This window comes from Somniosus microcephalus, chromosome 29, assembly GCF_052327205.1.
Source record: "Somniosus microcephalus isolate GS21.2 chromosome 29, FLI_Smic_1.0, whole genome shotgun sequence".
NCBI classification, from domain to species: domain Eukaryota; kingdom Metazoa; phylum Chordata; class Chondrichthyes; order Squaliformes; family Somniosidae; genus Somniosus; species Somniosus microcephalus.
In genome coordinates, this window is record NC_141015.1 from 42,649,054 (window position 1) to 42,937,411 (window position 288,358).

Below are 288,358 nucleotides of genomic sequence, written 5' to 3' on the forward strand. Positions count from 1 at the left end.
CAGGAAATTCTAGAAATACATAGCAGGTCAGTCAGCATCTGTATAAAGACAAGACACGTTGTTGAAGTTTCAGGTATGTAACCATGATGAGAAATTTAATGTAGCAGAGGGATGAGCTGCAATGGGCTGAAGGACCTCTAATCCTTGACTTTTGCTATCTTTGTACGCCAACAGTGGCTGTCATGTAGTGTAGTTGATATGCAATGATGTCCTCATTGCAAATTTCAGACCAGGGCATAGTCATGCAAATTTATTGACTTATAATCTACAAATTTTCTTATTTATTTAATATCTAGTTTCATGTTTTTCAGATCTTATATTTTCCTAATGAACTGCTAAAGACATCTGGAGAACTGATTTGGAACAGGTAAGGAGTTTGAATTATTATATCGAAAGCTTCAAGGGAATGTTTGCTGAAGCAACCTGGGTGACTGGCCTGATGTTAATCCAAACAAAAGCCAACAAAAAGACAGGTGTTAAAGGATGTTAACGTTGATCATAAACCTTTGTAAATGTTTGATATTTTAAAATGGGGGTACTGATGGTGAGACTCCCTCTTTAACTAGAACTTTGACACATATTTCCGATCTGTTGTTACATCATTAGTCACCCCTTGAAGAGCAGGAACAATGGTAAGGGATTTACAGTCACTCTCGAAAACCTAGGGTGGACCTCCTGCAGTCTCTGGCATCATCTGTATTACTCAGTTAGGTGCAAATAAAAATTTACCACAACAGCAACCTTTCATGAGCTCATTCACTATCAATTCCGAAATTACATTTTGAGGAGAGTTAATGTGGCAAATATAATTGTAAAAGGATTAATGCAGAACTGATCTCTGCTTGGTAATGGCAGGCAATTCTTCAAAAGTGACTCAATGCAATCAGTCCTTCATTACTTGGGTTAAGATCCTACCAACTGTATCTTTTATTGAATTTGTTAATTCTTTTGCCTTGAAATCAGTAGCAATTCAAATTTCATATGCTGTTCTGAGACTACCAATGACCCAACATAGTTCAGTACTTCCGCACATACTCTACAGTCTAAGGGCTGGATTTTGTCAATGGGGATGTGATGGAGGCGGGACTCCCACTTTTTGGGTTGTAATCCCGCCTCCATCGATTTGTGGCCAACCCACGCTATTTTCCCTTGATTGACCTTGTTAAGCCCGCCCAGCAGGCTTAGCAGGCCAATTAAGGGACACCTGGCTACTGGTGACATCAGTGATTGACATTTCATCTGTCAAGAGCTTTTGTGAAGCTGTCAAACACTGACAATCTGTCTTCTAACTTGAGTCCTTCTACTCAGACTCAGTTGGAGATCTCTCCAGACCAGAAAGCAGAATGCTGCAGCTTTTGACATTTCAGCGGCCATTCTGCTTTCTGTGCCGGTGAACTGAGGGACTCCCGAGAACTGAAGGAAGGAAGCCTGCAGGAGAAAGTAAAGGTAAGTAAAACTTATTAAAACACTTTACACTTACCTCACACACTTACCTCTGCACACATGCACCCATCACTCACCTGCACAACGGACATCTCGACCCCTTCAGACCGACAGTCCGCCTCGCTAACTTGGCGTGGTTTGGAGCCATCGGGAAGCCCACACTTCAGGACTAAAAATAGGGATTAGGCAAAAAACTGCCTGTTAACTACCTGTTAACAGGCAGTTAATTGGCAGTAATCCCCTTCCTGCCTCCTGGGACATTGGCATGGAGGCGGGTTGGGGGCGGGATGGGTTCGTGCCCCCCGATTCTGCAATTTTCCCACCACTCCCGCCTCCAAACCCGCCTCCACGGGGCTTGGAAATTCGAGCCCTAAGTGTTTCTTATGCTTGGCAGGATAAATCAGCAGGCAGTGAGGAAGAGAGCCGAGTGGGAAGTGTTAGATTAGCCAATTTGTTGATATTACAGGAAACTTTCGATTTACCGGCACCTAAATAACCGGAAATGTCAGTTAACCGGCAAAATTCAGGAGTAGGTTTTACTTCATATTTATTTGCCTTCTTCCATCTGTGCTGTGCAAGGGTGTGGCTGCAGCTGTTGCTAAGCTACAGAGACGCTTGAAACTTGTGTTCATTGTTCTACAGTTGTTGCTAAGCAACAGGGTTTGTTGCTTTATATGGAGCTGTCAGCTCTCCCTATCTTTTACTATAGCGTTCGGTTATCCGGAATTTTTGATGAACCGGCACCACGTCGGTCCCGTCCGTGCCGGATAAAAGAACGTTTCCTGTAGCTTATCTCTGGCCTTTCAGATAATCAGGATCGACTGCAAACCAATATGGTGGGAACATTGTGTTTAATCAGAGTTTAAGATGGAATATAACACACTAGTTATTCAGCAAAAATATACGACCGTGACAAGCAGCTGGTACCCGTCCTGATCGGGCAGACGGCTGGCGTGCGTGAACGGTTCTCTGGCTTGCGGCCTTTCTCCCTCTCGTCTAGAACCTCCAAGAATGGGTTGAGTCTGCTTGCGGATGAGTGTTAGACCAGCCCCACTCTTGTATGGCTCTCCCCTCCACCGTCTGTGCTGTATGGCTCTCCCCTCCACCGTCTGTGCTGTATGGCTCTCCCCTCCACTGTCTGTGCTGTATGGCTCTCCCTCCACCATCTGTGCTAAGGGTTTTCAGATCTTTCTCTTATACTCTTTTTTAGGGGTGGGCCTGATGTAAAATATGGACAGGACCATTTAACCTGTAAGGACTCTTCCTAAACCAAGGTGCCCAATGGCACGTCGAGTTCTTTTGTCTCAACTTCAAAATGAAGATCCTCCCTCCAGGAGGAGTCTTCACAATCATTATACGCTTTATTGTTTATATGTTTTGCCTACCCATCGGAATTTCTCTTATCTCCCTTGTCCCTATCCTCCCTAGTTTGGAGTCAGACATGCCATTCTCGGCCATCAGATGTTCGTAACTGCTTGTTATCAGTTGTTTATGTTCATGCTGTTCATGCAGCTTTAGCTATGTAAAACGAACTATTTCATTAGCAGACTATTGTACCATGGAATGAATCATTAAATTCCCAAAGATATCTTCTATTCTATTCTCATACACTGGTTAACTTACGCATTTTAAAACAGTTTTGTTAAACAAAGTCAAAATCTTAACTTAGCATTATCTAATTAAAAATACATAAAACAACCTTCCTAGCACACAAACAGCAGACAGCTAGCCTGGAAACAAGGTCATATGTGACCATCACAGTGCAAAATGTTATAACATCCACAGGGAGCCAAAACATAAGCAAATTCTAAGCATCTATATAGTTATTCTAACACCAGTCTGAAGAGACTTTTTGTCTCAAGTTCTAATACAGTCATGTAAACACAGTCATATTCACGTCACCCCATATATTTTGGATACCCTAATTTCTAATAGAAGACAGGTAAGGATCGCAATTGAACTTGAAAGAAAGAACTTGCATTTATATAGCGCCTTTCACAACCTCCGGATGTCCCAAAGCGCTTTACAGCCAATTAAATACTTTTGAAGTGTAGCCACTGTTCTAATGTAGGAAACGCGCCAGCCAATTTGCACACAGCAAGCTCTCTCAAACAGCAATAAGATAATGACTAGATATCTCTTCTTTGTTTTATTGATGTTGGTCGAGGGATAAATATTGACCAGGACACTGTGGAGAACTCCCCTGCTCTTCTTCAAAATCGTGCCATGGGATCTTTTACATCCATCTGAGAGGGCAGACAGGGCCTCGGTTTAACGTCTCATCTTAAAGATGGCACTTCCAACACGATCACACATAGTTCACAGATTGCCGCAAGTTTGTCTGATTTGCAACTGTTTTTGGTTGGATCTGGCTTACCATTTTTGTGGCCTAGAAATATTTCTAATTCTTAAACCAAGTCACCATGACTTACAAATTAGTTGTAAAGTTAGTTGTTTTTAAGGGCAGTGGGGTGGCACAGGGAATCACAGACTAACAGGATAAAATTGATGGATAAGTTAATTATCTCAAGTTGCTGTTGTTTGGAGGAGCATCAAGCACTTCACACAGCGATGGAATGAAAACAAAGAGAGTCACCATGCACCATTCTCCTGGTAGGTGGGTAAAGAACAAGATGGGCAGCCTCACATTAGAAGCATTTTAAAAGTGCAAGTAATTTTGCCATTTTTTTCTGTAGTCCAATTTAATCTTTCTGATTACAAAAACAAGTAATTTAATAATAAGAAAAGTTCAGAAGCGATCATCTTGCATTTAAAAGGTCAGTGTGGATGACTACATTCTTTATTCTGGAATGGAAAGTTCAGGTCTGTCTGAGTGGCAATTTATTTCTTAGGGTTATTGTGTAGATGTTCATCCCTGTGATAGAGTTTTAAAAGCTTCACTGGTTGCTTTGGCGACGCTGCAGATCCCAGCAAGCGATGTATAAAATAAGGCAAGCAGGAAAACGATGACTGGAGTGACAGCAGAACAACTGAGATTTAGTTTTCTTTCAGTGAATGAAGCAACTCATGGAGGCACAAATAATGGATACCCTGGAAAGTAATCATGACACGTTAGAAGTCTACATAGTCCTGTAGTAAAACGTACTGTCGAGGATTTTATATGTACAAACATTACTAGGATTCCAATTGTTTTTGTAATAAATTTGTTTCTCTGACACCATGGCAGTATAGGACAGGTTTGATGTACCAGCTGATCTTTTCCTGTTCTTCAATTTTAGGTGTGTATGATTTCAAAATCTTAAGACATTTTTTGGATATAAATCTACTGCTTGGTTTCTAGGTACAATGAAGTAAAGAGGGGACCAGAGCTCTGATGAAATTCTGAAGTGAATGAGAATTGGGCATTTTGTTGTTCATTTACATTACATTAATTTTACCCAATTTGAACTTTTCAATTGAGGTTGGTAACATACATTTCCAAGGCACATCATTTCTCTCTGTGCACAGATGTTGTTCAATTTCTTATCATCGTGGTGAGTGAGCAGTGGCCATCTATAGCTGAAGCTACCATGACTATATCTAGTTTTAGTTAATAAAACTGTTACTTGCCTGGTACAATGGAAGGGCATTTAATCTCTAGCAGTCTACTGTCATCTATGCTGACAGCCTGGGGAAGCTGCAACACAGGACTACATGCATGCTAAAAAGCGGAAGCAGCATGCTTTCAACAGAGCTAAGCGATCCCACAATCAATGGATCAGATCAAAGCTCAACAGTCCTGCCACATTCAGTCGTGAATGGTGGTGGACCATTAAACAACTAACGGGGGGAGGAAGCTCCATGAATATCCCCATCCTCAATGATGGTGGAGCCCAGCATGTGAGTGCAAAAGACAAAGCTGAAACGTTTGCAACCATCTTCAGCCAGAAGGGCCAAGCAGATGATCCATATCGGCCTCCTCCTGAGGTCCCCACCACCACAGAAGCCAGTCTTCAGCCCATTTGATTCACTCCACATGATTTCAAGAAACAGCTGAGCGCAGTGGATACAGCAAAGGCTATCGTGCTGAAGACTTGTGATCCAGAACTAGCCGTGTCTCTAGCCAAGCTGTTCCAGTACAGCTATAACACTGGCATTTATCCGACAATGTGGAAAACTGCCCAGGTAGGTCCTGTCCACAAAACGCAGGACAAATCCAATCCGGCCAATTACTGCCCCATCAGTCTACTCTCAATCATCAGAAAAGTGATGGAAGGTGTCGTTGACAGTGCTATCAAGCAGCACTTACTCACCAATAACCTGCTCACTGATGCCTAGTTTGGGTTCCGCCAGGACCTCAGCTCCAGATCTCATTACAGCCTTGGTCCAAACATGGACAAAAGAGCTGAATTCCAGAGGTGAGGTGAGAGTGACTGCCCTTGACATCAAAGCAGCATTTGACTGAGTGTGGCATCAAGGAGCCCTAGTAGAACTGAAGTCAATGGGAATCGGGGGGGGAAACTCTACTGGCTGGGGTCATACCTCGCACAAAGGAAGATGGCTGTGGTGGTTGGAGGTCAATCATCACAGCCCCAGGACATCGCTGCTAAATTTCCTCAGGGCAGCGTCCTAGGCCCAACCATCTTCAGCTGCTTTATCAATGACCTTCCCTCCATCATAAGGTCAGAAGTGGGGCTGTTCGCTGATGACTGCACAGTGTTCAGATCCATTCGCAACTCCTCAGATAATGAAGCAGTCCATGCCCGCATGCAACAAGATCTGGATGACATTCAGGCTTGGGCTGATAAGTGGCAAGTAACATTTGCGCCACACAAGTGCCAGGCAATGACTATCTCCAACAAGCGAGTGTCTAACCACCACCCCTTGACATTCAATGGCATTACCATTGCTGAATCCCCCACCATCAATATCCTGGGGTCACCATCAATATCCTGGGGTCACCATTGACCAGAAACTTAACTGGACCAGCCACATAAATACTATGGCAACAAGAGCAGGTCAGAGGCTGGGTATTCTGCGGTGAGTGTCTCACCTCCTGACTCCTCAAAGCCTTTCCACCATCTACAAGGTACAAGTTAGGAGTGTGATGGAATATTCTCCACTTGCCTGGATGAGTGCAGCTCCAACAACACTCAAGAAGCTCGACACCATCCAAGACAAAGCAGCCCGTTTGATTGGCACCCCATCCACCACCTTAAACATTCACTCCCTCCAGCACTGGCGTACCGTGGCTGCAGTGTGTACCATCCACAAGATGCACTGCAGTAACTCGCCAGGCTTCTTCGGCAGCACCTCCGAAACCCGCGACCTCTGCCTCCTAGAAGGACAAGGGCAGCAGGCGCATGGGAACACCACCACCTTCAAGTTCCCCTCCAAGTCACACACCATCCTGACTTGGAAGTATATCGGCCGTTCCTTCATCATTGCTGGGTCAAAATCCTGGAACTCGCTCCCTTACAGTACTGTGGGAGCACCTTCACTCCAAAGACTGCAACGCTTCAAGAAGGTGGCTCTCCACCACCTTCGCAAGGGCAACTAGGGATGGGCAATAAATGCTGGCCTTGCCAGCAACGCCCACATTCCAGGAACAAATAAAAAAATATCTATATTCCTTGAAAATCTAATCTCTGGCAGTCTAGTGTGTATTTATTTTCCAAGTTAGTGTTGGCTATGTTTTTGGGTCTTTTCTATCCCACTTTCTGTAGATATTTTGGTTTCCAAATTTTAGATCACTCTCCTAGGTGTGTCCCAAATTGCTATGCTTTTGAGAATGTCTTCAGTGACATTGCTAGCTGGGTAAACTTTTGATAACATGCCCAAGATAATAGAATAACCTTTCCATTGATTATTTTTAACTACTGGAATTATCCATACCTCTATAAGGTCTCGCACCCTAGTTATCACTAATTAACCCCTGTTGCTCAATACGATCGCATATACTATATCTCATCATAGTTTCAAACAATTTTCTGCTGGAGTTCTCTCCTCTAATCCATTTTTCTGCCCTTTCCCTGTATCAGTTTATACTCTTCCTTTACAAAATTTGCAGATGACACAAAACTTGGAAGTATAGTGAACAGTGAGGAAGATAGTGATAGACTTCAAGAGGACAGAGACAGGCTGGCAGAATGGGCGGACACGTGGCAGATGAAATTTAAAGCAGAAAAATGTGAAGTGATACATTTTGGTAGAAAGGATGAGGAGAGGAAAAACAAACTAAAGGGTACAATCCTAAAGTGGGTGCACGAACAGAGAGACCTGGGGGTATGTGTGCACAAATCATTGAAGGTGGCAGGGCAGGTTGAGAAAGCAGTTAAAAAAGCTTATGGAATCCTGGGCTTCATGAATAGAGGTATAGAGTTCAAAAGCATGGAAATTATGATGAAGCTGTATAAAACACTGGTTTGGCCTCAACTGGAGTATTGTGTCAAATTCTGGGCACAGCACTTTAGGAAGGATGTGAAGACCTTAGAGAGGGTGTAGAAAAGATTTACGAGAATGATTCTAGGGATGAGGGACTTCAGTTACGTGGATAGACTGGAGAAGCTGGGCTTGTTCTCCTTAGAGCAGAGAAGATTGAGAGGAGATTTGATCGAGGTATTCAAAATCATGAGGGGTCTGGACACAGTAGATAGAGAGAAACTGTTCCCATTGGCAGAGGGGTCGAGAACCAGAGGACACAGATTTAAAATGATTGGCAAAAGAACCAAAGGTGACATATAAAAAAAAATTTACGCAGCGAGTGGTTCGGATCTGGAATGCACTGCCTGAAAGGGTGGTGGAGGCAGACTCAATCATGGCTTTCAAAAGGGAATTGCATAAGTACCTGAAAGAAAAACATTTGCAGGGCTACGGGAAAAGGGCGGGGAGTGGGCCTAGCTGAGGTGCTCTTGCAGAAAGCCGGCACAGGCTTGAAGGGCCAAATGGCCTTCTTCCGTGCTGTAACCATTCTATGATTCTATTATTCTATGATTTAGCCAACTCTATTTAAATGATGTTATAACCTTTGGCTCAATAGCCACCTGTGATTAAGCATTCCAGGTCCCAGTGATCTGTGTGAAAAAAATCTTCTAACATTCCCTTTCAATCCTTACAGATATAATCCTCAGCTGATGCCGCCTTGCTTTCAATTTGCCAACCAGCAGAAACAATCTTTCATTTTCTACCCTCTCAAAGCCTTTCAGAATTTTAACATTTCTTATGTTTCCCTTTGCCTTCTCTGATCAAGTGAGAAAAGCCTCAATTTTTTGAGCCTTACTTCATAATTATTCCTGGTATCATTCTAGTGAATCTTTGCTGCACCCTTTCCATGGCTCTAATATGCTTTCTACAATAATTTGGTGAGCACTTGCAGCTCCTCAAAGAGAGGGGAGCAATTTGCCTCCCAATATTTTTGGCAACATTACTTGGAAGCTCAGCTCTGAAGAGCCAGTGCCTGGATATGGCCTTGCTGCAAGACTCTTGGCTGAGTTTGGAAGTCAAAGCCTCCTCATCAATACATCTGCACGACCTGTCCTTCACTGACTCTCAGAAAAGCCTGGCAGTAAATTGGTTACCTCCTGGTGCATGAAGTGATCAAGAGCAGCTATCTGTAGTGCTAAAGGATGGCATTTTTATTGGGTGGCCTGATGTGAAGGGAATGTAATCTCTGAGGCTGAAACTATAAACAGGGTGTTCAATAAGATTCAGTACAAAGTTTCAAAGAGCTGTTTTTATTTGCATGCCTCATATAACATTTCTCATTCAAAGAATGCAGGGCAGGTACTGCCTTTCAAGATAGGAGTGAAGAAAATGAAGGTAAGCTACCTCATTAGGCTCATTAGGTGCTTTAAGACAGGAGTTATGCTAAGTGTCTTGTAACAGAGCAACATTGGTCAAATCCTAAGAACAAGATTTGTGCCTACCTCCTCACGTGGGAGATGAAATGCATGTTGGGGAATATAAATAAAATGGGAGGGGGCAGGGGGAGAACAAAAATAAACGCAAAATGAAAATTGAAGATCAAAATTCAATTATGTTTTTGTAAAGGATGAGTTCAACAATAAAATTAAATGAAAAAATTCATCATGTACTTTAGCACGATCAGCTTCTTATACCAGAGAAAGAATATCCACTGCTAATTCTTCTTGTGTTCTGCTGTAAGGCATTACTGAAATGTGGAAATAAGAAATACTGAGCAGAGCAAAGGGAGCTATCCAGGAAAAACAACATTTTATTATTGCCAGAAAGGAAGAATAAAACAGATGTATTAAAATGCACAATGCACAAAGATTGTAAATTTAATAATTGCAAAAAGCCTTTATTTACAGCTGCTTGGTTGAATAATCACCCTGGTTTCAAAAGGATTCCCTGAGCTTACACAAACACATAATTTATTGGGATGCCCATTCCTCTGTAGGTTACTTTTCTTTGCAATAGAAGACATGACATTCTGCCTATGTAACAGGCATTTCAATTATAGAGGAAAGTCAAAATTATAATAAAGCAGCATATGTAAACCAAAGCTAAATATCATACTTAGGAACGGAGGGATCTGCAGGACCAGAATAGACTATTGCAGCTCAACTGGATAGCTCTATTACTTCATTAATATAAGGGTAGGAATTACAACAGGCACTGATATTGCATTTATGCTTCCCACACACATCAAATTGGGTTAACATATTTAAATAGCACAGACAATAATTTGCCATCAGCTTGTTAAGCATTCGTTTGGGAACTGTGCTGATCATCATTTCTATATTCTATTTCATTTCCTGTGCTTCTTTAGTCTTGACAAAGGGTTCACCCGAAACACTGACTCTATTTTCTCTCCACGGATGTTGCCTGGCCTGCTGAGTTTTTCCAGCATTTTCTGTTGTTATCATTTCTACAGTTTCACTTAACCTAACGAATATACTGAATAGATTTAATAAAACTGGAGCTCATGTAAATCACAAATACCTTCTGTATTTTTTTGAAACTAACAAGCACATTTTTTGAGTTGATGGAAAGTTTTCTGTTACCAATGTTGCCACCACTTTCTCCATCTTACTCCTGTTACACAGGCAAAGTAAAAATGTAGAAATAGCATACTGGCATTTTGAAAAGACTGAAATCACTCCTATGCAATAGAATATGAACTTTAAGTAAGATTCTGTCAGAAGATAGTACAGGTAATGCAATTGGAGAAACATCCTCGCAGTGGGGTTTGCTAGTGCTGTTGGGAAGGATTTAAACTAGTTTGTCAGGGGGCTGGGAACCTAAGTGTGGGCCCAGAACGGAGAGAAACAAAGTTGGAAGTGCAAGTTAGAAAAGTAGTCAGCAAAACTAGTAGGGAGCAGAAACAAAGGCTAACAGTAAAGAGGGTCAGAGTGCAGAAAAATATTAAACAGGCAAAGTTGAAGGCACTTTATCTAAATGCACGTAGCATTCACAACAAGGTGGATGAATTAATGGCACTAATAGAAGTAAATGGGTATGATGTAATTGCCATTACAGAGAGCAGGGTAACCAAAGCTGGGAACTGAATGTTCCAGGGTACTCAACATTTAGGAAGGACAGACAAAAAGGAAAAGGAGGTGACGTAGCGCTGTTAATAAGGGATGAGATCGGTACGGTAGAGATAAAAGATCTTGGCTTGGCAGATTGTGATGTAGAACTGGAATCAGTTTGGGTGGAGCTAAGAAACAGCAAAGGGTGGAAAACATTGGTGGGAGTTGTGTATAGGCCACCAAACAGTAATGGTAATGTAGGGCACAGTATCAATCAAGAGATTAGAAGTGCATGTAACAAGGGCAATACGGTAATCATGGGGGACTTTAATCTACATATTGACTGGGCAAATCAAATTACCACTAATGGTGTGGAGGGCGAATTCTTGGAATGCATGCGAGATGGTTTCCTGGATCAGTATGTGGAGGAACCAACCAGGGAACAGGCTATTCTGGATCTGGTACTGTGAAATGAGAAAGGGCAAATCAATAATCTTGTAGTAAAGGGGCCTTTAGGGACAAGTGACCATAATATGATTGAATTTTACATTAAGTTTGAGAGTGATGTAGTCCAATCTGAAACTAAGGTCTTCAATCTAAACAGAGGAAACTACAAGGGTATGAGGGACAAGTTGGCCATGGTAGATTGGGAGACTACACTAAAAGGTATGAAGGTGGACATACAATGGCTAACATTCGAGGAAATAATGCATAATTTGCAACAAACATATATTCCTCTAGGGCATAAAAACCCAAAAGGAAAAGTGATCCAACCATGGCTAAGAAAAGAAATTAAAGGTAGTATTAAGTCAAAGGAGGAAGCTTATAAAGTTGCCAGAAAAAGCGGTCAGCCTGAGGATTGGGATCTTTTTAGAAATCAGCAAAGGGGGACCAAGAAATTGATAAAGAAAGGGAAAATGGAATATGAGCACAAACTAACGAAAAATATAAAAATGGATTGTAAAAGCTTCTATAGGTATGTGAAAAGGAAAAGACTGGCAAAGGTAAATGTAAGTCCTTTACAGTCAGAGACAGGAGAATTTATAATGGGGAATGAGGAAATGGCAGAGAAATTAAATAAATATTTTGTTTCTGTCTTCACGGAGGAAGACACAAAAAACCTCCCAGAAATACGAGAAAACCAAGGGTGTGACGAGAATGAGGAACAAATAAATTATTATTAGTAAAAAAGCAGTACTAGCAAAATTAATGGGACTAAAAGTTGATAAATCCCAAGGACCGGATGACCTACATCCTAGGGTTTTGAAAGAGGTGGCCATTGGAATAGTGGACGCATTGGTTGTCATCTTCCAAAATTCTATAGATTCTGGAACAGTTCCTGCAGATTGGAGGATAACAAATGTAACCCCGCTATTTAAGAAAGGAGGGAGAGAGAAAACGGGGAACTACAGACTTGTTAGCCTCATATCAGTAGTTGGGAAAATGCTGGAATCTATTATAAAGGATGCAATAACTGGGCACTTAGAAACTAATAGTAAGATTGGGCAGAATCAACATGGATTTATGAAAGGGAAATCCTGTTTGACAAACCTATTGGAGTTACTTTGAGGATGTAACTAATAGAGTAGACAAAGGGGAACCGGTAGATGTGTATCTGGATTTTCAGAAGGCCTTCGATAAGATCCCACACAAGAGGTTGGTGAACAAAATTAGGGCACATGGAATTCGGGGTAATATACTAGCATGGATTGAGAATTGGTTAACAGACAGAAAACAAAGAGTAGGGATAAATGGGTCTTTTTCAGGATGGCAGGCTGTGACTAGTGGGGTACCGCAAGGATCGGTGCTTGGGCCCCAGCTATTCACAATCTATATCAATTATTTAGGTGAGGGGACTAAATGTAACATTTCCAAATTTGCTGATGATAAGTGGCAGTGTCAGTTGCAAAGAGGATGTGCAGAGGCTTCAAGGGGATCTCAACAGGCTCAGTGAGTGGGCGAGAACATGGTAGATGGAAGATAACGTGGATAAATGTGAAGTTATCCACTTTGGTAGAAAAAACAGAAAGGCAGAGAATTTCCTAAATGGTGAAAGATTGGGGAATGCAGATACTCAAAGGGACCTGGGTGTCCTTGTACATGAGTCACTGAAAGTGAATGTGCAGGTGCAGGAAGCCATTAGGAAGGCAAATGGTATGCTGGCCTTCATTACAAGAGGATTTGAGTACAGGAGTAAAGAAGTATTACTCCAATTATATAGGGCCTTGGTGAGACCACACCTGGAGTACTGTGTACAATTTTGGTCTCCTTACCTAAGGAAGGATATACTTGCCATAGAGGGAGTGCAACGAAGGTTCACGAGATTGATTCTTGGGATGGCGGGACTGTCGTATGAGAAGAGATTGAGTAAACTAGGCCTGTATTCTCTTGAATTCAGAAGAATGAGAGGGGATCTCATTGAAGCATACAAAATTATGACAGGGCTTGATAGGATGGATGCTGGGAGAATGTTTCCCTTGGCTGGGGACTCTAGAACCAGGGGCCACAGCCTCAAGGTAAAGGGTAGGCCATTCAGGACTGAGATGAGAAGAAATTTCTTCACACAGAGGGTTGTGAATCTTTGGAATTCTCTACCCCAGAGGGCTGTGGAGGCTCAGTCATTGGGTATATTCAAAACAGAAGTCGATATATTTCTGACTAGTAAGGGCATCAAGGGATATGGTGATAGGGCTGGTGAATGGAGTTGAGGCAGAAGATCAGCCATGATCTCATTGAATGGCGGAATAGGTTTGAAGGGCCGAATGGCCTACTCCTGATCCTATTTCTTATGTTCTTATTTCTCAAAGATAATTACCATCCGATAAAGGAATTTTTGGTATATTAGACAATGGCCCAGAAATTCGGGTCCCAACGCGTGAGTATGCACGGGGTACTCACGCGTGGACTCGATGGAAGTGCCGGTTTCTTGCATGCACTACGCATGCGCGGGAAACCGGCACTTCCGATCCTCTGAACGAAGGGGTTCAGAGGTCGAACGCGTGCGCGCGGGAGTCTGCGCGTGCGCTTTGAACTTACGTTTTTTTAACAGGATTTTCCGTGAGGGTAAGTCTTTAGATTTTAGAAATGTAAAAACCAGGCGTAAGGATTGCATTTTAAAAGGTAAGTGGTCAATTAATTAAAATTAAAACATTTTTTCCACAGGTTTATTATTTTTAAATACTTTAAAGCAAGGTAAGTTTATTTTTAGCCCCTTTTTTATAAAATTATTTTTTTCAAAAATTTAAATTATTGTTTAAAATAGTTATTTAATGTAATTTATAGTTTATTTAAAAAGTGTGATTTAAAAAAAAAATTATTTGAAGGTTAACTACTGTTTTGGGCCCTCAGCATTCATACGTTTTGACAGGTCTTTCTGTCAATCTTATGAATGGGCTTTTCCCTCCTCCGATTGGCTGCCCATGGCTCACGTGATCCCAGGGGACGCATTGCACTAACTACGCTCCTGGGACACGCCAGCACAGCGCGCCGGCCTCTGGGCCAGGCCCCGGAGAGGAATTCTACGCAGGCCCAGAGCTCAACTGCCGGCGCGCTACGTAAGTGTAGGTCGGGGGCTTGCACCCGCGGGAAGCCCCCGACCCGAATTTCTGGGCCATTGTGATTTATGAAAATAATACAGTAGATATTTTTTCCCAGAAGCATATATTATCTGATTTACAAATAATGTCAATGGGAATCAGGGGGGAAATTCTCCACGGGCTGGAGTCATACCTAGCACAAAGGAAGGTGGTTGTGGTGGTTGGAGGCCAATCATCTCAGCCCCAGGACATCGCTGCAGGAGTTCCTCAGGGCAGTGTCCTAGGCCCAACCATCTTCAGCAGCTTCATCCATGATCTTCCCTCCATCATAAGGTCAGAAGTAGGGAGGTTCGCTGATGATTGCACAGTGTTCAGTTCCATTCGCAACTCCTCAGAAAATGAAGCAGTCCATGCCCTCATGCAACAAGACCTGGGCGACATTCAGGCTTGGGCTGATAAGTGGCAAGTAACATTCACGCCACATAAGTGCCAGGAAATAACTATCTCCAACAAGTGAGAGTCTAACCACCTCTCCTTAACATTCAACGGCATTACCATCGCTGAATCCCCCACCATCAACATCCTGGGGGGTCACCATTGACCAGAAACTTAATTGGACCAGCCTCATAACCACTGTGCATTCGTAATAAGGTGGATGAATTAGCTGCGCAAATAGAGGTAAACGAATATGATTTGATTGGGATTACAGAAACATGGCTCCAGGGTGGCCAAGGCTGGGAACTCAACATCCAGGGGTATTCAATATTCAGGAAAGATAGGCAAAAAGGAAAGGGAGGTGGGGTAGCATTGCTGGTTAAAGAAGGGATTAACACAATTGTAAGGAAGGATATTAGCTCTGATGATGTGGAATCTGTATGGGTAGAACTGAGAAATACCAAGGGGCAGAAAACGTTAGTGGGAGTGGTATATAGACCTCCAAGCAGTAATGCGGAGGTTGGGGATGGCATTAAAAGGGAAATTAGAGAAGCGTGCAATAAGGGCACAGCAGTCATCATGGGTGACTTTAATCTACATATAGATTGGGCTAACCAAATTAGTAACAATACTGTGGAGGAGGAATTCTTGGAGTGTTTAAGGGATGGTTTCCTGGACCAATATGTTGAGGAACCAACCAGAGATCAGGCCATCTTAGACTGGGTATTATGCAATGAGAAAGGATTAATTAGCAATCTTGTTGTACGAGGCCCCTTGGGTCAGAGCAATCATAATATGATCGAATTCTTCATTAAGATGGAGAATGAAGTCGTCGACTCAGAGACTAGGGTCCTAAATTTAAATAAAGGAAACTACTATGGTCTGAGGCGCGAGTTGGGTAGGATTGATTGGGGAATGTCACTGAAAGGGTTGACGGTGGATAGGCAATGGCAAACATTCAAAGACCGCATGGATGAACTACAGAATTTGTTCATCCCAGTTTGGCATAAAAATAAAACAAAAAAGGTGACTCAACCGTGGCTAACAAAGGAAATTAGGGATAGCATAAGATCCAAGGAGAGGACATATAAATTGGCCAGAAAAAGCAGTAAACCTGAGGATTGGGAGCAGTTTAGGATTCAACAAAGGAGGACAAAGGGATTAATTAAGAAAGGGAAAATAGAATATCAGAGTAAGTTTTCAGGGAACATAAAAACTGACTAAAAGCTTTTATAAATATGTGAAGAGAAAAAGATTGGTGAAGTCAAGCACAGGTCCCTTGCAGTCAGAATCAGGGGAATTTATAATGGGGAACAAAGAAATGGCAGACCAATTAAATTCATATTTTAGTTCTGTCTTCACAAAGGAGGACACAAATAACCTCCCAGTGATGTCGGGGAACATAGGGTCTGATGAAAGGGAGGAACTGAAAGAAATCAGTATTTGTAGGGAAATGGTGTTAGGGAAATTGATGGGATTGAAGGCTGATAAACCCCCAGGGCCGGATAATCTACATCCTAGGGTACTTAAGGAAGTGGCCCTAGAAATAGTTGATGCTTTGCTGGTCATCTTCCAGCATTCGATGGAATCTGGAACAGTACCCATGGATTGGAGGGTAGCGAATGTTACCCCACTATTCAAAAAAGGTGGTAGAGAGAAAACGGGGAATTACAGACCGGTAAGCCTGACATCGGTAGTGGGGAAAATGCTAGAGTCCATTATAAAAGATGTAATAGTAGAGCACTTGGAAAACAGTGACAGGATCGGACAAAGTCAACATGGATTTACAAAAGGTAAATCGTGCTTGACTAATCTACTGGAATTTTTTGAGGATGTAACTGGTAAAATAGATAAGGGAGAACCAGTGGATGTGGTGTATTTGGACTTTCAGAAGGCTTTTGATAAGGTCCCGCATAAGAGATTAGCGTGTAAAGTTAAGGCACATGGGATTGGGGGCAAGGTATTGACTTGGATAGAGAATTGGTTGGCAGACAGAGAGCAAAGAGTTGGAACAAATGGGTCTTTTTCCGAGTGGCAAGCAGTGACTAGTGGGGTACCGCAGGGATCGGTCCTTGGGCCCCAGCTATTCACAATATATATTAATGATCTAGACAAGGGAACTAGATGTAATATCTCCAAATTTGCAGACGACACCAAGCTGTGTGGGCGTGTGTGCTGTGAGGAGGATGCTGAGAAACTCCAGGATGGTTTGGACAGGTTGGGTGATTGGGCAAAAGCATGGCAGATGCAATATAACGTGGATAAATGCGAGGTTATCCACTTTGGTGGCAAAAACAGGAAGGCAGATTATTATCTGAATGGCAATAGATTGGGAGAAGGGGAAGTGCAACGAGACCTGGGTGTCCTTGTGCACCAGTCGCTGAAGGTAAGCATGCAGGTGCAGCAGGCAGTTAAGAAGGCAAATAGCATTTTGGCCTTCGTAGCGAGAGGGTTTGAGTACAGGAACAAGGATGTCTTGCTGCAGTTATACAGGGCCTTGGTGAGACCACATCTTGAGTATTGTGTGCAGTTTTGGTCGCCTTATCTGAGGAAGGATGTTCTTGCCATGGAAGGAGTTCAGCGAAGATTCACCAGGCTGATACCTGGGATGGCAGGAATGACGTATGAGGAGAGATTGGGTCGATTGGGCTTGTACTCGCTGGAGTTTAGAAGAATGAGAGGGGATCTCATTGAAACTTATAAAATTCTGACAGGACTGGACAGACTAGATGCAGGAAGGATGTTCCCGATGGTCGGGGAGTCCAGAACCAGGGGTCACTGTCTAAGGATAAGTGGTAGGCCATTTAGGACAGAAATGAGGAGGAATTTCTTCACCCAGAGAGTGGTGAACCTGTGGAATTCTCTACCACAGAAGGCAGTAGAGGCCAATACATTAAATATATTCAAAAATGAATTGGATATATTTCTTAAGGCTAAAGGGATCAAGGGGTATGGGGAGAAAGCAGGGACCGGGTACTGAATTTGGATGATCAGCCATGAACGCATTGAATGGCGGAGCAGGGTCGAGGGGCCGAATGGCCTACTCCTGCTCCTATCTTCTATGTTTCTATGTTTCTATGTATTCTGCGGCGAGTGTCTCACCTCCTGACTCCCCAAGGCCTTTCCACCATCTACAAGGCAGAAGTCAGGAGTGTGATGGAACACTCTCCACTTGCCTGGATGAGTGCAGCTCCAACAACACTCAAGAAGCTTGACACCATCCAGGGAAAAGCAGCCTGCTTGATTGGCACCCCATCCACCACCTTAAACATTCACTCCCTACACCACCAGCTGCAGTGTGTACCATCTATAAGATGCACTGCAGCAACTCGCCAAGGCTTCTTTGGCAGCACCTCCCAAACCCGCAATGTCTTCCACCTGGAAGGACAAGGGCAGCAGGTGCATGGGAACACCATCACCTGCAAGTTCCCCTCCAAGTTACACACCATCCTGACTTGGAAGTATATCGCCGTTCCTTCATCGTCGCTGGGCCAAAATCCTGGAACTCCCTACCTAACAGCACTGTGGGAGTACCGTCACCACAAGGACTGCAGAGGTTCAAGAAGGCGACTTACCACCACCTTCTCAAGGGCAATTAGGGATGGGCAATAAATGCTGGCCTTGCCAGCGATGCCCACATCCCGGAACGAATAATAAAAAAAATTGTGAAACCATTAATTTCTGGTTCTCTGCATAAACAAAATCTTAAATTCCAGCCTTTCAGAGATGATTTTTGTTTGGGTCAATCAAGGGAAAATAGCATGGGTTGGCCACAAATCGATGGAGGCGGGACATCGCCCCGACAAGCAGCAGTCCCGCCTCCAATGCGCCCCAGTCACAAAATCGCCCCCTTTGAGTTCATCCCACGTGACATTGCTTGTGGGTAGTGTTGGGTTGTGAGTACAGTTTTGGAGTTTAGTGTGGTCTCATTCTGAGTTGAGATACAGTGCACAGTGGGGCCTGGGGAATAGAGTGGGAGGTGGTCGTAGCAGAGCAGGGGGAGCTGGGGGCAAGGCGTGGATACCGGCTCAGTCATTCCTTTTGATGTTATCTTTTGGGGTCAGATGTCTCGAAGCAATCGTGTTGATACTTAAATTTATTTGATTTATTTGTAACTTGTAGCTTTCTGGCTCATTTATATATTTAATTAGTTCTTAGTTCACTTATATCTACTGTCCAGGGTCTACAGACTAAGAGGGTCTTCCTTCGACTTCTATCACCGTCGGTGCTTCAGAGACTGTGCTTCCCTGTGGAGATTATTGGGAAAATATGTGAACTGGTGACTGAAGACCTGCAGCCCATTGCCACCAGGAGAACAGTAATGTCAGTCCATGCAAGGCCTCCTCTCACAACCTTGAATTGCATTGAATCTTTATCCTTTCAGGCAGCAGCAGGTGTTCTTTGAACATAAGAAATAGGAGCAGGAGTAGGCCATTCGGCCCCTTGAGCCTGCCCCGCCATTCAATAAGATCATGGCTGATCTGATCTTGGCCTCAACGCCACTTTCCTGCCCACTCCCCATAACCCTTGACTCCCCTGTAGCTCAAATATATATCTATCTCCGCCTTGAATATATTCAATGACTCCGCCTCCACAGCTCTCTGGGGTAGAGAAATTCCACAGATTAATGACCCACTGAGAGAAAAAATTCCTCCTCATCTCCATTTTAAATGGGTGACCCCTTATCCTGAAACTGTTACCCTAGTTCTAGATTCCCCCATGAGCAGAAACATCCTCCTTGCATCTACCCTGTCGAGCCCCCTCAGAATCTTATATGTTTCAATAAGATCACCTCTCATTCTTCTAAACTCCAATGAGTATAGAGCCAACCTGCTCAACCTTTCTTCATAAGACAACCCCTTCATCTCAGGAATTAACCTACTGAACCTTCTCTGAACTGCCTCCAATGCAAGTATATCCCTCCTTAAATAAGGAGACCAAAACTGCACGCAGTACTCCAGGTGTGTGTTATGTCTGACATTGGTGATAGGTACTCGATTGCCTTGGCCTGAGCACATGGAGTTTGATAGTGCTGTTATCATTGTATTGTGTATAGGTATTCGATTGCTTTTGCCTGGGAGTGTGTGTGTGGAGCAGCCATTAAAAAAGCAACATGAACTGAACTCTGCTTACGGTCTCTGGATTATCTTTGCAAACGCAACATTTGGTGACAAGGATGGCTGAAATCTCTCTTCCACCACCTCTTCCCTTCCTTGCACTACCCGGTGAGCCGCTGATCCCATGGGTTCGCTGGTTACAGTCCTTTGAAGCCTATCTCATTGCTCTTGGACTAGAAAATGTGAGTACATCACGGAAAAAGGCACTGTTATCCCACTGCTTGGGAGCGGACGGCGATTCATTTTTAGACAGCGTCACCAACTCCCCGGCGAGTCTGTGCATCAATATGTGGCTAATTTGAGGGGGTTAGCTAGCTCGTGCAAGTTCAGTGCACTACAAGACGAGATGGTGCGTGATTAACTAATAGAGCACACCAATAACGTGAGAGTGCGTGAAAGACTGTTACTCGAGTCCGACGACCTGTCGTTGTCACAGGCAGTCAACATTGCCTTTCAAGTGGAGTCTGCAGCCGAATGTGCAGCGAAACTAGCACACACACCCAGTGACATCGCCCTCGGTCCCGACAGCTCTGACACGGTAATGCTCGCGCGACGGCAGCAACGCACACTACCGCGGCAACAGTGTGGAAACTGCGGATCTCGTTCACATGCTACCAGAGCGCAGAATTGCCCCGCGCGCGGCCAAGCCTGTCGCAATTGTGGAAAACAAAATTACTTTGCCAATGTCTGCCGCTCTGCCCCGGTTGCTACAAATGAACACTCTCAGTCCTCAAGCACTATCATTCACAACGCGAGCTCTGGGCCAGTAGTGGCTTTCAAGTCATGCACAATTAACCTGAATGATGTGTGCATTCTGCTGTTGATGGATACCGGTGCCAGCGTCTCACTGCTGAATGTGGACACATTCAAACGCTTTTTCAGCTTCCTGCCACTCTCTGCGCCCTCCACTGCCCTTTGCGGGTATGGTAATTCGAAAATTGGACTAGTGGGCTCAGTCAACCTCACTGTACGCTATGGAACAAAAGTTTTGACAGATTTTTGTTTTCATGTGGCACGCCAAGGAGCTAACCTGATGGGACTGGATCTTTTCACTGACCTGGGTTTTTCTCTCTTGGACACCAGCGGGTCTGCGATTCTGCATGTCGCCTCACCGTGGCGCCAAACATGGCCAGCACTCTTCGAGGGTCTGGGCTGCCTGACTGCCTTCACCCACCAGCCCATGGTTGACTCCACCATTACCCCCGTCATTCAGCCACTGCGCCGCATCCCGCTTGCTCTCCGTGACGGGGTCACAGCTGAACTAAAGCAGCTACTGGAAGCTGGCATCATCGAACCAGTTGATGCCTCCCCATGGGTCTCCAACCTGGTGGTCGCAACGAAAAAGTCAGGTGGTCTACGCGTCTGTGTCGATCTTTGAGCAGTGAATAAGGCCGTAATCCCTGACAAATATCCACTGCCCACATCAGAGGAACCCACAGCGCAGTTCTATGGTTCCATCCTGTTCTCGAAACTGGACTTTCGACAGGGCTATCTACAGGTTCCCCTCCACCCCAGCAGCAGGGACCTCACTGCTTTTGTGACACATGCTGGCGTCTTTCGGTACACCAGGTTGCCATTTGGACTTAGCTCTGCACCCAGCTGCTTCCAAAAGGTGATGTCCTCTGTGCTTGCGGGCATTCCTGGGGTGGCCATCTACCTGGATGACATCGTCGTGCATGGGCCCTCGACCTCCACTCACGACGAACGCCTTCACAGAGTTTTCACGGCTCTAGCAAAACACAAGCTCATACTGAATAGCGAAAAGTGTGTCTTTGCTGTTTCAGAGATCGAATTTGTGGGGTTTCGGTTGTCGGCTGATGGTATATCCCCACTCCAGTCAAACGTGGATGCCATTCACAGCATCCCAGAACCCAGCTCTGCAGCACAGGTTGCCTCCTTCCTTGGCATGACTGGGTACTACCTGAAGTTTTTGCCCCAGTACTCAGCCACCACAGCCCCACTGCGCCAGCTCCTGCGAAAGGATGAGCCCTGGGTGTGGTCACAAGCCTGTACGGAAGCTGTTCGCCTCCTCAAATCGCAGCTCACATCGCCTCCAGTGTTGGCTCACTTTGACGTCGCCAGCCCCACCCTTGTCACCTGCGACGCGTCCGCTGCAGCTGTGGGAGCGGTGTTATCGCAGATACAGAATGGAGTGGAGAAACCAATCGCCTTTGCCTCCCGAGCCCTTAGCCCCACCGAACAGAAGTACTCAGTAGGTGAGCGTGAGGCGCTGGCGTGCGTCTGGGCATGTGAGCGGTGGCACCTGTACACGTATGGCCGTGCCTTCACCCTGCGAACCGATCACCAGGCTCTCACTGCCCTGCTGTCGACATCCGGCACGGGCCACAGACCACTGCGTCTACACCGCTGGTCTGACCGCCTCCGCCAATAAATTTCAGTCTCCAGTTCACACCAGGACGTGACAATGTTGTTGCAGTTCTGCTCTCCCGCACTGTCTCTGCCCCAGCCCCACTCGTCGGGTCTGACCATGTGGAACAGGATATCGTCCAGATGCTGCACACGCCTCTCCAAACCACAGTCTCTCTCCAGGAGCTCAAAGAGGCCTCTGAACAGGATCCGGCTCTCTCCCAGCTGTGCACCTTCATCAGAGATGGCTGGCCTCGCAAGGTGCCTGAGGAACTGTCTGCCTACTCCAGAGTTAAAGAGGAGCTCTCCTGCTGGAATGACTCCTGTGTTGCACGTGGGCTCTGCACTGTGGTCCCAAGTGCCCTTCGTGCGCGTGTTTTATCCATGGTGCATGAGGGCCACTTGGGCATAGTGAAGCTCAAACAACGATGCTGAGACCTAGTGTGGTGGCTGGGTATCGACAAGGAAATCGAGGCCTTGGTCAAGGACTGTGCAGCCTGCCTTGTAAGTGGCAAGACTGGCCACCAAGCTCCACCACCCCTGCAACCCCTTGCCTGGCCCTCTCAGCCCTGGGAGCACCTGCAGCTGGACGTCTGCGGGGAGATCCATGGTGTCCCCCACCATCAACGGTTCCTGGTGGTGACCTTTGACCTGCACTCAAAATGGCCAGAGGTCACTGCCGTGGGCTCCGTCACCTCTCGGGTCATTATTGATATTCTTGAGTCCCTCTTCTCCCGCTGGGGGCATCCAAAGGCCATCACCACAGACAATGGCCCCCAAATGGTCTCTTCGGAACTCTCCTCTTACCTTGAGAGCAAGGGCATCCGTCACATACGCCTACTACCACCCCGAGTCAAATGGGGTGGAGCGTTTTAACCAGACACTGAAAAATGGCCTCAGAGCACACCTATCCCAGGGGTGTGCGTTTGACAAGGCCCTCCTCCACACACTGCTGCACTACAGAGCCTCCCAGCATTCCACTACAGGCGTCTCACCCGCATCCCTCATGCTAGGCCGTGAGCTCATGCTGCCCCTTGGCAGGCTCCGCCCCTCGCTAGCTCAGAGCCCTGCTCCACTGGCTCAAGCCACAGTCGCTAGACAGCAGGAGAAGATGAAACTCCGCTTCGACCAGTCGAAGAGGGCCAAGGCGCCCAACATCTCAGTCTCCGATTGGGTCAGAGTCCGCAGGCCTCACCGCAACAATAAGATGGCGTCATTCTGGTCCTCCCCTCTCCAAATCAGCCACCAACTTGGACCAGCCACTTTCTGCCTCACTGACAGCTCTCGGTGGCATGCCAGCCGCCTTCGGAAGGTGCCAGCACCCCCTGATGAGGGATTATACGGACCTAATCCCCAAGCCTTACCCCCAGAGTGGCGGGATGCACATGTGGCTCAGCCAGCCAACCCTCAAGCAGATATTGTGCCTCAGCCTGCTCCTCACCAGTCATCTTCGGCCTGCTCTTCACCAGTCTGCATCTCGGCCTGTTCATACACGTTCTCGCCCTGGCCACCTACAGGACTTTGTCACGACATTTCATGTTTGAAATTCTGTGAGGGGGGAGGAAATGTTATGTCTGACATTGGTGATAGGTACTCGATTGCCTTGGCCTGAGCACATGGAGTTTGATAATGCTGTTATCATTGTATTGTGTATAGGTATTCGATTGCTTTTGCCTGGGAGTGTGTGTGTGGAGCAGCCATTAAAAAAGCAACATGAACTAAACTCTGCTTACGGTCTCTGGATTATCTTTGCAAACGCAACAGTGTGGTCTCACCAGCACCCTGTACAATTGTAGCAAGACTTCCCTATTTTTATACTCCATCCCCCTTGCAATAAAGGCCAACATTCCATTTGCCTTCCTAATTACTTGCTGTACCTGCATGCTAACTTTTGTGTTTCATGTACGAGGACCCACAGATCCCCCTGTACCGCAGCATTATGTAATCTCTCTCCATTTAAATAATTTTTTTTTTTTTTTTACCAAAGTGGATAACCTCACATTTTCTCAAATTATACTCCATCTGCCAAATTTTTGCCCACTCACTTAGCCTATCTATATTCCTTTGCAGAGTCTTTGGCTGTGATTTTTCCTATCGATGTGGTGTGGGGGCGGGACAGCTGCCTTCTGGGTTCCAGTCCCGCCCCCAACACCTTGTTAAGCCCGCCCTGCGGGCTTGCTGGCCAATTAAGAGGAAGCCGATGTCCGGTGATGTCAGTTGATGACGCATCATCTGCCGGTTTTCTTAAAGGGGCCATGCACAATTTTTTTTGACAGCTGATTTTTCAGTGTTTAACAGCATTGAGGTGCTGCAAACACTGACAATCACTGTACAAAGATGAGCCCTTGCACCCAGGCTCTCCAGTGACTCCCTCCTTAGGTTAGAACAGATGGCAGCTGCAGATGAGGTTACAGAAGCGATCCGTCACTGGTGAGAGATGTTCTCCCAATGAGGTGGGACTACACACACAATCAAAAACATGTCACCTACAGAAAAGTGTAAATGCATTAAAAATGATTTCCCCAACATTTTCTTACCTCTGAAACTCACCAGTGTACTATTGGATCCTTCACACCACTTCTGCAGCTGTCATCAATGCAAAAACATTACAGTAGACCCACAGCACGCCACACTTACCTGGCGTGGTGTCCGGACATCGGGAAGCCCGCAGTAGACCTGTCAAAATTGCAAAAAGCCTCTTAACTGCCTGTTAACAACCTGTTAACAAGCAGTTGTGCCTATAATCCTCTTCCCGCCACTAGATGTCGGGTCCATGCGCAAATCTGGGACCCGACACCTGGGAAGATTGTTTGGAGGCGGCTTGACAGTGGGTTTCTGACCCGCTGTCAATCTTTGTGATTTTGCCGGATGTCCCACCTCCAAACCCGCCAAAATGTCCTCCTCACAACTTGCTTTCCCACCTATCTTTGTATCATCAGCAAATTTGGCTACAGTACACATGGTCCCTTCATCCAAGTCAATAATATAGATTGCAAATAGTTGAGGCCCCAGCACTGATCCCTGTGGCACCCCACTGTGAAACTATTTGTTGGTGCATGTTTATGTTCGTAAGCTCTGTCTCCTCCTGACACACTCTGGTTATCATTGTCCCTATCGCTACCCTGCACTAATGCCTTCTCCTTTCTCTTTGACTTTCTAAATTCCCCTTCACCTGAACCCTCCCCCCTACTATTTAGTTTAAAGCCCTAATTAGCCACATTAATTAGGTACTGCTCACCATTGCATCAAGAAGGCCATTGATGCTCTTTTCAGGAGGCCTGTGCAATTCATATCCTTCCCAGCGGCTGCAGAAAAACAAAGAGAGAGTTATCTAATTCTACAGATTGCCAGAGTTCCTACAGGTGCAAGGAGCAATTCACATACTCATATGCCCCATATGACAACCCCCTCAATTACATGAATGGCAAAGGTTTTAATTTATTAATGTCCAGCTAATGTGTGATGCCAATCACCTTATACAGCTCGAGCTTAAAGTGCCAGAAGCTCAGATACGCCTTTTCTCACTATTTTGTGCCCACTTTCACAATCGCACCGAGAATAACTAAAATTTTGTTTTGCACTACTTTTAAATTAGTACCTTAAGGACTAACTTTGTACTTGAACATGCAAAATTGTTATAACATTATATTGTCTGTAATCAATAAAAGAATAAGTGCCAGCATAGCTTAGTGGTACGTCTTGACTTAGTTACAAGGTTGAGTTGTGGGGCTTGAATGCATAATCTAGAATGGCACTTCAGTGCAGCACATAGGGAGTAAAAGATCCCAGGGAAATATTCAAGGAAAGAGCAAACGAGTTCTCCTGGTGTCTTGACCAACATTTAATCCTCAACCAACACCACCAAAACAGATTATCTGGTCATTTATCTCATTGCTGTTATGGGACCTCCTTGTGTACAAATTGGCTGCCACATTTGCCTACATAACAACAGTGACTACACTTCAAAAAAGTATCCCGTTGGCTGTGAAGTGCGACATGAAGGGCACTATATAATTGCAATTCTTTTTCTAAATCCAAAAAGTGTGAAAGTTGCAAGTTTATACCTGAAATCCTGTCCAATAAATAAACTGTAGAACCTCGTCTTAACATTTTATGAGATTAAGTTGAGGTTGGTTGTCATCATACATTCATCTCACAGAAATTTCAGACAGGTGGTCAGGTATAGCACAGGTTAAATGTAGAGTAAATCTCCTTTTATTGTGTTCCAGAAATGTGCCTTGATCTCAGCCTCAGAATTGCCCCTGACTGCACAAGTGTGACATTTCCATTTCTCAAATAAAAACATTCTTGTGGCTTCTCTGAATAAGGCTGCAAACTGATGCTAAATTGTGGGCACTTTTACACTAGAGTTCCACCTATTTAGAACTTTCTTGTTTGTGGCACAGCTCATTAAGAGCTACAGCCAACAGAAAAGTAAGACTTTCACCGAATCATTCTGGGCTGAATTCAAATTCCTGTCTTGAAGATAAAAGTATAGATCCAAGTCCAGTCCTTCATCAACCAAGGGTGGTTGAGGCTTGAAACATTGGCATAAACTGCAGAAGCAAGCATGGGATAAGAATTCCTCTGGTTCACTGTGCGTAGCAGCATTGTAAACGCATTTTGAAGATTTTCTCTGTTCAATGTTTCCAGTGAAAGCATCAACATGCCCTTTTTATGATTTCACTGCAACTAGTGAACAGAGAAAATCTTCACAAACATATTTACAAGATTGTTGTACATAATAACATTGCAATTTGTAGAGAACAGAGAGGAATCTTCCCCTTTGTCAGTAAGATTAGTGCAAAATTATTCAAGTGCTAAAATTGCTGTGTTGCACTTTGATGTCATGAATAGAAAACTGCGCTTGAGGAAGAATATGCATTCAGTATTGGAAGCTGACAGTGTTTGAAATGTGGCGCTGTATCTACGATAAGAAGGTTAGCTGTTGTCCTAACCCTTTAGCCTCAGACTCGCTTGGGATTAGTTTGTCATTTAATCAAAACCTACATTATCAAAGAGTGAGGTAATGAGCTTTCCACTCACTGGAGCATTGTTATTCTATTTGCTATTGTTAGATGAGAAAAATAAAGCAGTGGTTAAACTACTGGTATTGTAGACACACTCTGCAACTTGTACAGGATGAGTAATACATGCTAGACCATTATTTTTTCACTTTTTACATCACTGTCTGGATTTTTTTTACCATTTTGGGAGATTAGATTACACGTTCTTCTTGTAAGTTGTCATTCCTTTTATGAAGATGAAATAGATTTACCAGATTTAATGTTTTCAGCCAAAGAATTTAGACATACGTCTAGAAAGAAAAACTTGCATTTATGTAGCGCCTTTCACGACCACTGGACGTCTCAAAGCGCTTTACAGCCAATGAAGTACTTTTGGAGTGCAGTCACTGTTGTAATGTAGGAAACACGGCAGCCAATTTTGCACACAGCAAGCTCCGACAAACAGCAATGTGATAATGACCAGATAATCCTGTTTTTGTTATGTTGATTGAGGGATAAATATTGGCCAGGACACCGGGGATAACTCCCCTGCTCTTCTTCGAAATAGTGCCATGGGATATTTTACGTCCACCTGAGAGAGCAGACAGGGCCTCGGTTTAACGGCTCATCCAAAAGACGGCACCCCCAACAATGCAGCACTCCCTCAGCACTGCACTGGAGTGTCAGCCTGGATTTTTGTGTTCAAGTCCCTGGAGGGGGACTATGAACCTACGACCTTCTGACTCAAGAGGAGAGAGTACTACCCACTGAGCCACAGCTGACACGGTGTCTACATAATTCTAGGGCACTGCCTTACTTTCTAGCATGCTTTTTCTTCCGATTAACATTTTATTGGCCTAAACTTAATGGAGCAGTCTGAAATAATCAGTAGTTTAATTAAATGTTTAAAGGAGCTCTGCTATTTTGCTAAATATTCCAACAAAGCACTTAAGAGCGCTTTTGCAATTTAAAGGGAAATATTCCTTGTAGAACACAAATGCCACAAGGCTAATTTGCAGGAATAACCAAAATTATGATGGATCATTGGAATTGCCATAATGTTTGTAGTGAATTGATTTTGAACAGTTTTCATATATGTCTGCATTTTTATGTACATTAGCTGATCTTCCATAGCATCGCTCATGGTAAGACAGAGGACAAGAGTGTTGTGTCATGTAATGCACAATGCATATTCTGGTGCTGGGGTGGAGCTGTATCTGATGTGGCCTGTCCCTTTAAAGCTACAAAGTCTAATTGCTGTGATCAGGCACATCCTGTGGTCAGTTAGAGGTTAATTGCTGTTAGGCACTTCCTGTGGTCAGTGAAATTGCGAGGAGGAGGAGTGTATTGTCAACATAGGTGGAAATATTCTTATTTGATTTGATAAGTTTCTTTTGTTTTTTATGATTTAGTTTTCTATTAGTTGTGCCTCTTTAAAAGTGGGTACTTTTGTTTGATTATTTTTATTTAGGTTGATGACACTGGGGCAACCCAGTTGTACAGAGCCTTGATCAGACCCCATCTGGAGTACTGCGTTCAGTTTTGAGCACTGCACCTCTGCAAGGATATATTGGCCTTGGAAGAGGTACAGTGCATATTCACAAGAATGATACTGGGGCTTAAAGGGTTAAATTATGAGGACAGGTTGCATAGAGTCAGCTTGTATTCATTCCCTTCAATATAGAAGATTTGGTGGGGGGGCGATCTAATTGAGGTGTTCAAAATGATAAAAGAGTTTGATGGGGTAGATGCAGATAAACTATTTCCTCTGGTGGTTGAATTTAGAACAAGTGGATATAATTTTAAAATTAGAGCCAGTCCATTTAGGAGTTAAAATAAGAAAGCACTTCTTCACCCATAGGGCAGTAGAAATGTGGAACTCTCTCTCCAAAAGGCTGTGGATGCTGGGTCAATTGAAGCTTTCAAGACTGAGATCGATAGATTTTTGTAAGATAAGGGATATGGAGCAAAGGCGGGTAAATGGAGTATAGGTACAGATCAGCCATGATCTAATTAAATGGTGAAACAGGCTTGAGAGGTGAAATGGCCTACTCTTGTTCCTATATTCATATAACCACTCAAAAGTCTACACCACCTTGATGAGGATGATGTTAACCATGCTCTCCTGAGGGAGGCCTGTGTGTAGGTGTTGTGATAAAAATATGAGCATCTATTAATTATGAGCTGGTTGGCTTTTGAGTAAGTAATTTATACGATTTAACACAACAAATATATCACAAGAATGCAGCTTCTGAATAAGGTTGGGATATCTTGCACTATAAATTCCTCTGAAACTCTTGAGGGCAATTGCTCTGAGTTTGTGTTGAACATTTGGGAGATGTGTTTCTGTATTCTAAGATTTAAAGATGTAGCTGGAGTAGATTTTGTTCAAACTTCTCATTTTTATGAGTATACTCATCAGTTTATTTCTTTGACACATTTTTAAAACATCAGTTTTAATGACCCCATAGAGACCATCACATAGGCTCTGTCACTACGGTGACGTCAGTTATAGGAAGCATCCCACAGCAGCCTCATTGCAAACAATGTGAAGGGGGAATGGGACAACAATGGCAACACACTCTACAGGCTTGTAAAGGCAAATTCCCAGCAAGTAACATGGTTTACTGGAGTTGGGGGAAACTCTGGAGCAGTCCTCAAGCTGCTTTAAATTCATGTCCCTCCACTGTTTGTGATGGAGTCATCATGGATTGTAAGGGGCCAATTTAAAAAAAAAAGTCAAAGAAGTTTCTGATGAGAGTCTAATTTTCTTCTGTAAAAATGAGTAGTTTTGCACAAAAAGTACCCTCTCTACACTTTCCTTCCCCTTTAAGAACTTTGGGGGGAAATTCAGTGGCCCCCTTTGGGGTGCTAACTTTGCCAGGGTGCTACTTTTAATGCCCCGAAAAAGTTAGAGCCCCTGCGCCGTAAATTCAGTGATACCGTCCCAAGCAGGAGGCGGGGCACTACTGGAAGTGGCTCCCCTCCTTCCTTGGGCACTACCATTGAATATTGCAGATTAAAAGGGAGGAGCCAAGCCAAGTGCTACACGCACCGGGGCCCTGCTGGACCTGCGGGGTGCCGGGAAAGCAGCCCGCGCACTCGAGTCTGACTGAAGCTAACTTGACCATGTAGTAGGTTGGTAGAATTGAGGTGGTGCAACAGATAGAATCATAGAGCACAGAAGGAGGCTATTTGGCCCATCGTGCTTGTGCCAGCTCTTTGAGAGAGCTACCAGTTAGTCCCATTCCCCTTCTGTTTCCCCATAGCCCTGCAAATTTTCCCTTTTGAAAGTTACACTTAAATCTGCTTCCACCACCCTTTCAGACAGTGCATTCCAGATCTTACCCAATATGATTTTGATGACCTTTAACATGTTTTAAGTGGAAGGGATACTGGTCTATCATTGCCGGGGTCTCACTTTGATCCCTTCTGTGTGCACATTTACTGTTTGCTGTTTTCTATTCAGATGGTATGATAATAGTTGATGAAGATAGATGAAATAGATAAGCAAGGGAGACAATTTGTTCCTCAGATAGCACTTTGAACTCCTTCGCTGTTTGAGCCAATAGATTTTCTAAGATTAAGTTTTTGAAGGAAACATTATAGTGCCTGATCCTAATTTGGCTGACTGGTTGGTCCTTTCGATGGAACTTCTTGTGCTGAAATTTAGATTTCAAAATTCCTACAGAGCTGTGACATCCAGCTCTTCGACAACTTGCATTTATATAGCACCGTTAATACAAAATATGTTCCAAGGCACTTCACAGTTGGGAATAGACAGGGAATTGGATGCTGAGCCATAGAGGGAGAAATGGAGGGTGGAGCGGGGGTAGTGGTGGGGGAAGAATTGAAATGGCAATCAAAATGATGAATTTTGAGAAGGCTTTAAAAGAGGAAAGAGAAGTGGAAACATGAAGGAGTTTCAGAGATTAGAGCCAAGTTGGTTGCAGAGTCTACCAGTGTCTGGGCCAGAAGAGGCCCAAAAAGGTAAGAGCCCCAAAAGGAATGTTTAGCCCTCCCCTGCCCTGGGCACACCCCAACCTCGCCCTGACGGTGAGGCCCTCCCAGCAACTACCTGAGTGCCAGGGTGCGTTCCTTCAGTTCCTGGCAGTGGCTTCCTTCCGCCTCACATTCTGCTCCCACACACCAGTCAACTGCCACTCCCCACTGGTTTCGGGCAGGAGACTGGCGGGGCCTTACACTGCCGAGGTCGAGACAGTTTGCCAACCTTCTCAGCCCCTGTCAGCACTACTACTGGCTCAAGTTAAAATTGAGACATATGTGTGGTCTTCTACCCATTACCAGCGTCCAGGCCAACAAGGCGGATCATTGGGTCTGGAGGCCTTCTAGCTGCTTGTTTTGGACACCAGCCAGAGGGCCCCGAAGTTAGCGGCCATTACTGATGCTGCAGGCATCTCGAGTGTGCAGCAGTGATTCGCTGTCCAACACTGCCTTGGGGCATACGCCCATTCCAAGATATTCTTATGATGATAGAGCAAGTTGGGGCTACGCAAATGGCCTGAACCCAGAATTATGGATAGGTTCAGGTCTGTTCAGAGTGCATTCCTCCCGACACGTTTGGGTGGCGAGGGGGAGGGACTGGCCCCATATAGTTTTGAGGTCCTGGGAGTGAATGTGTTAGATTAGTAAACAGTTTTGATTTTAACACCGAGACGATGCAAGGAAGATAACTATAGTGTATGGTGCTTACATGCGTACCATATGATAAATATTGTAAGTACAGTCTAGTCAACTGGTACAAAGCAGAATGATTAATTATTTGCAGCTATCCCTGTCTAAAATTAAATAGGACTGAATTTCCATGAAGTTTCTTCCGCTGTAATTTTGGTGGAAGAGCCACAGAAACCCTGGGTAAATGGCACAAACACCATTCTCTTGATCTGGTCAACTAGCCAATGCAAAAAGGCAATGAAACCCACAGTAGGATAACACACTGCAAATTATACTGAATGTGCCATGTATAAAACAAGACAGAACAGCTGCAGTAGAAGTAATGTAACGCAGATAAATTCAGAAACTGAAATAAGAGACAAGAGTTGAATTCTGTCCAAGAACTGCACGCAAGCTTTATTGTTATAAGCTAAGAACCGTGACTGACTGAACAAAAGATTTTAACAGGCTATGGAAGTAATATGAAGCAATGCCACAGTGCTTGATGCAAAACAAATGGTACTCGGGGTTTTACTAGAGCAGGCAGTTGTATGAAAATTTCAGTGATTAATGAATTAAAGGAAAAGGGAAGGAATTCCAGGAGCTCGGCTCACCTGGGAAAAGTGCAAACAGATGGAGAAATTTTTATTGCTATTAATCACCCTGTTGCACTAAAAAGTACAATGCTCAGAAATCTGTATACAACATAAAGAACATGTACAGGACCTTGACATCAGGACAGAAGGATTCATCTCTTCAGAAAAGATGAACGCTTCCGTTATTCAGTTGAAATGTGCTGTTTGACATCTGCAGAAACTGTGCAATATTCTGGCCTGTCTCTTCTCCAAGTGAAGCTTTGATCAAAGTCAGTTCACACAGGAAGTGGCTTATTGATGGCATGAGGTGATACAGTATGTAACATGGAAAATATAGAAACGGCAAATTCATTACAGTTCCTTCTCCTGTCTACTTTATTATACTTATCTGGAAACTCTTGTATATCGTGTTCTGGTGCTGAATTGAATATTTATTGCATACAAAACAAAACCATGTTTCCATTTGTATGATGGCAAAAGGCAGGACTTCTGGGAAAAGCAGAATTCGGCAAGATTACTCTGTTTGTGGTAACCTCACAAAATGGTGGTTGAACTCTAGTGACCTGTCTGCTAATATCAAGTTTAAAAAGGGTATTCCTCTAGTAGCTTTTGTTTAATGAAAGCCAAAACAAATAAGATTGAGGCAAGCAAACATTTAGGATGGAAAATATTCAAACCCCTTTTAAGGAATTCAACCTTCAAGACAGCATTGCTTTGTATATTCTGAGAGCAACAATTTATATAATATCAAACTGAGACAAATGTGCAATTATCAAATAATCAATATTTTTGTGCTTGTGTCATTTCTATGTTGGGTAAATAATTTAAGTAAATTGAACATTCCTAATTAGGATTAGTAGTAAGTATTTTAATTTTGGGTTCAGTGTTCTTAAAATGGTAGTATTTAAGAACATGAGAAGTAAGAGCAGGAGTCGGCCATTCGGCCCCTCGAGCCTGCTCCGCCATTCAATAAGATCATGGCTAATCATCGACCTCAACTCCACTTTCCCGCCCGATCCCCATATCCCTTGATTCCCCTAGAGTCCAAAAATCTATCTATCTCAGCCTTGAATATACTCAAAGACTCAGCATTTGCAGCCCTCTGGGGCAGAGAATTCCAAAGATTCACAACCCTCTGAGTGAAGAAATTCTTCCTCATCTCAGTCTTAAATGGCCTACCCCTTATCCTGAGACTATGCCCCCTAGTTCTAGACATGCCAGCCAGGGGAAACAACCTCTCAGCATCTACCCTGTCAATCCCCTTCAGAATCTTGTATGTTTCAGTGAGATCACCTCTCATTCTTCTAAACTCCGGAGAGAATAGGCCCAATCTACACAATCTCTCATCATAGGACAGCCCTCTCATCCCAGGAATCAATCTAGTGAACCTTCATTGCACCACCTCCAAGGCAAGTATATCCTTCCTTGGATAAGGAGACCAAAACTGTGCACAGTACTCCAGGTGTGTTCTCACCAAGGCCCTGTACAATTGTAGCAAGACTTCCTTACTCTTATACTTCAACCCCCTTGCAATAAAGGCCAACATGCCATTTGCCTTCCTTATTGCTTGCTGTACCTGCATGCTAGCTTTCTGTGTTTCTTGCATGAGGACACCCAAATCTCTCTGAACACCAACATTTGAAAGTTTCTCACCATTTAAAAAATATTCTGTTTTTCTATTATTCCTACCAAAGTGAATAACCTCACATTTCTCGATATTATACTCCATCTGCCACCTTACTGCCCACTCACTCAGTCTATCTATATCCCTTTGCAGACTCTTTGGCCGGAATTTTGCCGGTGCTCGGGGTGGGTGTGGAGGTGGGACATCTGGCAAAATTGCAAAGATTGACCCACCTCCAATCAATCTTCCCAAGTGTCGGGTCCCCGATTTGCGCATGGACCCGACATCTAGCGGCAGGAAGAGCATTATAGCCACTTAACTGCTTGTTAACAGGTTGTTAACAGGCGGTTAACAGACTTTTTCCAATTTTGACAGGTCTACTGTGGGCTTCCCGACTTCTGGACACCACGCCAAGTAAGTGTGGCGTGTTGTGAGTCTGCTGTAACGTTTATGCATTGATGACAGCTGCTGAAGTGGTGTGAAGGATCCAATGGTGCACTGATGAGTTTCAGAGGTAAGAAAATGTTGGGAAATTAATTTTTAATGCATTTAGACTCTTCTATAGGTAATAAGTATTGATTTGTATGTGTAGTCTCACCTCATTGGGAGAACCTCTCTCACCAGTGACAGATTGCTTCTGTAAGCTCACCTGCAGTTGCCATCTGTTCTAGCCTAAGGAGGGAGTCACTGGAGAGCCTCGGTGCAAGAGCTCACCTTTGTACAGTGATTGCCAGTGTTTACAGCACCACAATGCTGTCAAACACTTGAGAAATCAGCTGTCAAACAAAATGTGCGTGGCCCCTTTAAGAAAACCGGCAGATGACGCGTCATCAAATTACGTCATCTGACATTGGCTGGCAAGCCCACAGGGCAGGCTTAACGAGGCTAATTGACACAAAATCACATCTGTGGGCCGGATGTCGTTGGGGGCAGGACTGAAACCCGGAAGCCACCTGACCCGCTCCCAAGCTGCCTTGAACCATAAAATCATGGCCTTTGTGTTCTCCTCACAGCTTACTCTCCCACCTAGCTTTGTATCATCAGCAAACTTGGATAGATTACACTCGGTCCCTTCATCTAGGTCATTAATATAGATTTTAAATAACTGAGGCCCCAACACTGATCCTTGCGGCACCCCATTAGTTACAGCCTGCCAACTTGAAAAAGATCCGCTTATCCCTACTCCGTTTTTTGTCCGTTAACCATTCTTCTATCCATGCTACTATATTACCCCCAACCCTATGAGCCCTAATCTTATGTTGGTCCTTTTTAGAGGATGAGAATGGGGAATTAATAATGGGGAACGGGAAAATGGCAGAATCCCTGAACAAATATTTTGGGGTAGATTTTCATAAAGCTGTCGGGAAGGAGGCGGGACTACAACTTTTGGGTTTTAGTCCCGCCTACATCGACGTTCGGCCAATCCACGCGATTTTCCCTTGATTGACCTTGTTGAGCCCGCCCAGCAGGCTCAGCAGGCCAATTAAGGGCCACCCGGCAACAGGTGATGTCACAGACTGAAATTTCATCTGTCAAGAGGTCTTCACAGCTGTTTGAAGCTGTCAAACACTGACAGTCTGACTTCTAACCTGAGTCCTTCTACACAGACTCAGTTAGAAGTCTCACCGGCAATGAAAGCTGAAGGCTGTCACTTTTGACAGCTCGCAGTCATTTTGCTTTCAGTGCCGGCTGAGTGATGGACTCCCGAAACTAGAGGAGGAAAGGCTGTTAAGGTAAGTACAAGTAATTTAAACTTCTTTACACACTTTAGACACACCAAACACACTTACCTTTGCACTCATGCACCCATCACTCACCTGAACACCGACATCGCGACCCCTCCAAGTCCTTCAACCCGACGGCCCGCCTGCTCTAACCTGGTGTGGTTTGGAGCCGTCGGGAATCCCACACGACACCCCTCAAAATAGGGATTAGGCTAAAAACTGCTTGTTAACTACCTGTTAACAGGCAGTTAATTGGCACTAATCCCTTCCCGCCTCGGGTTGGTGGGTCCCAGTGCGGGGCTTGTACCCGCCTCCCCTGAAACTTACGTGGAGGTGGGTTTTGGGTGGGATGGTGTCGGGACCCCTGAAATCATGATTTCCTCCCCCCCCCCCGACACGCCTGAAACCCCGCCTGATGGCTCCAGGAAAATCGACCCCTTTGTATCTGTCTTCATGGTAGAAGACACGAACAGCATCCCAATAATGGATAATCAAGGGGCCACAGGGAGGGGGGAACTAATGACAATCACTATCACTAAGGAAAAAGTACTTGGTAAAATAATGGGAGTAAAAGACGACAAGTCCCCTGGACCAGATGTCCTGCATCCCAGGGTCTTAAAAGAAGTGGCTGCAGAGATAGAGGATGCATTGCTTGCAATATACCAAAATTCCCTGGACTCTGGAGAGGTCCCAGCGGATTGGAAAACTGCAAATGTAACACCCCTATTTAAGAAAGGAGGGAGACAGAAAGCAGGAAACTATAGATCTGTCAATGGGAAAATGCTGGAGCCCTTCATTAAGGAAGCAGTAGCAGGGCATTTGGAAAATCATAATGCAGTCAAATGGAGTCAGCATGGTTTTATGAAAGGGAAATCATGTTTAACAAATTTGCTGGAGTTCTTTGAGGATGTAACAAGCTGGATGGATAAGGGTGAGCCAGCGGATGTGGTGTATTTGGATTTCCTGAAGGCGTTCGATAAGGTGCCACATAAAAGGTTACTGCATAAGATATGAGCTCACGCATTTGGGGGTGGTATATTAGGATGGATAGAGAATTGGCTAACTAACAGAAAGCAGAGAGTCAGGATAAATGGGTCATTTTCCGGTTGGCAAACAGTTACTAGTGGGTGCCACAGGGATCGGTGCTGGGGCCTCAACTATTTACAATCTACATTAATGACTTGGATGAAGGGACCGAGTGTAATGTAGCCAAGTTTGCGGATGATACAAAGATGGGTGGGAAAGCAAGTTGTGCAGAGGACTCAAAGAATCTGCAAAGGGATATAGACAGGCTAAGTGAGTGGGCAAACATTTGGCAGATGGAGTATAATGTGGAAAAGTGCGAGGTTATCCACTTTGGCAGGAAAAATAAAAAAGCAAATTATTATTTAAATGGAGAGAGATTACAAAATACTACAGTTCAGAGGGACCTGGGGATCCTTGTGCATGAAACACAAAGTTAGCATGCAGGTACAGCAAGTAATCAAAAAGGCAAATGGAATGTTGGCCTTTATTACAAGGGGGTTGGAGTATAAAAGCAGGGAAGTCCTACTGCAACTGTACAGGGTATTGGTGAGACCTCACCTTGAGTACTGCGTACAGTTTTGGTCTCCTTACTTAAGGAAGGATATATTTGCTTTGGAAGCAGTTCAGAGACGATTCACTCAGTTGAATCCTGAGATGAGGGGGTTGACTTATGAAGAAAGGTTGAGCAGGTTGGGCCTATACTCATTGGAATTTAGAAGAATGAGAGGTGATCTTATTGAAACATATAAGATACTGAGGGGCCTGGACAAGGCAGATGCAGAGAGGATGCTTCCCCTCGTGGTGAAATCTAGAACTCGGGGGCATAGTTTCAGACTAAAGGGTCGCCCTTTTAGAATTGAGATGAGGAGGAATTTCTTCTCTCAGAGGGTCGTAAATCTGTGGAATTCTCTGCCTCAGAGAGCCGTGGAGGCTGGGTCATTAAATACATTTAAGGTGGAGATAGACAGATTTTTGCAAGATAAGGGAGTGAAGGGTTATGGGGAGTGGGCAGGGAAGTGGCTTTGAGCCCAAGATCAGCCATGATCTTATTGAATGGTGGGGCAGGCTCGAGGGGCCAAGTGGCCTATTCCTGCTTCTATTTCTTATGTTCTTAATAATCTTTTATGTGGCAGTCCAATCTAATGGAGCACAGGCCAGGGTACAGACCATGCTCATTTACCAGGAGATATCGTGGAATATAAATTTGTCACAGTAAAAACCACGAATGTCCTCACCCGATGCCATCTTGTAATTACTAAATATTTTTGTGAGGCAAGCTATGGGCCTGGACGCTGATTAGACTATTCATAAGAACATAAGAACATAAGAAATAGGAGCAGGAGTAGGCCAATCGGCCCCTCGAGCCTGCTCCGCCATTCAATAAGATCATGGCTGATCTGATCCTAACCGCCAATCTACTATCACAGAACCATCCCCTGAATCTAACAGAATTAGACACACGAAATAGGAGCAGGATCAGGCTACACGGCCCCTGGGCCCGCTCCGCTACCCACAGGGCCATGACCGATCCGAACCTAGACTCATGTCCAAATTCCTGCCCGCTCCCCGTAACCCTTAATTCCCTTTACTTCTAGGAAACTGTCTATTTCTGTTTTAAATCTATGTAATGATGTAGCTTCTACAGCTTTTTGGGGCAGCATATTCCATGGACCTACCATCCTCTGAGTGAAGTAGTTCCTCCTCATCTCAGTCTTGAAAGAGCAGCCCCTTATTCTAAGACTATGCCCCCTAGTTCTAGTTTCACCCATCATCGGGAACATCCTCCCCGCATCCCCGATCCAACCCCTTCACAATCTTATATGTTTCAATAAGATCGCCTCTCATTCTTCTGAACTCCAATGAGTAGAGTCCCAATCTACTCAACCTCTCCTCATATGTCCATCCCCTCATCCCCGGGATTAACCGAGTGAACCTTCTTTGTACTGACTCGAGAGCAAGTATGTCTTTTCTTAAGTATGGACACCAAAACTGTATGCAGTATTCCAGGTGCGGTCTCACCAATACCTTGTACAACTGAAGCAATACCTCCCTATTTTTATATTCTATCCCCCTAGCAATGAAAGCCAACATTCCATTGGCCTTCTTAATCACTTGCTGCACCTGCATACTAACCTTTTGAGTTTCGTGCACCAGGAGCCCCAGATCCCTTTGTACTTCAGTACTTTCCAGTTTCTTGCCATTAAGATAATAACTTGCTCTATGATTTTTCCTGCCAAAGTGCATAACCTCACACTTTCCAGTATTGTATTCCATCTGCCAAATCTCTGCCCACTTACTTAGCCTGTCTATGTCCCCTTGCAGGTTTTTTATGTCCTCCTCACTCACTACTTTCCCTCCCATCTTAGTATCATCTGCAAACTTTGATATGTTACACTCGGTCCCCTCCTCCAAATCGTTAATATAGATTGTAAAGAGTTGGGGACCCAGCACTGACCCCTGCGGAACACCACTAGTTACTGATTGCCAGTCTGAGAATGAACCATTTATCCCAACTCTCTGCCTTCTGTTAGATAGCCAATCCTCTATCCATGCCAGAATATTACCCCCAATCCCGTGATTTTTTATTTTAAGCAATAATCTTTTGTGTGGCACCTCGTCAAATGCCTTTTGGAAGTCTAAATACACTACGTCCACTGGTTCCCCTTTATCCACCCTATATGTTACTTCCTCAAAGAACTCCAGCAAATTTGTCAAACATGACTTCTCCTTCATAAAACCATGCTGACTTTGTCCTATTAAATTATGATTATGCAAATGTCCTGTTACTGTCTCCTTAATAATGGACTCCAATATTTTACGTACCACAGATGTTAGGCTAACCGGTCTATAGTTTCCAGCCTTCTGTCTACTGCCCTTTTTAAATAAGGGTGTTACATTAGCAGTTTTCCAGTCTGCCGGGACCTTTGCTGAGTCCAGGGAGTTTTGGAAAATTATTACCAATGCATCCACAATCCCTACCGCCACTTCCCTCAAGACCCTAGGATGTAAGCCATCAGGTCCAGGTGATTTATCCGCCTTGAGTCCCATTATTTTACTGAGTACCACTTCCTTAGTGATTTTGATCGTGTTTAGCTCCCCCCCCCCCATAGCCCCCTGTTTGTCCAGTGTTGGGATATTCTTAGTGTCTTCTACTGTAAAGACTGATACAAAATATTCATTCAGTGTTTTTGCCATCTCCATATTTCCCACCATTAATTTCCCGGTCGCATCCTCTAAGGGACCAACATTTACTTTAGCCACCCTTTTTCTTTTTATATAACTATAAAAACTCTTACTATCTGTTTTTATATTTTTTGCTAGTTTACTTTCATAATATATCTTCCCTTTCTTAATCAATCTTTTTGTTATTTTTTGCTGTCTTTTAAAGTTTTCCCAATCCTCTATCCTCCCACTAGATTTGGCTACCTTATATGCCCTTGTTTTAGTCGAATACTATCCTTAATTTCTTTACTTAGCCACGGATGGCTGTCTTTTCTTTTACACCCTTTTCTTCTCAGTGGAATATATATTTTTTGGAAGTTGTAAAATAACTCCTTAAATGTACACCACTGATCATGTATCGTCTTACCCTTTAATCTATTTTCCCAATCCACTCTACTCAATTCCGCTCTCATACCTTCATAGTCTCCTTTATTCAAGCTTAGCACGCTTGTTTGAGATCCAACCTTCTCACCCTCTAATTGAATATGGAATTCAACCATGTTATGGTCACTCATTCCAAGGAGATCCTTTACTAGGACATTTTTAATTAATCCTGTCTCGTTACACAGGACCAGATCTAAGGTTGCTTGCCCCCTGGTCGGTTCAGTTACATACTGCTCAGTCATTACCAAGAGTTTATTCATACCAATAAATAGCACTGCTTTTTTATTTTTTCATTTCATCATATTTCTGGATACAGAAAACATGACTGAGTTAAAATATTAAACAGATTAGTTTAAATTGATCCCATTCATCAAAAGATAAGAGATTACTTTCTTATCTGAAATTGTGGCATTTCCTACCAGATTTTGGTATACTGGGGTATGTTTTTTGTTAATTTGAGCAAAAATGAACAAATGGCAGAAAATTAAGTACAAATAAAACAGTGCTTGCATTTATGTAGTACTGTATCATGTAAAAAAAAGTATCAAGGTGCTTTAAATAATGAATGACTTTAGGAATACAATTAAGCAGAAAAAATATGCCTGCTGATGTCTTCTTTGATTTATACGTTGCTCCATTTAAACATACGTTTCTTGTTTGGTACTGAAATGATGCATTTGGCTAGCAGTTATGCTAACTATATCATCAGTAATGTGATTTAGGTATCGGCCATAAATGTTTATAAGGCAGCTCACCCAATTTTATGTCCATTTAAATTAATGAACAGAATATCAGGTGGGTTCCATTAGAAGTGTGTGTTCCTCCCCACCTAATTTTCCTGTATGGTTCCAGGCACCGGAACAAAAAAATCTATCGTATAGTTAGTGGAAAAGGAAATCGGGTGGGGTGTATAATGTCGGCTGATTCTGTCACCTGATTTGCACTACCACCCAAGACCAATTTCACCCCCTATATGTTCCTGTCGTAATGTTATTGCATTCTTCCTGTTACTATAGAAATGTTAGCTGTTGCTCAGTTTAATATTTACTGTTATTTCAATGTTTTCTGTATAATGAACCAATATTTTAGCTGTTTTTGAATATTTTAATCTCTTACTTGAATGTTCATATTGAGTAATAAATGCACTGGAAAGATTGGGTGTGTTTTTGTGAGCTGCTACTGGGAAGATTTTCCTGCTCCCGTCCCTAATATATTAGATTGCCTGGGTGCAGTTCACAGAAGAAAATCGGTTGTGAGGTAATCGGGGAGAGCCTGCAGTTTTTATGTGCAGCTCGACGGAGCAGTCTTGCTCCTCCAAGCTCTATATTCAGTTAAGTAGAACATTTTTGTGCGATTGAATTTCTAGGCCAGCATTCCAATAAATTTTAACCCACCTCTAAATAAATTGGTATGATAATTAGCATGAGTATTCTAGAGAAGCAAAAGAGCACCTTTTAAAGTAACACTTCTTCACATTTCCCTCAGGAAAGATTAAAAATACATGTATAAATATTGGTATAGTTGAACAAACTTTAATTAAACATTAATAGCAGTCATGCCATAAAAAGTGCAAAATTATTATCCACTTGGGAGCTATGACTTTTGAAATTTCTGTATTTTGTTTTATATTATAGTAATTTGAGAGAGAATTTGTGCCTTTCCAGCCTAGCCATTGTACTTTTTGGCACATTCAAATGTTATTAAATACATGTATTAATTATATGATTCCCTATAGATGAGATTCTGAATCACTTTATATAATCATTGAATACTGCACTGAACATTGCAGGTCTTAAATCAATGTGCTGTGTATTGTCATAAAGCCTGAGGCAACTAATTCATTTATCACTCACCCAACATGAACAAAATATCTGAGAGTTTCAATTCATGGAAGGTGTAGTTTATGTAATGGATAGCTGAAAAGGAATTAGAAGGCAGTAATCCAGTCAAAATTCTGGTGCACCTGCTTGTTGCACACCTGCATGCTAAGCACCAAAAGCAACAGACTATAGACCGAGCTAAGTGGCCCCACAATCACTGGATCAGAGCAAAGCTCTGTAGCCCTACCACATCCAGTTGAGAATGGTGGTGGACAACCAGGCAACGAACAGGGGGAGAAGGCTCCATGAACATTACAATCCTCAACCACGGTGTGTGCAAGAGACAAGGCTGCAGTGTTTGCAAGCGTATTCGATCAAAAGTGCCGAGAGGAAGATCCTACTTAGGCTTGTCCTAAAGTCCCCACCATTATAGATAGCAGTGACCAGCCAATTTGGTTCACTCCACATGACATCAAGAAGTGGCTGAGTGCATGGGACATTGCAAAGGCTATGTGCCCTGTGAAGACCTGTGCACCATGCCTCTAGCCAAGCTGTTCCAGTGCAACCATGACATCTACCTGACAATGTGGAAGATTGCCAGGTATGTCCTATCTGCATAATACAAAACAAGTCAAGCCCAGCCAATTACCACCCAAGCATCCTCCTCCCAATCATCAGCAATAGTGCCATCAAACAGCACCAACTTGCCAATAACCTACACACCAATGCTCCATTCGGGTTCCGCCAGAACTACTTGGCTCCAAATCTTATCACGGCCTTCATTCAGACATAGACGCAAGATTAACTTGGGGTAATCCAGGAAACTCGCATCCACAGTGTCACTAACTGACAGGTGGCTGTTTGTAAATGAGGCCAGTGGTGACTAGCAGGAAAACATGGAAAGGCTCCAAGATTGAGAGGGAATCTTTAAATGGCTTCGCCCTCAGTTTCCTCACGATCTTGGAGCCATTTCACAATCCGCCTGCTATTCACCACTGGCCTCATTTAAATGTGTCCGTCTGTCAGCCAGTTTTTGCTAGGCACTGCGAGTTTCCTGGGCTGCTCAGTTTAGCAAGCGGAACCATTATTGTTTAGTTTTTCTGTAATATTTACTTTTCTGTTCTGGGTTAGGACTTTTTGGCTTTGGTTTTGAATGAAATACAATGCTGTTTATACACTGCTCTCCATTTTAATCCCTATTTGAATCCAATCCACAGCGCTGTACTGTTACATCTTCATAGATAACTGCCATTGAGTTCAGCTGTCCTACAATAGGGATAGAAATTAGTCTTAAATACTATTGAGGGGCTGGAAGACTGTATCGATATCTTGGATAGGGAGAGGGCATCCATGATTGATGCAGTCATGCAGGACTATGTAATGGAGCAGGCTTGAAAGCCAAAATGGCCTTTTCTTGTTCCAGCCTTCCTTACATCTTTATTTTTAACAAATTGGCTGATGTGATCTGGTAACATTCCTATATTGTTATTTTAGGAACATAGGAACAGGAGGAGGCCATTTTGCCCCTCATGCCTGTTCCGCCATTCAATGAGATCAAGGCTGATCTGTGACCTAACTCCATCTACTCACCTTTGCCCCGTATCCCTTAATACCTTTGGTTAACAAAAATCGAACAATCTCAGATTTAAAATTTAAAATTAATCTAGCATCAATTGCCATTTGCAGAAGAGAGTTCCAAACTTCTACCACCCTTTGAGTGTAGAAGTCATATGGGGGGACAAATTCGGTATTGCCCCGTTTGGGGCACAATTATCGGCCAGGCGCAAAGTTTAGCGCCTTCCACCAATTATCGCCTCCGACTGCAAACTTGACATCTATTGCCCCTGGAGGTGATTGGAGCACTAAATCAGGCGTTACACACCCCTCTTGAGGCACTAACGCCGAGGAGCGACGCGCTGCCTCAGAGCGCTGGCGAAGCTCATGTCATGTCAGTTAGCAATGGAACACAGACACACTGGTGCCGGACAGTTCTTAAAGGGGAGGGTCGATCTTGCTCTCCATCCACACCATGCTCATTACAGCCTTGAATCTCGGCCTGGAGAGATCTGTACATCAATTCTGTTGGAAAGAATAATGGAGAGGCCCAGGGAAAGAGCTCAGAGTGCAGCCCCCATAGTCTCTTCTAAATCGATGCAAGGAAGGTCAAATCAAAATGAACCTGCAAAGTGCTGCTCAGTACCCAAAACTCCTTCACACAGCGTTGAATCTCTCCAAAAGTCAGTCTCTCTCTCTCTCTCTCTCTCAGAATGCGTGGTGCAAAAATGTCGCTGACAAAAAAAGGCAGGAAGCGGTCGCCTTTAAATAGCGCTCCCTCAGTCCCTTCCCGACTGCAAAATGCTCCCCTCAACCTGTCATTGCTAGCGACAGGCAGTAAGGCAGGGGGCGACACTCAATATCCGGTCCAGGGCGCAACCGGGGCATTGCACGCTCGACTGACGTTATGATCAGCGGGCGCAGGAGATCGTGGCGGTAGTGTTTAGTGCTGCCGCAAAATGTCTGGTCAATTTCGCGAGTGGCACAAACATTGTTGTGCCCGGGCACTAGTTGCTTTGCGACCCATTAGTGCCCTCTTCGGGCGCTAATGGGAGTTGCAGAGCAACTGAATTTTTTCCCCATAGAGTCATAAGTCATCGGGGGAGAAATTCAGTTGGTTGCGCCACCTGTTCGCGCCTTAAGAGGGCGCTAAGTGGGTCGCAAGCCAACTCGCGCCCGGGCGCGGCACTGCCCACGCCTCCCGCTAAATTCCGCGGGATGTTAGTGGTGGCGCTAATCGTTAGCGCTGCGCCGCTGCCGATGATGTCATCAGTGTGCGCAGCGCCCCGCTGACGCCCCGGCTGCAATATTCGGCAGCGCCCCCTGATTTACCGCCGGACGCTATGTCCGACAGGGTCAGGGTGGCGTATCTGCGGCCGGGGAGGCGCAAATTAAAGGTGAGGTGCGGGGCGGCCATTTTTGTTGTTGGCCGCCTGCCAGCACCTGCCTGCGCTCCCGTCCCCGGCCTCCTGAACCCCCCCCCCACCCCGCGGAGTGCCGGCTGCGCTGCAAGAGCCCGGCACTTCTCCTTGGTGCCGGGCTCTTTTGCCTGCAGTCCCGAGCCTCGGGGGCCCAGCTGGGCCCCAGATCGCACTGCATAAGGCCCCTCCCCTTTAAGAAGGGGAGGAAGGCCTGCAATACCGCAGCGCGATGTGCCACAGCATGTGGCACTGCGGCACGTTGCGCCACGATATTCACTCGCAGCGCCCCAAGAGGGATGCAGGGCGCCTCCAGTAGCGCCGCGCTTCCCTTTGGGGCGCAACCACTCAATTTCCGGTGCGGGGGCGCGAATGTTTCCGGGGCGGTACTTTTAGCGCCCTGGTGAGGCTGGCGCCCCAAACGGGGCTATACTCAATTTCTCCCCCATAGAGTCATAACGGCACAGAAGAAGGCCATTCAGCCCATTGAGTCCGTGCCGGAAAGCGTTTCCTAATTTCACTCCTGAAAGGTCTGGCTCTAATTTTTAGACTATGCCCCTCGTCCTAGAATCTCCAACCAGCAGAAATAGTTTCTCTCTAGCTACCCTATCAGTTCCCCTTAATATCTTGAAAACTTCGATCAGATCACCCCATAACCTTTTAAAATCTAGGGAATACAATTCTAATTTGTGTAATCTCTCCTCGTAACTAATCATTCTGGTAAACCTTTGCTGCACTCCCTTCAAGGCCAATATATCCTCCCTAAGGTGTGGTACCCAGAACTGCTCACAGTGCTCCAGGTGTGGTCTAACTAGGGCTTTGTACAGCTGCAGCAGAACTTCTACCCCCTTGTATTCTAGTCCTTTAGATATAAAGGCCAGCATTCCATTAGCCTTTTTGATTATTTTCTGTACCTGTTCATGACATTGTAATGATCTATGTACCTGGACCCCCACCGTCTCTTTGGACCGCCACTGTTTTTAGCTTTTCACCATTTAGAAAGTACCCTGCTCTATCCTTTTTAGGTCCAAAGTGGATGACCTGAAGTCATTAAACCATTTTATTTTAAATGGGTCAATGACAAAAATAGAGCATGTCGGAATTTTACCCAAACGCGTTAGCCAAGGGGTTAAAATGTTGATAGGCTGCTCTTCAGCATTCTGGGAGAACATATCCCAGCCTGTGATTTTCCACTCATGCATTTTAATGTACAGAAAGTTGTAGGCCAGGAGTATGTGATTTTGTTATACGGTCTCCTCGCACACACCAAAGAGAAAGCATCAGCATATTTACCCCCAAGTCATTAAAAAAATGTTCAGAGTAATTTCTGTCCCCAGTTGGCCAAGGAGATTCCTTTTAAATGAAGTGTGGTTAAATGAAAGAAAGGAAGCTGAACAACTCCCGAAGTCATTAACACCTTGGTTATGTTGCCAGCTGCATCATCAGCTGTGCTCAGTTGGATACAGACAAAAACTAAAGACTTTAAAAATAAGCTGGCCGGCCACTTAATAGTATGCCTTTCAGTGCATCTTTAGTGGTAACTCCTCATTAAATCTATTTAGTGTGTTGGTTCATTGCTAATTTAGTTATTAGTATTGCATCATTCATGTTGGGGACAAAGAAATGATAGGAAAGGGCATCTGAGTGGGTGGTGGAGTATTTCAATGTGTAATTTCCTCCTGAGGCTCGGGTGGACAGAAATCCAAAGCGCAGAAATTGAGGTTTGTAAGAACTTCAAATTACATAAGTCCAGATGCCATAATTGTCTTGTGTAAAACCTAATTAGCATTAATTTGAAAATCTCATTCTGAGAAGCCACAGGAACAAGGGGTGGAAAATCAAAATGTCACGCTAGTGTGGAGCATTAGAGAGGTTGGAATTGAGATACTTTGTGAGAACACTGCAGGGAGGCCCTGATTTTGTTTAAGTCCATAGGGTAGCAAACATGAAGGGGCTGGATGCCACCACTTGGTGCAATATGGAAAACCTCCCATTTCAGATCATTCATTACGCACCCTGATGAACAATGTACAGTGGTGTTGTAAACCATATAAGGGTAAAATGTGCGTGGCTCTGCTCTCAGCACCGAGTGTTGCTTGATAAGAGTGTGGATTGGAGAGTCGGACATTGAGATCCGAATTTTCCAATGATTAAAATTAATTCACCAGGGGGCTCGTCTCTCAAAATTCACCCTTGTATATCCATATAAACTGTAGGTTGTTACTACTACAAAATGGAGAATAGTGAGTGATATTTTCCCCCAAGTCTGAGCTGCCTTCAGTCAAATAAATAAAGCTCTACCTAAAATTTTAAACATGCAGGATAAATAGACCGAGTGCCTAACTTTTATGCACGGTGATCTTGAACTTCAGTGCCAGTTCAGCATTATCTTTCAACTGGATATAATGACACCAAAAATCAATTTGAATCAATGTATTTAATCCACAGTTTTGACAAATTATTATTTCAACTAAAACAGTCTGTGAACCCTGGGGAGATCCAAGAGAGGATCCTATATCAGACTTCTGTCCATCTAGGGCTGTGTACACTGTGCACTGCAAGCACCGAGTCTCAAGAATTCTGTATTCTATAATGTTACTTTTTGTTGAATTACCAGCACAATATTTGATGCTGTAAACTAATTTTTTTTAAATGTGCAGTGGTAGCACTGTTCTGCTTTGGATATCTGTTCTCTTTCGGAATCAGGGCAGGGAGTTCCCAGGAAGGTCAATATTTGCAGAGGGTGTCTGGAAGTGTGAAAATGATTGTAGTGGAACCCTGGTGTTCTGTTAATCTTTGCAGTGGGTCCAGCACACAGAACCGTTTGAAAACCTGTGGGGGCGCATAATGTGGTCCTAGCACAGAGGTGTGAGGAACACTGCTCCCTGGGCACCGTGCTTGCTTGTAATGCTTCTTGCTGTCCTCCAGTTACAACATGAGGCCAACTCATTAAAATAAATATTCAGTGCTCCTGGCATCTGCCACATTCTGTGCTAGGAGCCCCGTTGGAGTTTGGGGATGGGCTATCCAGTACCAGCAGCCTTTAATGGACTGCGGGTTAGCCTCTGTCCTGCAACAGAGGTGGGAAAACTGGCTGGTTGCAGATACCATTCAGTGGCAATACTTGGGAGGTCCTGCAGAGATGGGTGGCTCTGTTGGGAGGTTAGGGCCATCTTGCAATGAAGAGCAATGCCAAGGTGACTGAGCTGCTCTGATTTTACAGTGCATCATAACTGTACTTCACTTTAAACTTAAACTTGGTGCACTATGTCAACCATTCACATACCTTTTCAATGTGCTGACACACACCTATTGTACCAGGGCACTGGTTTACACCAGATTCATTTATGGGGAAGTTGGTAAGCACATGGAGAAAGGAATAGAAGGATATGCTGATGGGGTTTGATGAAGAGCGGAAGGAGGAGGCTCGTGTGGGGCATAAACACTGGCATAGACCAGTTGAGCCGAATGCCTGTTTCTGTGCTGTAGACTCTATGACCTAAAAATTCGGTTGCTTTGCGCCTCCGCCCTAATGGGGCGCAAAGCAACTTGTGCCCGGGCGCTGCACCGCCAAGGCCTCCCGCAAAATTCAGCGGGTGGTTATTGGCGGTGGTAACTGTTGTGTATGTACCTTTAAGAGAAGAACTGATTTTATACTGCAGTACCAGCAGTGACCACACCTGTATATAAAGCCATAGCAGGCTTCTGTACTTCAGTCTTAAGTTACCCTCTGTTCAGTAAATACCTGTTATTATTATTCTCCTGCAGTCCGTGTATTATTGATACTCGGACACTACACTGGCGACGAACAGGTTTGAACTCACCTGCAGTACTGCATCACCTCACGGGGATCTTTCCCTGAAAAGAAGCTTCTTGGAGGTCGAAGTCAGAGCAACGGGCGTCGACCGCGGGCAACCGCCCAAGGATCCATCGGAGTTCGGAGAATTGCAGGGGAGGCTGTGGAGAGCTGGGCTTGGCTCCCCAGTCAAGAGGTTCCAGCAAATTGTGCTGGTAGCAGGTAGTGCGCTGACCCTTCCGGACTGCGGCGGGCTCGAGCTCGATCGAGCGGCTCTGCAAAGGGGCCGTGCAGCGTCGTCGGGAGGAAAGAGAGAGAGAGAGGGTGGAGCGCACAGGGCGCGGTCGGTGCTCAAGAACCGGGCAGCGTAGAGAAAATAAAACGAGGGGAAGGAAAAGTGAGATGCGCCGAAGCCGCGGGTCGCCGCCATTACCCTGTAGAACGCTAGGAGCAGCGTGGCAGCAAGGGGAAGAAGGAAAAGCGCGGGAGGCGCCATTTTAATCCATTGGGGAAGAAGGAAAAGCACGGGAGGCGCCATTTTAAATCACCCAAGATGCTGAAGAGTGGCAGTATCACTGCTTTCGACAACGAGGTAGAAGACTGGACCACGTATGTGGAAAGAATTGAAGTGTACTGCAAGGCAAATGAGGTGGCCGATGGAAAGAAGGCGTCGGTATTATTAAATTTGATGGACGCGAGAACGTACGGCCTATTGTGGAATTTAATTACCCCAGCTAAACCAATGGAGAAAAGTTTTGAAGAGATTGTTAATATCTTACAGGAACACCTAAACCCTACACCACTGCTGATAGCAGAAAGATTCAAGTTCCATAAAAGAAACCAGCACAAAGATGAGAGCAATGCTGACTATCTTACGGAACTACGCAAGTTATCGAAGCACTGCCAGTTCGGAGCAGGACTGGCAGACACCTTACGGGATAAGTTTGTCTGCGGGCTCCAGAGTGAAGGAACCCAGAAACGACTACTTTCGGAAAAGGACCTGACGCTAGAACAGGCTTTCAGCGTGGCAGTATCCTATGAAGCAGCAGCACGGGGAGCTGCGGAAATACAACAGAAACCACAAGAATACAGCACTAACGAAATGGCGTATGGAGCAGAAAAGTGCTATCGCTGCGGCAGAACAACCCATGATCAGAAGGACTGCTGGTTTAAGGATAAAGTATGCGGGCAATGTGGGAAAATGGGACACATAGCAAGAGTCTGCAGGTCGGGAAAGAAAACCAACACTACAAGAACTACTAAGGAAAAGTACAAGAAAGTAAAGAAATTGACAGACAGTAGTTCGGAAGATCAGGAGAGTGATAATGACTCCGGGAGTAGGAGACTAAGTTGTCTAAAGTTACACAACGTGATCGCAAAGGAGGATCACCGAACCATTTGGGTCACCCTCATGGTAGCAGGGTCCCCAGTAAAGATGGAATTGGAGACAGGATCAGCCCTAACTGTCATGAATCGCCGAGACTATGAGCGGCTATTCTCACACATACCCTTGAAGGACACGTCCATTGTATTGAAGACATACACAGGGCAAAAAGTCTACCCCAGAGGAAAAATAAGGGTGCCAGTTAAATACAACGGCAAGGAAACACAGAAACTGTATCTATATATACTACAAGATGGAGGACCACCATTATTGGGACATGAATGGATCCGAAAAATACAATTGGATTGACATTCCATTCAGGCGCTAACTGTGACTGACAAAAAGGATGATGACGTCACACCTGGACGACTGTCAAAAATTCTAACTGACGCGAAAGAGGTGTTCCAACAAGGACTTGGGACTCTAAAAGGAGTAACGGCAATGATAAAAATCAAAGATAACGCAAACCCAAAATTTTTTAAGGCCAGACCGGTACCGTACGCGATCCGCCCAGCCGTTGAAGCAGAGCTGGAGAGTCTGGAGCATTCGGGTGTGCTGTCCAAGGTGGACTGGAGCGAGTGGGCCACACCCATCGTTCCTATAATGAAGAAATCATTGAGCAGCACGCCTGGGGAGCCGAAGAAGGTTCGCATCTGTGGGGACTTCAAGGTAACTGTGAACCCAGTCCTGCACACAGTACAATATCCACTTCCACGGATAGAAGATATTTTCGCCTCACTATCTGGAGGGAAATGCTTTACGAAGGTTGATCTGGCCCAAGCGTATCTACAAATGGAGGTGGAAGAAGCATCTAGGAAATACCTCACGATAAACACTCACAAAGGCCTTTACCAGTACAATCGACTGGTATTCGGGGTAGCATCAGCCCCGGCTATTTGGCAGAGGGCGATGGAACAAGTCCTGCAAGGGATCCCGGGGACCCAGTGTTATTTGGACGACATCCTGGTTACGGGCGAAAATGACAGTGAACACCTTGCCAACCTGGAGCAGGTGCTCACTAGATTACAGGAATATGGGCTACGAGCCAACCGCCCCAAATGCGAGTTCTTCAGGAGACAAATCTCGTATTGTGGCCACATGATTCATGAGGAAGGGTTGCATAAGTCGCCAGACAAGATTGAGGCTGTAGTCAAGGCTCCAGCACCGGAAAATGTGTCGCAACTGAGGTCGTTTCTCGGGTTGGTGAACTACTACCATAAGTTCTTGCCGAATTTATCTACAATTCTGCACCCACTGAACACCTTGCTGCAAACTGGAGTAACATGGAAATGGAGTGATGAGTGTAAGCGTGCCTTTCAGAAATGTAAATGCCTAATCACTTCAAAAGAAGTATTGGCCCACTACAATCCAACACTACCGATTCGGTTGGCATGTGATGCGTCTCCCTACGGCATTGGAGCGGTGCTGTCACACAAATTCCTTGACGGTTCAGAGAGGCCAATAGCCTTTGCGTCGCGCTCGTTAACCTCAGCCGAGCGTAACTACGCCCAGATTGACAGGAAGGCCCTCAGCCTGGTGTGGGGGTTGAAGAAGTTCAATCACTATCTGCACGGGCAGAAATTCACCCTACTGACTGATCATCAGCCCCTGGTCTCCATTTTTAACCCAAAGAAGGGCATTCCGATGATGACGGCGCAACGGCTGCAAAGATGGTCACTTTTTCTAGGGGCACATCAGTACGACATAGAGTACAAGGGTACGAAACAGCATGGAAATGCTGATGGGCTGTCGCGCCTACTGTTGCCTACGGTAGAGGAAGCACCTGCAGTGGACCCTGTTGAGATATTCCATGCGACCATAGTCGAATGTCTACCTGTTACAAACTCAAGTATAGAGAAGGAAACCCGAAATGACCCGACACACTCTCGGGTCTATGATTTGACGGTGAAGGGATGGCCAGCACATGGCGACTCACTGTTGCCAGCATTCTCGCCAAGGAGAGAACAGCTGTCAGTGTGCCGGGGGACCTTGATGTGTGGATCCCGAGTGGTAATTCCACCCAAGTTGAGAGATAGAGTGCTCAATGAGCTTCATGAGGGTCATCTGGGAGGGGTAAAAATGAAGAGCCTAGCCAGGGCGTTTGTGTGGTGGCCGGGAATCGATAATGAAATCGAGGATATGACCAAGAGATGCACAGGATGCCAGAAGGTCCAAAACGCTCCACCACAGGCCCCGCTACATCCATGGGAGTGGTTCTCATCTCCATGGCAACGGGTACACATTGATTTTGCTGGTCCATTTATGGACTCAATGTTTCTAATCGCCGTGGACGCCCATTCGAAATGGCCAGAGGTCATCAAAATGTCCTCCACCACCACGGAGAAAACTATTGCAGTCCTACGGACCATCTTCGCCAGGAATGGCTTGCCAGAACAGATCTGCTCCGACAATGGGCCACAGTTTGTGTCCAAGGATTTCCGGAGGTTTCTGAGGAATAATGGGGTGAAACATTACACATCTGCCCCATATCATCCGGCCACAAATGGATTGGCTGAGAGGTTTGTTCAGACCTTTAAAAAGGCAATAAAGGCAATGTATAATGACGACATACCACTACAACACAAGGTGGATAATTTCTTGTTTGCTTACCGGAATGCGACACATGCAGTCACCAACCAAGCTCCAGCCATAATGTTCTTCAACCGAAGGCTAAGATGTCGCCTGGATTTGCTCAAACCAAACATAAGACGAGATGTTGAGGATAAGCAATTCCAGCACATCAATGAGAAGCCAACCAGGAGCTTCAAGATAGGGCAACCAGTCTTGGCCCGCGACTACCGAACAGAAAAATGGCAGCCAGGAACGATATGCACACAGCAGGGACCACTAATGTACACAGTGGACGTTGGAGAGAGCATCATGAGACGCCATGCTGACCAGATTCTAGAGTCACAGGAACAAGCCAAAACCATACCACGAGCATGTGCACCTGGTAATAAACCGGAAGTACAGATTGCGTCTACCTCAGAAGCAGTGGTATTGGAAGCTGACGAACTAACCAATGACAATAAGCCAGAATCGACTCCGCCGCAAGAACAGGATACTCGAGAAAGGCGCTATCCAGTCAGGATCAGGAAGCCTCCTCAAAGACTGAACTTATAAATGATTATTTCAGTTGATGTATATAGTACAGAGAAAATTGTAATTTTAATTCGTTATTATTTAGTTGTTAAATGAATGTTATGTACTGTTTATCTAAAAGGGGAGGAATTGTTTTATATGTACCTTTAAGAGAAGAACTGATTTTATACTGCAGTACCGGCAGTGACCACACCTGTATATAAAGCCATAGCAGGCTTCTGTACTTCAGTCTTAAGTTACCCTCTGTTGTACCTCATTCACAGCATTGCTGGCTGTGCAGCTGCAAGCAGAAGGAGAAGGAGCAGCCAGACTAGGAGAGTGGACTAAAGTGGTGGTCCCCTGACCAGGAAGAGGAGGAGAACGCTGGACCACCACCACCACCACCAACTCCACCATCATTACATCAACTGAGGTGCCTGGAGAGAGAGGACAGAGGAGGAGAAGGAGAAAGGAGGCCTGCATCAGCATCAACCAGGGGAGAGGCCTTTTCTATCACTGCCTCCCCAAATTGGCCTCCACTTCAGGAGAGGGAGAGAGGGGAGAGAAACCAACTGCTTGAAAGGAGGGAAGAAAACTTCATCCGGAACATCTACAGGTGGGTGTTATTTGGGGCACTCTCCCAAGACTTTGTATTTCAGGTGGGGGGAGAAAAGAAGAAGCAAGGCCGGATCATCAAGGGGTGTAGTGTCTGTGTGTGTGGCTCTTGTTAAAAGCTAGGCCACACACACCACTAATTAGCATCCCTTCTATTGCCTGCCCTGGGAGAGCTGGAGCTGCCCAAGGTGAAGTCCTTAATTTAATTTAATTACATCGTTAAGACCTGTTGCAGGACTGAGCCTGGGCTTCTCTAGCTTTTCCAGGTGAAGACGTCTTCTCCCCCTGCCAGAAGACCACCACCACCAAAGACTTTTTCCATCGGAGAGTGCAACCCTGCCAACATCCACCCACCATCCTGAGTGGCAACACTGCCCTTTGCGGCCTCCCTCCTTCCCACCCCCCACCCCTCTCTCTCTCTCTTTGTCTCTCTCTGCCTGTCTTTCTAAGGCACCTTAGTTTCATCTTTTTAATTAATTGCCTATTGAGCAGAGGGGAGAAGGCCCCTCTCCCAATTTAAATCAATAAGGGGAGAGGTGTGTCCTCATTTTAATCAGCTCCCTCTGCTCAATAGAGGACAAAAATATATATACACCGAGGCCATTAACACCTTCAGGCCTGTGACTTGGGGTGAGTGTAGCCCTTAAAAAAAAAAAGCACCCCAGAATGGCGACTGTGTCTTCGCCGGTGGCGGGGCCAGCCAGGACCTATGTGGGAGTGGTAGCCACAGCCACAGCTGCTCCCGCTGTTTCTGCTGCCCCGTCACCATTTCGATTAATAACAAAAAAGCTTGGGGTGAAGAGCTACACTCACCCCACTATGACCATCGAGGCCTGCGTCAAGGCCATGGCTGGGGTTGTCGGCCCCTCAGCCATCGTCGCGGCCTCGAAAATGTATGGGAAGGCTGTGTTCTTCCTGGGGTCAGAGCGGGCGGTGTCCCTGGCTGTCGCCAAGGGGCTCACCGTGGGCGGGACCTTCCTGCCGGTGGATCCTCTCGAGGCCACCGCGCAGAGGATCATCATTTCCAACGCCCCGCCCTATGTTCCTGGTGAGCTCCTCCGTCCCCATTTGCGACAACTTGGGGAGGTGAGGTCGGGGATCACACCCATCCCGCTCGGCTTCCGGGAGGCCAGCCTTCGCCACGTCTTCTCCTTCCGGCGCCAGCTGTTTATCCAGCTGGCGTGGGAGGAGGACACTGACGGGGCGTTCGTCGTCCTCCATGAGGGGACCGCCTACCGCGCCTTTTGGACGTCGGACGGTGTGAGGTGCCACGCCTGCAAGGAGGTGGGGCACACCAGGAGGAACTGCCCTGCCTCCAAGGCCGCCGGATCATCTCGTGCGGCCGAGGCTGGCGCCGCCGCCGCTCCTCCCCCAGGGTCTGCCCGCGCGTCAAGTACGTCTGATGCGCGGTTGACGTCGGGGGCCGATGCCACCAAGGCCTCCGGCGGGGGGGAGGGAGCGTGTCCGGCCAGAAAGAAGGCGCGGGGAAAAAAGAAGCACCTTAGGGCGGGTCCCCCCGTGGATGGCGAGCCCTTGCCCCTTGAGCCCCTTACACCCGCGCTCCTTGCGGATTTGATCAGGGCAGATGTGAGCGGGAGGGGCCTCGTGCCCGAGCCTGTGGCCGCAACCGCCGCAGCGGTAATGCCAATACCTGCGGCCGGGCTCGGGCCTGAGGAACCCGACAAACCTGCTCCGCTGGAGGGAGTCGAGGAGGAGGCCTTTGCAGACATGGAGGTCTCCCTCGCTCCCTCCGTGCTAAAAAGAAGGCGCGACCCCCTGGATGAGGAGGAGGACCGGGAGGAGGAAGGTCCCTCCGAGCAGGGGGAGCCGTCGCCCGCCGCGGGTACTGCGCCCCCCCCCGCTGTCGTCATCACCAGCGATCGGCAGGGGTCCCCTGTCCCTCGGGAGGCTGAGGCAGATGTGTCTGTCCAGCACATGCCTCCCGGGGGTGGGGACGGGACCCTGCCCGTGGGGGGGGTCGCGGAACAACCCGCGGCGGAGACTGAAATCGACATTTTATCGGTGCCGTTACCCCTCGCCGGGTCGGGCGGCCTGGGGTCTAGGTCGGGTGAGCTCGAGGCTAATGAGCTCGCCCAATGCGACCCGGACATCTCCCAGGGGCTGCTCGACCTGGCAGAGGGTTTAATTCAGAACACCCCACCCGCTGGGTCGGAGGTTGGTGGCGGGGTGGAGGATGGTCCCCTGGCTGCGTCTCTGGTGCCGGACGTATTGGAGGAGCTGGGAATTGTTCTCTCCCCGGTTTCTCCGGTCGTTCCGGTGCCTGGGGTGGAGGGGAGCTCTGAACCGCCGCCGTCTTCTGGCCTAGCACCCCTAGAGGAGCCCAGGGAGAAATCCTCTGCCGCTGATCCTGGGGGTGGGATCTGGGCGGAGGCGGGGCTGGCTGGTACGGCCGAGCCGTTCGCTGCGCACTGCGCGGTGGACGGGTCGGCCGCTGGTGATGACCCCCTGGAGGAGGATGGGGACTCGGTGATGGGCACGGAGGACGAGTCGGACTCCGGCGCCGACGAGGTGGTGGACGACCTCGTGTCCCCTGCCGAGTCTCCCATCATTCCCGTAAAGGAACTCCGGGATTTTATGGCCACGTGCCTGGGTCGGCGCGGGAAGGTCCGGCTGGCCCTCGACAGGTGGTCAGAGCTGGCGCTGCTCATCGTATCCGTCCGCGCCGCCGTTAAGATCATGGGCGCGGATGAGGGTGTGAACCCGCTTGAGCTGCGTCGGCTCAGAACGTTTCTCACTGGGCTGCTGAGGAAGTGGCGGCTGACTAGCGGCCGCGCTTCCTCCCCCCGTTAGTTGTAGGTAGAGGTTGCACTATGCTTCTGACATGAAGATAACCATAGGCAGCCTCAACATCAACGGCAGCAGGGAGGCACGCCGCAGATTCAATAACTTCTCGGTCCTTCGGGACGGGAAGTATGCGGTGTGCTTCCTGCAAGAAACCCACACCGTTCCGGGAGACGAAGCCACGTGGCTCCTGGAGTGGCAAGGAGGGGTCAGCATGAGTCACCTCTCCAACAATTCCAGCGGGGTGGCTGTGATAAAAATAATAACTTCCGGGAAGTTATGTCATCACTTCCTGTGAACTGTGAACTGTGAACTATGAACTATGAACTGTGTACATACCTCACTTCCTGTCATGTGTCACTTCCTGTTGGACTGGTATAAATACTGGTCTGTTCAGTATTGTAAGAGGCTTCTACCAGAGGCATGGTAAAGACCTCTCTTGTATATAGTGTGTTTATAAGTTACTTAAAGCTTACTTTAAAGTTACTTGATGGTAAGCCTCCTTTTTCTTACATCAATTTAAGTAACTTAGTATTTACACTCACGAATACTAGACCTTCGGACAAACTCGGAATTAAGGATCCAGGGAACCACCCATCATGGAGAAAATCCTTAGACCTATTCGTCTGGACTTGGACCCGAATGCACCAGCAGCTGGCAGGGTATGGAAGCATTGGTACCGTACTTTTGAGAATTTTCTGGATGAATGTGAAGCGGATGCTCCTGCTAGATTGAAGATACTTATCAATTATGTGACCCCAAAAGTGTTCGAATATGTTGATGAATGGGATAATTACGATGAGGTGATTCGGGCACTTAAGAAACTGTATGCCAAGACCCCAAATGAGGTCTATGCTAGACATCTACTGGCCACAGCCCGACAAGGGCCAGGGGAATCAATTGACGAATTCCTGCAAGAACTTCGCAGGCTCAGCGTAGATTGTAACTTTCAGGCAGCCTCAGCTGAGCTGTACCGCCAAGAAATGATTCGTGATGCTTTCATCTGCGGGATTGCCTCTCCATTTATACGCCAGCGTCTACTAGAAAGTAAAACACTTGAGCTACAAAAAGCTTTTGACCTAGCTTGTTCACTGGATTTGGCAAAGAGAAATGCAGACCTCTATCAGCTGCCCAGATCTCGATCTGCTGCTGTAGCTGCAACCAGACAATTCAAGCGGTCTCAGGTGAACCCTATCATGGGGGAATCTAATTCTGATAATTCTGATGAAGAAGAGGAGGACGACCCCACTTTAGCAGCCTCTTGGCAATCTAGGAAGGAATGCTTCTTTTGTGGAGATGCTTTTCACCCTAGGAAAACCTGCACTGCTCGCAATGCAATCTGCAGTTATTGCGGGAAAAAAGGACACTTTGCTAAAGTTTGCCTATCAAGGGCCTCTACGAGGGCCAATCCAGCTAAGGCCTACCGAACTGCCCCAATTAGGGCCTATCAAGATGCTCCAGCTAGGACCTATCAAGCTTCCTCTCGAGCTCTCTCCCGAAGAAGCACACCGAGAGTTTTAGCCACTCTCTGTGCAACGACACCAATTACAGCTGCTTGCCCACAGAACCTGTCTCATGCTGCCACAAAAATTTCAATTAAAGGGCATACCTTAGATGCCTTAATTGACTCAGGAAGTACTGATAGTTTCATTAAGGAACAGATTGTTGCGAAATTGAAACTACATGTCTTCCCATCGGACCAGGCAATTGCGATGGCCCAGTCATCACTTAATACCAGAATCTCCGGCTTTTGTGTTGTTGATATGACACTTCATGGTCGTATGTATCCCTCCACCCGACTTTCGGTGCTCAAGGACTTATGTAGTGATCTCCTCTTAGGACTGGACTTCCAAAAACAGCATAAGAAACTCACCATTGAGTTTGGTGGATCAAACCCGGACTTACTATTTCTAATATACCGTCTAAATTACCATTTTGTGCATTATCAGCAGCTTCACTTGATGAACCCTCATTATTTGCCAGTATTCCGCCTCAATGCCAACCGATAATAACGAAATCGCGGCGCTTTAATCAGGAAGACCAATCTTTTATTGCGGCTGAAATCTCTCGACTTCTAGCAGAGGATATCATTGAACCATGTTCGTCGCCCTGGCGGGCTCAAGTCGTCATTGTCAAGAACCCTCTAAAACCTCACAAACAGCGACTATGCATCGATTATTCGCAAACCATCAATCAATATACCGACTTGGACGCCTACCCATTGCCACGCATTGATGATATGGTTAATAAACTGGCCGAATACAAAGTGTTCTCAACTTACGATTTAAAAAGTGCCTATCATCAGTTACCCTTGAAGGTCTCAGATAAGCAGTACACAGCCTTTGAGGCTAATGGACGGCTGTACCAATTTCGTCGCCTCCCATTCGGGGTTACTAATGGAGTGGCTGTCTTTCAACGGGCAATGGATGGCCTGGTTAAGCAGGAAAACCTAAGGGACACTTTTCCCTATCTTGATAACATTACCATTGCAGGTCACGATCAACAGGAACACGACTCCAACCTCCAAAAATTTCGGGATGCCCTCCATCGCCGTAATTTGACCCTGAATGAATCCAAATCTGTTGAGTCGCAACCGACCATCAACATCCTTGGCTACTGCGTAGGCAATGGTATCATTAAGCCAGACCCAGAAAGACTTCGCCCGCTCCATGAGCTCCCGTCACCTAAGAATCCGGCTTCTTTACGTCGGGCTCTCGGTCTGTTTGCATACTACGCTAAATGGATTCCTCATTTTTCGGACAAAATCCAACCCTTGCTGCATGCTAGATCATTTCCACTGGGAACAGCGGCTGTTGCAGCCTTTAACCTTCTCAAAAAACAGTTGGAGAAAGCGGCTCTTCACTCCATTGATGAGAATCTCCCTTTCGTGGTTGAATGTGATGCCTCGGAGGTGGCGATCTCGGCTACTCTGAATCAGGAAGGTCGTCCTGTAGCATTTATGTCCAGGACCTTACAAGGTGCCGAGCTACATTATCCTCCGGTTGAGAAAGAAGCCACAGCCATCATAGAGGCAGTACGGAAGTGGAACCATTTTCTAGCTCGCCAGCACTTTACATTGATCACGGACCAACGATCAGTCGCCTTCATGCTCGATAATCGAAAACGAACCAAAATTAAGAATAATAAAATACAACTTTGGAGGATGGAACTGGCCTCTTTTGGTTATACCATTCTCTATCGGCCTGGCAAGGAGAATGTGGCCCCGGACACGCTCACACGGGCATTCTGCTCCACTATGTCATCCTCCACCCTCATGGATGTCCACAATGGTTTGTGCCATCCTGGCGTTACGTGCATGCTACATTTCGTACGATCACGGAATCTCCCTTTTTCCACTGGAGATGTAAAGAAAATATGCTCAGAATGCCGGCTTTGTGCGGAATTAAAACCTCAGTTCTTCCGCCCCTCAGATGGTATACTCATACATGCAACCCAACCGATGCAACGACTTAGCATCGATTTTAAGGGCCCAGTGCCCTCTTCAACTCGGAACACATATTTGCTCGCCATGATCGACGAATATTCACGTTTTCCGTTTGCCTTCCCCTGCTCCAATATGCTGGCGTCCACAGTAATCTGCTGCCTTGAGCAGGTATTTTCTCTCTGTGGCATGCCGGCTTATATTCACTCAGATCGGGGTCCATCCTTTATGTCGAGGGAACTCAAGGACTACCTCTCAGAACGGGGAATTGCTACAAGCAAAACAACACCATACCATCCCATCGGAAATGGGCAGGTAGAGAGGTATAACGGTATCATCTGGAATTCCGTACGTCTCGCTTTAAGATCTCGGGGCCTACCAGACCAGCAATGGGAAACAGTGCTTCCGGATGCATTGCACTCTATACGGTCCCTGCTTTCTACAGCCACAAATACTACACCTCATGAGCGGTTCTTTGGATTCCAGCGTCGCTCATCTCATGGGACATCACTCCCGTCATGGCTAACTACTCCTGGACCTGTATTACTCCGAAGATACGTTCGGACGTCTAAAAATGACCCTCTTGTAGACGAGGTCGAACTAACCGATGCCAACCCCACCTATGCAAACATACGATATTCCGACGGCCGAGAATCTACCGTATCATTACGGGATCTGGCTCCCTGCCCACCAGGACCTAGTGGGACATCGGGTGATGGCATTTCACCAGGAAACTCTTGGGACCTATCGGGTACCCCTCTCCAGGATCCTGATCGGACACCAACTAGCTTGGTTCCGGTAGAACCCCGTGCTCAATGTTGCGACCCTCCCAGTACCACGCATGAAAGTACTGGTCTGCCACAGACCAGCTCTGCACCTCCCTCTGAACAGAGGCAGTCTGACTTTGAACCTATTGGGGCTCGTACTCGAAGCCATGATCTCCCCGACCCTTCACAGGGCAATCCAGGCCACACGGACTCTGGCCAATGGCCAACCGCATGTAAGCGGACCAGCGACCCTCTACGACGGGAATCCAAACGGGTGCGACTCTTCCTTGTTCGGCGGCTGCGGACCAAAAGGTAGACCACAACCTCCTAAACCTGCAGGAGGGAAGAATGTGATAAAAATAATAACTTCCGGGAAGTTATGTCATCACTTCCTGTGAACTGTGAACTGTGAACTATGAACTATGAACTGTGTACATACCTCACTTCCTGTCATGTGTCACTTCCTGTTGGACTGGTATAAATACTGGTCTGTTCAGTATTGTAAGAGGCTTCTACCAGAGGCATGGTAAAGACCTCTCTTGTATATAGTGTGTTTATAAGTTACTTAAAGCTTACTTTAAAGTTACTTGATGGTAAGCCTCCTTTTTCTTACATCAGTGGCTATCTTGCTGGCCCTGCATTTTCAACCGGAGATCTTGGGGGTCAAGGAGCACGTGCCGGGCCGCTTGCTCCAGGTCACTGTTCGCCTGGGGGGCGTGCCGCTCCATCTAGTGAACGTGTACGCCCCTCAGACCGGTGCGCAGCAAGTGCGCTTCTTCGAAGAAGTGTCCACTCTTTTAGGCTCCGTCGACGTGGGCGAGTGCGTCATCCTCGGGGGGGATTTTAACTGCACCCTCGAGGCGAGGGACCGTTCGGGTCCCCCGCGAAGCCCGGCGGCGATGGAGAAGTTGAGGGACCTGGTTGGGTCCTTCGACTTGGTGGACGTCTGGCGAAATCTCCACCCCGACTCCAGCGCCTTCACTAGTGTGAGGTCTGGGGGAGGAAGGTCCAGAATCGACCGCCTCTACATTTCCCGGGCGTATGTCTCCTGCGTTCCGGCAGCTTCCATGCGGCCGGTGCCGTGCATGGACCACCACCTGGTGTGGGCGGAGCTCGCTCCGCTGCGCGCGCGGGGGGGGTCCGCGTACTGGCATTTTAACAACCTGCTGCTAGAGGACGCTATGGTGGGATGTGGGCAAGGCTCACATCCGTCTCTTTTGTCAGGAGCACGCGAAGGGGTCGACCAAGAGGCGGGAGGCCCGGGTCGGGCGGTTGGAGAAGGAGGTGCTCTACCTGGAGTCCCGTCTCGGTCAGGTCGTCGGGGACCCAGCCCTGCGGAAGGTGTACGAAGAGAAGAAGGGCGCGCTGAAGGACCTGCAGCTCGTCGGGTCCCGAGACGCGTACGTGAGGTCGCAGATCCAGCTCCTGCGGGACCTGGACCGCGGCTCCCCCTTCTACTCGCTGGAAAAAAGACGGGGGGTCCGTAAGCAGCTCTTGGGGCTGCTGGCCGACGACGGATCTCTGGTCTCGGATCGGAGGGAATCAGCGCGGAGACCCGTGCCTATTACGGGGCTCTGTTCTCTCCGGATCCGTCCAGCGAGGATGCGCGCAGAGTTTTGTGGGAGGACCTGCCGAAGGTCGGCCCGGAGGGCACCGAAAAATTGGACGCTCCGCTAAGCCTGGCGGAGCTGACCGGCGCCCTCCGCCAGCTCTCTAGGGGAAAGTCCCCGGGGCTGGATGGGCTGACCGTGGAGTTCCACAGGGCGTTCTGGGACGTCTTGGGGGGCGACTACACGCTGGTCTTGGGGGAAAGTTTGGCGACCGGGGAGATGCCCCTCTCTTGGCGCAGGGCGGTCATTGTCCTGCTGCCTAAGAAGGGCGATCTCCGCCTCCTTAAGAACTGGCGCCCGGTCTCCCTCCTCCGCACGGAATATAAAATCTTTGCCAGGGCCATGTCTGCTCGCCTTGGCACCGTGCTGGCCCACATGATCCACCCCGACCAGTCCTACACGGTCCCGGGCCGGACCATCCACGATAACATCCATCTGGTCCGGGACCTGGTCCACCACTCCCAGAGGGGCTGGTCTGTCGGTCGCCTTCCTTTCCCTGGATCAGGAGAAGGCGTTCGACAGGGTGGATCACGAGTATCTCTTCGGGACTCTGCGCGCATTCGGGTTTGGGACGCATTTCGTCGCCCGGATCCGACTTCTGTACGCCGCCGCGGAGTGTCTGATTAAAGTTAACGGGTCCTTGACGGCGCCCCTTCGCTTCGGGAGAGGGGTGCGTCAGGGATGCCCCATGTCCGGTCAGTTATATGCCATTTGCGTGGAGCCTTTTCTGCGCCTCTTGCGGAAGAGGTTGATGGGACTGGCTCTGCAAGGGCCGGGCGTGGAGGTGGTCCTCTCGGCTTACGCCGATGACGTGCTCCTCACGGTCACGGATCCCGCTGACTTGCGGAGGATGCGGGAATGCCAGCAGATTTACTCGGACGCATCCTCCGCCAAGATCAACTGGGAGAAATGTTCTGGACTCCTGGTGGGTCAGTGGCGGGTGGACCCCCTGCCGGAGGAGTTCAGGCCTTTCGCCTGGAGCACCACGCACCTCCTCTATTTGGGAGTCTACCTTAGCCCTGCCGAGGACGCCTGGCCGGCGAACTGGCAAGAGCTGGAGGCCAAAGCCACCGCTCGCCTAGGATGCTGGACAGGACTGCTCCGAGTGTTGTCCTACAGGGGTCGAGCGCTGGTCATAAACCAGCTGGTGGCCGCCATGTTGTGGTACCGGTTGGTCACTTTGATCCCTCCCCCTGCGTTTGTCGCCAAGATTCAGAAGAAGCTCATCGACTTCTTCTGGGACAAAAGGAAGCACTGGGTCTCTGCCGCGGTTCTGTGTCTCCCGCTTAGGGAGGGCGGTCAGGCGCTGGTGTGCCTTCGCACCCAGGCTGCGACTTTCCGTCTTCAGACGCTGCAGAGATACCTGTACGTCGAGAATCCTCCGAGATGGTGTGCGCTGGCGACGTTTTTCTTCCGCCAGCTGCACGGCCTCAATTACGACACGCAGCTCCTGTTCGCGAAAGTGGGCGTGCCGGCCTGCGGGAGCTGCCTGTCTTCTACCAGGAACTACTATGGGTTTGGAACTACGTCGCTTCCAGGCGGAGTTCTCCCCCGTCAGGAGCGGCGGCTCTCCTTCGGGAGCCGCTGCTCAGGAATCCGCACCTCCACGAACACGGGTTCGGGCGGCTGGCGGAGGGTAGGGCTGTGGCTGGCAAGGTGACCAGAGTCGGGGACCTGCTCGATGGCGGAGGAGCGGGCTGGATGGCGCCGGAGGAGCTGGCGCGGCGCCTGTCCTGGGCCAACGTCCGGCTCGCGGTCGAAACCATCGAATCGGTAAAAGTGGCACTGGGCCCCGACTCCACTAGGTGTATCGAGTCGGCTCAAGCACGTGGGGCGATCCCGTCCGAGCTTACCCCCGTTCGGACGGAATTCCTCATCGGCGCCCGGACCCGAAACTCCCCTCGGGAACCGGCGCCTCACAACTTGAGCCGTCTCAAGGAAATACCCTCCGTGCCTTTTCATTCCGCGTGGAGGGGTTTCCTGTACGGGCTGCTCCTGCATACTCTCCACTTTGCCATCTTCGTCTACCGTCCGGACACGCCTTGGCGTGGCGTCTTGCCGACCGGCGGTGGCGGAGGTCCCCAATGGAGGGCTCTCTACGCGGGAGTCCTCCCTTGTTCCATCGGGGACTTGGCCTGGAGGGTGTTGCACGGAGCGGTCCCGTGCAATAAGGTTTTAAGTAGGTTCACGGACTCCCAGGCCGCCTGCATTTTTTGTGGCCTGGAGGAGTCTGTGTTTCACATTTATATAGAGTGTGAGAGGTTGCAGCCCCTCTTTCATTACTTGAAGGGGCTGCTCCTCGATTTTTGGTTGCACTTCAGTCCCACGCTCTTGATCTACGGTCACCCGGTGCGGAGGGGAGCGGATAGGTTGGAGGACCTCCTTGTAGGCCTGCTCCTGGGCCTGGCTAAAAGAGCTATCAATTGGTCCAGGCAGCGGGCGGTCGAGGGGGTCGTGCAGCCGGATTGCCTGCCTCTCTTCCGCGGCCATGTTCGCGCCCGGGTGGCCCTGGAGATGGAGTACGCGGTGTCCGCCGGTGCGCTTGAGTATTTCCGCGACCAGTGGGTGCCGCGGGGACTGGAGTGCATCATCAACCTGGATAACCACATTTTAATTTGATTTGTTACGTTTTAGTTGAACTTTTGTTTACAGTCAATTTGTTTTTTTTTTGGTAGAAACAAAAGAGTACCCTCTGTTGTACCTCATTCACAGCATTGCTGGCTGTGCAGCTGCAAGCAGAAGGAGAAGGAGCAGCCAGACTAGGAGAGTGGACTAAAGTGGTGGTCCCCTGACCAGGAAGAGGAGGAGAACGCTGGACCACCACCACCACCAACTCCACCATCATTACATCAACTGAGGTGCCTGGAGAGAGAGGACAGGGGAGGAGGAGGAAGAGAGAGGAGGCCTGCAATAACATCAACCAGGGGAGAGGCCTTTCCTATCACTGCCTCCCCAAATTGGCCTCCACTTCAGGAGAGGGAGAGAGGGGAGAGAAACCACCATCAACCAACACCAACTGTTTGGAAGGAGGGAGGAGTATCATCTTCAAAATGTCTATAGGTGGGTGTTATTTGGGGCACTCTCCCAAAGACTTTGTATTTTAGGTGGGGGGAGAAAAGAAGAAACAAGGCCAGAACATCAAGGGATGGCTGTGTGCGTGGATCTTGCCAAAACTAGGCCACACACACCAATAATAAGCATCCCTTCTATTGCCTGACCTGGGCCAGCTGGAGCTGCCTAGGTTAAGTGGTTAATTCCATTAATTACATCGTTAAGACCTGGTGCAGGACTGAGCCTGGGCAACTCCAGCTTTCCCAGGTGAAGGCATCTTCTCCCCCTGCCAGAAGACCACCACCATCAAAGACTTTTAAATCCCATCGGAGAGTGCACCCCTGCCAACACCCACCCACCATCCTGAGTGGCAACACTGTCCTTGCCACCTCCCTCCTTCTCACCCCCCCTCTCTCTCACTCTCTCTTTGTCTTTCTCTGCCTTTCTCTCTGAGGCACCTCATTTCATCTTTAATTATTAATTGCCTATTGAGCAGAGGGGAGAAGGCACCTCTCCCAATTTCAACCAATAAGGGGAGAGGTGTGTCTTCATTTTAAACAGCTCCCTCTGCTCAATAGAGGACCAAAAAAAAAAATACCTGAGGCCATTAACACCTTCAGGCCTGTGACTTGGGGTGAGTGTAGCCCTTATAAAAACATCCCATAATGGCGACTGCATCTTCGCCGGTGGCGGGGCCAGCTAGGACTTATGCGGGAGTGACAGCCACAACCACAGCTGCTCCCGCTGCTTCTGCTGCCCCGTCACCCTTTAAACTTATAACAAAAAAGCTTGGGGTGAAGAGCTACACTCACCCCACTATGACCATTGAGGCCTGCGTTAAAGCCATGGCTGGGATTGTCGGCCCCTCAGCCATCGTCGCGGCCTCAAAAATGTATGGGAAGGCTGTGTTCTTCCTGGGGTCGGAGCGGGCGGTGTCCCTGGCTGTCACCAAGGGGCTCTCCGTGGGCGGGACCTTCCTGCCGGTGGACCCCCTCGAGGCCACCACGCAGAGGGTGGTTATTTCGAACGTCCCGCCCTATGTTCCTGGTGAGCTCCTCCTTCCCCATCTACGTCAACTTGGGGAGGTGAGGTCGGGGATCACACCCATCCCGCTCGGCTTCCGGGAGGCCAGCCTTCGCCATGTCTTCTCCTTCCGGCGCCAGCTGTTCATCCAGCTGGCGCGGGAGGATGACACTGACGGGGCATTCGTCATCCACCACGAGGGGACTGCATATCGCGTCTTCTGGACGTCGGACGGTGTGCGGTGCCACGCCTGCAAGGAGGTGGGGCACATCCGGAAAAACTGCCCCACCTCCAAGGCCGCCGGATCATCTCGTGCGGCCGAGGCTGGCGCCGCCGACGCTCCTCCCCCCGGATCTGCCCGCGCGTCGGGAACGTCTGATGCGCGGGCGACGTCGGGGGCCGATGCCACCAAGGCCTCCGGCGGGGGGGAGGGAGCGTGTCCGGCTGGAAAGAAGGCGCGGCGGAAAAATAAACACCTTAGGGCGGGTCCCCCCGTGGATGGCCAGCCCTTGCCCCTTACACCCGCGCTCCTCGCGGAGTTAATCGGGGCAGACGCGAGCGGGAGGGGCCTCATGCCCGAGCCTGTGGCCGCAACCGCCGTAGCGGAAACGCCATTACCTGCAGCCGGGCTCGGGCCCGAGGAGCCCAACAAACCTGCTCCGCCGGAGGGAGCTGAGGAGGAGGCCTCTGCAGTCATGGAGGTCTCCCTCGCTCCCTCTGTGCTAAAAAGAAGGCGCGACCCCCTGGAAGAGGAGGAGGACTGGGAGGAGGAAGGTCCCTCCGAGCAGGGGGAGTCGTCGCCCGCCGCGGGTAATGCGCCCCCCCCCCCCCGCTGTCGTCATCACCAGCGATCGGCAGGGGTCGCCTGTCCCTCGGGAGGCTGAGGCAGATGTGTCTGTCCGACGCGTGCCTCCCGGGGATGGGGACGAGACCCTGCCCATGGGGGGGGTCGCGGAAAAACCCGCGGCGGTAATTGAAATTGACCTTCTATCAGTGCCGTTACCCCTCGCCGGGTCGGGCGGCCTGGGGTTTGGGTCGGGCGAGCTCGAGGATAATGAGCTCGCCCAATGCGACCCGGACATCTCCCAGGGGATGCTCGTCCTGGTAGAGCTTTTAATTCAAAACCCCCCATCCGCTGGGTCGGAGGTTGGTGGCGGGGAGGAGGATGGCCCCCTGGCTGCGTCTCTGGTGCCGGACGTACTGGAGGAGCTGGGAATTGTTCTCTCCCCGGTTTCTCTGGTCGTTCCGGCGTCTGAGGCGGAGGGGAGCTCTGAACCGCCGCCGTCTTCTGGCCCAGCACCCCTAGAGGAGCCCAGGGAGAAATCCTCTGCCGCCGATCCTGGGGGTGGGATCCGGGCAGAGGCGGGGCTGGCTGGCGCGGCCGAGCCGTTCGCTTCGCACTGCGCGGTGGACAGGTCGGCCGCTGGTGACGACCCCCTGGAGGAGGATGGGGACTCGGTGATGGGCACGGAGGACGATTCGGACTCCAGCGCCGACGAGGCGATGGATGACCTCGTGCCCCTTGCCGAGTCTCCCCTCATTCCCGTAAGGGAACTCCGGGATTTTATGGCCACGTGCCTGGGTCGGCGCAATAAGGTCCGGCTGGCCCTCGACAGGTGGTTGGAGCTGGCGCTGCTCATCGTATCCGTCCGCGCCGCCGTTAAGATCATGGGCGCGGACGAGGTTGTGAACCCGCTCGAGCTGCGTCGGCTCACAACGTTTCTCACTGGGCTGCTGAGGAAGTGGCGGCTGACCAGCGGCTGCGCTTCCTCCCCCCGTTAGGTGTAGGCAGAGGTTGCACTATGCTTCTGACATGAAGATAACCATAGGCAGCCTCAACATCAACGGCAGCAGGGAGGCGCGCCGCAGATTCAATAACTTCTCGGTCCTTCGGGACGGGAAGTATGCGGTGTGCTTCCTGCAAGAAACCCACACCGTTCCGGGAGACGAAGCCACGTGGCTCCTGGAGTGGCAAGGAGGGGTCAGCATGAGTCACCTCTCCAACAATTCCAGCGGGGTGGCTATCTTGCTGGCCCCGCATTTTCAGCCAGAGATCTTGGGGGTCAAGGAGCACGTGCCGGGCCGCTTGCTCCAGGTCACTGTTCACCTGGGGGGCGTGCCGCTCCATCTAGTGAACGTGTACGCCCCTCAGACCAGTGCGCAGCAAGTGCGCTTCTTCGAAGAAGTGTCCGCTCTTTTGGGCTCCATCGACGTGGGCGAGTGCGTCACCCTCGGGGGGGGGGATTTTAACTGCACCCTCGAGGCGAGGGACCGTTCGGGTCCCCCGCGAAGCCCGGCGGCGATGGAGAAGTTGAGGGACCTGGTTGGGTCCTTCGACTTGGTGGACGTCTGGCGAAATCTCCACCCCGACTCCAGCGCCTTCACTAGCATGAGGTCTGGGGGAGGAAGGTCCAGAATCGACCGCCTTTACATTTCCCGGGCGTACGTCTCCTGCGTTCCGGCGGCTTCCTTGCGGCCGTTGCCGTGCACGGACCACCACCTGGCATGGGGGGTGGTCGCTCCGCTGCGTTCGCGGGGGGGGTCCGCGTACTGGCATTTTAACAACCTGCTGCTGGAAGACGCACGGTTCCGGGATTCGTTTCGTCGATTCTGGGCCGACTGGAGAAGGAAGCAGGGGGGCTTCCCCTCCTTGAGGCTATGGTGGGATGTGGGCAAGGCTCACATCCGTCTCTTCTGTCAGGAGTATGCGAAGGGGCCGACCAAGAGGCGGGAGGCCCGGGTCGGGCGGTTGGAGAAGGAGGTGCTCGACCTGGAGTCCCGTCTCGGTCAGGTCGTCGAGGACCCGGCCCTGCGGAAGGTGTACGAAGAGAAGAAGGGCGCGCTGAAGGACCTGCAGCTCGTCGGGTCCCGAGGCGCGTACGTGAGGTCGCGGATCCAGCTCCTGCGGGACCTGGACCGCGGCTCCCCCTTCTTCTACTCGCTGGAAAAAAGACGGGGGGTCCGTAAGCAGCTCTTGGGGCTGCTGGCCGACGACGGATCTCTGGTCTCGGATCCGGAGGGAATCAGCGCGGAGACCCGCGCCTACTACGGGGCTCTTTTCTCTCCGGATCCATCCAGCGAGGATGCACGCAGAGTTTTGTGGGAGGACCTGCCGAAGGTCAGCCCGGAGGGCGCCGAAAAACTGGACGCTCCGCTAAGCCTGGCGGAGCTGACCGGCGCCCTCCGCCAGCTCTCTAGGGGAAAGTCCCCGGGGTTGGACGGGCTGACCGTGGAGTTCCACAGGATGTTCTGGGACGTCTTGGGGGGCGACTACACGCGGGTCCTGGGGGAAAGTTTGGCGACCGGGGAGATGCCCCTCTCTTGGCGCAGGGCGGTCATTGTCCTGCTGCCGAAGAAGGACGATCTCCGCCTCCTTAAGAACTGGCGCCCGGTCTCCCTCCTCAGCACGGACTATAAAATCTTTGCCAGGGCCATGTCTGCTCGCCTTGGCACCGTGCTGGCCCACATGATCCACCCTGACCAGTCCTACACGGTCCTGGGCCGGACCATCCATGATAACATCCATCTGGTCCGGGACCTGGTCCACCACTCCCAGAGGGCTGGTCTGTCGGTCGCCTTCCTCTCCCTGGATCAGGAGAAGGCGTTCGACAGGGTGGATCACGAGTATCTCTTCGGGACTCTGCGCGCATTCGGGTTCGGGACGCATTTCGTCGCCCGGATCCGACTTTTGTACGCCGCCGCAGAGTGTCTGATTAAAGTTAACGGGTCCTTGACGGCGCCCCTTCGCTTCGGGAGGGGGGTGCGTCAGGGATGCCCCATGTCCGGTCAGTTATACGCCGTTTGGTTGGAGCCATTCCTGCGCCTCTTGCGGAAGAGGTTGACGGGACTGGCTCTGCCGCCGATGACGTGCTCCTCACGGTCACGGATCCCGCTGACTTGCGGAGGATGCGGGAATGCCAGCAGATTTACTCGGACGCATCCTCCGCCAAGATCAACTGGGAGAAATGTTCCGGACTCCTGGTGGGTCAGTGGCGGGTGGACTCCCTGCCGGAGGAGTTCAGGCCTTTCGCCTGGAGCACCACGCACCTCCTCTATTTGGGAGTCTACCTTAGCCCTGTCGAGGACGCCTGGCCGGCGAACTGGCAAGAGCTGGAGGCCAAAGTCACCGCTCACCTAGGACGCTGGACAGGACTGTTCCGAGTGTTGTCCTACAGGGATCGAGCGCTGGTCATAAACCAGCTGGTGGCCGCCATGTTGTGGTACCGGTTGGTCACTTTGATCCCTCCCCCTGCGTTTGTCGCCAAGATGCAGAAGAAGCTCATCGACTTCTTCTGGGACAAAAGGAAGCACTGGGTCTCTGCCGCGGTTCTGTGTCTCCCGCTTAGGGAGGGCGGTCAGGCGCTGGTGTGCCTTCGCACCCAGGCTGTGACTTTCCGTCTTCAGACGCTGCAGAGATACCTGTACGTCGAGAATCCTCCGAGATGGTGTGCGCTGGCGACGTTTTTCTTCCGCCAGCTGCACGGCCTCAATTACGACACGCAGCTCCTGTTCGCGAAAGTGGGCGGCAGGCCTGCGGGAGCTGCCTGTCTTCTACCAGGAACTGCTATGGGTTTGGAACTACGTCGCTTCCAGGCGGAGCTCTCCCCCGTCAGGAGCAGCGGCTCTCCTTCGGGAGCCGCTGCTCAGGAATCCGCACCTCCACGAACGCGGGTTCGGGCGGCTGGTGGAGGGCAGGGCTGTGCTTGGTAAGGTGACCAGAGTCGGGGACCTGCTCGATGGCGGAGGAGCGGGCTGGATGGCGCCGAAGGAGCTGGTGCGGCGCCTGTCCTGGGCCAACGTCTGGCTCGCGGTCGAAGCCATCGAATCGGTGAAAGCGGCACTGGGACCCGACTCCACTAGGTGTATCGAGGCGGCTCAAGCACGTGGGGCGATCCCGTCCAAGCTTACCCCCGTTCGGACGGAATTCCTCATGGGCGCCCGGCCCCGAAACTCCCCTCGGGAACCGGCGCCTCACAACTTGAGCCGTCTCGAGGAAATACCCTCCGTGCCTTTTCATTCCGCGCTCCTGCACACTCTCCACTTTGCCATCTTCGTCTACCGTCCGGACACGCCTTGGCGTGGCGTCTTGCCGACTGGCGGTGGCGGAGGTCCCCAATGGAGGGCTCTCTATGCGGGAGTCCTCCCTTGTTCCATCGGAGACTTGGCCTGGAGGGTGTTGCACGGAGCGGTCCCGTGCAATAAGGTTTTAAGTAGGTACATGGACTCCCAGGCCGCCTGCATTTTTTGCGGCCTGGAGGAGTCCGTGTTTCACGTTTATATGGAATGTGAGAGGTTGCAGCCCGTCTTTCACTACTTGAAGGGGCTGCTCCTCAATTTTTGGTTGCACTTCAGTCCCACGCTCTTGATCTACGGTCACCCGGTGCGGAGGGGAGCGGACAGGTTGGAGGACCTCCTTGTGGGCCTGCTCCTGGGCCTGGCTAAAAGAGCCATCAATTGGTCCAGGCAGCGGGCGGTCGAGGGGGTCGTCCAGCCGGATTGCCTGCCTCTCTTCCGCGGCCATGTTCGCGCCCGGGTGGCCCTGGAGATGGAGCACGCGGTGTCCGCCGGTGCGCTTGAGTATTTCCGCGACCGGTGGGCACCGCGGGGACTGGAGTGCATCATCAACATGGAAAACCAAATTTTAATTTGATTTGTTAAGCTTTAGTTGAACTTTTGTTTATTTACAGTCGAATTGGTTTTTCTTGGGTCCAAATAAAAGAGTACCCTCTGTTCAGTAAATACCTGTTATTATTGTTCTCCTGCAGTCCGTGTATTATTCATACTCGGACACTGCAGTAACCGTTAGCGCTCCGCAACGCTGCACCGCCAGCGATGACGTTGAGTGCCAGGCACATTTGCCGACACTCCGATCCCTGGTGGTCCAGCTGGGCCCCAGGTCGCGCTGTGCAAGCCCCTCCCCTTTAAGAAGGGGAGGAAGCCTGCAGTACTGCGGCGCGACGTGCCACAGCACCATGCGCTGTGGCACGTAGCGCCACGATATTCACTCGCAGTTCCCCAAGAGGGAGGCGGGGTGCTTCCAGTAGCACCCTGCTTCAGTCTTGGGGTGCTACCGATGAATTTCGGCTGCGGGGGTGGGACTCAATTTTTCCCCCTATGTAACTTAATGTAACCATATTAGTGTGTTGATCCTGTGGCTCATTAAACATGGCAAGCAACAAGTACCAAATACGCTGCCAGCACAAGGCACCTGAACGTTGCACACACCCACATAAAGGTGTCTGGTGACCTGGCACTTGGTTGGCACAGATCGCTCGGATTCCCCTTTCCAGCGTATGCCCCGTTTATGTCTGCTTGCAGGAAAAGGCAGCCCATCACAAGAGGCACCTGGTGCAGACAGGAGGGGGCTCCCTAAAGCTGTGACCCTTTTGAATAGAAGTGCATGAAGGTTCTGAGTGTGGATACAATAGAGGGAGTGGAGAAGGTGTTATTGGGAGCCCTCCCCCAATCTCGTGGCTAGTATCATTTTCCTTTAGTTAATTATCTCCTTATTCATCACCTCGTTTACTCCCTTGGGCTTCAATGCCCCATAATGTGGAGAGCTGGTGCCTCATGTGTAGCAGTTTAATTAAAGACCTCTTCGGCTATTTTTTGGGTGTCATTATCATAGGAAGATTTTTTCACAACATTAGAATCCCGGGCAGGCTTTTGAATCTTCTGATGTGTAAGCAAGCTCACTGCAATATGTGGAAGGATATTGCACCTTTGCAAGTATGGTAACCTACTGGTGAAGGTACTGGGCGAGTAACTTGGAGGTTGTGGTTTAAATCTCACCCTGGCAAAGTGTAAAGTTGAATTCAATAAATCTGGAAATTTGTGGGCTGGCATCAGGAAAATGGCCATGAAAGATGCTGGATTGTCATAAAACCCCACTAATATCAACAACAACAACTTACCTTTATGCAGTGCCTTTTAACGTAGAAAAACGTCCCAAGGCGCTTCGGAGACAAAAATGGATGATGAGCCAAGGGGGGGAGATATTAGGAGGTGGGTTTCAATGAAGGCCTTAAAAAAAGAAGCAGAGGGATTTAGGTGGGAACTCTAGAGCTTGGGACCTAGATGGCTGAAGGTATGGCGGACAATGGTGGAGCGAAGTGGGGATGCACAATAGGCCAGAGTCGGTAGAACCGAGTCTTGCAGGGAAGAGAACCCGCAATCCGTACCTGGTCTGGCTGATGTAATTCCAGTCCTGCAACATGTGGTTAACTCTAGATGTTCTCTGAAGTGGCCTAGCACTCAGTTTAGGGTTGGGCAATATATTTGGCCTTGGTTGTGTCTCACACATCCCCAGAACGAATAAAAAAAGGTACACACTCATATACTGAAAAGACATGTATAGATGAAGGAAAATCAATGTTAGCAGATAGTTTTCTTTGTACTGTAACTCGAATTACATGGCTTGAAAATGTTAACATTTATTGCAGCAAAAACGTGCTAATTTTATTTACTGACCTGAGATTTTCTTGGATGCTTGAACTTTGACTGTCATTAAAGGTAAATTTACTTTGAGAATTGTTTTACTGACGTCCTGGAGGAAACCATTGAACTACTCCAGCACGTTGGTTATTGTTTGTAGTGTGAGGTTATGGCTGCAATTATGAAACCATTAGTATTATGAAGGTTAGTTTCCATATTTGACAAAGTAAAATAGAACATGGGACTGAATTAATTGAAACAGATGGGTATGATAAGCCTAAAATCAGTGAAAGACATGGAGTACATAATACTGAACAAAAGGGGCCTCCTTTTGAGGAATTTTACATCATAACAAACTTAGCAGTGCCAATAAGCCTAGAATATCCTGTCATATGGCTCAATTTTAATCTAAACATTTGTATGCAAGTGTTGCTTGTACAGGGACAGGAGTGCATGTTCCCACCACCAGTACTGTTTCATGTGTACTTTAGTATATCGCCATCAGGAACTTGTTCTTGCAATGAGGTGCCCTGTGGAATGACTGTGGGGAACATGACTTGCTTAAAAAAAACTTCTGACAAACGGATCAAGAGAGGAATGGATGTTTACTGTTTGTGCACAGCCAACAATTGATTTATTCCATGTGCAGACTAAAATGGTTGATATGCCCCACAGTATTCAAAATATAAAAAGTGCATGCAGTTTTGAACTTATGCCGTGCACAGAGGGAAAATTAAGGATTTGTGCATCTAATTTAGCATGGGTCCCCGCTTCCTTAGAAGTTCCCTGTACAAATGCATCATTTTTATTTGACAGTTATCCTTCTTAAAAAAATATATTTTTCATGAGGATTTATCTTTTCAAATATTGCAGCTCCGCTCTGGTGAGACATCCAGACCACAAAGTGACCGTGTCAGTAAATAAGGCATAAAAAGGCAAATAGGATCCTTGGTATTGTTTGTAGAGGCACAGGTCTGGAAAGTCCTTGGTCCCCGTGGGATGTAGCAGTGTATCATGTGGCACAGCAGGACACGTGCTCGCTGAAATTGGTCGAGGCTGAGGCCATCAGAAATCCCGGTGTGGGAGTCCCGCAATCAGGGGCTGGATACGGAGTTTGCACCATTTTCCCAGGCTCTTCCACAGCTCTTCTGTTGAAGTTACAGAGGATGAGTGGCAGAATCCCGATGCAAATTCACCTCCAATGTTTCTTTTTTTAAATAGTTGTAATAAACCAGTGGAATATGTGATGTAAGGATTGCTTAGTGTTTGGTTCTCTTGTATAACAATGGAGAACGTGCTGATGTTGAGGCTTAGGATTAGGATGCGATGGCTATTTGTGAGGAGCAAGGATTTTACATGTACCATAGAGCGGTTGGAGAGAGGAGGCAGATCTATGATAAGTGAAGACTTCCAAATTAGAGTGCTTTATTCTCCTGTGAAGGTATGTCAAATGAGTCTGTATCTTAGCTGTTCAGCAGCTGATGCCACTGCACCTGCTTCCTGTTCTTGATGGGCTGGGTCTTCAGTATCAGCAGCATCGTCCACAGACTCCCTGGCATCCTCTGGGACATCGACCATCAGACCTTTCCTGATTGCAAAGTTGTGAAACACACAGCACGCTACCACAATTCACAAGACGATGCTGGGCGCATACTGCAAGACATGTATTTCTGAATTCGTATCCGTGCCTTCATGTGTATTTCTTTGTAGCACTTCTCTGCCGCCCTGGTGGGCCTAGGAAATAGTGCCATGAGCCATCATTCGCATTAAGGGCTTGATTTTAATAGCCACGAGGAGGCGGGTCGGCAGCAAAAATTGGAAAAAATGGCTTCAGACTGCCAACCCGCCTCCATCCCGCCCCCACGTGATTTTCGTGAGTGTTGGGTCAGCCACTCCCAAACTGACCCGACGGGAAGACTTGAATATAAGGGGTATGATTAAGAAGTTTGCAGATGATACTAAAATCGGCTGTGTGGTTGATACTGAAGAAGGAAGCTGTAGACTGCAGGAAGATATCAATAAATTGGTCAGGTGGGCAGAACAGTGGCAAATGGAATTCAAGCCGGAGAAGTGTGAGGTAATGCATTTGGGGAGGGCTAACAAGGAAATGGAATAGACATTAAATGGTATGACACTGAGTAGTATAGAGGAACAAAGGGACCTGGGAGTGCATGTCCACAGATCCCTGAAGGTAGCAGGCCAGGTAGATAAGGTGGTTAAGAAGGCATACGGAATGCTTGCCTTTATTAGCCGGGGCATAGAATACAAGAGCAGGGGGGTTATGCTTCAACTGTATAAAACACTAGTTAGGCCTCAGCTAGAGTACTGCGTGCAGTTCTGGTCACCACATTACAGCAAGGATGTGATTGCACTAGAGAGGGTACAGAGGAGATTTACAAGGATGTTGCTTGAAGTAGAGAATCTTAGCTATGAGGAAAGACTGGATAGGCTGGGTCTGTTTTCCTTGGAACAGAGGAGGCTGAGGGGAGACCTTATTGAGGTGTATAAAATTATGAAGGGCCTAGATAAAGTGGATAGAAACATAGAAATTGACCTATTTCCCTTAGCAGAGGGGTCAAAAACCAGGGGGCACAGATTTAAAGTAATTGGTGGAAGGTTTAGAGGGGATTTGAGGGGAAATTTCTTCACCCAGAGGGTTGTGGGGGTCTGGAACTCACTGCCTGAAAGGATGGTAGAGGCAGAAACCTAACCACTATTAAAAAGTACTTGGATGTGCACTTGGGATGCTGCAACCTGCAGGGCAATGACCAAGAGCTGGGAAGTGGGATTAGGCTGGATAGCTCTTTGTTGGCCGGCACGGACACAATGGGCCGAAATGGCCTCCTTCCGTGCTGTAACCTTCTATGATTCTTTGAACCGGTGGGACAGGTAGTTAAGGCAATTAACAGCCTGTTGACTGCCTTGCTAGTCCCATTTTTATAGTGGTTTCCCATTTTCGTGCTTCCGGCTCCTGTTTCCCTTCTTGTCAGAAAAACGCCAGCTGCAAGAAGACGAGTTTCTCAATGACATGATTTGTTGTCATTGGTGCAGCACATTAAAAGCACTCCTGTAACGTGGCTGACATTCAAATGCAACAACTTTGTTGTTGGAGGTTTGGGATAAGATTTTGCAAATCTACTGACCTTATGACTGTTCAAGCTGACACCCATCTGCAGTGTTACCTGATTGGAATAATTTCAGGCCACTTTTAGTGTGCGCTTGCAAGCTTCTTGCCTCAACTGAAATCTATAGCAACGGGATGGGAAACATCCTGGTCGTCGGATTTGGAGGAAGAGCAGCCACGGCAGCACCACAACCAGATACAACACCAGCACCAGGAGCGCCAACCTCCTCCTCACCTACCTGATGATGCAGAGGGCAGAGGGCCTCAGCACAGGGCTGCACCTCGCCGCAGGAGATATCCCCAGCACAGGGTTTAAAGGCAGAGGATCAGCTTCCTCAGCATGAGTGAGCAGCAGTGCCAAAGGAGGCTGAGACTTTCGAGAGAAGTAGTCGTTGACATCTGAGCAATACTGCACCAACACCTGGAGCCCCGAGGAGCGTGTGGACACTCCTTACCAGTGGCTGTCAAAGTCACTACCGCACTCAACTTCTTTGCTTCAGACTCCTTCCAGGGATCAGCTGCAGACATCAGCAGCTTCTCCCAGCCGGCTGCACACACCTGCATCACACAGGTCACCGATGCCCTCTTTGCAAAGATGCACAATTACATCCACTTCTCCACGGATGGCCCAAGTGTGACTGCGCGTGCAGTTGGCTTTGCCAATATGGCAGGCTTGCCAATGGTGCAGGGCATCATAGACTGCACACAGAGTGCCCCCTATCACAACCCAGCTGTATTTGTCAACCGCAAGGGATTCCACTCCATCAACGTCCAGCTGGTGTGTAACCACAGGAAGCTCATCATGCATGTTTGCACAAAGTACCCTGGCAGTTGCCATGACTCCTTCATCCTGCGCCAGCCTACTGTGCCTCAGCTCTTCCATCCGCCAACTCAACTTTCCAAATGGCTTCTTGGCAACAAGGGCTACCCCCTGAAAAAGTGGCTTATGACACCAATGAGGAGGCCATCAAACGATGCTGAGGAGCGGTACAATGTGAGTCACATATCCACCAGAAGCATCATCGAGCAAATCCTCAGCTTGCTCAAAATGCGCTTCTGATGCCTAGACAGATCTGGTGGAGCCTTGCAGTATGCACCAGCCAGGGTGTCCAGAATCGTTGTGATCTGCTGTGCCCTGCACAACATCGCACAGCAGCGCGTCTTAGTGCTGCCGGACGAACAAGTGGCTCAGCACACAGCCTCCTCAGAAGAGGAGGAGGATGAGGAGGAGGATGGGGAGCATCGCCTTGTGGGGCCGGATGTGGTCAATCCAGCAGCAGGTGACCACATTGCTGACCGTCAGGTAAGGGATGCACTCGTCCATGCCAGATTCGCGTAAGCTTACGCTTCAACTACAGGTGGCTGGCACATGGAGATGAATATAAGTCTGACATTCTCAAAACCCCAGGCATCATCTGCCCAATAAACGGTGGTTTGCGCTCAGTGTCACCATCAACATTCTAAATGGAATTCTCCCTGAGCCCTCACTCTTGAACTTCCATTTCCCAGAACACAGAGGCCACACTTTAGGTGATCTCAGCAGATCATTAAACCTTTTTCGACACTGAACCCATGACCATCTGCACACAGACCTCGAACTCGCCACCTCAGCAACTTACAGTCAAGCTGCCTTGGTTTGCTGAGGAGGCCTTCTCTTTCCATTTCCAGGGAAGAGGAACTCCTGACATCCTCTAACTCCCTCCACAAGAGCATGGAGGGAGCCCTCATTGAACCTGGGTGCAGCCTTAGTTTTTGGGGATGCCATTCCTGCAGCAGCCAGCACTTTTAACAGAAAAAAGCTAATGCTTCTGCAAAGGGTACTTGGCCCCTTTAAATCTTTAGTGAAACAACACGTCATCAGAGGTGAGAATCTGACACTCTGCAAGCAATTGCCTGGGGGACCCGCACGTCGGCCGTAACAAGGGCAATCAAACTAAAATCTCATCTGCGGGGCAGCAACAACCGGGAGCGGGTCCAGAAGACGCCAAGCAGCGGGCCTGCCATCAACCTGTCTCCTTCAGAAAAATCGAGCCCTAAGTCTCTCTCTCAATTCCTCTGCCTTCCTACATTCTCCATATCTTCAAAAAGCCTGCTTAAACACTTAACTCTTCACCTCCCCTAACTCTTCTTCCCCATCCCTAACTCTTCTTCCAACTCCTGCTCAATGTCCAATTCCCCAAATGATGCACATTTCCATATTAAATGGGGCAATTTAAGTGCGATTATTGTTGTTTGCACTGAGGTATGACAAGTGTCTGGTCGAATGTTGTCAGCACCCTTCATTGCCCTCCTATTGTTCAGTGATGCATCTCTCAGCTAGCTGTTTTATGTACTTAAATAAAGAAAGACTTGCATTTCTACAGCGCCTTTCACGACCACCGGACGTCTCCAAGCGCTTTACAGCCAATGAAGTACTTTTGGAGTGTAGTCACTGTTGTAATGTAGGAAACATGGCAGCCAATTGTGATAATGACCATATAATCTGTTTTTGTTATGTTGATTGAGGGATAAATATTGGCCAGGACACCAGGGATAATCCCCCTGCTCTTCTTCGAAATAATGCCATGGGATCATTTACGTTCACCTGAGAGAACAGATGGGGCCTTGGTTGAACGTCTCATCCAAAAGATGGCACCTCCGACAGTGTAGCATTTCCTCAGTACTGCACTGGGAGCGTCTGCCTGGATTTATGTGCCCAAGTCCTTGGAGTGGAACTTGAACCCATGACCTTCTGACTCAGAGGCAAGAGTGCTACCCACTGAGCCATAGCTGATGCTGAAATACTCAATCAGCAGGGTACTTTTTAGGGAATGCTTTAGATAAGAGTTCATTAGTGCAAGAAGTCACTTTGCACATTCTTCCAGTTGAAGGATATTATGCTTTGCCATTGTAGGAATGTCTAATTCCTATCAAAAGACTGAGGTCGACTCAGGCGATCAATCAAAAGATGTTTAATATAAAACTAACTGAGTTTAACAAACAAAAGCACGAGAACTACGAATACAGGTCTAGTCAGTTCAGAGGCTCCACGAGGACTGCTTGGGCGGTCCCGTGGCCGGCGTCATGGCGTCATCACGGATTCAGGCTGTAGCTAACACATTGTTAAAGGGAATTATATACAGTTGATCCGAGTCCCTTAGTGGCTCTGCCACACCATCCTATATTCTCTGTTAGTTAACACAGAAGATAGAAACATTCGTGCAGATATAATCCTCACAACAAGTGAATGCGTGCAAATGTATCTTTACTTTTTATTGTTCCATCAGCATCTCTCCTGGACTGAAGGAGGAAGTTTGGTGGGTGGCAGTAATGATGAGCTAATGCAATGGGAGAACAACAGAAGCAGATCAATATAACAGACTTAAATAGAAAAAATAAAGGGTAAAAAATTAGTTACTGGACAAGTGAGGGACTGAGTTATTAACCTTCCTTGGGATAGATTTTCAAGCTGAGGTCTGCAGACCCCAAGTCCTTGATGCTACCAGACTTTAACCCTACCTACCTGGCAAAACTGGGTAGGTGAATGCTTAAAATTCCCCAGGTTACTTACCTGCCGGAAAGCCACCTGGAACCTGCCATGTTCCATTTTAACCTGTTCTTCTGAGCAGGTGGAAAAGACACCCACCTGAAGCAAGCAGGGTCCTTCCTTTAAATATGCTACTTGGGGTCCAATGACGTCAATCAGAACCCCCCCCCCCATGGCATTTTAACTCTGGCTTGAATGGGGAAGCTGCTGCAGCTTTCCTGCCAGGTTGAAATTAGTCAGAACAAGATCAGGACATGAAGAGGCTCCTTTTGTGGAGACAGGAGGAGCAGGACTGCTCCTGTGAGCCCCACAAAGAATGTTGCAGCTTCCCCTTTCCCAGACTCCTTCCACGAGACCCTCCTGGAAGCCCCTTTCCCTCAGATACCTGAGTACCGGATTCCCATGAGGCTGACGGCTCCTTCCCATCCACTTCATGCCCATGCACTGGCGCACTGTTGGCTTGGCTATGAGGCCCAGGGGTTAAAATTGTTGTGGCTTTTCTTTGGGTAGCTGATACTGCCTTTCAGACGTTCTGAAGAGAAGGTTCCAGGGAATTTGTCGATTTTTTTATATGCGGGGGGAGTTCCAAGAAGAACTTGAAAATTGCTGCCTTAGGGGATGGTGCACACAACTACTGCAATTAAAACCTTTTAAGATGCAGGCAGTAAGCCTCACTCGATGGGGAGAGTTGGGCTTACTAACCCTCATGCCCGATTCTGCAGTCTGTGGTCCCACGCAGTGATGCCTTGTGCCTGCAGTATAGCCTCGTGAATTTACCCGAATCCACAGAATGATGGTGCAAAATCCCACAAATGCACACACATATGTCACAATTTCTAGCGGTTATGAATGTGTGAGAAGGCTGTAAATTTATTGTTGTGGATGGGACATTCCATGACCTGCTGTTGAGGTTAGGAAAGCTACGGTGTGGTTTCCTGCTATGGTCTCTTTGCTTGCTACACTGGAATTAGATAGTGGTTTTTTTTGCTGGAGGTGGGGGGAGACCCTCTACAATATTCATTTATTTGTTTCTGCAGAGGATGGAAGGGAATACAAAGAGGGGAAAACACTTTTTAAAATATTCAGTCCTTTTATGGATCTTTATCCTCACTCCACTTAAGTTAAACAGTTCTCATGATGTTGAATCCAGCGGGCCCCCGGTCATATTTGACCGTGTATCAAACTGCAGATGTTTTAGGATGGCCCCAAACAGAACTGACAACACCAGGAAACAACATTTCAGCGGCCCCCTTTAAAAAGGATCTCAGCATCATGGAGTACTGCATGAAATAGATATTGATTTATGGGAAACTGAAAAATTGCTGCTTTACCGATAATATATGACTCCTAAAAGGCTTCTGCCAACTATTCTGAGTCTGGTAGCAAAATGAGCAGTGTGATGGGATGATGTCACCTGTCAACGTATATAATTGCCTGTTGTATCAGAAAGACACCACCACTAGAGACTGCCTGGGCTGTCTCGACAATAGGCAGCAGGCTGACCTGGAGCACACAAACCTACAATTTAGCAGGAGTTTGTATCATTTCATTAACAGATGTTTGCTTTGGATGAAACTGCCACTTAAAAAAAATTAAAAGGTCATTGGGAAAGGGTAGGGGAATGGGACTAAGTGGATAGCTCTTTCAGTGAGTAGGCACAGGTGCGTAGGGCCAAATGGTCCCCTGCGTTGTGAAATTTTAATGAAGACATTAAGCAATTTATTTTAAATGTTAAAATATTTTTTAAAACACAGAAGTATTTGATAGAAACACTGAGGGGTAGAGTATCCACTTTGGGTGCAATTGCCGATTCTGGCGCAAATTGGGCCCATTTTGAAAATTGGTTTTCCCCCCAAGTTTCTGCTCAGATTCATTTGCATATCACTGAGTGCAAAATCTGCCATGAACCAGCGCAACCGGGCAGCATTTTAAAACCATTTTTATTTTTAATTTTGCTTGAAAAAATGTTCCTTCATATACTTAAAAGTGATAACTTGGTGAAGTTTGATTAAAACAGCTGAAAATAGGTTTATCACAAAAAAGCATTTTTAATCACATTGTCAATCCACCACCTCGGAGTAATCCAATTTTAAATTACTGAAATTCACTTTTTAAAAAATATATAAAACTATTTTCTAGTTATATTGGGGTACATTGGTTAGTTTCTTAGTAAATTGAAACATAATTTAATATTTAAAACGTACCTTTTAGTGTCCTTGCGCCAAAAAGAACCAGTTTAATTTTTAAAGCTTCCCTGAAGGCCGGCAAACGAGTGCAATTAGTGGAAACTCCTAATGGTGATTAATTCACCCTGGGGGTGTGGGCGGGGCCTGCTTCCAGCAAAACTAACACAAAAATCGCGGCAACTCGAGTTGTGCTGAAATGTTAAAATTCCACGATCTTTTGCACCAGTTACACCGATTTCGGCTGAATTGCACCGAAAAAAAGACAGGCTGGGAGTTTCCACTCGATTGCGCTAATATACAGCATAATTTCCAGGCTATTGTATCTAATCCTAAGAAATAATCTATAACCAAGATGACGAGTAAATAATTTGATTTAATGGTTGGATGAAGACATTTCCATGATTTCATAAACTTGAGTTCAATGCTGTCTGTGAATGTACATATGTTATCGTAATGAAATATGTATTGTTACTGAACATGACTGTTCCCATATTTGCCATGTATGTCAAGTTTTATGAAAAATTAGATGACATTAGATAATTACTTTACCCCAGTATGGGCTTGTTTCAAGACCTCCAATTGACATTGTGAGTTTTCTATGGGGCCGTCGATAAGTACTTTTCTAAATGTTTGCTCTTAGACTTGTAAACTCCTGTTCGGTGAAGTCTTGCGATGGGAGTGTGTACTGTCTATAACTTGTTCTGCCCCTGGCATGTTTCAATGAACTCCAGTAGTCAACTAAGTACTTTCAATGATTTTGTTATCGAAGCAGTGGTTGGACTACCGTAATGTGTGATGTTAGCTGGTTTACATTCCTTTTTCTTTTCAATATGGACACAGTATGTACCTGTCCCTTGGAGTATTATGCTGGCTGGTGCACACGCCCTCTGAATCAGTACTTTTCCGATATTCCCCGTTTGTTGACAGACAGGACCATCTGTAAAGTGTTGTTTTTGCTTTTGCCCCTTGATCTTTAGGTCAACAGCTGAACAATCACCAAGCTAACGGTGAATTACCAACTCCAACGCTTGACTGAAGGCACAGGCTCTGTTGGGAATGAGCCTATCTGAGCCTCAGAGTCTCTTCTCTCCCAGTGGCGTACACAGTCAGGTGCTTAAAAAGTGATGCGGTCTGAGGCACAAATAAGTTTGTTAGTGTTTTTAAAAAGGGATGTTTGTTGCATTCTGTAAAAAGCTAGACTTTATTTCCACAAACAACAACAACAACAATTTGTACTTATATAGTGCCTTTAACGTAGTAAAACGTCCCAAGGTGCTTCACAGGAGTATTTTAAGACACAAAAAAATTGACACTGAGCCACATAAGGATAAATTAGGGCAGGTGACCAAAAGCTTGGTCAAAGAGGGAGGTTTTAAGGAGCGTCTTAAAGGAGGAAAGAGAGGTAGCGAGGCGGAGAGGTTTAGGCAGGGAATTCCAGAGCTTAGGGCCCAGGCAACAGAAGGCACGGCCACCAAAGGTTGAGTGATTATAATCAGGGATGCTCAAGAGAGCAGAATTAGAGGAGCGCAGATATCTCAGGGGGGCTGTGGGGCTGAAGGAGATTACAGAGATAGGGAGGGGCGAGGCTATGGAGGGGTTTGAAAACAAAGGATGAGAATTTTGAAATCGAGGTGTTGCTTAACCGGGAGCCAATGTAGGTCAGTGAGCACAGGGGTGATGGGTGAACGGGCCTTGGTGCGAGTTAGGACACGGGCAGCCGAGTTTAGGATGACCTCAAGTTTACGTAGGGTGGAATGTGGGAGGCCAACCAGGAGTGCGATGGAATAGTCAAGTCTAGAGGTAACAAAGGCATGCCTGATGAGGGTTTCAGCAGTGGATGAGCTGAGGCAAGGGCGGAGGTGGGCGATGTTAGAGGTAGAAGTAGGCGGTCTTTGTTATGCTCCGAATATGTGGTCAGAAGCTCATTTCAGGGTCAAATATGACACCAAGGTTGCGAACAGTGTGATTCAGCCTCAGATAGATGTTAGGGAGAGGAATGGAGTCAGTGGCTAGGGAACGGAGTTTGTGGCAGGGACCGAAAACAATGGCTTCGGTCTTCCCAATATTAGAGAAAAGTTTTGCTCATCCAGAACTGTATGTCGGACAAGCAATTTGACAATTTAGAGACCGTGGAGGGGTCGAGAGAAGAGGTAGTGAGGTAGAGCTGGGTATTGTCAGCGTACATGTGGAAACTGACGCTATGTTTTCGGATGATGTCGCCAAGTGATAATAGTTCTTTAACCACATATTTAAACAAATGATAATAGTTCTTAAACCACATATTTAGTAGGCTTTTCCCTAATTTTACATAAAATCATCCTTTCTTTCACCTTCTGCCTTTGTTACTATAAATCTGATTAGATATAGTATTCTTTAAAATCATTAAACAGTAATATAGGATGGAAGGTAAAAATGAAACATTATGAATACATAGGCCTGTATTTTCCGGTGCCTACGGGTGCGTACTCACTAGTAAGGGCCCCAAACGTTCTGGGTTTTTGCGTGCATAAGCATGAATGGGGATTCCCCTTCTTTCATTGGTTGGGCCAGCCCACATGATCCCAGGGGTGCTTGCAAACCGCATCGACATATGTCTACGTGCAGAGGCCCAGGAGCGCGAGACACCGTGGATCCCGAGACAGAAGGTAGGTGTGGATTTTATTTGCGGTTCGGAGGCATTTCCCCGCGGGAAGCCTCTGACCGCAAATTCAGGCCCATTGAGTCTAACCACCGCCCCTTCATCGGCATTACCATCGCCGAATCCCCCATCATTAACATTCCGGGTGTCACCATTGACCAGAAATTTAACTGGACCAGCCATATAAATACTGTGGCAACAAGAGCAGGTCAGAGGCTGGGTATTCTGCGGCGAGTGTCTCACCTCCTGACTCCCCAAAGCCTTTCCACCATCTACAAGGCACAAGTAAGGAGTGTGATGGAATATTCTCCTCTTGCCTGGATGAGTGCAGCTCCAACAACACTCACAAAGCTCGACACCATCCAGGACAAAGCAGCCCGCTTGATCGGCACCCCATCCACCACCTTAAACATTCACTCCCTCCAGCACCGGCGTACCGTGGCTGCAGTGTGTACCATCTACAAGATGCACTGCAGCAACTCACCAAGGCTTCTTCGGCAGCACATCCCAAACTAGAAGGACAAAGGGCAGCAGGCGCATGGGAACACCACCACCTGCAAGTTCCCCTCCAAGTCACACACCATCCTGGCTTGGAAATAAATCACCGATCCTTCATTGTCGCTGGGTCAAAATCCTGGAACTCCTTACTTAACAGCACTGTGGGAGTACCTTCACCACACGGACTGCAGTGGTTCAAGAAGGCGGCTCACCACCACATTCTCAAGGGCAATTAGGGACGGGCAATAAATGCTGGCCTTGCTAGCGATGCCCACATCCCATAAATGAATAATAAAAAAAAGAATCACTCTTAATCTCAAGCAAGGGAAGAATGAGGATGTTTGCTCTTTATGCCCATATTAGATGTTCGGTGGTATATGGCAACAGTTAATTACTGTCTTCCTCTGCTCTTCTTGTGGCAGTGTTGATAAATACAACCGTCAAATTGTGGAAGCTAATTACTTATGGTGTGTAGCCATCATCCAGACATTCAAAGGTGAGTCTTTCATCTATGAAGTATATAACTGTATGATTAGGAGAAACAGTAATCACAACATTTTGCAACATAACCGACTTACTAATGGTAATTTTATGAGTTTGTGCTGCCAACATTTATTTTGCTTGCCAGGACCACGCAGCAAGAATTATGCCCCACACTGACCAGGATTTTATGTCTCTTAATTTTAATGAATGCAAAATTCTAGGACCATGGGCCTGAACTTCCGGTATGTGCTCCAGAGGACAAAAACCCATCTGGGACATGAACTAGTAAAATTATCCCACGTGTGTTTTTTGTCTCTCTTCCTCCCTTGTGTTCATTGTTGGCCAGACTGCATACTTTGCCCTTGGGGAATAAGCATCTGTTGTAAAGATATCCCTCCTCTTCATAAATAATTAGGCACCCACTTGGGGGATATGCAAGTTGAAATGTGCCCATCGTTAAGTGTTTATTGTAGTAGAATCATTGTACTTTACAGCACAGAAGGAGAGCATTTGGCCCATCAAACCTGTGCTGGTTCTCTGAAAAAACTACCCACTTAGTCCTATTCCCCACCATTGCCAGTACATGCCCACCTTTACCAGATAAGCCATTTGCAGTGGCAAAACCTTACATTTGCAGAGCACTTAATGCAGCAATAAGGGGCCATATCTGTAGGCAAGTAAGTATTTTGCCAAAGTAGAGCTTGCATCCCGGCAGCTCAGGGTTATTTAAATTGATTCTCGTTCTATTGGAGAATGCACCATTAGGCACCTCTGTGATGTTTGTTTCAGATAAAAGTGAACATTGCATACAAGCAGGCATTTTTTTGTGTCGAATGAGCTTGGGTTTTCTCTTTCAATTTAAAGTAAGGATCATCAACGTTCCCTCTAAGCTGCACAGCCGCGCAGCTGTCTGCTGGTCCCACGCAGTCTGGGATTGGCTTTTTAAATGTGAAATTTCGCACACGCGCAAAGCTTTGAATGAGCCGCGTGGCCCATTAAAGGGGCTGCGCACCCAAAAACAAAATTAGCGGGAACATTGAGAATCATGTGAATATTTTTGGTAAATTTGTATGTTCTCCAAGGTAACAATGTTTAGTGTTGCAAAACAAAAGACTACACTCAGGGGAAGACCTTGAATTGCTGGCCACCCGTTTCTTGCCTGAAAAACGGGTAACTGGAGTTGAATGTCCAAATATGCCCTGCCTATTTCCCTCAAATCGGCAATAGGACCCCGATTTGCATAATTAAACAGGCCTGCGTGAAAGTTGATTCAGGCAGACAAATGAGTGTCTAGCCCTCCTGCCCAAACCAGGCGGGAGACTGCTAAATTAGGCAGATTAAGGTCTTCTTGCCTGTTGTAGGAACCCATTGCGATTGCAACTTTGAAAGTGAAATAAGTGGTGCATGCTCTGATCGTTGAGAGGCCTAACCGGCAGTCAAAGATCCTTAAGTGGTTCAAAGCTCCCAACTGTCCCATAAGACAGGCACCATGGTGCGTTGCTGATATCATGCCCATACTGGGAGTCTCCTCCTCACTGTCAGCACCAAGCACTTTCCGGTCAGGTATGAAACAGATTAGATAAATGGTAGAATTTCATCTACACTGCCCCCGCCAACCCCGACAATGTCGCCTCAACTCAAATGTTGCTCGAATGTCACCATTCCATTCCCTGCACTATAGAGCCATAGGCTGGGATCTTACCTGAGGAGGCGTGTTGGGGGCGGGACTGCTGGTTTCCGGGTTCTAGTCCCGCCCCCAGCGACACCTGACGACCTGGCGCTATTTTCCCCTGATTGGCCTTGTTAAGCCCACCGTGCGGGCTTGCCGGCCAATTAAGGGAAAGCCGGTGTCAGATGACGTCAGTGCATGACGCTTCATCTGCTGGTTTTGTCAAAGTGACAGGCCCCATAATTTTTTGACAGATGAATTATCAATGTTTGACAGCATTGAGGGCACACTTACACTGCAGCAGACCCACAGCTTGCCTCACTGACCCTGGCGGGGTTCCTTGACATCGGGAAGGCCACATCAGCAGGCTGAAAATGGGGAAAAGCCTCTTAACTGCCTGTTAACTACCTGTTGACAGGCAGTTAATTGGCTCTAATCCCCTTCCCGCCGCTAGGAGACGGGTCCCTGCGCGAATCAGGGACCCACCTCCCGGGAAGATGGTTTGGAGGCGGGTTGGGAGCGGGGTTGAGACCCGCTTCCAATTTTTCTCAGCAGTCCCACCTCCAAACCCGCCTCCTCAGGACTGGGAAAATCTAGCCCATAGAGTCATAATGACACAGAAGGAGGCCATTTGGCCCATCGGCCCATCAAGTCTGTGTGGTTCTCTGCAGAGTTATCCAGTCGGTCCCATTCCCCCGCTCTATCCCCGTAGCCCTGCAGCTTTATTTCCCTCAAGTGCCTATCCAGTCTCCCCTTAAAAACATTGAATGTGTCCGCTTCCACCACTTCCGTCGGCAGCGAGTTCCAGGTCCTCACCACTCGCTGCGTAAAAAAGTTTTTCCTCACGTCCCCCCCGTATCTCTTGCCCAAAACCTTAAATCTGTGTCCCCTAGTCCTTGTACCATCAGCTAGTGGGAACAGCCTTTCCCGTCTAGCCTATCCAAACCCGTCATAATCTTGTACACCTCTATCAAATCACCCCCTCAACCTCCTTTGCTCTAATGAAAACAAATCCAGCTTCTCCAACCTGTCATTGTAGCTAAGATCCTCCATCCCCGGAACCATTCTGGTAAATCTCCTCTGCACCCTCTCAAGGGCCTTCACATCCTATCTATCCACGTCGGTCACTGCGAGAGAACTAATTCAGTGCCATAGTGAAGTCATGGGCAATTTGTGCGCTCTGTACAGTATGAGCTAGGCCAAGGCTGCTCAGCCTCCTTTCACTTGAAGACCCTGACAGTTGTTTAATGGAAGAAACTAAATCCAGTAATCGGGGACACACAGATCCCTAAGGTGAAAGGACATTGTTCTAAGTTCACTGCCACTTAGTCTGCTTTTTGTGGAAGATTTAAAAAATATTTGTGTTAAACTCCATTTATTTTGTTAATTTACTACATTTTGGCTAGGGTGGCTTTCCGTTCTGTTTTTTTTCCTTTTGTTAATAAATCTAAATGTTTAATTGTTTTAAGCAATGTTTTGCTTTTGTACTTTCGAACGTGAAGTCCAAAATTTGTTTAAATTGATGTTTGTCATCTTTGGCTCAAAAGGCCCCAGTGTTAACTTGACCAAAGCATTACCAATGACCAATTAAAGACTGGACATTTTCACCATGTACAGCAAAACAATCATCTTTATTTGAGCTGTTTCCTTTTATGATTTACAAATGTTATTTTTAGGATGGGGAGGGGGTGATCTCAGCCCATCATGATAACAATAACATTACACTTCCATAGAAATAGTTGTCGCCAAAAAATAAATAATAGACTTTGTTTAGTCCATATATACATAAAAATAAAACCATCAAGTTTGCAAAAGCTTGTGTGGTGGAAATTTCAGTGAGGGTATTTTTAAAAAAGGGCACCGTTTTTAGTGTGGAAAACCTTTTCTAATTTGTTTAGGAACACACATCACAATGACTTGACTCTTACCATCTCCTTTTGCCTTGCACCATCATCCCTTTTGTCTCTTAGGGGGAGAAATTCGGTGGAGCCGCAAACGGGGCGCCCAGCTCGCCTGGGCACCGGAATTACCGCTGCAATCGGAGCAGTTGCGACCGCCAGAAATTCAGCTTGTGCGCCCCAAGAGGGACACGGGGCGCTGCCCGAGGCGCTCCGCGTCCCTCTTAGGGCGCTGAAACTGAATATCGCAACGCAAGGTGCCGCAGCGCCACATGCTGCGGCACGGCACGCTGCAGTACTGCAGGCCTTCCTCCCATTCTTAAGGGGGCGGGGCCTGCACCAGCACGATCAGAGATCGCGAGTGCCGGCAAAAGAGCCCGGCACCGAGGAGAAGTGCCGGGCTCTCGGAAAACAGCCGGCACTGCCGCGGGGGAAGATCAGGAGGCCGGGGACGGAGGTGCTGGCAGGCGGCCGCCGAAAAATACGGCCGCCCCGCACCTCCACCTTAATTTGCGCCACTCCCGCCACAGGTAGGCCCCGTGAATCGGGCGCGATTTGCGAACGGCGCTACAGAGGCGGGCGCTACCAAATATCGCGATCGGGGCGGTAGCGGGGCGCTGTGCACACCGATGACGTCATCGGTGGCGGCGCAGTGCAACAGGCTAACGCCGCCATTAGCGCCCCAGCTAAATATTGCGGGAGGCGTGGCCAGTGGCGCTAAAGCCACTGAGTGCCCTCTTTAGGCGCTAACTGGTGGCGCAGCCCACCGAATTTCTAGGCCTTAATCTCTCCATCCTATCACAGACCTTCCCTTTTGTTCTTTCCTCCCCGCCCCCACCCCCCCCGCCCCAACACTTGCTTAAAAACCTGTTACATCTCCAACTTTTTCCAGTTCTGACGAAGGATCATCGACCTAAAACGTTAACTCTGTTTCTCTCTCTACAGATGCTGCCTGACCTGCTGAGTATTTCCAGCATTTTCTGTTTTTATTTCAGATTTCCAGCATCCGCAGTATTTTGCTTTTACAACTTACTGTGCCTCCTAACTTCTTGTTAGCTACAATCTAGCATATACAGCTCTCTATTCCTTTATCCAAGTCATTAATACATACAGTGAAAAGCTGAGGCCCCAGTACAGATCCCTGGGGAATACAACTTACTGTATCACATCCTGCCAATCAGAAAACGTTCCCTTTATCCCTACTCTCTGTTTCCTGCCTCCCAACCAACTACCAACCCATGTCACAAGATTACCTCCAATTCCGTGTGCTTTCATTTTTGATAATCTCTCGTGTGGAACCTTATCAAATGCCTCTGAAATTCCAAATAGACAACATCCATAGAGACTCCCCTATCCACCATTCAAGTGATCTACTCAAAAAATTCAATAGATCAGTCAGACATGGCCTACCCTTCACAAATCCATGCTGACTCTCTTTGATCAGTTCATACTTGTCCAAGTGCTCGTCAAAAAGAAAAAAGTGTTACCCCTATTTTTTATGAAGATAAAAGAAAGACTTGCATTTATATTGCATCTATCGTATCACAGAAATGTCCCAAAGCACGTCATATACAATGAATTTGAAATGCATTGATTGTTATCTAAAAAACCAGCAGCAGCCACAAACAGCAATGAGATGAATGATCAGTCAATCTGTTTGTTTTGGTGGTGTCAGTTGTGAGAACTGCCAGGACATCTTGCTGCTTTACATCAAAAAATGCTATTCAAAGCTGTGAGCAATGTTGGAAGATCATTTGGAAACTGATATGAAATGGTACAGATCTGCAATACTTTAGTTTTAGAAGATGGAAAATTTAAAGAAAGTAGGGAAAACAAAGCCGATTAATTCTGGAAATTTTTCTTTCTGTTTAATTGTCATTTTCTCTCCATTCCCTGGTCTAACCTGACTACAGGTCAAGTACCTGATTACAGGGTCCCTCAGCGATGGACGTAAATTGGGTACAAAAAGCTTCACTGGCAGATAACTGCTTTGAATTTTTCTTACCCACCTATGTGGAAGAGCTTGGACTCTATTTCATAAATCACCTCTTACCTTCATCCTTCCCCAAAACCTGGCTGAGATAAGGAGATATGGGGAGTGAGCCTGTGTCCCACCACTCTTTGCTGCAGTACACTTCTGCTCCAATGTGCTGCTGTGAAATAGATATTCTGAGGCCTAGAAATTAGGTATAGCCCCGCTTGAGGCGTTAGAACTGGCGCTGCGCAAAGTTTATAGCCAGACTAAACTTATCGCTGCCTGACGAGATATTGGGTTGCATCACCCCCAAAGGGGATTGAGGCGCGAACTCAGACGTTGCACGGGGCTCCTAAGGCACAAAAGTTCAGGCGCTACCCAATATTGGCGCGGACGGGCGCAGCGCAGGTGATCTCAATTACCGGAAACCACGAGACTTCCAGGTGCCGGCTGGCTCTTAAAGGGGTGGGTCAGTCAGCCTGAGCTGCTACACTCAACGCCCTGTAGGCCTCAGAATTGGCGCTCGCCCTTCTCTGGCGCAAGAAACTTGGTGAGGATGGAGAAGGTGAGACAGAGAGCAGAGCGCTTCAGCACTGAGGCTCTGGACCACTTGGTGTCTGCAGTTGAGCGCCATCGAGATGTTCTGTATCCTGACAATGGCAAGAGGCCGAATCAAAAGGCTTACCGGCGATCTTGGAGGGAGGTTTCTCAGAGGGTCAACTCCAACAGCATGGCGACCAGGACCCCTGTTCAGTGCAGGAAGAAATTCAACGACCTCACTCAGGTCGTTAGAGTGAGTGTTGGTTATGCAAACTTCTGATTCCCTCCATCTGCACCTAACTTCGAGGACCCTGTTGCCATGATGCTCCAATGGCCATCTGTCAGCAAGCACCCATGGCCCTTTCTGGGCACACACATGGACATTTCACTCAAGGCCACATGTAAGGGCCCTTGCACCATGGGGGGCATGAGATGATCTCTCAAGGCATCATGTAAGGGCTCTTGCACCATGGGGGGCATGAGATGATCTCTCAAGGCATCATGTAAGGGCTCTTGCACCATGGGGGGCATGGGATGATCTCTCAAGGCATCATGTAAGGGCTCTTGCACCATGGGGGGCATGAGATGATCTCTCAAGGCATCATGTTACAGAACTTCCCCTTCTTTCCCCTGCAGTCCAAGCTGGCGACGATGCGAAAGGAGCAGCGTCGAACCGGTGGCGGACCTCCACAAGTGGTCACTCTCACGGATCTCAAGGAGAGAGTGCACCAGATTCTTGGAGGACGTCTGTCTGGTCCTGTTACCACTGCAGCTGCCAACCCCATTCTCGACAGCGAGGGTAAGGCTCTCACCTTTTGCAGCTGTCTCCTTCCACTTGGTCCCCCCGCCAGCATGCTTCCTCAGTGTGCCGCAATCTGCCATGCCTTTCCGCCAACCTGTCCTTTTGCTAAAGCCACTCTTCCACCTCCCTGCTTTCAGATGATGCATCACCAACTGGGGCTCCACGCCCTGAAGCTGCCAGTGCCAGTGCCTCCGGAGGCGAGGATCAGGAGAAAGCCGGACCATCCGTTCCAATCTCAGGGGAGCATACACATGTACAGACTGGGGATAGTAGTTCCCTGGAGGGGAGTGGTGGGGGGGGCTCTGAGGATCAGGCAGTTGCCGGACCAAGTGGCATGCAGCAACGCAAGGGGGGTAGGCAAGTTCGGCCACCGTCTCCCCGGAGGGCAAGGCAGGTAGTGATGACTGCTGCACAGAGTGCAGAGGAGGTGCGTCGCCTGGCTGAAATGAGCACCCAGGCCCGGCTCAGGCACACTGAGCTGATGGCTGCAGTGGGGAGGATGCCTCAGTCAATAGATACACTGGCAAAGAGTGTGTTGGACTTCGGGGCAACAATGGAGAGGACTCTCCAGGGCTTCGGGGCAACAATGGACAGGACTCTCCAGGGCTTCGGGGCAACAATGGACAGGACTCTCCAGGGCTTCGGGGCAACAATGGAGAGGTCTGTCGAGGGCTTTGGGCCAACAATGGAGAGGACTGTCCAGGGCTTCGAGGCCGCTATGGAAAGGACTGTTCAGGGCTTCGGACAATCCCTGGAAAGGTCTGTCCAGGGCTTGTCCGAGGCAGTGGAGCGGTCAGCACCGGCCTTGTCCGAAGCAATGGAAAGAACTATCCAGGGCTTCTCCGAAGCACTGGCACCTGGCTCACAGGTCCTCACTGCTGCCATGCAGTCACTTGCCGGCCTCGTCCACACCGAGATTGAGGCAACGCGAACTCTCACTGCAGCCACCCTATCTGCATCAGCTAGGATCACCCCGGGCCCTTCCAGTCCCATACAAGGCCAGGAATCAGTGGAGCATGCGATTGTGGCGGATGAGCCGAGCCGGTCCCCTCAGAGAGCCAGTGTGTCGTCCGACAATGGTGCAGGTGTCCTCTCTCGGCAGGTGACCATTCCACATGCCAGCGCTGGCACGTCTGCAGTGCAGCTGCCACCACCTGCAGTGCACACTGCTTCCAGCCATGCTCGGATCAAGCATCCTGCGTCCGCACCCTCCAAGCCCAGAGGTCGGCCAGGCCGTCCCTCAGGGGCTTCTGCGCTTCCAGACAGTCAGCAGGTGTCCCCCAGCCTTCACCCCGTCACTGGGGTTCAATTACGTAGGAGCAGCAGGGAGGGAAGGGGCCGAGCGCGAAAGAGAAGTCGTTCTCCATCAAGGGGCCAGTAGTAGAGGGAGGTGCTGAGACATTTCTTTGGCCAAAATCAAGGAGACCCTCACCTGTTGGAATTGTTGGAAATAGTTTGTTTAGTTTGGCGGCTTTGCCGAAGAGTTAACTGTTATTTTGTTAGTTATGGTTTCTGTTGACATGACGTTGTTTTGCTGTAATGAAAGACTTTTGTGACAATAAAGAGAAGTTTAAATGTGCTATGGTGTACGTGACTAATTACAGTGATGCTGGCCTTCAGAGGCTTTCAAACATCCAAAGTGCGCAGCAGTTAAGACACTCATCATTCCGCCAGAGGGGCCTCGATACGAGTCCTCATGAGCCTGTGACGGATGGCCCTTCCACTTTCAGGAGCCCTTCCATCTTCCTCCTCCTCCTCGTCCGCATGCTCCTCCTCCTCCTCCTCCTCCGCCTGCTTTTCCAGGGTCAGAGGGAAGGTGATGAATTGACGCCTTCACCTATAAAGGGCAGCTGCAACTTGCCGGATGCAGCAGTGGATTGCAACCTGAGAGATATTCGCAATGTCCCCAATGGCTCACTGAAAGGATCCATTGCCATAAAAATTGAGGCCAACAGTCAGTTTAGCGGCCACCGACAGAGAGGTCATGCACCATAGACGCGGCTGCAGATCCTCAGCAAGCAGGTGGCACAGCTCAGTAACAACGTCCATCCCGAATCGGAGCCTTCGCACACACTGCTCCTCCGACATGTCAAGGTATGACACCTGCTGCCTAAAGACCCTCGCAGCATACCCTCAGATTGGCCAACCTCCATTGCCCCTCCTCCTTCTGGCCAATCCCGGCCCTCTCTCCCGCCGTCTCTCTGCCCCTTCATAGTGTTCGGCCATGAGGCCGTCGCCCTCCAAAGCATCTCCCATTCCGATGCCAGTTGGTCAAAAGGCTGTAAGGTCTAGTGCTCCAACTGCTCCGGACAGGTTTGAGGGTCCCAAGTACTTTAATGCTAAATTCCAAAAACTCTGCTCCACAGTAGCTCACCAACTCTCTCCAGCAATGATCGCAATGAACAGGCCAAGTGGCTGAAGCTTCTGTACTAGAGCTGTCCCCTTTAAATAGCGCCCCCCGACTCCAAGAAGGGCCTGCTGACGCTCCTTCGAACTGTCACTAATAGCGCTAGGCGTAAAGGCTCAGGGCGCCACCCAATATCCGCTCAGGCGCCCCTAAAAGGCGTTGCACAATGAAATGATGTCATGATCTGCTTGCGCTCGTGGGCGCGCGCAAACACTTAGCGCAGGCGTTAAATGTATAGTCAATATGGGAGTTGTCACTATCTTCATTGCGCCCGCCCCAACATTAGGTTACGCCCCAATTCTCGGTCTCTTTAGGCGCTAACCGCTGGCGCAAACAACCGAATTTCTAGGCTTCTGTGTTTTGTTGAAAATAGCATTATGGATTTGCTAGTGATCCTTTAAAGGATATGATTGGTCCACTGGTAAGTTATTCTGGGGAGTAATTACTGATTGATCACCACAAGGTCTTTCATTTTCTTTTTGAAATGCCACTTTCTGTGGAAACCTGTAGAACCCCCAATTTATTGCACAAAACTGGAGTGGACTCACTGGGATGATGTCAATCAAGGGGATTCTCTTGACAACGTCCTCATCTAAATCCTTTCAATAAAAGTTGCCCTTTTAAAACTGCTAAAACTACAACTTGAAGGCCTAATACAGCCCATAAGCGCATGCCATCCGGCCCACAAAATCCAGGCAACTCCATTCTCACCTTTCACCCCACCAGCCTCCACATTCAGCGGATCATCCTCCGCCACCTCCAGCGTGATCCCACCACCAAACGCATCTTCCCTTTACCTCCCCTTTCAGCATTCCGTAGGGACCGCTCCCTCCGCAACACCCTTGTTCACTCCGCTATCGCCCCCAACACCCCTTCCCCTTCGTCCGGCACCTTCCCTTGCAAGCGCAGGAGATGCAACACCTGCCCTTATACCTACCCCCTTCCCACTGTCCAGGGCCCCAAACACCCCTTCCAGGTGAAACAGCGATTTACTTGTACTTCTCACAATCTAGTATACTGTATTCGCTGCTCACGATGCGGTCTCCTCTACATTGGGGAGACCAAATGCAGATTGGGTGACTGCTTTGCGGAACACCTCCGTTCAGTCAGTAAGGGGGACCCCGAGCTTCCGGTCGCCTTTCATTTTAATTCACCGCTCCATTCCCACTCGGACCTCACCGTCCTCGGCCTCGAGCTCAGCGTAAGCTTGAGGAACAGCACCTCATCTTTCGATTAGGCACTTTACAGCCTTCTAGACTCAACATAGAGTGCAACAATTTCAGATTATATATATATAATATAAAATAGGGGCCGAATTTATGATCTGAAATTGTTGAACTCTATGTTGAGTCTGGAAGGCTGTAAAGTGTCTAATCGAAAGATGAGGTGCTGTATAATTTTTTTTTTATCCACACTTTTTGTCTGTCTTTTTTTCTTCTCTCCCATGTGGCAGCTGTCTTTCATTCTGCCAGTACAATTTACACTTCATCTAGAGCCATCCTTTGTTTCTTAACCTGTCCCATTACCATCTCCTTTTGCCTTGACTATCTCTTAATGTCTCTTAACCTCTTCCGCCTTCCATCCTATCACAGACCTTCCCTTTTGTTCTTTCATCCCCTCCCCCCTTTCCCAGCCTCTTCACTTGCTTAAAAATCTGTTCCATTTCCTGCTTTTTTCCAGTTCTGATGAAAGGTCGTCGACCAGAAACGTTGACTCTGTTTCTCTCTCCACAGATGCTGCCTGACCTGCTGAGTTTCTCCAGCATTTTCTGTTTTTATTTAACTCCATTCCTATTATGGTTTCTATTTCTTACTCCTGATTGATTGATTGAATTTTATAGCCCTAGAGATTTTAAAAGTCTGTTCTCAATCCTGTTGTGTCATTGGTGTATAAATCCTAAAACAGAATGATTTTTGTTAGGTAAGGGTATTAAGGGATATGGAGCAAAGGCGGGAAAGTGAAGTTGAGATACAGATCAGCCAACTGAGCGGCGGAATCGGCTCGAGGGGCTAAATGGCTTCCTTCTGTTCCTGTGTCCCTGCTCACCTGTAGACTCCCCTTCTCCTTGAAGGTAATATATTCTGGATCCTGCAGAAATGCTTTGTTTAACAACAGTTGTTAATTCGAGTTTAAAGTAAAACTTCACATGAAGCAACGGGTGAGAATTTGTGGGTACAACAATATATGCTATTTTTAACCTCCATAATGTAATAAAATTATAAGTTACAGTTATTGCTAGAGGGAAAACAAGGCAATAGGTTACATCTGTTTATAGCAGTGTTAAGGAAAACATCAGTTATATGGAATAATCAACTCCAGATTTTGTCTGATATGGAGAGGGGTATTAACTTATCCATCATTTGAAAAATGAGACAAACTATATTTGCCATTTACTTTTAGGCACATCTTTTCTACCTTTATGTTTTCTGTCAAATTTAATAATAATCTGAAAACACGTTTTCAAAATAAAATTTGCCCAATTCTATGTCTAAGCACGTAACAGTTCACCCTTTCCCACTGTTGGGTCTGGCAGATCTAACCAGATTAAAGAAGGTATTCAGCAACAGATGGAATGCTTGTTCTTTGGCACAATATTCCTAACAGACTTCCTCGTCTGTCAACCATCAGAAGTGGTGTAGGTGCATTCACAAATGCTCTGTTGACTTGGTGTGATGGGGGGGGGGGGGCGCGGGTGGAGGGTACAAAAGATAGCCTTTGTGCTACCCTTTGCAAAAGCAAAGTCTCTGTGTGTCATTTTCTCTCGGCATCCCCTTGCTCACATACACTCCAACTCAACAATAACACACTGGACTGCTGATGTCTGACTTTGCACGGTTTTGAAAAGGTATGTTGCAACAACACTTGAATGGCAGCATTAAGATCCCTATATAAACTGAAGGTGGGAAATGCAGTACACTTCCACACTGGTAAGATACGCACCTGATTAAAAGAACAATTTACCTTAACCACCATCACTATATTCAAGCTCATGTTTTAAATTTCATGCATGCAAATGCAGTATATGTCACATTTGAAAAGCATGAATTACTACCCTACAGAGGGCTGTTCCATACAAACATGACTAGTTACATACCTAACCCCATTGTTAGAATTTGGGGTTTCCCCCAATGCTTTAGTTATGTGTTCACGGCAAAGAAATTGGTATCCGTAAGTAGAACAAATCTCTGTGAAACAATACTGGTGCCGGCCCCGATATAGAAACATAGAAGATAGGAGCAGGAGTAGGCCATTCGGTCCCTCGAGCCTGTTCCGCCATTTAATGAGATCATGGCTGATCATCCAAATTCAGTACATTGTCCCTGCTTTCTCCCCATATCCCTTGATCCCTTTAGCCTTAAGAAATATATCTAACTCCTTCTTGAATATATTTAATGAATTGGCCTCAACTGCCTTCTGTGGTAGAGAATTACACAGGTTCACCATTCTCTGGGTGAAGAAATTCCTCCTCATCTCAGTCCTAAATGGCTTACCCCTTATCCTTAGTCTGTGACCCCTGGTTCTGGACTCTCCTGCCATTGGGAATATCCTTCCTGCATCTAGTCTGTCTAGTCCTGTTAGAATTTTATAAGTTTCAATGAGATCCCCTCAATCTTCTAAACTCTAGCGAATATAAGCCTAATCGACCCAATCTCTTTTTATACATCATTCCTGCCATCCCAGGTATCAGTCTGGTGAATATTTGCTGCACTCCCTCCACGGCAAGAACATCCTTCTTCAGATAAGGTGACCAAAACTGCACACAATACTCAAGGTGTGGTCTCACCAAGGCCGTGTACAACCACAGCAAGACATCCTTGCTCCTGTACTCGAATCCTCTCGCTATGAAGGCCAGCATACCATTTGCCTTCTTAACCGCCTGCTGCACCTGCATGCTTACCTTCAGCGACTGGTGCACAAGGACACCCAGGTCTCGTTGCACTTCCCCTTTTCCCAATCTATTGCCGTTCAGATAATAATCTGCCTTCCTGTTTTTGCCACCAAAGTGGATAACCTCGCATTTATCCACATTATACTGCATCTGCCATGCATCTGCCCAATCACCCAACCTGTCCAAATCATATTGGAGTTTCTCTACATCCTCCTCACAGCACACACGCCCACCCAGCTTTGTGTCGTCTGCAAACTTGGAGATATTACATCTAGTTCCCTCGTCTAGATCATTAATATATATTGTGAATAGCTGGGGTCCTAGGACCGATCCCTGCGGTACCCCACTAGTCACTGCCTGCCACTCGGAAAAAGACCAGTTTATTCCAACTCTTTGCTTCCTGTCTGCCAACCAGTTCTCTATCCAAGTCAATACCTTGCCCCCAATCCCATGTGCCTTAACTTTGCACGCTAATCTCTTACGCGGGACCTTATCGAAAGCCTTCTGAAAGTAACGGGTAAAACCCGGCTAATGGCAGGGTCTCTTCAAATAACCTACTACAGTCTCCTGCACAACAGCCGGACAGAGTGACAGCCTGGCCGGCGGACGGGAGCACAAGAAAGCGGCAGGAGGCTGCAGCTGCGGACCTCTCGGGCAGTTGTGGGAGGTCTTGCCGCGATCGGAGGGAAGCAGAGGGAACAAGGGAGGCACGGTGGAGCATTCCTGGCCCACCAGGAAACCTGAAAAATAAATTTAAAAGTTGCTTGCTGGGTCTCATCTGGCCCAGGATCCACCTCCTGACAGGTTTTGCCTGATGGGGGAACCGACACTGCCCCCGCCCCACCCCATCGCGGACCTCAGTTTGAAGTTACAGATCCTGAGAACCTCATCAGACCCAATCTGCATATTTAAAACAGGATCCCGTGGGTTTCCTGCTCAAAAAAGCAGGTTAATATGGAGACACAGTGGGAAGGAAGCAGGATCAGAGGGGGTAAGTGACTCCCATCATTTTAAGTGCCCCCCCCGGCTCGGTTTCCGTCAGATGAGGGCAGTTAAAATCAAGGCTGCTGTGTCTGACGATACGTGCCCAGGATTGACTAGCCTTTATTGTGATATTGGCGAATGGAGACCATGTGGGATTTCTCTACTTTTTGAAAGGCATAAACCGCCACACCATCAGACTAAAGATAATAGATTTAGTTTCAAGTAGATGAATAGACGAGCATCAAAGCAGTCCATTCAGGGCATGCAGCTCACCTGCGGTATGTTAATGAGGCCCTGCAGTCAAAATGGTCCTGCAACTGGAGGAATTGGACAGGCAGCTGGCCCGCCCAGCCCGTCAACCTTCCCCATCACCCCACCCATCTGCTGCCCGAATGTTCAACTCTATCACCCCCCCCCCACCCACACCATACTTTTTATAAATAATCTTCATTCAGACTAAAGTAAGAGTAGGGCCTATTAGGGACCATAAAGGTAACCTGTGTGTGGAAGCGGAAGACATGGTTATGGTTCTTAATGAATACTTTGCATCTGTTTTCACAAAAGAGAGGGACAATGCAGACATTGCAATCAGGGAGGAGGAGTGTGAAATATTAGATGAAATAAACATAGTGAGAGAGGAAGTATTAAGGGGTTTAGCATCTTTGAAAGTGGATAAATCCCCAGGCCCGGATGAAATGTATCCCAGATTGTTAAGAGAAGTAAGAGAGGAAATAGCAGAAGCTCTGACCATCATTTTCCAATCCTCTCTGGCTACAGGTGTGGTGACAGAGGACTGGAGGACTGCTAACGTGGTACGTTGTTTAAAAAGGGAGAAAGGGATAGACCGAGTAATTGCAGGCCTGTCAGCCTAACCTCGGTAGTGGGAAAATTATTGGAAAAAATTCTGAGGGACAGGATAAATCTTCATTTAGAAAGACACTGATTAATCAGGGACAGTCAGCATGGATTTGTTAAGGGAAGGTCATGTCTGACTAACTTGATTGAACTTTTTGAGGAGGTAACAAGGAGGGTCGATGAGGGTAGTGCATTTGATGTAGTCTATATGGATTTTAGCAAGGCTTTTAATAAGGTTCCGCATGGCAGCCTGGTCATGAAAGTAATAGCCCATGGGATCCAAGGCAAAATGGCAAGTTGGATCCAAAATTGGCTCAGAGGCAGGAAACAAAGGGTCATGGTCGAAGGGTGTTTTTGTGACTGGAAGTCTGTTTCCAGTGGGGTTCCGCAGGGCTCAGTACTGGGTCCTTTGCTTTTTGTGGTATATATCAATGATTTGGACTTGAATGTAGGAAGTACGATTAAGAAGTTTGCAGATGATACAAAAATTGGCTGTGTGGTTGATAATGAAGAAGAAAGCTGCAAACTGCAGGAAGATATCAATGGACTGGTCAGGTGGGCAGAACAGTGGCAAATGGAATTCAATCTGGAGAAGTGTGAGGTAATGCATTTGGGGAGGGCTAACAAGGCAAGTGAATACACCATAAATGGTAGGACACTGAGAAGTGCAGAAGATCAGATGGACCTTGGAGTGCAGACCCACAGATCCCTGAAGGTAGCAGGACGGGTAGATAAGGTGGTTAAGAAGGCATATGGGATACTTGCCTTTATTAGCCGAGACACAGAATATAAGAGCAGGGAGGTTATGCTTGAACTGTATAAAACACTAGTTAGGCCGCAGCTAGAATATGCGTGCAGTTCTGGTCACCACATTACAGGAAGGATGTGATTGCACTAGAGAGGGTGCAGAGAAGATTTACGAGGATGTTGCCTGGGCTGGGGAATTTTAGCATGAGGAAAGATTGTATAGGCTGGGGTTGTTTTCTTTGGAACAGAGGAGGCTGAGGGGAGACCTAATTGAGGTGTATAAAATTATGAGGGGCCTCGATAGAGTGGATAGGAAGGACCTATTTCCCTTAGCAGAGAGGTCAATAACCAGGGAGCAGAGATTTAAAGTAATTGGTCGGAGGTTTAGAGGGGATTTGAGGAGAAATTTGGAACTCACTGCCTGAAAGGGTGGTAGAGGCAGAGACCCTCATCACATTTAAGAAACACTTGGATATGCACTTGAAGTGCCGTAACCTACAAGGCTATGGGCTAAGTGCTGGAAAGTGGGATTAGGGTGGATAGCTCTTTGTCAGATGGCATGGACAAGATGGGCCGAATGGCGGCCTCCTGTGCTGTAAATTTCTTTGATTGTATGATTCTGTGAAGACACTCTTGACATGCCATAACTTCTGATATAGGCTACACTTTACCCTGGGATGACATTAGTAATGTGCTCAATGTGATTGCAAACAAATATTTAACATTTTCATTAATGTACAAAAATGTTAATTTTGCTCTTTGCGACCCCACGCCTTTTAAATTCAGGACATCAGGAAGCCAGGCCATCATTTTGCTTATTGTGTTAACTAGAGGATAAGGCAGAATCAGTCCGTGCATGTTCGTCTAATTCTGTTATGTTTCCTTTCAATGCTTGCTTTCACTAAAACTCCTTTTAAAAAAAACAAAAATTTAGATCCTTCCCTCTCCCGATGTTACAATTATAGGACGTTATCTAAAAATTACTTTAAATTGTTTCTTCCTGCACCATTCTGCATCCAAAATAGTCCAAATTGGGCATTTGAGAAAAAACATGAAATGCCTAATTTGAGGCACTTGAGGGCTTTTCTTTTTGGTCCAGGTCTCAAACTGTGAACTGTGGTCATTTAAAAACCATCAGCTGTATCAGCCTGTAGATAGTCTACAGTTGACATCGTTTTCAGATCACTTTGTAATACTAAGCAGAGATTTTTTTTAATATAGAACTGTTTTTGCACAACATAATGTGCAATTGATGTCTCCAGCATTTTGAAAACAATGTTATTTGCAAGGTAACACATGTAATTGGAAGAACACAGATTGCTTATTGGTTCATTATTGCATACTTTTCTGCAAAGTTTAAGCAATTATTTTAATTAGAATGTGTAAATCATAAATGTACAATTTATATAATGAGCCACTGATGGATATAAACTGCAGTTGGTTAAAACTGTGTGCACATTTTTTAAACCCGCATTTTCAGGTTTTTGTAATGTTTTAGAAGTGGTTGGGAATTATCAAGAACTCATTCCTGCTTTAAAAATGTCATGTTTGACCAATTTTGTATCCCACCAGTGACCTGTAGTAATCTTTCTCTTCATGGCCTAAGCTCTGAGCTGCACCTGTTGTCATGTACAAGGAAGACCGCTAATCCACATCAAGCAACAGCGATCAGGATTATCCTGGGTTAAGTCTTGCAGTTCCCCAGTTTGCAAACTCTGGGTGTGCACTATTCTATCTCATGATTAGGTCTCAGTAGTTTTAAATAAGTATTTACTACATTGTAGTATCAACTTCATTGTTCCATGCTGGGGATAGGTGGGCACAGCAACACAAAAACGTACTGATTAAACTGTAAAATACTTCATGAATCTACAGTATAACATAATTACAGTGCACCTCGTTGGTAGTGACACACAAGACAATGAAAATATAAATTTAGATAAAATTACATAGAATTTACAGCACAGAAATGGGCCATTTGGCTCAACAGGTCTCTGCCAGTGTTTCTGCTCCACACGAGCCTCCTCCACCCAACTTCATCTCACCCTATCAGTATAACCTGCTATTCCTTTCTTTCTCATGTGTTTATCTAGCTTCCCCTAAATGCATCTATGCTATTCGCCTCAACTACTCCATGTGGTAGCGAGTTCTACATTCTCACCACTCTCTGGGTCATTTAAACAATATTCTACCAGCGATCTCTTCTAATGACTCAGTTGGTAAATAAAGGGCACAGAATGGTGTGCTGTAGTATCTTAGCCAAGAGACCAGTAGGGATCCTACAATTGGCCCTACTCCTTGCTGCTAACCAGTGATGGCCCAGCCTCAGCCAGTGTCTCCCATGCGAAAATAGACCAGCAACACTTGGCCGATTAGACTTACTGGTGAAGGTTGGAGATGCGGATGAAGTACCAGATGGGAGTAGTGAAACTGCACTGCAGCATGAGACTGCTCCTTGGGAGAGGAAGGGAGGAGATTGTAGGGCGGGAGGTGCAGCAAGGTGAAATGTGACACTGAAGCAGCTAATTTAGATATTAACATTGATTTTATAGTCATCTTGTGCTTAAATTGAGTATATACGTATATAAAGCAATAGCTAATGTGGGAGTTGGGGACCACCGAGTGAGTCAGTGGTGTACGGATAACCGTAGCTGTCGTAAAGACAGCGGGGTTTGATTGACGGCTGGTTGACGGCTGACGTCATATCCGGGGGCGGGATCCGACGCCATCTTGGCCATGCTTGAAGTACTGTACTAGGAGACACAGAGTCAGGACTGAATAAATGGCACTCCACTACAACTGCTTGGGAGACTCGTAATTACGTTATTAAGATAACGTTACATGGTACCAGGATTTATAGAACTCACGATAAGGACATACTACAACAATGGAAGGAATAGAACCTCCGGCTAGCCTGCAACTAGAAGGAAATGTGGATGAAAATTGGCGTGTCTTCAAGCAACACTTTCTTCTCTACCTCACAGCGATTGACACTTCGACTAGCTCTAGAACACGTAAAGTAGCTTTGTTGCTAACAGTGGCTGGCTCGCAGGCAATCGAGCTGTTTAATACATTTACGTTTGCAGCCAAAGATGATAAAAATGATCTGGACAAGGTGATAGAACGGTTCGACGAATACTGCACTCCAAAAAAGAATGAAACGTATGAGAGATTCGTGTTTCGCTCCCGCGTGCAAAAGCAAGGAGAATCCTTTGATATTTTTTTTGACGGACTTGAAAATAAAAGCACAAACATGCAACTTTAGGGACCTGAAGGAATCGATGATACGTGATCAAGTCATTTTTGGAATACTCGACAAGAAGGTGAGGGAGAGGATGCTTAGAGACAATGACCTATATTTGGATGCAGCAGTGAAAATATGTCATGCTAGTGAACTCTCAGCCATGCACACGAAAACTTTCGAAGGGAGCAGCACAACAGCGGGTGGGAGCGCCCTGGGGCTGAAAAACCTGCCGGTGGATGTGGTACACAAAAGGGACACAAGAGGGCCCATGGAGTTCAAGACGATGACGCCTTACGAATGCAGACGGTGCGGTAATAAACACATAGCCAGACAGTGTCCTGCTTATGGAAAGAACTGTGCAAAATGTAAAGGCAGGAATCACATTGCCAAGATGTGTTTTTGGGAAGAGAAAACTGAAGGTAAAAAGACAGTGCATGCTATTGAGACTGAAGAGACAGGAGCAGAGACTTTGTTTGTTGGAATGGTGCAAAATGAGTCAAAACAGGGCAAAAATGCTAATGAAGTACACTCTGTAGGACCAAAGACTGAAAGCTCCCTTGCTGGTAAATGGCACCATTGTTCCCTTTAAGCTAGATACAGGTGCTAAGGCAAACCTCATAAGTTGGAGTGATGCACGGAATCTCAAAGTGCGACCTAAAATACTGAACAAGACAGTGTCTTTAAAGGCATACAATGGACAAAGCATTGAAATAAAAGGAACGTGTAGGCTGAATGTTAAGGTAAAAAATCACATTCACCCTTTGACCTTTGTTATAGTGCCTGAAGGACATGAGTCACTGTTGGGGGATAAGGTCTGTGTGGATTTGGGCTTGGTAAAATGAGTCTATACTATCAATGAACTGAACTGTGTGCAGAGTGCCCCCCAAGATAGTACAAATCTGACTCATGAGACTATAGCACACAAATATGCAGATGCATTTCAGAGTTTCGGAGCACTGCCCTTTACATACTCCATCAAACTGAGAGAGGATGCACAACCTGTGATTCACATAACCAGGAGAGTTCCAGTGGCTCTCCGTGAAAAACTGAGGAAAGAGCTAGACCGCATGGAGGGACTAGCTGTCATAAAGAAGATTGAGGAACCGACTGACTGGGTAAATTCCATGGTCTGCGTCAATTCAAAGAAAACTGATAAATTGCGTGTCTGCATGGATCCCAAGGACCTTAACACCAATATCAAAAGAGAGCACTACCAAATCCCAAAGAGAGAGGAAATAGTCAGCGAAATGACAGAAGCGAAAGTCTTCTCCAAGATGGACGCCTCGCATGGCTTCTGGCAGTTGAAACTTGATGAAGAAAGTGCTAAGCTGTGCACTTTTAACACCCCGTTTGGTCGATACTCCTACCAGCGTCTGCCATTTGGTATTAGCTCCGCCCCAGAAATCTTTCACAGAGCAATGGAGCAAATCATCGAGGGCCTGGAGGGAGTGCGGGTGTATGTGGATGATCTGGTAGTATGGGGCTCCACTCGGGGAGCACGACACCAGACTGGAGAAAACACTTCAGAGAATACAGCAGTATGGACTCAAACTAAGTAAAGACAAATGTCAGTTCAGTGTCAATGAAATCACATTCCTCGGAGACAAGATCTCTACAGAGGGGATTCAGCCAGACAAGCCAAAGGTAAAGGCTATACATGACATGGAGAAACCAAAGGACAAGAAAGGGGTTCAGCGGGCCCTTGGCATGGTTAACTACCAGGAAAATTAATTCCAAATCTAGCAGTGAAAGCTGTTCATCTGAGAAAACTGCTGCACCAAGAGACAGAGTTCCAATGGGGACATGAACATGAGAGAGAATGGAAGGGGCTGCTACACATTCTAGCAAGTGAACCCCTACTGAAGTTCTTCTGCCTTAAAAAGAGGACAAAAGTGTCCACAGATGCCTCTAAGAATGGATTAGGGGCTGTCCTTCTACAGGAAGATGAAGAAGAATGGCGACCAGTGGCGTATGCGTCACGCTCCATGACGGCTACAGAGTGCTGGTACGCGCAAATCGAGAAGGAGTGCCTTGGCTTGGCATTTGGGTGTGAAAAATTTCATACCTACATCTATGGTCTTCCTAGAAACGGACCATAAGCCACTGCTAGGGATTGCAAAGAAGAATCTGTGTGACATGTCACCACAGATACAACGCCTAATGATGAGACTTCAACGTTACGATTTTGAGCTAACATATGTGCCAGGGACACAAATGTTCATTGCAGACACACTATCCAGGGCTGCGCCTTACGCCACACAAAACAGTGAATCAGAAGAGGATGTGGCTCTTCATGTGGATATGATCTACGCAGCATTGCCCGCCACACAGGAACAACTATCAGTGATAGTCACAGAGACATCAAAGGACCCAGTGCTGAGTAAAGTAATGAGAAATCTTCAAGAGGGCTGGAAGAAAGGGTCATGTAAACAATATTATCACATTCAGTCTGAGCTCTCTGTGGTCAATGGACTACTGCTTAAGTGTGACAGGATAGTAGTGCCCACCTCTATGCGACGAGAAATGCTCAACAGGATACATGAAGGGCACCTGGGTGCAGAAAAGTCAAAAAGGAGAGCACGTGAGGCACTCTACTGGCCAAACATGAACTCTGATATTGACCAGTTGATCAGCGAGTGTGCTACATGTCAGGAGTATCACTACAAGCAAACAAAAGAGCCCCTCATTACCACAGAGCTCCCATCACAACCTTGGGAAAAGGTCGGAACTGATATATTTCACTATGAAGGAAAAGACTATTTGTTAGTTATTGATTATTATTCCAATTATCCGGAGATGGCTCTCTTGTCCAGTACCACATCAAGAGCTGTGATAACTCACCTGAAGTCAATCTTTGCCTGGCAGGGCATCCCTCTAACCCTGGTCTCTGATAATGGCCCTCTCTATGCCAGTCATGAGTTTCAGTCATTTGCTTCAGAGTATGAGTTTAATCATGTAACCTCCAGTCCACTCTATCCTTAGGCTAATGGAAAAGCGGAGAAGGGGGTACAGATTGTGAAAAGACTATTAAAGAAAGCAGCACACAGCAACACTGACCCATATCTGGCCCTGATGTCGTACAGGGTGGGCCCGCTCGCAAGTGGCAAGTCTCCAGCTGAGCTCTTACTGGGTCGGAAAATCCGTACACGACTTCCCAGTTATGTCACACCTGACCACAGAGATGAGGTGTGGGCAGACAAGGCTCGGAAACTACAACAGAAACAAAAAACACTTCATGACTGCACAGCCACTACACTAGTGCCTCTACAGGAGAAGGATATAGTTCGCATTGAAGGGCCTGAGTCATGGCCTAAAAGAGCCACCGTTCTACAACAGGTCACCCCCAGGTCATACAGTGTCATGACAGAGAACGGTGATGTGTTTCGCAGAAACAGGAGGCACCTACTGAAAACCACAGAGACCTTTCAGCCTCAGGAGGACAGAGAGGATGACGAGATGAGGGAAATGCCACAAAGAGACGAGATGAGGGAAATGCCACAAAGTGACGAAGGACACAGTAGTGATAATGTGACAAGGGACCTGTGTGGTACAGACATGAACTTAAGGGATACAACTGGGGTGGTTCAGCAAACACCCGTTCAGCCATGCAGGTCACAGCGCACCAGAAAGCCTGTAGTTAAACTTGACCTGTAGACAGGGATTGATAAGACTGTAAACAGTTAATGGACTCCTGGGTGTGGGTAAGGTTTATACCTACCTGCAATTAGTTCAACGGTGTAGTTACACTGACTGTTTCTATATGATGTTAACAAGTGTTCTATGTGTTATGTTATGTTATGTTGTTACTGTGTTATGTCTTCATTGAAGGGGGAAGATGTACGGATAACCGTAGCTGTCGTAAAGACAGCGGGATTTGATTGACAGCTGGTTGACGGCTGACGTCATATTCGGGGGCGGGATCCGACGCCATCTTGGCCATGCTTGAAGTACTGTACTAGGAGACACAGAGTCAGGACTGAATAAATGGCACTCCACTACAACTGCGTGGGAGACTCATAATTACGTTATTAAGATAACATTACAAGTGGCATTCTTGCATGTTGTAAATAAACCATTCTTTTGGAATCTAGTTTTCAACAACTCCCACTGATTGAATAAACCCAAAAGGTAAACGTGCTAGTCAAATTGGATTCAGAAGTAATCATACCTTACCACAGCAAAACTCTAATGGCTAACGAATATCATCCGAGTGACTCATTCCAACACAGGTTATTCCATTTTACACAGCATTAATTTGGCTCTGTTTGTAACACTTACCTCCGAGGTGTCTAGCTCAAGCCTTACTCGAAGACCTGAACTCATAATTTCAAGCTAATGCCCTAATTCTGTGCTGTGGGAGTGTTGGGCACATTACACCTTTGGATCTTTTCTATCCTTCTTGCTATAGATTTCACAGTTTCTGTATTTTAGATCACTCTCCTGGGGGAGTCCCAATTTGCTGTGGCTTCAAGGCACTTCAATAGCCTTGTTATCTAGGTAAGTTTTCAGTAACATGCCCAGGATAACAAACTGGAAATAATTATTTTTAGCTACGGTAATTAACCTATACCTCCACAGCATTCCTCTTCTGTCTTTGATAGATGGCATCGAGTATTACAATGCCAGACCTCCTTTTAGGTTTAAACTATCAAGTACATTTCATGAACAAAACATGAACAAAGAAATAAATAACAACAATATCATGCATAATTATTGATTGTGTCTCTTACTCCTATCTAGTCCCCCTAAATGAAAATAATAAAAGGTCACTGTCCCAAAAGAAAATGACTATTCTTTTGAATTAAAATTTTTATCCACACAGTGATTCTATTCTTATATTTCGCACTACTCTGGAAGCTGAACTAGCCTGGCTTAACTGTTGAAAGTTTCAAGCAGATTCTCTCAACTCAATCCCACTCACCTCAATTCAGCCCCTTCTATATTCTTCCCAAATGTTCTGGATTTGAACAGCCAGATTCAAAAATAGCTGCTGTCATACTCGTAACTCATGTGGTATCTATTTATTTGAATTTTGGTTTGGCTCCTTCCCTCAAACTGACAGTTCAAAAACCAGTTCAAAGTGTCCTCAACATTTAAACTGATCTAAACTAGGAGATCGAATGTAATTGCTGCTGGCTTTTAAACTTCTTGTGTGTTGTAACTGGATTTAAAAGGGCAGCCACCAAACCAAAACTAGACAAAAATACTTCCTTTTTTTCACAGTGCCGTCCTTCAAATGCGATATTCAAACAAAGCCTTAGCTGCCCGTTAGGTATATGTTAAAGTGGCCATGGGAATTTTTGAAGAGCAGAGAGTTGTTCTGTTCTTCGGGTGTCTGGCCAACATTCCACCCTCAATCACTATCACCAAAAATAGGTTAACTGGTTATTCCCTTTAGGGGTATGGTGGCATTGTGGTTATGTTAGTGAACTAGTAATCCAGAGGCCTGGACTAATGATCTGGAAACATGAGTTCAAATCCCACCACGGCAACCAGGTAATTTAAATTCATTAACTAAATAAATATGGAATAAAAAGCTAGTATCAGTAATGGTGACTATGGAAACTGCTGAATTGTCGTAACAACCCACTAATGTCCTTTAGGGAAGGAAATCTGACGTCCTTACCCGGTCTGGCCTATATGTGACTCCAGACCCAAAGCAATGTGGTTGACTCTTATCTGCCCTCTGAAATGGCCTAACAAGCCTCACCACCACCTTCTCGAGGACAATTAGGAATGGGCAATAAATGCTGGCCTTGCCAGCGATGCTCACATCCCATGAACAAATTTTTTAAAATGTCATTGCTGTCTATGGCATCTTGCTGCGCGCTGTATTACTACATAAAAAATCATTGTACTTCAAAGTCATGTTAAATAGTTTGAGTTATCCAAAGGCAAGTCTTTCTTTATGTTGTGTTTGTGCTGTTGTACAGTCTGCCAAATTGTTCATAAATATCTGCCGTGACAATCTTCAGAAAGCAGTGATGGTGATGGGAGATGGGAGGATATCACAACAACTCTGCTAAAAGTTCTCTGGTATCTCACGTCCTGTGACAGGAAGGGCCAGTGAAACAGAAGCATGTTTTGCTGCTGTGATACTGGGGAATGAAAATGACTCGGGATGTATAGAATTTATGGTGCCTGTCCTGCTTCTGTAAAAGAGATCATTCAATTTATGAGTAGCTTTTAGGTTTGTTATCACAATCAAACCAATTTTTTTTATATACCCGAAGTTCCTGAGTCATGAACAACTAAATTGTTTTACCATTAGGAAGCAGAATTAGTACAAGAGCATGGGGAAATGATCCACTGTGAAATAATAGAAATGTAGAATTTATATTTTTTTGCCCCCACTGAGTAATGATGGGGAACAGTTGGTTATTACTGAACCTGAGCTCTGCCCTTATCTAAATGCATGACATTAAAAATATTTATTTTAACAAATTACTTGTATCTTTAAATAATCTCAACACTTTCCCAATTGCTTAGCTCAAACTGCACTATACAAAATAGCACCTGGTTATTCATTCTCGCTCCCCAGGCACAAAGAGCGCCTTGTTAAATGACCCAAATCTGAAACATTTTTGCAATAATCTTTTATAGCTTCATTGTATTCCCAGCTCAGGCCCCCAGTTAAAATGCTGTCGGGGGACTAGTGACATCTTCGAGCTCCGATTAGCATTAATTCATGAGGCTCCTCACCTGCCTGAGTCCAGCCGGCGTCTCATCCGCTACCAAAACCAGCAGTGTTTAAATTGGAGATTGCGGGAAATGGAGCCACTTCATCTTAACTGCTTGTCCTCTCAATTCCCACCGAAATGTTGTTTGATAACGCTCCTGTGAAGCGCCTTGGGATGTTTTACTATGTTAAGGGTGCTATATAAATGCAAGTTATTGTTGTTGCTGAGTGAGCAGAGCTAACGTTCCTCCACTATGTAAGTTGTTTACATTATCTGGCCACTGCTTTATATTTGTCTTCATTCAAAAGGTAAAGATTTAAGAGAGCGATGTATTGCTGATTCCATTAACAGTAATACAGATTAATAAAGGTTATTCTAAACCTAATGGATACTTGCAGGTTTAAACATTCTTCACATTACTTCAACTTCTTTCTCAAAACTTGCAAGGCTAAGGACAGATCATGCACGCAAAACATTTTGGAAGAATGGAGCAAATCACTTAATTTGTTTCCTCGTTTCTCTGCTTAGGCTTATTCACATTGAAACACAGACATCAGAAAACGAGGCCCAAATGTACGGCCAGAGCTGGTGTGCGTCCATTTAGTGTCACTCTATTTACAGAATGTTCGGATCCTTTGTCTGCCTGCTCCTATTAGGCAGTCTTGTGCTTGTCTGATCCTTGTTATGTTTATACAGATGGAGTTGGATCAAAGAGAAATCGGCTACTGTTCTAAATCCACTTAAACTGAAAGCCAATAAATCCCCTAGACCTGATGGTCTATATCCTAGGGTTTTGAAAGAGTTGGCTATAGAGATAGTGGATGCATTGGTTGTCATTTTCCAAAATTCCATAGGTTCTTCTGTAAATCTCAATGTACTGCATTAAATGGGGGATGGATATTTGTGCTGTGCAGTAACAAATAAAATGAAAGAGAGGAGAGATAATGGTCTAGAAATTCGGTGGAGTTAGCGCCCAATTAGAGGCGTTAGAGGGCCTTGCGCCGGAATTATAGCCGCGATCGAAATTGCGTTGGGCCCTACCATCGGCGTTAGCCGGTAGCGCTGCGCCGGCACCGATGACGTCATCGGTGTGCGCAGCGTCCCGGTTGCCGTGGTAACGCGGCCGGACGCCCAAATTCAGTTGCGGCCGCCTCGCCCGTGGCAGCCGCAACCAACGATTGTTCAACGGGATGTTGCAGCACGTAGCGCCGGCGCATTAAGGTGGAGCGGCGGCCGGCCGCTTTCCCGGCAGCCGCCTGCCCGCACCTCCCTCCCCGGACTCCTCCACCACCCCCCCGCGGCACTGATGTGTGTGGCCCGCGAGCCCGGCACTTCTCCGAGGTGCCGGGCTCATTTGTCGGGCGAATCGACCGGTCAGCGGTCGGCTGCAGGCAGCTCCTCCTTAACAGAAGGAGGAGGCCTGCAGTACCCCAGCCTGCCGCACCGCATCGGGTGCCGCAGCGGGGGATTAGCGCCGCAAACCTGCATTCAGCGCCCATAGCGAGGCGCTGAAACCCTCCATTAGCGCCCGCAGCCGTCTGGGCGCGGGGCAGCTGAATTTTTGGCGGGCGCAGCGGCAATTATCGCGGGCGCAAAATTTCAGGCGCAAAAGCCCTGGCGGAGGCAAACCTAATTTCTAGGCCAATGAGTTTAATACCCAGGTTAACGGCACTTCCTTTACCAGGTCTTCCATATGGGCTAACTGTTAGCACCTTAAAATCATTAGGATTTAAGGCTTCCCTTGTGGACCCCACTCCTGACCCTCCTAACTTCCATAATTGCACATTCAACACTACAAGCTGAGAATGAATCTTAAGATTTCACACTTCTATGTCCTAGGTATTCAAACTGGGACTAGCCGACATGAGGAGACCTATGAGGAGACTTCTGTGCCTGTAAGATAATTACATTTCTGTTGGGTATACCACGCACAGTGAGTACAGTCTCAACAATTTGTTATTTCCGTTACTGTGTACTAATTTTTAAAAATGTTTTCTGAACTGTTTTCCTTTTGGGTAGCTTACGGTGTCTTCGGAAAGTAAGAAAGGCTGGGCGTGGGTCAATATTTACAAGGGGTCTCCCACAGAAAAGATTTCATTTTTCACATCTAAACAGTTTGAGTAGCACTTATTTTTTGCTGGGAATAATAAATGCTACATTTAATAAACAGAAAACTGATAATTGCTGCTAATCTCTTATTCTTGCTTGTCCTTAAAATAAAATCTAGTGAGAACTGAAGAATCTCTACTCTATAATTTATAGATATTAATTTCTTGCATTACGAGGTCAATTAGGTTATGAGCCCTGGTGTGTTGTGTACTGAGCATCTCACCCCATCACTCCAAACATACTGGCCTGTCTTGGACTAGATTTTAATCTTCTGACGAAAGGTCACAGACCTGAAATGTTAACTCTGTTTCTCTCTCCGAAGACGCTGCCTAACCTGCTGAGTATTTCCACCATTTTCTGTTTATATTTCATATTTCCAGCATCCACAGTATTTTGACCTTTGTATTCGATTTTAATCTTGTTCAGTTTGACAGCCTATTTCACCCATTGCAAAAACAGTTGACCAATAGAACATAGAAACTGAAGGATATGTAAGGAATATTTAGTGTTTCTATTTATATGTGACTCTTTGTTCCATCTGTATTTAATCCTTTAAGAATGTAGATTTTGCATCAATATGAGATGGTTTTAGATGCACATTGAGGTGAAAAATGACAATGTAACATGGGTGTCAGATCCCCATCTAAGACCTGAGTGCACTAAAGACAATCGGTGTGAGATCCTGTCCAAGAGGATCCTTTACAGTGGTCTGAATTTCTAATGACAGGGTCACAGTGCAATGACAACTTTTAATGAGTTTTCTTTAATGTTGAGACAAAGCAGATGCTCTCACCTGTGCTTTTATAACACTAGGGCCTAGAAATTCAGTGGGTCTTGCGCCCACTTAGCGCCTAAAGAGGTCTTCTGCGCCGGCGGTGTTGGTAGCGCGGAAATTGAGTGCAGCGTTAATGGCGGCGGTAGCCGGTAGCGCTGCGCCGGCACCGATGACGTCATCGGTGTGCGCAGCGCCCCGGTTCCGCCCCGATGCCGGCCCGACGCCCATATTCGGTTGCAGCCGCCTCTTCCGCAGCGGCCGCAAACAACGTTTGTGAAACACGGCCTTCATGCAGTGTTAGTGGGGCGCATAAAGGTGGAGGTGCGGCCGGCCGCTTTTTCGGCGGCCGCCTGCCCGCACTGCCCTCCCCGGTCTCCTACACCAGCCCCCCCGCGGCATTGGTGGCTGATTCCCGCGAGCCCGGCACTTCTCCGTGGTGCCGGGCTCATTTGCCGGCAGAATCCAGCGGCAATCTCACGGCTGCAGGCAGCTCCTCCTTAAGAGAAGGAGGAGGCCTGCAGTACCCCAGCCTGCCGCACCGCATCGGGTGGCGCAGCGGCAGCTGGAGCGCTGAAATTCACTTTCAGCGCCCCAAGCGGAGGCGGGCACGCCCTGGAACAGCGCCCGGTTCCGACTTGGGGCGCTAAAAGTGAATTTCTGGCGGGCGCAACGGGCTCCGGGCGCTGCGCAAACTTTTGGGCGCAACTCAGCTGGTGGGGCCATACCTAATTTCTAGGCCTAGAAGTCAGTTAACAGCAAAACAACTGAAGATGCTGGAAATTTGAAGCAAAAAACAGAAAGTGCTGGAAACAGGCAGCAAACCAGTTAACATCTGTGGAGAGAATCGATGTGTTTGAGTTTCAGTTGTAGACCCTTCATCAGATCTCTCACAGGCTCTACACCTGAAATGTTAACTCCCCTTTCTCTCCATTAGAAGTTAGCCATTGGCGAATAGAGTTCAATGCATTGCTTTGTAGCTTGATTGCACAGGACTCTGTTGCTGCAGTGCCTCGGTGCCAGTCAGGCTGAAGTCAGTGTGCAATAAGGAGTGTCTGCCAATTGCTCATTGCAGGGGGATAGATACAGATCTTGGATTGGTGGCTGCAGTCTAACTGTATCCAAAATCTGTTCTAGAAATTGGCCTTTGTATTTCTAGATAAGCAACTGCAAGTTATTTCTCCAACCTGTAGCAGTGATGAAACCTTGTTCATTCTTTAATGTATCAGTGACAATGATCATTCACACTGACTAAAACAAACCCCAAACAGAATGCAGTCCACCCCAGCAAGGCGAGGGGCAGCAGTGTCCGGTGAGAAGTGTTGGATCCGTGATTCAGAGGATATGCTGTTATAAAATAATCACACGGATGCTGTACATCAACAAGAAACAGGTCTTTACTGGAGGAGGGTAGTCTCACGACTGGGGGTACAGAGGCATGCGCAAAGCTTATATACCGGCGTGGTCACTGCCGGTACTACAGTATACAGGAGCTGTAAAAGTAGTTCTGACTTAAAGGTACATACACTACAATTCCTCCCCTTTTAGATTAGTAATACCCCTAATATTCAAATAACAATTAACATTTCAACATGTACATTAAACAACAAAAGTCCATTTATAGATTCAGTCTTTGGGGCGGCTTCCTGACCCTTTCGGGATAGCGCCTTTCCGGAGGTTCTTGTTCTTGATGCAGAGGCGATTCTGACCCCTTTTCATCGGGTAGTTCATCGGGTTCCACTGCTACTGGGTCTGAAGTAGATGCTACCGGTATGTCGGGTTCATCCCCAGGTACTCGAGACATGGGGTTGACGCGTTCCTGTGACGCTAAGATCTGATCGACGTGGCGTCTCACAATGTTCTCCCCGACATCCACTGTGTACATTAATGGCCCCTGCCTTGTACATATCGTTCCGGGTTGCCATTTCTCTGTTCGATAGTCACGGGCCAAGACTGGTTGCCCTACATTGAAGCTCCTTGTCGGCTTCTCATTGATGTGCTGGAATTGTTTGTCCTCAACATTTCTTCGCACATTTGGTCTGAGCAAGTCCAGACGAGATCTCAACCTTCGGTTAAAGAACATTATGGCCGGGGTCTGGTTGGTAACTGCATGTGTCGCGTTTCGGTAGGCAAATAAGAAATTGTCCATCTTATGCTGTAGTGGAATTTCATCGTCGCACATGGCCTTTATCACCTTCTTAAAGGTTTGTACGAACCTCTCAGCCAATCCATTTGTGGCTGGATGATACGGGGCGGATGTGTAATGCCTTACCCCATTCCTTTTCATAAATTTTTGGAACTCGTCGGACACAAACTGTGGTCCATTATCAGAGCAAATCTGCTCTGGCAAACCGTTTCTGGCAAATATGGTCCGTAGGACTGCAATCGTTTTCTCTGTAGTGGTTGAAGACATTTTTATCACCTCAGGCCACTTTGAATGAGCATCCACTGCTATTAAGAACATTGGCCTAGGGCGCTGAGCGCCTAAAGAGACCTAGAATTGGGGCGAAGCCCTATGTTGGGGCGAATGCTATGAGGATAGCGCCGACTCAGAAATTGACTATATATTTAGCGCCTGCGCTAAGTGTTTGCGCGCGCCCGCGAGCGCAAGCAGCTCATGACGTCATTTCAGTGTGCAATGCTTTTTAGGAGCACCTGAGCGCATATTGGGTGGCGCCCGGAGCCTTAGCGCCCAGTGCTATTAGTGACAGTTCGAGGGAGGGCTAACAGGCCCTTCTCGGAGTAGGGGGGCACTATTTAAAGGGGACAGCTTCAGTGCAGAATCTTCTGCCACTTGGCCTGCTCATTGCGCTCGCTGCTAGAGAGAGTTGGCGAGCTAATGTGGAGCGGAGTTCTGGGATTTGAGCTTTACAGTACTTGGTACCTTCAACCCTGTCCGAAGCACTTGCACCACTACACCTAAAAGCCTTTTGACCAACTGGCATCGGAATGGGAGCTTGTTCAGAGGGCGACGGCCTCATCGCCCAACACTGTGAAGGGGCAGAGAGACGGCGGGAGAGAGGGCCGGGATTGGCCAGAAGGAGGAGGGGCAATGGAGGTCGGCCAATCCGACGGGATGCTGCGAGGGTCTTTAGGCAGCAGGTGACAAGCCTTGACATGTCGGAGGAGCAGTGTTTGGGAAGGCTCCGAATCTGGAGGGACATTGTTACTGATCTGTGCCACCTGCTTGGTCAGGATCTGCAGCCGCGTGAACGCTGCAGAACCTCTCTGTCCGTGATGGCTACACTGACTGATGGCCTCCATTTTTATGCCAACGGATCCTTTCAGTCAGCCATTGGGGACAATGCGACTGTCGCTCAGGCTGCAGTCCGCTGTTGCATCCGGCAAGTGACAGATGCCCTTTATAGACGAACGCGTCCATTCATTACCTTCCCTCGGACCCTGCACAAGCAGGCGGAGGAGGAGGAGGAGGAGTATGAGGAGGAGGAGGAGGAGGAGGAGGAAGAGCAGGCGGAGGAGGAGGAGGAGGAGGAAGATGGAAGGGCTGCTGAAAGTGGAAGGGCCATACGTCAGAGGCTCCTCTGGACTCGTATCGACACCCCTGTGGCGGAATGATGAGAGTCTTAACTCATGCGCACTTTGGATGTTTGAGGGCCTCTGCATGCCAGCATCACTGAAAGTAGTCACATGCACCAAGCAACATAGAAACTTCTGTTTATTGACACAAAAGTCTTTCATTACAGCTAAACAACGTAATGTGAGCAGAAACCATAACTTTCAAAATAACTGTGACCTGTTCGGCAAAGCCGCAAAACTCAACAAACCTTCTGCAACGATAACAGCAGGTGAGGGTGTCCTTGAATTTGGACAAACAAACGTCTCAGCACCTCCCTCTACAACTGGCCCCTTGAGGGAGAACGACTTCTCTTTCGCGCCCGGCCCCTTCCCTCCCTGCTGCTCCTACGTAATTGCACCCCAGTGGCGGGCTCAAGGCTGGGGGACGCCTGCTGACTGTCTGGAAGCGCAGAAGCCGCTGAGGTACGGCCTGGCCGACCTCTGGGCTTGGAGGGTGCGGACGCAGGATGCTTGCTGTGACCATGGCTGGAAGCACTGTGGCCTGCAGGTGGTGGCAGCTGCAATGCAGGCGTCCCAGCGCTGGCATGTGCAATGGTCTCCTGCCGAGACAGGACACCTGCACCATGGTCGGACGACACACTGGCTATCTGAGGGGAGCGGCTCGGCTCATCCGCCACAATCGCAGGCTCCACGGATTCCTGGCCTTGTACGGGAGTGGAAGGGCCCGGGGTGATCCTATCTGATGCAGAGAGGGTGGCTGCAGTGAGAGATTGTGTTGCGTCAATCTGGCTGTGGAGGAGCCCAGCAAGTGACTGCGTGGCAACAGTGAGGACCTGTGTGCCAGGTGCCAGTGCCTCGGAGAACGCCTGGACAGTTCTTCCCATGGCTTCGGACAAGGCAGGAGCCGACCGCTCCACTGCCTCGGACAAGCCCTGCACAGACCTTTCCAGGGATTGTCCGAAGCCCTGAACAGTCCTTTCCATTGCCAACTCAAAGCCGTGGACAGTCCTCTCCATTGTTGGGCCGAAGCCCTGGATAGTCCTGTCCATTGTGGCCCCGAAGCCCTGGATAGACCTGTCCATTGTTTCCCTGAACACCTGGAGAGTCCTCTCCATTGTTGCCCCAAAGCCCTGCAGAGTCCTCTCCATTGTTGCCCCGAAGTCCAACATACTCCTAGCCAATGAATCTATTGACTCAGGCATCTTCTCCACTGCAGCCATCAGCTCCGTGTGTCTGACCCGGGCCTGTTTGCTCATCTCTGCCAGGCGACGGACCTCATCTGCACTCTGTGCAGCAGTCATGACGACCTGCCTTGCCCTGCGGGGAGACGGTGGCCGAACTTGCCTATCCCCCTCGCGTTGCTCCATGCCGCTTGGTCCGGCAACTGGTTCATCCTCAGAGCCACCCCCCCTCCCCTCCAGGGGACTACTATCCCCAGTCTGCAGATGTCTCCGCTCCCCGGATTCTGCAACGGCTGGTCCGGATTCCTCCTGGTCCTCGTCTCCGGTGGCACTGGCACTGGCAGCTTCAGCGCGTTGAGCCCGAGTTGGTGCTGCTTCATCTGAAAGTGGGAGGTGGAAGAGTGGCTTTAGCAAAAGGACAGGTTTGCTGAAAGGCATGCCAGATTGCGGCAAGGCTCTGACATGGCTGCACACTGAGGATGCATGCTGGCGGGGGGACCAAGTGGAAGGCAACAGGTGGAAAAGGTGAGAGTCTTACCCTCGCTGTCGGTAATGGGGTCAGCAGATGCAGTGGTCACTGGACCAGACAGACGTCCTCCAAGTATCTGGTGCACTCTCTCCTCCAGATCCGTGAGAGTGACCATTTGTGCAGGTCCGCCACCGGTTCGATGCTGCTCCTTTCTAATCTGCGCCATCTTGGACTGCAGGGGAAAGAAGGGGAGGTTCTGTTACATGAGGCCTTGAGACATCATCGCATGCCCCCCATGGTGCAAGAGCCCTTATATGAGGCCTTGAGACCTCATCACATGCCCCCCATGGTGCAAGAGCCCTTACATGAGGCCTTGAGACATCTGTCCATGTGTGTGGCCAGAAAGGGCCATGGGTGCATACTGACAGATGGCCATTGGCGCATCATTGCAGCAGGGTGCCCGAAGTCAGCTGCAGATGGAGGGAAGCACAAGTTTGGTAAACCATCACTCACCCTAACGATCCGTGTGAGGTCGTTGAATTTCTTCCTGCACTGAACAGGGGTCCTGGTCGCCATGCTACTGGAATTCACCCTCACAGCAACCTCCCTCCAAGATCGTCGATAAGCCTTCTGATTTGGCCTCTTGCCATTATCCGGATACAGGACCTCTCGACGGTGTTCAACTGCAGCCACCAAGTGGTCCAGAGCCTCAGTGCTGAAGCGCTCTGCTCTCTGCCTAACCTTCTCCATAATGCACAAGTTTCTAACGCCAGACAAGGGCGAGCGCCGAATCTGAGGCCTACAGGGCGTTGGGTGTTGAAGCTCAGTCTGACTGACCCACCCCTTTAAGAGCCGGCCGGCGCCTGTAGGTCTCGTGCTTTCCCGTAATTGAGTTCACCTGCACTGCGCCCGTCCGCGTCGATATTGAGTAGCGCCTGACCTTTTGCGCCTTAAGAGCACCGTGCAACGGCTGATTTAGCGCCTCAATCCCCTTTGGGGGCGATGCAACCCAATACCGCGCCAGGCGGCAATAAGTTTCGTCTGGCTATAAACTTTGCGCATCGCCAGTTCTAACACCTCAAGCGGGGCTATACCCAATTTCTAGGCCATTGAGTCCATGAATGGACCAGCGAAATCAATATGCACCCGTTGCCATGGAGAGGAGGGCCACTCCCATGAGTGTAGAGGGGCATGTGGTGGTGCATTTTGGACCTTCTGGCATCCTAAGCAGCTCTTAGTTAGGTCTTTGATTTGTTGATCGATTCCTGGCCACCACACATAAGCCCTAGCAAGGCTTTTCATTTTCACTCCCCCCAGATGACCTTCATGTAGCTCATTTAGCACTCTCTCCCTTAACTTGGGTGGAATCACCACTCCGGATCCACACATCACTGTCCCCTGGCATACTGACAGCTGTTCTCTTCTGGATGAGAATGCTGGCAACAGTGAGTCGCCATGTGTTGGCCATCCCCTCACCGTCAATTCATATACCCGCGACAGCGTCGGATCATTTCGGGTCTCCTTCTCTATATCCGCGTTTGTCACTGGCAATCGTTCAATTATTGACGAATAAAATATCTCGATAGGGTCCACTGCTGGTGCTTCCTCCACAGTAGACAGTGGCAGGCGCGATAGCCCATCAGCGTTCCCATGCTGTTTCGTGCCTTTATATTCTGTTTCATATTGATTCGCCCCTAGAAACAGGGACCATCTTTGTAACCGCTGTGCAGTCATCACTGGAACGCCCTTCTTAGGATTAAAGATGGAGACAAGTGGTTGGTGGTCAGTCAGCAAGGTGAACTTCTGCCCATGCAGACAGTGGTTGAATTTTTTTACTCCCCATACTAGGCTGAGGGCCTCCCTGTCAATCTGGGCGTAGTGACCGAGACGCAAAGGCTACTGGCCTCTCGAACCCGTCTGGAAATTTGTGCGACAGCACCGCTCCAATACCATAGGGTGATGCATCACATGCCAAACGAATTGGTAGTGCTGGGTTGAAATGGGCCAACACCTCTTTTGATGTGATCAATATTTTACACTTCTGGAAAGCTCGTCTACGTTCGTCATCCCACTTCCATGGTACCCCTGTTTGCAGTAGGGTGTTCAGTGGGAGTAATACCGTAGACAAATTTGGTAAGAACTTGTGGTAGTAGTTTACCAGCCCGAGGAACGACCTCAGTTGTGACACATTTTCCGGTGCTGGAGCCTTGACTACTGCCTCAATCTTGTCAGGGGACTTATGTAACCCCTCTTCATCGATGATGTGGCCACAATACGAGATCTGTTTCTGGAAAAACTCGCACTTGTGGCGATTGGCTCGTAGCCCATATTCCTTTAATCTGGTGAGCACCTTCTCCAAGTTGGCGAGGTGATCACCGTCATTTTCGCCCGTGACCAAGATGTCGTCCAAATAACACTGGGTCCCTGGAATCCCTTGCAGGACCTGATCCATCGCCCTTTGCCAGATAGCCGGAGCCGAGTCTACTCCAAACACCAGCCGGTTGTATTGATAGAGACCTTTATGAGTGTTGATCGTAAGGTATTGTTTCGAAGCTTCTTCTACCTCCATTTGCAAGTACGCCTGGGCTAGATTAATTTTGGTGAAGCGTTTACCTCCAGATAGCGAGGCGAAAATATCCTCAATTCGTGGAAGCGGATATTGTACCGTGTGAAGGACTGGGTTCACTGTCACCTTAAAATCCCCACAGATGCGGACCTTCTTTGGTTCCCCAGGCGTATTACTCAACGACCTCTTCATTACAGGAACGATGGGTGTAGCCCACTCGCTCCAGTCCACTTTGGACAGTACTCCTGAACGTTCCAACCCTTCCAGCTCTGCTTCAACAGCTGGTCTGATCACATAAGGCACTGGTCTGGCCTTCAGAAACTTTGGGCTTGCATTTTCCTCTATTTTAATCGTTGCTGTTATTCCTTTTAGTGTTCCTAGTCCCCCCTGGAACACTTCTTTTGCGTCAGTTAGCATTTTTGACAGTCGTCCAGGTGTGACGTCGTCATCCTTTTTGGCCTCAACCTTCAGTGCCTGTATGGAATGCCAATCTAATTGTATCTTCCGGATCCATTCACGTCCTAGCAGTGGTGGTCCTCCATCTGGCAATACATATATATCCATTTTAGGTATTTCCTGGCCTTTATATGTCACTTTCACCCTTAATTTTCCTTTGGGGTAGACATTTTGCCCCGTATACGTCTTCAAGACAATCTCTGTCGCTTTCAAGGGTATGTGTGAAAATAGCCGCTTGTAGTCTCTTTGATTTATGACTGTTAGGGCTGACCATGTGTCCAATTCCATTTTCACTTGGACTCCGTCTATCTTGAGTGTAACCCAGATAGTCTGGTGATCCTCCATTTCGGTTACCTGATGTAGTTTCAGACAACCCAGCTCCTTGCTTCCGGAGTCTGTGTCACTTTTCTGTTAGTCTGAACCACTGTCCATCACCTGGTGTACCTTTTTGTACTTCTCCTGTGGGGATTTCTTACTGTTGGTTTTCTTCCCAGACCTGCAGACTCTTGCTATGTGTCCTGCTTTCCCACACTGTCTGCACACTTGGTCCTTGAACCAACAATCTTTCTGGTCATGTGTTGTTCTGCCACAGCGATAGCACTTCCCTGTTCCATAGGTCATTTCGTTGGTGCCATATTCTTGCGGTCTCCGTTGTATCTCTGCAGCGCCCCTTGCGGCTGCTTCGTGTGATACTGCCATACTGAAAGCTTTGTCCAGCGTAAGGTCCTTTTCTGATAGAAGCCGTTTCTGGGTTCCTTCACTTTGTAGCCCACACACAAACTTGTCCCTTAACGTGTCTGCTAGTCCCGCTCCAAACTGGCAGTATTTCGCTAGCTTGCGCAGTTCCGTTAGGTACTCAGCATTGCTTTCGTCTTTGTGTTGGTTCCTTTTATGGAACTTAAATCGTTCTGCTATCAGCAGCAGTGTGGGGTTTAAGTGGTCCTGTAGGATTTCTACTATGCTTTCAAAATTCTTGTTTACCGGCTTCTCTGGGGTTATTAGATTTTGCAGTAACCCATAAGTTTTTGCACCCATGGAATTTAACAGAACCAGTGCTTTATTAGCATCTGGCACTTCATTTGCCCTGCAGTACACCTCAATACGTTCCACATATGTCGCCCAATCTTCGACTTCATTGTCAAACGTAGAGATACTGCCACTCTTCGGCATCCTTGGGTGTGAGTTAACTGTCAAAAATGGCGCCTCCGCGCTTCCCCTTCTTCTCCGCTGGCACAAAATGGCCTCACCTGCGCTTTCCTTCCTTCCCGCGCTTGCCCTTCTTCTCCGCTGCGGCTTCTAAAAATGGCGTCTCCCGCGCTCTTCCTTCTTCTCCGCGGCTCAATGGCGTCTCCCGCGCTCCCCTTTCTTCGCCCCGCGGACCCTGTTCAGCCCGTGAGCCCTGGCTGTGCTCTGCGCGTTCTTCTTTTTATTTTTCGACGCCGCTCAGTCTAGAACCCGGCTGTTTCTTTACCCTCTCTCTCTCCGGTTTGTTTTCTTTTTCTCGACGCCACTCGGTGTTCAACCCCCAGCTGCGCCCTGCGCTCTTCACCCTTTGTCTTACCCCGTCGACGCTGCTCGGCTTTCTCTCCGCCGTCAGTCGGCTCCAGCCGCCGCTGCTCGGGAAGGGTCTGCGCTGGACCTGTCGTCGGTCTCTTGCTGCTCGTCGTGGCTGGGGCACCAAGCCCGGCTCTCCACAACCTCCCCTGCGAAGTTCAATCTCTGCTGGACGGCTGGGCGGTTGCTCGTGGTCGACGCCCGTGTTCCTGGCCTCGACTATATTTTTTTTATGTTGCAGGTAGATTCGAATCGACACTCGTCGCCACTGTTGAATCCGTGATTCAGAGGATATGCTATTATAAAATAATCACACGGATGCTGTACATCAACAAGAAACAGGTCTTTACTGGAGGAGGGTAGTCTCACGACTGGGGGTACAGAGGCATGCGCAAAGCTTATATACCGGTGTGGTCACTGCCTGTACTACAGTATACAGGAGCTGTAAAAGTAGTTCTGACTTAAAGGCACATACACTACAAGAAGGGGACAGAATTTCAGTTTCTCAAATCATCAGTCACCTATCCCATGCTGTGGGTCTTGCTTTAATTAACCTAATATGCAGCAGACAATTTGGATTGCATCATTCCACCAATATAAATGATCTATCTGTATTCTAAGATGGCCAGTCACAGTAACCCAGTAGTAAGATTGTATATTGACAGCTTTACATTTGTGAAAATTCACCATTCAGCAATGTATGAAGGTTTACTGTTGCACTGCTCCAATGGGGAAATCATAGTGTAAAATGCAATATGTCATAAGTTTAACATTAAGTTTCCTGTGTTTTTTTTCATTTTCCTCTTGAAGATTAAATAGTTTGAATCTAATTTCACATCTGGTAAGAGGCTGGAAAATTGCACATCCCCAATTCTATTACACTGATAACCTAATAATTGTCTAAATTGGTAGCATTAGATCTCGTGTGGACAATAATTTCTGTCTAGGGTTTCTGGGGCTGTGTTGTATACGGAAATGCATTTAAAGAGACCTATTAAATACTTACTGTGGGATTGTGTGTCAGCCTTTGTTTTTCACTTCTATTCCCTGTCAGCACTTGGTTGCTGAGGCGACTTTGTATCCAGTCTTTTGGCGCTCCAGTTTCTCGGCGCTCCAGTTTCTCTTGCAACATCTATAATATTGGCACAATGTGTGGCCCTGTAGGAATTCCCCCTTTTAGTTAATGTTTTTTGGAGCAAGATGAGGAGGAGCAATGGCAAGATGTCGGGCAGGTCAGGTTGTACCAACTGAGTGGTACCCTCACACCTGTACGTACTAACAGAGGCATAACTACCTGGAATTGTCAGTTGAACTCTGTAGATGCTCCAAATCACCAGGCAGTGAGTGGCAGAACTGTGCTGTCTCCTGCAAGGACACCTACAGCTAACAACAGAAAACGCTGGAAAAACTCAGCAGGCCAGGCAGCATCCGTGGAGAGAGAAACAGAGTCAACGTTTCAGGTCGAAGACCTTTCGTCAGAACTGGAAAAAAGCAGGAAATGGAAAGCAAGTTTAGGGGCTGGGAAAAGGGGGAGGGGATGAAAGAACAAAAGGGAAGGTCAGTGATACGATAGAGAGCAGGAGAGATTAAGAGACATTGAGAGACATTAATGTCTCTTAATCTCTCCTGCTTTCTATCCTATCACTGACCTTCCCTTTTGTTCTTTCATCCCCTCCCCCTTTTCCCAGCCCCTAAACTTGCTTTAAAATCTATTCCATTTCCTGCTTTTTTCCAGTTCTGATGAAAGGTCAGTTTCTCTCTTCACGGATGCTGCCTGGCCTGCTGAGTTTTTCCAGTGTTTTCTGTGCTATTTTGGATTTCCAGCATCCGCAGTATTTGCTAACCTACAGCTAACATTGGCCTTAGGGCTGTCACCGCTAGTAGTAATAACAGACAGGAGGCTTGAGTATTGCACCTCTCCTTCTCATGACTGGGTTTTACCAGTCATTTTTCTTATCCAAGCATCCTTTGCAAAAGGTGAAGTAGTTACTGAGAGTAAGATAGAGTCTACAGCTCGGAAACAGGCCATTTTTCCCTAACTGGTCTATGCCAACATTTATGCTCCATGTGAGCCTCCTCCCCCCTCTTTACCTCACCCTATCAGAATATCCTTCTATTCTTTTCTCCTTCATGTGCTTATCTAGCTATACATCAAAAATATTCAAAACCTTTGTAAAGGCTATAATCATCTTTGTCCCATATGCAGCTTTCAAGGACTGCTTACATTTGCTTGTCAGACCCGACCTGCCTCCAACGTCAGGCTTAATATGGGTTGGGAGCTCACCCACATTATTAAATTATAGGCAAAATCATGCTGGTCAGTACACAATCAGGTGTATGCCAATAGCAGGCCACCTGACTATAATGGTCAGTGGGAGGTCCAATTTGAAAATGTATGCTACGGCATCATCAGGAGACCAGAAATACATTTTTAAAAATGATGTAAAAGGTCTATAACAGGGAGAGCAGCAGTGGCTACTGATGGAGGACTGCAGTGTCAGTGGCAGTTGGGCTATTGCGATGTGTGATGATGATCTTAGTGATTAGGGGCTAGAAATTCCACACAATGAGATGCCCAATGGGCAGAAGAAAATGAGTTGGGTGTGCCGATGGTCTGGAGAGGTATTCACACCAGAATTTCCTGGATCAGCTGTCTTGCTCTGATGCGATAGATAAATTCCCCGGCTCTCCTGTCAAGTGCGTCAGCCACCTGACGAATGCCCATACTTCAGTCTAACTGATATTACAGAGAACCCCCCACCACCAGCTGTCTGAAATAACCCTGTGTGATAAAAGTTGAGTGCGGTCGTCATTTTTGTAGCCACAGAGACCAATGTGGGCAGGTGACCATGGCTGCAGGTCCCCATGCAGTAGCTGGCAAGGGAGTTACGCCTTGAAATTAGGCTCTTTGGATATTAGCGTACTGATTCTTTAATGCATTTATTTGGATTGAATTAACGCAGCCATTCAAAGTAATTCCATATGAGCGTTTAAGCATCTGAACACTAAAGTTTGTTTATCAAGGAATAGGAGTGAGCTATAAAATAATGAGGAAGAGAGAGGCGAGCAGCCCATCGAGATGGGCCTCACATTAGACTCCAGCTCATCAAAATATTTGGCGGTGTATAAACATTCAATATAAAAACAATTTTATGACGCCTGAGTTTGGATTTTGTTTATTAAATTCCAAACATTTTCAGACAGTGAGCGTGTTCAGGATGGTTGTAGTGGTTGGAGGTCAATCATCACAGCCCCAGGACATCGCTGCAAAATTTCCTCAGGGCAGCGTCCTAGGCCCAACCATCTTCAGCTGTTTTATCAATGACCTTCCCTCCATCATAAGGTCAGAAATGGGAATGTTCACTGATGACTGCACAGTGTTCAGTGCCATTCACAACTCCTCAGATAATGAAGCAGTCCATGCCCGCATGCAGCAAGGCTTGGGCTGATAATTGGCAAGTAACATTCGCACCACAGAAGTGCCAGGCAATGACTATCTCCAACAAGTGAGCGTCTAACCACTGCCCCTTGACATTCAACGGCATTACCAAATGCCTACCAAAAACAACTCACTTTATTACTTTGTTGTTTTGCATCATTACAAATAAAATCATTTTCGACTTCAGTATTTGTAACATTACGAACACATTTTGATTGCAGATTACCATTGTCACAACTATTTTAATTTTCGGTCCAGATTGTTACATGAATCCTGCTGCGTTGTTTCTTTAATTACGTAATATACAGGACAACACATAGCATGGGAGTCTGTTGCTATCCAACACGGGTAGTGATTAGGACTGAAATTGTAAAAGCGAAGCTTGAGTAGTTTCTTAATGTTACTTCAACCTCTTGAGACATTAGAACCATGCTTGTTTAATTATCTTTCGAATGATTACACAACCATTTAAATGAGACTCGTTTCCAAAAAAAAGTTATTTTTAGTTGATGAAATTCTATTTAAAAATGTAATTGAAATGGTTATTGGAGACCATGAAGTCATTCTAAAATATGTATCTTCAAAAGAGGAGAAATCAAGATAACCTACTGGAGGGGAAATAAAGGTTAACCCATAGGTTCTGTAGTAATACACTTATCCAACTGAACTGGACAACTCCCAATGAAGTCACGTGAGTTATGTCTAGATGGGACCAGAATCATGGAATGATACAGCACAGAAAGAGGCCATCGTGCCTTTGCCAGCTCTTTGAAAGAGCTATCCAATTAGTTCCACTCGCCTGCCCTTTCCCCAGAGCCCAGCAAACTTTACCAGTTCAAGTATTTAAGAAGCTGTATAAATATCACATTAGGAACTGCAGGGTAATCCATTTACATTGTAATCTTAAATTTATATTTTATTTCAATGTGAATTTTGGTTTGAGGATTATGACAAGGAACAAGCTTGGGATTCGTTTGTGACTTTCTCATCTGCCGAGCCCTGCTGTTCTCGAGGGCTGCTGGACTGATGAATGTGATTTTCTTGCAACAATGACAGTGTGTCCCTCCTAAACCAGAAACAAAAAGAAACAGATGCAACAGAAACCAGAGACTGCAATGACTGTCCCAACTACCTCAATGGTAAAGGTTCCCGGATAGTGCTGTTATACAGGATTGAAAAGAAAAAAACACTTGTGCTCATGAAACCCTTGTTTCTTTGCCCAAACCTAAAAGAAAAAATCACATGCAACAAATTATCTTGGTTAACGGAACTGACCATGGGGAGAGGGAGAGATGAAAAGTTGGGATGGTCTGTAATCCAGAAATCAAATGTAAAGATTCCACGAGAAACAGATGCTGCCTCTGCCTCCCATTGTGGGAAATGTGCTTGCACAGCATGCATGCGCCCTTTGGTCCCCATGGATTAGCCAACCACCCATGTCTTTCTATTTTAAATTGCAATCTTGATCCCTACCCAGGATGCTAAGATTTGAATCTAGCATCACAGCAGTATACTGATTTTCAAACTTTGGTGTATGGGAAATCCCCAGCAAATATTTGCACACTCCCAGCTCCTCCTGAGAATATTGACACACTCCTGGGGACCCCCAGCAAATATTAACAAACTCACAGATCCCCCTGCAAATATTGACATAAACCCTGTCCTAATGTCTGAAAGATAATGTCAGCTACCCAAAGATATAACAGTGCTATCATTGCAGAAAATGGTTTTTATGGAGATACAGCAACAGAAACAATGGGGTGGAATTTCCTGTATAATTGTGCGCAGAGACACACATAATCAGGAGACCATGAAAAAGATCCAGGAAACTCAGGCATGAGTGTGTTATGCATGTGATAATGCTATGCTTGGATTTCCTTGATGCCCGTCTATCGATCTCTATACCTGAACGCATCTCGGCTCAGTATAATTGCATGTTCTTAAACATGCTTGCCGAGAAACTGTTTTGCGCCGGACTGCTGGCACGAACTGGATGCTGGGAACGATCCCTGTACCGGAACCCAATATCGGGCATCGGGCCTCATTTACAGGCGACCAGTGACCAGACTCCTGCTGGGCATTCCCAGGCATCTCGCCGGCAAAGAGGATTGCAGTTTCGGGCCTCAGCATCACCATCAGCCATCCTTAATAGGTCCTGTGAGTAAGGGGTGACCGGGAGAGCGAAAGGGGTGACTGGGAAGCGATAGAGGGGACAGCAATCTGGAGAGGAAGGGGAGAAAAGATCGGGGGGGGGCGATCGGGAGAGGGAGAGTGGTAGCAATTGGAAGGGGTTTGATCGGACGATGAAGGGTAGGCAACAATTGGGATGGAGAGTGATCAGGAGCTTGAAATCGTCTTCGGAGCTGCAGTGTGCCAGTGCAGCCTTCGGTCGCCTGAGGAAGAGAGTGTTTGAAGACCAGGACCTCAAACCCGGCACTAAGCTCATGGTCTACAGGGCAGCAGTGATACCTGCCCTGCTGTATGCCTCAGAGACATGGACCATGTACAGCAGGCACCTCAAAGCACTGGAGAGGTACCACCAACGCTGCCTCCGCAAGATCCTGCAAATCCATTGGCAGGATAGGCGCACCAACGTCAGTGTTCTCGCTCAGGCCAACATCCCCAGCATCGAAGCTTTGACCACGCTCAATCAGCTCTGATGGACGGGTCACATCGTCTGCATGCCCGATACGAGACTCCCAAAACAAGTGCTCTATTCGGAGCTCCGGCACAGCAAGAGAGCCCCAGGTGGGCAGAGGAAACGCTTCAAGGACACCCTCAAAGCCTCCTTGAAAAAGTGTAACATCCCCACCGACACCTGGGAATCCCTGGCCCAAGACCGCAAAAAGTGGAGGAGAAGCATTCGGGAAGGCGCCGAACACCTCGAGTCTCTTCGCCGGGAGCAAGCGGAAGCCAAGTGCAGGCAGCACAAGGAGCGCACGCCAACCCAAGCACCCCACCCACCCGCCCCTTCAACCACCGTCTGCCCCACCTGTGACAGAGACTGTAGGTCCCGCATTGGACTCATCAGTCACCTGCGAACTCATTTTTAATGTGGAAGCAAGTCATCCTCGGTTCCGAGGGACTGCCTAAGAAGAAGAAGGACCTGGGAGGAGCATTCTTGCTCCCTACGACTCCACATCCAGGTAAGTATATTTTACAAAAATTCCCTTTTTGGTGGCCAGCAGTGGTCCCTTTAAGGACCGCCGGTTAGGCCGTATGTAGACCTGGTTTTCCTGAATGCAGTCAGCCAGCTGCATTCAGGGCAAACCAATTGGGTAAAGGAGTCATCAAACAGGCCTTGGTCCCCTTATTTGAATATGCAAAGGGACTAACACTTGTTTCAGGCACGGGCCCTGAACGTCTCTTTTGCTGCCTATACCAATATAGCAATTACACCTTAGAATACGCCCTGCCTGCCATATTGTGTGCTTTTGTGCCTGTTTTATGCCTGTAAATTGGGCACAGCATCATCGAATGTCTAGGCCACTGTGCCTAATGTACATGAATGATGGTTAGATGGCTTGAAACTTTAATTTTCATACTTAAAGAAGGACTATATGGTGTGAGATGCACACTTTCCTTGGGGCCCCAATTGTTCATGCTGATTTCCGCTTGTTCAAGCCACTTTTTACATTCCAGTGTATGCTAATGAGATTCGCAGGAAAGTTAGGCACAAGTTGACATGAGCAAACTGGGCTCACCAATGGGAGTAATTTCGGGTGTAACTTCCTGATTAAATCCCCCACAGGAAATTCCACCCCAATGTGCTAGTAAGTCAAAAAGCAGAAAGAAATATAGAAATCTGATAATCTCAGGAACCCCCTGATGGTTCCTGTAATATATTGGGACTCCAGATTTCAAATGCAAGTGGCATCTGGGACTGCAAATCCTAATCGCGTGGTGTTACAACACCTGATTGTGAACTTGTTTCATGGTTTTGGAGCAAAAGTAAAAATATTATTAATGGTATTACTATTATAGTATTTTTATCTTGTAATAAAAAATGAGGTTGAGGTTTTTAATTTCAGAACAAATATGGCTTATTCATTATCTTGAAATGTTATCTAAGCCTAGTGGGCTAATTTATTAAGAAGTCACGTTTCGACAGTGTGACTTCCTACACTTTATCTACCCAAGCTGCTTAAAGGCATCAGAATAGCACCCATCACTGCGTAATGAGTATGTTTAACCCAGACACTCCGACAGTTAGACAGACTGATGACTAAATTATGAGTCTCTTACTAACCGAGTCATTCATTTGACAAAATAAACTCGGATGTCACAGGCACAATAAACTCTTTAATGCTGTTTACTGAGCAATTGGAAGCATGCTCTGCCATGGCACAGGAACAATTGTGGCCAAAAGCAATAAATCACAAAGGTTATCAAACGTGGAAATCCTTGCAGGGTCAGATTACAGTTTGTACAGGAAAGCTGTATCTTTCAAAACAGGGAAGGCCAACTCCTATTCAGCAGTAGATTATGGGAAGGGGAAGATTATTTGCTGCTTCACTAATTATAGGTTTTGTACTTAAGAAACATAAGAACATAAAAAATAGGAGCAGGAGTAGGCCATTCGGCCCCTCGAGCCTGCTCCGTCATTCAATAAGATCATGGCTGATCTGATCTTGACCTCAACTCCCCTTTCCTGCCCGCTCCCCATAACCCTCGACTCCCCTGTAGTTCAAAAATCTGTCTATCTCAGCCTTGAATATATTCAATGACTCAGCCTCCACAGCTCTCTGGGGTAGAGCATTCCAAAGATTCACAACCCTCTGAGAGAAGAAATTCCTCCTCATCTCCATCTTAAAAGGGTGCCCCCTTATTCTGAAATTGTGCCCCCTAGTTCTAGATTCCCCCATGAGGGGAAACATCCTCTCAGCATCTACCCTGTCTAGCCCTCTCAGAATCTTATGGCCTAAAAATTCAGTTGCTTTGCGCCTCCCATTAGTGTCCTAAGAGGGCGCTAACGGGGCACAAAACAACTAGCGCCCGGGCGCGGCGCTGCCAATGCCTCCTGCAAAATTCAGCGGAAGGTTAGCGGTGGCGGTAACCGTTAGCGACTCGCTGTGCTGCCGGCAATGATGTCATCGCCGTGCGCAGCGCCCCGGCCACGATCTTCAGTAGCGCCCCCTGACTTACTGCCGGACGCTATGTCCGATGGGGTCAGGGGGGCCTTCCTGTGGCCAGAGCAGTGCTAATTAAAGGCGAGGTGCCGGGCAGCCATTTTTGTTGCTAGCCGCCTGCCAGCACCTGCTCCCGTTGCCGTCCCCAGCCTCCTGACCAGCCCCCCCGTGGAGTGCCGGCTGTGCTCCGTGAGCCCGGCACTTCCCTTGAGTGCCGGGCTCTTTTGCTGGCACTCCGATCCCTGGTGGCCCAGCTGGGCCACGGGTCATGCTGCGCAAGGCCCCTCCCCTTTAAGAAGGGGAGGAAGGCCTGCAGTACCGTGGCACGTAGTATCGCGATATTCACTCACAGCACCCCAAAAGGGAGGCAGGGCGCTTCCAGTAGCACCCTGCTTCCCTCTTGGAGCGCTACTGATGAATTTATGGCACAGGGGCGTTAACTTTTTCAGGGCGTTAAAAGTAGTGCCCCGGCGAAGTTAGTGCCCCAAAGGGGGCTCGACTCAATTTTTCTCCCACATATTTCAATAATCTCTCATTCTTCTAAACTCCAATGAGTATAGGCCCAACGTGCTCAACATTCCTCATAAGACAACCCCTTCATCCCAGGAATCAATCTAGTGAACCTTCTCTGAAATGCCTCCAATGCAAGTATATCCCTCTTTAAATAAAGAGGCCAAAACTGTACGCAGTACTCCAGGTGTGGTCTCACCAACACCCTGTACAGTTGTAGCAAGACTTCCCTATTTTTATACTCCATCCCCCTTGCAATAAAGGCCAACATTCCATTTGCCTTCCTAATTACTTGCAGTACCTGCATGCTAACTTTTTGTGTTTCATGTACAAGGACCCCCAGATCCCTCTGTACCGCAGCATTCTGTAGCCTCTCTCTATTTAAATAATATTTTGCTTTTCTATTTTTCCTACCAATGTGGATAACTTCACATTTTCCCACATTATACTCCATCTGCCAAATTTTTGCCCACTCACTTAACCTATCTATATCCCTTTGCAGACTCTTTGGGCTCGATTTTAATTCCCAAGGCGGGTTGGAGTTGGGTTGCGTGGTGGGCGGGTTCGGGAACCGCTTCTTGCGGGAACAGCTGCAGAGTTGCGATTTTTATTAAATCAGCTTGTTAATTTCAAGGAGGCGCGCTGCCCGGTCCAATGAGTGGGATCGGGTCGGCCGGCCGCCTCTGATGACGTCATAATAGCAGCTCCTTTTAAAACTACCATCCAGCCTGAGCCTTTCTAATGTGGTTTCCTGCACTTGATTTAAACGCTATGACTTTTTCCAGAGGCAAGGCAGCTCCTCGGTTTAATGAAGAGTCCCTCCAAGTTCTTGTGGATGCAGGGGGCGCAGGGAGATTCTCCTCCCTCCTGATGGCCATAGGAAGCCTCCTCAGCAGACCAAGGCAGCCTGGCTGCGCATTGTTCAGGAGGTGAGCGCAAGGTCCATTTATGCATGGTCATGGATCCAGTGCTGAAAAAGGTTTAATGATCTTGTGAGAACATCAAAAGTGAGTATCCCATCTCACTTGCTTTCACTCTGCTTCCCTTCTCTTTTCATCACCAGCACTGTTGTGTATGTAACCGTTTACCTTTAAGGGAACTATAGAATGTAACCGTTCGCCTTTAAGAGCACTACTTTAGGGTGGCACTATCTATTGGCTCATGTATACTGTAATACCGATAGTGACCACACCAGTATATAAGGGTTGTGATACGTTAACTAGGGCAGAAACGCCCGAGCCTCTGAATAGTAAAGACGTGTTTTATTTTGTTAACAGTGGAGTCTGTGATTATTTATAATACAACCCACAGACTTAACATTGGCGACGAGGATGGGATTCGAACCCTGCGGCAGTTGTTCCACGGCGGCTTCGTCCGAAGACAGGACGTTGAAGAGAGGTTTCAATCCTCACCAGTCTGGAACCGACAGGCTGGAAGCGACAGGCATTAGGACCCTGAAGCCTCCATAACCTCGTGGGTAAGCCGCAGCTTTGGCTGCAAAGACAGTGCCACCGATCGGGAGATAAGGGCGATCGCAATCCCTGATAAGAGCCGCGGTGAAACGCGCGAGCGGGTAAGCCAGAGCCCGGGAGGGAGCGAGCAAGATCCGCGCGAGCGGGTGAGCCAGAGGCCGGGGCCCGCTTTCAAGTGCGAGGCGCAGCCGGGCCATCGATCGCATCCGCTGATAAGAGCCGCACTCGGGCTGAAAGTCAGCGTCGGGGAACGGGTGATAACCGCCATTGAAGTGGGCGGAGAGCGCCGAGAAGCGCGGGAAAACCGCCATCGAAGTGGGCGGGGAGAGCGAGAAGCGCGGGAAAGCCGCCATTTTTCGCGGGGAAACCGCTGAAGAAGAAGGAAGAAGCGGGAAACCGCCATCTTGGAAATTATTAAGAATTTCAGGAAAGTAATAAGATTTTTCAGAAAGGCTGGTGTGTTCTCAAGAAGAGAGGGAAAATAAGTATAAGTACAGCAATACTTGTGGTGTTCTCAAGAAGAGAGAAGAAAATTAATAATAAGTAAAGTAATACTTGTACTGTACTCGAAAAGAGAAGAAGATGCCTAAGCGAGGAAATATTAATGACTTTAATGCTGAAATAGAAGACTGGGCCACGTATGTGGAACGCATAGAAATATATTGCGTAGCCAACGACATTGAGGATGACGACAAGGCAATAACTTTGTTAAATTCGATGGGAGCAAAAACATACGGGCTTTTGAAACATCTAATAGCACCAGTTAAACCAGTGGACCAGACCTTCGAAGAGATCGTAGCAGTGCTGAAGGATCACTTGAACCCCACACCGTTGATGCTGGCTGAACGATTTAAATTTTACGCCAGAACCCAGAGGCAAGATGAAAGCAATGCGGAATACTTAGTCGAACTGCGTAAGCTAGCGAAATACTGCCAGTTTGGAGGGAATTTGACAGAGGCGCTGCGGGACAAGTTCGTATGCGGCTTGGCCAAAGAAGGAACGCAGAAGCGACTCCTGGAGGAAAACGACCTCACACTGGACAGGGCTGTCCTCATAGCTTCATCGCACGAAGCCGCAGTGAAAGGAACGGCGGAAATGCAGCTAAAGGCGGCGGCACTCGGGGTGGACCAAATGACTGCAAGCATTTCCAAATGCTACCGTTGTGGAAAGACAACGCACGACCAGAATCAGTGCTGGTTTAAGAATCAAGAGTGCAGGAAATGTGGCAAACTGGGTCACATCGCGAAGGTATGCAGGTCCAGAAAGAAGACCAACAAACAAAGGAAGCCACCACCACAAGAAAAGTACAACAAGGTGCATCAGGTGGCTGAAAAGAGTTCAGACGAACAAAATTCAGACTCAGACCCAAACAGCCAGGAGTTGGATGGTCTGAGAATCCACAATGTGGGTAAAGTAACTGATCTACAGACGATCTGGGTCACACTAAAAATAGCTGGAGTCCAAGTACGAATGGAGCTGGACACGGGATCAGCTGTATCAGTCATCAACCAAAAGGACTACCACCGACTATTCTCTCACATACCCTTAAGAAATACCAAGTTCGTATTACAGACATACACGGGGCATCGCGTATACCCCATGGGGAAAATAAGAGTCAAGGTGAGAGATAGGGGTAAAGTACACCCAAGAATGAATTTGTACGTACTACCTGAGGGAGGACCACCACTTCTAGGACGGGAGTGGATCAAGAAAATAGACATGGAATGGCACTACCGACAAGCAATGACGAGTGAGGACTCGGTGCAGACAAGCAGCTCAGACTCTGAGCCGGAAGACGATAAGTCCAGCTTATGTATGAAAAACAAGGTTAACATTAACTCACAGACTAAGGTTGGAAAATCGATGGCGTGCATAAAGACAGAGAATTCTGAGTCTGTTCAAGCTACAGACATATGCATTACGGAGGAACACCGGGCTCGAACTCAACGCTATTTCAAAGTACAACAACAATTAGAACAATTAAGTTACCGCCTCGTACAAGAGATGAAAACAATGAAAAAGCTCTATGACACCGAATGGGAGAGTCTGGAAAGACAACAGAACCTACTGGCTCAAGCAGAGAGCGACCATAGAGCCATCGTGACCAATTACCGATCACATCTCCCTGATGATGTTCAGGGGTTAGAATATTTGCATGATCTAGAGATACAGCAGAAGGGCAAATCACGCTGCACTGAGGATTTTGTTCTGCAATTAGAGACGGAGCTAGTGCAGGCAAAGTTAAGAGAAGTTGAATCACAGGGTGCTCTTAAGGAGATGCAGAAACAAATCTTGGACATGGAAAAGAGAAACGCTTCTTTACCTGATGAGAATAATGTGGCCATGTTGCAAGAGGAGCTTATAGGGGCGAAACTGAAAGAAGCTAAGCAAAGGATGTTGGAACTTGAAACGCAGAACCAAATCAGCGGTAATCAGCTATGTCAAGCAGAGAAGGAGTGCAAGGGACTACATGAGAAGGTGCAATATCTCTCAGCCCAAAATAAGGGACTACTCACTCAGTTAAATGAAAGTAAACGGGAAATGGCTGAGATGGACTGCAAGAATAAAGAAGAGTTGATGGCAGTGAGACTTCGAGAGGCAGATAGCATAGCAGCCTTGGCTGAACTCCAACAGGAAATTGCGAAAGAAACAAATGAAGAGGAATCTTCAGGAAGCCAGGATTTTATTCCAGTTCTTCTCTACGACTCCTTACAAGCAGAGTGCGAGAAGTTGAAAAAACAGTATGAACAGGCCCAGACTACAATTCTGGAGGGGGTTAACTCAGCAACCTCCGAAAAGCTAGTTTCGTTGGAAGTATATGAGCAACTAAAGGTTGAACATGAGCAAGAAGTCCAAAGGCTGCAGGAAATTCTTGAGGAGCTCAGGGCCAAGACAGACTCATCGGTAGAAGTTCCATACATAGATGAGGATGTAGAGGTGAAAGACATGGCAGAACTCATAAAAATATGGAAGGAAGCCCAAGACAAATATGAGGCGGCAATTACCGAGGTTGACCGACTTGAAGAACAGTTTCAACTGGGAATGGGCCCTGAACATGAGCTAGAGAGCATCGAGGCGCAACTTCTCCAAGCACTGGAAGCCAAAGTACAAGAGGAAGAGAAGATGAAAGCATTGGAGAAAATGATGGATGAAATGGAGGAGTACGCTGAATTACGTCCAGGGGAACAGGAGAATGGGGAAACAGCTACTTCAGTAGAAGGATTAAATAGCCTGATAACGAAATCCCTGAAGGAAGGGAAAGGATTGAACGCACAAATGAGGCCAGGAGGGAAGGAAGGGCAGACATCCGAGGAAGAGCAGGATGAATATGATTGCTTGAAGAAGGGTTTTGACCTGTTGAGTGACACCGAATGTTATGAGGATGTGGTCTGCCCAAATTGTGATGGGAACTCCCAAAGTGCTGAAATCCTGAGGAAGCACTTAAGGTCTAAGGAACATAGAGAGTTGGTGGCGCTACAGATGGCAGCCGGGAAAAGAGCTCGGAGAGTTTCAAAAAGGCAGAAAAGAAAAAGAAGAAGCAGAAAATAATAACTGTTTAAAATATTATTACTTCTACTACCTCAGTCCGAACACTACGAAAGGTGCTAAATTTGTAAAAAAAAATCCAGGGACATTATCAAGACAGCCAGTGGGTTGTATAAGTCCGCACTGCTGGTTCAACAGGACGAAAGTACAAGCTGTTAAAAAAAAAAAAAAAGGCTATGGAGGATGCTGTCTGGAACGAATTAATACCAGAGACTGAATTGATGAACTGTTCCCACAGAGACTGAACCTGTAAACTGATTCCACTGAGAGTATGTTTGTAAACTGTTATATGACGTTGACTCCATTGAGAGTATATCTGTAAATTGTTATATGACGTTGACTCCATCGAGAGTATATCTGCAAACTGTTTATATAAAGTTGAAGATTGTATGTTTAACGGGATTCTGTAAGTAATAAGCTAGGAAGGGAGGAGTGTTGTGTATGTAACCGTTTACCTTTAAGGGAACTATAGAATGTAACCGTTCGCCTTTAAGAGCACTACTTTAGGGTGGCACTATCTATTGGCTCATGTATACTGTAATACCGATAGTGACCACACCAGTATATAAGGGTTGTGATACGTTAACTAGGGCAGAATCGCCCGAGCCTCTGAATAGTAAAGACGTGTTTTATTTTGTTAACAGTGGAGTCTGTGATTATTTATAATACAACCCACAGACTTAACAAGCACTCTGCGTTGTAAGCCTTCTCCTTCATATCCCACCTTACTCTTACTTCCCTTGCACCTTTATTATCCATCTCTGTCTCTGCACTGAATCACTTCAGCATCTTGCCTATGCACCCCTTAGACTCGCTCTCACTGTCACGCAGTGACAACAGCTAACAATGTACAGGGAGCTACCTTCCTCTTGGCACCTTACCCCATCTTCGTCCCACTCAAAGCTTCTGTGGTAGGGATTATTCACACTCACTCCATCACTGTGGCTGAAACACCACTTGTGTCCCTCCTTGCAGGAAAAGATAGCCCACAATAAGAGGAAGAGAGAGCAATGGCTGGTGGAGGATCACCTACCCTAGCAACATTGACCAGTGCTGAGGAGGCAGCAAACGAGATTGTTGGAGCTGGCTAGGATCTGGAAGTGGGTGATGCAGAGATGGGCACACTAGAGGAAGCTGGTGACATAAGAGAGTTTCATCCCTCTCAGAAAGCAATGGCATATGATGTTCATAGAGAAGCGCTTTGTATCATCTGTTCAAAAGGATGTGTCTGCTACATCAATATCAGATGTCTAAATCATGCCTTTACTCTCACACAGGACCATCGAGCGCCCCCCTCCCCATGATCCAGGATGAAGACCCGGTCATCTCCTCAGAGGAACCTGAAGCCTCTGAGGTAGCCAAGATCATTGTACTGATCTCATCCTTTATTAACAGAGCTACCCCACCTCCTTTTCCTTTCTGCCTATCCTTCCGAAATGTCATATGCCCCTGAATATTCAGTTCCGAGCCTTGGTCACCTTGCAGCCACGTCTCTGTAATGCCTATCAGATCATACCCATTTATTTCTATTTGTGCTGCCAATTCATCTATCTTTTTACGATAAAGAGCCTTTAATTTTGTCTTTTTACCATTTTTCCCTACTCTGACCCTATTTGCTGTTGCACTCTTACGCTTGTACGCTTTGTCCCTTCCTGTCACACTCTGGTTATCATTACCCCTATTGCTACGCTGCACTATTGCCTTGTCCTTTAACTTTCTAAGTTTCCCCTCACCTGAACCCTCCCCCCCCCACCCCATTATTTAGTTTAAAGCCCTATCTATAGCCCTAGTTATTCAGCTCGCCAGAACACTGGTCCCAGCACGGTTCAAGTGAAGCCTGTCCCAACAGAACAGCTCCCTCTTTGCCCAGTACTGGTGTCAGTGGCCCATGTTATGGGTGGGAGGGTCAGTTGGCACCCCCTCTATTCCAGCCCCCCACCACCCCCCACCTCTTCCCAAACACAAGTAGTAGTCTAGAAACTGACTGTTGCCTATTGTCATTGCTCAGATACCAAGTAAGGATGTGTATTTCATTTTTAAATTCTCGCATACCTTTTTTAGAACATTTGCTCCTTCCACAGCAAACCTTTTATGCCAGTAGTATTGTGTTTTCTGCAAGTCACTGTAAGAGGATTAAAAGTGATTTTTCGGTGTGGTCATTTACCTTCTCGTGAAATTGCTTCCAAGAATCACTAAGACGTAAACACACACACACACACACACACATATATATTCTATTGTTGCACCAGACAATTCAAAATCCTAGCAACTTATAACTATTACCTGAACCATTGTGTTGCAGTCTTGTCATCATTCTTGGAAACCATTTATTTATTTTTATGTTCTATAATACGTACACTTTCAATTTAAATGAAGACCCATTCTCCTCATGGTTTTCTTTTTTCTGGCGAGTGTGAATTTTCTGCTGGTCAAGGTGAGGAATCTCAGTGCTAATGAATATCAAATACTCACCGCTCAAGGTTATGAGGGATTTGACACGGTGTAAAGCTTCCACTATGTTAACTCAACAACGTACCTCTACTCCAGCTTCTGAAGAGCACTCCCCCCTGCACCCAATGTGACCTTTCCATTTCACACACATTGGGGTAGAAATTCGACCTCGTTCCCTGCCCCCATTTGGCATTTCAAAACTGGGCAAAACTAATTTCTAGGCTCATGTGTTCATGACGAGAAACTGGCAATTAGTGGCCAATTATGGACAGTGTTGTACTGAGGGTTCATGCCCACTAGTAACTATATCGGTTGAGACTATCCGAATAAGGCTTTTATTCAGGCTCTGCCTGTTGTACATCAGAAGGGATGAACACAGGCTGATGGTATGCCCTATTGGATTGATACGTAAGTCATTAAGATGAGTATTAATGGTTTCTGACATCGTTACTGTTGGTACATCAGAAAAAATCTAAAGTTTATTACAGGATATCTTTTGCATTTTTAAAAATTCATTCATGGGATGTGGGCGTCGCCGTCAAGGCCAGCATTTATTGCCCATCCCTAATTGCCCTTGAGAAGGTGGTGGTGAGCTGCCTTTTTGAACTGCTGCAGTCCGTGTGGTGAAGGTATTCCCACAGTGCTGTTAGGGAGGGAGTTCCAGGACTTTGACCCAGCGACGATGAAGGAACAATACTGTATTTTCTGTTTTTTTAAAATGTTTTTAATCTGTTTAAATAGAAGCCTTTAAATGTAGAAGCCTTAAAGTAAGTGTATTTGCAATGTGTATTGCAGTACTGTGTAGTAACCTTGATGCCTTCTGTCATACTTTGCTGGTTGATGTTTCAAATTCCACCAATATCAAGTACCAAACTTCAAAGCAGAACTTCCTGCACATGTTGACTTCCTCCCTGAACATAGACCTCGGGAATGTTGAACATCAATGCTGCACAGCCAACAGCTTCATTTATTTTGATAGCCCAGTAAAAGTTCCTAACACAGTAGAAAAATCACAGTTGAAGAATAATAAATGAACTTTGGTCTGATGATGTAACCTGGGATGTTAATTGCATTAACATGTCCTTTTATAAAGCGAAAGAAATATTACTTGTGCTGAAAATTAACAATTTTATCAAAAAATAGATTAGAGTTCAGGTCAGCTGAGGTGTAAAATTCAACAAGTAGACTCCATCCTCATTGTAACACAGCACCTGGAAGCAAACCACTTTGGATGTTGTGATCAGGTGTGAACTGTCGTGAATGTTTCTTCATAACATCAAATCCAATATGGAATAGTTGGGAAATAACAACAGAAAATGCTGGAAACACTCAGCAGGCCAGGCAGCATCCATGGAGAGAGAAACAGAGTTAACGTTTCAGGCCTGTGACCCTGCCTGCTGAGTGTTTCCAGCATTTTCTTTTGTTAGTTCAGATTTCCAGCATCCGCAGTATTTTGCTATGGAATAGTTGGGAATAGGTTTTAAAACTAAAATAACCGAGAACATATACAATGAGGACAAGCTACTCTAACATATATTCACAGATAAATTCAACATTCTGTTTGACGGTATGAGCTTGCTTTTACACGGTTTCAAATCAGGTATAACGTGACGATATTTTGTCAGGCTGTTAGAGGTGAGTCGCTAAGGTCTGGCTCTCTGTTGAATTAATAAATATTGCCATTGAGGTGACTTCTGCCCATTCACAGAGCATAGATGAGGCATTAACTATATTAACAGCATTGTCGGTAGCTTGTGTTCTGCATCTTGTCTAGGACATCTGTTCTTTGTGTCTGACTTAACTTCACATTGTTGAACTTCCCAAAGAGTCAGTGACTGATTGATTGCAGGGTTTGTGAAATATTTTGATTGAACTGAAGAACTGTGGTAAGAGCATCTGTGAGCAAATGAGATGTGAAGACTTTTGCTTTTCGTACAAAAGAAAGGATAGTTTCTGCTATCACAAGGCCTTTTTGACAGTCCCCACCATGATTCCATTCTCTTCTAGTAGGAGGGTGAGTTACAGGGTTGCAAACTCCTAGACTATTTTCAACAATTAGATTCCCCCATGACAGTTCCACAATATAATGGTTGTAGAATAAGTCCACTATAATTTCTTGAGCCCAATCAGGATATTTCAATGAACCCATACTTTAGTAAAGCCAGCCCACTAGCTGCTTCAGATATGTCAGACTAAGCTAAGATATAGGAAGGTGCACTTGCACAGTTGATGAAGTTCACAGTACGAATACTGCTTGGGATTAGAACTGTTTAAGAATGGGATTAAAAGCTACAAGGATACGTTTAGATGATCAAATATTCTCAGGAATATAATGGTTCCTGTGGTGCTGGAACCGTAGTGAGAAATGGAATTGGCCAAGCCTGAAAATGTTAGATTGCTGCTTCAGAATTTCACACAGTTACCTGAGGGTTAGGGAGAAAGCCACATAGCTTCATTTGGAAGTTTTATCTGTTGTTGTTACTTTAGAATATGATTTTGGTGGCTTGTGGAGCCTGTCAGGGAGAAAATTGGTGTGTGAAAGGAAGAGACCTTTTGGGCCTAATGGGCTTTTAACACCCATATCTTTCCTTGTGTGCAGGCCCCGATTGCAGGCAGTGTGTTGGGTCCATACTGAGAGCACATGGAGCACATGGTAGGCGTCCAATTGCCTGCCTTTGCTTTATTGCTCCCTGGTGATGGTGATCTGACACTACTCCCTGGATGTGGCCTTGCACTCTTTCTCTAAATGCACTTCAGGTAACTTCACACCTGAATTATGCAACAAGATTTATATCTATGTGAAGCTGAAATTGCCTTTCATCAGTGCAAACAACAACTTGCATTTATATAGCACTTTTAACGTAGTAAAACGTCCCAAAATGCTTCACTGGAGCACTTTCAAACAAAATTTGACACCGAGCCACATGAGGAGATATTAGAACAGGTGGTCAAGGAGTGTCTTAAAGAAGGAGAAAGAGAGAGATAGAGAGGCGGGGAGGTTTAGGGAGGGAATTCCAGAGCTTAGGGCCTAGGCAGCTGAAGGCACGACCGCCAATGGTGGAGCGATTAAAATCGGGGATACGCAAGAGGCAGGATTTGGAGGAGCGCAGAGATCATGGAGGGTTGTAGGCAATGTTCCCTGTCATTTTTTATTGGGCTGCGTGGCCCATTCAAAATTCCGCACATAGGCATTTTTTTTCTTTAAAAGCTGGCTCACCAGCTGCGCGGGACTCCTGGAGCGCTGTGCAGCTTAACGGGAACATTGGTTGTAAGGCTGGAGGAGGTTACAGAGATGGGGAGGGGCGAGGTCATGGAGGAATTTGAACAGAAGGATGTGAATTTTAAAATCACGGCAATGGTTGACCGGGAGCCACTGTAGGTCAGTGAGCACAGGGATGATGGGTGAGCAGGAATTGGTACGAGTTAGGATACACCCAGCAGAGTTTTAGATGAGCTCAAGTTTACGGAGGGTGCTAGGTGGGGGGCTGGCTGGGAGAGCTTTGGATTAGTCGAGTCTGGAGGTAACAAAGGCATGGATGAGGGTTTCAGCAGCAGATGAGCTGAGGCGAAAATTGAAACATTGTAGTATAACTGATTTATAAATATATAATATACTTCTAATTTTTTTTCTGTTGGAAAAATTGGCCCTGAAATAAAGGAATCCACCCCAACCAGCAGATAGGCATCACAGGTGACCTGATAGAAGTCTTTAAGATTATGAAAGAGTTTGATAGGGTAGACGTAGAGAAGATGTTTCCACTTGCAGGAGAGACCAGAACTAGGGGCCATAAATATAAGATAGTCACTAATAAATCCAGTAGGGAATTCAGGAGAAATTTCTTTGCCTAGAGAGTGGTTATGAACGTGGAACCCGCTACCACAAGGAGTAGTTGAGGTAACTAGCATAGATGCATTTAAGGGGAAGCTAGATAAACACATGAGGGAGAAAGGAATAGAAGGATATGCTGATAGGGTGAGATGAAGAAGGGTGAGAGGAGGCTCATATGGAGCATAAAGTGGAGTGGTCGGGCCGAATAGCCTGTTTCTGTGCTGTAAATACTATATACAGGAAACTTTTTGGTATCCGGCACTGACGGGGCTGAGCTGGTGCCGTACCATCAAAACTGCCGTAGAAACCAGCGCTAATGTTAAAACATACGGAGCTTTTGAGCTCCGTGTGAATCAACAAACCCTGTTGCTTAGCAACAGCTTCAAAACAGTCGGCCGCAGCTTAAAAGCGTCTCTGTAGCTAAGCAACAGCTTCAGCTAGACCTTGCAGAGCCTGACTGGAAAAAAAAAGCAACGAGAAGTAACAAAACTTATAGGAAACAGCTCCTGAATTTTGCCGGTAGATAGAGCTTTCCGGACATTTAACCTCCGGTTAAACGAAAGTTTCCTGTAATACATTCTCACCAATTGTGAGTCAGTACAATGTAAACTGTTAGTGGATTCCAAGCTCAGATTTGTATCCCAGCAGGCTTCCTTCAAACGAACAGTTGAACAGAGGAATGCAAGCAGCATCTGTGTGTGTTTGAGTTACAGAGCGTGTATGTTCATGGAGGCAGCAAGTAGGGCAGCAGTAGCGGTGGCCCCTTGGAAAGAAATACAAACCTGACAGCTCTTCTGAAGAGGTATTGAAGAATAGATGGAGCAACTTGAACACCAGGACTTAGTCTATTAATTTGAATTAATTAAAGGGTAAGTCATGGCAGCACAGCTCGGCCCTGTGGCATGCTCCTCCTGCACTATGTGGGAAATCAGGGACACTTCCTGTATCCCTGACGACCATGTGTGCGGGAAGTGTATCCAGCTGCAGCTACTGACAGACCACATTGCGGCGCTGGAGCTGCGAATGGATATATACTGGAGCATTCACGATGCTGAGGACATCGTGGATAGCACGTTTTGGGAGTTGGTCACACCACAGGTAAAGGCTGAACAGGCAGGAAGGGAATGGGTGACCACCAGGCAGAATAGTGCAGGGGTCCCCTGTGGCCATCCCCCTTTCAAACAGATTTACCACTCTGGATATTGTTGAGGGAGATGGCTTATCGGGGGAAGGCAGCAGCAGCCAACTTCCTGGCACCATGGGTGGTCCTGGTGCACAGGACAGGAGGAAAAAATGTGGGAGAGCTATAGTGATAAGGGATTCTATTGTAAGGGGAATAGATAGGCATTTCTGCGGCCACAAACGAGACTCCAGGATGGTATGTTGCTTCCCTCGTGCAAGCGTCAAGGATGTCTCGGGGCGGCTGCAGGGCATTCTGGAGGGGGAGGGTGAACAGCCAGTTGTCGTGGTGCATATAGGTACCAATGATATAGGTAAAAAACGGGATGAGGTCCTAAAAGCTGAATATAGGGAGTTAGGAGGTAAATTTAAAAAATAGGACCTCAAAGGTAGTAATCTCAGGATTGCTACCAGTCAGAGTAGAAATAGAAGGATATTTCAGATGAATACGTAGCTAGAGGAATGGTGCAAGGGGGAGGGATTCAAATTCCTGGGACATTGGAACCGGTTCTGGGGGAGGTGGGACCAGTATAAACTGGACGGTTTGCACCAGGGCGGGACCAGAACCGATGTCCTAGGGGGAGTGTTTGCTAGTGCTGTTGGGGAGGGTTTAAACTAAAATGGCAGGGGGTTGGGAACCTGTGCAGGGAGACCGAGGAAAGGGAAGCAAGGATAGAAACATAAGACAGGAAGCAGAAAAGCAAAAGTGGAAGGCAGAGAAATCAAGGGTGTAAATCAAACATGGCCACAGTAAATAATAATTCTAAAAGGACTAAGAGTGTTAACAAATCAAGCCTGAAGGCTTTGGGGGAAAAATTCAGTATCGCCCCGTTTGGGGCGCCATTATCGGCCGTGCGCAAAGTTTAGCGCCTGGTGCTAATTATCGCCTCCAACAGCAAACTTGACTTTTATCGCCCCTGGAGGTGATTGGAGCGCTAAATCAGGTGCTTCACACCTCTCTTAAGGCGCAAAGGCCGAGGAGTGAGGCGCTACCTCAGAGTGCTGGCGAAGCAAGGAAGGGCAAATCAAAATGAACCTGCAAAGTGTTGCTCAGTACTCAAAACTCCTTCACACAGCGTTGAATCTCTCCAGAAGTCTCTCTCTCTCTCCCTCGCTCAGAATGCGTGGTGCAAAAATGTCACCGACAAAAAAAGGCAGGAAGCGGTCGCCTTTAAATAGCGCTCCCCTAGTCCCTTTCTGACAGCATAGCGCTCCCCTCAACCTGTCGTTGCTAGCGGCAGGCAGTAAGGCAGGGGGCGCCACTCAATATCCGGTCCGGGGCGCTAACGGGGCGTTGCACACTCGACTGACGTCACAATCTGCCGGCGCAGGAGATCATGGCGGTAGTGTTTAGCGCCACCGCAAAATGTCGAGTTAATTTCGCAAGCGACGCAAACATCGCCGTGCCCGGGCGCTAGTTGCTTTGTGCCCCATTAGCGCCCTCTTAAGGTGCTAACGAGAGGCACAAACAACTGAATTTTTCCCCCTTTGTGTCTTAATGGGAGGAGCATTCATAATAAGGTGGATGAATTAGCTGCGCAAATAGATGCAAACGGATATGATATAATTGGGATTACGGAGACATGGCTCCAGGGTGACCAAGACTGGGAATTCAACATCTCGGGGTATTTAATATTCAGGAAGGACAGGAAAAAGGGAAAAGAAGGTGGGGTAGCATTGCTGGTTAAAGAGGAGATTAACACAATAGTAAGGAAGGATATTAGCTCTGATGATGTGGAATTTGTATGGGCAGAGCTGAGAAATACCAAGGGGCAGAAAACGTTAGTGGGAGTTGTACGCAGACCCCCAAATAGTAATGCTGAGGTTGGGGATGGCATTAAACGGGAAATTAGAGACGCATGCAATAAGGGCACAGCAGTTATCATGGGTGACTTTAATCTACATATAGATTGGGCTAACCAAATTAGTAACAATACTGTGGAGGAGGAATTCCTAGAGTGTATACGGGATGGTTTCCTGGACCAATATGTCGAGGAACCAACTAGAGATCAGGCCATCTTAGACTGGGTATTATGTAATGAGAAAGGAATAATTATCAATCTTGTTGTGCGAGGCCCCTTGGGGAGGAGCGATCATAATATGATATATTGGAGAGTGAAGTATTTGACTCAGAGACTAGGGTCCTCAATTTAAATAAAGGAAACTACGATGGTATGAGGCATGAGTTGGCTAGGATGGATTGGGGAACGTCACTTAAAGGGTTGACGATGGATAGGCAATGGTAAACATTTAAAGACCGCATGGATGAACTACAGAATTTGTTCATCTCTGTTTGGCATAAAAATAAAACAAAAACGGTGACTCAACTGTGGCTAACAAGGGAAATTAGGGATAGCATAAGATCCAAGGAGAGGACATATAATTTGGCCAGAAAAAGCAGCAAACCTGAGGATTGGGAGCAGTTTAGGATTCAGCAAAGGAGGACAAAGGGATTAATTAAGAGGGGGAAAATAGATTATGAGAGTAAGTTTGCAGGGAACATAAAAACTGACTGTAAAAGCTTCTATAGATATGTGAAGAGAAAAAGATTGGTGAAGTCAAGCGTAGGTCCCTTGCAGTCAGAATCAGGAGAATTTATAATGGGGAACAAAGAAATGGCACACCAATTAAATACATACTTTGGTTCTGTCTTCACAAAGGAGGACACAAATAACCTCCCAGATATGTCGGGGAACATAGGGTCTAATGAGAGGGAGGAGTTGAATGAAATCAGTATTTGTAGGGAAATGGTGTTAGGGAAATTGACAGGATTGAAGGCTGATAAATCCCCAGGGCCTGATAACCTACATCCTAGGGTACTTAAGGAAGTGGCCCTAGAAATAGTAGATGCATTGCTGGTCATCTTCCAAAATTCTATAGACTCTGGAACAGTTCCCATGGGTTGGAGGATAGCTAATGTAACCCCACTACTTAAAAAAGGTGGTAGAGAGAAAACGGGGAATTATAGATCGGTAAGTCTGACATTGGTAGTGGGGAAAATGCTAGAGTCCATTATAAAAGATGTAATAGCAGAGCACTTGGAAAACAGTGACAGGATCGGACAAAGTCAACATGGATTTACAAAAGGTAAATAATGCTTGACTAATCTACTGGAATTTTTTGAGGATGTAACTGGTAGAATAGATAAGGGAGAACCAGTGGATGTGGTGTATTTGGACTTTCAGAAGGCTTTTGATAAGGCCCCACATAAGAGATTAGCGTGCAAAGTTAAAGCACATGGGATTGGGGGTAAGGTACTGTCTTGGATAGGGAACTGGTTGGCAGACAGGAAGCAAAGAGTTGGATTAAACAGGTCTTTTTCCGAGTGGCAGGCAGTGACTCGTGGGGTACCGCAGGGATCGGTGCTAGGACCCCAGCTATTCACAATATATATAAATGATCTAGACAAGGGAACTAGATGTAATATCTCCAAGTTTGCAGATGACACAAAGCTGGGTGGGCGTGTGTGCTGTGAGGAGGATGCAGTGAAAACTTCAGTATGATTTGGACAGGTTGGGTGATTGGGCAGATGCATGGTAAATGCAGTATAATGTGGATAAATGCGAGGTTATCCACTTCGATAGCAAAAACAGGAAGACAGATTATTATCTGAACGGCAATAGATTGGGAAAAGGGGAAGTGCAAAGAGACCTGGGTGTCCTTGTGCACCAATCGCTGAAGGTAAGCATGCAGGTGCAGCAGGCGGTTAAGAAGGCAAATGGTATGTTGGCCTTCATAGCGAGAGGATTCGAGTACAGGAGCAAGGATGTCTTGCTGCAGTTGTACAGGGCCTTGGTGAGACCACACCTTGAGTATTGTGTGCAGTTTTGGTCGTCTTATCTGAGGAAGGATGTTCTTGCCATGGAGAGAGTGCAGCGAATATTCACCAGACTGATACCTGGGATGGCAGGAATGACGTATGAGGAAAGATTGGGTCGATTAGGCTTATATCCGCTAGAGTTTAGAAGAATGAGAGGGGATCTCATTGAAACTTGTAAAATTCTAACAGGACTAGACAGACTAGATGCAGGAAGGATGTTCCCGATGGTGGGGGAGTCCAGAACCAGGGTCACAGTCTAAGGATAAGGGGTAAGCCATTAACGACTGAGATGAGGAGGAATTTCTTCACCCAGAGAGTGGTGAACCTGTGGAATTCTCTACCACACAAGGCAGCTGAGGCCAATTCATTAAATATATTCAAGAAGGAGTTAGATATATTTCTTAAGGCTAAAGGGATCAAGGGATATGGGGAGAAAGCAGGGACAGGGTACTGAATTTGGATGATCAGCCATGATCTCATTGAATGGCGGAGCAGGCTCGAGGGGCCGAATGGCCTACTCCTGCTCCTATCTTCTATGTTTCTATGTTAAACAAGACATTAAAATACTTAAATGAGCACAAGACAGTTTAATTTTAGTTGTAACACACAGTGCTTTATACAAGTACCCAACACTGCTTACATGGTGTCACAGGATGTGAAATGTCTGCTTTTTTTGTACAAGCAATATTATTTCTAACAATAGCTAAAAGTAGGTCATTGTTTTCTTGATTTGAAAGGGTTGATAAATTAGCTGAGCTGATTAGGTTGCCAGGTTTTATGCTTTTGGCATTAACGGAATGGGACTCTGTAAATTGGTCCCAGTCATTCAATTAGAACCAGGAATTGTTCATATGAATGTTATCCTTGTATAATATCAAACTTAAATGTGGTTTCATTGTGTTTGTGCCTTAAAACTGGTCAACTGGGATCCATGGAAATGGCCATGAACTGTCCTAAAACTGCAAACTGTTCTGCCACTTGTATTTTTGTTTGGTCATATCTTTAAGATTCATCTGCTTTCCTTTATCAAAGAAGTTGAGCGACTAAAAACAGGATTTACCAGCACTTGATTAATTCTGAAGAATGTTCAGACGAAAGAGATTTGTGACCAGTTAGCTGGGATGTTCCATGTGAAACTTTCTACCTGAGGATTGCATATAAGACAAGGACAACAAGGAGTCTGGAAGCTATTTTCAACCGTACAGTACTAAAGATTTGGCCTGTTTATATTTTAAGAGATTTTTTTAACTCCTGAAGGAGGGATGGTGAAGGGACTGATGAACTGTGTGTTACAAATCATAGTTGTCCTGTCCTCTAATATTGTTATGATGCATTGTATTTTATAATGCACCTTGATCTTGTAAATACATTTGATTAGCTGTTTTAGCCTGCCAAGTCTCTGCCTGTATTTCCCGTCTATTCAAAGTGTCTGTGTGTGGGAATGCAGCATGAGGCTTTGTTTAAACATATAACAATAACAGTAAGGCAATTGTGATATTTGTTCCCAGTCCTAGCCCGTCATTTACCGTGCAAGAGGTGGATTGACGTAAACCGGTCTCGGCCATTCCGAGGGGGTCTCTGCCAGTCTCTCATGCGAGAAACATAGAAACATAGAAGATAGGAGCAGGAGTAGGCCATTCGGCCCTTCGAGCCTGCTCCGCCATTCAACGAGATCATGGCTGATCATCCAAACCCTAGCACCCGGTCCCTACACCGACAGCCATCCCACCCAAGCCCTATCCCTGTAACCCCATAACCCCACGTATTTAATCCCCCCTAACACTAAGGGCCAATTTTTATCATGGCCAATCAACCTAACCTGCACATCTTTGGACTGTGGGAGGAAACCGGAGCACCCGGAGGAAACCCACGCAAACACGGGGAGAATGTGCAAACTCCACACAGACAGTCACCCGAGGCCGGATTTGAACCCAGGTCCCTGGCGCTGTGAGGCAACAGTGCTAACCACTATGCCACCGTGCTGCCCTGAACCCCCCAGAAATTTCAGGGCCACAGTCTCTTCTGGAAATTGTTATCACGGTATTGAATGCGACAGTTGTACAAAAAAAAACAAAACCACAACACATGGGTCAAGCAATTAATGTGGAAACATGTTTTGTACAGAAACCCACTTACAAAAGTGGTTAAAATGTGAGTATCTTCATTAATATCTATGGCAAGAAGAAAGAGAATGAATGATGCTTGCCTAAATGTATATTCCCTGTGCCGAGACACTATTTAACATTTGCTCTAAGGTCACCAGATAAAAGCAGTGACAGGAGAAGATCTGACATTTGACATTCTCTCTGAAAGCAGTTAAATAGCTGTTAAATTGGGCATTGCAGGGCAACGGGTTGTCCTTAACCTCTTTTCCAAATGATGAGTAGATCTCCAAAATCCTACCTCAGTGTTTTAAGTTTCTTGCTATTTGTGGTGTCAGTAATTACCTTGGTTTATCATCGTTAGAAATTTGAAGGAAACAGATGGGATTCAGGGAGGTAAAGAGAAATGGATGAAGATCGAAGAAACCGTTGTATTGAAAATAATTGTGAAATAGCAGCCAATGCATTAGCTAAGATCATTAGCTCTTGTGCTTGGCCATAACCACTGACTCAGCTTTACTCCCTGGTCTTTCAAAACCATTATCAGAAGCAAAGCTTGGAGTACGTATTAAGGTTGTGTTATGTAATATTGTCAAAATAATATCTGCACAATACAAAGCAGAATATCTCCAGAAAATAGTCTTTGAAGTGATTTTAGTATTATTCCTCCATTGAAACGGGCTTGAAAATAAGCCCATTAGATCATGAGAGCAGTAATAACTGGTAAGCAGTGCTGATTGTTTGCAGTCAATTAAAATATTTGGTCATTTCATTCTCCTTCTGGACTGAAGTATTAAAACAAATTTGGCACAATTCAGTGGAAGATGTATGTTCTTGGGAAAGGGAATGGAAGAAAAGGACCAATGACTGATGTCACAATAAAGGCGTGAATGTTTTTTTTTAAATCGCCATTAAAGGCAGCGTTTCTGGATAAAGCCTGAAAGGACACAGCTGTGATCTTGATCTAAACCCCATACCCCTCAGGATACATAATGATGCCCCGCGGGACACGACTTATATTCCACAAAGGAGCTGACTCAATAATTCAGAAATGACCCTGTGAATGGGTTATGGTCAGCATCAGAAGTAGAACGTAAATCCTATCCCATGGGTTTTCATAATGTATTCTGTATGCATCATACATAAAAAGGAATTGGGTATTGTTTAAAAAATGAATATATTATTTTGCATTTTGCCAGAGGCAGTGTATGTACTAATTTCATGGTGTGGCTTTCAAATAAGTATTCTTTAAATATTTCCTTTAAATGAATTTTCAAAGCAATTTAGTTATAGCAATTAGAGTGTAACCTTTTATCTCCACGAGATATAAAAAATAATTACTAGAAATGACACAGTCACTCCAGGTACAAGTAGAAGGGCTGTGTGTTAATTAATATTCTGCAAGTGGGGTAATCTGACCATGAGTGAACGATGATCAGTAGCATAAATGGGAAATGGATGCTATTTCAAGGCTACTTATTGTGTTTTCTTTTTACATCATATGGTAGATAATTAGTTGAAATGGTAAAGTTAAAAGTAAACATTACCATAAATATTTGAGCATAATGTACACTTTACCCCACTCAAAAAAATTCAAAATGGATCATGTATTATATAGCAATACTAAAATACTACCATTTTCCCTAAAATTCAGGGTCCAAACTGGCAGTGGAATACATTTTACACTGGGAAGGATTATAGTCAAAGATTTATGTAATTTGATTAACGCTGCGTAGACTGTGTCATAGTTATGCTGACATCATTGCTACATTTTTCACATGGTCTGCACACATAGGAGATGTCCAATTAGATATTGTAGAATCTGATTCAAGTGTATCTTCCTTTAGTTCTTTAGCCTGAAGTTTTAGCAAAATCTTTGAAGATATGAATTCCAGAAATGATTTATTTCAATTGATGGACTTTATATTATTTATCCAAAGAAAACAGAAAGGTAACATTAAAACAATTTGCTCAAAGCAAGATATTCCTTTTTTACCCATTTACCCATTTACCTTCTGTACTAGGTACCCTATAGAAACCTCAACAACAGGTGCAGTAGTCCTTAGCTTTGACCATCTTAAATTTCTAATAATGGAGCTGGCATTGAAAGATGGCAGATGCATGAAAAATATCAGAATCAGTTAATCTGAAGAAGAAATGATGCAACAGACTTTACGTAACGAGGTGCAGAATTAGCTGGCAGTTGAGGGAATGAGATAATGGACAGCTGGATTTTCTCAATAGGGGCGCGTTGGGGGCGGGACTGCTGGTTGTTGGATTTCAGTCCCGCCCCAACGACGTCTGGCCAACCCACGCTATTTTCCCTTGATTGACCTTGTTAAGCCCGCCCTGCGGGCTTAGCCAGCCAATTATAGGAAAGCCGGTGACAGAGGACGTCAGCATATGATGTTTCATCTGTCAAGAATTTTTGACAGATGAATTGTTAGTGTTTGACAGCTTTGAGAAGCTATCAAACACTGACAATCTCTGTTCTAAGGTGAGCCCTTGCACAAAGACTCACCAAAACCTCTTTCCTCAACAGAAATCAGATGGCTGCTGCATCAGAGAATACAGCAGCCATTCTGTCATCTCTGCCGTTGAGATGAGGCACCTCCAAATCCCCAAGGGTTGAAGCCTGCAGGAAGAAGCAAAGGTAAGTAAACTTTTTCTAACACTTTTCACTCACCTCCCATACTTACCTCTCCACACTTGCACCCATCACTCACCTCCACAGCGGACTTTTCGATCCCTCTCATCCCCGCAGACCCACTGCTCGCCTTGCTGACCCTGGCAAGGTTCGCAGCCGTCGGTAAGCCCACACTTGCAGGGGTAAAATGGGGATAAGCCTCTTAACTGCCTGTTAACTACCTGTTAACAGGCAGTGAATTGGCTCTAATCCCCTTCCCGCCTCCCGGGAAGATGGCATGGAGGCAGGTTGGGAGCGGGTTTGGTATCCGCTCCCAGTTTCTGCCATTTTCCCAGCAGTCCCACCTCCATACCCGCCTCCCCAGGGCAGGACAAATTCCCCCTAAGGTAATTGGGCTGAACCAAGCACACACAATACTGTGGACAGTCACATTCAAAATATTGAACAGCAGCCTGGTTTTCTGTTCTACTCGTCCTGTTTGTAAAGAATGGCTGCATTCTCCTGCCTGTCATTCTACAAAGCTACTTGATTCAGTTTTTTCTCTTCCCTGTGAAGGTACTTAGTTTGGGTTACCCTAGTATGAAACAGAGGTCAAGCTAAGCAAACAGAACTGAATAATCATTCCAGAAATGGAATCAATCGATTAACCTTTTGAATTGTGTACCGTCAGTGTTTATTTTCTTAACAATCAGGGTTTTTTGGGGAAGGAATGCCATTCATTAACTCATTGTTGTTCTTTAGTTCATAGATTGGCTAAATGGACAGGGTCAGGACCTACTGTTTTCTCAGCAGGTCACAACAAAACTGCAACCTAAAAGATTCTATAGCCACTCGTGCTGTGTTCTGAGTGACAGCAGGACAACATCACCCACATTAGAAACTGCCATCAAAACAACAGAATCAATGTACTTTTAATCATTGAGACTTGTCAATTCAACTGAAGTTGCAAACCAGCCTTCAGAGTTTTACTTGGGGACCTGATTTTACCTATTTTGACTTTGCCCCCTACATCGCTATATAATGCATCCCCCTCTAACTGCAAGGACATGCAAATAAGTCACTGATTGTTGTAACCTCTACACCAATAGAGTTGCATAGCTCTCAAAACTGAAGTTCTGTTTACCAACAAGGGTCTGAGCTGCAGAGCATTTATTTTTACTCAATATGGCATGCATTGGCTCTAAATTAGACTGTTTGACCTAACTGTTTGAGAATTCTGGCATTTGAGAATCACCACTGGGATTGACATCAGTTAAGGGCAAGGTGAGCAGCTAAACAGGGTCATTTTACATTAAGTGCTAAATCTTTGATCCTTTGAAACAGTATCCTCAGAAGCCATCTGTTTCATGGCATATTTACCCCACTGTCATTGTCATTCAGGTGCCTTGTTCTGAGCGTACCAGGATGTCCATTCACTTTTTAGTGGTTCAGACTTGTGCGGGCAGAAAGCTGGATGAGCAGACAGAAATTGGGAGGGAAATAACAAGCTTGCAAGGTTCAAAGACTTTTCTAAAGGAAGCTCAATGAGCAGATGGCAGCCATTGTTTCCTGAATATAACTGCAGCAATCTCCACCTTTCTCCAAAGTTTGTCTCTTACAGTGTGCACTTCACAAAAGATTTGATATTCTGTATGATCAAACACATTGATGTAATCCTGCAGTGGGTCAGTTAGGATCTTTCATGCGTGAGCAAAGTTGCGGAGGACACAAAGTCAGGAGATTCTTGAGCAGGATTCATATTTTTTGATACAAAGTCAAGACCAATTTTAAAGAATATATTCAGCAGGAGTACAGCAAATGGGATAGTTTATAAAATCAAAGTTGCACCTGTCACTGGCTTATTGTTTTGTGTGTGATTACATCAGTACTTTTTTTTACAACAGCATGTTCAGCTGAAACCAGATGAGCAAGAGCTTTGTGTTATAGGCTGTGGCACAATGATATCGCCAGCATTCTTGCCGTTTCAAATAACTCTGAGCCAAAAGAAAGGTAATGAAAGTAAAATTCCCAAAAGGAGACGGAGTATCATTAATGGTACCAAAATGTCCTGGGACTATCCTCTCTCTGAACTGAGATCGGGCAGTCTTATTCCAGCTCCTAGTGAGTGCTGTGTTATGGCCAGAATTTAGCATAAAACGCCAATCACAGCCAAAGAGGCCACAAGGATATCTGGTGGGGAGTGGGGGGAGGGTTTCCTTCTGAAATCTGGGTTAAGCCATGTAATTAAGATCAACAGTAGGAAGCTTTATACCGCATTAAATTTATGCTATACCTGACCTGGGATGTTTGAAGCTGACACACTGTAAATTCTGCAGATTTAAGGGCTCAAATTAAACCCTCTCCAAAAATATAATAAAAACCCATCAGAAATAAACTAAAATTCCTAACTCCATGGAGTTTTACGGAACAAAGGGCAGTGTTTCCTTGAGAACTTTTGCTTGCTTTTAAATGGCAGTGCGTCTTTAAATGGCTGTTTATGTCAGGCCTCTTTTCTGCCTTCTGTGGTCAAATAGGGCTGTAGTGAACTTGCTGGGTAATTTTGACTCTGGGTGATAGTGTAAAATAGGCAATATCGATTCAGCTGCCCATTTTACATCTCCCCCCGATTTCCATTTCCATTAACTTCAATTGAAATGAAAATCAGGAGAGATGTATTACTGGTGGCTAAATCTATATCGCCCATTTTACACTATCACCCAGAATCAAATCTACTCCCGCAGTGTCTATCCCTGAACTAGACATGACGATAGCGAAATTTGGTCCAGGGGCAAGGGATAGGAACACATAACTATAACTCCCCAGACCTGCAAAGTTCCTGTAACGAACCTGTTTCAGGGTTTAGTGTGTTCCAAGACTGAATGAAAAAGGAATTACTTTGCTAAGGTTTGAACAACTTTTTATACAGCAGCTCAGCTGCTACTTACAACTAGGGGCCATAAATATATGATAGTCACTAATAAATCCAATAGGGAATTCAGGAGAAACTTCTTTACTCAGAGAGTTGTGAGAATGTGGAACTCGCTACCATAGGGAGTAGTTGAGGCGAATAGAATAAATGCATTTAAGGCAAAGCGAGATAAATATGTGAGGGAGAAATTAATAGAAGACTATGTTGACAGAGGCGAGATGAAGTAGGGTGGGAGGAGGCTTGTGTGGAGCATAAACACTGGCATGGACCAGTTGGGCCGAATGGCCTATTTCTATGCTGTAAATTCTATGGGGGAAAAATTGAGTTGCACCCCCTTTGGGGTGCTAACTTCGCCAGGGCGCTACATTTAGCAGCCGAAATTCATCAGTAGCGCCCCAAGAGGGAAGCGGGGCGCTACTGGAAGCACCCCGCCTCCCTCTTGGGGCGCTGCGAGGGAATATCGTGGCGCTACAGGCTGCGGTACTGCAGGCCTTCCTCCCCTTCTTAAAGGGGAGGGGCCTTGCGCAGCGCGACCTGGGGCCCAGCTGGGCCACCAGGGATCAGAGAGCCGGCAAAAGAGCCCGGCACTCAAGAGAAGTGCCAGGCTCACGGAGCACAGCCGGCACTCCGCGGGGGGGCTACAGAGGAGGCCGGGGACAGCAATGGGGGCAGGCGCTGGCAGGCGGCCAGCAACAAAAATCGCCGCCCAGCACCTCGCCTTTAATAACGCTGCCCTGGCCACAGGTAGGCCCCCCGACCCTGTCGGATATAGCGTCTGGCGGTAAGTCAGGGGCCACTACTGAAGATTGCGGCCGGGGCGCGAAAGGGGCACTGCGCACGGCGATGACGTCATCGCCGACGGCGCAGCACCACAGGGCGCTAACGGTTACCGTCGCTGCTAACCTACCGCTGAATTTCGCGGGAGGTGTTGGCGGCGCTGGGCCCCATTAGCGCCCTCTTAGGGCACTAATGGGAGGTGCAAAGCAACCGAATTTTCCCCCTCTGCATAATTTCATCTTGCAGACTCTTGCCCTGTACAGTCAGGATCTAACCAATTGCCTAATTGAATCATTGTCAGATACTGATATTAAGGAAACATCTAAATTATAGACTCAAACTGAGATTAAATATTAACACTTATTGAAGTGAAGGAATGTCGATAAATGATTGTACTACATCATTAAAAGCACTGGCTCAATTCCAAAATTACAGACCCTGGTTGCATGTATATAGGGCAAAAAAGATGAATTTAAAATAAAATTCAAGCTTTTTGATTACAAACGGTGGCAGATTTGCAATATTAACAATTCTCTTGTGAAGATTATTGTAATACCTTTTACAAATTAGCACTTCTAGCACAGAATTCCACACAATGGGAATTCCTACATATGAGGAATTAAGTCACTGATTAGTGGGCCACACAATTTTCCTTCTAATGAATTAATATTCATCAGTTCTCCTCCTTCACCTAGTTCTGCAAAAGTTGCTGCAGTTTGATAAGAGACCATCATTCAGCCAGTAACCTGAAAATGCAATTTCTTTATTATTCTTTTTGAAAATGTTTATGATATAAAGACACAGCATGCAATTATTTTCCATATGAAGACCATCTCAAAGTACCTTTTGATAATTAATTGAAATGGATATCAGAAACCCCCAAATATCATTCTGAAGATTTAAAAAAAAAAAATAAATAAAAACAAAGCTCAGTATTTTACCATATGGAAGGCCCCACTGGCCAGAGTTCAGTTGCTTAACTCGTGGTCTTGATGATGCTAGGGGAGAACAAGACAATAAGAAAGAAAGACTTGCATTTATATAGCGCCTTTCATGACCACCAGACTTATCCCAAAGCGCTTTACAGCCAATGAAGTACTTTTTGAAGTGTAGTCACTGTTGTAATGTAGGAAACACGACAGCCAATTTGCACACAGCAAGCTCCCACAAACAGCGATATGATAGCAGAGGCATTACTACACGTATTTAGTAATTCATTAGAAAAAGATGTAGTGCCAGAGGACGGGCAGATACCTAACGTAATACCTAAATTTAAGAAGGGAGATAGAACATATCCAGGGAACTATAGACCAGTCAGCTTAACATCAGTAGTAGGAACAATAATGGAAACCCTATTGTGGTGTATGTGCCTTTAAGAGCCCCTGTGTACTATAATGCCGATAGTGGCCACTCGGGCTATATAAGCCTGTATAGTGTCTTGTATCTGTTAGTTCACCTCCAGACTTTGTCCAGTAAACACCTGTAAACCAACTCCTGCCTTCCGTGTCTCCATTAACACACAGATACAACAGTGGCGACGAATTGGAAACGGACTTACCTGCAATTCGGCAGCACCTCAAGGAGATCGATTCCTCAGACGAAAGTCGAAGAGAAGAAAAAAAAAGAAAAAACTGTGGTTTCACCAGCTAGCCGGGCTGGTGTCAGGTACTGCAATAATCCTTCCTGGGCGGCGGGCTGGAGCTCGATCGGCTGGCTCTGCAGCGGGGCCGAGCAGCGAAGGCGGAGGCAAACAGAGACGAGGAGTGGAGCACTCGGGAGACGGCCAGCTCTGCAAAGCAGGTCAGCGTTCGGACCAAGCAGAGGGAGGGAAAAGTCCCAGAGAGTCCGACGGGAACGAGTCTCCGACTATTAAAAGTATCTGTATAAATAAAAACCGCGGAGAACAGCATTATCAGTAGCGACAGCGGCGGGAAAGCGCGGGAGGCGCCATTTTTTTTCTCGGCAGGGAAGAAAGGAAAGCGCGGGAGGCGCCATTTTTTTTTCAGGATGCCTAAGACTGGCAATATTACTGCTTTCGATAATGACGTAGAGGATTGGACCACATATGTGGAAAGAGTGGAGGTATATTGCACAGCGAATGAAATAGAGAATGATAAAAAGACATCGATACTTCTAAATCTAATGGGCGCAAAGACATACGGGCTGTTACGAAACTTAATCACTCCAGCCAAACCGATGGACAAGAATTTTAAGGAGATTGTTGATACCCTACAGGAACACTTAAACCCAACACTGCTGCTGATAGCAGAACGATTCAAATTCTTCAGGAGGAATCAGCACAAGAATGAAAGTAACGCTGATTACCTCACCGAATTAAGGAAGCTGTCAAAGCACTGCCAATTCGGAGCAGGACTGGCAGATTCTCTTCGAAACAAATTCGTCTGCGGTCTCCTAAGTGAAGGAACACAGAAAAGGCTACTTTCTGAGAAAGATTTAACACTGGACAAGGCTTTCAGTGTGGCTGTATCATACAAAGCAGCAGCAAGAGGAGCTGCAGAGATACAGCAAAAGCCACAGAATTTCGGCACCCATGAAATGACACAGGGTTTCGAGAGCTGCTATCGCTGCGGCAGATCCATCCATGACCAGAGGGACTGCTGGTTCAAGGACAAAGCATGCAGGCAATGCGGAAAGATGGGACACATTGCACGTGTATGCCGATCTGGAAACAAAAAATCCACTGACAGAAAAAAAATCAATAAGGAAAAGTACAGAAAGGTACAAATGATGACGGACAGTAGCTCCGAAGACCAGAAGAGCGATAGCGACTCCGGAAACAAGAGACTAAGCTGTCTCAAATTACATAATGTAATTGCCAAAGAAGATTACCAGACCATTTGGGTTACCCTCACGATAGCGGGGTCCCCAGTTAAAATGGAGCTAGATACAGGATCAGCTCTGACCGTCATAAATCGACGGGATTACGAGCGGCTATTTCCGCATATACCTTTGAAAGACACATCCATTATCTTGAAAACATATACGGGGCAGAAAGTATACCCCAGAGGGAAAATAAGGGTGCCTGTTGTATACAACGGCAAGGAAATACAGAAGTTGTATTTATACGTTCTGCAAGATGGTGGTCCACCGCTGTTGGGACGTGAATGGATCAGGAAGATACGTTTAGACTGGCACTCCATTCAGGCACTGACGGTGACCAGTAAGAAAAAAAATGATGATGACGTCATACCTGAACGATTAAAAGACATTTTGGCCAACGCCAAAGAAGTGTTCCAACAGGAACTAGGAACCTTGAAAGGCGTCACCGCCTCAATAAAAGTGGAAGATGTGGCAATTCCCAAGTTTTTTAAGGCAAAGCCGGTGCCATATGCAATTCGTCCAGCAGTCGAGGCAGAGCTGGAGAATTTAGAAAAGACAGGTGTGTTATCCAAGATGGATTGGAGCGAGTGGGCAACACCCATTGTCCCGGTCATGAAGAAAACGTTGAATAATGATAAATCTGAAGAACAGAGAAAAATTCGCATCTGTGGGGACTTCAAGGTGACTGTAAACCCGGTCCTTCACACAGTACAGTATCCTCTTCCGAGGATAGAAGATATTTTCGCCTCACTATCCGGAGGGAAACGTTTCACCAAAATTGACTTGGCACAGGCATATCTACAGATGGAGGTTGAGGAGGCCTCTAAAAAGTATCTCACGATAAACACACACAAAGGCCTGTACCAGTACAATCGACTGGTTTTCGGAATAGCATCAGCTCCAGCTATCTGGCAAAGAGTTATGGAGCAAGTCCTGCAAGGGATTCCGGGGACTCAATGCTACCTAGACAACATCCTTGTAACAGGAGAAAACGACAACGAGCACCTTGCCAATTTGGAGCAGGTGCTCACTAAGCTGAGAGAACGGGGCCTACAAGCAAATCGCCCCAAGTGCGAATTTTTTCAGAAACAAATATCATATTGTGGCCACATAATTAACGAAGAAGGGTTGCATAAGTCACCTGAAAAAATTGAAGCGGTCATAAAAGCCCCAGCACCTGAAAATGTCTCACAATTAAGGTCGTTCCTGGGATTGATAAATTACTATCATAAATTTTTACCGAACTTGTCGACTATTCTGCACCCTCTTAACGAACTGCTACAAACGGGAGTAATTTGGAAATGGAGCGAAGACTGTAAACGTGCCTTCCATAAATGTAAAGGCTTGATCACGTCCAAGGAAGTTTTGGCTCATTACAACCCATCACTGCCAATCAGACTGGCGTGCGATGCATCCACTTATGGCGTAGGAGCGGTATTATCGCATAGATTCCCTGATGGCTCAGAGCGGCCGATAGCTTTTGCGTCACGCTCATTGAACTCAGCTGAGCGTAACTATGCCCAGATCGACAGGGAAGCACTCAGCCTGGTATGGGGAGTGAAGAAATTCAACCATTACCTACACGGACAAAAATTGACTTTGTTGACTGACCATCAACCCCTCGTCTCCATATTCAACCCTAAAAAGGGCGTTCCCATGATGACAGCGCAAAGGCTACAGAGGTGGTCCCTTTTCCTAGGGGCACACCAATATGACATAGAATACAAAGGATCAAAACAGCATGGAAATGCTGACGGTTTATCGCGTCTACCGTTGCCAACGGTAGAAGAGGCACCTACAGTGGACCCAGTGGAAATGTTCCACTCAACCATAGTAGAATGTCTACCAGTAACAAATTCTACCATTGAAAAAGAAACGAGAAATGACCCGACTCTCTCACGAGTCTACGATTTAACGGTGAAGGGATGGCCAGCACATGGCGAACCACTGTTGCTAGCATTCTCGCAAAGAAGAGAACAGCTGTCAGTGTGCCGAGGAACCTTGATGTGTGGATCCAGAGTGGTGATTCCACCCAAACTCCAGGATAAAGTGCTAAAGGAGCTTCACGAGGGGCATCTGGGTGGAGTGAAAATGAAGAACCTAGCCAGAGCGTTTGTGTGGTGGCCAGGTATCGATGGAGACATCGAAGAAATGACCAAGGGCTGTCTAGGATGCCAGAAGGTCCAAAACGCCCCACCACAAGCCCCTCTACATCCATGGGAGTGGCCCTCATCTCCATGGCAAAGGGTATACATCGACTTTGCTGGTCCATTTATGGACTCAATGTTCTTAATCGCGGTTGATGCACACTCCAAGTGGCCGGAGGTAATAAAGATGTCCTCCACCACTACGGAAAAAACCATCACAGTATTAAGGACCATATTTGCCAGGAATGGGCTGCCTGAACAGATCTGTTCTGGTAATGGACCACAATTTGTGTCCGAAGAATTCAGGAAGTTCTTAAAAAACAATGGGGTTAAGCACTACACGTCCGCCCCATACCATCCCGCCACCAATGGATTGGCTGAAAGGTTTGTCCAGACCTTCAAGAAGGCCATAAAGGCTATGGGTAATGAAGACATTAATCTACAGCATAAGGTAGATAACTTCTTGTTTGCCTACAGGAATGCAACATATGTGGTTACAAACCAAACTCCCGCCATGATGTTTTTCAATAGAAGACTAAGATGCCGGCTGGATTTGATCAAGCCAAACATCAGAAGGGACGTAGAGAACCAGCAATTTCAAGGCATGAATGCAAGGCCAACTAGAACCTTTCAGATAGGTCAACAAGTTTTGGCCCGGGACTACCGTACCGAGAAATGGCAGCCTGGAACTATTTGCACACGACTAGGACCACTGATGTATACCGTGGACATTGGAGAAAGCATAATAAGGTGCCACTCTATTCGCCTAATGATGAAGCAGAGATACCCATGGTATCTACCTCCGATCCGGTGATACTGGAACCAGATGAACCCGACACTGGCATTCAAGCCGAATCGACCTTGCCCAAAGAACCTACTACACCACCAAAAACTACTACACCACCGAGGCATTATCTGGACCGAGTCAGGAAACCTCCAGAGAGACTGACTTATAATTGATTAACTGCAGCAAATGTGTAGATTATTGTTCTTGTACACATGTTAATAACAATTACTTAAAATGTTATGTACTGGTTGTCTAAAAGGGGAGGAATTGTGGTGTATGTGCCTTTAAGAGCCCCTGTGTACTGTAATGCCGATAGTGGCCACTCGGGCTATATAAGCCTGTATAGTGTCTTGTATCTGTTAGTTCACCTCCAGACTTTGTCCAGTAAACACCTGTAAACCAACTCCTGCCTTCCGTGTCTCCATTAACACACGGATACAACACCTATTAAAGGAGAAAATGGAAGAACATCTAGAAACCAAAAATATAATAATAGATAGTCAGCATGGATTTCTAAAGGGAAAGACTTGCTTGACCAACCTAGTTGAAATTTTTGAAGGGGTAACAGAGAGAGTAGACAAGGTTAATTCAGTAGCTGTAATTTATCTAGATTTTCAAAAGGCCTTCAATAAAGTACCACATAATAGACTAATGAATAAGGTCAGGGAATGCGGAGTCAGGGGACAAGTAGCAGAATGGATAGCTAGCTGGCTTCAAGACAGAAAGCAGAGAGTAGGGGTAAAGGGTAGTATTCAGAGTGGCAGAAGGTGGGCAGTGGTGTTCCACAAGGATCAGTGCTGGGACCACTGCTGTTCACAATTTACATTAACGATTTAGACTTTGGAATCAAAAACACATTTTCTAAATTTGCGGATGACACCAAATTGGGGGGTGATAGTCAATACTGAGAAGGACTGCAACAAATTACAGGAGGACATTAATAAACTTGCAGAATGGGCATATAATTGGCAAATGAAGTTCAACACAGATAAATGTGAGGTAATACAATTTGGTAAGAAAAATAGGGCGGTCACATATTACTTGGAAAATAAGAATTTAAATGGGGTACGGGAGCAAAGGGAACTCGACGTACAAATACACAAATCACTAAAAGTATTGACACAGGTTAAAAAAGCAAACCAAGCACTAGGGTTTATTTCTAGAGGGATAGAATTGAAAAGTAGTGAAGTTATGCTAAACCTGTATCGAACCTTGGTTAGACCACACTTGGAGTACTGCGTACAATTCTGGAAGCCATATTATAAAAACATATATATAAAGGCACTGGAGAGGGTGCAGAGAAGATTTACAAGGATGATACCAGAAATGCGAGGGTATACCTATCAGGAAAGGACGAACAGGCTGGGTCTCTTTTCTCTTGAAAAGAGAAGGCTGAGGGGTGACCTAATAGAGGTCTTTAAAATTATGAAAGGTTTTGATAGAGTGGATACAGAGAGAGTGTTTCCACTTGTGGGGAAGAGCAAAACTAGAGGCCATCAATATAAGATAGTCACCAAGAAATCAAATAGGGAATTCAGAAGAAACTTCTTTACCCAGAGAGTGGTGAGAATGTGGAACTCACTATCACAGGGAGTGGTTGAAGCGAATAGTATAGATGCATTTAAGGGGCGGTTAGATAAGCATATGATGGAGAAGGGAACAGAGGGTTATGCTGATAGAGTTAGATGAGGAAAGACGGGAGGAGGCTCGAGTGGAGCATAAGTGCCAACATGGACTGGTTGGGCCGAATAGCCAGTTTCTGTGCTGCATTTCCTCTGTAATCCGATGTAATAATGACCAGATAACCTGTTTTAGTGATGTTGATTTGAGGGATAAATATTGGCCAGGACACCAGGGAGAACTCACCTGCTCTTCTCAAAATAGTGCCATAGGATCTTTTACGTCCACCTGAAAGAGCAGACGGGGCCTCAGTTTAATGTCTCATCCAAAAGCCAGCATGTGACAGTGCAGCACTCCCTCAGTAGTGCACTGGGAGTGTCAGCCTAGCTTTTTGTGCTCAAGTCTCTGGAGTGGAACTTTGAACCCACAACCTTCTGACTCAGAGGCGAGAGTGCTACCAACTGAGCCACAGCTGACACTTATATATTTTAAAAGAACTGCTTAATTTAAAACATCTTTTTACAATTGTTCAGGCAGGATCTGCACATCAAGCTGCTAAAGATTTCACGATTAATATTATGGTATACCTGTGTTACTGATTTGTTTTGTTTAACGAGAAGTGTAATCCAACTCACCCGAAAGGAAACTGATGGGTTTGGATCGGGCACCTGATTTACACTCCGCCCAACTTTACTATCTATTGAACTCAATGGAAAGTAAAAATTAGGCCAGGTTTAAAACAGGCACCCAATCCCATCCGAAATAACAACAGAAAATGCTGGAAAAACTCAGCAGGTCAGGCAACATCCGTGGAGAGAAATTTGAGTTGACGTTTCGGGTTGGACCCTTCTTCAAAACTGGGCTTGCTATCACCCAATCCCATCCTGTCATTTTCCCGCCAGTTTGAGTTGGGTTAAAATTAAACCGAATAGACAGTCAAATAAAGATACATAAAAGCCTGGGAATTAATGTGAGCAAAGTTATCATACAAATACATAACACCCTCATACCAAATTGCTCTCTGCTTTTTAACAGAGGCATTAACCCAATGAAAATAAATGGATTAACCTAATGGAGAGAGTAATTTGATTTGAATGAGCTACACATTTCTAGGCTGAAGTGATTCCAATTTATCCAGACACCTTTTCCAATGAGCATTACTCATTCAAGTCATGTACTTCTTTGATTATATATTGGTATAGAAAGGAAAGGGAGGCTTTTGACGTTTTTACAACTGTTCAGTAATAACCTGTATTGAATACTGCTGATCTTTGGGCTATCCATTTATAAACTGAACTATTTCAGGGGGATGGTCACCTCCCCTTACTCATTTATATGATTAGTCTAAAGGAACCACAATCTCAGACTGTCCTGGATCAGTTCTAGCTCTATTACAAGCCCAGTTATATCTCATTACAGCAACACCCTCATTAGACCACACACGAAAAGTCATCTTGAGCTCCTCGGTATAACAAGGTCTGACCATACTGTTATGGCTATCAGATAAGCAGACAGCTGTGAATGTATATTTCAGCTGGAACTCTGATAGGAAATCAACACCAGTTTATTTGTGGTGAAAGGAGCCCAGAATGACTGGCGAGTCTGTTCCGTTCAATTCTTCCCCCGCCCCCTGGTGCTACTCCCATATACACTGCAGCCTGAATTGAGATCAAGAAGCATCATTTCTTCCTGTGTGAAAACTAGCAGTAGCAGCATGAAATTAAAGTTCGCGTACAAAAATATAAAAAGGGGGAGACACCAAGAAAATGAAAAGTGAGGGGGGAGAAAATATCAGGACAAGTGGACAAAACAGAAAAGGGAGCAGACTTGGTCAGCGAAGAGAAGGAAAAAAAGTGAACTGTGGTGGCAGAAACCGCCCTATTGTTCACTGAACCATCATACCTTCAATTGCAGGAACTGTTTCCAATTAATTAGTGGGAAGCCAAACAAAAAGATTAAAACAACCAGTGGTCCAACAAAATAGCAAATCATTCCCAACACTTTCAAGGCATTTGTATCGCTGTGTGTTCCAGAAAAATAAGACAATCTGCTGAAAGTCTTGAGGTTGCTTTTCAGTTTCAATTATTGAACTGGTGCTATGTTTTGCATTTTTATACTTAAAAAAAAATTGGGGAGAGGGAGAGTGCTGAGAGCAAATTGGACCAAAAAAAGTAAAAAACAGTTTGATTGAAAGGGTTGGGAAGTCCTGATCTTTTGTGGCACTGAGTGTTTTCGCAATGCACCTGGCTCATTTGAGAGAACAGTTCTTGTTGGAATAATTCAGTTAATTACAGTTGCCGTGGACAATGGTGCTCCAGCCATCACTGTCTTAAAATGCGGAGGGAGGAAAACTAACAATGTAGATGTCTCCACAATGGACAGGTCCTGAATCCAGGGATGCAAGTATATATAATTGTGGAAATGAACTAGTGTTTATAGATCAATCATTGATCTTGTTATTTGAGAAAAATGCATATTTTTTAGTTTTGCCTGACTGAAAATATGGTTTATATATTTTAATATCAGTTTTTAGTATATTGGAAGCCAATTCAAGGGCAGCTAGGCACCTTAATAATGAGCCATTCATTTGAATCCATTGGATAAGAGTGGTGAGCTTTACCTGGTGATAAATTATTGGAGGTGTTAAAGGGGAATGACACCCAATAACCATGGAACTGATACTAACTTTAAAGTCTTTGCCACATTGAAGAAGAGTGTCTGCTTCTACCAGGACACACTAATTCAGCACTTTTATATTTGTTCATGCAGCTGGCAGCAGGAGAATGGTGCACGTATTGTCAGCTCCACTTTTATCGTGTAGAAGGACTTTAACACCTTTCTTCTCTTCTGCCTTCCTCACAAAATAATGTTTGCGTGAACCATTCTTGTATTCATCTCCCCCCATCCCCCTCCCCCCCGCACACACTGATAGTGGCCAACTTTACCCACATCAATGGGCCAGAGACTACTACTTAAATTTCTTTTGGTTTTTGCTTTAGTGAAATTTAATCTTAGTCGCTGATGACAATCAAATGTTTAGTCAAATGTAATGGAGATTTGCTTAAAAAAAACTCTGCTGTATTAAATATTTTGACAGTGTACAATAAGCCATTGTGGTTTTCTTCACCTTATGGACACAACTAAGAAGGTAAAAGTATGACAATCCTCCTTTAAATAACTTGTGCTGCAAAAGATTCCTGGTGCCAGCACCACATGCTAACTCCTTAAGCTCTGAACTTTGCACATTTACTCTGCGCCATGGAGGCTGCATAGTTTACAATGAACCATGTACATTGGCTGCTTTATTGTTCTGAACTGTGTTACAGGACTCGTGTTACATCAATAAACTGTCATCCAACCTCGGCACTGTTCTAGCAGATGCACCATTCCCATCATACCTTGGCAATGTTACTGGCGTGATCTGAATGTGACAGTTCCACCTGTTGACTGCCGTTGCAACACTGATTTACAAAAATAATTATGGGGCCTGAATCTATGAGTCATGCAGATAGTACATGTGATTGGTTGGTGGCACATACTCTGCACATATCAATGCTGTTGCAAAAACTGTTATAACCTTACACCCAAAGCACGGACAAGTTCAAATGTACTTACTTCAATGAGGTCATAGTCTGAGAAAGGAAGAGTGAGGAACAGAATTTATTGAAGCCACATGAGGAATTCTGTCAGACTGTTTTAAACAAGTAAATCAAAAAAAAAAGTTCCAAAAGAAAAATTATAAATTAGATTTTTTTTAGACAAGTTTGCATGTTTTTTTCCAAGTGTGAAACAACTTAGGAAACTGAAATGGAAGCGATTTTTACAAAATTTAAATTTCATCCTTTGGTGTCTTCATTGTAGGTGTTCATGTTTGGACTGGGCACATTTTTCATGGATGAAGTACTGGAACTAAACAAATGAGCTGGAATCTAAAAGAAAGACTTGCATTTGTAAGATTTGCAAAATTTCTGCATTTCCCCAAAGGCTGTTATTAATAAACAGGACCCTGCGTGGACATTTTAAATCAAAAAGGGTACCCAAGATGGCGTCTGTGCCTCGTGGCAGAAAGCCTGTGAGACTTTAAAATGGAGTCTGCAACGCAGACAGCTTGTGGATCGAAACCCAAAGCGGCAGTGTCTGTGAAGAGAGAGGGCTAGATTTTCATGGAGCCGCCAGGCGGGGTTTCAGGCGTGTGGGGGGGGGGGAAATCCCGAATTTGGGGGTCCCGACACCATCCCGCCCAAAATCCCGCCCCACGTAAGTTTCGGGGCAGCAGGTACCCGCCCCGCACTGGGACCCGCCGAAACCAGGCGGGAAGGGATTAGTGCCAATTAACTGCCTGTTAACAGGTAGTTAACAGGCAGTTTTTAGCCTAATTCCTATTTTGAGGGGTTTTCGTGTGGGTTTCCCGACGGCTCCAAACCACGCCAGGTTGAAGCAGGCGGGCCGTCGGGTTGAAGGAGTTGGAGGGGTCGCGATGTTGGCGCTCAGGTGAGTGATGGGTGCATGAGTGCAAAGGTAAGTGTGTTTGGTATGTCTAAAGTGTGTAAAGAACTTTTACTTACCTGTACTTACCTTCACAGCCTTTCTTCCTGTAGCCGTCGGGAGCGCATCACTCAGCCGGAACTGAAAGCTGAATGGCTGCGATCTGTGAAAAGTGACAGCCTTCAGCTTTGAGTGTCAGTAAGAGTTCTAACTGAGTCTGTGCAGAATGACTCATGTCAGAACTCAGACTGTCAGTGTTTCACAGCTTCAAACAGCTGTCAAACGCTGATACAGGTAGACTACCCTTTATCCGGACTTCCGAAAACCGAAACCCTCTAAAAACCGAAGGTTTTTTCGTTCAACGTAAGTCGTGCGTACGACTTACGCTGAACGAAAAAACCTTCGGTTTTTAGAGGGTTCCGGTTTCGGAAGTTCGGATAAAGGGTAAGTCGTGCGCACGACCCCCCGCCGACCCCCCCGCAGACCCCGCCGGCCCCGACAACCGCCGACCCCGCCAGCCCCGACAACCGCCGACCCCCCCGTGGACCCCGCCGGTCCCGACAACCGCTGACCCCGCCAGCCCCGACAACCGCCGACCCCGCCAGCCCCGACAACCGCCGACACCCCCGCGGACCCCGCCGGCCCCGACAACCGCCGACCCCCCCGCGTACCCCGCCGGCCCCGACCCCCGCCGACCCCGACTGACTTACGCTGAGCGTCAGCGTAAGTCGTGCGCACGACCCCCCGCCGACCCCGACTGACTTACGCTGAGCATCAGCGTAAGTCGTGCGCACGACCCCCTGCCGACCCCCCCACGGACCCCCGCCGACCCACCTTTCGAAATCCGAAATTCTCCTTTATCCGAAACTCGGCTGGTCCCGAGGTTTTCGGATAAAGGATAGTCTACCTGTATTTCATCTGTCAAAAACTCTTAGATGAAATTTCAGTCTGTGATGTCACCTGTTGCCGGGTGGCCCTTAATTGGCCTACTGAGCCCGCTGGGCGGGCTCAACAAGGTCAATCAAGGGAAAATCGCGCGGATTGGCTGGACGTCGAAGTAGGCGGGTCAAAAACCCGAAAGGGGAAGTCCTGCCTTCTTCCCGACAGGTTCGGGAAAATCTACCCTTTTGTATTTTGAAACCAGACAGGACTCTGAATTATGCATTAGACCAAATTGGAGACAAATCTAAATTCAGTTTAGGCCTATAGTTAAGGCCATCAAGCAGTCTACATATATTATTGGAAACAGATTAACAGAGCCATCGAGGCTGGACAGGCCCATCAAGGAACTTTCATGACAATACAAGTCAATTATCGGGCCGGTAGATGCGATTACCGGCCATCTAAAAACAGTTAGTATGGATTGCTACCATTATTTAAAATAGCCCGCCAAGATTAAGACAAAGAACTAACCTGATTTGGCGTGCAGATAAGGGTTTCGAAAAAGGTATAATTGAAGGCCCCCGGGTAGCAATCGGGGTGGTGCGCTGTGCTGTCCTGGTGCTGCTGCTCTTCGGCCCCTCGCCCTCGTGGCTGCCGCTCTTGCCCCGTCCCGCGCTTACCCCTTGCCCGTGCCCTTTTCCCACTCCATCTGGAATCGCCCCGGCACCGGGTCGGGCGGACACGGACAATTCAGGCCAGGCGAGGCGGGACGCGACGAGGGGAGGAGGGAAGACCACCGGAGGGAAGGCCACCTGAGGAAGACCGGCTGAAGAAGACCAACTGAGGAGACGAACTGAGGGGAGGCTTCGAATTATCGGGCCTTCAGCCTCAGCCGACCTTCGAATATCTGCACACCAACTCAATCTGTCAGCTGTCGACGAAAATCATCCCTGTAAGGTAAAGTACCCAAACAGAGACTTTAACTTTGGGGTACTCGAACCTGGACAACGCCCTTGCAGCGCTCAGAGGCCACGTGACGATGGCAGGCTCCAGAGAGCACCAAGAGCGAACCCCGAACCCAACCGCTGTTTTGAGTCTAACAAACCTTTTGATTGGTGAGCATGAATTTCTGACCCCTCATAGCTTAATCTAGTTAGGTATAGGGGGTGGGATAAGGATAAGGGGATTGTTAAGATAGTTGTTTTCCCTCGATGTGCCGTGTGTTCCCCATTCCCTGTATAAGTATAGTTATTATTCTTTTGTATTTTCGCTAGTAGAAGTGTACACTAATAATTTTTCCATAAGATTGTATCAAGTTTTCCGCTTCAATAAAATCTTGGTTTTTGTTTACATCCAACCACCTGTCTACTCGAGTCTTCTTTGTATCGCCGCCTTGTACCTAAGTCCGGTGTCTACAACCCAGGGGCGTGGGAGCGATTCGAACCGCTCACAAAACAGTCAGGGGCATAACTGACTGTGCGTACGCACCAAACACCACCACACGCCACCCCCTACACATTTATATAGTGCCATTCATGACCTCAGGTCGTCCCAAAGTGCTTTACAGCCAATGAAGTACCTTTGAAGTCAAGGTTCCCGCTCTTGATCGCTGTTCAGCGGCCCCTGCTGGAAAGTACATACACGTGGGTGGAATGGAATCACCTGCGGATCTTCGCTGTCCAGGCTTATGTACCTGGGGGAGGGACAGAAGGGAACCTCGTACCCATGGAACTGCACCCCGGCAAGAGTCAGTGTCGTCAGGAGAGGAGGAGAAAATTGGAAAGGGGGAAAATAAATCTCCATGTGGTAGAATCAGACATGTTTCAGAGCACTTTCTCGATGTGCATGACTAAATTTCTTTGCCATAACAGTGCTAATCTCCATATGGTAAAAACATGGCACGTTAAAGTACATACTATAGCTCTCAATAGCGCAGTGATGATCAGCAAATGGTTAAAAAAAATTAGAGCTTGTACAAATTTAGCAGCACAGCTAATATTTTTGTACCCTGGGATTATCAGGCAACTGTAGATTGTGCACCTGCAGTGTGCCATATATACAGGTAATTAAGAAGGCGTGCATGTGTTGGTCTCATATTCAATCAGCTGGGGCCACTCCACTGTAACCTATTCCAAAAACCTGCAGTTGAGATTTTTCAACACTTGATGCACCTGTTCCCTACCCTTAACTAAGAAAACTTGTGCCATTTATCAAACTAAGTGGTGTTCGTTTTGACAGTGTCTGGATAGATGTGACAGAACAGTCTTTTAAGATACAGACCCAGTGGCTGCTATTGAGTTATGACAGATATTTGCACAGTGCGCATCATAGAGTGAAAATAGACTTCAGGTTACCTTTGACCTTGCTCATCAAACGCCTTCAAAATAATTGTGCACAGAGAACTGAACAGGTTTAAAAGCCTCCGTAAATGAATGGGACCTTCTTGTTTGAATGCAGCAGAAGCTGATGCTTTCTGGGAAGACAAGCCACTGTCTACAAAGAGGATTGCACTTGAGGTTTTAGTAATCAGATCGTACTGTTGATGTGTAGCAGTGACAGGTGCATGTGTTACAATTCGAGAGCTCAAAAAAATGATGTCATAGTAGGGTCGAGTTCCAAAGTGGTTTCCAAATACAAATCTGGCTGATGCAGGGTTCTCTCAGCTTTTGGGGGTTTTTCCCCCCAAATCAAACTTTGCATTTATTTAGATTTGCAGATAACATGCAAGACCAGTTTCAAGTTAACTAGATATTCAGGGTTTTTGAGCAAAGTATAATCAGCAACAGATAATTGTTTAGCTTAATACAAGAAGGTGCTGGCTCCATCTTGCGATATAGCTCTATGGGCAATAGCTACCCTGTGACATCCCATCCAGAGTGGCTCTTCCTCATGTGGAAGCCTCGAGAATAATTGACAGCTGGCTATTCCACCGGAGAGATCATCCCAGCCGAGCCCAACTCTGTCCCCCACCCAAGCACTTCCACCAGGAAGATGATCAGGTTACAAAATATCGTATTTATTTTCCCCCTTCCCTCTTTCCAACCCATGGGTTATTAGCCAGTTGTAGTGCAGTTTGTCATTGAAATAATAAAACCTCTTGCTTTGTAAAACATTCTGGAGGAAGGAGAGGGAAGGAAGTTCCTTCACCCTCCTTTCACCAACCCGCCACATTTTCCAATTTAAAGAAGATATTAGAGCACAACTGGGCAAAGAGCAGGGACGCATATCATTTTTTTGTTACACACAGCTGGACGCCCCAAGGGTGAATAGCACGGAGCAATGGCATGTATTTAATTTCTTTTATACAGCCAGGAGCCACAGTCAGAGGCCAAAGAATGGGAAGAAGGCCTGAGCATAGGGTCACAGTCTCAGCAAAAGAGTGAGGAGCAGCAGGCTGCAATTTACTACAGCCAGGAGCGAAACCATAGCGCGAGGCTGAAGAGCAGGAGGCAGTCGGTTGCATTTTAGTATTATTTTGTACAGTCAGGAGGGCTGCTATAGGAACAGGGTCTCAAAACAAAAAAAAAAGAAAAAGCAGAGGAACAGGCTTTGAAAAGATGGGCTTTAAAAAATATTAAAATAAATTTAAGAACTTAAAACTTATCTGCAGCCAATTTTGGAAAATGTAAAATTTGAAAAAATAAAACTATAAGATGGCAGACTGAGTTCCAACAGACTTCAGAAATTCACTGTACAGCGCCACCTCATGGCCAGAGTCTGTATTGTGACAGTTGACATAGCAAAATTCAACGGGAAACATTGACATAGTAATTTATAATGGGAAATATTGATACAAAAGCCTGACCAAAAACTCATGACAACAGGAAGTATGGTTTTAATACAGGAACTGCATGCTCTAGGCAAGATTTTAAATTAATGTATTGATTTCTTGTGTCTGTCCTCTGTTAACCATTGACCAGGCATGCCAATATTGTTCTTGCTTATCCGTTAACTCTCTGGACTTGAAATAACACATTTGTATGATATTCCATCCTCTCAATTTTGTAACCGTGGCATTGACTTGTTTACTTTAAATGGGTTAATATCTCCATTAAAATAGCAAAGGAAGAAATTGCATAAGAATGTGATTCAAGTTTGTACACTTGTATTCCATAAGGTAATTTAAAGGCCTCAGTGCCTTTCTCTTTTCTAATTGATTTGGTTATTTTTACTTTCAATATTTGCCAATCATATACACAAAACACTATTCCCTAATGTAAATTTCTCCCTAATCATTTTGTAGAAAAATGAAAATTCTCCAAGAGCCACCATGACCCTACCACCTAGGGTCAGACATGACAGCAAAACTGTTGATGATGGCGTTGCTTGAAATGTTGTAAAGACTAAGGTGATTGGATTATCATATGCTCCTATGAGTAAAATGGTAAAGGATTTAGTTACACAAAGCTGCGACTACAATTACTGCACAGCGATGTAGAGACCTCTTGGCCTCCACAAGCCTTGGGTTTGATTAAAGGGCCTGTGCCCTGTTCCCACACCCATCTCCATCACACTCCCCTTCTGGGCCCAACTTGCTGCTTATTTATTTTACTTTTCCTTTCTAAATCAACCTGGCTGCCCAGCACCCGACACACTGACGACCACTTCTTCAGTTCAAGAGCGATGCCGCAGTGGATCCAATAATATATTTTTTATCAAAAAGCTTCTGCCAATCTTTCAGTACAGTGACGGAGAGGTATTTTTAACCTGAACATGACAACATCATGGCAAAGTGACAGCTGGTGACTAACGACATAGAATATGTCCACAAATTCAATCTAATCATGAGGTTAAGATAATCACAAATAGCCCGAGCTTTGCTCTCACGGTTTGTGATGTTATCTGATCCCATTCATTAGGTTACAAAACTTGTAATTAGTCTTTGCAAATTCATTATCATCAAACTGGAAATGCGAACTATAAAACTAAAGGTTTTCATGTTGATAATATTTCAGGAGTTTGAGCAATTTCTGCTTTATTCACGCCAGTAAGTGTTTCTCACAAATACATGTCATTTTCTACTGCTCCAGTTTTCAGGTATACTTGTGTTTGCTAATGTTGTCTTTTCACAAACCAAACATTTTAGTGTTAGATGCACCATTTGTGAAAAGCCACCGTTAGAATGAGAAGATGCTCTGTAATAATCGCTCCTTAGATTTGTTGTTTTTCAGGGGAGGTCTGGAACAGCAGCTCAGCTCCTCGCTGCTGGAAGATTCACCAGGTGTACAGCCTCTCAGCAACTTGCCAACTGGCCAATTATTGGAAACTAAAGTCGCTTTCACAAAGTTTGCCCCAATTTCTGGACTAAAATTTGTAGCTTGCATATAACAGAAAAAAATTATAGTTGTCAAAATACAAATCAGTAAAATACAAATACGTAACGAACTGTAATGTTATTCTGTACTTTTAATCAGGAAGCAGAGGGAATCAATATAACTACAACAGAACTTCAATTATCCACCACAATGGAGGGGTCCCTGAACGCACCCCCCTGACGGATAATAAAAACTGGTAAGAAAAGCAAGACTTGCATTTCAGTAGCACCTTTCATGACTTCAGGACATCCCAAAGCGCTTTACAGCCAATGAAGTAGTTTTGAAGTGTAGTCACTGTTGTAATGTAGGAAATGTGGCAGCCAATGTGCGCACAGCAAGCTCCCACAAACAGCAATATGATAATGACCAGATAATCTGTTTTTGATGTTGTTGGTTTTAGGAATAATTGTTGGCCAACACACCAGGAGAACTCTCCTGCTCTGCTTCGAAATAGTGCCATGGGATCTCTTTACGTCCACCTGAGAGAGCGGATGGGGCCTCGGTTTAACGTCTCATCCGAAAGACAGCACTCTGACAGTGCAGCACTCCCTCAGCACTGCACTAGAGTGTCAGCCTAGATTTTTGGGCTCAAATCTCTATACTTAGGTTTGAATCTATAACCTTCCAACTTCTGAGGCAAGCATGCTGCCACTGAGCCAAGGTTGAAATCCTGGCTCAATATGATCCATGAGTTCCAGGACCCCTCTAGTAACACACCCAATGGCTATTCACATATGAGCTTGGACAACAAGGAGAAGCAAGCTATTCAACTATAGGAGCATCATAGCCAAGGTCAGGCTTTACAGACAGAAACTGGAACCATACCTAATTCCCCGATTCTCCCCCCCAAACCCTCCCCCCCCAACTCAGGGGGAAGCTGGGTTGGGGTGAAGAAAATCGGGCACAGTTCCCATTTCTGCCGGGACAGTGTGTATGGAGATTGAGCTTGGCAATGATGTTACTACAGTTGAACATCCTATCCTGGCTTAGATTAGCTAGCTCCGCAAAGACCAGGCATTGAACGTTCCTGGGCTTACATGGCTCAGTGATTCACTGAGCTATCTGTGGAGTGAATGTCATGGTTTCATTTGATAGTGGGTGCTTTTTGGTCCCTATACTTCATGTTCAGTTTCAGAAACGAAATCTTTTTTAATACCTGTGTGGTAGATAATCGACTGTTCTCATATCTCCTTTCAAATCAAATCAAAAATCAAATCAACTTTTATTGTCATTGTTAGTGCACATGTGCAGTACAACGAAATGTAGGCTTGCGGCTCCCGAGAGTGTACATTTAGATTAAGACATTTAAACATTCAACATACATTTGGCTTGTAGTATATTAACATAAACATAACCATAATAAAGTGCATTGGCAGATGTGCAGGCTTTAGAGTTTATTTGTGGAGTTCAGTAGGATGACAGCCCTTGGGAAGAAGCTGTTCCTAAATCTGGTCGTACGGGTGCGAATGCATCTGTAGCGTCTCCTAGATGGCAGGAGGGCAAACAGACTGTGGCTGGGGTGGGTAGGGTCTTTGATGATGGACCGTGACCTCCGTAGACAGCGTTTCTGGTATATGTGCTCTATGGTCGGTAGCCGGGTGCCGGTAATGCGTTGGGCAGTTTTGACTACCCGCTGCAGGGCTTTCCGGTCATAGTAGCTACAGCTCCCATACCATACTGTGATACAGTTTGTCAGGATGCTCTCTATTGTGCAGCGGTAAAAGTTAGAGAGGATCAGGGGTGACAGGTTACATCCCTTCAGCTTCCTTAGGAAATATAGGCGCTGCTGGGCCTTCTTCACCAGAGAGGAGGTATTGAGGGACCAGGAGAGGTCTTCCGTGATGTGGACTCCGAGGAACTTAAAGCTGTCCACCCTTTCCACCACAGCCCCATTGATGTGGATGGGGGTGTGACTTCCGCCTTTAGACTTCCTGAAGTCCACAATGATTTCTTTGGTTTTCTTGATGTTAAGGGTCAGGTTGTTATCGGTGCACCACTTCACGAGATGCTGGACCTCCTCCCTGTAGGCTGACTCATCGTTGTTGGTGATCTGGCCTACTACCGTGGTATCATCCGCAAACTTGATGATGGTGTTGGAACCATGAACAGCCACACAGTCGTGGGTGAAGAGGGAGTATAGGAGGGGGCTCAGCACACATCCTTGTGGGGCCCCCGTGTTCAGGGTCAGGGGGGGGGAGGTGTGGTTACCTAATTTGACAGACTGGGGTCTGTTTGTTAGGAAGTCCAGGGTCCAGTTGCAGAGGGAAGTGTTCAGGCCAAGAGTTTGGTGGCCAGCTTGTTGGGGACGATAGTGTTGAATGCTGAGCTGTAGTCTATGAACAGCATTCTGATGTAGGTCTCCTTACCATCTAAGTGATTCAGTGCCGAGTGTAGAGCAGTTGTGATTGCATCCTCTGTTTGCACGATAGACAAACTGGTGTTGGTCAAGAGAGGCGGGAACACTGGCTTTGATGTGAGCTAAGACCAGTCTCTCGAAACACTTCATTATGATGGGTGTGAGTGCGACAGGTCGATAGTCGTTCAGGCACATCACAGCCGTTTGTTTTGGCACAGGAATAATGGTAGCGGTCTTGAAGCATGTAGGGACTACTGCCTGGGCCAATGACAGATTGAAAATGGCGGTGAAGACATCAGCCAGCTGATCAGCACATTCCTTGAGTACCCGTCCAGGGATGCTATCCGGTCCAGCAGCCTTTCGTGTGTTCACTCCGCGTAGAACACCCCTTACGTCGGAGGTCGACAGAGTGAGCACCTGGTCTTCCAGGGGTGGCAAGGCTTTGGTAGCCGGCTCCCTGTTGTCCCTGTCGAAGCGAGCGTAGAAGTTGTTAAGCTCCTCCGGGAGGGACACATCGCTAACTGGGGGGCTGGTGTTTTTGCCCTTGTAGTCAGTGATGGACTGGATGCCTTGCCACATGCGCCGGGGGTCCGAGTTGTTGTGGAAGTGATCCTCTATCCGCAGTGTCTGTTTCCTTTTGGCAGTCCTGATACCCTTTTTTAGGTTGGTCCTAGCTGCACTGGAAGCCGCCGCATCGCCAGATTTAAATGCTGTGGCTGTTTTAAAGTAATTTTATTTTAAATGCAAAGATCTCTTACTTTATTCACAAACGCTAGCAGGCCTGACTGCTGCTGGTCTCCTAGTCTGAAACCCTGTCTTCAGCAGATGCTTTAGAGGAGAGTGCTGATATGGAATGACAGATGAATGAGGTTCTGCTACAGCAGTTGTGAGAACGGATATTGCAAGTTTAATTTAGACATAAATTTTAACAGCTGACTCTGATAGAACCCAGAGTCTGTAAGTTAAAATATTTTTATAACCATATCAGTGACTTTTGCAAGTAATGCATCCAAATCAACATACATTTTTGGCAAATTTTATCTGAATTTTGTTCTGTTATCTGACATTAATTTCTCTTTAATTCTGGGACTGTTAATAGAAGCGCAATGTTGCACCATTCAAGCACTGTGTTCAGATAACATTAGTTTGGTACTTTCACCTGATTCTAACCATTTAATTTTTTATGCAACCATTTTTCAGGATTACTCTCCACCCCCCCCCGCCCCCCCCATGACACCTCCAATCCACGCAGCATTCCCTGATTGAGAAGACAACAGGATGACATTTTCCCAGATATGTAGCAGTGTTGCTTTAACATTTTCCGCTCAGAGCTGTGCCAGACATATACAGGTTGATTTGATCCTTGATTTTCTTTCAGTTATTACCAATTTAAACAAAGACGCACAGCAGTCCCGCCTCTGAGTCAGAGGGTCGTGGGTTCAAACCCCACTCCAGAGACTCAAGCACATAATTCAGGCTGACACTCCTAGTGCAGTGCTGAGGGAATGCTGCACTGTTAGAGGTGCTGTCTTTCGGATGAGACGTTAAACCGAGGCCCCTGTCTGCCCTCTCAGGGTGGATGTTAAATATCCCATGGCACAAATCAAAGAGCAGGAAAGCTCTCCTGGTGTCCGGGCCAATATTTATAATCAACATCACTAAAAACAGATTATCTAGTCATTGTCACACTGCTGTTTGTGGGATCTTGCTGTGTGCAATTTGGCTGCCGCGTTTCCACATATTACAACAGTGACTACACCTCAAAAAAGACTTTGTTGGCTGCAAAGCGCGTTGGGACGTCCTGAGGTCGTAAAAGGTGTTATGGAAATGTAAGTCCTCTCCTTTTCATTTTTCCTTTTCAAATTCCCAAAAAGTAAAACCTTACATTATTGTACCCCAGCTAATATGCTGTCTAAATATAAGCCAGTTTTTTCCGCCTCTGCACTCGCCTAACCATTCACTTTAATGGATGGAAAATCGTGAGCTGGCAAGCACAGGAACAGAGAAACCCAGCCACCTAATGCATAGTTTTTTTTCAATTAAATGTAGTTGCTCTTTTATAAGGTTTTTAAAAAAATCAATTGGTGAGAACCTGACATGGAGGCCTGTAGTCAGTGATGTAACTGATAGCCCACTCTCAAATGTACCATAACCTTTATTTGCTGTGAAAAGTTCATTTCACCTTTTCCTGACCTGGAGAGGACGACTGGAGATCAGTTGTTATAACTTTTGACTTCCTTTAGCCATTATCATTTGGGAACACTGGGAAAGTCTTCAGGGAGACTTCCCTGGTGGAGTCTGAGGACTCTCACAGGAACTCAACACCAGAATGCTAATGTTACACAGACAAGGAAGTAGTCATGGTGTCTGTCTGCAATTTGCTTGATCAGGTATAAAAAGGGGATAGACCATATTCAATTTTGCGCACTGACAGAGGAGCAAACTGTGTGTCATCTTGACATCTGTACCATAGGAGGCCGGAATGGTGCTGTGTTCTGCCAGACTGCTTGTTGAAATCTTGTTGCTTTATCTGACCCTGTCTATCCTCATTTTACTTTATACCACTGAGTGAAGCCACTTAAACCATCAAGGGTTGGGATGACGCACAAGTAGCATCCATTAGGACCGAGTCAATTCAGATTTCCCTGGGATGCCTAGGAAGCGTACGTAGCAATAAATTGAGTGGCAAGAGAAGATTTTGAAATGATCTTTGTGCGAAGTTGTTTGGAAAACATTTTTATCTGAGGAGTACCATGTGTCAATTTTTACAAAGACGTCTTGCACAAGTGATGCAAGGACGCAATGCAACGACATCTGCATCATTGCTTTGTGTGCACATATCTCTTTATGCTTGGTGGATAATCAAAGGGCCAATGAATACTAAAATAAAAACAGAAAATGCTGGAAACACTCAACAGGTCAGGCAGCATCTGTGGAGAGAGAAACAGAGTTAATGGGCTGGATTTTATGAATGGAGGCAAGTTGGGGGCGGGATTGCTGCTTGTCGTGTCAATGTCCCGCCTCCATCCTCGCCTGACCAACCAGAGGGATTTTCCCTTGATTGACCTTGTTAAGCCCGCCCTGTGGGCTCAGCAGGCCAATTAGGGAGGAAGTCACTGACAGAGCACGTCAACGTCAAGACTTCTTGAAAGAAAAAATGTCAGCGTTTGACAGCTCTGTGAAGCTGTCAAACACTGACATTCTCTTTAGTTTGATGAGTCCTTGTGTTCAGGACTCATCAAACCTTTCAAATTTGTAAATTTCACATGGCTGTTGGATCGGAGGTTCCAACAGCCAGTCTGTGAAATTGACAAGGAGGATATTGGCTCTCCCGATCCACCGCGGCTGAAGGCTGTAGGAAGAAAACAAGGTAAGTGAACACTTTTTAAAACTTATCACTCACCTTGCATACTTACCAGTCCACACTTGCACCCATCACTCACCTCTACATCTTACTTCCAGGTGCCTCCAACCGCCACAGACCTCCTCCACGTCTCCTCCAACCCGGTGGGGTTCTCCGAGGTCAGGAAGCCTTCACCTGTGAAGGTAAAATGGCACTAATCCTTTTTTCTGCCTGTTAACTACCTGTTAACAGGCAGTTAAAAGGATTAAATGCCTTTCCCGCCTCCAGGAGACGGGACCCGAAGCTGCACATCTTCCCACCTCCTGGCAAAAGGGCACGGAGGCGGGATGGAGGTGGGTTTGCCATCCGCCCCCACTTTCTCCGAATTTACAGGCACTCCCGCCTCCATGCCCGCCTCCTCGGGGCTTGGAAAATCCAGCCCAAAGTTTCAAGTCGATGACCTTTCATCAGAATTTGTAAATGTTAGAGAGGCAACAGATTTTAAGCAAGTACAGAGGTAGAGAAAGGGGGGAGGGGAGGAAAGAACAAAAGGGAAGGTCTGTGATAGAGTGGAAGGCAGGAGAGATTAAATGACAAAAGGGATGATGATGCAAGGCAAAGGTGGGTGGTAATGGGACAAGTAAAGAAACAAAAGATGGGTCTAGAGGAGCTGGAAATGGCAACAGCAAAACCATTACCAGCACCTGCTGTCTAAAAAAAAAAGGAAGCAGAGATTATTGTCTGAAATTGTTGAACTCAGTGTTGAGGTTGGAAGGCTGTAAAGTGCCTATGGAATGATGAGGTGCTGTTCCTCGAACTTCCATTGAGCTTCATTAGAACAGTGTAGGAGGCCGAGAACAGAGAAGTCAGAGTGGGAGTGGGATGGAGAATTAAATTTGTTTCTCTCTCCACAGACGCTGCCTGACCTGCTGAGTATTTCCAGCATTTTCTGTTTTTTATTTCAGATTTCCAGCATCCGCAGTATTTTGCTTTTATTTTAGTGGCCAATGAATAATATTGTGTCAAAGTCTTAAATACCATGCAACATATACAGGATAGGACAACAACTACAAAAGGTCGTTGCAGTGTTATGTTAACAATTCCGAACTGTCCAGTATATCATAATTCAACGTATTGCTGGTTGGCTTTCTCTACTCAATTGGCCTAATCTTTGCAGTCTTAAGGAAAAATTGCAGGTCTGTGTCTGTCACATTAGAAGAATCAGAATTCTTTATTGCATGCACAAGATAATGTAATATATACAAGGCAGTAAATAACTGAGTTATATCGCTATCAAAAGTGATTCCCTAAACACTCCTCGATAAGCCACATACTGTATTCATTATTGTGCATTTACTTGTACCACAAGGGCTTACAGTGCGCAGTCACTGATGTTATTCCACAAGATCTGAAACAGTTTTGAACTCAACACTTGCATCAAATCAAAATCATATGCACAGTATTTTAAAATCTGTTAAAGAAAGGAATAAAAGACAGTACAGAATCTTGGCGAGTTTCATTCCTGATTTATCATCTTTATCATCTCAATCCCTCAGTTATATTTTAGAATGAACCAGCATTTGACTTGAGGCCCAATACACTATAATCAGAATATTAAAAGCTGTGTGGTTCTCTCTCCTCTGGTACTGTCCCGCTCTCCCACAAATCTGACGTCATCACCCCTCTCCTCAAAAAAACAACCCTTGCAAACTACCGGCTCATCTCCAACCTTCCTTTCCTCGCCAAAGTCCTTGAACGTGTTGTTGCCTCCCAAATCCGTGCCCATCTTTCCCGCAATTCCATGTTTGAATCCCTTCAATCAGGTATCCGCCCCTGCCAGTACCGAAACGGCTTTCATCAAAGTCACAAATGTCATCCTTTGTGACTGTGACAAAGGTAAACTATCCCTCCTCATCGTTCTTGACTTGTCTGCAGCCTTTGACACGGTTGACCACTCCATCCTTCTCCAACGCCTCTCCACTGTCGTCCAGCTGGGTGGGACTGCACTCGCCTGGTTCCATTCTTATCTATCTAATCGCAGCCAGAGAATCACTTGCAACGGCTTCTCTTCCCGCTCCCGCATCGTTACCTCTGGTGTCCCCCAAGGATCTATCCTTGGCCCCCTCCTGTTTCTCAATTACATGTTGCCCCTTGGCGACATCATCCGAAAACACAGCGTCAGTTTCCACATATACGCTGATGACATTCAGCTCTACCTCACTACCTCTTCTCTCGACCCCTCCACAGTCTCTAAATTGTCAGACTGCTTGTCCGACATACAGTTCTGGATGAGCAAAAATTTTCTCCAATTAAATATTGGGAAGACCGAAACCATTGTTTTCGGTCCCCGCCACAAACTCCGTTCCCGAGCCACTGACTCCAGTCCTCTCCCTAATATCTGTCCGAGGCTGAACCACACTGTTCGCAACCTTGGTGTCATATTTGACCCCAAGATCAGCTTCCGACCACATATCCATGCCATCACTAAGACTGCCTATTTCCACCTCCATAACATCACCCGTCCCCGTCTCCGCCCTTGCCTCAGCTCATCCGCTGCTGAAACCCTCATCCATGCCTTTGTTACCTCTAAACATGACGATTCCAATGCACTCCTGGCTGGCCTCCCACATTCCACCCTACGTAAACTTGAGATCATCCAAAACTCGGCTGCCCATGTCCTAACTTGCACCAAGTCCCGTTCACCCATCACCCCCTGTGCTCGCTGACCTACATTGGCTCCCGGTTAAGCAGCGCCTCGATTTCAGAATTCTCATCCTTGTTTTCAAATCCCTCCATGGCCTCGCCCCTCCCTATCTCTGTAATCTCCTTCAGCCCCACAACCCCCCCGAGATATCTGCGCTCCTCTAATTCTGCTGTCTTGAGCATCCCTGATTATAATCACTCAGCCTTTGGTGGCCGTGCCTTCTGTTGCCTGGGCCCTAAGCTCTGGAATTCCCTGCCTAAACCTCTCCGCCTCGCTACCCCTCTTTCCTCCTTTAAGACACTCCTTAAAACCTACCTCTTTGACCAAGCTTATTTATCCTTATGTGGCTCGGTCAAATTTTTTGTCTTACATCACTCCTGTGCAGCGCCTTGGGACGTTTTACTATGTTAAAGGCACTATATAAGTACAAGTTGTTGTTGTTGTGTGGCTGATTGGCCCTGCTGTTGGAAAGTCCTCTGTTCATAAATTGCATCTCTCCTCGAAGGCAGGATGAACACAAGAAGTGCCTTGTCATGCCCTGGATAGTATAACGTGCAAATTATAGAACATGGGAAGATTTAGCAGTAATTTTACCACAACTAGCAACTCCTGAAGGACATCAGCCAGCATTTAATAAGCCCTTGAAGTGATGCTAAATATCCGCTTTGTGACGCAGCACCAAAATAGTTCAAAATGTGCAGAAGCTGCTACAAAATTCATAATATTTCAAACATCTGCCTTTCTTGGGCTCTGAGCTGTAATAAAGCAAATAAACTGAAAAAGCCAATTAGGCAATTGTAAGTGATGTCCCAAAATCAACTACTTTTGTGTACATTTTGAATGGACTGTATTCTGATGAGAATTAAGTGTTTCCATTCACTTAAGACAGAAGTATTTTTGTAAGTGTAATGACCAGTGGCCTCTTCACCAAATGGCCAATGGTTAAACCCTCTACAATTGTACTCACCCTAACCTATTCTCTTGTTGATTTGATTATTATTGAATGTGTTGTTTCCTAAATTGTGAGGCTTAATTTTTCTGAGTTACTGTTTTAATGACTCCCACCAGTGATTGCACATTTATTTGCTGTATAATAATTATTTAGCATCATTGAATCAAAAAATGTTACAGCACAGAACTAGAGCATTTTCCCAATCAGGTCTGCTTTGGTGTTTTTTCTCTGCATGAGCCACCTAATCTAATCCCACTCTCCTGCTCGCTACTCATATCCTATAATATTCCTCTTTTTCAAGTAACTAGTTAATTCCCTTTTTAAAAGAATTTATGGACTCTGCTTCAACAATAGTTAGCGATGGAAAACTCCACCCACTGTGTAAACTATTTTTTCCTACTCTCCCTTTCATTCTTTTGGTGAATATCTTAAAGTTGTGCCCTTTTGTTAACATCTTACTAATCAGTGGAGACAATCTACCACTATTTACCTTATTATAACCTGGTAAAATATATACCAGTAGCACAAACAATGATGGGTAAATGATTTCCCATTCCTAGCATCCCATCAAGAGAAATCCTGAAGTCCCCCTATTTCAGCATCTGTTTCTTAAAAGAATCCAGGTTTTCGCTTCCACTACTCTTCCTGGAATTTCATATGTTACATAAGAACATATGTTGATCACCCTGTGTGAAGAAGAATATTCTCACATCGGCCGGAATTTTGTTCAGGGAGGTAGGTTGTGGGAGGGAGGGGGGTTGGCGATCAGGAGGGGGAATCGGGACGGGGAGAGCAATCGGGAGGTGGGAGGGAGGATCGGGGAGGATGTGGGATCAGCAAGGGATCAGCAGGCAATGGGGGTTGGTCAGGGATCGGTGTGGGGGTCAGCCAGGGATTGGGGTGGGGGCCGAGGATTGGCAGGGGGGACGGAACATTGTGGCTGGCCTCATCATCATCATTGGAGGGGGGGAGGCCTGGTTCAGGGGGTGGTGGTGGTAGGCCTGGGGAGGCAATCGGAGACCTCGTGGGTGGGTCCACTGGCAGTTAAAAACAAAATGGACGGGGAGAAAAAGGCTTTCAGCCTCATTACAATATTTAAATTGTGGCAACGACCTCTGGGAGCGTGTTGGCTGCCTGCCCCATCCCGCCTCCGTGAAAACCGCAAGTGGGTGGGTTGGAGGCGGAATCAGATCGGGATTCACATTTTTAGCAATTTAACTGCCCCCATGCTCCAAACCCACCCATTTCTGCATGGGAAAATTCTGGCCGATCGGTTCTAATGGTACCTTCGTCCTACTCTCACAATTTAATTTATTCCCCTAACTATCTTTTAAATCTCTAAGATCACCGCAATGATTCTTCCTTTATAGACTGAAAGGCAAGTCTCTTTAGACTTTCTTTATAGCTTGGCACTTTCGCAGTATGGACCAGCCTTGTGGCTCTCCGCATTGCCTCTCGAGTCTGAATGCCATTCTTGTGTCTTGGTGATTATAATTAGATGCAGTAATCGAAGTCCTCAAAAAAAAAATCCCAACCCCTCTTTCTGCAAAATATCAACTCATCTCCAACCTCCCTTTCTTCTCCAAAGACATTGGCCGGAATTTTCAGAGGTAAAAACGGGTGGGTTGGAGGTGTGGGGGGAAGTGAAAATGTGAACCGTGACCCCAGCCCGCCTCCAACCCGCCCATCTTCACCACTAACTCAGGAGGGATGGAGGGGCAGGCTACCAGCCCGCTGCCATATTATAATGAGGCCTGAAACCTCTACTTCAACCTGCTTTGCAGGTTTTACTGCAGGCGGCCGGGAATCCCGTGGCTACAACGAGGCGGCCTCAGCCTCGAGTGTTGTGTATGTACCTTTAAGAGAATAACTGGTCTCAGACTGCAGTACCAGCAGTGACCACCCCTGTATAAAAGGCGCTAGAGAGCCTCTGTTTGTTAGTTTCGCTATTGACTTCCACCAGTAAAGACTTGTTTGTTTTCACTCCTGCTGGTCCGTGTCTCAATCATTCACGGACTTAACACTGGCGACGAGTAAGAAACGAACTTACCTGCAACTCGGCAGCACCTCAGACGACGTTCACAGAATCACAGAATCACAGAAAACCCACAGTGCAGATAGAGGCCATTTCGGCCCATCGAGCCTGCACCGACACATATCCCACCCGATCCCCGTAACCCCTACACCAACACATATCCCACTCTATCCCCGTATTTAATCCCCCTAACACTAAGGGTCAATTTATCATAGCCAATCAACCTAACCCGCACATCTTTGGACTGTGGGAGGAAACCGGAGCACCCGGAGGAAACCCACGCAAACACGGGGAGAATGTGCAAACTCCACACAGACAGTCACCCGAGGCCGGATTCGAACCCGGGTCCCTGGCGCTGTGAGGCAACAGTGCTAACCACTATGCCACCGTGCTGCCCACGTTAGACGTTGTTGAAGGTCGGAGCCAGAAGAAAGAAAGAAAAAAAAATAGAGTCCAAAGAAACTCGGGAAACGGGCGTCGACCGTCAATCATCAGTTTGAAAACTTGCAGGAGAGACTGTCCAAAGCCAGGCTGGGTTCCTCGGTCTGTGGTTTCCCAGCTAATCGGGCTGGTGACAGGTAGTGCTCTGATCCTTCCTGGGCTGCGGCGGGCTGAAGCTCGATCGGGTGGCTTTTCAACGGGGCCGGGCAGCGAGTCAGGAAGCAGACAGAGAGAGAGAGGGTGGACACACAGGGCGCGGCCGGTGCTTCGAAGCCGGGCAGCGTTCGGACCTAAGAAGAGGGAGGGAAGTGTCCCAGAGGGTCCGCTCCACGACGGGAAAATAATAAAAGAAAAAGAATCAATATTTAACGCGCAAGAAACCGTGGAAAGCAGCGCTAACAACAGTGGGGAAGAAGGCAAAGCGTGGGCGGTGCCATTTTGTTAAATCGGGGAAGAAGGCAAAGCGCGGGAGGCGCCATTTTAGATTTGCAAGATGCCAAAGACTGGCTGTATCACTGCTTTTGATAATACATTAGAGGACTGGACCACGTATGTGGAAAGAGTCGAGGTATATTTCGAGGCAAACGAAATAGCGGAGGGGAAAAAGGCATCGATATTGCTAAACTTAATGGGCACTAGAACGTACGGCCTATTGCGGGACCTGATTACTCCAGCCAAACCGAAGGCGAAGAGTTTTAACGAAATTGTTGCTGTTCTACAGGAACACCTAAACCCTGCACCGCTGTTGATAGCAGAAAGATTTAAATTCCACAGGAGAACTCAGCACAAAGATGAGAGCAATGCTGAGTATCTTACGGAACTACGCAAGCTATCAAAGCACTGCCAGTTTGGAGCAGGACTGGCAGATACCCTACGGGACAAATTTGTCTGTGGACTCCTGAGTGAAGGAACACAGAAGAAGTTACTCTCAGAGAAAGAGCTGACGCTAGATAAGGCTTTCAGCGTGGCAGTATCGTATGAAGCAGCAGCCAGGGGAGCTGCAGAAATTCAACAAAAACCACAGGAATACGGCACCCACGAAATGACACGGGGATTTGCAAAATGTTATCGCTGCGGCAGAACTAACCATGACCAGAAGGACTGCTGGTCCAAAGACAAAATATGCAGACAATGCGGGAAGATTGGACACATTGCACGAGTTTGCAGGTCTGGGAAGAAGACCAGCAACAACAAAAAGGCTACTAAGGAACCGTACAAGAAAGTACAAAAGATGACGGACAGTAGTTCCGAAGACCAGATGAGCGATAGTGAATCCGGAAATAGGAGACTAAGCTGTCTCAAACTTCACAATGTAATCGCAAAAGAGGATCACCGAACCATTTGGGTCACCCTCACGATAGCAGGGTCCCAAGTTAAAATGGAATTGGATACAGGATCAGCGCTAACCGTCATGAATCGACGAGACTACGAGCGGCTATTTTCACACATACCCTTGAGAGAGACATCCATCATCTTGACGACGTATACGGGGCAAAAAGTATACCCCAGAGGAAAAATAAGGGTGCCTGTCGAATACAATGGCAAGAAAATTCGGAAATTGTATCTCTACATACTGCCAAATGGTGGACCACCGTTATTGGGACGGGAATGGATCAGGAAGATAAACTTAGATTGGCATTCCATTCATGCAATGACGGTGGATGGTAAAAAAGATGAAGACGTCACTCCTGGACGATTGTCAACAATCTTAGCTAACGCCAAAGAGGTATTTCAACAAGAACTGGGCACGCTTAAAGGCGTAACCGCCTCGATAAAAATAGAAGAGAATGCAGTTCCCAAGTTTTTCAAAGCAAGACCGGTACCATATGCAATTCGCCCAGCCGTCGAGGCAGAGCTGGAGAATCTGGAGAAGGCGGGCGTGTTGTCTAAGGTCGACTGGAGCGAGTGGGCGACACCCATCGTTCCTGTCATGAAGAAAATGTTACGCAATAAGTCCGGAGAGCCAAGGAAGATTCGCATCTGTGGGGATTTCAAGGTGACGGTGAACCCTGTCCTTCACACAGTACAATATCCTCTTCCAAGGATAGAAGACATCTTCGCCTCACTGTCTGGAGGGAAGCGTTTTACAAAAATTGACCTAGCACAAGCATATTTGCAGATGGAGGTTGAAGAGTCCTCTTGGAAGTATCTCACGATAAACACTCACAAAGGTCTTCACCAGTATCATCGATTGGTATTCGGAGTAGCATCGGCTCCGGCGATATGGCAAAGAGCGATGGAACAAGTCCTGCAAGGGATTCCGGGGACTCAGTGTTACTTGGACGACATCCTTGTAACAGGTGAAGATGACAGTGAACACCTTAACAACCTAGAACAGGTGCTCACTAGACTACGGGAACATGGGCTGCGAGCCAACCGCCCCAAGTGCGAATTTTTTAAGAAACAGATATCGTATTGTGGCCACGTGATTGATGAAGAGGGGTTGCATAAGTCCCCTGACAAAATTGAAGCGGTTGTTAAGGCCCCAGCGCCTGAAAATGTGTCGCAACTGAGGTCATTCCTCGGATTGGTGAATTACTATCATAAGTTTTTGCCGAATTTGTCCACAATTCTGCACCCACTGAACGCCCTGCTATGAACGGGGGTAGCATGGAAATGGAACGATGATTGTAAGCGTGCTTTTCAGAAAAGTAAGGACTTAATCACTTCAAAGGAAGTATTGGCTCACTACAACCCAGCACTGCCAATCAGGCTGGCGTGTGATGCGTCTCCCTACGGCATTGGGGCGGTACTGTCACATAAATTCCTTGATGGTTTAGAGAGGCCGATAGCTTTTGCGTCACGCTCGTTAACTTCTGCCGAGCGTAACTACGCCCAGATTGACAGAGAGGCCCTCAGCCTAGTGTGGGGGGTGAAGAAGTTCAATCACTATCTGCACGGTCAAAAATTTACTCTACTAACCGATCATCAACCTCTTGTCTCCATTTTCAACCCTCAGAAGGGCGTACCGATAATGACGGCACAACGGCTGCAGAGATGGTCCCTTTTCCTAGGGGCACACCAATATGACATCGAGTACAAAGGAACCAAACAGCATGGAAATGCTGATGGATTGTCACGCCTACCGTTGCCGACGGTGGAAGAAGAAGACCTTGCAGTGGATCCAATGGAGTTATTCCACTCGACCATAGTCGAATGTCTCCCTGTGACGAATGCAAACATAGAAAAGGAAACACGGAATGACCCGACACTATCACGGGTCTATGATTTAACGGTGAAGGGACGGCCAGCACATAGCGAACCACTGCTGCCAGCAATCTCGCCGAGAAGAGAACAGCTGTCAGTGTGCAGAGGAACCTTGATGTGTGGATCCAGAGTAGTAATTCCACCTAAGTTGACGGATAGAGTGCTCAATGAGCTTCATGAGGGTCATCTGGGTGGGGTAAAAATGAAGAATTTAGCCAGAGTGTTTGTGTGGTGGCCGGGAATCGATAGAGAAATCGAAGAGATGACCAAGAGCTGTGCAGGATGCCAGAAGGTCCAAAACGCCCCACCACAAGCTCCTCTGCATCCATGGGAGTGGCCCTCATCTCCATGGCAAAGGGTGCACATTGATTTTGCTAGTCCCTTCATGGACTCGATGTTTTTAATTGCGGTGGATGCACATTCAAAGTGGCCAGAGATAATAAAAATGTCCTCAACCACCACGGAAAAAACTATCACAGTTTTGTGAACCATATTCGCCAGGAATGGGCTGCCTGAACTGATTTGCTCTGACAATGGACCACAGTTTGTGTCTGAAGAGTTCCGGAGGTTCTTAAAGAACAATGGCGTTAAGCATTACACATCTGCCCCATATCATCCAGCCACTAATGGATTGGCCGAGAGGTTTGTCCAAACATTCAAGAAGGCTATCAAGGCAATGTGTAATGAAGATATACCCCTACAACACAAGGTGGACAACTTCTTGTTTGCCTACCGGAATGCGACACATGCGGTTACCAACCAAACCCCAGCCATGATGTTCTTCAATCGAAGACTACGATGCCGCTTGGATTTGGTTAAGCCAAACGTCCGAAGAGATGTGGAGAACAGACAGTTTCAGAATATGAATGAAAGGCCGACCAGGAGTTTTAAGATAGGTCAACCAGTTTTGGCCCTGGACTACCGCACTGAGAAATGGCAGCCAGGAACGATTTGTACACGGCAAGGACCTCTCATGTATACCGTGGACGTTGGAGAGAGCATTGTAAGAGGCCATGCTGACCAGATTCTAGAGTCACCGGAAAACGTCAACTCCACACCACGATCTGATACACCTGGCAATGAAATCGACGTACCAATTGCAGCTACCGCAGAATCGGTGATATTGGAAGCAGATGAACCAAACAACGACATTGATCTCGACTCAACATTGCCAGAAGAACCTGATACCCCAAAGAGGCGTTATCCAGACAGAATCAGGAAGCCTCCTCAAAGACTGAACTTATAATTGCTTAAACTTAACCAATGTATCTAGCAACCGTAATTGTGATTGTAATTAGTTATCATTTAGTTGTTCAATGAATGTTATGTACTGTTTATCTAAAAGGGGAGAAATTGTTGTGTATGTACCTTTAAGAGAATAACTGGTCTCAGACTGCAGTACCGGCAGTGACCACCCCTGTATAAAAGGCGCTAGAGAGCCTCTGTTTGTTAGTTTCAGTATTGACTTCCACCAGTAAAGACTTGTTTGTTTTCACTCCTGCTGGTCCGTGTCTCAATCATTCACGGACTTAACATCGGGGAGCAATGACTGTGGGCTGGGGGAAGCAGGAGTGCTTCCTCCCGGTCCCCCAAGCTCCCCCACCATCAGCCTACACCCCCGGGGTTGGGGATCAGAACCCCCCTCCGGGCCTGGAACACTCACCCGCCCCCCCCACCCCAGATCAGGACTAAGCCCCAGGGTCGGGGATCGGACCCCCCCCCTACCCTCCACCCAACCATCCTGGGCCCAGCACTTACCTGTTGCTGCGGCCTCCTTCTCAGAGTTCCCTGCATGACTGGAAGCCGGCCTGTCATTTAAATTTTTTTTTGAAGTTGGTTCATCTTTATTTCAGGTTTGCCTTTTCCCCATGTGAGAGCCCCAATCTTTGTTTTACTCTCTCTAACATTTTTAAAAAGTTAGAATTTTAAGAGCTTTTCCACTTCCTTGTTCGCTGACTGTGAGAATGCTGCATTTTGATTGGCTGCTTAGACAGCTTGTTGAAGTCACAGCAGCTGGCACTGTGGGATTCCCACTAAACTGCATTGATTTGAATTACATGTCGGGAATCCCGAACATCTCGACACAGAGATCGTGAGATCTTTATGCAAGGCTTACTTTGGACCAGTGGCAAACGCCTTTGCTTCACTGCTGACCGCAAATTCCGGGCCATTACAGATAGATATATTCCCCAGTACTTATGTAGAAACCAGGCCAAGTTGTCTGTTGAAGACGCTTCAAAATGTTGCCAAAATATTAGAAGATGAGTAAGATTTTTTAAATTAACATTCCATTTCTACAAAGTCTCATCCAAAAATAAAATCCATACATTTGGGTCCAAGGTGAATGCAATTTTTGTATGCTCTATTCTGCAGGCTGTTAATGTGTACATTGCAGCTGCATACAAGTTCAGTAGTCTGATGTGTGTGTGTATACTGTCCACCTTGAACAGCTTGTGCCTTTTTCATGATGTCCAGTTGAAATGTCAATTGTCCATAAGATATTTGGATGCCTAGCTGGATTTATCACTAAGTTGAAGAGTAATGTAATAATAATAATGCTTGCATTTATGTAATGTCTTGTTATGGTGAAACATCTCAAAGGGCTTCATATTATGAGTTATTGTTGAGTTACATAAAAGAAAAAGGGAAATTGCAATGCAGATTTCCCCAGTACTTTTGCAGAAACCAGGCCAAGTGTCTGTTCGGAGATAGTTAAAATGTTGGCAAAATATTAGAGGGTCAGTAAATGAAATTGCAATACAAATGAAAATTTAAGACATAACTTACCAGTAAACAGCAGTAAATGACATTACTGTACAATCGATCTTGCATGGTATTTTGGAATGTAATAGCAGTTCTCTAGATATTTTACAGGTTACGTGATAGGATTGAAAATGATGAAATAAACATTCTGCAGAATAATTAAACAATGCCTCAGGAGGAAGTACTTTTCTTGATTCACTACCTCAGCCAGTCATTTTTTTCCCTCTCCCTATAATTTCTTTTCAATACAGCATATAGCTGCTGTTTTGCTCTTCCACTTATCATCTCGTTATTGACAGGTCCTCCCCTCCCCTGAGGCAAGTATTTGGCCAGATGCTTTCACATCCCAATGAGTTGGCTAAACTATTTCAAACGTCTCTCTGTCGGTTTGTTTCTTTACCATTCAGTATAGCAGAAATTGCACATTAGGGATGAGTGTACTCCAATCTGTATTGAATATAGGTTTCAAGTACTTGTATGCAAGTGTGCAGAGACTCCACTGAACTTCCAGGAAACTCGTATCAGCCAGGCATTGAATACATAGTCCCCCTTCCTCAGGCCATCCCAGATATAGATCCTACAAGTAGATACCATAACTGGACCTTTTACTCCCCTATGGAATTCTCAACTGGCAATGTGTTTAAAAGGTGGAATTGGAATTGACACTTGGACAGGAGAGCAATTTCTTGCAATGGCATTTTTGTGCACGACTGCTTTAGTAATGGCACTGTTTGTTCCAATTTAATGCAACAGTTGAAATTTATGTTTCCCATCAGAAAATACTCAAGTGCTAGGCACAGGCTTACTTGTAGACATTGGCAGTCAGATGCAGAGGTATACTCCCCAACTACCAGGACCTGCATGTAGACCAAATATCAGACCACCAGCAATCCCATCGAGACTGAAGCTTTCCATGATTGATTTGTACACATGGTTTATCAAAGGTAGTAAAATACAGAGAATGTATTACAGTGCATTGCCAAACTATGGTTGTGCATAAATCTGCACCGTATGTTATGTACACGTTGATTATTAGGTCAGAAACACTTAAGCTGGAGAACTTGTGAATAATTTATTTAGCAATCACTGGACGAGCTTGAACCAAAACCTGCAGCAGCCTTCAATATAATCTGAGTGACTGTACCTCGAATTGTTAGACAGAAAAAGCAGATTAATCCATAGTTATTTGTAGCTTAGAGGCAGCTTTAAAGCAAATCTTTTCTGCACAGATCACCTTTCATGACGACATCTGTGTTTATAGGACCAACTAGCATCCTGCATACTAAAATCAGGTTATATAACTGTGCTGGCATGACAGACATAGAGAACATAATGCAAGGAACGTAAATAATATGTACCCTCATCCAAGAAAAACAGTCACTTGAATACAAACTGCATTGAAGATATGGTGTTTTTCACCATGAAAGGGAGCATGGCGCTATTGGAACCCTAGAGTTGAACATTGCCCTAGAAGTGCTTTGTGCTGCAGGTATTTAAACCCAGAATTTTGCAATAATGGGAAAAATTGCGTTGGCCAGGTCCACTGGTGCACCTGTGTCAGTAGCTCAGTGGACAGGCAGGACTGAATTTTGCCTAATTTAAATCGGGTACCTGCACATGAAAGATTTGCCCAGGGAGCTTAGCATATAGCATTTAGCTAGGGAAGACAACATTTGGCAAGGTAGCAGCTCTTAAAAGCAGTTTGCCATTTAAAAAAAAGGGGGAACTGACCAATAACCGGACAAATTATTTAGAGTTCGCACATCAGGGATGACAACACTGTTCCCTTTGAACTGGATGTGCCGCATTGGAGAGGCGCCCTCTCTGGACCACCTTCCAGTCAACCTCCACATCTCCCCTCCGCCGCCGCCCCCCCCCCCCCAATACCTGGGTGCAACTGTGGAAGAGGTTTGCTGCTATCAGGAGTAAGATGAAGGTAATTGTACTTCTCACTTTTGCACAGATTTCATGTGGTGCACTCGGCCCATCAACCATGGCAGAAACCCAAGGTGAGAACTGCACGCTCTTTGGGAGCTAACATTTGACAAATTGTACACAGCTATTACCCTTTTAGTAGTGTATGTACCTTTAAGAGAGAACTACTTTTACAGCTCCTGTATACTGTAGTACCGGCAGTGACCACACCTGTATATAAGCCTTGAGCCTGCCTCTGTACCCCAGTCTTGAGACCACTCTACTCCAGTAAACACCTGTTGATTGTTAAGTTACAGCCTCTGTGTAGTTCTTGGGGAAACATCCTATTTAAAGAATCACGGATCTAACAGTGGCGACGAGGTTGATTCGAATCTGCCTTCAACTCTGCATTTCCCGTCAAGGAGTCGCTCCGGGAGGACAGTGGAAGAAAGTCGAGGCCAGAAGCACAGGCGTCGACCACGAGCAACCACCCAGTCATCCGGCAGCAAGTAAACATTGCAGGAGTGGCTGTTGAGAGCCGGGCTTGGTTCCCCAGCCACGACAACCCAGCAACAGACTGGCAACAGGTGCAGCGCACACCCTTCCCGGACAGCGGCGGTGGGAGCCGACCAACGGCGTAGAAAAGCTGAGCAGCGTCGACGGGGTAAGAGAGAGGGTGAAGCGCACAGGGCGCGGCCGGGAGTTTTAAAAAAAACGAGCGGCGTCGAGGAAAAACAAGCAGAGAGACGGAGAGAGGGTAAAGCAGCAGCCGGGTTCAGGACCGAGCGACGGCAACGGGAAAGGCGCACAGGAGAAGGCACAGAGCACAGCCAGGGCTCAAGGGCTGAACCGCGTCCGCGGGGAGAAGAAGGGAGAGCGCGGGAGACGCCATTGAGCCGCGGAGAAGAAGGGAGAGCGCGGGAGACACCGTTTTTAGAAGCCGCAGTGGAGAAGAAGGGCGAGCACGGGAAGGAAGGAAAGCGCGGGAGACGCCATTTTGTTCCAGCGGAGAAGAAGGGAGAGCGCGGGAGACGCCATTTAGACAGTTAAATTACACCCAGGGATGGCGAAGAGTGGCAGTGTCACGGCGTTCGACAATGAAGTCGAAGATTGGGCGACATATGTGGAACGCATTGAGGTGTACTGCAGGGCGAATGAAGTGCCAGATGCTAGGAAAGCACTGGTTTTGTTAAATTCCATGGGTGCAAAAACTTATGGCTTACTGCAAAACCTGATAACCCCAGAGAAGCCTGTGGAGAAGAATTTTGAAAGCATAGTAGAAATCCTACAGGACCACTTAAGCCCCACACCGCTGCTGATAGCAGAAAGATTTAAGTTCCACAAAAGGAACCAGCATAAAGACGAAAGTAATGCTGAGTACTTAACGGAACTGCGCAAGTTATCGAAACACTGCCAGTTTGGAGCGGGACTATCAGATACGTTAAGGGGCAAGTTTGTGTGTGGGCTTCAAAGTGAAGGAACCCAGAAACGGCTTCTATCAGAAAAGGATCTTACGCTGGACAAGGCTTTCAGCATGGCAGTATCACACGAAGCAGCCGCACAGGGCGCTGCAAAGATACAACGGAGACCGCAAGAATATGGCACCAATGAAATGTCATATGGAGCAGGGAAGTGTTATCACTGCGGCAGAACGGCACATGATCAGAAGGATTGTTGGTTCAAGGACCAAGTGTGCAGACAGTGTGGAAAGACAGGACACATAGCAAGAGTCTGCAGGTCAGGGAAGAAAACCAACAGCAGGAAATCTCCACAGGAGAAGTACAAAAAGGTACATAAGGTGATGGACAGTAGTTCAGACGAACAGGGAAGTGATACAGACTCCGGAAGCAAGGAGCTGGGTTGTCTGAAACTACATAAGGTAACCTAAATGGAGGATCACCAGACTATCTGGGTCACATTCAAGATAGACGGAGTCCAAGTGAAAATGGAATTGGACACTGGATCAGCCCTAACAGTCATAAACCAAAGGGAGCAGAGAGCAGCGAGGAGGAGCCCGGCTTAAAAACCGGCGGCAGTTGCGAGGCCCGACCACTCGGAGCAGCAGAGAGCAGCGAGGAGGAGCCCGGCTTAAAAACCGGCGGCAGTTGCGAGGCCCGACCACTCGGAGCAGCAGAGAGCAGCGAGGAGGAGCCCGGCTTAAAAACCGGCGGCAGTTGCGAGGCCCGACCACTCGGAGCAGCAGAGAGCAGCGAGGAGGAGCCCGGCTTAAAAACCGGCGGCAGTTGCGAGGCCCGACCACTCGGAGCAGCAGAGAGCAGCGAGGAGGAGCCCGGCTTAAAAACCGGCGGCAGTTGCGAGGCCCGACCACTCGGAGCAGCAGAGAGCAGCGAGGAGGAGCCCGGCTTAAAAACCGGCGGCAGTTGCGAGGCCCGACCACTCGGAGCAGCAGAGAGCAGCGAGGAGGAGCCCGGCTTAAAAACCGGCGGCAGTTGCGAGGCCCGACCACTCGGAGCAGCAGAGAGCAGCGAGGAGGAGCCCGGCTTAAAAACCGGCGGCAGTTGCGAGGCCCGACCACTCGGAGCAGCAGAGAGCAGCGAGGAGGAGCCCGGCTTAAAAACCGGCGGCAGTTGCGAGGCGTACCAAATCAACAGCAGAGGAGAGGGGTAAATAGTAATCAGTGTGTGACATCACCAGGGAGCAGCTGGTGCAGTCGGGAGAGCAGGAGGCCAGTAACTCTTATATAGGTGGAGCTGTTGCTAAACCCGAAACACTACAGTGTAGTGTCTCCCACCCTTCCACCTCCTCTAACCTTTTAGGGGTTAGGGGAAGTTGAAAAGGTAGGTTCAATTTATTTTATTTCAGGAGCCTAACCTAGGTGGAAAAGGTTCCAGGACAGGAGGCGGCAGTGAAAATACAACACCAGAAAACAGGTAGGTGACTGGTTGGTGAGTACTTTCACAAACTTATTCTAAGTAGAATTCAATAATTAAGCTAAATCATAGTAAATAAAAAGGTATTGTAAGGGTTAAGTCATGGAAGGGCAGCTCAGACCCGTGTCATGCTCCTCCTGTGCCATGTGGGAAATCAGGGACACTGTCCCTGACAACTATGTGTGCAGGAAGTGTGTCCAGCTGCAGCTCCTAGCGGACCGCATGGCGGCGCTGGAGCTGCGAATGGACTCACTCTGGAGCATACGCGATGCTGAGGATGTTGTGGATAGCACATTCAGTGAGTTGGTCACACCGCAGGTAAAGGCTAGCTCAGACAGTAAATGGGTGACCAAAAGGCAGGGTAAAGGCAGGAAGGTAGTGCAGGAGTCACCTGCGGTCATCTCCCTCCAAAACAGGTTTACCGTTTTGGGTACTGTTGGGGGAGATGACTTATCAGGGGAAGGCACCAGCAGCCAGGTTCAGGGCACCATGACTGGCTCTGCTGCACAGAAGGGCGGGAAAAAGAGGGATAGGGCTATAGTGATAGGGGATTCAATTGTAAGGGGGATAGATAGGAGTTTCTGTGGCCGAGACCGAGACTCCAAGATGGTATGTTGCCTCCCTGGTGCAAGGGTCAAGGATGTCTCGGAGCGGGTGCAGAGCATTCTGAAGGGGGAGGGGGATCAGCCAGTTGTCGTGGTACATGTAGGTACCAACGATGTAGGTAAAAAGAGGGAGGAGGTCCTACAAGCTGAATTTAGGGAGTTAGGAGCTAAATTGAAAAGTAGGACCTCAAAGGTAGTAATCTCTGGATTGCTACCAGTGCCACGAGTTAATAAGTTTAGAGAGAGTAAGATAGATAAGCTAAATACGTGGCTTGAGCAGTGGTGCAAGGGAGAGGGATTTAAATTCTTGAGGCATTGGAACCAGTTCTTGGGGAGGAGTGACCTGTACCAAGGGGACGGTCTACACCTGAACTGTGAGGGAGCCGATGTCCTCGGGGTAATATTTTCTAGGGCGGTTCGGGAGGATTTAAACTAATTTGGCAGGGGGATGGGAACCTAGGTAGTGGAAAAGAGGGAAGTCATATGAAGTCAGAAATAGATGGTAGAAAGGTGAGAAGCAATAAGCAAAGGAGAGAAACACAAAGGGCCAAACTAATTCATAATGAGAGTGTGAAAAAAGCAAGCCTGAAGGCTTTGTATCTTAATGCTAGAAGCATTAGGAACAAGGTGGATGAATTAGTTGTGGAAATAGAGGTAAACAAGTATGATTTGATTGGGATTACAGAAACGTGGCTGCAGGGTGGGCAAGGCTGGGAACTTAACATCCAGGGATATACAATATTTAGGAAGGATCGGCAAAAAGGTAGGGGAGGTGGGGTAGCATTGCTGGTAAAGGAGGGGATTAATGCAACGGAAAGGAAGGATATTAACTCGGATGAAACGGAATCTGTATGGGTAGAAATGAGAAATAGCAAGGGGAGGAAAACGTTAGTGGGTGTGATATATAGGCCTCCAAATAGTAATATGGAGGTGAGGGAAGGCATAAAAAGGGAAATTAGAGAAGCGTGCAATAAGAGCACAGCTGTCATCATGGGTGACTTTAATTTACATATTGATTGGACTACCCAAATTAGTAAAAATTCTGAGGAGGAGGAATTCCTGGAATGTTTTTGGGACGGTTATCTGGACCAATATGTCGAGGAGCCGACTCGAGATCAGGCCGTTTTAGACTGGGTATTGTGCAATGAGAAGGGACTTATCAGCAATCTTCTTGTACGAGGCCCCTTGGGTCAGAGCGATCATAATATGATCGAGCTCTCAGTCGAGATGGAGAGTGAGGAAATTGAATCAGAGACTAAGGTCCAGAACTTAAATAAAGGGAATTACGAGGGTATGAGACGGGAATTGGGTAAGATTGATTGGGTGGTGTTTCTGGGGGGATTGACAGTGGATAGACAATGGCAAGCATTCAAAGATAGAATGGAAGAATTCCAGAACATGTTTATACCGGTTTGGCATAAAAATAAACCTAAAAAGGTGACTCAACCGTGGATAACGAGGGAAATTAGGGACAGCATAAAATCAAAAAAAAGGGCATATCAACTGGCAAAAAAAAGCACCAGACCGGAAGATTGGGGGCAGTACAAGATACAGCAAAAGAGGACAAAGGGATTAATCAGGAAGGGGAAAATAGAATACGAAAGTAAACTTGCAGCAAACATAAAGACAGACTGCAAAAGCTTTTATCGGTATATCAGGAGGAAAAGACTGGTAAAATCCCAAGTCGGTCCCTTGCAGTCCGATTCGGGAGAATATATAATGGAGAATAAGGAAATGGCAGACCAATTAAACTCATACTTTGGTTCTGTATTCACAAAGGAGGACACAAATAACCTCCCAGGAATATCGGCAAACATAGGGACTAATGAGAGGGAGGAGCTGACAGAAATTAGTATCTCTAGGGATATGGTGTTGGGTAAGTTGAGGGGACTGAAGGCCGACAAATCCCCGGGGCCTGATAAACTACATCCTAGGGTACTTAAGGAGGTGGCCCTGGAGATAGCAGATGCTCTAAGGATCATCTTCCGGAACTCCATTGACTCGGGAACAGTACCCGTGGATTGGAGGGTAGCTAATGTTACCCCAATATTTAAAAAGGGGGGTAGAGAGAAAGCAGGGAATTATAGACCAGTAAGCCTTACATCGGTTGTGGGCAAAATGCTAGAGTCCATTATTAAGGATAAAATAGCGGAGCACTTGACAAATGGGGAAAGGATCGGACAGAGTCAACATGGATTTACAAAGGGTAAATCGTGTTTGACTAATCTGCTGGAATTTTTTGAGGAAGTAACTGGTAAAATAGATGGGGGAGAGCCAGTGGATGTGGTGTACCTTGACTTCCAGAAAGCCTTCGATAAGGTTCCACACAAAAGATTATCATGCAAAATTAAGGCTCATGGAATTGGGGGCAAAGTATTAACGTGGATAGAGAACTGGCTGGCGGATAGAAAACAGAGAGTTGGAATAAACGGCTCGTTTTCGGAGTGGCAGGCAGTGACCAGCGGGGTGCCGCAAGGATCTGTCCTGGGACCCCAGCTGTTCACAATATATATAAATGATCTGGATCAGGGAATTGGATGCAATATTTCCAAATTCGCTGACGACACTAAACTAGGAGGAGGGGTGGGCTCTGATGAGGATGTCAGGAGGCTACAGTGCGATTTGGACAGGTTGGGGGAATGGGCGGATACGTGGCAGATGCACTATAATGTGGATAAATGCGAGGTTATCCACTTTGGGGGTAAAAACAGGAGGGTAGATTATTATCTAAATGGCAATAGATTGGGAGATGGGGAAGTGCAGAGGGACCTGGGTGTTCTTGTGCACCAGTCACTGAAGGAGAGCATGCAGGTGCAACAGGCGATTAAGAAGGCAAATGGTATGTTGGCCTTCATATCAAGGGGGTTCGAGTATAGGAATAGGGATACCTTACTACAGCTGTACAAGGTGCTGGTGAGACCGCATCTGGAGTATTGTGTACAGTTTTGGTCGCCCCATCTGCGGAAGGATGTTCTTGCCATGGAAAGAGTGCAACGGCGATTCACCAGGCTGATACCTGGAATGGCGGGAATGACCTACGAAGAGAGATTAAATAGTTTGGGCTTGTACTCACTGGAGTTTAGAAGATTGAGAGGGGATCTCATCGAAACATATAAAATTATGGCAGGCCTGGACAGGCTGAATTCAGAGAGAATGTTTCCAATGGCCGGGGAGCACAGAACCAGGGGCCACAGTCTAAAAATAGCGGGCAAATCATTTAAAACAGAGATGAGGAAGAATTTCTTCACTCAAAGAGTGGTGAGCCTGTGGAATTCCCTGCCACAGAGGGCTGTGAAGGCTAATTCAATAAATATTTTCAAGAGAGAATTGGATATATTTCTGAAGGCTAAGGGGATTAAGGGTTACGGAGAAAAGGCGGGGACGGGGTACTGAACTGGTAAGATCAGCTATGATCTCAGACGAAGATCAGCCATGATCTCATTGAATGGCGGAGCAGGCTCGAAGGGCCGAATGGCCTACTCCTGTTCCTATCTCTATGTTTTCTATGTTTTTCTATGACTACAAGCGGCTATTTCTACATATACCCTTGGAAGCTACAGAAATTGTCTTGAAGATGTATACGGGGCAAAAAGTCTACCCAAAAGGAAAAATAAGGGTGAAAGTGATATATATACAAAGGCCAGGAAATACCTAAAATGGACCTATATGTATTGCCAGATGGAGGACCACCATTACTAGGACGTGAATGGATCCGGAAGATACAACTAGATTGGCATTCCATACAGGCACTGAAGGTTGAGGCCAAAAAGGATGACGACGCCACACCTGGACGACTGTCAAAAATGCTAACTGACGCACAAGAAGTGTTCCAGGAGGGACTCGGAACACTAAAAGGCATAACAGCAATGATTAAAATAGAGGAAAATGCAAGTCCAAAGTTTTTTAAGGCCAGACCGGTGCCTTATGCGATCTGACCAGCCGTTGAAGCAGAGCTGGAAGGGTTGGAACGTTCAGGAGTACTGTCCAAAGTAGACTGGAGCGAGTGGGCTACACCCATCGTCCCTGTAATGAAGAGGTCGTTGAGTAATACGCCTGGGGAACCAAAGAAGGTCCGCATCTGTGGGGATTTCAAGGTGACAGTGAACCCAGTCCTTCACACGGTACAATATCCGCTTCCACGGATTGAGGATATTTTCGCCTCGCTATCTGGGGGTAAACGCTTCACCAAAATTGATCTGGACCAGGCGTATTTGCAAATGGAGGTAGAAGAAGCCTCGAAACAATACCTCACGATCAACACTCATAAAGGTCTCTATCAATACAATCGACTGGTTTTCGGGGTAGCATCGGCTCCGGCTATTTGGCAAAGGGCAATGGATCAAGTCCTGCAAGGAATTCCAGGGACCCAGTGTTATTTGGACGACATCCTGGTCACGGGCGAAAATGACAGTGAGCACCTCGCCAACCTGGAGAAGGTGCTCGCTAGATTAAAGGAATATGGGCTACCAGCTAATCGCCACAAGTGCGAGTTTTTCCAGAAGCAGATCTCGTATTGTGGCCACATTATTGATGAAGAGGGGTTACATAAGTCCCCTGAAAAGATTGAGGCAGTAGTCAAGGCTCCAGCACCGGAAAATGTGTCACAACTGAGGTCGCTCCTCGGGTTGGTGAACTACTACCATAAGTTCTTACCAAATTTGTCTACAGTAGTGCACCCACTGAATACCCTACTGCAAACGGGGGTACTATGGAAGTGGAATGACGAATGTAAACGAGCTTTCCAGAAGTGCAAAGATTTGATCACATCAAAAGAGGTGTTGGCCCATTTCAACCCAGCACTACCAATCCGGTTGGCATGTGATGCATCACCCTATGGTATTGGAGCGGTGTTGTCGCACAAATTCCCGGACGGGTTGGAGAGGCCAGTAGCCTTTGCGTCTCGGTCACTAACCTCAGCCGAGCGCAACTATGCCCAGATTGACAGGGAGGCCCTCAGCCTAGTATGGGGAGTAAAAAAATTCAACCACTATCTGCATGGACAGAAGTTCACCTTGCTGACTGACCACCAACCACTTGTCTCCATCTTTAATCCAAAGAAGGGCGTTCCGGTGATGACTGCACAACGGTTACAAAGATGGTCCCTTTTTCTAGGGGTGAACCAATATGAAATAGAATATAAAGGCACGAAACAGCACGGAAATGCTGATGGGCTATCACGCTTGCCACTGCCTACTGTGGAGGAAGCACCAGCAGTGGACCCTATCGAGATATTTTATTCGTCAATAATTGAACGATTGCCAGTAACTAACGCGGATATAGAGAAGGAGACCCGCAATGATCCGACACTGTCTTGGGTATATGATTTGACGGTGAGGGGATGGCCAACACATGGCGACTCACTGTTGCCAGCATTCTCATCCAGAAGAGAACAGCTGTCAGTATGCCAGGGGACAGTGATGTGTGGATCCCGAGTGGTAATTCCACCCAAGTTAAGGGAGAGAGTGCTAAATGAGCTTCACGAAGGTCATCTGGGAGGGGTGAAAATGAAAAGCCTTGCTAGGGCTTATGTGTGGTGGCCGGGGATTGATCAACAAATCGAGGACCTAACTAAGAGCTGCTCAGGATGCCAGAAGGTCCAAAATGCACCACCACATGCCCCTCTACACCCTTGGGAGTGGCCCTCCTCTCCATGGCAACGGGTGCATATTGATTTTGCTGGTCCATTCATGGACTCAATGTTTTTAGTAGCTGTGGATGCGCACTCGAAATGGCCTGAGGTGATCCAAATGTCCTCCACCACCACGGAGAAAACTATTGCAGTCCTACGGACCATCTTTGCCAGGAACGGCTTGCCAGAGCAGATTTGCTCTGATAACGGACCACAGTTTGTGTTCGAAGAGTTTCGAAGATTTATGAAAAGGAATGGGGTAAGGCATTACACCTCTGCTCCGTTTCATCCAGCCACCAATGGATTGGCTGAGAGGTTTGTACAAACCTTTAAAAAAGCAGTAAGGGCCATGTGCGATGACGACATTCCACAGCAGCATAAAGTGGACAATTTCCTGTTAGCCTACAGAAATGCGACACATACAATCACCAACCAGACCGCGGCCATGATGTTCTTTAACCGAAGGTTGAGATCTCGCCTGGATTTGCTCAGACCAAATGTGCGAAGAAATGTCGAGGATAAACAATTCCAGCACATCAATGAGAAGCCGACAAGGAGCTTCAATGTAGGACAACCAGTCTTGGCCCGTGATTACCGAACAGAGAAATGGCAACCCGGAACGATATGCACACGGCAGGGGCCATTAATGTACACAGTGGATGTCGGGGAGAACATTGTGAGACGCCACGTCGACCAGATCTTAGCGTCACAGGAACGAGTCAACCCCATGTCCCGCGTACCTGGAAATGAACCCGACATACCGGCAGCATCTACCTCAGAAACAGCAGCAGTGGGAACCGATGGAAAGGGGCCAGAATCGCCTCCGCACCAAGAACAAGAACCTCAGGAAAGTAAACACCTGTTGATTGTTAAGTTACAGCCTCCGTGTAGTTCTTGGGGAAACATCCTATTTAAAGAATCACGGATCTAACACTTTTGTACACAAGCTACGTGGCACACTTTTCTTAAAGGGACAGGTGACCAAGTTGCCCCTCTGCTGTTGGGTTTCTCAGATACTGACCTGAGCAGCTTCATTTCAGTATTTTTATTTTATTAGTTCACGGGATCTGGGTGTCGCTGGCAAGGCCAGCATTTATTGCCCTTGAGAAGGTGGTGAACCACCTTCTTGAACCGCTGCAGTGAAGGTGCTCAGATAGTGAGTTCCAGGATTTTGACCCAGTGACAATATACTTCCAAGTCAGGATGGTGTGTGACTTGGAGGGGAAGGTGTTCCCATGCACCTGCTGTCCTTCTAGATGGTAGAGGTCGTGGGTTTGGGCGGTGCTGCCGAAGAAGCCTTGGCAAGTTGCTGCAGTGCATCTTGTAGATGGTACACTGCGGTGGAGGGAGTGAATGTTTAAACATTGGCTGAAAGGTATGATTCTGTGAGTATGACTATGTCAGGCTGTTGCTTGACTAGTCTGTGGGACAGCTCTCCCAATTTTGGCACAAATCCCCAGATGTTGGTGAGGAGGACTTTGCAGGGTTGACTGAACTGGGTGTGCCATTGTCGTGTCCGTAGCCAGTGCCAAGGTTGAGCCGTCCGGTTTAATTCTTATTATTGTGTTTCGTAGCAGTTTGTTGCAATGGCTAGGCCATTTCAGAGGGCAGTTAAGAGTTAACCACATTGCTGTGGGTCTGGAGTCACATATAGGCCAGACCGGTAAGGACGGCAGATTTCCTCCCTAAAGGACATTAGTGAACCAGATGGGTTTTTACGACAATCCGATAGTTTCATGGTCACCATTACTGATACTAGCTTTTTATTCCAGATTTATTTAATTAACTGAATTTAAATTCCCCAGCTGCCATGGTGGGATTTGAACTCACGTTTTACTGGATCTATTAGTCCAGGCCTCTGGATTACTAATCCAGTAACTTAACCACTATGCTACTATTCCCTATATTTAAATAGCCAGGTCTTCAAACTCTTCATCCACCCTATTTTTACAGATAAGGGTAGTTCTGTGATCGTAACCTTGACCAAAGATGTGAAATTTGGAGTGGAACCGTTTAAAAAGTTATTGAAATATTGAAATGAGGCTGCAAATGCCAGTAACGCGGCCTCAGCTTTTCCCTCGGGAAATCAGGTGTCCCATGCGCGAGGTCAGGCACCTCATTTTCCGGCCTGTGCCTTCTGCCAGAGAGACCCCCCACTACTGGCGGCCTCACAAAGTCGGGGCTTTGATGGCAGGTATTTTTTTGTTTGGACTGCGGGGCGAAGCAGATTTTCATTTCAACCTCACTTTTTTCTGGAAGGGCAGATGTCGTTACTTTACATTTAAAAGTCTACGTGCCTCTTACTGACTGCCAGATGCTAAATGTGAAATAGGGTAGAAACTCCAACCTACACATTAATAATCTTTCCATAGGCCAGACTTCTCCTAATGTCCAACACACTTTAAATCCATTTAAATTTGATCACAAAATATGACAACACATCAGTTTTTTAAAAAAAGTCACCTTTTTCAGTTGGCTCAATAATCAGAAAGAAAGAATTTGCATTTATATAGCGCCTCTCACAACCTTAGGACGTCCCAAAGGGGTCAATTTTCCTGGAGCCATCAGGCAGGGTTTCAGGCGTGTGGGGGGGGAATATCCCAAATTCGGGGGTCCCGACACCATCCCGCCCAAAACCTGCCTCCACGTAAGTTTCACAGGAGGCGGGTACCTGCCCCGCACTGGGACCCGCCGACCCGAGGCGGGAAGGGATTAGTGCCAATTAACTGCCTGTTAACAGGTAGTTAACAGGCAGTTTTTAGCCTAATCCCTATTTTGAGGGGTGTCGTGTGGGATTCCCGATGGCTCCAAACCACGCCAGGTTAGAGCAGGCGGGCCGTCGGGTTGAAGGACTTGGAGGGGTCGCGATGTCAGTGTTCAGGTGAGTGGTGGGTGCATGAGTGCAAAGGTAAGTGTGTTTGGTGTGTCTAAAGTGTGAAAAGAAGTTTAAATTACCTGTACTTACCTTAACAGCCTTTCTTCCTGTAGCCGTCGGGAGTCCATCACTCAGCCGGCACTGAAAGCAAAATGGCTGCGAGCTGTCAAAAGTGACAGCCTTCAGCTTTCATTGCCGGTGAGATTTCTAACTGAGTCTGTGGAGAAGGAATCAGGTTAGAAGTCAGACTGTCAGTGTTTGACTGCTTCAAACAGCTGTGAAACACTGATATTTCATCTGTCAAGACCTCTTAACAGATGAAATTTCAGTCTGTGACGACACCTGTTGCCGGGTGGCCCTTAATTGGCCTGCTTAGCCCGCTGGGCGGGCTTAACAAGGTCAATCAAGGGAAAATCACGTGGATCGGCTGGACGTCGATGTAGGCGGGACTAAAACCCGAAAGTTGTAGTCCCGCCTCCTTCCCGACAGCTTAATGAAATCGACCCCAAAGTGTTTTACAGCCAATGAAGTACTTTTGAAGTGTAGTCACTGTTGTAATGTAGGAAACGCGGCAACCAATTTGCACACAGCAAGATCCTACAAACAGCAATGTGATAATGACCAGATAATCTGTTTTAGTGATGTTGGTTGAGGGATAAATATCAGCCAGGACACCGGGGAGAACTGCCCTGCTCTTCTTCGAAATAGTGCCGTGGGATCTCTTACGTCCACCTGAGAGTGCAGGAGGGGCCTCGGTTTAACGTCTCATCTGAAAGACAGTCCCTCCAACAGTGCAGCACTCCCTCAGCACTGCACTGGAGTGTCAGCCTGGATTTTGTGCTCACGTCTCTGGAGAGAGACTTGAACCCACAACCTTCTGACTCCGAGGCGAGAGTGCTACCCATGGCTGAACTTTGCATCATTAAAACAAGTATTTAGAGAATATTTATTGAAATTGTCCATAAAATTAATATGATGTATCTTACAATGCAGCACTGATTTAAGAGAGTAAGTTTACGAAACTCTATTTAAGGTGTATTATCACCATTTTGAACCACCAGCAACTTATTTTATGGTAATGTGCAGTGCTTTACAGCTCTGTGCCTGGAGTGGACTGCAGTGATTCCTGAACCAAATTAATAAGAGACAAGTGCACTTGTCCAATGTGGATAGAACAGAAATGGTCAAAGAATTAGAAGTCGGTGACAATCTGGCAGGAATATAATTGGGCCCACTGACATGTCTAAATTGGCTGATGATGACAAACTGCCTGAACCTACGCCACTAAAGTCTGTATTAGATTAACTGAACTACTTCATTAGATATCACCCACAGTCAATCCAATCTGATCAGTCTAATGCAACTGCCAGAGCACTGAACTTGTAGTACTACAGTGATGATTGATGCATTTTATTAGATTATTTTTTTTTAAGTGATCTTGGTTGCAAAGCTCTTCAGTCATTTAATTGTGGAGTTATTGATTGTAATTAAATAATAATGGTGACGAGTTTCAACATACCATCTGGTATAAATGGACTAGTTGACTGCCCAAATGTGGGTAATAAAAGTAATGGCCAAAATTCACATCCTCTGTTGAGTCCATTAATTCAACACTGCGCTGCAACACAGTTATAGAATTTCAATAATAGGGTTTGGGGGAAAACTTGAGTCGCGCCCCCTTTGGGGCACTTACTTTGCCCCGAAAAAATTAGCGCCCTCTCAGCCGAAATTCACCGGTAGTGCCCCAAGAGGCTCCCTCTTGGGGCGCTGCGAGTAAATATCACGGCGCTATGTCGCGCAGCGCCGCGCCGCGGTACTGCAGGCCTTACTCCCCTTCTTAAAGGGGAGGGGCCTAGCACAGCGCAACCCGGGGCCCAGCTAGGCCACCAGGGATTGGAGTGCCGGCAAAATAGCCCGACACCCAAGAGAAGTGCCGAGCTCACGGAGCGCAGCCGGCACTTCGCTGGGGGTCTGCAGAGGAGGCCGGGGACGGTAGAGGGGGCAGGTGCTGGCAGGCGGCCAGTAACAAAAATGGCTGCCCGATACCTCCCCTTTAATTTGCGCCGCCCCGGCCGCAGGTAGGCCCCCCTGACCCCGTCGGACATCGCGTATGGCTGTAAGTCAGGGGGCGCTACCAAAGATCACGGCCGGGGCGTGAGTGGTGCGCTGCGCACGGCAATTACATCATCACCAGCGGCGCAGCGCTGCGGGTCGCTAATGGTTACCGCTGCCGCCAACTTCCCGCTGAATTTCGCTTGAGGCGTTGGTGGCGCCGCGCCCAGGTGCTAGTTTCTTTGCGCCCTGTTAGCGCCCTGTTAGGCCGAATTTTTAGGCCTTTGTCTTTAGTGATGACATGATGTGGTGAATACTATGCTGTTCTCTGATCAGTGAAGATCGTGTACAAATGCTTCATGCACATGTCCTCTATTTTGCTGTTTGCTATTTTTAGCCAGTGGTTAACCTGTTAATTTTAAGCGCATTAAATGTTTGTATCTGAACTTTACTGATTAGCTCCATCAGGCATATTTTCTAATCAAAAGTAGATCAGACACACACACGTTTGGGAGGTGTAAAGGAACCTCTTGTTGCAATCCCAATAGATCCATTACTGTTCTTTCTACACACGCTCTACTTTGTTGTTTTGAAGTTCTATGACTGTGCACAAGGTCAGAAGAACAACACAGAACACTAGTAATTACCTAGATTTCTGCTGTTCACTATTAACAGCAAAATCACATTCTTTTTATAGATCATAGAATCATAGAATTATAGAATGGTTACAGCACAGAAGGAGGCCATTCGGCCCGTCGAGCCCGTGCCGGCTCTCTGCCAGAGCACTTTAGCTAGTCCCACTCCCCCGCCCTTTCCCCGTAGCCCTGCAAATTTCTTTCCTTTAGATACTTATCCAACTCCCTATTGAAAGCCGTGATTGAATCTGCCTCCAACACCCTTTCAGGTAGTGCATTCCAGATCTTAACCACTCGCTGTGTAAAAAGTTTTTCTTACGTCACCTTTGGTTCTTTTGCCAATCACCTTAAATCTGTGTCCACTGGTTCTCGACCCTTCTGCCAACGGGAACAGTTTCCCTCTATCTACGCTGTGTTGTGAAAGAAGTGCTTGTGTCCTGTACCCTGTATTGGTTGCCTCCATCCAGCCATGAGTACAAAATAAGCCCTGCTCTATGATGTGGCTATTCATATGTAATTGGATCAATTGGTTTTACTTTAATAATAGGATATTTGACAAAAAGCCAGCCACCTCATTCCCATTCCTGTGGCAGCTGATAAGAACTGAACGTGTTAAACCTTAAGGTGAAAGTTTGAAAAACTCACCTTAACTAAGATTAAAAATTTCACTTGCATCTTGAGTGGATTATTTGAGCACATGGAGTAGAAATTTCACAATGATCCTGGGGGTGGTAGAATTTGTGCAGTATGCATGAATTGGACGGGGATCTGGTGAAATGGATCCCTCCACAATCACCTATTTTGCATCAGTACACATTTGTGCCGACTAGAATTTCTACCTGTATAGGCACCGAAATCTGTCCGCTCGTACTGCTCTAAAGCAGGTATGATCTCAAACTGGTGTCTGGAGTCTAATGGAACCATCAGAGACATCAGTCTCGGAGGTTGCTGAAACACACAGTTTCTGAACTATGTAAGGTGTTTGTCCTGGACAGAGAGCAGCAATGGCCATGCTGTGTCTCATCAGTGGATGCAAAAAAGACAATTACCCTTGACTTTTACACTACTGATTCATTTCAGACTTCTGCAGGAGACATTACATCATTCAATGTGTGTGCATTTCATTCAGGTAATACCTGCATTTTTCAAAGAGCAGATGATTATACCACAGCAGAGCCAGAAAATCAAAGAATTTGTGGCAATTCCAAAGGTTCTGGGTATCATTGACTAAACATAAGTTTCACCGCAGGCATCTGCCCAGCATGAAATCATGTCCACAGCAGGAAAGGATTTCATTCTGTGAAAATAATTTTTTTTTAATGCCAGAAGTATTATTGCAAATATGGTCATTGCCTACCCATGATTAGAGCATGACTCATTCATTTTGTCTCCGTCTTCTTGGCACCGGAAGTTTTGAGTCTGGTTTGCTGTGAAAAGGAGCTGGATCGTGAATAAACGTTCAATGTTGTTATTCTGTATTTCCGTATCTTTTCCTTTCTGTTGACTGATGGCTTAATCCATCTGTTCTCATTTGCTGAATTCTTTCCCTTTTTCTTACAGAAAACAGAGCTTATGGGCAGAAACCACTGACAATTACATCAGAGCAAAATAAAAGGTGTGAGCAGAAATCCAGTGAGACACAATGGTCTACTCAGAGAGCAATCAATTGGACCACTGACTGCTGAAAGATTCAGGCACCTGGAGCACTTTGGCGATTCACCAGTATATCTCTCAAAATGTTTGCCATATATTTGTGTCATATTGATACTATAGTTGGAAGCCTTGGACTCTAAAGGGCCAACTTTAACTCCTCCCGCCAAGCGTGAACAGTGCGAGGGGGGTTTGCATCATGTTTCCTACATGGTCCCTCCCCACCATAGAAACATAGAAGATAGGAGCAGGAGTAGGCCATTCAGCCCCTCGAGCCTGCTCCGCCATTCAATGAGATCATGGCTGATCATCCAAATTCAGTACCCTGTCCCTGCCTTCTCCCCATATCCCTTGATCCCCTTAGCCTTAAGAAATATATCTAACTCCTTCTTGAATATATTTAATGAACTGGCCTCCACCGCCCTCTGCGGCAGAGAATTCCACAGGTTCACCACTCTCTGGGTGAAGAAATTCCTCCTCATCTCAGTCCTAAATGGCTTACCCCTTATCCTTAGATTATGACCCCTGGTTCTGGACTCCCTGGCCATCGGAAACATCCTTCCTGCATCTAGTCTGTCCAGGCCTGACAGAATTTTATAGGTTTCGATGAGATCCCTTCTCAATCTTCTAAACTCCAGTGGGTATAAACCCAATCGACACAATCTCTCCTCATACGTCATTCCTGCCATCCCAGGTATCAGCCTGGTGAATCTTCGCTGCACTCCTTCCATGGCAAGAACATCCTTCCTCAGATAAGGCGACCAAAACTGCACACAATACTCAAGGTGCGGTCTCACCAAGGCCCTGTACAACTGCAGCAAGACATCCTTGTTCCTGTACTCGAACCCTCTTGCTACGAAGGCCAACATACCATTTGCCTTCTTACCCGCCTGCTGCACCTGCATGCTTACCTTCAGCGACTGGTGCACAAGAACACCCAGGTCTCTTTGCACTTCCCCTTCTCCCAAAAATTGCCATTCAAATAATAATCTGCCTTCCTGTTTTTGCCACCAAAGGGGATAACCTCACATTTATCCACATTATAGTGCATTTGCCATGTTTCTGCCCAATCACCCAACCTGTCCAAGTCGTACTGGAGTTTCACGACATCCTCCTCACAGCATACCCTCCCACCCAGCTTTGTGTCATCTGCAAATTTGGAGATACAGGTAGACTATCCTTTATCCGAAAACCTCGGGACCAGCCGAGTTTCGGATAAAGGAGAATTTCGGATTTCGGAAGGTGGGTCGGCGGGGGTCCGCGGGGGGGTCAGCGGGGGGTCGTGCGCACGACTTACGCTGACGCTCAGCGTAAGTCAGTCGGGGTCGGCGGGGGTCGGGGCCGGCGGGGTACGCGGGGGTGTCGGCGGTTGTCGGGGCTGGCAGGGTCCGCGGGGGGGTCGGCGGTTGTCGGGGCTGGCGGGGTCGGCGGTTGTCGGGGCCGGCGGGGTCCGCGGGGGGGTCGGTGGTTGTCGGGGCTGGCGGGGTCGGCGGTTGTCGGGGCTGGCGGGGTCAGCGGTTGTCGGGGCTGGCGGGGTCGGTGGTTGTCGGGGCTGGCGGCGCCGGCGGTTGTCGGGGCTGGCGGGGTCGGCAGGGGGCCGTGCGCACGACTTACCCTTTATCTGAACTTCCGCAACCGGAACCCTCTAAAAACCGAAGGTTTTTTCGTTCAGCGTAAGTCGTACGCACGACTTACGCTGAACGAAAAAACCTTCGGTTTTTAGAGGGTTTCGGTTTTCGGAAGTCCGGATAAAGGGTAGTCTACCTGTATTACATCCAATTCCCTCGTCCAGATCATTAATATATATTGTGAACAGCTGGGGTCCTAGGACCGATCCTTGCGGTACCCCACTAGTCACTGCCTGCCACTCGGAAAACGACCCGTTTATTCCAACTCTTTGCTTTCTATCTGCCAACCAGTTCTCTATCCAAGTCAATACCTTGCCCCCAATCCCATGTGCCTTAATTTTGCACGCTAATCTCTTATGCGGGACCTTATCGAAAGCCTTCTGAAAGTCCAAATACACCACATCCACTGGTTCTCCCTTATCTATTTTACCAGTTACATCCTCAAAAAATTCCAGTAGATTAGTCAAGCACGATTTACCTTTTGTAAATCCATGTTGACTTTGTCCGATCCTGCCACTGCTTTCCAAGTGCTTTGCTATTACATCTTTTATAATGGACTCTAGCATTTTCTCCACTACCGATGTCAGGCTTACCGGTCTATAATTCCTCGCTTTTTCTCTACCACCTTTTTTGAATAGTGGGGTAACATTAGCTACCCTCCAATCCCTGGGTACTGTTCCAGAGTCTATCGAGTTCTGGAAGATGACCAGCAATGCATCTACTATCTCCAGGGCCACTTCCTTAAGTACCCTAGGATGTAGATTATCAGGCCCTGGGGATTTATCGGCCTTCAATCCCGTCAACTTCCCCAACACCATTTCCCTACAAATACTGATTTCTTTCAGTTCCTCCCTCCCATTAGTCCCTATGTTCCCCAACATCTCTGGGAGGTTATTTGTGTCCTCCTTTGTGAAGACAGAACCAAAATATGTATTTAATTGGTCTGCCATTTCTTTGTTCCCCATTGTAAATTCTCCTGATTCTGACTGTAAGGGACCTACGCTTGTCTGCACCAATCTTTTTCTCTTCACATATCTATAAAAGCTTTTACAGTCAGTTTTTATGTTCTCTGCAAGCTTACTTTCATAATCTATTTTCCCCCTCTTAATTAATCCCTTTGTCCTCCTTTGCTGAATCCTAAAATGCTCCCAATCTTCAGGTTTGCTACTTTTTTTGGCCAATTTATATGTCCTCTCTTTGGATCTTATGTTATCCCTAATTTCCCTTGTTAGCCATGGTTGAGTCACCTTTTTTGATTTATTTTTATGCCAAACTGGGATAAACAAATTCTGTAGTTCATCCATGCGATCTTTGAATGTTTGCCATTGCCTATCCACCGTCAACCCTTTGAGTGACATTACCCAATCAATCCTACCCAACTCACGTCTCATACCATCATAGTTCCCTTTATTTCAATTCAGGACCTTAGTCTCTGAGTTGACTACTTCACTCTCCATCTTAATGAAGAATTCTATCATATTATGATCACTCCGACCCAAGGGGCCTCGCACAACAAGATTGCTAATTAACCCTTTCTCATTGCATAATACCCAGTCTAAGATGGTCTGATCTCCAGTTGGTTCCTCGACATATTGGTCCAGGAAACCATCCCGTATACACTCCAGGAATTCCTCCTCCACAGTATTGTTACTAATTTGGTTAGACCAATCTATATGTAGATTAAAGTCACCCATGATGACTGCTGTGCCCTTATTGCACGCTTCTCTAATTTCCCTTTTAATGCCATCCCCAACCTCTGCATTACTGTTTGGGGGTCTATACACCACTCCCACTAACGTTTTCTGCCCTTTGGTATTTCTCAGTTCTACCCATACAGATTCCACATCATCAGAGCTAATATCTTTCCTTACAATTGTGTTAATCCCCTCTTTAACCAGCAATACTACCTCACCTCCTTTTCCTTTTTGCCTATCTTTCCTGAATATTGAATACCCCTGGATGTTGAGTTCCCAGCCTTGGTCCCCCTGGAGCCATGTTTCCATAATCCCAATCATATCATATTCATTTACCTCTATTTGCGCTGCTAATTCATCCACCTTATTATGAATGCTCCTTGCATTAAGACACAAAACCTTCAGGCTTGTTTTTTTAACGCTCTTAGACCTTTTAGAATTATTATTTACTGTGGCCATGTTTGTTTTAAACCCTTGATTTCTCTGATTGCCACCTTTGTTTTTCTCCTTCCTGTCTTTTGCTTCTATCCTTGTTTCCCTTTCCTTTGTCTCCCTGCTCAGGTTCCCAACCCCCTGCCATTTTAGTTTAAACCCTCCCCCACAGCACTAGCAAACACTCCCCTAAGGACATCGGCCCCGGTCCTGCCCAGGTGCAGACTGTCCGGTTTGTACTGGTCCCACCTCCCCCAGAACCGGTTCCAGTGTCCTAGGAATTTGAATCCCTCCCCCTTGCACCATTCCTCTAGCCATGTATTCATCTGTAATATCCTTCTATTTCTACTCTGACTAGCACGTGGCACTGGTAGCAATCCTGAGATTACTAACTTTGAGGTCCTATTTTTTAATTTACCTCCTAACTCCCTATATTCAGCTTTTAGGACCTCATCCCGTTCTTTACCTATATCGTTGGTACCATTTTTGCTTGCCTGTTTTTAGGCACAGAAAGGCCGCCCGACCCAGAGGAGCAGGGGCTTAATTTAAATGGCCGCGTCGTGTCCTGATGTCATCAGGGCGAGCGCGTTATTTTAACTGTGGGCCCACATGGTTTCCGACCCAACAGCAAACACTGGCGGCAGCAAGAATCCAGGCCCAGGTAAGTTCTTTATTATAATAAAAAAATAAAGTAAAATGTAAAGGTTCCTCGTGTGTCAGGAAGAGCAGGAGTGCTGGCCCTACAAGGATACCTTGGGCCACCCCCCACCCCCACCGCCCATCGTGGACTTGCTGATTTCTCTCCATAATCCCTACTTACCTTGCTGGGTCCCTGACCTCCCATCATTTTGACCCCCGCTTGCCGACAGTGACGTCATTCCCACTGGTTTCAGGCGGGAGTCAGAATCGGATGCAAATGGGGCCCGGGTGTTAAAATCTCCTGGGCCTCCCACTCTAATGGGGTGGACAGTTTGCCATCTGCTATGGCCCCTGCACCCCCAATTCCTGCCCCGAGTTGCAATTAGTCCTGAAGTGATTATAGAGTCTAGCAGCTACTGTAATAGCTGGTTTAAAATAGTGAGTATTCATAAGAACATTACAGAATGTTGCCAGGCAACTTTTTTAATCTAACCCAAGTTGCGGCATAATTTATTCTTCTGCACAAAGCAAATTTGTTTACTGTAATTGGTGAAAGGCTAGTAACCATAGTGAGCTTGTGACCTTTGTGTATTGGGAAGACATTTAACCATGGTGCTTTATGAGATTGCACATCTTGGCCGGAATCTTCCCAGCCCTGCGAGTGCGGGTTTGGAGGCGGGCCCGCTGTCACAATGGCCCTGAAGAAGAAGATTGACAGTGGGGCAGAAGTCCGTTCTGAACCCGCCTCCGTGTAAGTTTCTCAACTGCCGGGTGTGCCTGTGTATCGCAGACCCAACACCAAGTGGCGGGCCTGTTAATTAAGGTACTTAAACGGTAGTTTAAAGCTATTTAAGAGGCTTAAAAGCAGGCACTTAGAATTTTTCCAACTTTTTGACGAGTTTGCCATCCCTCAGGGAACACGCCAGGTAAGTGGAGTCGGGTTCTCAGTGACTCTCCATTGCTTTCAATAGGTGACAGCTGCAAAAGTGGTGTAAAAGCTACCATTTTACAGCTGTTCACTTTCCAATGTCAGTAGCTGCAGCCTTCAGTGTTAGGAAGAGTCTTTTCAGCCTCATACACTTTGGAATTGTTTGTAGTGAACTCTATGGCCTAGAAATTCAGTTGCGTGCGCCAGCCGTTAGCGCCTTAAGAGGAGTAGACTTCGAGCGCTAGGCACTTAGCGGCCGGGCGCAGCGCGATCTGCGCCTACGCCCAACTTCAGTAGACATTTAGCGCCGGCGCAAAGTGTTTGCGCGCGCTCAGCTGCGCGCGCAGCTTATGACGTCATTTCGTCGTGCAATGCCCTTTGTGCGCCCCAAACCGGAACTTCAGTCGCGCCCGCCCAATGTGGGCGTGGCGGTGCTAAGAACTGTGAAGTGGAACGCAGCAGAGGCCCTGCGGGCCTCGGGGAGCGCTAATTAAAGGGCACTTACACTGAACTATAAAGGCCAGCCATTTTGCTGCAATGACTTTTGTGCAACGGATTTCTGGACAGAGACCAAGGAAGAGACCTTACTGATTTGGCCCAACATAGGAGAGGTATTTTTGGCTTCTAGCCAGAGCTTGGAAATTTGCCTCATTGTGATTTCATTGTTTGCCAGTATATTATGGGGGCTGCATGGGGTGCCAACCCTCAGTTCCAGCATTATGTGCGAAGGGCTCGCAGATGCTGTGTGAGAGGGGCAGCCATGCCTAGACGCAGAGGGGGCATCAGGCGTCGGCAACGTAGGCCTTACCCACTCAGGGAATACCACCAGCAGGTGTCCTATCTCACCATGACTGCCGCGCAGTGTGTTAAGAGGCTGCGCTTCAGAAGGGAGGTGGTTGCAGAGATCTGCCAGCTGCTTCACAGAGATCTGCGTCCACAGCTGATGTGCAGGACGTCTCTGTCGGTGGAAGTGAAGGTCACAGTGGCTCTGAACTTTTATGCAAGCGGCTCCTTCCAAGCCGCTGCTGGGGACATAGCTAACATATCCCAGTTCGCCGTGCATCGCTGCATCCGGCAGGTCACCGATGCCCTTTTCACAAGGAGACACCAATTCATCTCCTTCCCCATGACCCTGGAGAGGCAGGAGCAGCGTGCAGTCGGATTTGTGAGGATCGCGGACTTCCCCATGGTGCAGGGCGCCATTGACTGCATGCATGTGGCTTTGCGGGCACCTATCGACAATGCCGAGGATTACCGCAACCGGAAGGGCTACCATTCCCTCAATGTACAGCTGGTGTGTGACAACAGGCAGCGCATCCTAGCTGTCAATGCCCGCTTTCCAGGCAGCAGCCACGATGCATTTATCCTGCGCCAGACTACTGTGGCTGACATGTTCCAGGCACAGCCTCCCCCAAGAGGATGGCTTATCGGGGACAAAGGCTATCCTTTGTGTACATGGCTCATGACCCCGCTCCACGCGCCCAGGACCCCTGCTGAGGAGGCATACAACGAAAGCCATCAAGCCACAAGGAACATCATAGAGCAAACGATTGGCATCCTCAAGCAATGGTTCCGCTGCCTGGATCGCTCCGGCGGATCTCTGCAGTATTCGCCGGATAGAGTCTCCCAGTTCGTCATCGTTTGCTGCATGCTGCACAACCTGGCTATCCGCAGGACTCAGGCACTGCCACCTCACGTTGGACCACCACCTCAGGAGGAGGAGCAGGAGGACCATGAGGAGGAGGAGGAGGAGGAGGAGGAGTACCAGCCCAGGAGGGAGCCACAAGGTCCAAGGGCCGTCCGTCGGCGGCTTATTGAACGACACTTCTAGGCCCCCTGTCAGGGAATGGCTTGTGGCAATGAAGGGACATGAATGCAGCTGCTCCGCAAGCCCTCAGCCGGTTAACGCAACAACCACTTCAAACATCAAACATGGACAAGCTGAATAAAGAAAAAGCTTTATTGAACAAACTCAGGGCCCTTCCCACATGAAACCCAAAAACAGACAACACCCCCGAAAAACAGTCAAACACATGACTCACTCCCACAACCTGGGGAGGAATAACAAAACTTTTCCATCCAAATGGCCTTCATCCTCGGCCTTACCAAAACAACCCCCCCCATAGACAACACAACCACCCCCATATAAAAAAACATTTGGCAACACCCTCTACTTTGTGTGCCGAGAGGGCGAGTCCTTGTCCAGCCTTTTCCGGCACCTGGCCGACCTGCTGCTCCGCCTCAACCTGGGCCCTGTGGGTGCTGCAAGGCTGGGGGAAGGCTCCTGAGGGGCACATGGTGTGACGGCAGATGCCCTTGGGGGTCGGCCGAGACGAGCTCTGGCCCTCGAGGGGCCGGCTGCTGACTGCTGCAGCTGTGGCTGGGCAGCATCAGTCTCTCCAGCAGCTCGTGGCAGCTTCACTGGGGGAGTGGCAGTGGCGGCTGCAGCAATGGGGGCAAGCTGGCTGATGCCAGGCGCTCGCTGCTCGCCTGAGACACTGGCACTCGGCCGGGCTGGCACTGCAGCAAGCGCAGCAATCTGCTGAAGGCCAGACCGCTGTGCTGCTGCAGCGCGGCGGGTGCCCTGGCGATGCCTGGCTGACACAGCGAGTGTGGCAGCAGTGAGTGCCCGTACTGCCCTGGTCTGTGCCCGCATCAGACCAGCCAGTGACTGCACGGCACCACTGATCAACTGGCCACTCACTGCCTGTGCTGCCCTGAAGTCGTCCCGACTCGCGTCCTGTGCTGCCCTGAATTCTGCCCGACTCGCGTCCTGTGCTGCCCTGAATTGTTCGAAACCCCTGGCCTGTGCTGCCCCGAGTTGCTCGAAACCCCTGGCCTGCGAGGCCCCGAAATCGGACACATTATGAGCCAGGGACTCGATGGCCTCAGGCAACCGTGTCACAACCCCCATGAACTCGGTGTGCCGGCGATCCGAGTCCGCGGACATTTGATCGAGGAGGCGCACCTCCTGGGCGAGGACCGTCTCCGGACTGGAGGCTGGACTCTCCCTCTGGGGAGAAGGCCGCCGAGCTGCCCGACCCTTCCCGCGTGGCTGGACGCCACTGGGCCCAGCAACTACACTCCCCTGCAACACTTCCCCCCTCTGGGGAGAAGGCCGCCGAGCTGCCCGACCCTTCCCGCGTGGCTGGACGCCACTGGGCACAGGAGCTACACCCCCCTGCAACACTTACCCCTGGCTCTCCTCCAGGGAAGACGTGTCCCCTCCATTGCCATCCCCTGGCGCGGATGAGGGTTCCCCCGATGGGCCGCCTTCCTCTTGCTCCTCCTCGTCCTCCTCTTCTGAGGGACTGTCACTGGCAGCTTCAGGGACCTCCTCCTCACCAGCTGAAAGCAGGAAGGCACAAGAGTAGCTTTAGAGTGAGGACAGGGCATCAGCGAGGGAGGCATGAGTGGTGGCATTCAGCACATTGGTCGGACAGTGGCAAAGGATGTAGATCTGAAGCGCAAGGGGAACGAGAGAGGTCCAAAAGGTCATGTCCTTACCATTGGGGCCCAGCACAGGGTCGGCATCTCCACATGCAACGGGACCAATCTGCCGGCCACCCATGAATCGACCCACGCGCTCCTCCAGGTCACTGAGCTGCTGGAACTGGGGACGGCCTCCCCCGGTGTCAGTCCGGCTCCTCAGATTCTGGGCCAGCTTGGCCTGCAAGAGAAAGGACGGCCTCTAAGTACAGTGTGGTGCCCTGTTGTTGTGTGCACTGCCTCCCATGGTCGAATAGCTTGGCCAGTGTGGTGCCCTGTTGCTGTATGCACTGCCTCCCATGGTCGAATAGCTTGGCCAGTGTGTAAAGTGCAGAAAGTGCAATTGATGTTCATGCCAGTGCCATAGCTGCTGGATGAGGGCTGGCCATTAGGGCTTTGAGGTCCCTTTGCCCATAATGTGAGGTGCACATGCAAGGATGAGGAGGACACTGGAAAGGGTACTCACCCTAACAATCCGAGTGAGGTCGTTAAACTTTTTCCGGCATTGGACACCAGTCCTGGGGACATCGCAGGTGGCTGTGGCCCTCTGGGCGATATCCCTCCAGGCTCTCCTGTACACCCTGGTGGCAGGCTTCTTGCCACTGTCCGGGAACAAGATATGGCATCTCCTCTCCAAAGCCCTAACCAGCACCTTTAAATCATGGGCAGAGAAGCGCTGCGCTCGCTCACGGGCCCTCTGCATCCTTCCTGGCGCTATTTCTCTCCAGCAGCAGTGTTTAGGCCTAGCTGGAGGGCTGCAGTATCCAGGGCGTGGCAGCAGACCAAGACGACCCTTCCCCCTTTAAGAGCTGGCCGGCGCCAGGGTGTCTGCTGTCAATCAAGAAATGACCGCACCTGCGCTGCGCCCGGCCTCGGCGGTATCACTCTGCACCGCCGGCTTAGCGCCTAAAGATAGCCGTGCATCGCCAGTTTTAGCGCTCGAGCAAACTCCTTGGCCAAAGCTACTGAATATCGGCGAAGTGGCCTCCACTTTGCGCCGGGCGCAAACTTTAGCGGCCGCCCGACTTTACCGCCCCAAAAGTGGCTATACTGAATTTCTAGGCCTATAACCTTAACTGTAACCTTCTTTGAAGAAAATTTCTGACCAGTGACAGATTGCTTCTGTCAACTCAACTGGATCTGGCATATCAACAATAGAAATGGGCACGATTTATGCTCTCTCATCTTGATCCTCCGAGTCTGTTGAGGAACAGCCGCAGGAGCAGCAGAACCAGCCACACCAGCAGCAGCAACAACAACAGCACCAACCTGCTCCTCAACCACCTCATGCTGCACAGGGCGGAGGGCATCATCGCAGGGATGCATCGCGCCGGAGGCATTACCCCCAGCACAGGGTCTATAGGCAGAGGATGAGCTACCTAAACATGACAGAGCAGCAGTGCCGAAGGAGACTCGGGTTATCGCGCCAGGTGGTCACCGACCTTTGCGCATTGCTGGAAGAAGACCTGTAGCCCAGAGGAAGGGGTGAACGGCCATTACCCGTGGCTGTCAAAGTCACCTTTGCCCTCAACTTCTTTGTCTCAGGCTCCTTCCAGGCATCTGCCATAGACATTTTCGGCATTTCCCAGTCTGCTGCACACAGATGCATCACACAGGTCACCGATGCCCTGTTTAACAGGTCAAGCAACTATATAAAGTTTACCACTCATCAAGCCAGTGTGACTGAGTGGGCGATCGGCTTCGCCGCTCTGGCTGGCTTCCCACGGGTGCGGGGAGTGATTGACTGCACACATGTGGCGATCAGGACACCCCATCACAATCCGAGAGCTTTTGTGAACCACAAGGGTTTCCACTCCCTAAACGTTCAGCTAGTGTGCAACCACAATAAAATCATCATAAATGTGTGCGCCAGGTTCCCTGGCAGCTGCCATGATTCGTACATTCTGCACCACTCCACCGTGCCTCAGCTATTCGAACTGCCAACCAGTCTTTCAGGTTGGCTGCTTGGGGACAAGGGCTATACCCTCAAGACATGGCTAATGACACCTTTGAGGAGGCCAGCGAACGAGGCTGATGGAAGATACAATCAGAGCCTCATCTCCACGAGAACTATCATCGAGCAAACTAGGGTTGCTTAAAATGCGGTTCAGATGCCTGGACAAATCTGGAGGGGCCCTTCAGTATGCACCAGCGAGGGTATCCAGAATAGTCGTGGTCTGCTGCACCCGTCACAACATCGCTCAGCAACGAGGACTGGCACTAGATGATGAAGACGGCGCAGAGCGAAGAGCAACATGAAGTTGGCAATGCCGATGAGGAAGACCTGGAGGAGCTGGCACAGCCATTAAGACCAGTGTGTGAGAATGTTGCTGGTCGTAATGGCAGGGACGTCCTCATAAATGCCAGGTTCCAGTAACTTTGTGGATGCTACGTATTTGCCTGGCACAGGTGTCCACATGTTGGCATCATCCCACACCAGCAACATAAACCATTCAATCAATGACTACTTCCTTCTTTTCATCATCAGCATTATTGCTGCATATCCAATCAGCCCTGACCATACACTCTGCCACCTCCATTCTATCCCACACATCTAGCTGCGACTGCAAAGTGAGAGAGATAAATGATTTAATTACGTAGCTCCATATTTTTACAACCATCATAATGATGCTGATAAAGACACCTGAGTGAAAACCTTTGTGATTATTTGTGTGGGATCTTTCATTTCCGGGTGTTTCTACGTGGTGCTACCCCTGTGGCTTCAGCAGAGGTAGAGGCAGCCTCCTCACCTCCCTGCTGCAACTGCTTAGACGCCTTTGGTGGTCGCCCTCTGGGTTTTGGGGCCTGTGAGGGCCCCGCCAAAGTCTGCTCCTCCTGCGACTGTGCAGGGGCAGACTCGGCCATCACTCTCTGGGGAGGCATTTGCGGCTCTGACCGAGGGGCTGGCTAAGGGAGTGGAAGTTGGAGCGCTTGGAGCAGAGCCCCCATTTACATGTCCCCTCCCACCATCATCCTTCTCATGGGACACCCGCACTTCCCTGCTAGCAAGAAGCTGGAGAGCACCTTGCTGCACATCAGTGCGGACATTAGGGCCCACGTCTATACTGACATCCCTCCTAGAAAGGATGTCTATGAGCCTCTGGTTTCTCTCCTCAATAGATGCCCATCTATCCTCCATAGATGCCCATCTGTCCTCCATATTTAGAAGAGAAACCGTGTTGTCATTACAATGGCGTTGTGATTCCTCCATGCAGGTGGCCATCCTATCCATCGAGGAAGCTCTAGATGCCAGTGACTGCGCCACGGTACTGCTCATGTTGGAGATGGACTCAGCACAGCCGTAAAACCAGTCAGAGCCTCCTGCACTTGTTCCTGCAGCTCCAGGATCGCCCTCTTCCTGGATGGCCCCCGAGGCTCAGCATCTGCATGCAGCGGAGCAGAGCTAGGAGACTCCTGCGCCCTCCAATGAGGACTCTCCACTGCTGTCACTGTCTCCGCCATCTGCTCTTGCTCACTTGTGATTTGTGAGACACCAGGTGACAACACTATTCTATCTCATGACGGCCCCACCGAGGTGTGAAACTCTGCGCTGGTGCTGGTTTGCATTCGGTGAGGTGACGCTGCGCCCTCAGAAGCAGAAGGCTCCTCTGAGGAGTCTTGTTCCTCTTGCTCTTGGACAGAGGGTGGAGGGGGGCTCCTGATGGACCTGTTGGAGAGTAAAGACATGATTTAAATATATGACATCTTAAGTGCAGACACATACCATTATACACATCATCACCATTAATTTTCTGATCATATAACACCCCATATGAGTGACTGATGAAAGGCATGCAACTGTATGGATAACAATTCTGTCACCAGCTTCTTCTATTGAGCCACTCTCTCCGTCCCCCACTTCCAGAACCTCCACCACACCAGCAATATCGAGTGCTGCCTCCTCCGCGCTTGACAAATGAAAGATGGACTGAGGACCTCCTCCCGTTCTCTCCCTCTCCCTCTTATTGTGGGCAATCTTTTCCTGCAAGGAGGCAAAGAGAAGATTTAAAGAGACCAAGGGAATGACCGTCATGACCGAAAAGGGAAATTAGAGAAGCGTGCGATAAGAGCACAGCTGTCATCATGGGTGACTTTAATTTACATATTGATTGGACTACCCAAATTAGTAAAAATTCTGAGGAGGAGGAATTCCTGGAATGTTTTCGGGACGGTTATCTGGACCAATATGTCGAGGAGCCGACTCGAGATCAGGCCATTTTAGACTGGGTATTGTGCAATGAGAAGGGACTTATCAGCAATCTTCTTGTACGAGGCCCCTTGGGTCAGAGCGATCATAATATGATCGAGCTCTCAGTCGAGATGGAGAGTGAGGAAATTGAATCAGAGACTAAGGTCCAGAACTTAAATAAAGGGAATTACGAGGGTATGAGACGGGAATTGGGTAAGATTGATTGGGTGGTGTTTCTGGGGGGATTGACAGTGGAGAGACAATGGCAAGCATTCAAAGATAGAATGGAAGAATTCCAGAACATGTTTATACCGGTTTGGCATAAAAATAAACCTAAAAAGGTGACTCAACCGTGGATAACGAGGGAAATTAGGGACAGCATAAAATCAAAAAAAAGGGCATATCAACTGGCAAAAAAAAGCACCAGACCGGAAGATTGGGGGCAGTACAAGATACAGCAAAAGAGGACAAAGGGATTAATCAGGAAGGGGAAAATAGAATACGAAAGTAAACTTGCAGCAAACATAAAGACAGACTGCAAAAGCTTTTATCGGTATATCAGGAGGAAAAGACTGGTAAAATCCCAAGTCGGTCCCTTGCAGTCCGATTCGGGAGAATATATAATGGAGAATAAGGAAATGGCAGACCAATTAAACTCATACTTTGGTTCTGTATTCACAAAGGAGGACACAAATAACCTCCCAGGAATATCGGCAAACATAGGGACTAATGAGAGGGAGGAGCTGACAGAAATTAGTATCTCTAGGGATATGGTGTTGGGTAAGTTGAGGGGACTGAAGGCCGACAAATCCCCGGGGCCTGATAAACTACATCCTAGGGTACTTAAGGAGGTGGCCCTGGAGATAGCAGATGCTCTAAGGATCATCTTCCGGAACTCCATTGACTCGGGAACAGTACCCGTGGATTGGAGGGTAGCTAATGTTACCCCAATATTTAAAAAGGGGGGTAGAGAGAAAGCAGGGAATTATAGACCAGTAAGCCTTACATCGGTTGTGGGCAAAATGCTAGAGTCCATTATTAAGGATAAAATAGCGGAGCACTTGACAAATGGGGAAAGGATCGGACAGAGTCAACATGGATTTACAAAGGGTAAATCGTGTTTGACTAATCTGCTGGAATTTTTTGAGGAAGTAACTGGTAAAATAGATGGGGGAGAGCCAGTGGATGTGGTGTACCTTGACTTCCAGAAAGCCTTCGATAAGGTTCCACACAAAAGATTATCATGCAAAATTAAGGCTCATGGGATTGGGGGCAAAGTATTAACGTGGATAGAGAACTGGCTGGCGGATAGAAAACAGAGAGTTGGAATAAACGGCTCGTTTTCGGAGTGGCAGGCAGTGACCAGCGGGGTGCCGCAAGGATCTGTCCTGGGACCCCAGCTGTTCACAATATATATAAATGATCTGGATCAGGGAATTGGATGCAATATTTCCAAATTCGCTGACGACACTAAACTAGGAGGAGGGGTGGGCTCTGATGAGGATGTCAGGAGGCTACAGTGCGATTTGGACAGGTTGGGGGAATGGGCGGATACGTGGCAGATGCACTATAATGTGGATAAATGCGAGGTTATCCACTTTGGGGGTAAAAACAGGAGGGTAGATTATTATCTAAATGGCAATAGATTGGGAGATGGGGAAGTGCAGAGGGACCTGGGTGTTCTTGTGCACCAGTCACTGAAGGAGAGCATGCAGGTGCAACAGGCGATCAAGAAGGCAAATGGTATGTTGGCCTTCATATCAAGGGGGTTCGAGTATAGGAATAGGGATACCTTACTACAGCTGTACAAGGTGCTGGTGAGACCGCATCTGGAGTATTGTGTACAGTTTTGGTCGCCCCATCTGCGGAAGGATGTTCTTGCCATGGAAAGAGTGCAACGGCGATTCACCAGGCTGATACCTGGAATGGCGGGAATGACCTACGAAGAGAGATTAAATAGTTTGGGCTTGTACTCACTGGAGTTTAGAAGATTGAGAGGGGATCTCATCGAAACATATAAAATTATGGCAGGCCTGGACAGGCTGAATTCAGAGAGAATGTTTCCAATGGCCGGGGAGCACAGAACCAGGGGCCACAGTCTAAAAATAGCGGGCAAATCATTTAAAACAGAGATGAGGAAGAATTTCTTCACTCAAAGAGTGGTGAGCCTGTGGAATTCCCTGCCACAGAGGGCTGTGAAGGCTAATTCAATAAATATTTTCAAGAGAGAATTGGATATATTTCTGAAGGCTAAGGGGATTAAGGGTTACGGAGAAAAGGCGGGGACGGGGTACTGAACTGGTAAGATCAGCTATGATCTCAGACGAAGATCAGCCATGATCTCATTGAATGGCGGAGCAGGCTCGAAGGGCCGAATGGCCTACTCCTGTTCCTATCTCTATGTTTCTATGTTTTTCTATGAATGGAATGGCATACAGCTTCACAGGGAGACTTTGATGGAGTGGCTTGGTGATACCAAGTTGCCTCCTTTTGTGCTGTTACTTGCTTTCATTGCATAACGATGATGCTGAGTGTGAGGGGCGGAAATTAAAATGGGGACTTTATAATGTAAATAGAGAGAGACGGATGGATGAAGGTCTAAGGGATCTGGGGCTGAGTAACTTTGTGCAGGAGGATGGTTGGCAATGCACAGTGGTGGAGATGTGATGACAGGCACAGCATCATCAAGGTAAGTGTAGGTTTATACTTTTCCTGATCTTAGAAGATCATTAAACCTTTTCCTGCACTGTACCCAGGTGCGACGCACTACTGAATTCGCCATTATCTCTTTGGCTATATTAAGCCACGCTGATTTATTCTGTTGGGAGAACCTCCCTACGTGCCCTCACTCCCTCAACAAGATGCTGCAGGGACTCATCATTGAAACGAGGCGCAGATCTCTGCCTTTCAGACGTCATGGTACAGACCTCCACTCACTAATACAAGCTTCACGAAAGAAAATCCAACTATCAGCAAACGGGGCCATGGCCCCTTTAAATATACCGGCAAGAAGCGCATCATCCGGTGACGTCACCGGACCCGCTGCCATTAATTGTAACTGGAAATGTGCAGGGCGTGCCTAACAAGGCCCTCAATGGTAAGATCTTATTTTTGGCCGGGATCGCCACAGGAGGAGGTTCGTCACCTGCCGTTGCCATCTCCTGGCTTCACCCAGCCCAGGTCGGGAAAATCGTGGCCCTTGTTGTGTTTGGGTCCTGAGGAAATCAGGGTATTGGAAAGGATTTCTTACAGGAATGTAGTCTAGGATTGACGGTCAGGGCTTCAGTTTCTTCAAAGGATGGTGACTCCAAGACGGCAGTGCCCTTGAACACTGCACTGTGGTGTCAGCATTGGCTGTGAGGCATAACCTGGCTCCAAGCATTACAAATGTAACCACCAATATTTATGCACAGCAGGATGGATGGGATTTACTTTCTTCAAGGAAATATTCATTAATCTATTGCTCAAATGCTTCCCCTGTAATTTTTTTGGCTCGAACACATTCACCTTTAGTTTCATTTGGACTGGCTTATTAAAGCAACCTTTTACAATCTACAGGGACATCACTTCCACAGTTATAACATTGACATCAGCTATGAGCTTTTTATGTGCTTTTAACAATGCTTCTTTTTACTCTTTGAATAATCCTAGATAACAATCAGTATAGACTTGAAATAAGACCTGCTTTATTGTGAAGCTGTTCATACTTAAGTAACAAAACATTTAAATGCTAGCTTTTGCATTTTAAAAGGGTCTCGAGCTATTCTGCATTGATAGGGAGGGAGTCCGCTCAGTCTGATTTCTGCAACACTTGAATCGTGGGCAGAAGTTCATTTTGGAGTTTCGGGGTTCATGGTTATATGAATTGGTGATTGGTGTGTCTTTAGGCATGGGGGACCTACATGGGAGGTGACAATCAAGCAAGCACTATGAAACATGGTTACCCATGATGCACCACTAGACGTACTTAAACTAACCCTCTAACAAAATAACCCAATTTTCAAGATCACATGACTGTATAAGCCTGGAAAGGAGGTGTCTGAAAGGTGATCTTATAGAATTATATAGAAAACAAAAATCCAGAATACTACTTTAAATTAAATAGTGAGTGTAGGATAAGGAGACTCGGGTTGAAACTAGTAAAAGGTAACTTTTGGACCGAGAATGGACTTCCAGACAGAGTGGTAGAGAACATAAGAATTAGGAGCATGAGTAGGCCATACGGCCCCTTGAGCCTGCTCCGCCATTCAATAAGATCATGGCTGATCTTCGACCTCAACTCCACTTTCCCGCCCGATCCCCATATCCCTTGATTCCCTTAGTGTCCAAAAATCTGTCCATCTCAGCCTTGAATACACTGAATGATTCAGCCTCCACAGCCCTCTGGGGTAGAGAATTCAAAAGATTCACAACCCTCTGAGTGAAGAAATTCCTCCTCATCTCAGTCTTAAATGGTCGACCCCTTATCCTGAGACTATGCCCCCTAGTTCTAGACTCTCCAGCCCGGGGAAACAACCTCTCAGCTTCTACCCTGTCAATCCCCCTCAGAATCTTGTATGTTTCAATGAGATCACCTCTCATTCTTCTAAACTCCAGAGTATAGGCCTAATCTACTCAATTGGGCAAAAACTCTGGATTCATTTAAGAAACATCCAGATGCAGCAGTGGGGGGAGTGTAGGGTTGCCCTGGAAGGATGAATTGAGAAGGGCTGGATGGTCTTCCTCATCTATAAGTGTCTAGCAATCTTGTGATATTGTACTAGAAAAAGCCAAACAAAGACTTGCTCGAAGATGGTCAGTGACTCCAGTCAACTGGAGATTGAGCTGATGAAGGTGAATCAGTATTACTAGAAGACCCAGGACCATGGGCTTATCTGATCACAAGCACTACCCAGGGGTTCATTTGACGCCACTGACCATGAGTGGAGTGGAGTATTAATGTTTTGGGGGAAAAATTCGGCATCAACCATTTTGGGACGCTAACATCACCTGGGCGCTAGCTTTAGCGCCCAGCGCTAATTAGCACTGGCGACCGCGAAATTGAGTTTTAGCACCCCAAGAGGGAAGTGGAGTGCTAAATCAAGTACTTCTCTAAGGGCGCTAGCACCGGAGGGCGGGGCGCTACCTTCAGAGTGCTAATCAAGTTTCGGCGCTGCCAATTAGAAAGTCGTCAGACAGACTGGCGCCTTCCAGTTCTTAAAGGGGAGGTTTAATCATGCTGCACACCCTCACTCTGATCATTGCTGCTTGTGAACTGGGCCTGCAAGGAGGTGCACGCCTTCACCTAAGAAGTAATGGCTGATCAAAGGACGTAGAAATGTTCAGAGCAATACAAGTGAAGAAACTGTTAGAGCAGCAACAAAGCAAAAATGGAGAAAATGTGAATGCAGCCAAAATGCTATCTGACAAGCCAGCAATGAATCTGACCTCCCAATGAACCAGTAAGTGCTCCCTTTAAATAGCACCCCGGGAACAGCAATCCCAGGTATCAACGCCTGCTATTTCTATCGTTCTCAGCGCCAGTCGGTAAGTCAGGGGAAGCAACTGAATTTCGCACCCGGGGCGTTGCACACTCATTGACGTCACGGTCTGAGCGGTGCTAGAGGGCGAGGCTCAAAATGTTAGCACTGGCGCTAACTGCCGACTCAATTTCATGGGCGGCATTGGAATCGCTGCGCCCGGCCGATAAGCTGTTAGCGCCCCGCCTGGGCACTAATAGGAGGTGCTCAGGTCCTGGATTTCTCGCCCCATTTAGTAAAGTAGGGAGATGCTGACAACAGCAGCATGAGATCTCAGTATTGTTTTGCTGTTAAGGAAGCCCTCTTGATGATGCACAAAATGGTTTTGGTGATGCAATGGATAAATGTTTTTTGTTAAAATCATTATTTGTTTAATAGCTAATAAATGTCTGGTTGCTGTTTGCAAAAAATCTTGGAATATGGCAAAAGCCTTTTGGCACATTGGGTGAGCGTGAGCGGTGAAGGATGGTGAGCATTGCACCTCTATCAAGGGTTTGTTCCCTCTCCCATGCTTTAAATAGTCCTTTCTGTGGGTATTGATGGTTTTTTCACTGACCCATGACTGAGAAGGTAGACTAGCAGAAGACTAGTTATTTTAATGTACTCAGTACCGACACACTTCTATGTCATGTGTGAAAATAATGCATTTAGAAATGTTTGTTATAAATGCATTGACACTGTTGTGATATCATGTGACTAATCCAGTTCTATTTTTATTAAAAGAAAGGTTTTTTTTAATGAAAAATTGGGGCTTTTCCCATTCAGTGTTGGAAATAACACAACAATTAGGTATGCACCTGCAAAACTTTAAATTGTTACAACAGTGCTGAAAACACTAACTTTATAAAACAGCAAGGAACAGACAGCAGCATCACGTGAACAATGACCTCTGTTCAACACTCGCTCATATCTAAACATTATCAATAATACGAGTTATTTTTGGCATTGTTGTAAATCTTTTAGGAACAATTTGGCTGCGAGGACTTCAAGCCATGACTATTCATGGATGTCGCAAAGCAACTTGCAGCTCAGGCAGTTCCTTTCACACACAAAGAGTGACGTATTGTAGGAGGTTGTTGAACCCTGGGCATGCAATAAAGCATTCTGTTAATCTTCTTGGCTACTTCCTGCTGGATGTGCCCTTCTAAGGAGAATACAGTGAAAGTATGTTGCCTGTATAGTCTATATAAAACTGAGCTTAATGTGATCTGTATACTGGAGATCAACTGTTCCCAAATCAGGTGACCCAACACTGGGTCAGAGGAACCCTCCGCAATCTTCTCTTGTATGTCTACAATTTATTGGATCAAATTTTGTTTAATTATAAAACAGAATTATTCCTTAATCATTTCAATGTGCTTATGTAGTGCTGGCATACGATCGGACTCGCTGATATTTGCTTGCAATGTACGTAAGCTTCTGACTTCCCAAATTCATAAAGTTACCTGTAATTTTTAATGAAGTGAATGTGTGATCTTTCATATTGGATATGAAAGTTACTTGAAAGGAATCAATTCAAAGACTTGGCACTGTCTGCCCGCATACATATTTTAATTTGAGTCATTTTCCATTTGCTTTGATTTGCAAGTGGAAATAAACTCCTGTCAATCAACAATGTGACCCTCCCTCTTTGAACAGAGCAGATCTGTTCAGCTTCTGAAAGCCCATCAACAGTAGTAAATCTGAGCAATTCGAGCCTCAGTTTTTCATCAATTGCTGATTATTCCTTTTCTCACTCTTACTTCAAGGCAATAGCTCTTCAGATTTTAAATTGAGATATTCCTCTCCTAACAAAACCAACTTGGATACTTTCATTCATTTTGCAGCAGTGCATTTTTTTCACTTTTTATGCTCATTTTGTACCTACAGAGGATTAACGGCACAGAAACAGACCATTCGGCCCAACCGGTCCATGCCGCCGTTTATGCTCCACTCGAGCCTCCTCCTGTCTTTCTTCATCTAACTCTATCAGCGTAACCCTCTATTCCCTTCTCCCTCATATGCTTCTCTAGCCTCCCCTTAAATGCACCTATACTATTCACTTCAACCACTCCCTGTGGTAGCGAGTTCCACATTCTCACCACTCTCTGGGTAAAGAAGTTTCTTCTGAATTCCCTATTGGATTTCTTGGTGACTATCTTACATAGAAACATAGAAGATAGGAGCAGGAGTAGGCCATTCGGCCCCTCGAGCCTGCTCCACCATTCAATGAGATCATGGCTGATCATCCAAACTCAGTACCCTGTCCCTGCCTTCTCCCCATATCCCTTGATCCCTTTAGCCTTAAGAAATATATCTAACTCCTTCTTGAATATATTTAATGAATTGGCCTCAACTGCCTTCTGTGGTAGAGAATTTCACAGGTTCACCACTCTCTGGGTGAAGAAATTCCTCCTCATCTCTGTCCTAAATGGCTTATCCCTTATCTTTAGACTGTGACCCCTGGTTCTGGACTCCCCTGCCATCGGGAACATCCTTCCTGCATCTAGTCTGTCTAGTCCTGTTAGAATTTTATAAGTTTCAATGAGATCCCCTCTCATTCTTCTACACTCCAGCGAGTATAAGCCCAATCGTCCCAATCTCTCCTCATACATCATTCCTGCCATCCCAGGTATCAGTCTGGTGAATCTTCGCTGCACTCCCTCCATGGCAAGAACATCCTTCCTCAGATAAGTCAACCAAAACTGCACACAATACTCAAGGTGTGGTCTCACCAAGGCCCTGTACAACTGCAGCAAGACATCTTTGTTCCTGTACTCGAATCCTCTCGCTACGAAGGCCAACATACCATTTGCCTTCTTAACCGCCTGCTGCACCTGCATGCTTACCTTCAGCGACTGGTGCACAAGGACACCCAGGTCTCGTTGCACTTCCCCTTCTCCCAATCTATTGCCATTCAGATAATAATCTGACTTCCTGTTTTTGCCACCAAAGTGGCAAATCTTATATTGATGGCCTCTAGTTATGCTCTTCCCCACAAGTAGAAACATTCTCTCTGTATCCACTCTATCAAAGCCTTTCATAATTTTAAAGACCTCTATTATGTCACCTCTCAGCCTTTTTTCAAGAGAAAAGAGACCCAGCCTGTTCATCCTTTCCTGATATGTATACCCTCGCATTTCTGGTATCATCCTTGTAAATCTTCTCTGCATCCTCTCCAGTGCCTCCAATATGGTGACCAGAACTGTACGTGTTAAGTATGTGTATTGTATTGAACAATTAACACAAAGACTTAAACGTATAACTCAAACAGGTCTTCACTGGTTGGAGGTAGGGACTATACATAGGTCTTTACTTCATGCCCACAGGCGGGAACTGAGGGGGATCAGTACCCACAGTACTATTTATACCCCTATGGCCAGGAGTGGTACTGCGTATCACTACGCCCAACAAGTAGTGCAGTCCTGTCCATAGGTTCAAAGTAGCACACATATTACATACACAACATTCCTCCCTTCCTAGCTTTACAGTCATCTCCCCATTTAACATAACGTAATAACATATATACATATATAACTTCAGGTTTACATAACAGAATAACATAGATACATAGATAACTTCATGTCAAAACAGATCACAGATTCAGTCTCTGCGGAAAACAGTTCACAGATTCAATCTCTGTGGTGTAGTCGGTTCACGTTGCTGGAGTGACTCATTCAATAGTCCTTCCATGGATTTAACAGTTTGAACTTCCGAACTGAATTGGCTCCGTTCGGAGGGACCACGTGTGTGATCTGGTAGAGGTGATAATGGTTCAGATGGGTCATCTTCTGTTTTTACTTTTCCTTTTCTGCTTCTTGGAGACTCTCTGGGCTCCATTGTCAGCTGCCACAGCTGCCAGCTGCATGCGCAGTTCCTCCTTCTCTTCCTCCTGTTTCCGTCGTAGAGCCAGCTTCTCCCGATGTTCCGTAGACTTTTGGTGCTCCTCCATGATTTCTGCACTTTGGGAGTCGAAGTTACAAGCTGGGCAGGACAGGACATCGTAATATTCGGTGTCGTCCTGAGCTAGACCAGTGAGAGGGTCGTCTATTTCCTTCATACCCAGCTGGACGTTAGCCAGCTCTTGTTCCAAATCCAAACATCTTTCCTGAAGAGACTTCTTCATGTGTACCTCTGCATCCAGCTTTTTCTGGGCTTTCAGCAAGTCGTTTACTAGTGACCTCATTTGTGATTTTAATACTTCAACTTCCTTTGGAGATTGATTGATCGGACTATGCAATCCCTCTACCGGAGCAGCTGTTTCAGCGGTCTGTTGTTCTACGTTGACATGAGTCAGCGTACTTTTGGCATCCAAGGGCTGCTCTGTTGCAGTCATCTCAGTCTGTGTTGCCACCTCAGCTCTTCCAATAACCCTTGAGAGCTCCGAACCCCTTTCGTTTGAATATTGAAGTTCATGTTCAAGTTTTTCCCATTTCAGAGTCCTGTCCTTCAGCATATGCAGGAGTTGGCTGACCGTTAACTCCTCTGACATCAGACGTTTTGTGTGCTCCTGCTCCATTTTCTCCATCAGCTGCTTCTGTTGTCTTTCCAGATTCTCCAACTCTATATCAAAGAACTCTTTCGTTGCATTCAACTCTTGCTCAAAACGGCGAAGCATTTGTTCTAATTGCTGTTGTAGTTTGAAATGGAGTTGAGTTCGAGCCCGGTGTCCCTCAGAAATGGGCACATCAGTAGACTTGCCAGACTCAGAATCCACAGTTAAACTATGTTGTTGTTGCTCAGTGGAATTCTGTGCTGAAACTTTGTCTTTTGCACCTGAGTTGGGCTTACCATCATCCGTTCCAGAGTCTGGGCCGACTATCTTCACCGAGTTCTCACTCGTTATTGTTTGTAGGAAATGCCAGTCCATATTCATTTTCCTAATCCACTCCCGTCCTAGTAGTGGAGGACCTCCTTCAGATATCACATATAAGTCCATTATTTGACTGTCTTCGCCCTTGTGGACCACTGCAACCTCTATTTTCCCGATGGGGTACACTCTTTGCCCCGTGTATGTTTTCAATATAATCCCCGTATCCTGTAGGGGAATATGTTGTAATAACTTTCCGTAATCTTTCTTATTTATGACCGTCAATGCCGATCCAGTGTCCAATTCCAGTTTTACTTGGACTCCTTCTATCTGAAGAGTGACCCAAATTGTCTGGAGGTCTGCACCCTTACCAGCGTTGAGTACTCTTAAGCTAGCCAGTTCATTACAGCTTAAGCTAGCCAGTTCATTACTGCTAGCGTCTGAATCGGACTCCTGTTCGGTCACCTTGTGTACCTTTGCGTATTTTCCTTGCCGTGACTTCTTGTTGCTGGTCTTCTTCCCTGACCTGCATACTCTAGCTATATGTCCAAGCCTACCACAAGTTCTACATTCTTGGTTTTTAAACCAACACTGGTTCTGATCATGCGTTGTCTTTCCACAACGATAACATTTGCCAGAACTCACACCCAATTTGTGTGCACTGAGCTCCGGTGACCGTAGCTGCATTACTGCCGTGCCTCTCGCTGCGGCTTCATGTGCTGCTGCCATAGTGACCGCCTTCTCAAGCGTCAGCTCATTCTCCTCGAGCAGTCGCTTTTGTGTATCCTGTTTAAATAAACCACACACAAATTTGTCTCGAAGTGCCTCTGTCAGTCCCGTTCCAAACTGGCAATATTTCGCTAATTTACGCAATTCCAGCAAATAATCAGCATTGCTTTCATGCTGTAGCTGCCTTCTGTCGTAAAATTTAAATCGTTCCGCTAGCATCAGCGGCGTGGGGTTTAGATGATCTTTCAGGACAGTAACAATCTCATCGAACGTCTTATCCGCCGGTTCATCTGGTGATAACAGGTGTTTCAATTGCCCGTATGTCTTCGCACCCATTAAATTTAATAATGTTAGTGCTTTATCAGCCTCACGAATTTTATTGGCCTTACAATAATTTTTAACTCGTTCAACATATATGGCCCAATCTTCGATGTCACTATCAAAGTTGCTAATATTCCCGTGTTTAGGCATTGTAGTACTTTATCAGATTTGCAATTTCTCAGATTTTTTTTTAACTGTTATCCAAGATGGCGGCTTCCCGGTCTTGCCGTCGTCCTCCGCCCACAAAATGGCGGTTTTCCCGCTTCTGCCTTCTTCCCCAGCGGTTTTCCCGCGAAAAATGGCGGCTTTCCCGCGCTTCTCGCTCTCCCCGCCCACTTCAATGGCGGTTTTCCCGCGCTTCTCGTCGCTGACTTTCAGCCCGACTGCGGCTCTTATCTCCTGTGCGATCGCTGGTGCGCCGCCCGCCCGAAACGGTTCTCAGCCCTTATCACCGGTGCGATCGCTGGCCCGCTAAGCGCCTCCCGCTTGAAGCGGCTCCCGGCCTCTGGCTCACCTGCTCGGCGGCTCTTGCTCGCTCCCTCCCGGGCTCTGGCTTACCCGCTCACGCCCTCCCGGGCTCTGGCTTACCCACGAGGTTATGGAGGCTTCAGGGTCCTAATGCCTGTCGCTTCCAGTCGCTGGAAGCTGTCAGGATTTCTGCTGCCCTTCAGTTTTCAGTGGGGTGTTGAGGATTGGAACCTCTCTTCAACGTCCTGTCTTTGGACGAAGCCGCTGTGGAATAACTGCCGCAGGGTTCGAACCAACTCGTCGCCAGTGTTAAGTATGTGTATTGTATTGAACAATTAACACAAAGACTTAAACGTATAACTCAAACAGGTCTTTACTGGTTGGAGGTAGGGACTATACATAGGTCTTTACTTCATGCCCACAGGCGGGAACTGAGGGGGATCAGTACCCACAGTACTATTTATACCCCTATGGCCAGGAGTGGTACTGCGTATCACTACGCCCAACAAGTAGTGCAGTCCTGTCCATAGGTTCAAAGTAGCACACATATTACATACACAACAGTACGCAGTACTCGAAGTGTGGTCTAACCAAGGTTCGATACAGGTTTAGCATAACTTCCCTACTTTTCAATTCTATACCTCTAGAAATAAACCTTAGTGCTTGGTTTGCATTTTTTATGGCCTTGCTAACCTGTGTCGCAACTTTGTGATTTGTGTATTTGTACTCCGAGATCCCTTTGTTCCTCTACCCCACCCAGACTCGCACCCTCCAAGTAATAAGTGACCTCCCTATTCTTCCTACCAAAATGTAATACTGTAACTCAGATTCATCTGTGTTGAACTTCATTTGCTAATTATATACCCATTCTGCAAGTTTATTAATGTCCTCCTGTAATTTGTTGCTGTCCTCCTCAGTATTGACTACCCCCCTCTTGCCATTTTTTTCCCAAAAGTACTTTTTATGCAATCATTCCGTGCCAGTTAATAGCCGTACAAAGTAGCTATGCCATTTTCACCCGGGTAATATTCAGGTGTCCCTGGCAGCCACCTTAAACAGGGCGTGTATCCCTTGTATATGCTAATGAGGGGCCTTACGTCTGGGTAGATCAAGGCTGAAGGACAGAAAGTAGAGAGTAGCAGTGAATGGATTGCCCTTGGACTGGCAAGAACTTACCAGTGGCTTGCACTAGGAATATGTATTGGGACTTCTTCGATTCTCCATAAACATTAATAATATGGAGACGGGCAAAGAGGGAATGATATCAAAATTTGCTGACAGTACAACAACAACTTGTATTTATATAGCACCTTTAACGTAGTAAAATGTCCCAAGGCACTTCACAGGAGCATTATAAAACAAAATTTGACAACGAGCCACATAAGGAGATATTAGGGCAGATGACTAAAAGCTTGGTTAAAGAGTTAGGTTTTAAGGAGTGTCTTAAAGGAAGAAAGAGAGGTAGAGAGATGGAGTGATTTAGGGAGGGAATTCCAGAGCTTAGGGCCTCGGCAGCTGAAGGCACGGCCGCCAATGGTGGAGCGATTATAATCAGGGATGCTCAAGAGCCCAGAATTAGAGGAGCGCAGAGATCTCGGGGGGTTGTGGGGCTGAAGGAGATTACAGAGATAGGAAGGGGCGAGGCCAGGGAGGGATTTGAAAACAAGGATGAGAATTTTAAAATCGAGACGCTGCTTAACCAGGAGCCAATGTAGGTCAGTGACCACAGGGGTGATGGGTGAACGGGACTTGGTGCGAGTTAGGACATGGGCAGCAGAGTTTTGAATGACCTCAAGTTTACGGAGGGTAGAATGTGGGAGGCCAGCCAGGAGTGTGTTGGAATAGTCAAGTCTAGCGGTAACAAAGGCATGGATGAGGGTTTCAGCAGCATATGAGCTGAGGCAGGGACGGAGTCGAGTGATGTTCTGGATATGGAAATAGTGATGGCACGGATATGTGGTCGGAAGCTGATCTTGGGGTCAAATATGACACCAAGGTTGCACACAGTCTGGTTCAGCCTCAGACAGTTGTTGGGGAGAGGGAGAGAGTCGGTGACTAGGGAACGAGTTTGTGGTGGGGACCGAAGACAATAGCTTCGGTCTTCCCAATATTTAGTTGGAGGAAATTTCTGCTTATCCAGTACTGGATGTCGGACAAGCAGTCTGACAAATTAGAGACAGTGGAGTACCAAGATACAAGGCATGAAAACTGTGAAGAACAACATGGGAGACTACAGGAGAACCTAGACAGGTTAAGGTAATGGATAGATATGTGACAAATGCAATTCAACATAGAATAATGTGAAGTTGTACATTTTAGGATTAAGAGATTGGAAATGCACCCTAAGTAGTAAAATTCTCAATGGAATAGAGGAACCAAGAGTACTGGGATGCAGATATTAAATCTTAAGCTAGATTGCAGCTGGAAAAATCAAACGGATAAATGGGAAACGAAAGCAAGGAGGCAATGGTGATTCTGTGCAAATTAGGCTACAATTGGGATTCAATGTCCAGTTTTGGATACTATTATAGAAACAAATATCAGAGCCATGGAAAAAGTACAACAGAATGTGTAATGTATGTACCTTTAAGGGGGAGAACTACTTTTTACAGCTCCTGTATCCTGTAGTACCGGCAGTGACCACACCTGTATATAAACCCTGAGTAGTGATCTGTACAGTCAGTTGCCGTTTGAACCACGTTGAGTAAACACCTGTTGATCATTCTCTGCAGTCCTTTTCTTATTATTACATGGACGTAACATTGGCGACGAGCAGATTCAAACCTACCTGCAACTCTGCATCACCTCCCAGGGATTCGCTCCTGGAGAACAGTGGAAGAAGGTCGAGTCCAGAAGCACAGGCGTCGACCATGGGCAACCGCCCAGTCATCCAGCGGAGATTTGAGCATCGCAGGGGAGGCTGTCGAGAGCCAGGCTTGGCTTTCCAGTCACGGTGGTCCAGCGAAACGGGCTGGCAACAGGTACTGCGCAGACCCTTCCCGGACAGCGACGGGCTAGAGCCGACCGAGCGGCACAGAGAAAGGCCGAGCAGCGTCGACGAGGTGACGGAGAGTAGTTCAGACGAACAGAAGAGTGATACAGACTCCAGAAGCAAGGAGCTGGGTTGTCTGAAACTACATAATGTGATCAAAATGGAGGATCAGCAAACTATCTGGGTCACGCTCAAGATAGCAGGAGTCCAAGTGAAAATGGAATTGGACACAGGATCAGCCCTAACAGTCATAAACCGAAGGGACTACAGGTGGCTATTCTCACATATACCCTTGAGAGATACAAAGATTGTCTTGAAGACGTACATGGGGCAAAAAGTCTACCCAAAAGGAAAAATAAGGGTGAACGTTATATATAGCGGCAAGGAAACACCAAAAATGGACCTATATGTATTGCCAGATGGAGGACCACCACTACTAGGGCGTGAATGGATCCGGAAGGTACAGCTAGATTGGCATTCCATACAAGCACTGACTGTAGATGCCAAAAAGGATGACGACGTCACACCTGGACGACTGTCAAAAATGCTAACTGACGCACAAGAAGTGTTCCAGCAGAGACTCGGAACACTAAAAGGCATAACAGCGACGATCAAAATAGAGGAAAATGCAAGCCCAAAGTTTTTTAAGGCCAGACCGGTACCTTATGCGATCCGCCCAGCCGTCGAAGCAGAGCTGGAAGGTTTGGAACGTTCAGGAGTACTGTCCAAAGTGGACTGGAGCGAGTGGGCTACACCCATCGTTCCTGTAATGAAGAGGTCGTTGAGTAATACGCCTGGGGAACCAAAGAAGGTTCGCATCTGTGGGGACTTTAAGGTGACAGTGAACCCAGTCCTTCACACTGTACAATATCCGCTTCCGCAGATTGAAGATATTTTCGCCTCGCTATCTGGAGGGAAACGCTTCACTAAGATTGATCTGGCCCAGGCGTACCTGCAAATGGAGGTAGAAGAAGCCTCGAAACAGTACCTTACGATCAACACTCATAAAGGTCTCTACCAATACAACCTGTAGTGTATGTACCTTTAAGACAGAACTACTTTTACAGCTCCTGTATACTGTAGTACCGGCAGTGACCACACCTGTATATAAGCCTTGCGCATGCCTCTGTACCCCAGTCTTGAGACTACCCTCCTCCAGTAAATACCTGTTTATCGTTAAGTTACAGCATCCGTGTGGTTATTGAAAAACATCATACTCTCAGAATCACGGATCTAACAGTGGCGACGAGTGTCGATTCGAATCTACCTGCAACTCTGCATTTCCCTTCGAGGATTCGCTCCGAGAGGGCGGTGTAAGAAAGCCGAGGCCAGGAACACGGGCGTCGACCACGAACAACCGCCCAGTCGTCCGGCAGAGAGTGAACATCGCAGGGGAGGCTGTGGAGAGCCGGGCTTGGTTCCCCAGCCACGATGATCAGCAAGAGACTGACGACAGGTCCAACGCAGACCCTTCCCGGACAGCGGCGGCTGGAGCCGACCGACGGCGGAGAGAAAGCCGAGCAGCGTCGACGGGGTAAGACAGAGGGTGAAGCGCACAGGGCACAGCCGGGGGTTGAAAACCAAGCGGCGTCGAGAGAAAAAAAAACAAACCGGCGAGAGAGAGGGTAAAGCAACAGCCGGGTTCAGGACCGAGCGGCGTCAAGAAACAAAAAAAAAAACGCGCAGAGCACAGCCAGGGCTCAAGGGCTGAACAGTGTCCGCGGAGAGAAGAAGGAAGAGCGCGGGAGACGCCATTGAGCCGCGGAGAAGGAAGAGCGCGGGAGACGCCATTTTTAGAAGCCGCAGCAGAGAAGAAGGGTGAGCGTGGGAAGGAAGGAAAGCGCGGGAGACGCCATTTTGTGCCAGCGGAGAAGAAGGGGTAGCGCGGGAGACGCCATTTTTGACAGTTAAATCACACCCAGGGATGCCGAAGAGTGGCAGTGTCTCTACGTTCGACAATGAAGTCGAAGATTGGGCGAAATATGTGGAACGTATTGAGGTGTACTGCAGGGCGAATGAAGTGCCAGATGCTAGGAAAGCACTGGTTTTGTTAAATTCCATGGGTGCAAAAACTTATGGGTTACTGCGAAATCTAATAACCCCAGAGAAGCCGGTGACCAAGAATTTCGAAAGCATAGTAGAAATCCTACAGGACCACTTAAACCCCACACCGCTGCTGATAGCAGAACGATTTAAGTTCCGTAAAAGGAACCAACACAAAGACGAAAGCAATGCTGAGTACCTAACGGAACTGCGCAAGCTATCGAAACACTGCCAGTTTGGAGCGGGACTAGCAGATATGTTACGGGACAAGTTTGTGTGTGGGCTACAAAGTGAAGGAACCCAGAAACGGCTTCTACCAGAAAAGGATCTTACGCTGGACAAGGCTTTCAGTATGGCAGTATCACACGAAGCAGCCGCAGGGGGTGCTGCAGAGATACAACGGAGACCGCAAGAATATGGCACCAATGAAATGTCCTATGGAACAGGGAAGTGCTATCGCTGCGGCAGAACAACACATGACCAGAAGGATTGTTGGTTCAAGGACCAAGTGTGCAGACAGTGTGGAAAAGCAGGACACATAGCAAGAGTCTGCAGGTCTGGGAAGAAAACCAACAGTAAGAAATCTCCACAGGAGAAGTACAAAAAGGTACACCAGGTGATGGACAGTGGTTCAGACGAACAGAAAAGTGACACAGACTCCGGAAGCAAGGAGCTGGGTTGTCTGAAACTACATAATGTAACCGAAACGGAGGATCACCAGACTGTCTGGGTTACACTCAAGATAGACGGAGACCAAGTGGAAATGGAATTGGACACTGGGTCAGCTCTAACAGTCATAAATCAAAGAGACTACAAGTGGCTATTTTCACATATACCCTTGAAAGCTACAGAGATTGTCTTGAAGACGTATACGGGGCAAAAAGTCTACCCCAAAGGAAAAATAAGGGTGAAAGTGATATATAAAGTCCAGGAAATACCTAAAATGGATATATATGTATTGCCAGATGGAGGACCACCACTGCTAGGACGTGAATGGATCCGGAAGATACAATTAGATTGGCATTCCATACAGGCACTGAAGGTTGAGGCCAAAAAGGATGACGACGTCACACCTGGACGACTGTCAAAAATGCTAACTGACGCAAAAGAAGTGTTCCAGGAGGGACTCGGAACACTAAAAGGAATAACAGCAACGATTAAAATAGAGGAAAATGCAAGCCCAAAGTTTCTTAAGGCCAGACCAGTGCCTTATGCGATCAGACCAGCTGTCAAAGCAGAGCTGGAAGGGTTGGAACGTTCAGGAGTACTGTCCAAAGTGGACTGGAGCGAGTGGGCTACACCCATCGTTCCTGTAATGAAGAGGTCATTGAGTAATACGCCTGGGGAACCAAAGAAGGTCCGCATCTGTGGGGATTTTAAGGTGACAGTGAACCCAATCCTTCACACAGTACAATATCCGCTTCCACGAATTGAGGATATTTTCGCCTCGCTATCTGGAGGTAAACGCTTAACCAAAATTGATCTAGCCCAGGAGTACTTGCAAATGGAGGTAGAAGAAGCTTCGAAACAATACCTTACGATTAACACTCATAAAGGTCTCTATCAATACAACTGGCTGGTGTTCGGAGTAGCCTCGGCTCCGGCTATCTGGGAAAGGGCAATGGATCAAGTCCTGCAAGGGATTCCAGGGACCCAGTGTTATTTGGACGACATCCTGGTCACGGGCGAAAATGACAGTGGTCACCTCGCCAACTTGGAGAAGGTGCTCACCAGATTAAAGGAATATGGGCTACGAGCTAATCGCCACAAGTGCGAGTTTTTCCAGAAACAGATCTCGTATTGTGGCCATGTCATCGATGAAGAGGTGTGACATAAGTCCCCTGAAAAGATTGAGGCAGTAGTCAAGGCTCCAGCACCGGAAAATGTGTCACAACTGAGGTCGTTCCTCGGGCTGGTAAACTTCTACCACAAGTTCTTACCAAATTTGTCCACGGTATTACACCCACTGAACACCCTACTGCAAAACAGGGGTACCATGGAAGTGGAATGACGAACGTAGATGAGCTTTCCAGAAGTGTAAAGAATTGATCACATCAAAAGAGGTGTTGGCCCATTTCAACCCAGCACTACCAATTCGTTTGGCATGTGATGCATCACCCTATGGTATTGGAGTGGTGCTGTCGCACAAATTCCCAGACGGGTTGGAGAGGCCAGTAGCCTTTGCGTCTCGGTCACTAACCTCAGCCGAGCGCAACTACGCCCAGATTGACAGGGAGGCCCTCAGCCTAGTATGGGGAGTAAAAAAATTCAACCACTATCTGCATGGGCAGAAGTTCACCTTGCTGACTGACCACCAACCACTTGTCTCCATCTTTAATCCTAAGAAGGGCGTTCCAGTGATGACTGCACAACGGTTACAAATATGGTCCCTGTTTCTCGGGGCGAATCAATATGAAGTAGAATATAAAAGCACGAAACAGCATGGGAACGAAGATGGGCTATTGCGCCTGCCACTGCCTTCTGTGGAGGAAGCACCAGCAGTGGACCCTATCGAGATATTTTATTCGCCAATAATTGAACGATTGCCAGAAACGAACGCGGATATAGAGAAGGAGACCCGCAATGATCCGACGCCGTCTCGGGTATATGATTTGACGGTGAGGGGATGGCCAACACATGGCGACTCACTGTTGCCAGCATTCTCATCCAGAAGAGAACAGCTGTCAGTATGCCAGGGGACAGTGATGTGTGGATCCAGAGTGGTGATTCCACCCAAGTTAAGGGAGAGAGTGCTAAATGAGCTACATGAAGGTCATCTGGGGGGAGTGAAAATGAAAAGCCTTGCTAGGGCTTATGTGTGGTGGCCGGGAATCGATCAACAAATCGAAGACCTAACTAGGAGCTGCTCAGGATGCCAGAAGGTCCAAAATGCACCACCACATGCCCCTCTACACCCATGGGAGTGGCCCTTCTCTCCATGGCAACGGGTGCACATTGATTTCGCTGGTCCATTCATGGACTCAATGTTCTTAATAGCAGTGGATGCTCATTCGAAGTGGCCTGAGGTGATAAAAATGTCCTCAACCTCTACAGAGAAAACGATTGCAGTCCTACGGACCATATTTGCCAGAAACGGTTTGCCAGAGCAGATTTGCTCTGATAATGGACCACAGTTTGTGTCCGAAGAGTTTCGAAAATTTATGAGAAGGAATGAGGTAAGGCATTATACATCCGCCCCGTATCATCCAGCCACAAATGGATTGGCTGAGAGGTTCGTACAAACCTTTAAGAAGGCGATAAAGGCCATGTGCGACGATGAAATTCCACTACAGCATAAGATGGACAATTTCTTATTAGCCTACCGAAACGCGACACATGCAGTTACCAACCAGACCCCGGCCATGATGTTCTTTAACCGAAGGTTGAGACCTCGTCTGGACTTGCTCAGACCAAATGTGCGAAGAAATGTTGAGGACAAACAATTCCAGCACATCAATGAGAAGCCGACAAGGAGCTTCAATGTAGGTCAACCAGTCTTGGCCCGTGACTACCGAACAGAGAAATGGCAACCCGGAACGATATGCACAAGGCAGGGGCCATTAATGTACACAGTGGATGTCGGGGAGAACATTGTGAGACGCCACGTCGATCAGATCTTAGCGTCACAGGAACGAGTCAACCCCATGTCTCGAGTACCTGGGGATGAACCCGACATACCGGTAACATCTACCTCAGAACCAGTAGCAGTGGAACCCGATGAACTACCCGATGAAAAGGGGCCAGAATCGCCTCTGCACCAAGAACAAGAACCTCAGGAAAGGCGCTATCCCGAAAGGGTCAGGAAGCCGCCCCAAAGACTGAATCTATAAATGGACTATTGTTATTTAATGTACATGTTAAAGTGTTAATTGTTATTTGAATATTCGGGGTACTACTAATCTAAAAGGGGAGGAATTGTAGTGTATGTACCTTTAAGACAGAACTACTTTTACAGCTCCTGTATACTGTAGTACTGGCAGTGACCACACCTGTATATAAGCCTTGCGCATGCCTCTGTACCCCAGTCTTGAGACTACCCTCCTCCAGTAAATACCTGTTTATCGTTAAGTTACAGCATCCGTGTGGTTATTGAAAAACATCATACTCTCAGAATCACGGATCTAACACAACCGGCTGGTGTTCGGGGTAGCATCAGCTCCGGCTATTTGGCAAAGGGCAATGGAACAAGTCCTGCAAGGGTTTCCAGGGACCCAGTGTTATTTGGACGACATCCTGGTCACGGGCGAAAATGACAGTGATCACCTCGCCAACCTGGAGCAGGTGCTCACTAGATTGAAGGAATATGGGCTCCGAGCTAATCGCCACAAATGCGAGTTTTTCCAGAAGCAGATCTCGTATTGTGGCCACGTTATTGATAAAGAGGGTTTCATAAGTCCCCTGAAAAGATTGAGGCAGTAGTCAAGGCTCCAGCACCGGAAAATGTGTCACAACTGAGGTCGTTCCTCGGGCTGTTTAACTACTACCATAAGTTCTTGCCGAATTTGTCTACCGTACTACACCCACTGAACACCCTACTGCAAACCGGGGTACCATGGAAGTGGAATGACGAATGTAAACGAGCTTTCCAGAAGAGCAAAGCATTGATCACATCAAAAGAGGTGTTGGCTCATTTCAACCCAGCACTACCAATTCGGTTGGCGTGTGATGCATCACCCTATGACATTGGAGCGGTGCTGTCGCACAAATTCCCGGACGGCTCGGAGAGGCCAGTAGCCTTTGCGTCTCGGTCACTAACCTCAGCCGAGCGTAACTACACCCAGATTTACAGGGAGGCCCTCAGCCTAGTGTGGGGAGTGAAAAAGTTCAATCACTATCTGCATGGACAGAAGTTCACCTTGCTGACTGACCACCAACCACTTGTCTCCATCTTTAATCCAAAGAAGGGCGTTCCGGTGATGACTGCGCAACGGCTACAAAGATGGTCCCTTTTTCTAGGGGCGCACCAATATGAAATCGAGTATAAGGGCACGAAACAGCATGGAAACGCTGATGGGCTATCACGCCTGCCACTGCCTACTGCGGAGGAAGCACCAGCAGTGGATCCTGTCGAAATATTTCATTCGACTATAATTGAATGCTTGCCAGTAACTAACGCTGGTATAGAGAAGGAGACCCGAAATGACCCGACACTGTCTCGGGTATATGATTTGACGGTGAAGGGATGGCCAGCACATGGCGACTCACTGTTGCCAGCATTCTCATCCAGAAGAGAACAGCTGTCAGTATGCCAGGGGACCTTGATGTGTGGATCCCGAGTGGTAATTCCACCCAAGTTAAGGGAGAGAGTGCTCAATGAACTTCACGAAGGTCATCTGGGAGGGGTGAAAATGAAAAGCCTTGCTAGGGCTTATGTGTGGTGGCCGGGGATCAATCAGCAAATCGAGGACCTGACAAAGAGCTGCTCAGGATGCCAGAAGGTCCAAAATGCACCACCACATGCCCCTCTACACCGATGGGAGTGGCCCTCATCTCCATGGCAACGGGTGCATATTGATTTTGCTGGTCCATTCATGGACTCAATGTTTTTAATATCTGTGGATGCGCACTCGAAATGGCCTGAGGTGATCAAAATGTCCTCCACCACCACGGAGAAAACTATTGCAGTCCTACGGACCATTTTTGCCAGGAACGGCTTGCCAGAGCAGATTTGCTCTGATAACGGACCACAGTTTGTGTCCGAAGAGTTTCGAAGATTTATGAAAAGGAATGGGGTAAGGCATTACACATCTGCCCCGTATCATCCAGCCACAAATGGATTGGCTGAGAGGTTTGTACAAACCTTTAAAAAAGCAGTAAAGGCCATGTGCGATGACAACATTCCACTGCAGCATAAGGTGGACAATTTCCTGTTAGCCTACAGAAATGCGACACATGCAGTCACCAACCAGGCCCCGGCCATGATGTTCTTTAACCAAAGGTTGAGATCTCGTCTGGATTTGCTCAGACCAAATGTACGAAGAGATGTTGAGAGTAAGCAATTCCAGCACATCAATGAGAAGCCGACAAGGAGCTTCAATGTAGGGCAACCAGTCTTGGCCCACGACTACCGAACAGAGAAATGGCAACCAGGAACGATATGCACACGACAGGGGCCACTAATGTACACAGTGGATGTTGGGGAGAACATTGTGAGATGCCATGCTGAACAGATCCTAGAGTCAGAGGAACGAGTCAACCCCATGTCTCAGCCATACGTACCTGGTGGGGAACCCGACGTACAGGTCGCATCTACCTCAGAAACAATAGCATTGGAAGCTGATGAATCAACTGATGATAGGGTGTTAGAATCGCCTCCGCACCAAGAGCGAGACACTCGGGAAAGGCGTTATCCAGAAAGAATCAGGAAGCCTCCCCAAAGACTGAATTTATAAATAGACTATTTTCAGTTAATGTTGCATGTTAAAAGTGTTAATTGTAATTAGTTTGATATTTAATTGTTAAATGAGTGTTATGGTACTGTTAATCTAAAAGGGGAGGAATTGTAATGTATGTACCTTTAAGGGGGAGAACTACTTTTTACAGCCCCTGTATCCTGTAGTACCGGCAGTGACCACACCTGTATCTAAACCCTGAGTAGTGATCTGTACAGTCAGTTGCAGTTTGAACCACGTTGAGTAAACACCTGTTGATCGTTCTCTGCAGTCCTTTTCTTATTATTACACGGACGTAACAGAGTGCAAGGACATAGTGATCATCACTGCCTTGAAAAGTTAGAGCTATATTCACCAGAACAGAATATGGAATATTTTACCGCAATTAAAACCAGATCAATCAAGTCACAACATTAAGGTAATGTAAACTAAGCCATTAGTCCCATTGTGTTGTGTGGCAGTTATGAATATCCACACATGCCTATAGCAGTCAAAAAATTCAGAGAAATTTGTGGAGAAAGAGGTTACTTAGCCCATCGTGCCTGTACTGATGTTAGCTCCAGACAGGAGATATTCCTACAGTATTTACCCCAGACCTTTCAATATTCTTCTTCATCTAATTCCTACTAAATATCATGATTAATTCAGCTTCAATAGCCACTTGTGGTAAAGCATTCCATAGTCTTAGCATTAAAAAAAACATTTCTAATCTCCAATTTTATGCCTCTGGTATCAGTGTTGATTTTATGCCCTATGTTCACCGACCAGTGGAAGTAATCTTTCAGTATTTCCGATGAGATGTTAAACCAAGGCCCCATCTGCCCTCTCAGATGGACATGAAAGGTCCCGCGGTACTATTTGAAGAAGAACAGGGGAGTTCTCCCCGGTGTCCTGGCCAATATTTATCCCTCAACCAACATCACTAAAAAAAAATAATCTGGTCATTATCTCACTGCTGTTTGTGGGACCTTGCTGTGCACAAATTGGCTGCTGCATTTCCTACATTAAAACAGTGAGTACACTTCAAATGTACTTCAAGCGCTTTGGGACGTCCTGAGGTAATGAAAGGTGTTATATATATATATAAATATTTACCCTCTCAAATCCTTTCATAATTGAACACTTCTATTAGATCCCCCCCTTAAACTTCAGTGCTCCAGTGAATACAGTTTAAGGCTGACATTAGAACAGTGTCCTCTCATTCCTGGTGGTATACTACTGAATGAATATATGTTTTTTTTTTAAACGTCTGTGGTTTGAAATGACATTATGGCAATAGTGGAAAACAGTTTTCCGTGTTTACAAAGCAAAATGGTGCAATGACCTGATCGGATTGCATCAGTTATAATAATTACACGAGTTTACCTTAATTATAAAAATATGAAAACTATTGAAAGTCTGTGGACCATTGGATACAGCGGAGACATTGGCTTTTCTGGGCACTGAATGGTTCCAAACATTTAATGAGCACAGGAACACTGCCTCTTTGCATTCCTGTGTGTTCTGGCTGATCGTTGAGACTGCTTCTTGGGCTGATTTCTAAATGGGGGTAAGTTTTTGATACATTTTATTGCAAAGAACTTTGGAACTTTATGTGGAAAGCTACAAAGAATAGTTAAAATCCATGGGGTTTATAAATCACATTAGAATGCCAGAAACCAGCAGGTACAATGGTGTACTTCTCTTGCCACACATCAATAAATACTGGTTTTCAAAGAACATTACATTTATATGGGTCTGTTTTTGTTTAACCCTTGTAGGGGCCAAAATTCCAGTTGTGGCAAAAGGGAAGATTGAGCAAAAGTTGGTATTCCACCACTTTATACTTGTGTGTACTTTTTGCAAAAATGAGCAAAGGCAGTAATTTCAGTCCATTGTCTCTGCATTGCAACCTGACTTTAATGGAATAAGCCTCCCAGCCTAAATTGTACAACATTTTGTAACCATGAGAACCAAAGTGTCAGATTAATGCAACAATCCCTTCTGTTGTACTGTTCCTCACAGATTATACATCAAGCACATTACATAAAAAGACATTTGCCAATTTCATCACCTTTCAGGCAGTGCATTCCAGATCCTAACCACTCGCTGCGTGTTCTTACGTTGCCTTTAGTTCTTTTGCCAATCACCTTAAATCTGTGTCCTCTGGTTCTCAACCCTTCTGCCAATGGGAACAGTTTCTCCCGATCTACTCTGTCCAGACCCCTCATGATTTTGAACCCCTCTATCAAATCTCCTCTCAATCTTCTCTGCTCCAAGGAGAACAACCCCAGCTTCTCCAGTCTATCAACGTAACTGAAGTCCCTTATCCCTGGAACCATTCTTGTAAATCTTTTCTCATTCTTGTAAATCTTTTCTGCACTTTCTCTAAGGCCTTCACATCCTTCCTAAAGTGTGGTGCTCAGAATTGGACACAGTACTGCAGTTGGGGCCGAACCAGTGTTTTATACAGGTTCATCATAATTTCCACACTTTTGTACTCTACACCTCTATGAAGCTCAGGATCACGTAAGCCTTTTTAACTGCTTTGTCAACCTGCCCTGCCATCTTCAATGATTTGTACACATATATCCCCAGGTCTCTCTGTTCGTGCACCCCTTTTAGGATGGTACCATTTCGTTTATATGTCCTCTCCTCATTCTTTCTACCAAAATGTATCACTTCACACTTTTCTGCATTAAATTTCATCTGCCACATGTCCGCCCATTTCACCAGCCTGCTTATGTCTTCCTGAAGTCTATCACCCTCTTCCTCACTGTTCACTATACTTCCAAGTTTTGTGTCAACTGCAAATTTTGAAATTGTCCCCTGTACACCCACATCCAAGCCATTAATATATATCAAGATTAGCAGTGGTCCTAGAACCGACCCCTGGGGAACACCAGTGTATACGTTTCTTCAGTCCGAAAAACAACCGTTCACCACTGCTCTCTGTTTCCTGTCACTTAGACAATTCCGTATCCATGCGGCCACTGTCCCTTTTATTCCATGGGCTTCAACTTTGCTGGCGAGCCTATTATGTGGCACTTTGTCGAACGCCTTTTGGAAATCCATGTACACTACGTCTACCGCATTACCCTCATCAACCCTCTCTGTTACCTCATCAAAAAACTCGATCAAGTTGGTTAAACACGATTTGCCTTCAACAAATCCATGCTGGCTTTCGTTAATTAATCCACACCTATCCAAGTGACTTAAATTTTTTCCTTGATTACTGTTTCTAAAAGCTTCCCCACTACTGAGGTTAAACTGACTAGCCTGTAGTTGCTGGGTTTATCTTTACACCCTTTTTTGAGCAATGGTGTAACATTTGCAATTCTCCAGTCCTCTGACACCACCCCCGTATCTATGAAGGATTAGAATATTATGGCCAGCACCTCTGCGATTTCCGCCCTCAATTCTCTCAGCCTCCTGGGATGCATCCCATCCGCGCCTGGTGACTTAGTTACTTTAAGTACATCCAGCCTTTCTAATACCTTTTTATCAATTTTTATACTATCAAGTGTCTCCACTACCTCCTCCTTCACTATGTCTATGGCAGCATCCTCTTCCTTGGTGAAGACAGATGCAAAGTACTCATTTAGCACCTCAGCCATACCCTCTGGCTCCATGCATAGGTCTCCTTTTTGGTCCCTAATCAGCCCCACCCCTCCTCTTACTACCCTTTTACTATTTATATGCCTATGGAAGACTTTTGGATTACCTTTTATGTTGGCTGCCATTCTATTCTCATATCCACTCTTTGCCCCTCTTATTTTCTTTTTCACTTCTCCTCTGACCTTTCTGTATATAGCCTGATTCTCAGATGTATTTGCAACCTGACATTTGTCATACGCGCTCTTTTTCTGCCTCATCATATTGGCTATCTGTTTCGTCATCCAGGGAGTTCTGACTTTAGTTGCCCTAACTTTCCCCCTTGTGGGAATGTACCTCGACTGTACCCAAACTATTTCCTCTTTAGAGGCAGCCCATTGTTCCATTACAGTCTTGCCTGCCAATCTTTGATTCCAGTTTACCCAGGCCAGATCCGTTCTCATCCCACTGAAATTGGCCTTCCCCCAGTTAAACATTCTTACTCTAGATCGCTCCCTGTCCTTTTCCATAGCTAATCTAAACCTTATGATACTATGATCACTGTTCCCTAAATGTTTACCTGCTGAAACATGCTCCACTTGACCGACCTCATTCCCCAGAACCAGATTCAGCAATGCCTTCTCACTCATCAGGCTGGAAATATACTGATCAAGAAAGTTCTCCTGAACACACTTCAGAAATTCTTCCCCTTCTCTGCCCTTTACACTATTACAATCCCAGTCTATATTAGAATAGTTGAAGTCCCCCATTATTACTACTCTATAGTTCTTGCATCTCTCTGTAATTTCTCTGCAAATTTGCTCCTTTACCACTATTTGGCGGTCTATAGAATACACCTAGTAGTGTAATGGCACCTCTATTATTTCTTAATCTACAGAACAAACAGGAAACTGTTCAACCTCCGTCGCCTCCGGTCCAAATCCAAGGTCGTCCCTGTAGTGTATGTACCTTTAAGGGGAGAACTACTTTTTACAGCTCCTGTATACTGTAGTACCGGCAGTGACCACACCTGTATATAACCCTGAGTAGGGATCTGTACAGTTAGTATTAGAGTAACCCTCATCCAGTAAACACCTGTTGATTGTTCTCTGCAGTCTCTTGTCTAGTTATTGAAGGACACACAACATCAAGATACACGGATTTAACATTGGCGATGAGCAGATTCGAACCTACCTGCAACTCTGCAGAAGAAGGCCGATTCCAGAAGCACGGGCGTCGACCATCCAACGGGGACTCCAGCGAAACGAGCTGGCAACAGGTATGGCGCAGACCCTTCCCGCACAGCGGCGGCTAGAGCCGACCAACAGCACAGGAAAAGGCCGAGCAGCATCAGCGGGGAAGAGAGAGGGTAGAGCGCACGGGGCGCAGCCTGTGTTCAGGACCGAGCGGCGTCAACGCGAGAAGAGAGAGGGTAGAGCGCACAGGACGCAGCCGCTGTTCAGGACCGAGCGGCGTCAACAAGAGAGAGAGGCGGTGTTCAGGGGGCGAGCAGCGTCAGCGGGGAAGAAAGGAAAGCGCGGGAGACGCCATTTTGAGCCGCAGCGGAGAAGAAGGGAGAGCGCGGGAGATGCCATTTTGAGCCAGTCTAACCACACCCAGGGATGCCGAAGAGTGGCAGTGTCACAGCGTTCGACAATGAAGTCGAAGATTGGACGACATATGTCGAACGCATAGAAGTGTACTGCAAGGCGAATGAAGTGCCAGATGACAGGAAAGCGCTGGTATTGTTGAATTCAATGGGTGCAAAAACGTATGGCTTACTGCGAAACCTAGTAACCCCAGAGAAGCCAGCAGAAAAGGATTTTGAAAACATAGTGTCAATACTATAGGACCACTTAGACCCCACACCGCTGCTGATAGCGGAAAGATTTAAGTTTCACAAAAGGAACCAGCATAAAGATGAAAGTAATGCTGAGTTTTTAACGGAACTGCGCAAGCTATCGAAACACTGCCAGTTTGGAACGGGACTAGCAGATACTTTAAGGGACAAGTTTGTGTGTGGGCTTCAAAGTGAAGGAACCCAGAAACGGCTTCTGTCAGAAAAGGACCTTACGCTGGACAAGGCTTTCAGCATGGCAGTATCACATGAAGCAGCAGCACGGGGCGCGGCAGAGATACAACGGAGACCGCAAGAATATGGCACAAATGAAATGTCATACGGAACAGTGAAGTGCTATCGCTGCGGCAGAACAACACACGACCATAAGGATTGCTGGTTCAAGGACCAAGTGTGCAGGCAGTGTGGAAAAGTAGGACACATAGCAAGAGTCTGCAGATCGGAAAAGAAAACCAGCAGCAAGAAATCCCCACAGGAGAAGTACAAGAAGGTACATAAGGTGACGGAGAGTAGTTCAGACGAACTGAAGAGTGATACAGACTCCGGAAGCAAGGAGCTGGGTTGTCTGAAACGACATAATGTGATCAAAACGGAGGATCACCAAACTATCTGGGTCACGCTCAAGATAGCCAGAGTCCAAGTGAAAATGGAATTGGACACAGGATCAGCCCTAACAATCATAAACCGAAGGGACTACAAGCGGCTATTCTCACATATACCCTTGAGAGATACGGAGATTGTCTTGAAGACGTACACGGGGCAAAAAGTCTACCCCAAAGGAAAAATAAGGGTGAACGTTATATATAACGGCAAGGAAACACCAAAAATGGACCAATATGTATTGCCAGATGGAGGACCACCACTACTAGGGCGTGAATGGATCCGGAAGATACAGCTAGATTGGCATTCCATACAAGCACTGACTGTAGATGCCAAAAAAGATGACGACGTCACACCTGGACGACTGTCAAAAATGCTAACTGACGCACAAGAAGTGTTCCAGGAGGGACTCGGAACACTAAAAGGAATAACAGCAACAATCAAAATAGAGGAAAATGCAAGCCCAAAGTTTTTTAAGGCCAGACCGGTCCCTTATGCGATCCGCCCAGCCGTCGAAGCAGAGCTGGAAGGTTTGGAACGTTCAGGAGTACTGTCCAAAGTGGACTGGAGCGAGTGGGCTACACCCATCGTTCCTGTAATGAAGAGGTCGTTGAGTAATACGCCTGGGGAACCAAAGAAGGTTCGCATCTGTGGGGACTTTAAGGTGACAGTGAACCCAGTCCTTCACACTGTACAATATCCGCTTCCGCAGAATGAAGATATTTTCGCCTCGCTATCTGGAGGTAAACGCTTCACTAAGATTGATCTGGCCCAGGCGTACCTGCAAATGGAGGTAGAAGAAGCCTCGAAACAGTACCTCACGATCAACACCCATAAAGGTCTCTACCAATACAACCGGCTGGTGTTCGGGGCAGCATCAGCTCCGGCTATTTGGCAAAGGGCAATGGATCAAGTCCTGCAAGGGATTCCAGGGACCCAGTGTTATTTGGACGACATCCTGGTCACGGGCGAAAATGACAGTGATCACCTCGCCAACCTGGAGCAGGTGCTCACTAGATTGAAGGAATATGGGCTCCGAGCTAATCGCCACAAATGCGAGTTTTTCCAGAAGCAGATCTCGTATTGTGGCCACGTTATTGATGAAGAGGGGTTACATAAGTCCCCTGAAAAGATTGAGGCAGTAGTCAAGGCTCCAGCACCGGAAAATGTGTCACAACTGAGGTCGTTCCTCGGGCTGGTGAACTACTACTGCAGTGTATGTGCTTTAAGTCAGAACTACTTTTTACAGCTCCTGTATACTGTAGTACCGGCAGTGACCACACCGGTATATAAGCGCATGCCTCTGTACCCCAGTCTAGAGATTACCCTCCTCCAGTAAAGACCTGTTATTTGTTTATGTACAGCATCCGTGTAATTATTTATCCACTGAACCACGGATCCAACAGTGGCGACGAGTGTTGATGCGAATCTACCTGCAACATTAAACAAAAAAATAGTCGAGTCCAGGAACACGGGCGTCGACCGCGAGCAACCGCCCAGCAGTCAGGCAGAGATCCAACTTCGCTGGGGAGGCTGTGGCGAGCCGGGCTTGGTTCCCCAGCCACAACGAGCAGTAAGAGACCGACGACAGGTCCGGAGCAGACCCTTCCCGAGCAGCGGCGGCTGGAGCCGACCGACGGCAGAGAGAGAGAGCCGGGCAGCGTTGACGGGGTAAGAAAGAGGGTGAAGAGAGCAGGGCGCAGCCGGGGGTTGATCACCGAGCGGCGCCGAGGAAAAATACTGCAAACCGGAGAGAGAGAGGGTAAGAAACAGCCGGGTTCTAGACGGAGCAGCGTCGACAGATATCAAGAGAAGAACGCGCAGAGCACAGCCAGGGATCACGGGCTGATCAGGGTCCACGGGGCGAAGCAAGGGGAGACGCCATTGAGCCGCGGAGAAGCAGGGAGAGCGCGGGAGACGCCATTGAGCTGCGGAGAAGTAGGGAGAGCGCGGGAGACGCCATTGAGCCGCGGAGAAGAAGGAAGAGCACGGGAGACGCCATTTTGCAAAGCCGCAGCGGAGAAGACAGGTGAGCGCGGGAAGGAAGGAAAGCGCAGGAGACGCCATTTTGTGCCAGCGGAGAAGAAGGGGAAGCGCGGGAGGCGCCATTGGTGATAGTTAACGCACAACCAAGGATGCCGAAGAGTGGCAGTATCTCTACGTTCGACAATGAAGTCGAAGATTGGGCGACATATGTGGAACGTATTGAGGTGTACTGCAGGGCGAATGAAGTGCCAGATGCTAATAAAACACTGGTTCTGTTAAATTCCATGGGTGCAAAAACTTATGGGTTACTGCGAAATCTAATAACCCCAGAGAAGCCGGTAAACAAGAATTTTGAAAGCATAGTAGAAATCCTACAGGACCACTTAAACCCCACACCGCTGCTGATAGCAGAACGATTTAAGTTCCATAAAAGGAACCAACACAAAGACGAAAGCAATGCTGAGTACCTAACGGAACTGCGCAAGCTATCGAAATATTGCCAGTTTGGAGCGGGACTAGCAGACACGTTAAGGGACAAGTTTGTGTGTGGGCTACAAAGTGAAGGAACCCAGAAACGGTTTCTATCAGAAAAGGACCTTACGCTGGACAAAGCTTTCAGTATGGCAGTATCACACGAAGCAGCCGCAAGGGGCGCTGCAGAGATACAACGGAGACCGCAAGAATATGGCACCAACGAAATGACCTATGGAACAGGGAAGTGCTATCGCTGCGGCAGAACAACACATGACCAGAAAGATTGTTGGTTCAAGGACCAAGTGTGCAGACAGTGTGGGAAAGCAGGACACATAGCAAGAGTCTGCAGGTCTGGGAAGAAAACCAACAGTAAGAAATCTCCACAGGAGAAATACAAAAAGGTACACCAGGTGATGGACAGTGGTTCAGACGAACAGAAAAGTGACACAGACTCCGGAAGCAAGGAGCTGGGTTGTCTGAAACTACATAATGTAACCGAAATGGAGGATCACCAGACTATCTGGGTTACACTCAAGATAGACGGAGTCCAAGTGGAAATGGAATTGGACACTGGGTCAGCTCTAACAGTCATAAATCAAAGAGACTACAAGCGGCTATTTTCACCTATACCCTTGAAAGCTACAGATTGTCTTGAAGATGTATACGGGGCAAAAAATCTACCCAAAAGGAAAAATAAGGGTGAAAGTGACATATAAAGGTCAGGAAATACCTAAAATGGATATATATGTATTGCCAAATGGAGGACCACCACTGCTAGGACGTGAATGGATCCGGAAGATACATTTAGATTGGCATTCCATACAGGCACTGAAGGTGGAGGCCAAAATGGATGACGACGTCACACCTGGACGACTGTCAAAAATGCTAACTGACGCAAAGGAAGTGTTCCAGGAGGGACTAGGAACACTAAAAGGAATAACAGCAACAATTAAAATAGAACATAATGCAAGCCCAAAGTTTCTGAAGGCCAGACCAGTGCCTTATGCGATCAGACCAGCGGCTGAAGCAGAGCTGGAAAGGTTGGAACGTTCAGGAGTACTGTCCAAAGTGGACTGGAGCGAGTGGGCTACACCCATCGTTCCTGTAACGAAGAGGTCGTTGAGTAATATGCCTGGGGAACCAAAGAAGGTCCGCATCTGTGGGGATTTTAAGGTGACAGTGAACCCAGTCCTTCACACGGTGCAATATCCGCTTCCACGAATTGAGGATATTTTCGCCTCGCTATCTGGTGGTAAACGCTTCACCAAAATTGATCTAGCCCAGGCGTACTTGCAAATGGAGGTAGAAGAAGCTTCGAAACATTACCTTACGATCAACACCCATTAAGCTCTCTATCAATACAACCGGCTGGTGTTTGGAGTAGCCTCGGCTCCGGCTATCTGGCAAAGGGCGATGGATCAGGTCCTGCAAGGGATTCCAGGACCCCAGTGTTATTTGGATGACATCTTGGTCACGGGCGAAAATGACGGTGATCTCCTCGCTAACTTGGAGAAGGTGCTCGCCAGATTAAAGGAATATGGGCTACGAGCTAATCGCCACAAGTGCGAGTTTTTCCAGAAACAGATCTCGTATTGCGGCCATGTCATCGATGAAGAGGGGTTACATAAGTCCCCTGACAAGATTGAGGCAGTAGTCAAGGCTCCAACACCGGAAAATGTGTCACAACTGAGGTCATTCCTCGGGCTGGTAAACTATTACCACAAGTTCTTACCAAATTTGTCTACGGTATTACACCCGCTGAACACCCTACTGCAAACAGGGGTACCATGGAAGTGGGATGACGAATGTAGATGAGCTTTCCAGAAGTGTAAAGAATTGATCACATCAAAAGAGGTGTTGGCCCATTTCAACCCAGCACTACCGATTCGGTTGGCATGTGATGCATCACCCTACGGCATTGGAGCGGTGCTGTCGCACAAATTCCCAGACGGGTTGGAGAGGCCAGTAGCCTTTGTGTCTCGGTCACTAACCTCAGCCGAGCGCAACTACGTCCAGATTGACATGGAGGCCCTCAGCCTAGTATGGGGAGTAAAAAAATTCAATCACTATCTGCATGGACAGAAGTTCACTTTGCTGACTGACCACCAACCACTTGTCTCCATCTTTAATCCTAAGAAGGGCGTGCCAGTAATGACTGCACAGCGGTTACAAAGATGGTCCCTGTTTCTAGGGGCGAATCAATATGAAATAGAATATAAAGGCACGAGACAGCATGGGAACGCTGATGGGCTATCGCGCCTGCCACTGCCTACTGTGGAGGAAGCACCAGCCGTGGACCCTATCGAGATATTCTATTCATTGATAATTGAACGATTGCCAGTAACAAACGCGGATATAGAGAAGGAGACCCGCAATGATCCGACGCTGTCACGGGTATATGAATTGACGGTGAGGGGATGGCCAACACATGGCGACTCACTGTTGCCAGCATTCTCATCCAGAAGAGAACAGCTGTCAGTATGGCCAGGGGACAGTGTTGTGTGGATCCAGAGTGGTGATTCCACCCAAGTTAAGGGAGAGAGTGCTCAATGAGCTTCACGAAGGCCATCTGGGAGGGGTGAAAATGAAAAGCCTTGCTAGGGCTTATGTGTGGTGGCTGGGGATCGATCAGCATATCGAGGACCTGACAAAGAGCTGCTCAGGATGCCAGAAGGTCCAAAATGCACCACCACATGCCCCTCTACACCGATGGGAGTGGCCCTCATCTCCATGGCAACGGGTGCATATTGATTTTGCTGGTCCATTCATGGACTCAATGTTTTTAATAGCCGTGGATGCGCACTCGAAATGGCCTGAGGTCATCAAAATGTCCTCCACCACCACGGAGAAAACTATTGCAGTCCTACGGACCATTTTTGCCAGGAACGGCTTGCCAGAGCAGATTTGCTCTGATAACGGACCACAGTTTGTGCCCGAAGAGTTTCGAAGATTTATGAAAAGGAATGGGGTAAGGCATTACACATCTGCCCCGTATCATCCAGCCACAAATGGATTGGCTGAGAGGTTCGTACAAACCTTTAAAAAAGCAGTAAAGGCCATGTGCGATGACAACATTCCACTGCAGCATAAGGTGGACAATTTTCCTGTTAGCCTACAGAAATGCGACACATGCAGTCACCAACCAGGCCCCGGCCATGATGTTCTTTAACCGAAGGTTGAGCTCTCGTCTGGATTTGCTCAGACCAAATGTACGAAGAGATGTTGCGAGTAAGCAATTCCAGCACATCAATGAGAAGCCGACAAGGAGCTTCAATGTAGGGCAACCAGTCTTGGCCCGCGACTACCGAACAGAGAAATGGCAACCAGGAACGATATGCACACGACAGGGGCCACTAATGTACACAGTGGATGTTGGGGAGAACATTGTGAGATGCCATGCTGACCAGATCCTAGAGTCAGAGGAACGAGTCAACCCCATGTCTCGGCCATATGTACCTGGTGAGGAACCCGACGTACAGGTTGCATCTACCCCAGAAACAGTAGCATCGGAAGCTGATGAACCAACCGACGACAGGGGGCCAGAATCGCCTCCGCACCAAGAGCAAGACATTCAGGAAAGGCGCTATCCAAAGGATCAGGAAGCCTCCCCAAAGACTGAATTTATAAATAGACTATTTTCAGTTATTGTTGCATGTTAAAAGTGTTAATTGTAATTAGTTGATATTTAATTGTTAAATGAATGTTATGGTACTGTTAATCTAAAAGGGGAGGAATTGTAGTGTATGTACCTTTAAGGGGAGAACTACTTTTTACAGCTCCTGTATACTGTAGTACTGGCAGTGACCACACCTGTATATAACCCTGAGTAGGGATCTGTATAGTTAGTTTTAGAGTAACCCTCATCCAGTAAACACCTGTTGATTGTTCTCTGCAGTCTCTTGTCTAGTTATTGAAGGACACACAACATCAAGATACACGGATTTAACAGTCCCATCCTCTGTCATCGAATTACAGTATGCAGACGACGCTTGCGTCTGTGCACACTCTGAGGCTGAACTCCAAACCATCGTCAACACCTTCACTGAAGCGTACAAGAGCATGGGCCTTACACTAAACATCCGTAAGACAAAGGTCCTCTACCAACCTGCCCCCGCCACACAGTACTGCTCCCCGATTATCAAAATCCATGACGAGGCCTTGGACAACGTGGACCACTGCCCATACCTTGGGACCCTACTATCAACAAGGGCAGACATCGATGACGAAGTCCAACACCGCCTTCAGTGTGCCAGTGCTGCCTTCGGTCGCCTGAGGAAGTGAGCGTTTGAAGACCAGGACCTCAAACCCAGCACCAAGCTCATGGTCTACAGAGCAGTAGTGATACCCGCCCTCCTGTATGCTTCAGAGACATGGACCATGTACAGCAGGCACCTCCAAGCACTGGAGAGGTACCATCAACTCTGCCTCCACAAGATCCTGCCAATCCATTGGCAGGATAGGCGCACCAACGTCAGTGTTCTCGCTCAGGCCAACATCCCCAGCATCGAAGCTTTGACCACTGATGGACGGGCCACATCGTCCACCTGCCCGATACGAGACTCCCAAAACAAGCGCTCTACTCAGAGCTCCCACATGGCAAGAGAGCCCCAGGTGGGCAGAGGAAATGCTTCAAGGACACCCTCAAAGCCCCCTTGAAAAAGTGCAACATTCCCACCGACACCTGGGAATCCCTGGCCCAAAACCGCACAAAGTGGAGGAGAAGCATCCGGGAAGGCGCCGAACACCTCGAATCTCTTCGCCGGGAGCAAGCAGAAGCCAAGCGCAAACAGTGGAAGGAGCGCACACCCACCTGCCCCTTCAACCACCGTCTGCCCCACCTGTGACAGAGACTGTAGGTCCCGCATTGGACTCATGAGTCACATGAGAACTCATTTTTAGTGTGGAAGCAAGTCATCCTCGGCTCCGAGGGACTGCCTAAGAAGAAGGATTTCTTAACTCTAACCATATAGATTCTGTATTTGACCCCTCCAGGACATCCTCCCTCTCCAGCACTGTAACATTCTCCTTAACCAATACTGTCACACCACCTCCTATCTTTCCTGAACACCTTATAACCAGGAATATTTAATACCCAATGCTGCCCTTTTTTGAGCCAGGTCTGTTATTCCCATGTGGCTATTTGTGCCTGCAGCTCACTTACCTTGTCTACTATGTTTCGTGCTTTCACATACATACACTGTAAACCCATCTTAGACCATCCTGTCTTCTCTCCTAGTTGGACCCCACCTAATACCTTACTATTTCTTACTTTAGTGCTCTCTGCCGCTCCCAATCCTTTTGAGCACTTTATTTCCCCTTTCTAATGTTATATCCTGGTGCCCATCCCCCTGCCTTTGGATCTTTGATGATGGAATGCTATATTCCAATAACTAATCAATATGGCGTGTGGTGCATTCCCAGCATGGAATGAGCCACGCATGCCGCACAACATATTGGACATTCAGCGCTCATATATTGTCTGAAAATGGGTCCTGCGCAATCCAATTTCTGGGCCAATATCTCAATTAATTTCTTAAAAATTACTCGTATAAATACAATCATATAAACGCACTAAATGATTTATAAACTAGAGCTTCAACCTGTGCCAAGGATGAATAGGACAAAGGTTCCTGGCTGGCGGTCTTTGCATGACACAGGCAAGATCTGGAACTATCAGCAAACACACTGAACAGAGGTGAGATTCTTCTCCTAAAGAGAAGGCAATTTGGCAAGCAAGTTTCTAACTCTTTGCCATTCTCAAACATCTTCCACTCACCAGCTTAAGCTTAACATAGGAAAGCCTTGGAATAGATCATCTTTTGTTTCCCACACACTAATCATCACGCACGATTTTTTTAATATTCATTCTTGGGATGTGGGCATCACTAGCAAGGCCAGCATTTATTGTCCATCCCTAGTTTCCCTTGAAGCTACTCCCACAGTACTGGCCACAGAATGCACTGCATCAACTTGTCAAGGCTTCTTTGACAGCACCTCCCAAACCCACAACCTTCACCACTTGGTGCATGGAAACATTATCACCTCCAGATTCCCTTCCAAGTCATAAACCATCCCGACTTGGATATATATTGCTGTTCCTTCATCATCGCTCAGGCAAAATCCTGGAACTGCCAACCAAATACTACAGCACCACACTGACTGCAGTGGTTCAAGAAGAAGGCCCACCACGGTTACGTCCGTGTATAATCAGACACACACTGCGGAGAACAGTACAAACGGTGTTTACTCAACGTGGCTCAGACTGCAACTGAACTGTACAGATTACTACTCAACGTTATATACAGGTGTGGTCACTGCCGGTACTACAGTATACATGAGCTGTACAAAGTAGTTCTCCCCTTAAAGGTACATACATTACAATTCCTCCCCTTTTAGATTAACAGTACCATAACACTCATTTAACAATTACATATCAAACTAATTACAATTAACACTTTTAACATGCAACATTAGCTGAAAATAGTCTATTTATAAATTCAGTCTTTGGGGAGGCTTCCTGATCCTTTCTGGATAGCGCCTTTCCCGAGTGTCTTGCTCTTGGTGCGGAGGCGATTCTGGCCCCCTGTCGTCGGTTGGTTCATCAGCTTCCGATGCTACTGTTTCTGGGGTAGATGCTACCTGTACGTCGGGTTCATCACCAGGTACGTATGGGCAAGGCATGGGGTTGACTTGTTCCTGTGACTCTAGGATCTGGTCAGCATGGCGTCTCACGATGCTCTCCCCAACTTCCACTGTGTACATTAGTGGGCCCTGCCGTGTGCATATCGTCCCTGGCTGCCATTTTTCTGTTCGGTAGTCGCGGGCCAAGACTGGTTGCCCTACATTGAAGCTCCTTGTTGGCTTCTCATGGATGTGCTGGAATTGCTTACTCGCAACATCTCTTCGTACGTTTGGTCTGAGCAAATCCAGGCGAGACCTTAACCTTCGGTTAAAGAACATCATGGCTGGGGCCTGGTTGGTGACTGCATGTGTCGCATTCCGGTAGGCGAACAGGAAATCGTCCACCTTGTGCTGCAGCGGAATGTTGTCATTGTACATAGCCTTTATTGCCTTCTTAAAGGTTTGTACGAACCTCTCAGCCAATCCATTTGTGGCTGGATGATACGGGGTGGATGTGTAATGCCTTACCCCATTCTTTTTCAAGAACCTCCGGAACTCTTCGGACACAAACTGTGGTCCGTTGTCGGAGCAAATCTGTTCTGGCAAGCCATTCCTGGCAAAAATGGTCCGTAGGACTGCAATAGTTTTCTCCGTGGTGGTGGAGGACATTTTGATGACCTCAGGCCATTTCGAGTGCGCATCCACGGCTATTAAAAACATTGAGTCCATGAATGGACCAGCAAAATCAATATGTACCCGTTGCCATGGAGATGAGGGCCACTCCCATGGGTGTAGAGGGGCCTGTGGTGGTGCATTTTGGACTTTCTGGCATCCTGAGCAGCTCTTGGTCAGGTCCTCGATTGTTTATCGATTCCCGGCCACCACACATAAGCCCTGGCTAGGCTTTTCATTTTTACCCCTCCCAGATGACCCTCATGAAGCTCATTGAGCACTCTATCCCTTAACTTGGGTGGAATTACCACTCGGGATCCACACATCAAGGTCCCCCGGCACACTGACAGCTGTTGTCTCCTTGTCGAGAATGCTGGCAACAGTGAGTCGCCATGTGCTGGCCATCCCTTCACCGTCAAATCATATACCCGAGACAGTTTCGGGTCATTTCGGGTTTCCTTTTCGATACAAGTGTTAGTTACCGGTAGGTATTCAACTATAGTCGAATGGAATATTTCGACAGGATCCACTGCTGGTGCTTCCTCCGCAGTGGGCAGTGGCAGGCGTGATAGCCCATCAGCATTTCCATGCTGTTTCGTGCCCTTATATTCAATCTCATATTGGTGCGCCCCAAGAAAAAGTGACCATCTTTGTAGTCGTTGCGCAGTCATCACCGGAACGCCCTTCTCTGGATTAAAAATGGAGACAAGAGGCTGGTGATCAGTCAGCAAGGTGAATTTCTGCCCGTGCAGATAGTGATTGAACTTTTTCACTCCCCACACTAGGCTGAGGGCCTCCCTGTCAATCTGGGCGTAGTTACGCTCGGCTGAGGTTAGTGATCGTGCCGCAAAGGCTATTGGCCTCTCTGAGCTGTCCGAGAATTTGTGCAACAGCACCGCTCCAATGCCGTAGGGTGACGCATCACATGCCAACCGAATTGGTAATGCTGGGTTGTAATGGGCCAATACCTCTTTCGATGTGATTAGTGTTTTGCTCTTCTAGAAAGCTCGTCTACATTCGTCACTCCACTTCCATGGCACCCCAGTTTGCAGTAGGGTGTTCAGTGGGTGTAGTATTGTAGACAAATTTGGCAAGAACTTATGGTAGTAGTTTACCAGCCCGAGGAACGACCTCAGTTGTGACACATTTTCTGGTGCTGGAGCCTTGACTACTGCCTCAATCTTCTCTGGGGACTTATGTAACCCCTCTTTATCGATAACGAGATCTGTTTTCTAAAAAACTCGCATTTGGGGCGGTTAGCTCGGAGCCCATATTCCTGCAATCTAGTGAGCACCTGCTCCAGGTTGGCAAGGTGATCACTGTCATTTTCGCCCGTGACCAGGATGTCGTCCAAATAACACTGGGTCCCTGGGATCCCTTGCAGGACTTGTTCCATTGCCCTCTGCCAAATAGCCGGAGCTGATGCTACCCCGAATACCAGCCGGTTGTATTGGTAGAGACCTTTATGGGTGTTGATTGTGAGATATTTTTTTGATGCTTCTTCTACCTCCATTTGCAGATACGCCTAGGCCAGATCAATCTTAGTGAAGCGTTTCCCTCCAGATAGCGAGGCGAAAATATCTTCAATCCGCGGAAGTGGATATTGTATGGTGTGAAGGACCGGGTTCACTGTTACCTTAAAGTCCCCACAGATACGAACCTCTCTTGGTTCCCCAGGCGTGCTGCTCAACGACTTTTTCATCACAGGGACGATGGGTGTAGCCCACTCGCTCCAGTCTACCTTGGACAGTACATCTTTCGCGTCAGTTAGGATCTTTGACAGTCGCCCAGGTGTGACGTCGTCATCCTTTTTGTCAGCCACAGTCAGTGCCTGTATGGAATGCCAATCCAGTTGTATTTTCCGGATCCATTCATGTCCCAGTAATGGTGGTCCTCCATCATGCATCTCCATCTAGTTTTGGTGTTTCCTTACCGTTATATATAACGGTCACCCTTATTTTTCCTTTGGGGTAGACTTTTTGCCCCGTGTACGTCTTCAAAATAATTTTTGTGTCTCTCAAGGGTATGTGTGAGAATAGCCGCTCGTAGTCCCATCGGTTTATGACTGTTAGGGCTGATCCTGTGTCCAATTCCATCTTTACCTGGACTCCTGCTATCTTGAGAGTGACCCAAATGGTTCGGTGATCCTCCGTTGTGATCACATTATGTAGTTTCAGACAACTCAGTTCCCTGCTTTCGGAGTCGTTATCACTCTTTTGTTCGTCTGAACTATTCTCCGTTATCTTATGTACCTTCTTGTACTTTCCTTTGGTCGGTTTCTTATTGCTGGTTTTCTTTCCTGACCTGCAGACTCGTGCTATGTGTCCTACTTTTCCACACTGTCTGCACACTTTGTCTTTGAACCAGCAATCATTCTGGTCATGTGTTGTTCTGCCGCAGCGATAGCACTTCTCTGTTCCATATGACATTTCGTTTGTGCCATATTCTTGCGGTCTCTGTTGTATCTCTGCAGCGCCCCGTGCTGCTGCTTCATATGATACCGCAATGCTGAAAGCCTTTTCCAGCGTAAGGTCCTTTTCTGATAGAAGCCGTTTCTGGGTTCCTTCACTTTGAAGCCCACACACAAACTTGTCCCTTAAAGTATCTGCCAGTCCCGTTCCAAACTGGCAGTGTTTCGATAGCTTGCGCAGTTCCGTTAAATACTCAGCATTACTTTCATCTTTATGCTGGTTCCTTTTGTGAAACTTAAATCTTTCTGCTATCAGCAGCGGTGTGGGGTTTAAGTGGTCCTGTAGGATTGACACTATGTTTTCAAAATCCTTTTCTACTGGCTTCTCTGGGGTTACTAGGTTTCGTAGTAAGCCATACGTTTTTGCACCCATTGAATTCAACAATACCAGCGCTTTCTTGTCATCTGGCACTTCATTCGCCTTGCAGTATACTTCTATGCGTTCGACATATGTCGTCCAATCTTCGACTTCATTGTCGAACGCTGTGATACTGCCACTCTTCGGCATTTTTGGGTGTGGTTAGACTGGCTTAAAATGGCGTCTCCCGCGCTTTCCTTTCTTCCCCGCTGCGGCTTAAAATGGCGTCTCCCGCGCTGCTGCCAACACCGCTCTCGGCGGTCCTCGTGGCAAATGGCGACGCCCTGTGGGTTTCGTGCACTGCTCCTGCGCTGCTGCCAACGCCGCTCTCTGCGGTCCTCGTGGCAATGGCAGCGCCTCGCATTTTCCTGCGCGCCTCTCTCCTCCGTTGACGCTGCTCGGCCCTTGAACACCGGCTGCGCTCTGCTCTCTCTCGTCTCTCTCCCCCGTTGGCGCCGCTCGGTCCTGAACACCGGCTGCGCGCTGTGCGCTCTGCCCTCTCTCTCTCCCCCATCAATGCTGCTCGGCCTTTTTCTGTGCCGCTCGGTCGGGCTCTAGCCCGCCGTTGTCCAGGAAGGGTCTGCGCAGTACCTGTTGCCAGCCCGTTTCGCTGGACCACCGTGACTGGAAAGCCAAGCCTGGCTCTCGACAGCCTCCCGTGTGATGCTCAAATCTCCGCTGGATGACTGGGCGGTTGCCCGTGGTCGACGCCCGTGTTTCTGGACTCAACCTTCTTCCACTGTTCTCCAGGAGCGAATCCCTGGGAGGTGCTGCAGAGTTGCAGGTAGGTTCAAATCTGTGTCATCGCCAATGTTACGTCCGTGTATAATCAGACACAGACTGCGGAGAACGGTACAACCGGTGTTTACTCAACGTGGCTCAGACTGCAACTGAACTGTACAGATTACTACTCAACGTTATATACAGGTGTGGTCACTGCCGGTACTACAGTATACATGAGCTGTACAAAGTAGTTCCCCCCCTTAAAGGTACATACATTACAACCACCACCTTCTCAAGGACAGCTAGAGATGGGTAATAAACGCCAGCTTTGCTAGCGATGCCCATACCCCAAGAATGATTTGTAAAAAAAAAATCTTGGGTGGTGATTAATATGTGGGAAGCAAAAGAGGGTTTATTTTAGAAGATAGGCTGATATCTTGAGAGTGAGTCACTGCTCAGTTATAATGACATTTACAAAAGCTTAATTGTAACACACAGCACATTGGTTAGAATTCTATGTGTAGGCCAGCAGTTTTTAACAGTTTTCTGTGAAATCAGAAAACTTCTCAACCATCTTCGTACATGTTCATATTGCAACAATGACTAAACACTAAAAAATGTCAGCCTGCCCATGGAGCGTTATCCCATTCCCCACAGGTGGTCTTCACTTCCACCCTGCTCCCACTGTTCAGGGAATTCTCACCTGCAGTGCCAGCAGACAGTCCAATCCTGGAGTAACAGCTGTAAATAGGAGCTGGAACCGGCAACAAGTTGCTGTTACATAGGATTACCTAGGATTACGTAGGATATATGGCACAGAAACAGGCCATTCGGCCCAACCAGTCCATGCCGGCATTTATGCTCCACTCGAGCCTCCTCCCGTCTTTCCTCATCCATCTCTATCAGCATAACCCTCTATTTCTTTCTCCCTCATATGCTTATCTAATCGCCCCTTAAATGCATCTATACTATTTGCTTCAACCACTCCCTGTGGTAGCGAGTTCCACATTCTCACCACTCTTTGGGTAAAGAAGTTTCTTCTGAATTCCCCATTGGATTTCTTGGTGACTATCTTATATTGATGGCCTCTAGTTTTGCACTTCCCCACAAGTGGAAACACTTTCTCTGTATCCACTCTATCAAAACCTTTCCTAATTTTAAAGACCTCTATCAGGTCACCCCTCAGCCTTCTCTTTACAAGAGAAAAAAGCCCCAGCCTGTTCATCCTTTCCTGTTAGGGATACCCTCACATTTCTGGTATCATCCTTGTAAATCTTCCCTGCACCTTCTCCAGTGCCTCCTGAACCTTTATAAAGCGCTGGTTAGGCCACAACTGGAGTATTGCGTCCAGTTCTGGTCACCATACTTTAGGAAGGATGTGAAGACCCTCAACAGGGTGTAGAGGAGATTTACCAGAATGGTTCCAGGGATGTGGGATCTTAGCTACAAGGACAGGTTGGAGAAGCTGGATTTGTTTTCATTAGAGCAAAGGAGGTTGAGGGGTGATTTGATAGAGGTGGAGAAGATTATGATGGGTTTGGATAGGCTAGACAGAGAAAGGCTGTTCCCACTAGTTGATGGTACAAGGACTAGGGGACACAGATTTAAGGTTTTGGGCAAAAAGATACAGGGGGAACGTGAGAAAAAAAAATTTACGCAGCGAGTGGTGATGACAGCACGGTGGCATAGTGGTTAGCACTGTTGCCTCACAGCGCCAGGGACCCGGGTTCGAATCCGGCCTCGGGCGACTGTCTGTGTGGAGTTTGCACATTCTCCCCGTGTTTGCGTGGGTTTCCTCCGGGTGCTCCGGTTTCCTCCCACAGTCCAAAGATGTGCAAGTTAGGTTGATTGACTATGATAAATTGACCCTTAGTGTTAGGGGGATTAAATACGTGGGGTTACGGGGATAGGGTGGGATATGTGTTGGTGTAGGGGTTACGGGGATTGGGTGGGATATGTGTCGGTGCAGGCTCGATGGGCCGAAATGGCCTCTATCTGCACTGTGGGGTTTCTGTGATTCTGTGACATGGAATTCGCTGCTGATGGAAGTGGTGGAAGCGGAGACACTCAATGTTTTCAAGGGGAGACTGGATAGGCACTTGAGGGAAATAAACTTACAGGGCTACGGGGATAGAGCAGGGAAATGGGACTGACTGAATTGCTCTACAGAGAGCCGGCACTGACTCGATGGGCTGAATGGTCTCCTTCTGTGCCATTATGACTATATGACTTCACATCCTTTTTATAAAATGGCGACCAGAATTGCACACAGTACTTCAAGTGTGGTCTAACTAGGGTTCGATACAGGTTTAGAATAACTTCACTACTTTTCAATTCTATCCCTCTAGAAATAAACCCTAGTGCTTGGTTTGCTTTTTTTTGGCCTTGTTAACCTGTGTCGATACTTTGTGATTTGTGTATTTGTACTCCTAGATCCCTTTGTTCCTCTACCCCATTTAGATTCTTATTTTCCAAGTAATAAGTGACCTCCTTATTTTTCTGACCAAAATGTAATACCTCATATTTATCTGTGTTGAATTTCATTTGCCAGTTAGGGAGTCAGGAGTGCTATTGAGGGTGTTAGCAAATGAGCAGAAGTGTGGCAACCTCCCTAACAGGTCTTCCTCTGGCTTTGCCACCGTGGTATTTTAGAGACATTACTACTGTAGATTACCTCGTGTAGACACTTCATAGGAATGAAGAAACCAACAAATGCACAGTGAGGCTATTAGTTCATTTTACACTTAATCCAAATTCAGTTGATATAAATAAAAGCGACACGTTCTACAGCAGTGAGCTGTTCTACAGTGGCAATCAGAACCAGTTTCAGGGACAACCACTTCAAGAACTGACCCTGCAAAACTCCCCAATCTGACAACATTGCCCCTTTAGCTGAAGGTTAAAGATTAGGGACCAATCACCTACTCTTAAGGAAGAATACATCCGTTTTGTTTTATTATCTTCAGCCACGTTTCTGTTGGATCTACAGAGTAATCTTTCAGATCCTTTCTGCAAATTCAGCTTGGCTTTCCTCAGAAGTCTAGCCTAATGGCGTCACTCGTACCCATTTGAAATGAGGAAGTATTCAGCAGGGAAAAGGAAATGGGGTTCAATACACTTCATCTCGGAATATGTTTATGCAGTGTAATATCTGACACAGAGAAAGTAGTCTTGGAAGGTTGGTTCCGGGAGAGGTCAAGTTCTTTGCAACAGGAAGAGAGGAAAAATCAAGACAAGACAGTCCAAGCCCCCCTCGCACACTTTTTGGCCATCTTCTGAAGAGCAGCACCAGCAGGGGACCAGCAGCAGGTCTCAGCGTGGGAATGTGGCCTAGGCAGATATAAAAGGAGGGGAAGAAAATTAAAAACAAACAAAAACGTGACTGGTTTACTAAGTAGATCTCTGGTCACAGTAGGCTAGTAATGATTGTTGGTGTGTGGTGATGACTGTTATAGAGAAAACAACAAACCATGCAGAGGATCAGGTTTGAAACACCAAAACATTTCAAGAGCTGACCTCTATTTGGAATATCTATGTAATGTGTTCTGCATCCACTTTCATTTCCTAGCCAACATATGGACACCAACCACGACAGCTGTGAACAGCTGGCCTCTATCAGCAGGTTTTAGTGCTTCATGAATAATCGAGGGTCTGCAGAGAATTAGTTGAGGTGACTGATACAGGCAGATGATCAAAAGGTAACCTCTGTGACAGGTCAGATTGCATATTTTTTTAAGAGTAATATGGGGATTCAGCAAAACCACAAAGGATGAGTATGTACTTTACAGGCAAAAACTCTTCACAACTTTCTTACCTACAATGAATTTCATATCACAACAAACGCTTTATCCTCTCAGTTTCCTCCCCTCATTTCCTCAATGAAATGATTTGTGCTTTGGTGCAGGTAGCCCTCCAGTTCCTTGCCCAAGCGACCTTTCTTGTGTGAGCTCAGACAGTGACTGCTAACCAGCTACTTAACCATGGGAGTAAAAGGGCAACACAACTCAGACTGTCACCCAAGATGTCCACATATAAATATTTCAGAAAGGTTGGCTAACGGGTATGGTAGCTTAGTGGTTATGTTACTGGACTACTAATCCAGAGACCTGGACTAATGATCCAGAGATATGAGTTTTAAATCCCAACCACCACAGCAGCTGGGGTATTTAAATTCAATTAAATAAATCTGGAATAAAAAGCTAGTATCAGTAATGGTGACCATAGAAACTACTGGATTGTTGTAAAAACCCATCTGGTTCACTAATGTCCTTTAGGGAACGAAATCTGCTGCCCTTACCCGGTTTGGCCTATATGTGACTCCAGACCCACAGCAATGTGTTGACTCTTAATTGGCCTCTGAAATGGCCCAGCAAGCCCCTCAGTTGTATTCACCTTCTCGAGGGCAATTAGAGGTGGGCAATAAATAGTGACGTCCACATTCTGTGAATGAATGAAAAATAAGAATCAGGAACAGGAATTCTGGATAATTTTTCACCCTGCCTAGCCTGGAGACACTGAGCCCAATTGTATTGCGTCCACAACTGGCCCAATTAACAATGCACAGACCAGGGCTTGGCACCGTCCTGATCCTTATACAGTAACTCAGAACCGCCTCCCATGGCGCATCTACCCCATGAGCCATAACAATTATTTTTTTCCCCCTGAGTTTTGGATTGAAGTGTGTTTTCAGGATTTTGCATCATTCAGAATGAAGGACTGAATTCATGGCCCAGAAATTCGTGTCGGGGGCTTCCCGCAGGTGCAAGCCCCCGACCTACACTTACCTAGCGCGCCGGCAGTTGAGGCCTGGGCCTGCATGGATTTCCTGTCTGTGGCCCGGTTCAGCTCCCGGCGCGCTGTGCTTGCGTGATCCAGCGGCGTACTTAGTGCGATGTGTCGGCTGGGATCACGTGAGCACTGGGCAACCAATCGGAGGAGGGAAAAGTCCATTCATGAGTTTGACAGAAAGAACTGTCAAACTCATGAAAACTCCGGGCGCCCAAAACAGTACTTAACCTTAAAATAAATTTGAAAAAAAATCACACTATTTAAATCAACTATAAATAACATTAAATAACTGTTTTAAACAATAATTTAAATTTTTGAAAAAAATAATTTTATAAAAAATCGGGGCTAAAAATACACTTACCTTACTGTAAAGTATTAAAAAATAATAAACCTGTGGAAAAAATGTTCTAATTTTAATTAATTGACCACTTACCTTTTAAAATGAAGTCCTTACGCCTGGTTTTTAGATGTGCAAAAAGTAGAGGCCTTCACGCACGGGCAAACCTGTAAAAAAAAAAGGAAGTTCAACGCGCACGTGCAGACTCCTGCGCGCACGCGTTCAACCTCTGAACCCCTTGGTTCAGAGGATCGGAAATGCCAGTTTCCCGCGCATGCGTAGTGCATGCAAGAAACCGGCACTTCCATTGGGTCCACGCGTGAGTACTCCGTCCGTACTCACGCGTTGGGACCCGAATTTCTGGGCCAATTTGTGATATCTCCAATGAACAATAACAATGAAGAATAATTAATGAATTCATTTCTGACTGATTAAAAAGTTATTATGTAATTCATGGCTTCAGATGATGCACTCTACTGCAACAGCGAAGCTCAAACAATTAATATTGTTCAAACCATGAGATTTGAAACTACTGTAGAATTTTTTTCCCCCATTACAAGTTATTGTTTTTCTGAGATTATTTTTGAAAGTTTTTGATTTTTGATCATTTCTAGTGAAGAATTTCTGGTTGTGAAGTAATTCATGTAAAAGCATCAGTAAGTTATTTGTATTTTATTACCAAATAATTCTATGGCTGCTAGCTGATGTGACCCAGCCAAAGTATATGACATTTCTATAAACACTCTCCTTCTATCATGTGGGAAGGTGGCATTATGTTTTAGTGCAAGTCCTGGTGTAGTATAATCTCATATCCCCTTTTCATGGTGTGAAGCTGCATGGTGGCCATAAGTGTGATTTGCTGTAGAAATGGAAGAATTGCAAGCGTTAACAGAAAGTAGAGTCCAATAGTAAACCTCAATCGGAAAACTGACTAATAGACTGTTGTATCCGACAAACATGTGTGCTGCTTTATTTGTCCTGGAAACACTCAAAAATTAGACAGTGATTAAAATGAGAAAATACAATGTATTAAATTTAGACTTTCCAGCTTACCAAAGGGGTTGTTTAATAAACCATGGGGAAGAGCTGCACAGGTCGCGATGGGTAGCAACATCGTAAACACTTTCTTTTTCAATGCATTTAGGATGTTGCAACAAATAGCAACCAGAGCAACTCTAGAAGTATGCAATTCTTTCACAAATGTGCACAGTTGGTTCTTACCAAAGTGAAAACTTCATGTTCATTTATTATCATAAATTGATTTATTGTAAAGTTTTTTTAAAGTATCATTTTACCGTTCACATTTGAGGGTAAATTTTCAGTGACTCCATTCCTGTTGTAGTGTCTTGTTTGGCGGGAATCAGTTGTGGCGATCAGTGGCTCCAATTCACAACGCTTCCTATGTTTCGGAATAAATTTTGGGGATGATATTATTTATTGTCCTAAAAGTCTGTTATTGCCCACCAAGTCATCAAAACACAAACTGTCAGGGAAGCATTTATAGGATTTGGGCACATAACAGGAACAGATGAAAAAAGAAGGCACATGAACAGGAGTTCTTCCAATACCAACTTTTACAGAAGCATAGAGAACCACAAGGCATCTGACTATAAGCAGCAGACAGCCTTGGTTGGTTTGGATGCACCCAAGTACCGGATTTCATGGTTAAAGTGGTACAGGATGAGAGAAGGCACGCCAGGGAGATAAGCAAGTACCGAAGCCATATTAGCCACACCTGCTATTATATCACCGACCATACCTGCAGGCCTTGGCACACTTACCTGCCAAAGACCAAGAAGCACTGCCTCTGGGCTAGCAAGGAGCCTGTTGTAGAAGTTTGCAAGGACACCTGCAACCTACCTATCCCCTAGGCACAGCACTGACAGTAGCAATCAATGTCACCACTGCTCTCGATGTTTATGCCTCTAGATCATTCCAATCCAGATATGTTGCATTATCTAACGGCTGGCCAGCATTTTTGTCTCTGTTCGCACAGAAAAGCAACGGGTGGCCAGCGCTGCTGGATTTCAAAAAGTACAGACGGCCACTGATGACAGTCACATGGCTGTCCAACCAGTATATTCCTGCTCTCTTCTCTGCAGACCGTACAACGTTTTGTGGTTAAAAGGGGATAGCAGGTAATCTTCTTCCAGATCTCCAGCAACGCTACTTTGTAATCATGTGCATAAGAGCAGCGAAGAGGGGGGGGGTCTCGTGCTCCGATTTTGCTTCACTTACTGTGGGAAAAATGCCTGGTCTACCTGATTATACCTGAAAACATGGCATAGGTCAGGAGCTCATTGAGGGGAATCAAGGGTGAATACGTAGAATTTACAGCACAGAAACAGGCCATTCGGCTCAACTGGTGTTTATGCTCCACATGAGCCTCCTCCCACCCTACTTCATCTAACCCCATCAACTTATCCTTCTATTCTCCCTCATATACCCTGTCCTGTTGCAGAGTATATTTTGCAGAATAGTGCATTATCTCACACAAACATCCCAAAGTGCCTTACATACAGTGAATTACTTTGAAAGGCAATCACTGTGGTTATATAGACAAATGTGGCAGATAATTTTGCACACAGCAAGAGCCAACAAACAGCAATGTGACAATTGACCAGTTAATCCGCTTTTGATGGTGTTGGTTGAGGGAGGAATGCTGACCACGAAGAGTGCCGTGGGATCTTTAGCATTCACCGGAATCACTGGAGCAGGCAGACTCTACCAGGAGAGATCAGCTTTAATGTCCATTTCCAAGGATAGCACCTCTGACAATCCAGTATTCTCTCAATGGAGTGTCATGTACCCCAAGTGAACACACAACAGTGAGAGTCAGAAGTTTATGGTTGTGAATTGAGCCAAGCTGGCATTAATGTCCTGTGTCACTGGGCTGCTTCCTTGTTTGGTGTAGATTATAAAGCAGGAATTTAATTTTAGTCAATTAAAAGCCAATTAGTAATGTCAGTAGCCATTCATATTCTAGATCCTTCAGATTAACAACTTATTTAATGCATGAACTTTTAAGGATTTTAATTTTATTTAATTAAAGATCAGTGTGGACTCCGGGAATACAAATTGAAATGAGATATCTCCCCAAAGATTTGGATCAAGGAAATTTCTTATAAAAACATTTTTTTTAAATGACCTGGACTGGAGACAATTGGGTAAATTTTCGTCTTTACCTGGGCAGAGCTCTGAGAGGTACATTTAACAGGGAGGATCACATGTCGGTAACAGAACGCAGGGATTTTCCTTTCATTCATTTGAATGGGAAGATAATCTGGCAGAATCTGTTACCAGCATGGGATCCTCGCCACCAAATTGTCCCTTCATCGCTCTGCCCAGGTGACACTTAACATGCTGGCAGTAAAGTCCAAAATCTACCCTAGTGTTTAATCGGCCTAATATACAGTACTGCGTGTTTAGCTTAATTCAACAAATATAAGGATTAGCAGTATGATTCCAATCAGGAAAATGATAAAGAAACATATAACTGCCAAAATTTCAAAATAATTAGGATGATAATTGGCAGAGCACTGGTGCATGATGCCAATTTACATTGTCATTATTCAGCTATTTTGGTTTTACTAAAAACCCTGTTGGAATAAAATGCAGTTTTGCAGTCCTCACATACAGGGCTCATTTAAACAGCAGTTTAGCCAACCATAGCTGATGAAGTAATTACTGCTTCCCAGTTTAAATGAATCCCGGTTCCAGTCATCAGTCAAAATCTGTTTTCCAAAACCACAACCCATCTGATACTAAGTTATTGCAGTTCACGTGTGATGACCACTTCAGTGGCACTTCTCATTGTTAAAGGAGAGTTGTCTCAGTTGATATTGTTGATCTGAAGCATGTTGCATATGAATGGACAATAACATTAGTAATGGGCTCTCAATTGTCTTTAACTGGATTTATCTGGTTAACTGAAGGATTTTGCAGATGATTCATGACTCCCCTGCACAAATTATCACAAGCAATTTAAACAGTTGAATAATGCCGCACTTCGACTGAGAGCAATGAATGCAACAAGTACTGCACTAAAATAACAACAGAAAATGCTGGAAAAACTCAGCAGGTCAGGTAACATCCGTGGAGAGAAAATAGAGTCAACTGGTACTGTACTAATATTCCTTTTACAGTAATAACATTCTGAGCAGCACATTGGCTGGAGAGGTTGAATGCTCTTTTAATTAGCTGTATAAAATGCTGGTAGATGTGTAGCACGCGGCTCAGCCATGCAGTGCACATTTCGTCCCAGCCATCTTGGTAGACGTCAGGCAAACATCTAACCGGATCCGAACCTACAGCAGTGTTAATAGCCACTGGCTTCAGGGTCTTTTTACTACTGTCTAAAAACTTTTTGGGCCCTCCATTTGTTTGCTAACTGCATCCCTCCGATCAAGAGGGGGCTGTATGCAAGCATTAAGTGGGGTGCCAGTCCATCAGAGCCTCTGCCAAGGGGAGACCCAGAAAAATTAGGCAGAAGGCATGAAGATGTCTCTCACATCTCATTACTATTCTCCTTGTATGCTAGGCACTAATGCCCCCTTGGGGAGACCCCCAGAAGTGTATGGAACCCAAAGAGGGGGAGAGATTCGGCATCATGAGTCTCCGGCCCTTTTTCTGCTGCTTTGTGCCCACGAACTAAGCATTCCCTGGATGCAAAGCAATGGAAAATCAGTCCTACTCTGCATCAAGAGATCAGCAGTATATATCGGATTGTTACCTTCTGATATGTCAATCAGTTGGTTATAGTTGAGTTAGATCACTACGGGGCACAATGGACATGATCTTCATCGTGCGTCAATTACAAGAGAAATGCAGGGAACAGCACCAACCACTGTACATGGCCTTCTTTGATCTCACAAAGGCCTTCAACACTCAACCGTGAGGGATTATGGAGTGTCCTCCTCAAATTCGGCTGCCCTCAAAAGTTTGTCACCATCCTCCGCCTGCTTCATGACAACATGCAACCCGTGATCCTGACAACGGTTCCACCACAGACCCAATTTACGTACGAACCGGGGTCAAGCAAGGCTGTGTCATTGCACCAACGCTCTTCTCGATCTTCCTTGCTGCAATGCTCCATCTCGCCCTCAGTAAGCTCCCCGCTGGAGTGGAGCTAATTTACAGAACAAATGGGAAACTGTTCAACCTCCGTCACCTCCAGTCCAGATCCAAGGTCGTCCCATCCTCTGTTGTCAAATTACAGTATGCAGACGACGATTGCGTCTGCGCTCACTCGGAGGTCGAACTCCCAAACCTTGGTCAACACCTTCACCGAAGCGTCCGAGAGCATGGCCTTACATTAAACATCCGTAAGACAAAGGTCCTCTACCAACCTGCCCCCGCCACACAGTACTGCCCCCCGATTATCAAAATCCACGACAAGGCCTTGGACAACGTGGACCACTTTCCATACCTTGGGACCCTACTGTCAACAAGGGCAGACGTCAATGACGAAGTCCAACACCGCCTTCAGTATGCCAGTGCAGACTTCGGTCGCCTGAGGAAGAGAGTGTTTTAAGACCAGGACCTCAAGCCTGGCACTAAGCTCATGGTCCACAGAGCAGCAGTGATACCCGCCCTCCTGTATACCTCAGAGACATGGACCATGCACAGCAGGCACCTCAAAGCACTGGAGAGGTACCACCAACGTTGCCTCCGCGAGATCTTGCAAATCCATTGGCAGGATAGGCGCACCAACGTCAGTGTTCTTGCTCAGGCCAACATCCCCAGCATCGAAGCTTTGACCACGCTCGATCAGCTCCGATGGACGGGTCACATCGTCCGCATGCCTGATACGAGACTCCCAAAACAAGCGTTCTACTCGCAGTTCTGGCACGGCAAGAGAGCCCCAGGTGGGCAGAGGAAATGCTTCAAGGACACCCTCAAAGCCTCCTTGAAAAATTGCAACATCCCCACCGACACCTGGGAATCCCTGACCCAAGACTGCACAAAACGGAGAAGAAGCATCCAAGAAGGCGCTGAACACCTCGAGTCTCTTCGCCGCGAGCAAGCGGAAGCCGAGCGCAAGGAGCGCATGTCAACCCAAGCACCCCACCCACCCGTCCCTTCAACCACTGTCTGCCCCACCTGTGACAGAGACTGTAGGTCCCGCATTGGACTCATCAGTCACCTGACAACTAATTTTTAATGTGGAAGCAAGTCATCCTCGGTTCCGAGGGACTGCCTAAGCAGAAGAGATAACTACAACAGGATTCCTCTGTCTGCTGACAGTGTAAATAGAAACTGAATGAGAAAGGTATACTCTCGCTTAACCTCACCTGGCAACAGGACCTAATCTACAAATTTAGTCTCATTAAGGAAGTGAGTGTCTCATTTGCTAATGAAAGGAACCCTAAATTGAGCTGATAAATCTGCATATGAAGTGATTCACTCCCCCTGCAAAGCAGAAGGCACTTCCTCTGGTGACTGCTACTGTTGAGGGGTTCAGTATCCCTGGCTATCACAGAGATAAGCCACCATTCAGTCTAACACAGCTGGAGAAGATAAAGTTGTCTCTCTTGCTTATCTAACAAACTACCCTGGTGTATATGTGCTCTCTGTGGCAGCAACCTTAACTAATCCAAAGTAAAGTAAAACCATTGATGTAATTGGAAACTAATTAACTGCTCTATGAACTATTACCCACCCAAAAATAACTAGGACAACATGGCAATACAAATTGACTACAGCAAGCATTTATATAGCACCTTGTCATACATCTCAGAAATATCTCAAAGCGCTATATGTATAACAAGTCACCTTGATTGTTGCTATGTAGACAAACCTGGGAGCAATTTAGCCTACAGTAAGGTCCAACAAACGTCAATGTCTAGATCACCAGAAGAATTCCCAGCTGCTCTTCAGTCATGGAATCTTGATGTTATCCACTTGAATCAATGGAACAGGCTTTAGGTTAATGATTCATCTGAAGGATGGCACCTCTGACATTGCAGCACTCCTTCAGTAACTGCACTGCAGGCCAAAGGTGAGATGAGAGTGACTGCCCTTGACATCAAGGCAGCATTTGACAGAGTGGCATCAAGGAGCCCTGGTAAAACTGAAGTCAATGGGAATCAGGGGGGAAACGCTCCACTGGCTGGAGTCATACCTAGCACAAAGGAAGATGGTTGTGGTGGTTGAAGGTCAATCATCACAGCCCCAGGACATCACTGCAGGAGTTCCTCAGGGCAGTGTCCTAGGCCCAACCATCTTCAGCTGCTTCATCAATGACCTTCCCTCCAACATAAGGTCAGAAATGGGGACGTTCGCTGATGACTGCACAGTGTTCAGCGCCATTCACAACTCCTCAGATAATGAAGCAGTCCATGCCCGCATGCAACAAGACCTGGACGACATTCATGCTTGGGCTGATAAGTGGCAGGTAACATTCATGCCACAGAAGTGCCAGGCAATGACTATCTCCAACAAGCGAGAGTCTAACCACCTCCCTTTGACATTCAATGGCATTACCATCGTCGAATCCCCCACCATCAACATCCTGGGGGGTCACCATTGACCAGAAACTTAACTGGACCAGCCACATAAATACTGCGGCAACAAGAGCAGGTCAGAGGCTAGGTATTTTGTGGCGAGTGTCTCACCTCCTGACTCCCCAAAGCCTTTCCACCATCTACAAGGCACAAGTAAGGAGTGTGATGGAATACTCTCCACTTGCCTGGATGAGTGCAGCTCCAACAACACTCAAGAAGCTCGACACCATTCAGGACAAAGCAGCCCGCTTGATTGGCACCCCATCCACCACCTTAAACATTCACTCCCTCCACCACCGGTGTACCGTGGCTGCAGTGTGTACCATCTACAAGATGCACTGCAGCAACTCACCAAGGCTTCTTCAGCAGCACCTCCCAAACCCACGACCTCTTCCACCTAGAAGGACAAGGGCAGCAGGCGCATGGGAACACCACCACCTCCAAGTTCCCCTCCAAGTCACACACCATCCTGACTTAGAAGTATATCGCCGATCCTTCATCATCGCTGGGTCAACAGCACTGTGGGAGTACCTTCACCACACGGACTGCAGCGGTTCAAGAAGGCGGCTCACCACCACCTTCTCAAGGGCAATTAGGGATGGGCAATAAATGCTGGCCTTGCCAGCGACGCCCACATCCCATAAAAACGAATTAAAATAAGTAGTCTAGATTGTGTGCCAGTGTGTTTCCTTGGGGTGATTCTCATCCTGATCTATCTCTTGGATTAAGACACACTTCCAGCTGTAGATGACATTAAGCGGATGAATGAAAACTCCTTGGATTCCAGTGACGAAAGCAGCTTAAAAAGCGTCCAAAGAAATGCAACAATTTCACTAAGAATTGAAAGGTCAATTTTAAATACTTTGAATCCCAATTACACAAGTTGGACCAATTAAAGGGAATTTCTTACTCAAAAGGCAAACAAATTATATATTTGGATAGGAGCCAAATGCTTCAATGTGTGAATTCTTGGTCATATTCATTTAAATCTATAGTCACTTTCCTATATAGTACAGAATATGCTTGAGAACATAGTCTATTCTACTTGTGAACCTTAAGAACAATTTACAAAGATGCAGATCTTTACCTCCTAGTCAGATGTGAGCCCGGATATGAACCCATGCCCAGAGGAGAAATTTTTTGAATAGTCTTTTATTGTAGAGTGATGCCAAGTTATTGGCCTCTTTCCCCCTCCCCCGCCCATCCCCATTGGTTTGCTAAAAGTAATTTGATACTCTCTACAGTTTTGTTCAAAGTAGGTGTATCTGTACATTTCGCTTTTTATTATTATATCTCAGTAGGTATAAGAATGGGTTTCCTGCTGTCTCCAGTTTATAAGGACTCGCTCCTAGTGTCTGTTATAAAATGCTCCCAATTTCTGACATTTTTGGCATTCAAGATGACAGAAATCACACAGGAAAATAAAGCTGGTTTCCTCTGTAAAGTTGCGCTTATTGAAAGCACATAATTTAAATTTTGAAAGGAAATAAAACTAAGTAACAACAAATTGACAAATATTAAATGTGACTTGGATATAAATTACAGGCAGCAATTCTAGCCTCTGGAGTAGTGTAATCATAGAGAGGCATTTTCTCTGCGTACCATATGTAGTCTTGAGAGAACGTTATTGTTTGAGTTAACTTCCCACCAGCCATACTTTATAGTCCTAACACGTTGCCACTCCATACTGAAGCTGGTTCAGCAAATTACTAGTGGATTTTTTTGAAAGAAAGTTTCAAAACAATAAAGTATCAATTCCAGATGCAAACTTATTTGTTCTAAAATGCTTCTCTATTTGTGAATTTTTGTTCTCTTCAAGGTTAGGGATATTGGTGCTGCAGAATGAATCATTTTCAACTTTTGGCATCCAGTCAGCATCAAGTACTCTCAGGTCACATACAGTTAGGTGCAGAGTAAAGTTCCCTTTACAGTGTCTCAGCAATGTGCCTACTGGGCCCATGTGTACATGCATTTCCATTGTGTACATAAGGCACTCTTGTGGCCTCTTTGTGTGATATTTTCAGTTTTGTGCCAAATTCTTTGTAGTGTTGTGCTACAGATTTGCACGATTAACTGGGTTGAGTCAGGCCAAACTCAATTTACTTCGGAGCCTAACAGCCGTCAGGGAGCTTTCATCCCATCACTCAAGGGTGGTTTCTTACCCATTTCCCCACTTAGACTCCCATCTTCCTTAAAAACCTAATTTAACCCCTAGTTTGCAAATTTGTAATTTGGAACAAGTACAAGTTTAGCCTTCTTTTTGTAAGTACTAAGTTATAAGTTCTTCATTTTATGACTATGACTTTAAATAAGTAGTTATAAAAAGAAATTGATCCAACACAGTTTAGAAGATAAGAACAGAATCTAGTCTCAATCAGGTTGAACCACATCTCATAGAATCATAGAATGGTTACAGCACAGAAGGAGGCCATTCAGCCCGTCGAGCCCGTGCCGGCTCTCTGCAAGAGCACTTCAGCTAGTCCCACTCCCCCACCCTTTCCCCGTAGCCCTGCAATTTTTTTTCCTTCAGGGCAAATCATTTAAAACAGAGATGAGGAAGAATTTCTTCACTCAAAGAGTGGTGAGCCTGTGGAATTCCCTGCCACAGAGGGCTGTGAAGGCTAATTCAATAAATATTTTCAAGAGAGAATTGGATATATTTCTGAAGGCTAAGGGGATTAAGGGTTACGGAGAAAAGGCGGGGACGGGGTACTGAACTGGTAAGATCAGCTATGATCTCAGACGAAGATCAGCCATGATCTCATTGAATGGCGGAGCAGGCTCGAAGGGCCGAATGGCCTACTCCTGTTCCTATCTCTATGTATCTATGTATCTATGTACTTATCTAATTCCCTTTTGAAAGCCATGATTGAATCTGCTTCCACCGCCCTTTCAGGCACTGCATTCCAGATCCGAACCACTCGCTGCGTAAAAAGGTTTTGCTCATGTTGCCTTTGGTTCTTCTGCCAATCACCTTAAATCTGTGTCCTCTGGTTCTCGACCCTTCCGCTAATGGGAACAGTTTCTCTTTATCTACTCTATCTAGACCCCTCATGATTTTGACCACCTTTATCAAATCTCCTCTCAACCTTCTCTGCTCTGAGGAGAACAACCCCAGCTTCTCCAGTCTATCCACATAAAAAAAGTATCTCATCCATGGAACCATTCTCGTAAACCTTTTCAGCACCCTCTCTAAGGCCTTCACATCCTTCCTAAAGTGCGGTGCCCAGAATTGGACACAATACTCCAGTTGAGGCCGAACTAGTGTTTTATAAAGGTTCATCATAACTTCCTTGCTTTTGTACTCCAGGATACCGTATGCTTTTGTAATCACTTTCTCAACCTGCCCTGCCACCTTCAACGATTTGTGTCCATATACCCCCAGGTCTCTCTGTTCATGCACCCACTTTAGAATTGTACCCTTTAGTTCATATTGTCTCTCCTCGTTCTTCCTACCAAAATGTATCACTTCGCACTTTTCTGCATTAAATTTCATCTGCCACGTTCTGCCCGTTTCACCAGCCAGTCTATGTCATCAAAAAACTCAATCAAGTTAGTTAAACACAATTTGCCTTTAACAAATCCATGCTGGCTTTCCTTAATTAATCCACACTTGTCCAAGTGACTGTTAATTTTGTCCCGGATTATAATTTCTAAAAGCTTCCCCACTACTGAGGTTAAACTGACTGGCCTGTAGTTGCTGGGTTTATCCTTGCACCCTTTTTTGAACAAGATTGTAACATTTGCAATTCTCCAGTCCTCTAGCACCACCCCTGTATCTAAGGAGGATTGGAAGATTATGGCTAGTACCTCTGCAATTTCCACCTTTACTTCCCTCAGCATCCTAGGATGCATCCCATCGGTCCTGGTGACTTATCTACTTTAAGTACAGCCAGCCTTTCTAGTACCTACTCTTTATCAATTTTTATCCCATCCAGTATCTCAACTACCTCCTCTTTCAATATGACTTTGGCAGCATCTTCTTCCTTGGTGAAGACAGATGCAAAGTACTCATTTAGTACCTCAGCCATGCCCTCTGCCTCCATGCGTAGGTCTCCTTTTTGGTCCCTAATCGGCCCCGCCCCTCCTCTTACTACCCGTTTATTATTTATATGCCTATAGAAGACTTTTGGATTCCCTTTTATGTTAGCTGTCAATCTATTCTCATACTCTCTCTTTGCCCCTCTTATTTCCTTTTTCACTTCCCCTCTGAACTCACAGCCTGGTTCTCACTTGTATTCTCAACCTGACATCTGTCATACACCCCCTTTTTCTACTTCATCTCACTCTCTATCTCTTTCGTCATCCAGGAAGCTTCAGCTTTGGTTGCCCTACCTTTCCCCTCATGGGAATGTACCTCGACTGCACCTGAACCATCTCCTTTTTAAGGCAGCCCATTGTTCGATTGCAGTTTTGCCTGCTAATCTTTGATTCCAATTTACCCGGGCCAGATTCGTTCTCAACCCACTGTAATTGGTCCTCCTCCAATTAAGTATTTTTACTCTAGATTGCTGCCTTTCCTTTTCCATAGCTAATCTAAACCTTATGATACTATGGTCACTGTTCCCTAAATGGTCCCCTACTGACACTCACCAACATTAGAAGTTGGCATTAGTTGCCAGAAATATTAAGGTGTCTGATTGTACAGTCTAGATCTGCAATAAGGTCAGAATGTTTATTTGTCAGTACAGGTGTGGAATTGTTAGAAATAAATAGTTGTTACATTTCTAGTATCGAGTTGGCCAGTAAACAGGGAAGCAATGACCATTGGATTTTAAATTGAGTATTTTTGCTTTAAATTACATCAGTGTCAGCATTTTCGCCAATTTCATATACAAGGGCGGAGAGGAGAGTTTGATGTGAGTCCTGGGTTGACATCCAGTGTGGGACTCGCGTCCGCTGAGAGTGGAATAACAACCCCCCACCCCCCTCTGGTTATCCTGCTAGGATGTAGTGAGTCAGGCTAATGACCTGAACGCATGAAACAGGGACTTCAATATGGAAATGACCCAGAGCACAATCTGCTTGATGAAAAGCAGTAGAAGAAATGGGTTGCCTCATGTACTACTAGGCATGGAAGAGAAGACATATGCAAGGCTGGCATAGTTGCCTGCCCATCCTTTCAACTATGAAATGGGTCAGCGGAATATAGTGCTGCAATAGGGAGGGAAGACTTCAAACAAATGGTGGTAAATAAGGAAGGATTGAGGTATAGGGGTCGATTTTAACTCAGGTGTGGGGAATTGTCGGGTTCCCCGAATTTGGTGTTCCCCACAAGAATCTAAATGGGTGTGTGAGATTGATGCAATTTTAACTCAATTGGCCAATTGATTTCCAACGTGTGGGAACCCTTGGCAAATGAGTATTTCCAGTCAGAAAGTCGCATAATATGACGTCATTATTGCTGCTGCATTTAGGGTCTGCAACAAGCCTTGCTTCTTCTGCAGGCTGCCAACCTTTTGGCACTTGCTGATACACTGAGCTGGAAGCAGAATGGCAAGACAAAGACCGGGGCCTGCACCCTGTTTTGACGACGTTGCCCTGCAGGCTTTAGTGGAGGGAGCAAGAGCTCACAAGGAGGTGCTCTTCCCTTCATCAGGGAGGAAGATGCCTCCCCAGCAGACAAAGGCTGCGTGGCTGCAAGTGGCAGAAGAGGTCAACTCCTTATCGGCTACCCGCAGAACCTGGATACAGTGCAGGAAGAGATTTCATGACCTTTAGCACACTGGAGAAGTGAGTATGAAGTTCCCATCACTCTCAATCTGATCTCCATTGCCTCTCCTCACCAGCACTCAGCTTTAGCAATCTCTTCCTCCACATCCCACTTGACACTAACATCCATGCACCCTTACCCATTCCCTCTCTCTCTATGCTCACATTCACCTAACTATTCGACTATGCAGCCCTCACACTCCCTATCACTCTGATGCTATGAAAACAACTGACAACACACAGGGAGGGCCCTTGGTCTTGCCACCTCACTCCATCTTTGTCTCCTTCTAAGCATCCAAGCTATGGATTCTCTACACTCACTCCTTCATTCTCACTCAAACTTCACTTGTCTCCCTCATTGCAGGAAAAGAGAGCTCACAATAAAAGAGAATGAGCGAGGACAGGAGGAGGGCCACCCTCAGTAGCCCACCTCACCCTCTGGGAGGAGGCGGTCCTGGAGATCGTAGGACTGGAGGATGAGGCTCAAGTGGGGGACGGACAGATGGGTGCATCACAGCAAGCTGGTGACAGAATAGTTTTCCATCTCTCTCATTGACATTGCATGAGTCGCTGATAATGATTCTGAAGCTATAACAGATGGACCTATGATCATCTGTAATAGGCAATGTGCATGTAACCTTGACCTCACATCTCTAACTCTTTCCTTTACTTCCCCACAGGACCATCGAGAGCCCCCGTCCCCACTGTCCAGGAGGAAGAGCCTGAGCTTCCTCAGAGGAATCTGCAACATCTGAGGGCGCAGTGTCAGCAGAATTCAGCGCACCCAGCACCAGCGCAGACACTCACACCTCGGTGGGACCTTCGGGACATAGAGTAGTGTTGTCACCTGGTGTATCACAGCTCACAAGTGAGCATCAGCAGATTGTGGAGACAGGGACAGCAGTGGAGAGTCCTAGTCGGAGGGCGCAGGACTCTGCCAGCTCGGCTCAGCTGCATGTCGACCCTCTGCCTCTGGGTCCATCCATAAGATCAGCGGGGCTGGAACTCCAGGAACAGATGCAGGAGTCTCTGGCAGGTTTTGTCTCCAGGGTCGATGTGAGTGTGGAGCAAATGGAGGAGTCCATAGCGAACATGAGCAGAGCCTTTGTGGAGTCATTGGCGCATGAACGCATCACCATGGAAAGGATGGCAACCTCCATGGAGGAGATAAGTCACCAGGGTATGTAAAAAATGGTGAGTGTTCATAATAGAATGACATCTCTTGAGGAGCGATGGGCATCTATTGAACAGAGAAACCAGACCTTCATGGAAGTCCTTCTGAGCAGGACTGCCAGTGCAGATACAGGTCCCCATGGC

At 46.8% G+C, this 288,358-nt stretch overlaps 2 long non-coding RNA genes across 2 annotated transcripts; one reads left to right on the forward strand and one right to left on the reverse strand.

The window, feature by feature from the left end:
* The first annotated feature begins 309 nt into the window (after positions 1-309).
* LOC147098691 (uncharacterized) lies at positions 310-170,553 on the forward strand. Its single transcript, XR_015074217.1, has 3 exons — positions 310-367; positions 114,370-114,463; positions 170,240-170,553. It is a non-coding gene; the product is annotated as an uncharacterized LOC147098691 (long non-coding RNA).
* Positions 80,489-174,214, reverse strand: LOC147098692 (uncharacterized). Its single transcript, XR_015074216.1, has 3 exons — positions 174,100-174,214; positions 173,325-173,476; positions 80,489-80,826 (listed from the first exon to the last, which is right to left on the reverse strand). It is a non-coding gene; the product is annotated as an uncharacterized LOC147098692 (long non-coding RNA).
* Positions 174,215-288,358: the final 114,144 nt, after the last annotated feature.